At 40.3% G+C, this 288,358-nt stretch overlaps 1 protein-coding gene across 1 annotated transcript; it reads right to left on the reverse strand.

Moving 5' to 3' along the window:
* Nucleotides 1-4,245: 4,245 nt before the first annotated feature.
* Nucleotides 4,246-236,542, reverse strand: CNTNAP5 (contactin associated protein family member 5). The gene is made up of 24 exons (XM_068408092.1): nucleotides 236,353-236,542; nucleotides 235,612-235,722; nucleotides 228,792-228,985; nucleotides 171,719-171,866; nucleotides 163,452-163,655; nucleotides 160,680-160,864; nucleotides 157,234-157,377; nucleotides 145,852-146,116; nucleotides 141,819-141,968; nucleotides 140,513-140,684; nucleotides 121,389-121,495; nucleotides 106,586-106,705; nucleotides 92,601-92,801; nucleotides 62,284-62,440; nucleotides 53,094-53,221; nucleotides 52,761-52,931; nucleotides 50,445-50,663; nucleotides 37,870-38,109; nucleotides 36,089-36,313; nucleotides 20,750-20,880; nucleotides 19,348-19,432; nucleotides 11,820-12,038; nucleotides 5,501-5,572; nucleotides 4,246-4,442 (listed from the first exon to the last, which is right to left on the reverse strand). The coding sequence occupies exons 1-24, from the start codon at nucleotides 236,540-236,542 to the stop codon at nucleotides 4,246-4,248; spliced, it is 4,035 nt and encodes a 1,344-aa protein (XP_068264193.1).
* Between the last annotated feature and the right edge of the window lie 51,816 nt (nucleotides 236,543-288,358).

Consider the following 288,358-nt stretch of genomic DNA (forward strand, 5'->3'; position numbering starts at 1 on the left):
AAGAAAAAAAGTGTATGTGTTAAAAATTTACTCAAAACACACTGCCTTGTCTCTGGTAAGTGAATGAGGACAGATGAAATACTGCAAATTACATAGGTGGCTTACTTAGGACCAAAGTTTTACTTACAAAAGAGAAACGAGACTGACTTTTCAAAGGTATTTAAATATCTTGTAGTACATTAAAACATCTAACAGCAAGGCAGAAGAAGAAATCCAACTGAAATTATTTTAAGTGCTCATCTTGTTTAGTCACTTAAGCATTGATTCACATTCTCAGGAGACTAAATTCCTTTGAAAGCCCACACTTCACTCAGGTGGCAGCCTATGACTCACTGAAAGTTAGTGGGATGTAGCTTTCTGACAGACAGCTTTCATTTGTTTTCCACAGCCCAACACCAGGATTCTCAGACAGTCCTTTCTAGGCATCCACCTCAGACTTTGAATGACTAAATGTCTTTATAAGCATGGCTGTTATTGGCCAAGTTATTTCTGAAAAACAGGAATTTGCATATCTAAGTAACTTAGAAATTTCATAGCCTAAAAATCCCTGCTTAGCGATAATAATTTTCAGAGGTTACATACCACATCACCAGGAGAAAAAGAGAGACTTAGTATCCTTCAACCAGCCCCTTACTTTTGTTATGAAACTTGTCTTGGGAGAAGGAAGAAAACTCAAACAACACCTCCAATAAATTCTTCGATACTCTCAGGTTTTCTATTAAAATAAATCCCGACATTTTTTTATATATAAAAAGTATTATTCCCCACGTTTACTGAAAAATGTTATCTAGAATGATAGCTACAAGAAAAAAGGAAAGACCTACCCCTCATTTAAAGAGCAATTTTAACAAAAATAGTAGAAATGGTTCGTAACAGATGGGAAAAAGGTCTAATTGGAACTGTGGAAAATGAAAGCAATTATAATGCTGGTAGATTTTTCCAAAATGGCATTTCTTCTCTTTTTTTTAAAAAAAAAAAATAATTGCTTTTAACTGGTACTGAAGTAAATCAGACAATGCCCTCACTAAAGAAAGTATTATAACAAAAAAAAAAAAAAAAAAGTTAGCATTAGGGTACTTCATACACTATCTTTTAGCCACCTTTTAATAAGAATATTGACATCTTGATCTAGACAATAGGATTTTAAAAGGCAAGACCATACAGATGTGTTAATTTGTCCAGGCCTGTAGCATACAAATATTCACATCTCATTACATCGATAGGTATAGATGCACGTGTTTCTGTGTACTCATGCATGTATTTACGTATGTGCAGTTTTTTCTTTTTACAGATGCACATCAACATACCTAATTTTTAATACAGCCCAAGACCGGGCTATATTAAACGAGGGTAAGGAGAAATGGACAAACAAACTACTGACACCGTTTTGCCAGGTCCAGGCTTGCACACAGCATGCCACTGACACCTGCTCTCTGACCCAGGACTGAGCTGTATCTGAAATGTTTGCAGCAACACTAATATCTACATTTGGTGATGGGAACTTGATCCTCCTTGAGAAAGCTCAGCATCTTGCAGAATCAGGCCCTAAGGTGGTTGAAAGTAATTTAGTCACTTGAGAAACGAGAGGACTCTGCTTCATTGCTCAGTCTCCCTTTTCCAGCAAACTCCACTGCTGGAGCTGCTTTGCACTTTATTGTTGCACTTTGTAGTAATTTCATTCCTGGAAACTAATGTGTAGGAAAGCAGAAGGATGATTTGTATCTGCTAGTTTGGCTAGAGAAAAATACACACCTGTGGGCTTTCCCCTCCTTCCTATTCCGTTCTTCATAAAGCCGATTAAATACATTAGGACTTCAGAGAGGTCTCATACAGAGGCTATTTCATGTAAGATAACTCAAACATAGGCAGAGAAGCCCATGCGCTTGCTTATTCCTCCCCTCCTGCCGTGCCAAAGCAGCTTTATCTGGGGGAAGGGAAGGAGGGAGGAAGGGAGGGAGGAAGGGAGGGAGGAAGGGAGGGAGGAAGGGAGGGAGGAAGGGAGGGAGGAAGGGAGGGAGGAAGGGAGGGAGGAAGGGAGGAAGGAAGGAAGGAAGGAAGGAAGGAAGGAAGGAAGGAAGGAGAAAAGAGAATTGATTTGCCAGGATTTCACACAAAAGGTAAAGCAACATAAAGGGAACACTGCTAATGAGTCATTACATATCTCATCATGCAGAAACACTCTCAGGTAATCATGTATCATGCAAACAGCCAGCATGAGGTAAAAGGGCTGTTGTCAACCATGGTCGAGGAAGAATGGCACCAACACTAGTTTCAATATAAATGGCTTTATAAAATTGCTTGATTAGAGTTCTGGTTATGGGGCTGGCCTCCCATATCCCTCTTCACGTGAGAGCGATATCATTCCAAAATTGCTTTGTCTTTACTGGACACTACTTCTCATAAAGTCTTCCAAAAAAGTGGTAAAGAATCACCATATCCAAAGTCTCATTTATTTATTCTTCCTTGTCTGTCCCCTCCTCCCATCAAAAAAATAACCAGCTACATACCTTTGCAATGCAGTGCCTGGAGAAATAGCACCTGTTGCATGTGTAACCTCATTTCTAGTTTGCTGGGTTATTACCTCATGCTGTGATTCTTTGGTTTTAATCTATGCAAAAAGGATCACCATGCGGAAACCCCAGGATGACTGCATAAGGGTGTAGGGGGGAAAGAAAGAGATTCAGCTGCACGATTAATTGTCTTGAATTAATTCTTATGAAGAGTACTGCAATAAATATTTTTTTTCTTAGTTGTTGGATTGATTCAACTCCTGTCAGAAACCTTCAAGTCCGACAGCAAATTCTACATACTCTTCAGAAGCCCTGCAAAGGCAGTAAGTCACACAGACACAAGTAGGGCGTGAAAAACCTCCCTTGATGGGACTTCTCCATTTCTTACTCTTAGGATGTCTGTGGCTGAAAAGAAGATTTTTTCAGTCTCACACTGAAACTATGCAGCACAAGTAAAATGGGCAAGATTTGAATCTTAAATATTGTTCCCAATCAAGAAAGGACAGAAACAGGAGAGAAGATTAATTTGAAGTAGAGTATTTGGGATCTTTTTAAACTTGTTTCCCTAATGTGCTTCCTTGTAAACAGAGTTGATTAAATATTAACCTTTTTAGACGTGGCATTAGAACTCTCTCTATTTAGCCTTGGAGAAGATATTCCAATTTCTATAAACAGGAAATAACAATCAATCTTTTAGGCAGTTCTGGGGGGCTTTTTTTGGTAGTTGGATTTTTTTTCTTTTTTAGAAGAATTGGCAGAAGGTGTGATTCATGTTTAAGATTAAACTATTTTTGTTTTTTCTTGTTTATTTACTTTTTTTTTGCCACATTGGCAACAGTGTTTAACCTCAGCACATGATAATCCTCCATATGGTATGAACAGGTATATGCTGCATTTCTAACATTTCAGACAAATATAGAGCACCTAAGTCCTATCAGCTTCCTAAAACCCTTGGAGATTCAAGCTACTATTTTCCATGCTTCAGTTAGAGTTATGCTAGAGTATGTTGGGTCTACATAGCCAGCCTTATGAGATGGAGGTGAAAGAGGTGCACAGGAATGACATTTATTTTTGATACATACATTGTTGGAAAAGTACTGGTAAGCCTAAAAGTTACAGTAAAAGGACAGGAGGCTGGGGGAAGGAGCTTAACGAGGACAGTTTTATTTTTCCTTACCTCCTACTAGCTTCTCAACTGGTATAAATTAATGTAACACCATTTGAATCAATAGATATATATCAATTCATATCATTTGAGAATTTGGCCAGTTCTTTATGATGTAAATGAGCCTGTAAAATAAATCAGGCATTTTGGTTTCATTCTTTCCCTCTATCCTGTCCCAGTATCTGTAGAGCTACGTATTCAGCTACTTTACCTCTACTTTATATAGTCCAGCTCTAGTGTAAAAGTGATGAATTAAATGGCTCCAGAGAAAAACATAAACAAATGTAGGGACTTCGAAACATCCAGGAACCCACAGCAGAAACCAGGTGTGCACGTGGATCTTATTTTGTGTAGGGTGGGATTACAGGTCTCTTGAGCTGCAGAAGTAAATTGTGACTGCCAGGTTCTTGTGCAGAGAATGAGGCACTGTGAGGGTGGTCTTTTCCAAATGAAAAAGAAGTTAGCAAAAAATGAATGTTTAAAAAAAATACAAAAAGAAAAAAGGACAGAAGAAAGGAATAAAGGAAGGAAGGTTAAGGGAGTATGAGTAAGAAGAAATTGCATTGTCCATCAGATGAAATATTCCCGTTTGCACTCGCTCACTGTGTTCTGCAAGTCAATGTCAGCTTTAAAGGAGCTCTCGAGGTTTTCCGGATATTCCTTCTCCTTTGTCTGGCTGCTTCGATGTGTTTGTTTGTGCTGATAGAGGAATCTGCTCATGATGGCAATGATGCAAAAGATGATGAATATCACAACTGCTATTACACCTGAAGAGGAGTTAAAAAAAGGACATAAAGAGTAAAAACAAAAAAAAACCCACCAAAATCCCCAATTACCTCAAAAATCTATTACCAATGCACAACAGCTAATAGGTATGATAGATCAGTTCATCTCAGTCTGGACACAATCGTATGTCTCTATCACACCCTCCCTGGTGGTATTTATTTCTATTTTGTCACCTTGAGTAAGACTTAAAGCAGTAAGCATTGATGTAATTGACCTTCTAATTTCAGTCAAATTCTGCTTTCACTGGAAGTAAATTTGGGTCAGTGTGTTTGTTTTTTAAAAATTAGATCTGTATGCTCATACAAATTCCTGCTCTGTCATATTTTCTTCTGTGTTATCTCTGGAAACCTTGCATGAGCCTTGTACACTTTGGTTTATAGCTTCTAGATATTATCAAAGGCAGCTCCCTACAGGGCATCCTATAAAATAAACAGAGATAAATTGCCTTCCAGGTTGTTAAAGGAAAATGAAAGCCATACATGAAGCTGTGAGGACAACTTTCCCTAGTATATAAATGCTTTCATATGACCTAGCGAGTTCCGTTACACCACCAGCTTGCAAAGACAGAGCTCAAGAAATACAGGATGTGTGAACACTGACTGATTTGAGGCTCTCATCAGAGTGGTGCGTAAAACAATTAGTAGTTAGCTGGGTCTTAGATCACAGAATCACAGGGAATCAGAGAATGGTTGAGGTTGGAAGGCACCTCTAGAGGTCTTTTTGTCCAACTCGCCTGCTCAAACAGGCATATATAAAGACTTTGGCTACATTTTAAAAGATTCAGGTTCTTGACAATCCATAATGCCTTTTTTTGGGTGACATCTAACATCATGTGCCACCATTATTGGCTTCATACATAATGCATGTGCTTATCTAGGTAGCTTGATTCAGATATATGCTAATAAATACAGCAAATACTAGACCTGCATTAGATTACAAAAAACTTAAACAGGATTTTATAGGGCCCAGAATTAAAGTACCCTAGATGCTTGCCTCAACAGAATTATTTTTCAATTGTAATCTTTAAAAATGAAGTTACCTCCAATCACAGCTGAATCACTTCTGACTGCATTGGTGAGAGGCTCCCTTTCATCTATCTTCCCAAAAGGATCTGCAGTTGGTTAAACAAAACAAGATTTATCTTCTGTATCAACTATATTCATTTTCTCTGTGGCTTAGGCAGAAACGTCCTCTTACCCTCATGAATCTAATCTGTTTTCAAAAGATGTGATTTGGGGGATTGGAGAATGGAACCAGAAAGCTCTCTGAAAAATAAAGTGGGTTTGCAGGACAACTTTCTTTTACATCTTCAGGAGCAAAGTCTGTTAAGGGTATATTTAAAAGGAAACAGAAAGGCTCACATTAACATCTGAAAGTGTTGTCTCAGTGTATCAGTAGAGGAATCAGACATTTGAACTAAATAGCCCACTGGGAGCTTTTCTCAGAGTTTTTTTTTTAAAAAAAAATACCTAAGAAACCATATCAGAAATAACCAAAAGGAAAGGAAGGCTAGACAGCTTTAGACCTGACCTACGTTTGTAGATGTAGATATAAACTCAAATTCAATCCCATAAAGAGAAGCAGTTGCTGCTTGGGACAGCTTCTAGGAAAGGATGTTTTTCTCTCCATTGCAGAAATGCAGTGGTCATATTGCATTCAAAACAGAGAGGGGTCAGAAATGAATTCCTTTATTAAAGGGTCCTTGATGTTGGAGCTCCCTTGTTGAAACACTCGGCCAAACAGTCTACATACTGGCAGTTTCAAATTCAGATCCAAACCTGAGAGTTCAAGTCCTCCCTGAAGCCAGTGGAGTTATGGCAGTGTATGTACTTAAGTCCTGCATGTTTCTGAAAGTGCTGTGTTTTCTACTGCTATCTGAATCCAGCTTTTCTGCACCTTCACATTTTTTTTTTCCTTTCAGTTAACCCTCTTCTTTGATGAGATTCCTATCACTGTTTCTCTCCTTTGCAAGCCTCCAGGCTATCATACAGAGGATGTATGTGGGAGTTACAGATGACTGTCTCTGCTATATATTATATCGCTTTGCCAAACTGATTTTTCCGATGCAAGAGGTGGAAGCCTAACTGAGAAATTTGGTGTTGCAAGGTTTACTGTAATTGAACATCCTTGCCTTAGTAGCTGACTCAGCCACATTTTGGTATCTCATTGCCCAAGAAGATGTTTTTTATCGAAACAAGCAACGATTTCATATTTGTGTACCAGGAGGTGGTGAGTTTGTAATGATTGTGGCTTTGGGCTGTTCAGGTTCTTAAAGGGGGCACAGAGCAAAAGAACCTACAGATACTTTATACCCTAAGATGTCTGTCAAAGATGGACAGTATGATTTGCCTATTTCTTTCCACAAACTAGAAGAGGAGAGTAATTATAATTTTAGACTCAAGATGATTTAACTTTCAGATACTGGAAGTTAGGCGAGATATTTTCTACCCCAGCCCTCAGCTGGTGCCAGTGAAATCAGTTACAATAAAAATTTACATCTGTTGAACATCAGTCCTCCTGTACTAGAGAAAAATCTCCAGCTGGTGATATCTAGTGCACAGTATTAGTTGAATAGTCATGAAAGATTATTAACTATGTATGAAAAAAGCATGAAATAAAATTTCTACCTTAAAAATTATATAAGACCTCATTCATGCCTAAAAGATTATGTAAGATCTGACACTAAATGCCATTAAAGCACCATTTTTTTTTGGCAACTGTTACCAGAATTCTGAGAGGAAACCAGAACAAATGTTGGAGATCAGTTTCAGAATGAAGGCCAACAGACATAGGCCTTAAGAATTACGTTTTACCTGAGAAATAAAATCAGGGTACACAGAGAGGAAGGTTTGTTACAGAGCAGCAGATGGCATGTGACAGCAGAACCATCTCCAGTGGGAACACAATAAACTTTGAAGCCAAGTAAAAGCAATACTGAGTCTCGTATGAGACCTTGACAGGACATGCTCCTCCCTTTAGATAAAACTGATGACATTACAGTGTGAATCACTGAGGTTGGAAGCATCGCTAAGGTCAGAAAGCCCCTCTGGAAATCACCTAGTCCTAAACCCCTACTCAAATCAGTCTATTACAGCAAGTTTCTCAGGGCTGTATCCATTTGGATTTTGAATATATCCAAGGATGAAGACTTCAAAACCTCTCTGGGCCTCCTGCCATCTTTGCTAGATTTCCTGCTCATTGGGATGGACCATTTTTGATCTTGGAGGAGGTGATCCTTGAACCTGCTCTCCTGGACCCCTCTTCTAACCAGGGCTGTATCCTGTGGGATTCTTCCAAGCAGGTCCATGTCCAGGTCAAAGGTTGTTCTCCTGAAGTTTGGGGTTGCAGTCATGCTTTCTGCTTTTTTTCCTTCCTCCTCCTGAACTCCACCATCTCATAGTTGCTACAGCCAAGGCTGTCCCAGTACACCCCTGGTCAGTTCCTCCTGATACCAGACGATTCAGAGTTAGCAACGGTTTAGCAAGAGTAGGCCTCAGAGTAGGCTCTAAAAGGCCTGCTCTGTGTTACCTTTACACAGAACAAGCTTTCCTGTCAATAGTTTTCCTTTTAGCTAGAATAATAAAGAATAACAATAGGTTCTGAAGCAAACTACATGTTTTGTAGATAGAGTCTGTTTATGGGATTGATAACAAGGTTCTAGTAAACAATGATTCATGCTGTTTACACTTCGTCCCAGAAAAACAAAGGTCTCTGCTAATTATAAAAGGGACAAAAAGACAAAACAAAACTGTAGAGAACAACTTTGTGATGTCTAAAATTAACTTGATTCATAAACTCTTGTGTCAGAGGAGAGATAAGTTCAAAATGATATCTTCTTCTTGAGAACACATGTACTTGTAAACAAGAAGGCCTCGACCACGCTTGCGCACAAGCACGATTAAAGGGGGATTGCGACCACCAGCGACCCCCAGAGACCACCCAAGACCCCTTCCCCAATTTAGTACACATGCGTAAAGACATTACGTAATGCATTACATAATGTATTATGCATAAGTTTTTTTTTTGGATTGGGTGGGCTTTTCTTGGAATTATGTATATAAGGAGCAAGCTTTTGTTCTTAGGTGTGCATGCTAGGAGGAGAGATCCCCCATGCACCCAGCGCTGCAATAAACCAATGTCGGCTTTCTAAACTATCATTTAGTTTAGAGAGTTTTCTTGGTTACTATTTTTTGGTAACACTCCTTGCTTGGAAATATCAAGTCCAGCACAACTAGCACAGTGAGACAGGGAGTTGCATAGTTTAAGCTGCTGTTCAGAAGCAAAATTTTTCTGTGTCGTTTCTGACTTATCAGAAAGTATCTGGCATCTTTTGGCATCTTTTACTTTAAATGCATGAGGAACTGCTCTTCAGCTGGGGTAGACAGCTCAAGACTCAATCATTCACACAGCTGAATCTGCTTTGGCATTTACAGTATAAGAAAAAAAGCATAGTAAAAGTCCATTATCTCTATGCCATCAGTGTAGAGTTCAGAATACAGAAACTTCTACAGATGCCTCAGCAAGGAAGACAGTGATTTGCAGATCTTTGTTAAATATCAAAACCACAGAAAGTCACCTTTCATTTTGTGTTTCCTAATCAGAAAGAGTGTGTACGGATAACTGAGCCATGACGGGATAGATTTTATTCCATATCTGTCTGCTAGGAAACTTTCTTGAAGACAAGTATTCCTCTCTGAAGGAAAGAGCTTCAATTGTTATCAAGTTATAACTATAGAAAGCTTTTTTCACACACTTAAAGAGAGATTTCCTAGAGGGCTTTTTTGTTGTATCTGTACATTAGAAAATCAACACAGACATGTACAGTCAACTTTGAAGTTCTATTTTTCTTCTCAGACACTCAATAATGTGAAATCAGGAACTGATGAATTGAGATATGAGCAGTAAATTTGAAAGTTAATCCTTAACTCTGTCTTCCTTTTATTTCTTAAAATGTGTCCTTTCCATGTATAAATGTAATTCTCAAGTACATCTATACAAAGTATAATTTGCTACAAATTGGAATTTTTTTTTAACAAGAATCTACCGCCCAGTGCTCTTACTATAGCATATAAAGACATGAAGCCTTCAGAACTAACTTGTTCTAAAGATCTTATTCAGGCTTTAATCAAATCCACTGAGAATAGTGAGGCAATAGTGTCAGTTAATTCATCATATTGAGAGGAAATCATATTTTAAAGCACAGAGCGGCAAAGACAGAGATAAGCTTTTACAATAATTCTCCATTTCTGATGTAACCATGCTTAACCTTGACAATAGAGTGCAACTGATTTAAGCTTTACGTATATAAGTCCAAAGATGCTACACTCTGCTCTGTGTTCTGTCCTGCAGTTCTGAGCCTCAGGTTTTACTGCTTTCTAAACTCTTTAGAAAAATCAGATCATCAAGGTGAGCTGAGCCTGTGCAAACCGCATGAAGTTCAACAAGGCCAAGTGCAAGGTCCTGCACGTGGGTCAGGGCAATCCCAAGCACAAATACAGGCTGGGTGGAGAATGGATTGAGAGCAGCCCTGAGGAGAAGGACATGGGGGTGATGGTTGACGAGAAGCTCAACATGAGCCGGCAGTGCGTGCTTGCAGCGCAGAAGGCCAACGGCATCCTGGGCTGCATCAAAAGAAGTGTGGCCAGCAGGTCGAGTGAGGTTATACTGCCCCTTTACTCCGCTCTTGTGAGACCCCACCTGGAGTACTGCGTTCAGCTCTGGGGCCCCCAACATAAGAAGGACATGGAGCTGTTGGAGCAAGTCCAGAGGAGGGCCATGAAGATGTTCAGAGGGCTGCAGCACCTCTCCTATGAAGACAGGCTGAGAGAGTTGGGGCTCTTCAGCCTGGAGAAGAGAAGGCTCCGGGGAGACCTTCTAACAGCCTTCCAGTATCTGAAGGGGGCCTACAGGAAAGAGGGAGAGGGGCTTTTTACAAGAACAAGTAGTGACAGGACGAGGGGGAATGGTTTTAAACTGAAAGAAGGTAGATTTAGATTAGATATTAGGAAGAAATTCTTTACTGTGAGGGTGGTGAGACACTGGAACAGGTTGCCCAGAGAAGTTGTGGCTGCCCCCTCCCTGGCAGTGTTTAAGGCCAGGTTGGATGAGGCTTTGAGCAACCTGGTCTAGAGGAAAGGTGTCCCTGCCTGTGGCAGGAGGGTTGGAACTAGATGATCTTTAAAGTCCCTTCCAACCCAAACCAGTCTGTGATTCTGTGACAGAGCACAGTGCAAGCAGCTCATATTTTCAGTATCATTGCCCATTCGATATTTACAAGACACATTTCTTCTGTGTGTCAGAGCAGATACCTTAGACAACTCTGAGTGGTGGGAAGAAAGTTGGGGGGTAGGAAGAAGCACACACACTGGCAGCCACTCTCCACAGAGTAATCAGCAACCTTTTTCCCTATGCAGGATGCTAATAGCATTATTTGTTTTCTGCTGAGTATCTTAGGCAGAGGCTGCAGGAAAAGGGGATTTGATGCAAGTACAAATGTCAAAGAAAACATAATATGATCTAAAACAGAGTTTTATTAGTTATCAGAAAAGAGAAAGTGGCTTCAGATATCAAGGGGCAAAAAATAGCCCTTAATTTGTACCCCCTTCTGGTCATTAAGAATTCTGCCACATCCACTGGTAACTAAAGCAGCAACTTGATTGCCCCTGTTCCTGGTGACAACACTTCCAGCTGCACTGAGTTTCCTTCTCTGCATACAAATTCACATATGCAAAATAGTTAAGATTCCCAGAGGATAGTTTCAGGATTGCAAAAGACAAATGAACTATTGGGATCATCTTACTGGTACCGCTCAAGTAGTGCTCCTTCTCTTTAGCCTCAGAGAATAAAGTACAAGCATTCAACGGAAGTCACGCACATGTGTCGAGGGGTTTGTACAAGGAGTTTTCATTCGTTTCTGCTAGGGTGGGAACTAATTTGACTTGTTTGTTGTATGACTCCTATTGTTGATCACCACTGGGATACAGAATGTGTGTAACGTTTATGTTCTCCTTTGAGATCTGCAGCACTGGAGCTATCTAGGGTGGATGAGAATAGCAAATCAGGTGCATCACCACACTTCCAATGCTATTTCCATTATGGCTTTTGGACTTTTGTTTTTTTGTATTCTAGGCATGTTTTAGGCAATCCAGGAACTTAGACTGAAAACTTTTAGTACAATGAGTTTTAAAGGGGCCTTGGCTAATACTAAATGTCCATCCTCAACACTCCTAATTCCAACGCAAAATGCAACTTCTCAGTTCCAATATTTATACTATCACAATTGCATTACAGCAAAAAGGAAGGAAACCTCACTCTACAGTATCCTTTAAATTCCCCATTCCCCTGTTGGCAGGACGTACCTGATGAGGAATATACTGTGGTTACTGTGTTCACATCGGCTTCCATTATGGATGCACAGTTGGATTCAGTCAAGGAGCCTTTGACAGTCACGGGAGCAACGCTGGGATGGCGTAAGGCAGCTTTCAGGGGAGCAATGTGGTTGTACTGAACAGAGGACAGGCAGCCAGTGAAACCATAGGCATTTGCCTTTGAGACTTCGGGGTCCAGTGACAAACTATCTGCAATACAAGAGAAAAAGACTATGGGAATTATTTGTTTTAGGAAAGTATGAAAAAAAATTAATCCTTTTTTGCCTTACTCACCCCTTTTACTTCTCTTCATCCAATATCAACTGTTCAAATTCTCCTTCAGCAGCCTACAAGTTCTCCGTAGTCTGACCCAGTCCTTCCTCTTCGATGCTACTTACATTGAATCAAGTTGGCTTGGACATAAAAGCCTGCATTGTGCTTCTTTCCTCATCCATTTTCTCTACTCTCTAAACAATATCTAACACATCATAGGTGCTAACCATGGTAATAAAAATAATAATAGTAAACAGTAAAAATAGCAACACTATCACAGGATCCTGTGGATGACGCTTTTTACCTTTTTTTGCATCTGTTAACAACATGAGTTTCACACATATGGACCATACCTTCAAGGCATTCTACTTCTTCCACTCTTTTAATGAAGGAGCCTGCTCCCTATTGTCTGTTATACAATGCTTCATATAGGCTTCTACCCTTCTTCAAGAGTTTATTTTTCAGCTTACTTTTCTGATCCACCAAATCACATTACTATGTTTTTAAAATCAGAGTTCCTAGGAATCCTCCTAGTTATAAGCCAGGCTCTCACTCTGGTAGCTTTATTCCGCTAATGAAATAAAAAGCAAAACGATAACTCTTTTCATTTAAATCAAAACCAAAACCAATATCTCCATGCTCTTTTTCAGCCTGAAGATGAGATAGAGCAATTAATTTATCTGTAGGCCTGTGTTCATTTAAATTTCACAAAGAGAAAGCCAATTCTAAGTTAAGTGTTTTTTATTTAGTTCCAAATGTTTTAATATCAAAGATTGTTTGGGAAAGTCAGAGAAGGACAGTGAAGCCATCTTCCACCAAGCTCTCATTTATTTACTTTCCAGAAATTGAAATTCATACTGCTCAGAGGTCTGTAACATCATGCGCTTTATATCTAGGTCAATCAAACAAGGAAAAAAACCAAAAATACACACAGATACAGTATCAAAAGTTATTCAAAGTCTTAAAAATTACCTGCTAATGAAAAAAACTTCTACCATACTTCCAATGACATTGGAAAATAAGGATTCCAGCTTTTCAAGTCTATTTTCAAAGCTTGAAAGAGTAAGATGGTAAATTTTAAAATAAGGTCAAATTTTTCCACTATCATTCAAAACCCATGACTTTACAAGCTCTCAGCCAAAAGGTTTTAGGAAAAAAAGTAGACCTTCTCTTATAACTGACATTGCTACTTGAATTATGTAAACTTCTTTTACATATAAGAAAATACAGAGAAATATCAAAACTAGCCCAAATCACACATTATTTTGGTGCTCAAGATCTGTGACTATTATGCCGTGCAGTCAGAGGGAATTAGCTGAGAAAGATTTCTAATTATGTTTGAATGTTTTTGTGGAAGTATAAAGTGGAAGAGTTTGGCTGCTTCTCAGCAAAGCAAGGCACAGTGTGATCTTGCTCTCCAAAGGGTCTTACGGGAGACATGCTCAGTCTGCAGAGCTGTCATGGGAACAGCCTCTGGGCTGTGAGTAACTGCAAGAAAGAGAGATGGGAAGGGAAACTGAGGTTTTGCCATTGGAAAAGCTGTAGCCTTACAGCGATTGACATTTGCTCTTCTCAAGGTGTGTAGGAATTGGCTGAATTCAGGTTTTTAATGAGATTTTGGCAGGGGTGTTATAAAACAGACAAAGAATTGTTTCCAAGTTTCCACAAGAAGGCTTATATAAAACTAAAAGATTGATTTACAGTATTTGCCATCTTTGTTGAATTTATAAAACCCTTTGTAAACATTCCTACTCTCAGCCTTTCCTGTTTTCTTAGCTCTGACACAAAAGGTGGATTTGTTGTTATCTTTTAGACATCGGGCAATCTAAATTGCTCTGTTCTGCCCCAACATGCAAAAGGTAAAGCCTAAGAAATAACGAATTCCTCTTTCATGGTACAGTAGTTTGAAAAGTCTAAGATACAGTATTTTTGAAAGCTTTTTTTTTAAAAAGTCAAATTAAGGGCCAATTCCAGGAGTCTTTTGTCAAAGTAAGCTTTGCATGAATGAGAACTAGGAGATTTGTTGTTGAAAGGCTTTGAAATCTGAAAATAAGAAATCAAAGAACAAACCAAAACCAACCCCAGAGTCCTCTGGTAAAAATCCCATGTTCACAGATAAAGTTTGCTTTATTATATAGCTTTAGGTGCATGCCTTATGTCTTTCAGAAAGTGGGGCTTTCACTGCTCTCAACAAGGAACCTGCACAACTTGGATGTGAATGACTTATGCTGCCCTCTGAATTCTTGAGTTGATGACGTGAATCTATGATTACGACATGGTTACCTCTGTGAAAGGCTTATTAAAGGCCATTCTGTCACTTGGAGTCTTTAAATCCCAATAAAATGTTTTTCCAAAAGATATTTTCACCACCTGACACAGTGCTCAGTAAGAGAAGCAACTTGGTGAAGTTCCAAGGTCTGTATTGAAGCAAGGTCACATGAAACCTCAGTGGCCTTCCTCTGACCTGATAATGCTGTGAATCTTTCCATGCATTTGACTGGCCTGGAAAATCACCCTGAATTGCTGCTGGTGGCTTGGTTTGATCTTCTGACATTTTAGCGTTGTATTTCTGTTCTAGGTGCTGGAGACCAAGTTAGTTTGGATGATTTCTACATGGCAGGTGAGAAGGCAATCTTTTTCAGTTTTTGAGTAATTCATTCCCCACAAATTAAGTTTACCCATATTTTTAGGAAGTAATTTTTAAGCTTTGTCTGCTAAGTTGTGCATAAGTTGGTCTGTCTTCTTGCTCGGTCCTCTAGCTGCTCCCTGGAAGCTGTCTGCAGTGTCAAAGCTCAGTAAGTCTTGTGTGGTTTTGCTTTCCTGTTTTCCATGTATTTGCAATGGCTTTCTGAGATAACAAGGATTACGTCTAACATGTAGCTGTATTTTTTAAACTTTATTGATTTTATCAACATAATTATCTGCTGATTCATTCCTATTCACCAAAACAGACATCCTGTCCCACTGCTGTTTCTTTGTGCACCTCTGCCATATACAACACACTCGTTTTAAGATCTTAAATAAATAAAGCAATTTTAAGTCTTAATATCTCAGTAACAGGGAATTAATTTTCATCATAAATAGAATTCTGCTGGAATTCTCTAGGACCAAGTATTAAGCTCCTCAGCAATGTATCAGCAAACTGACATAGTAAATGATAACTAATATGACAGGCAACTGGAAGCAAAGAGAAATGAAGTGTGTTATTTGCGTGCAGGGAGAGTGGCTCAAAAGACCTTCTTTCTAAAGATATCACTGTAGAAAATGGAACCATAAACATTATCCAAAAACTTTTTGTTGTTTCTTTACAAACATTAAACTTAAATCTGAGCCCAAAGTTTACTTGTGTGCTCACTTACATCCAGGAAGGCCCATCATGAACTTCCTTAACCAAAATTTATTTTTAACGTCAGTGAGGGCAGACATTGCCTGTTTTAAATGTCTATGCCCTAATTAATTAACTAATCTAAGTGAATCGCAGGCAGAAGCGCAAAGGGTAATTTACTCCACATGCTGAAGCACTGGTCTTCCTTTTTTTGAGTCTGAGAAATAGATGATTTTTGTGGGAGTTAAAGTGTATCCATCACCTCATTTTGGCAAGGTGCTGAACAGCACTGGCAAGATTACTTCTTGGACATTGTCACTAGATTTGAGCCCATGATCTTGAAGTAAAAGACTGTTGTAGTCTCCACATTGCATCTGTCTCGGAAGAATTGACTAGCAGGTACTGTGTAGTTAGCTCAAAAAATATGCTGCTACATCCTTCAACAACCTCAGTAAACATTGCTGATACTAATAATTAATTTAGAAAGGGCAGAAAGCATATCTTGGATTAGACTGGAACCCACAAAAAGGCATCTTTGGAATAATCTCATTTCCTGGTGTGAACGTGCCACAAAGGCAGCGGAGTGAACAACAAAAATTTTTCCTGGTTAGAACCATTGAGCTCAACTAGTTTGACTCTTGCTTAAAAAAAAGGATGAGCTTGAACAGAAGACAGGCTCCAGACATTCAATGCACCTCCAAGACACTTCTGAAAAAGCAAGGGACAGCAAGAGCAATGGTACTTTTTCTCACAAGTTTTCCCAGGAATGAGCAGAACATGCCAGGATTTGCTTGCCAGCAATTGAACATTTCATGTCAAGTGGAACATTTGAGAATTTTTGTTTTGTTAGGCTTAGTGGAGATAATTTCAGGCATGCATTTAGTATGTTTTCTTAAAGTCAGTTTCTCCTCGAAAAGGAAGCACTGCTTGGAGCTGCAATGTGAAATTTGTTACATATCACAATTTTTGACATTTGAATCCTAATCTGTCACAACACAGCCAGCCCTGTGTGATTTTGCATGCTCAAAATATGATCTATAAAAGGAAGAAAATATGCAAGAAGATGGAGAGATGATATGCAAAACAATACATGCTTTTCTCAGGAGCAGATGGCTAAAATCACCTCAATTAGTGCAATTATACTTATAAATACATATATATGTATAAATACATATATACAAAGGGTTTTATAAATACTCAATTAGTAGCAAGAATTCAGACTAAAAATAAAATTTCTAGATTACCTCGGACACTTATTTAGTTAGTATTATCATCAAGAAAACAGGGCTTTAAGCATGGTGTTACGATCACATTGTAAATGATATTGCTGGGGAAAAAGTCTGAATAGATTTGGTCTCTTTTTGATAGAGACATGATGGCATTATTGGCTTAGAGCTCGGATAGCTTGAAGTGCCTAGGGTAGCCAAACTCTTACTGTGATCTTGTGAGCTTAAAAAAGGGAATGACTTTCCACCAAAAAAATGGGCTTAAGTCTTTTCCATAGAAACTCTCTAGAAGGAGATGCTTCTTTAGGGAAGCTTTTGTATGTCAGTTAATGTCAACTTACCCCTTCTGATTTAATTACGCTGTTATCATCTCTTACAATATAATATCCCTCTTGGATGAATTGTTCTGTGATCTCTTCAATGTATAGATTCCATTTTCTTCTTGTGAACTTTTAATTAGAAAAGCTATTGTAGAAATCATAAGAATTGTACTGCACCTACGTAATGATTTTTAAGAAATTACTTCCCAGATAAACTTTGCAACTTGAGTGAGTTTGGAGAGGATATAAACTTGGGAGGAGCAGTTAGCAGACCAGATGGTTGTGCCACCATTCAGACAGTGACAAGCTGGAGAAATAGAACAACAGGAACCTCATTAAGTTCAACAAAGGTAATGCAAAGATAACCCCATCTACCAACACTGGTTGGTGTTGACCAGCTGGCGGCTTTGCAGAGAAAGATATGGGGGTCCTGGTGGGCAACAAGCTGACCGTGAGCCAGAAATGTGCTCTTGCAGCAAAGGCAGCCAATGACATCCTGGCAGCCAGGGTTGCCTTGGGAAGAGCATTGCCAGCAGAGAAAAGGTGATGATCCTCCCCCTGTATTTTGCATGGGTGTAACACCATTGGAGTGCTGGGTCAGTTCTGGGCTGCCCAGTGGGAGACATACATGGACTTACTGGAGTGAGTCTCGTGAATGACTGCAAATATAATTAAGGGACTGGAGCATCTTTCGTAGGAAGAGAGGCTTGAGAGAGTTGGGACTGTTCATCCTGGAGAGGAGAAGACTCAAGGGCATTTGTGATTCTGTGAGGGCACAAGGACTCTACTCAGCACAGCTACAGTTGTGGGATAAAACCCAGAAAATGAAATCCTGACATGGAATAAAAAGTTTGCAGAAATTCACTTAACATATGAAGAAGAAACCAGAATTAGGATTAGACTTGAATTAAAGTGACTTTCTGGGATGTGTTGTGTGATTTCTGGTACAGCAATAACATCTCCCACCATCTGGAAGGCCAAGTTTATGGCTCTAGTGTCATTATAGAAAATGAACTATTACTATTATTATTATTACTGAAACAAAATCCCAATAAACTTTGGGGCAAGAGAGAAAGAACAGAAGGATGTATCCTTTAAAAGCTGTATAGAGACAAGTCTGTGTGTTCAGTGGAACTGAATGCCAGACATCTAGAGATACATCTGGGCTTTTTGGCTTTGCAACAACCTTGTACTTGTGAAGTTAATAATATTTTTGTGACTAAATCTAGTTTCTCTACACGATGCTGAGCTGCACCTTGTCAGCTTGCTCGCTACATATTTGAAGTTCTTTGTGCTATGTTCCATCTTGCTGGTTAGAAAAGTCTTGGTTTATTGATTTGGTATCTATAGCTGGAGCTTTACGTAGAGATCATGACGAGCAGTGCTCTTTTAGATTTTCAGCATTACAGCTGATAGTTCCCAAAATGAGATCAGGTCCCCAAATCTGTCCACGAAGACTTGGAAGATTGCTGCATTCTGAACAAACATTAGTTTGTTTTAACTAAGGGGAAAAACAGTTCTTGCCCTTAATCTACTTAGTAAAACTTGGTACAGAATGCACTGATGTCATTATATACAATTATATTGCACAAGTAGATGCTAGAGGATGTCTGTTGTTTCTGTCTAGCTACCAGTCCCACAGGCCTTGGGTGCTATTAATAAAGTGTATAAAATTACAATAATTAAACAGATGTCAGGCTTGACATGGAGGTCCAATTCTAAGGACTAAAATGTCTATAACCAAGGAAGCATTTAGAATCTTACTGGGAATGAATAAGACTCTCATATAAAGCAATATAACATACTTGACAGCAAAATATAGGAGTTCTACTTTCCAAATTTCTGGCAGTTTTCCTGGTCTTGTAATGGCTTTGTAGTGTGGAGGGGTAAAGATGAAGGTCTATGCACAGAGCATGCAGAATTGTGGCCTCAGTGCTGAATGTAATATAAATATTCCTTGCAGAATTCAAATGGAAAAGGACTGGCAGTAAAGAAAGGGTAGAGAGGACAAAGGCTCACAGTGCTGTTCTTCCTACCATTAGGAAGCAGAGATGGCTTGAGAGGAGCAAGCTGTAGTCAGCAAAATGATATCATTAAGCTAAGATGTCACCCTGTGCAGCCACACAAGCAGTATGAATCATTTTATAGGAGGGAGCAATGGGAGAAGTAAATATTGCTACCAGTGCAAACAAGTAAAGCTGCCAAATTTTTGCATTGATGAGATATACAAGTAGGAGCACTGGAATGCTCAGGCCAACCCTTACAGCTAAGTCAGACAAACAAATCCCAATCCTTTTAAAAACCCAACACACAGCACAGGTTAACTCCAGCACTATAACAACTGATGAATCAGGAATATTTTTAGTAGAACCAACCTGTGACCTTGCCCAAGGTGAGTGATTTGATGGCCTTAAAATCAATCTCAGAAAAGTTGTGCTTGAGTTTGAGAACTTGATCAACCTGGAAGAGGTCAATAAAATAGTTCGTTACAACAGCATGTAGACACTCCTATATCTCTCTGTACTGCAAACCTCTGGGAAGGCTCTCAGCTGCAAATCAGTTAATTCTGCCCCCAAGTGTGATTCAGTTTCTAAAGACAGCAAAGTGAATGAGCTTTGATTTTAGCATGAGAAGCTGAAAGGTACACCAGAATAGTCATATAAAGGGCTTTGAAGAAACTTCCCCTGCAGAAAAGCTTAAAATGTTTGACACTGAAATACGCCTGCTTTCCAAAATCCATGTCTAGTCACTTCAGCATAGACTCAAAGGAGGCCTCTCTAGAAATGTGAAGAATTAGTTCTGCATGGAAGAAAACCACAGTGCAGCAGAAAATAGAAGACTAGCACTTGAGAAAACCCCTGGCTTTTAGCATAAACCTCCTTCCTAGATAATCAGGCCTACCCACCCTAGTTGCGTGCCGTGTTATCATTTTACCACCCAGAAACGGAAACTGTAGAGAAAAAAACTGTGGCACTGCCTGTGTTTCTGTCTCCTTCTCATTCTATTCCTTTAACACACAGCTTCTCTTTAGACTCTGTTACTCTTACCTGTTAAATGACTGCTGCCCAGATCTAACCAATTTGTTTTGGAATATGAACTGCTATAATTAGCCTCAGAAGGAAAGCAGAAGGAGCAGTAAGACGGCCCTCTTCTCCCTTGCCTTGGAAAAAAAGGCAATGCAGGGAAACAAGGCAGAGGAGGGTTCTTGTCTCTCATAAGGTTGTCACTGTCAGCATGGCTTGTTTCTGGCAAAAGGATAGGGCATTGTCATGCACATGGTGGCTGCACCATGCATCCCCTCAGCTTTTCCTTTTCTATGAGAGGATAAGGCAGCTGGAGTCACATTCTCCCTCGGGGCACATACCCTAAATGAAATTACATTCCCAGGTGCTCATTCCTCAGCTGTTTTTCTCCCTTTGGCAGCTTTTTAATGATACATACTGTGTGCTTTCTCTGGGACCACAGGTCACACAGACATCCCCCTAAGCCCCAGAACCACTCCAGTGGTCCAGATGAAATTTCTGGCCAAAGGTGTTTCCTAATTCACAGATTGTCAGAGACAAGGGAAGGATCACTCTAAAGAAAACACCATGGTTGGGCACTCTTTGAAGCAGGGTCTGGATGGAGCTTTGGTCTAACCCACAGAGCTGTTCTACTGCTGGACCAGCTTTGGTTGCACGAGATCAGTGTGAAACCTTTGCCTCCTGCTGGTGATCAGCCATTGAAATCAGTGGGTCTGTTTGTGGCAGGAAGTATTATTTAACAGCCATGGCATACCTGAATGATGAGCTCTCTGCCATCTCTGTTAATCTTCACATGGTGCATCTCTCGATTGGCAAAATTTCCAGAGTCAATGGTGAAAATGAGGAGTCCATCCTTACTCAGCTTGTATCGGACCTGTAAACTTCCTTAAAAGCAGAGCAAAATTCTACGTATAAAATCTGTGTCCATAATGAGATACTGTTCAATACCTTTACACAACATATAACTCATTTCCTTTTTATTACATTGGAGTAACAAGGTTAAAAAGTCAACAAAGAGGTTGAAGAGAAATGAAAGAGTTCAAACTGTAATAAAAAGTGTGAAAAAAATAATGCACTGGAAGTGTTTTCCTTCCTACTAGCTAACAAACTCTGCTATGGAGTAACTTAATTGAGTAACTAAGTATATCAAAGGAGAGTGTGTCTGTCTGCAGGTCGGACATTTAGCACTGCCACAAGAGCTGATCTACATTAGTCTTTTAAGGATCGCTTCCACCAGAGGGCACGCAGGTCTTGCACTGCTCTATTAAACTAATATTGGTGGATTTTACTATTCCTTTTCATCAAGATATAACAGACAATGCAGAAGACAGTGACAACTGTGAGAATAACTTAATTTCAAACATTTAAAGGCCCAGGCTCATTATGATTTATATACAATAAAAGAAAAGATATATTGTAAATGATTATACAGAAAAATATTTTTACTTTGGTGTTCTAATGTATTTGAAGAAATAAATATAATTCACACAAAAATGAATGCCAAACGTCTCTTTCAGTCTTTGTGTCAAAAAAAGCATTGTGACTTTTGATAAAAAAACAGTCCCATAACAAATCAAAATGCACAAGAAAACAAGGAACCCAATATAAATTTTCATCCTTCCACAAATGACTACAGGGAATATATGTGTATATATATTTATCATTTAAAAGAAAAAGAACTTGTTCTGACAAAATCCTTTCAAGCTTACTTTTCTAGGAATGAAGCAGGGAGAAAAAACTTCTGTGAACTTTTGGAGCTCTTTTTATGCACCAGCAACAAAAATACATGGAACAACCATGGTACTATAGAGTTAAAAAGGTTTTCTGGGGCTACTTTATTACTGCTTCCAAGTAGAAAATGAATGCTGACAGCACTACAACCCTGAGTGAAGGGTCCTTCATTTATTCCCTGTTGTGAAAATCATCATAAAAAAGCTTCCTATCTCCTTCAGCGCTTATGTTAGCACAAGTTCAAACTATTCCAAGCATCACTAGATTTTTGCAGAAGGCTACAGGCAAACGTTACCTATGCTGAATGACAGGGGCCAACTGACTGATTGCCACTGAGGGATGTGTTCACACCGATTTAGCTCTCGGACTGGTTTCAGTGTTTGCAGAGGGAACGCTTGTGTGCACATTGTGATGCGGTACCATGTCAGAGAAGCCCGCGGTACACCTACATGAGCTGCTGCATATGCGTGATGCACTGCAACGTTATTCAGAGGCACCTCTGAGCCCAGAAGCAGTCTGGCTGTTTAATGAGATGAATGAGCAGCCCTGTTTGGCTCCTATATTCAGCTGTATTAATGCTGCAAGTCTGCTTGCAGGACTAGAGTTAGTGAGAAAGGACATGGGGCAGTTCTCCTTCACTACATAGTATAGATGTACCTGCTCCCTTCAGCCTTGCGAGTCCTCCCTCAATAGGGTCAGCTCTGCTGTCCTACAAGCTACTGTAAAACCACTTTATAAAGAGCTTAAAACAATGTATAAATTTCCTGCAGAGGGAGAATTTTGCCACCCCTGTACCATTCACAGTGATGTTGGTAGTCCAGTTAAGATCATCTCTCCTCTTTTTCCCTCACCAGGATGTTTGGCTGCTCAGGCTCCTAAGAGCTGCACTTTTTGTAACATTCAGTATATTCCAGATGAGCACTGCTGCTCTCTGAGCTTTGGAGGATAGAAACAGAGCTTCCAAAAACGAGAGGGAAAATAAGAATGAAGTACTAGGATGAAGGCTTTTTAGCTGATTGAGAGGTCTGCTGGATCAGGTGAGCTTTTAAAGTGAAAATAAAAAAAAAAAAAAAAAAAAGAGATAAAAGGCATTTACTTTCTCACACATAGTCATAGATGCTAGAGGGGAATTTGTGAAGAGATCAAGGTCAGTATCAACTGCTAAATTATTCAGTGTGATATTATAGGTCCTGATTCAGCTGCCCTGAATCATACCGTAAAGCTCCCATCCCCTTATTGCATAGCCAGGACAAGGAGCTACTGTCTATCACCATTAATGTCACACTTAAAGGTCCAAACTTAAATCACAATCCCATTTTCTGGTACTGAATGAAAGATGCATCAACAGGGAATAACAGTGTAAACATGTTACAATCACTTTACTCTAGAAATACACGAGAAAAGAAGCCCAAGTGCAAGGAAGTTAAGGGACCTTCTTCATACTTGCTCATTAGGGCAGTGGGAGCGTCGATAAAAAATGGAAAGGTTGCCTGATCCTGCACACCACAGCTAAGATGAGCACACAGAATAAGCTGAAACTAAGATGTGATAGTGTAACAGGCTGGTCCAAACTAAAAATCATGTCCCAGCAGAAGTACTTTATAGACCCTCTTACCTGGAGCCTTTGAAAGGGGTGTAACGTGAAAAATGGAACAGGGCCTAGCTTTGGTCTGTGACCTTGTACTAGTTGCTTAGGTTGTAAATGTTAAAAAACTTTTCTGCTCTTTTCACATGCTATGAACACACCAGTATATAAAATATAAATAGTACTACTATATCCAGGTGACCAACATAGTAACCAGCACATTTGTGTTCAAAGAGAGCCAGCAAGATATGCAATCTATCTAGGCTCTCAGCTGCTGCAAACAGGCATTTACCCGTTGACTTCATTAGAGAAGCACTGATTTTAAACCAGAAACCATCTGTTCCATTTGTTGGGAGACAATGGAGGAGGTTCTTGACATCCATTAAGAACAGATCCTACTTTCTATAGTGGTACAATCTTACCTTAAATCATTTAAAGAGATCAGTGAATAGTATCTTATTTTATCAAATTGCTTTGAATTCCAATGGCAACTTTTTTTGGATGGCTCCTCTTCAAAACCATTGAATTCAACTTGGCATTTTGCCTGGGGTCAAATTTGCATTAATATAAACCAGAAGTACCTGGGCTCACCTCTCCAGAGGTGTTTTGGAACTTACACCAGTGTAGCTGAGAGCTGATTTTGGCTTGCATTCAGTACTGTAACTTCTGTTTTCACAGTACAGAATAATTTGTCTGGCAGATTACATTGTCATTTTGCTACTTGACAGGCAAAACAAATGGATTATTAATTAGAATTATTATTAAGATTTTTTTTATCCTCTGAATTTTGATTATATGGTCCATTGATTTTCTCCATCAGCCCAGTGTCACTAACTGCAAATAAAAATCTGTGCATAAACGAGCTCTATTCTCCCTATTCTCTATTCTCTCTCTATTTTGCATCATTTTTGCCTCACAATAGGGATTCACACTAATCATGAGCAGCGTAATTTCTGGCAGTCTTGTTGCAGTCATGCCTGTCATCCTCTTTTCAGCTCCCTGTGTCTGAGCATGCACACCTGGAGTGCCATAATGCTCAAGCAATGCACCGCCTGTTGTGTTTTCTTCCTTCTCTAATGTATGTGGAATTGCTGGAGGCCATTTCTATTAAGTCCATAAAAGAGAAAGGGAAGGAAAGAGAGAGGTATCATGTTTTTGGACTTGGGCTGGAAAATTTTTCTAGGCATATTAGCCCAGCAGTTTTAAGAAAGAGTAGATTCACACTTGATTATTATAGTCATCCCTTTCAGCTTCAAATTCTGCAGACTGCAGATCAGCATGGAGATGTGCTGGGCTAGCTCCAGAACAGTCCAAGAGGGGAGCAGGCATAGTTTAGCCACAATGTTACAGAGTGCAGGGTGGCCTCTTTTCACCACTTCTGGAGGAAATGAGTCCATGTGGGCTGCCATGCTACTGTGAGGAGACCACTACCAGTATCAAAGCTGGCTTGCTACACATCACTGTGGTCTTCAGCCTGTAATCTGACTGTAGGGCTGAATAACATCTCTCTGGTGATATCAAACAGCTAGAGAGTCATTTTAATACGATTCCTGGGGGTCCCGTTGTGCAGAGGGAAGCTTCTGGGAAATAGAGACGAAGGGCAGTATTTATGCCATCCCATGCCTGTGATTAGGTTGGGGATGGCTTTTCTGAAACAAAACACTCCCAGGACACTCCTTCAGTAGTGATGGAGGCCGGGGTTAGTACTTTTTAGCAGTACACTAATGGTCAGTGTCAGTGTAACCAACCTTCAGGCAGCTACAGGAATAACATGGCACCTTCAAACTGCTTCTATCTTTTTGCTGAGGATAAGAAAGATGTAGTAGTAGCTCTTAAGTCTAGTGGTAACAAGGACATGAAACTGGTTAAACATTTCAAAGTGTTCAGCCTGAAGAAGAAAAAAATATTCCCAAACAGCACAGTGTAAAGAAATACCTTGGCCATGATGTTACATATTCTATGTCCAAAACCTTCTCTGACTATGTCAACAGGAGAGTTCTCTTTCTTTTGCCTGTGTCTACAGCAGTGCCTGAGTGGAATGTCGGAAACATCTGGCGGCTTTGTGGTGTATGTCCACTAACTTTACATTCATTCTGGACTGGCAAAGCTTTTGTTGAAAATCAAATAGTAATTTTTAAATCATCAGCTGGAAAAGGGAGCATGGGAAAACGTTAAGAGTATTGTAGCTCAGGAAAAGACTTCCTGGCTTGAAAGATCTCACCCATTGCTAGATATTTGGCAAAAAGGTTAAAGCAGCTCTGCAGAAAACAAAAAAATGGATACCAGGAATTTGGTCTATCATTCATAAGCAAGGTTCTTGTCACATATGTCACCAGGACCACAGGTCTCGTGCCATTTAGCCTTGAAGAACCAAACAGCAAGGAAGGAAATGACATGCACTTGGAGTCTGAGACTTCTCTGCGGGACCTTCACTTACAGAAACTGGTTTTAAATGAGCCCAGATTGAACCCAACATCTCTGCCAACTTCAATAGCACTTTTTAATGACTTAAACTGGCTGGAGCAGCTGGCAAGACATCTTGCATTACTCGAAGAAGCTGAGGTTAGTTTAGGGAGCACATGCAGGTGGCACACATAAAACATACAACTTTATCAGCATCACGTAACATCAGGAAAAAATCATTTAAATCAGGGCAGCTGACAACTCTGATTTGGGAGAAATGTGTATGTATAAAATAATGAAACACTGCATTACGAAAAGGGCCTTGGACTACTCCTGCATGTCCCGTTGCCTCAGAGGCACCCAGAAACAAAGGAGTTTAGGGCCAACAGACCATCTTACAGCTGTCTCAAACCAGCAGTCACCCTCATCAGACTGTAAGATGTTAACTACACCACCACATCCCACACTCAGCACTCACCTGAACTATAGCTAAGAGAAAACAATTAAGGCAGGCACTAATTAAACAAATGGTGGAATATATTAGTGAGGCTATTTATGTTGCTATTATGAAAAAAAATTAATAATATTAAAGTATTTAGCCCAGAAGGCATTTGCAGCTTGTAAGGTGGAAATGTTTGTTCATTTTGATTGCAGAACAGTGCATGACAGATTTCAGTCGTCTCTACCACAAAATATCTCTCTGGCAACTTGCACAGCTTCAGCGTGACAGTGTCCCTCTTCATAGCCTAGATATTTAAAAATGAACCACCACTTTCTCCATTAGGAGCAGCTGGCTAAGAAACCCGCTTGTTAATTAGCAGTTTCTCCCCAGAGATATTTACTCAGCAAATTTACTCTTCAATGGAAGTGCTGCTGGTGATTTGAAAGAACAGAGCCCATCTCTTCAGCGGCCAGTAGCGTTTAACTAAGAAAGTACTTGCATGTTTTTAGGAGGTGACTTCTGCTATTTGTTTTGCATGGAGAAAACAAAGAGGTGAAACTGTTGAACATGTTTACTGATGTGATTACTCAGCTACTGTATTTGCTTAGATGACATTGTTTTATAGAGTTAAAAAAAAATAATCCTCCAATTTTTTGTAATCTCTCATGGCAGTGAAAAATATTGGTGCTTATTTGAATGCCTCCCAATAAACATTTGAGACATTCAGGACTTAAGGATCATATTCAGGCCATTCTATATTAAAAAAAAACCACTTTCATGTTGTATTCTCCAACTTAGAAAAAAACACACCCTCAAAAGCCCCTAAAGGAGCCTAGCTGGAGGCCGATGACCTCAGTTCACTTTGCAATCCTGCTAGGCAGCTGGAGCCAGATTGAGAATGTCACTTAAACATCAACAAATGTAGCTAGTTCCCTTATGTGACTGACAAATGTGTTTAACCTTCGCAGACATCTCATTCCCACTAGCTGCCAGTTGGCTTAACACAGCCTGACCAGCAATTAAAAAGGCACTGGCAGATGCTTCTTGCTCCAAAGCTAGAAAATATTGCAAGTCTAACAGATGACCCAGAGGACCAGAGTCATAGAGCTCATCATGCACATATGGAATGGCTTAAACACAGAGCTTATTCCAGTGATTTTAAGGGGAACACACATCTAAACAGAACAGCCTGTGTCCATGACGATGTGGCTGGGCCTAAAATGGGAACAGGGCTAACCCATGGATGTGGGATAATAATAAACACTGTCTTTCCAGTTTAGCTTGTAGGTAAGCAGACACAGAGATGTATTTATGTATTCTGGAGGTGACGGACACAGCACTTCCACAATTCAGGATCTACCAGCTTGATGAGTGCTGACAAATCGTCTTCTTTGTGTCACTGTTTATCCATTGGTGAAACAGATGAACGTTAACATCCCTCTGAAAATAACATGGGTGAGCAACAATTTAAAAAAATACTTTAGTCATTATCATTATCTCTTCACTCCTAGATACTTCTTTTTGGTGAAGGAACTGGTTGCTGTTTCTTTTACATGGTGATGCTACATTAATTATCCTTTTTCCCTGAAGGTGACTGAATGTAAATATGAAGGAAAGAGCAGAGGGCATCAGATACAGTTAAATCTCCCTGAAATTACCTGCTTTCTGATGGTGAGATTTATTCTGGTAAATTTTAACCTATACCTTTTCTACATATTCTTTGGAATTTTAAAAGTCACTTTAAGACCTTTCATTAACAAAAGCTATTTGTACAATACTATTGGTTCTGATGCTCAGATCTCTTTCCTCCTGTCTTTAAACACACACTGGATGCCATTAGTCTTCTCATGATTGGACATTCAGTAGGGTCCATGATTTGCATGTAGAAAAATCTTGACAGGCTTTCATCTTATGCTGTACTTTTCATTTAAGACTAGCATAGCAGCCAGGCTGGCAGGAAGAGCTTTTATTCTTTACTCAGTGAATGAAATAAAAAGTATCACGCTCTGAATTTTATTCCATACGTTCAACTTGGCTTTGTAAATTATGCATCATCACTAACTCTGTGTGAACAGCTCGCAGGCAAAAAAGACTGAGATCCTCTGTTGTGATACCCTGAGGAATTCATACCAGCCTGCCCTCACTGAGACCCTGGCTCATGGTTTCCATTCTTTTCCTAATATCTTTCAACCATTCCTGTTTCAGTTTTGGCAGTACAGATACCTGTTCAAGTAAGGACTTGTTTTACACTGACCTAACAAATAACCATAATGTTCAGCAATGAGAACATGGAAAAAGATGGTCTGAAGAGAAAAAATGAAACAATCAATTTCAGTACTACATGCTGTCTGTGGAGCAGGAAAGTAAGCAATAATCTTTTAAATAAAACTAGAGAAAAATGATCTTATGCCTCTCTTATCAAACCTCCTTTTGACTCTTAACCCTTAATAAAGACAGCACAGAATTTTTTGGGTTAATGGCTTTCTGAGGATAACGAACATTGTTTTTGTTGAACTCTATCTATAGACACTGCTTGGCTGGTCATGAATCTCTGGGAAATCTTCTGCTCCTCTGATCACTAAGTCCATCTAAGCACTGCCTACTTCATAAGTTATGCCAGCCTCTGTGACTGGAGAAGCTGGATCCTTTAATCAGTGAACTTCTCCTGACTATAGCAAAGTCTCAAGATTTGGGTGTCATAACAAGTCACAACCACTGGCATACAAAGAACTGACTCATGTTCTTAACTCATCTTTGGGGAAAATTAGAGGAAGGATGAAACATTTCCTTAGTAACAATCCTAGTACAAGAACCATATAATGGTAGCATTATGATGACTTTTCTATAGCAAAATATGTGCTTATACACACACACTTTCACTGCTTTACCTTCAAATGCATACTTCTGCAGTCTTTCACAGAATCATAGAATGGTTGAGGTTGGAAGGGAGTACTAGAGGTTATGTTGTCCAAACCCCCTCGCTCAAGCAAGGACGCTTAGAGTCGGTTGCCCAGGGCCATGTCCAGACAGCTTTTTAACATCTCCAAGGATGGAGACTTCACAATTCTCTATTCAAGATGTGCCAGTGCTCAGTCACCTTCATAGTAAAAAAGAGTTTCCTGAGGTTCAGGTGAAACCTGATGTGCTTCAGTTTGTGTTCATTGCCTCTTGAGTGGCCTTGAATTGACATCTGCCAGCTCTCTCAGCACTCGTGGGTGCATCCTACCAAGGCCCATGGATTTATGTATGCTCAGTTTAAGTCCTGATCTGATCCTCTTTCACCAGGTGTACATCTTCCTTGCTCCAGACTTTCCCCTTGGTCTCAGCCTGGGATTCCTGAAGGCCAGTCTTACTTGTAAAGACTAAGGTGATAAACATCCAATTTCATCAGGCAAGAAAGACGAATTCACCTTTTCATTATCCAGTCAGCATAACTGATATGTTACAGGAAAAATTAACATGCTAATAGGGATACTACAAGCAAGACAGAGAAGGAGGTTTGCTTGGATCCAGGCTGGCTCTTTCAAGTATTATTAGCTTGGGCTCTATGTTGCGTGGAAACAGCTACACTGCTCCAAGGCAGCACTTGAGCCAGCGGTTCTGCTGGACTACAGCTCTCACTACACAGCTCTCTACATCCACAATGCAGATAATTCACAATTTAAGAATAACTGAAAAATGACTACTATCAATCCTCAGGGCTAAAGGTTTTAGTAAAATGGGTTGTGAAAAGACCCTCATTTCAGAATTACTGAAGAGCATATACATATCTACAGCATCCATTTAAACACAGGAGCTTGTGACCCTCTATCCTTCCTCCTCACCCCTTTCAGGACATCTCCATAGAAATCCAACAATAAAAATGACTTTTCAACTGCAAAATGTGAGCTAGGAACTTAAATCTTCCAGGAGATACACATCTCCTCCAAGCAAATGGGAATGTATGTTTTCTTCCTAGCTGATTATCTACAGCCAGTGGTCTGGGGTTTTATGCCATATACCGCTATGTTCAAAGTCAGTCTGTTTACATGCAGAGCACAGATCAATTATTAACTGCATGCTCAGCCTTTCCTGCTCGATGTAATCCAATTACAGTTCGCTTGTTTTTCCCTTGTGGGTCTCCAGAACATCTCTTGACCCTTCAGTACGGCAAAATGATCTTCAGGAGTACAAACATATCCATGAATTCAGCTAATGAGGCAGATCTTTCAGTTCTCTCCTCTTGGAAAGCAGATAAAGAAATCTGCCAGAGTCCTTGGCTGAACGTTGTGTCTGCTTCTCCTTTAAAATTAGTCTTGCACACATAGGGATTTAGAGTGCTATATGCTAGAACAAACAAAAAAAATGGTTTGGGGAGCCAAGTCCACCTCTTCCCTCAAAGACTTTTTAGTGCTGAATTTGAACTGAAAACTCTAATCAGCATTCCCATTCTCTACGAAGTGTGCTTACAGCAGGGAACCATCCAAGGGACCGGAGATGTTTCTAACCACAGAAGTTTCTCTATTTACATAAAGAAACTGATTGGGAGATCTCCTGCCACCCCAACCCTTTCTACTAACTATGCCACAGCCAGCCTCCCATTACAGGCAACTGGAGAAAATTTCTTTTACATTCACCATTCCTGATCTCTCACTGCCCCCTCACCCAGCAAATAACATAAGATTTCAGGGCCAACTACAACAGTTGCTTGAAATTATATTTAGAAGCTATACAGTCCTATCTGCCACACGAAATGACGTAATGCTGTGAACCAAGGCTAGACCGGGAACAATTCTCAGTCACTTACAGATTGTTGCTTGAAAACTAGTCAACTCAACAAAGGTGTCTCCCACACTTCCCAACACAACTCACTTTCCTGCTCCTGTTAAAAATAACTATACTTGAACCTTGGCACCATTTTCCACTTCAGTCACATAAATTGTGAAGGTTGTTCAATGGGTGTTGAAAGTCTGTAAGCCGGAAGGTGTTCTCAAGAGATAATTTGCACTAGCAATAGCATATCCTAGAGGGTCTTTCTGCAGCAGTTAGTTATGTCCAGTGGTACCCACATCCCAAAACTAAAACCCACAAGGTGGTAAAGTAAAAGAATCAGCAAAATCACCTCCCCAAACCCACCCTAGTATTTCAGTAAGTCCTATTTTCTCTAATAATTTTAGCTTTGCCCCATTGAACTCCAGAGTGCACAGCATGAACAGAATCAAAAGATTCTTTGCCACAAAGACTGAACTAGATTTTTTGCCTTTCTTTACCATTGAATGACAAAAGCTTTGTTTTTGCTTGAGAAAAGTTGTTGGAGGTGCAGCACGACAGACTTGCAAGGCAAAAACAATAAGGAGAGTAAACATGCCTTCAACAGAAAGGCTGCTTCTGATACACAGAGAGGAGGAGATTATAGTAGATTTCTAGTTTATTAAAAAGAAAAAAATCAGTAGCTTCTCACTGATGACATTTTCTTCTTTTTTGCAGAGTGTTAATTCAGCTCACCTCTATTACAGGTTTTGATTTCTTTTCCTATTTACTTCAAATATCAGCTGATTTCAAGACCTTATAGGACAGGGCAGTAGGGTTGATCTAGGCCCTGCTACTATATTCTGAGAATCAGAGACCTAATAGAAGAATTACTCAAGCTGTTTTCATTTGTACTTTTGTTTTTAACCGTGTTTTTTTTCCTTGTCTTTAATCTTTCCTATATAACTTTACAGTCTTTCTTTCCAAAAGAAATTGAGAACAGAGCTCACTGTGATGGCAATAGGTGCCAGATAGAAACAAAGGAAAAAAAAAGGACTCAAATGGTTTAGTTTCTTGTGAGATCAGATAATAAATACAGATAAATTTTCAGTCACTTTAGGATAGTTTGAGATTCTATCTCTTTTCTTTGATGCTGGCTATCTGCTGTCTTTCTAGATTAGGAATCATTGTTTCCGCAGAGAAAGTCAACAACACTGAGAATCAAACACCTGAGAAAACATTTTCTAGACAACATACTTCATCATATTCATATCACATTTGATTACTTGCAGGGGAAAGGAACAATGGAGAAAGGAGAAGCACTAACAGTTTCTTTCTTAACATTTTTCTCCTCCATCAATTATCGTATTTAGGGATCAAGGCAAGTGGATTATAATACTAAGGTACTGGTAACTTGGTGAGATCACGTAAATTAGCAAAAATGTACAGTGAAAATTTAGCCTGAGAAAGTAAAAAACCTATTTTTTTTATTGGCAGTAGCTTCCCATGATGTGAATAACTTCTGTGAACTGCTACACTGAAAAGACTAATTAGAGCTGTTTACCCATTTTCTTTAGCTTAGTAAGGGGCAGTATAATTTAAAATTTCTACATCACTGATATTAAAAACACACTGCCAATTACTACAGTACTGCTAATCTTTTGGATGTGGGATCAATGAGACTATGTGAACTTTACATACATACCCATCTATATACACATATACACATCCATCTATATACAATACGTACATACCTATATTTATGTGTAATTTAAAAATCAATGGGTACAATATGTAGGATTGGGAAGGAGAGGGCAATGCTAAGTTATTGCATACAATTTTCAAAGGCACATGTATGATTTAGAAGTGTAAGTATTAACTAATGGTGGAAAGAATCCCTAAGTCATCTTTAAAAACATCAACTTCTGAAAACTTATTAATAAGCTGCCAGGAAATGAGCCCATTGATCAGAGCTAAGAACAGCCTTGTGATATCAGTAAGTTATATGGGTGGGAACTGTTTCTAGAAATATTAGCTGCTAGGCACTACAGAGGATCTAATTTTAGAGGAGGTGGTCATTTTTATAGATCTAGAATTGTAGCTTCTACATTGACATATGGCGGTACCCAATATCTGTCATAACTTTCACAGAATCACAGAATCACAGAATGTTAGGGATTGGAAGGGACCTCGAAAGATCATCTAGTCCAATCCCCCTGTCGAAGCAGGATTGCCTAGACCATATCACACAGGAACGCGTCCAGGCGGGTTTTGAATGTCTCCAGAGAAGGAGACTCCACAACCTCTCTGGGCAGCTTTACCTCCTTCATGAACCACCTGCCCCCCAAGACTCCAAGCACTGGAAGGGCTTTCTGTGTGGGCAGCTTGGTCTGCGTAAGTAAAGCCATGAGAGGGGATGAGGAGATTTTATTTCCTTTCTCAGACCTGACACTGGCCTGTTGGGTAACTCGAATCATTTTTCTACCACAATTCTCGTGTCTCAATCAGTACGTACTGTATCTTCTAATGATATGACCTTCTTTACAGACTGACAGTGTGTTGGGATTAAATGTGATTACTTATTAATTTTACTGAAACTAATTCATTTTACAGGACTGAATTAGACCATAGCTGCCTATACAAGTTCGTTTTCATATAAGTCCCTTTCAGTATAGTCTAACTATTAATAAGCCTTGCAGGCATTTTCACTTCTTTTATGTTAAATATTTAACAACACGGGAAATCTGAATTATTGGAAACATTCTTCTCAGTGTCACTTTTATTAAATAATAATTTGCCTAGTTATTTTGTAGAAAATAGAAAAGAGGAATAACAGAATACTTGAGTAGTAGCTTGAAAAATACTTACAAAAGGTGAAGTATTAAAGTATACCTAGACTGTTCCAATATAGTTTCTTAACAAGTGGAAAAGGTCTTGGAATTATGGCAAAGAATATTACTGCTCACTTCTTAAGTGAGAATGCCCATTCCCATTTCACCAGGAGCCTAGCCTTTATTTAACCAATCAGTTATCCAGCAGGGACCTGCTTAGGTTCTACTATACATTGTCAGACTCAGCAAGATTCCTTGAAAATGAGCCAATAAGAGATAAGAAATCGCACTCACTTTTAATGCTACAAAGGACATAATTATTCATAGTCCAGTAACTTTATAGCAAGCATAAACCTCTTGGAGGAAGAAAGTGTAACATATCTGAACATTATTTTCATTGGAATAATTTCAATTCCAACAAGACTAAAAAAATGAGAGGATATGAGATTTAAAAAAATGCTTACATTTGGGACAAAAGGCAGAGAATATACATGACTAAAATGAATGTCTTGAAAGAACGACAGAAAAGAATGCACAGAGCAACCCTGAAAGAGACTTTCAGGAGTTAACCAAGGTCAGCTAGTTATCTTAATAATTCTTTGCATATAGTGCTACATTTTACAGTGCAGAATTTTGGAGCCTGACATCTCAGCAACCCTTTAAACTACTGTTATTTTCATTTAACGAGTGAGTAAATAGAGATACAGATCTAAGAAAAGCACCATTGTCTAAATTGCCTGAGTGTGCTGAGAGCTGCTCCATCCTAATTTCCAGAAGTAGTGAGGGTCCCTATCTCTGTCTGAACCAAAGCGGAGATCTGCAGATGGTGCAGCTGCCAAAATACAAGGCTTATCTGTGCTCCTGCTAAGCTGCTACAAGAGATCCTGGTGTTCTGATCCCAACCCCTTCCTCAACCACCATTAGAAAGTCCCCGCTTCCAGAACCTCCCAATTATAGCTTGCTAGTAGTTGTATTTCATCAATAAAAGTCAATTGCTTCATGTTTCTAAGGTCATTTTATGCTACTCTGGCAGCAGTAAAGGTGATTTAAATGGATATTACATCTTCATTCACTTTAGGGCTATTTTCAACTGCCTGAGTGGTATCAAGAGACCCAAGTGTAACTGAGCAGCAGATTCCAGTTTCACCTCAGCAGGGGCTCTGCCACCCTGGAGCTACACACTGGAATATTCATATATATGAAAATCATAAACACTTGCCTCCGAGAGCAAATCAAGATGGAAATCTGGGACTGGAATGGAGAGGAGAGAGCAGAGAGGGTTTCCTCAGTAGTCCCACAGCCCTGCTATGATTTTACTTAGAGGAGATGGGACCAGGCTGATAGTGTCCCAGCCACCCCTCCTGCAAACAGGGATTTGGGTGCTCATCCCATACCAGACCAAATGCTAGCCACATGACATAACCAGGAGATAAACTACTGCAAAGCCCATATAGAGAATAAAATCTGCTTTTTTTTCCTTATAGTTTCATTTTATGATACTTGAAAGCTTAACTATTTTGGAATTTGCAAGGCTTCAGAGTGGTCTGGGTCATTCGGTCAAATGCACATATTCCACGATATAACATTAACTTTCTATTGTTCTGCCACAGGCTAGTGACTCACCAATATGCTTACTCATCACTTCCAGTGCTCCAGTGCCAGAATAACTCTTGAATAATTCAAACATCCTTATTTGTCTAGGATGATGTTTGTCTGGAATGAGTTTTCTGAAAGCACTGAAAGGACTCAGGAGCCAGAGTCCTACTGAGAAGACGTAGGGTCTACGTCCCTAAAAGCTTTACATGTTTTCAGAAAGTCCACACAACATGTACCTTTTAATAGCAAGTGGATTTACACCTCATGTTTTGGTCAGTGCACCTAGAAAAAATTGAAATTTTCTGGGTTTAATATTCAGGCGTACTGGCTATATTCCATTGAAACAACCCAGTGAAGAGCAATATATGTGCCAAGACAGAATGCAAAAGATAAAATGATAATATATTTCTGCACCAATCGTTCTTGTACATTCTTGGTATTTCTCATTCCCTTATGCTGGAGGCTTAATGGATCTCAATGTGGAATAAATAGCAAGGAATTGCTATTGTACAGTCTTGCCAAATGAAAGTCAAAGCGCATTTTAAGCCCCAACAACATGATTATTCAAAGACTGAATAGGCAAGTGTAGCACTGAATGCCAAATAAACGGGCATAAACAAGACTGACGGCCATTTTCATTAACTGAATACCATGAAGTTGATAAAGTTGCAGACACAGAAATGAACTTAAATCAGTGCAGAATTCTATACTATTCTAACAAAAAACTTAAACACAGTTACTCTGGTCTCCCTTTGGTAGCAAATCAAGAGTACTTACCATTCTTGGAGAGAATCACAGCCAAATATTCATGAAAATAGGTGTTGATGTACAGCAGAAGGCTTGGAGTATGTGCCGTGAGAAAGCTAAATGCAATATTTTCCTTGGACATGACAGCATCTGCATAAATAGCAGAGCTTGAGATGCTTGCATTTTTTGTGACAGGATAAGGTTCTTGGAAAATATAGGTAATGGAAGTGCCGGCTTCAAATAATGCAGAAATCTCTGAAAGAATATATAAACCAAGGGAATAATTTCAGCTACTGCATTTTCAGATATCCCAGACAGGCATGGGCATGAGTTCGCTACCTTAGAACCAGAACGCTGCAAAATGCCTCTGACCCAGTTTACATCACTGTTCCCTAAACTGGACTAACAGTGTGTCCTTCCTTACAGTCTATTTGTCTGGCACAGAGAATGATGGTGTGTGGAGACAGCCTACTTTAGTGCTGGAATCAGAGCTCTACAAGATGGAACAGGCCAAAATGTTTGTCAGCCAAATAAATGCTCGATTCACCATCTTCTGACAGTTGACATGTAAGGCAATATTCTTTGTCTTGTCCCCACAGTAAAGACAATGGATTTGTCCTTTCCAGTCTCCTTTTTAAACAAATTAAAGCAACACATTGATCCAAAGACAACCAGTAAGGGAAGCTGTCTTTGGTACCTCTAAAAGAAGAGAAACATCTACCCGTACATGCTCAGATCCTGAGAACTCACACTTGTGTTTTCAATAAACACAACATAGTCTGGCCACGAAATACACAGACTTGGTAACAGCAGTTTTTTTCTAATGTGAGGCACAGTAAAGTCAGCTAGAGACGGACTGGAAGTACTTTCTTGAATAAAACTGCTCCACCTCTCTAGCAGCATCTCCTGACAGGACACTATGTGATTATTTCATATGCCTCTCGTGGCATCGGTGTCAAATCCTCAGCTTATGTAAGTGGGCATAGTTCCGTGGACTGCAGTACAACTAAGCCAATTTACACCAGCAGATGATGCAGTCCACTTAGTAAAACTGTCACGTTTGTGACATGAGGGGCAGCTGTGGAAATTAAAACACTGACATTGCACCTTGCTGTTATTGAGCAGGAGTTTTGTTAGTTCCTTCCTCTCTCAAGGAGCATGCTATCTAAACCAGATGTTCTTTATTCGCCCTGCTCCTTTTCCTGGTGTTGGCAACATCTCCTACAAGCCACCGGAAAGGTTCAGTGAGGACACTTTCACCAGAGACCGAACCATTCAAATGAGTTTTCCCTTGAATGCTACACGCTTATTTTTAGAATTTCTTAATGTTTGGATGGGTTGTAACAGGAATGGCAAAAAAACATAAAAGGACTACCTCTTTTTGTCAAACTATTGCTCCAAAACTCTATAAAGGAAAGCTGTCAAGATTTTGTTAAGGTGGGCAAAGCTGGATGAGGTTTAAAACCAAGCAAACTAAACATTCAGACATGGACAGACAACTGTTATGAAAAATTTCAGCCCTATTTGTTAATATCTGGGCCAAGTTATATGCAATCTAATACAGGAATCATACTGCGATGTAGGTGGTGACTTTAATAGTACAACTAATACCATTTCAATTTCTGAGGCTATCACTGAAGTCAACAAAAGGAGGCGTTAGAGCCTGCTTAAGATAAACACTTAGTGATTCTGAAGGGACACCTGATATTAGAACATCTTCTTGTAACATGGGGGGCATCAAGCTGACATGGGTGAAACTGTGCTGTAATTCAGAGACCACTAAGGACTTAGGATCTAAGCTCGCTGCCTACCTTCCTTGCAGAAAGGTCCTTCATAGGCTGAGTGGGTACAATCACAGGAGTAGCCATTATACTTCTCTACGCATTTTCCTCCATTATGGCACAGGTTACCATAACTGCTGCAATGTCCTGGACATCCAGGTTTAACACCAGGTGTCATTTTAGCTCTCTCTTCAAGGTCAAGTTTCTGTCCATTTAAATGCAGAGATCGAATGCATCCCAAAAAGCCCTTTTGTCTGGAAGCTGTTCCACCTGAAAGAGAAAGAAAAAAGGACATGCATTCATTGGTGAGTCTGCACACTAATCAAAGACGTGAAGTCCAATCCAGAGGTACAAATATGAATCCATGAATTTTTAAAAATATTATCTATTATATATCAACACATACAGTGGCAAAAGATGTCAGATGGACAGCCCTGGAAACTAAAGGTCTCTATTTTTCTTTATGAAAGGACTAAAAAGCTGTATGTGACACTTTCTTGTTGCCATTCTTCTCTTTCCTGCCTTATCTACTGCCCTGTCTGGCATTTAAACTGCAAATTCATTTGGGAAAAAGATTAGCTTCTTTATCGTATGTCTGCATATCACCTAATACATGAGAAATCCAAACCTAAAATGTTTTTTTTTTTTTTTTTTTTCTATTTGTTGCCATAGTACAGAGTATAAATAACACTCTAATCCCAACAGCAGGTGAGTTACACATGCTGATGAGTCCAGATAGCAGGGATGAATCATGTTCAGCACCAGGCCTGCTGGCTGAAGGGAAATGACTTGAGTCAGAATTTATGCATGACTGCCCAACCTGATGTTGCATGTGAATGGTTGTCATAGGCAAGAAACATGAGTTCAGGTCACAGTTGTGTTATTTATTGCAATTGTTAAACATAATTGCATTTCTTCCTGAAGACCAGAGCTGTATGGATCTATACAAGAGGGCAGTTCAGTCTCTACAAGATAACTAGCTTCTTATCTGCCCAATGAAATTGCTAAGTGTTACAATGAAGATGTTTTTTCTGTAAGAGGTGGTCTCTGAGAACAATATTAATGATGATTGTTAGAGTACTTTGTGAAAATATCACATTTTTGTTATTGTAGGCTTTGTTTGGCAGTTGCCAATGTTTTGCCTTTGAAGATACCGCAATTTTGATTGCTGCTAAGAAATCTAATTCTGGTTCAGGAACTATCAGCATTTGCAGGCTCTGAAATGCTAGCTTTATTGGTGATTCTCCTGCAAAAGTAGTATGAAAGAAGTTATCTTTCCAAATTATTCTTCTGTAGAAATTGGTTCTGTATCAAAGTGCATGAGATAAGAGATTACATCTTTTTATAAGTCCTTGCAGAAGAGCATCTGTGTTTTCATAAACTGTTTAATTAAAGCAAGACTTCTGCAAACAAGAGACTGAAGCAAGAGTCTAAAAAGCAGTCTCACCAAAACCCTATTGTTCTGCTATACCACTTTAGCATATTTTTCTTTCTGGTACACTAATAGCAGGAGAAACACTGGATTTGAATTAGAATAATTGAACTACAGCCAGTATATGCGAGACAGGTTATTTCATGCTAGTTTTATGATGCCTTTCTCAGAGAAACAAGTATTTTCAAATTCCTCTTTAGCCAGCTATTCTTCCCAGGTGATCAAATGTTAACTCACTTATTTTAAAGGCCTTCTGAGCACAAGAATTGGGCCTTCTGCATTGCTGCACTGTGCACACACAATCCTTTCCTTTGAAGTCTTTGCTCCAAACCCAAACATACCATACAGAATTTTCAGTAATGTCCACATAAGTAGAAATGTGATTTCTGTCTTTAATATTACCGGTTACTTTGTTTCCTTTTGCATGGGAGGTAACCACAAATATTACAAGGACAAACGACAGTTTCCTTGCCTCTTCTCTCTGCATACATACAAATCCTAGCTGTAACATTTAAAGACTAAGTACAAACTATTGCTAACTATTCCACAGATGTCATGTTTATTGCACTACCCATATTCTTACTGCTCTCTAAAGCACTTTGGAAAGCCATGTAAAGTAAGTTTCTCACTATTCTCCTCTTCTAATGTCTGGAGAGTATAGAGCTTAACAGAGACCATCTATATGATCCTAGATCCACACAGTATTGATTAAGCAAATCTGTTTATTATTTGGGCATTTGAGCAGTTTTCTTCAATTGACTAGACCTAATCTTCAAATACATTCCTGGGAGAAGAGAAAAACTGAAAACAAACAAACAAAACTTTTCCCCAAATCAGGCTGCGCAGATTCTTCCTACTGTAATAGGCCTGTTGGACTGGACAATTTCATGGATCCAACCTAAATGTTTTGTTTGGGAAAACAGATTTTAGGATAAGCCTCAGGACCATAAACACCAAGGTTAAGGGTGTTCTTCGCTGAGTGGAGGTGACAGTCAAATGAGCCATGCTGTTTTCAACAAGGTATTTATGCAGCTGAATTTTACTGAGAAGCCTTGGAGCAAGGAAGAGACTCTGAGAGAAGGGGGCAAGAAGCTCACAAATGCGCACTCATAGTGTAGCTTGGTGACACAATTGGCTAAATAATTAACATTCTCTCAATGAACTGAGGATTTGCTTTAAAAAGCAAAGGACTTTTTGTTGGTAAGAACTGGATTAGGGAGGCTGAAGCAGTGTGAATAAGTATTAGGAGCATTCTTGCTTTATGTAACTGACACAAAAAAAAGGAAAGGGCATGGGAGTATAAGAATCATCATTATTATTACTCAGGAGTAGAACTTGCTATGATATTCCTCAGAAGACATTCAAGTCACACTTGTTAGTCTCAAACTGAAAGATATACAAAGCAGTCAGGATACACAAGGCGTTAAGCATTAATTCCTCCTCCTGGCCTCCAAAATATCCCAAAGTGTCTCCAGATTCCTTTAAAAACAACAACAGTAAACAAAGTTTCTCAGATGTTGACTCTCTCTGGGGTATGTTGCATTTGGACTATCTACAACAGACAGAGGAGATTCACGCAAGGAGTCCTTGCTCCCTCGCTCCCAAGACAAAACCAGGAACCCAAGCACTTAACTTTACTAGTCTCCTTAACATCCAAATGAACAGCACAAAAACTTCTGATCAAGGCCTTATGCATCAAAGTAACTTCTTACGATTTGTATTTTGCTTCTCTGATGTTACCAGTCTGAGTGCAAATCCTGTTCTCAAAGAGGTCTGCGAGGACAGTTTTGCTCCTTTCCCCATACTGAAGTGTTACAGACACGCCTTCTCCACTAGATAAGACGAAATTTCATCTGACTACATCATGAGAGGAAATGATGATAGACCTCCTCCAAGACCACAGGGATATCAGGAGACAACTGCACTGCAACAAGTGTAGCCATAGAAAAACTCTTTCTGGTACCACATAGATAAATACATAAGTGCCCTGTTAATCAATTACACATTTAACACAACAGCTCATCATTCAAACGTTTCTTATTCTACGCTCTTGTCTCTTACTGAGTATGCAGAACTGTTTCTCCATAACAGAGAGAAACCATAACTGGATACAGTCAGATATTTATAGGAAGTGATGGAATAAAACAATAATTGCAAATTTGAATCCTGTCACAATGTGTTGCTATGGATGAGTAGATAAAAGGAGAGGGATTAGATTTTAATACCTCCATTTTGACTCTCCTATTTTTAGTTTTATCTCCAGGCAGATCCAATAAGAAGGTAGCCATTTTCTATGGTTTGTTTTGAACAGCACGTGTAAGAAATCATCACTGCAGTGGAATCCTGGGAACATCAGGCAATGACAATTTCTTACACATTCTATGTGGTGTGCTGGCCAGAGCAAATGCTTAGGTTCTGCTCCCCCAAGCAGGACAACCCCCAGAGAAGAGATGTGCAGGGCAGACATCATGTCAGCAAGATGCAAGAACAGCCAAGACCATTGAATCAGACACAAAACAGCGCAATGAAAGGTGGCAGGGCAGAACTGAATGGAGAAGGGGTGGTGCGGAAAGAAATGACACCCAAATTCCAGCCTTTCTGTGAATACAATAAATAGTATGAGCATATGGGAAGAAGGATCTGACTCTCAGCTCTATTGATCCCTTTTATAAAATACTGACGTAGAAAAGAGACTTTGGGGCAAACAGAAATCTCGGCGTGAGTGCATCTTTCCACGTAAAACTTGTGTGAACTTCTCTATCCGTGATGCTGCACCACCTCCAAAATGGAAGTATTTTTGGGTGTATTAGTGTGCAGATAGTGAATTACAGCTACTTTATGCTTATCAAGGCCAGAAGTGAGTGAAGAAACTTTCTTGCAGATAGTACCATTAATCCAAGTAATGTAATGTGAGTTCAAGCCTGGTAAGACATGCCTAACATTCAGATACTCCACAGAAATGCAGTTTAAGAACACTAAACATACCCATGGTTACACCTAAGTACGTAGAGCAAGTTGAAAATTGATTTTTACCCTAGCAATGACACAGACAGGCTTAAGTTCAAGAACATCCACAACTCAAAATTAACACAGGGACAATGCAGGTCACGGTGAGACTCCCAGGTTCTGCTATAGTCTCTGAACATCTGGATTTCTCTGCTGGAATAAGCAACCATAACATCCAAACACTGTACTCACTGTCAGTATATATCAGTTAGTATCCCTCTGAGAGAACTCAAGTTCACATTTTTCACAGTCTTCAGGACACAGTTTTGCATTAGTTCACAGTGTTTTCTCCATCTAAAAGGACTAGGCAGCTGTTGTGATTTGTTTTTTTTAGTTTGGTTTCTTATGGAAAAGAGTATTTGCTCACACATGTGGTATATTTTTATCTCTGAATCCAGTCTTTTTAAATTCCTTGCCCAAATTTAAGAGAGAGAATATTATGTTCTCCCATATTTCAAGAAACCTGGTAGCAGGGTAAATAAGAGAGAAACAGCATCAAGGTCTCCACTCAGGAAGACGAAAGCATGAATTCATCCCTTACTGGACATAAAAGAACCTACACACATGAAAGAGAAATCCTTCTCTGTGCTTAGTCATTGGAAAATCTTCACTAAAAGCCTAAATCTCCTAAAATACCTAAGTCAGTCAATCTGAAGATAAACTTCCGAGGCAAGTCAGGCCTTCTTAACTCCCATACTTATGAAGTATTTAAAGGCTGATTACATTCCTCACAACGTGTCAGTATCACCAGATCAGGAATAAATGAAGCACAGCTCCACAACTGCCTACAACTGATTGTTTTGTTAATATTGCTGGAGAAGGCTTTTGTTCAAATTTCTTTACTATAAACCATAAAAAGTAAAAAGTCTGTTTGACAGGCCAACTTTCAAAAAAACCCAACAAACTAACATAAAAGCCTAAAAGCCATATTCTTCTATTACATACAGTCCAAAATGTATCTGGTTTTGGGGTTAAGAAGGAAAAATCTGGCCAAAACAGAAGTAAACAACTCATTTATAAACCAGGCAGAAACAGCTGACAAGGAATTAATTGGTCCAAATTAGCAGAACTCCTTTAAAATTGTTACATGCCAACTGCCCCTGTAGTCAAATTTTATAAACATCCAAATTTATTTTATATCTGTGATCTACTGTATGTAACTCCCTAAAAGGAAAAGACAAAAAAACACATCACATATACTGCATATAGGCTGATGTCTCTGGAGCAACAGGAAAATAACCGTAGTTTGAAAGCTACAGTGGATCTCCATTCGATCATCATCATAATGCTACGTGATACTAATATAGCTCTTTCATCCCAAAGGATCAATAAATCTTTCCAGAAGATAAATAAACTAAATTAAATTTTCACATTGAGCCTTATTTATGAGATTTACAAAATATTTGAATTGATTCTGGGGAAGAATCAAGAAAAAAAAAGGTTATATCTTAATGACTAGTACCTCCAGTGCGGAAAAAAAGTTCCGTGTTTAAATTGAATGAAACAGGGAGATTTGATCAAAAAGTATTTGGAACATTTTAAAAATAGCAAATCAGATCAGTTATATAGATTATTAATTAAGAATGTGCATACTAATTGTGGAAACCCCTTAATCACTGTCAGTATGCAGAATGCTGCAGAAACAAATGTGTTGTGAATTATAGGGAGAGTATAGAGAAATATCGTGTGCTGCTGCTTCTTTCTTTTTTATAACGTTGTTTGTGTACTTATTTTTCAGATGGGATAAAATTCACTCCATATGCTTGAGGTATTGAGACCTTCAGTAGAGACAAGTTAGGCCACATCTGTGTATTGTTAAACTTCTGCCACTCTTCCCTGGAGCACCTGGGGACAAATAGTGTCAGAATCAGGAGGCTGCCCAGGTTTCCATCTCTTCTGACTGCTCTTAGGAAAACTCAGGAAGTCACGGACAGTTTTGGCCTTCAATATGGCAGAGCTAAGGGATGAAGAAGCACTCCTAAAAACATTAGGTTTTCTGTCCCTTTTGTTCAGGTTTTAGTAAAAGTGTGGATGGACAACTGAATGCAAGCTATTTTCTGCACAGTGAGAACTTTTCACCTCTTGGCTGAGATAAAGTAACTATGTCCTAGAGCTTACTGTAAATATTAAGTACAATCAGAGAAAAATTTAAGTTAGAAGTCACTGCTGGAGATCTGCTGGTCCAATTTTTTCCTCAAAGCACAGCTACGTTCAGATGAGGTACAGATTCACGTCTCCACCAACATCAATGGGACCTTTTTCTGCACAGCTGCTACCCATCCACTCAATCCCCAGCTTGTAGAGATGCATGATGCTATTCTTCTCCAGGTGCAGGGCTTTGCATTTGTCTTTGCTGAAAAGGGTTCCTGTTGGCACATTTCTCTGTTGAGGTGCTTAACTAACATGGATTTCCATGATGCAATTCATCGATTATGTCACTTTAAAAACACCATGAAGTTCATTCAGGTAACCTGTTTATTTTGCTGAGGCAGAAAAGCAAGCTTATAGGATGATACTGCTTTTCAGATGTCAGATGGTAAGCAGATAATATATATGACGTATCTGATAGATGACTTATGATAAATCCTTCATTTTTACTCCTTTAAAAAGACACAACCAAAAATTTGCAAAACTCTACCCAGTCATTAAATTCACAGAATCACAGAATCACAGAATGTTAGGGATTGGAAGGGACCTCGAAAGATCATCTAGTCCAATCCCCCTGCCGGGGCAGGATTGCCTAGACCATATCACACAGGAACGCGTCCAGGCGGCTTTTGAATGTCTCCAGAGAAGGAGACTCCACAACCTCTCTGGGCAGCCTGTTCCAGTGTTCGGTCACCCTCACCGTAAAGAAGTTTTTCCTCATATTTAAGTGGAACCTCCTGTGTTCCAGCTTGCACCCATTGCCCCTTGTCCTGTCAAGGGATGTCACTGAGAAGAGCCTGGCTCCATCCTCATGACACTTGCCCTTTACATATTTATAAACATTAATGAGGTCACCCCTCAGTCTCCTCTTCTCTAAGCTAAAGAGACCCAGCTCCCTCAGCCTCTCCTCATAAGGGAGATGTTCCACTCCCTTAATCATCTTTGTGGCTCTGTGCTGGACTCTCTCTAGCAGTTCCCTGTCCTTCTTGAACTGAGGGGCCCAGAACTGGACACAATATTCCAGATGCGGCCTCACCAGGGCAGAGTAGAGGGGGAGGAGAACCTCTCTTGACCTGCTAACCACACCCCTTCTAATACACCCCAGGATGCCATTGGCCTTCTTGGCCACAAGGGCACACTGCTGGCTCATGGTCATCCTGCTGTCCACTAGGACCCCCAGGTCCCTTTCCCCTACGCTGCTCTCCAACAGCTCTGCCCCCAACTTGTACTGGTACATGGGGTTGTTCTTGCCCAGATGCAGGACTCTACACTTGCCCTTGTTATATTTCATTCAATTTCTCCCCGCCCAACTCTCCAGCCTGTCTAGGTCTCTCTGAATGGCTGCACAGCCTTCCAGTGTGTCAGCCACTCCTCCCAGTTTTGTGTCATCAGCGAACTTGCTGACAGTGCACTCTATTCCCTCATCCAAGTCACTAATGAATATATTGAATAGAACTGGTCCCAGTACCGACCCTTGAGGGACGCCGCTAGACACAGGCCTCCAACTGGACTCTGTCCCATTGACCACCACTCTCTGGCTTCTTTCCTTCAGCCAGTTCACAATCCACCTCACTACCCGATCATCCAGACCACACTTCCCCAGTTTAGCTGCGAGGATGCTGTGGGAGACCGTGTCAAACGCTTTACTGAAATCGAGATAGACCACATCCACAGCTTTACCATCATCTATCCACCGGGTTACGTCCTCTTAAAAGGCTATCAAGTTGGTTAAGCATGACTTCCCCTTGGTGAAGCCATGCTGAGTGCCCTTAATGATCCCCCTATCCTTGATGTGCCTAGAGACAGCACCAAGGACAAGTTGTTCCATCACCTTTCCGGGGATGGAGGTGAGGCTGACCGGTCTATAGTTACCCGGGTCCTCCTTCCTGCCCTTTTTGAAGACTGGAGTGACATTCGCTTTCCTCCAGTCCTCAGGCACCTCTCCCTTGCCCACGACTTAGTAAAGATGATGGAGAGTGGCCTAGCAATGACTTCCGCCAGCTCCCTCAGCACCCGCGGGTGCATCCCATCAGGGCCCATGGATTTATGGACGTCCAGATTGCTTAATTGGTCCCTGTCCCAGCCCTCATCAACCAAGACAGATTCCTCCTCTATCCTGACTTCTTCTGGGGCCTCAGGGGTCCGGGGCTCCTCAGGACAGCCTCCAGCAGTATAGACAGAGGCAAAGAAGGCATTCAGTAACTCCGCCTTCTTTTTATCCTCTGTCTCCAGGGCCCCCACCTCATTCATCAGTGGGCCTACATTGCCTCTAGTGTTGGCTTTACCTGCAATGTATTTGAAGAAGCCCTTTCTGTTGTCCTTGACCTCTCTTGCAAGGTTTAATTCCAAGGAGGCCTTAGCTTTCCTAGGTGCCTCCCTACATCCTCTGACAACAGACTTATATTCCTCCCAAGTGGCCAGCCCCTCCTTCCATTATCTGTACACCCTCTTCTTCCACTTGAGTTTGCCCAGCAGTTCCCTGTTTAACCATGCAGGTCTCCTGGTACCCTTCCTTGACTTCCTACCTGCTGGGATGCTCTGATCTTGAGCTCGGAAGAAGCAGTCCTTGAATGCTAATCAACTATCTTGGGCCCCCTTACCTTCTAGTACCCTGTCCCATGGGATTTCCCCTAGCAATTGCTTGAAAAGGCCAAAGTTGGCCCTCCTGAAGTCCAGGGTTGTGATTCTGCTAGCTATTCTGTTCCTGCCTCATGAGATCCTGAACTCTACCATCTCATGGTCACTACAACCAAGGCTGCCCTCAACCTTCACCTCTTCAACCAGACCCTCCTTGTTAGTGAGGATAAGATCCAGCAGCGCTCCTCTCCTAGTTGGCTCATCCACCATTTGCATCAGAAAGTTATCATCAATGCACTGGAGGAACCTCCTGGACTGAGGATGGCTGGCTGAGTAGGCCTCCCAGCAAATATCAGGGTAGTTGAAATCCCCCACAACAACCAGGCCCTGTAATTGCGAGACTGCTCTCAGCTGCCTGTAGAAGGCCTCATCGCCCTCCTCATCCTGATCCGGTGGCCTGTTAATAGACACCCACAACAGTATCACCCATGCCAGCCTGCCCCTTAATTCGCACCCACAAACTCTCAACTCGCTCCTGATCCGCCCCTGGACAGAACTCAATACATTCTAGCTGCTCACTCACATAAAGAGCAACTCCACCACCTCTCCTTAGTGGCCTGTCTTTCCTGAACAAGACATAGCCATCCATGACCACATTCCAGTCATGCGAGGCGTCCCACCAAGTCTCTGTAATTGCCACTAAATCATAGGCCCCCGACCGAACACAGATTTTCAACTCCTCCTGTTTATTCCCCATGCTGCGCGCATTGGTGTACAGGCATTTCAGGGAGTGAGCTGATTTCACCCTAGGGGGATGGGAGGCCTCCTGGTCTATCTCAACACTAGAGCGTTGCCCCAGTGGTGCAAGCCCAGCTACTACCCCATCCCCCTTCGAATCTAGTTTAAAGCTCTCCGAATGAGCCCTGCTAATTCCTGTCCCAGAACCCTTTTGCCCCTACGACATAAACCTTTCCCATGTATTACGGTCACGCCTGGTGTCTTATAAAACCAGCCATTATCAAAGAACCCAAAGCCCTGCCTGTAGCACCAGTCTCGTAGCCAGGCATTAATAGAGAGAATCCTACTATTCCATCCCACGTCATCACCTGAAAATGGAAGGAGGGAGGAGAAAACAACTTGTGCCCCAGACTCTTTCACCAACCATCCTAGGGCCTTGTAGTCTTTCTTCATCCCCCTCAGACTACGGGATGCAGCTTCTTCCCCACCTGTCTGGAAGATCAGCAGGGGGTAGTGGTCTGTGGCCTTCACCAGGTTGCGGAGGTGCCTGGTGATATCCCTGATTCGGGCTCCAGGCAGGCTGCAGACCTCCCTGTGATGGGGGTCAGCTCTGCATATTGGGCCCTCAGATCCCTTTAGGAAGGAGTCTCCAACCACTAAAACTCTTCTCTTCTTCCTTGTGGAGGAGGTAGCTATACGCCTGTCAGGTTTTTCTGACTGTGGTGGGACCTCTGATATAGGTTGACTCTCCACCACATCCCCATTGGACCGGCTGTATTCCACTAGGGCTTCATATCTATTGCTCAGAGGCACCTGTGGAGGCAAGGTAGGCAAGGAGGGCACTCGCCTTTTGCCACGGCCATAGACTTGCCTCCACTCACTCGTCTCCTCTAGGTTATTGTTTTCCACCTGAGAGGGGCAGAGTACAGGGGTCCCTCGATCCTGGGAGCTCTCCGGCAGGTGCTCCCATTTTTGTTGCAGGGAAGGCAGAGCCTGGCTCCACCAGTCTATCTCCATTTCAGCCTCCCGAATGCTCCTAAGCCTTTCTACTTCGGCTTGAAGCCTTTCAACCTGGCTTTGCAGCTGTGCCGCTCGGTCGAGCAGATCATCTACTTGCTCACAGCGCACACAGCCCCCTGACACCACAGAGACGCTGTAGCATTCCCTGCAGCCTGCGACCTGCACCATTGCCTCCTTCCGTGGGAGCTCTGTCTGGGTTCCCACATCCATTTTGGTCTTCCGCCTGGTAGATACCATTGTTCTTTCACTAATTGTAGTTTATTCTCTTTTTGAAGTAAAAGTGCCAAATGCTGTACAAAAGTCACACAATGGTAGCAAAAGATTTTGGACAAATAATGCTAAGATGGGGGAAAAGATGAAGCAGCTCTTTCTAAGTATTTCAAAATGCGTGTATTTTTCTCTATTATAAATTCTCTAAGTTTTCTAACTGGAAACAGTACCTTGGCTAAATTTCTCTGATGTTTCTAAGGTGTCTAGCAGCCCAATCCTACTGCCTTCAGGCCTGGCCTCCCCCAGAACATGTTCTTAGGATCATCTTAGCATTTGAGAAAAAAGTGATTAGCAGCATGCTTCATACCAGAAAACAGAAACCTTGCACTGTGACAGTCTTAAGCCTCCCTTCTGTGAGTTCTTCAGTGAACTTTCCTCCAGCTGAGTCTATCAGAGATCATTTTAGGAATAAATCAACACCTATGTGGGAAGGACTCCTGGCCATTGATGCAGCTATATCTGTTTATTAACAGATTCATTCCTTACATTCAGAGCCCAGTAATTACTGCACACGTACAGTATAAAAAGCTCAAATAAATACCCCAAAATGTTCTTCAATCAAAGGGTGTGCATACATGGGTAAACTTTATTAAAATGAATTGACAGATTGAGGTTTGCTATAGCATTTCGGCTAAATATGAGAATGCATCCTAAGGAAAGAATCAGTACTTATTTGAGTGGCCCTGAATAAGAAACAGGTTACAACCCACTCCATCACTGAGAGGATGACTCAGAAAGATACTGTTTGAATACAGAAAATGGAGAAGTCCCTTTGTAATCCCTGACTATATTATCAAATACAAGCTGGTCCCAGCCTAGGTTTCATTTGCAAGGGAGACAGGGAAATGAACTATATGCAAACAGATTTGTTTTTTCTTTTTTTTTTTTCTCTCCTCCCTCCACCTCGTTTGAAAGATAACCTTCAGTTAAAATAACTGTGTTTACTTTGACTGTGCCCATAGTTCTCTCACACACGCATTCTATGGCCAAATAAGCTTTTTGGCAGGCATGCTTAAAGGAACAGTCTTTAAGACTGTACTGTCATCAGGCTTTGCCCCAGAAACTTATATGAAGAATTTGTGCCTTTTACATCTAAAGAAAGATCACATTTCCTACAGCAAATTACACAGCCAGTGGTGCACAAGAAGAAATAATATGAATTCTTTGGCAAATATGTTTCAAGCATTCTTAGACCCTAAAAATACCATTTGGTATAGTATGGTTAATATATAGTTAGTGCTTTGAGTGTAAAGGAAGTAGCTTGGGTTTACTTTATGTTGACTATGCAGGAGTGGAAGAAGAGAATGCAGAATTAGGTCACCACATGCAAGCTCAATGGTGAAACAATAGCATTAGCAAGGTATGGACATAGAAATATTGTATATATCTACAGAAACCCTTAAATGGTCCCTACCTACAAATAACTGGCTGTTGAGCTGCAAGCGGAAATGCCCCTCAGCAGGTGCCTCCAGGACCTTCTTGGGGAGTCTGTCCACCTGGAGAGAGGTTTGCTTGAGGTTCCTCTCCGCTCGGACGTAGTGCCACTGGTTGTCATTCAGGGGTGTGGGAGACTGCACAGTGGCTTCTGTGGGGCCATTCCCAACATCTATGGAGAAGGTGATCTCTTTGGGGGCTAGAATAGATAAACAGATGTGAAGAGGAAGTGAAGGTCTGAATTAAATCGTGGTTTTGACATCAAGAAATCTTACATAAATATAGGGTCCATTAACTTTTATGTCAGCAAATAGTACAGCATCATTTACTTCCCATCTCCTACACAGCAGCTTATACATAAATGTAAGCCTGCAGCCTCACTGTTTGATCTCTGCTGTGATTATGCTTGGCTGTGGGTACCCATCTTTTTTGCTATAACAATTACAATGTTCTAGAAATTGTAGTTTATTCTCTTTTTGAAGTAAAAGTGCCAAATGCTGTACAAAAGTCACACAATGGTAGCAAAAGATTTTGGACAAATAATGCTAAGATGGGGGAAAAGATGAAGCAGCTCTTTCTGACTAAATATTTCAAAATGCATGTACTTAAAAATTACAGAACTTGGTTGCAAATGGTAGGAGAGAATCCTACAAGTATTCGTTTGCCTGAATAAGCCTGACCCAGGAAGCAAGGAAAGACAAATGAGCAAAACTAGCTAATTGGTGATCCTAAAGGGGCATATGTAACACATGTCCAGAGATAGTAAGGCTCCTAGAAACAGGATGATAATTGAAAAACAACAGCCATATAAAGAAGTCCATCTTGCTCTGCTGGAAGGTTGAAAGGGGTCAGAACTTTTTAACACTCTTGTTACTGATTATTTTTCCTCTTCCTAAAATGCTAAATACACCAGAAAGACCAAGAACCAGGTCCACAGATAGCCCAACGAGAAGGCTGTAGATTGAAAATTCTGTTATTTCAAGCCTAACAAATTGGATAGGTCTGGTTTTGGAAGCTGCTTCTTAGATAGCTAAGATAGAAAACACTCCACAGGGATAGACAAAGATCTATTCTGAGCCCCTGCATCTGCTAAAAGGCCGTTTCCCTTCGAAGCAGCTGGTCTGTGGAGCTTCCTTGATATAAGGCCTTTAGGCTGTAAATTCCATCTGGCAGCAAGAAACACAGCACCAAACTACTAATGAGAAGCCGAAGTTTAAAAGACAAGACGTTCCTCAAACTTCTAAATAACTCATTTCTCTGGGAGTACAGATTTTGACACAGATACAAAAGCTTTCATTAAACAATCCTCCTAGTTGCTTGCAGTATTTGTTATATTTGATATCAAAATGACATTTTTACTTCTATATCCCTGAGAATGAAATGCAGTACACCGAAGTACAAACAAATTGGACTTTGATGTGCAATTAACAGTAAATCATACCTCATTACCTTGTAATAATGCACCATGACATTTACCATTGGTTTAATGAATCGAAGGGCCTTGGGGCCCTGTTTTATTAATTTTTATGTTAGGATTATTATAAGCATATTATAAAATGCATAACACTCAGTTTGTTTTCCCTAAGCTTGACAGAATTTGGAAGACAGAAGTCATATTTCATGTGAAAACCATGGTACCCTTTTGTCACTAATGAATACTTGAAGTCATCAGAAGAAGAGTAAGGCAAAACTTCACTGATTAAGTTCCCTGCTACTCTCCTTTATATGCTGAGTAGCAGTTATATTGCAGTCACTTACTAGATTTTGAAGTATTCAAGGCCCATTACAACTGTAACTGACTTATCTTGCATTAGCATCCTGCCCTTCATAGGCTCTCACCTCATAGTTGTACCATACACACTCAGTTTCTCTGAAACACTAGGGCTGCATCAGACTGGGTATGTTGCTGATACAGAAATAAAAGTAACCATCAGAGTTGTTGTATTAAATTTTTCATCTTTCAACTAAAATGACAGTCTACAGGAACATTTAACCAGTAGCTTTTTCTCTAAAGAGAAAAAAAAAATAAATATCAATATTGAAAAAGTAAATTCAGTCACCTGTTTAAGAAAGATAAACCTAGCCATAACAAGATGAAGTGTAATGACCAAGGCTATACAGGGAAAATCTGACAGGAGAGGTAGCTAAGTCTAGATTTATGAGTCTTTATGTCTCCCATCTTATCCTCTTCAGGCACCTCCAATTGTCTCAAGACAGAAGAAAATATGTCCTTCCCACTTCCCTGCACTTGTCAAATTGGGTAAATATACCAAGATTTCTTGATGGTGAAACTTACAGCTTATTTCTACTCGTATGAAGTCTTTAATCCCAAGGTTTTCCAAGAACACTCCGGAGACTGCGGCAGTTTTGAAGAAGAAGGAGATGTCTGTGCTGACCTCAGCGTGGACGGCAGGGAAGTGCAGGTAGGAGGCCTCCGTGTTGAAGGAAGCGGCGTTCCAGAACTGCCCTGCAAGCACAACCCCCTTCTCTATAGTTAATTGGCACAGGGCAGCAGCTGCGAGCTGCACGTGGAAAGCCACCTTTTATCAGATAAATATATTAAAAAAAAAAAAAAAAAGAAAGAGGGAACATTCTGTGACTATGGAAATTGAGAAGAGCTGGTACTCACTGTCTCCATAGCAACGCAAAGGGCCGATTTTCCAAGCAGCCTCAGAATTTGATCTGTTTGTGTCAGTGATCACTATCTGAGTTACAGGCAAATGGTCTTTGAAAGCAAGGAGGCCAGTATCATTTGTCCTGGATTATAATAAACAAACAGAAAGAGACAGGTTAACCACAGACAAAATCCCCGGCATTCCTTATACAAGGCAATATTTGAAAGATGCTTACTTAAAGATGAAAGGTCTTTTGCAGAATTACCTAGAAGACTTATGACAGGTATACGCTGCTTAAGATACATACGTACATGTGTGTGCTCTATGCTCATACATAATACTGACCCCTAAAGACACTGTACTTGGATACATGATGCTGTCTGGTATGGACTGTGACTACATTTCAGCTGCGCAGAATGATTGTTGAAGCCAATGTAGACTGCTGCTGCCGTTCTGCCCGATGGGCATTAACGTAAACTGGGCTCTCCTGGGTTTCCTCAGCAGGATGAATTTGATGTGGATCAGGTATAAGTCCAAGTTTGCATTTCTGTTAAGTTAGCTGGAGACAGATAACGGCATTTATGCTGGCTTTAGGCTTTATCTGAGTAGGAAGAGGACATGCAATACCTGATCCAGCATGCTGTTAGCACGGGGCAGCCAGACAATACCCGATCCAGCTTCAAGATGGCTGGTACACAACTGACAGCACACTGCGAAGACGGTTGAATTGGCAGAGTAAGTTTGCACTGAATCAGCCCTTTTCAGTACATGCCTGTGGAAATTTTGGTTCAGCAGCTGAAATACTGAAGGCTGATTTACTTCATCGTCAAACTACAGTCTCCTGTTTGTATCAGCTGGGCTTATTCTTCAACTGCAACTAACTTACACATGGCTGCTAGAAAGGAAGAGAAAAGAAAGAAAGATACCTAAAGGTATTTCTTTGTTTCTACTCTGAGTGTGTTGGTAGAACTCCCAGAGTTGCCCCAGCAACTCTGTTGCCCCAAAATGCAGCACAGCGCTACATGGCAGCCCTCTGGTCCCTAAGCTGATTCAGGAGCTTTGACTCTGGCAGGGTATACAGATGTGCGTTCATCCCATTGTACTTCAGGAACTGAACTGAGTCCCTCAGGCATCCAACCCTGACCTTACCAGAGCCAAACTGCCCTCTCGAGGTATTTCTCTATCAATTGATCAGAGAGGCAAGTGCTACCATATCTTATCTCCACAGTGATGAGGTTTTTCTTCTCCTAGCTCTTTTCCTCAGGGTTGAGGTCTGCTGTGCATCTGGGCACATAAGCCTGGCAGAGAATCCTTCATGGAGCCAACTCTCAATAGTTTTGGAGAAAAGGATCCCTAGCTGTGCATGGCTCAGCAATCTGCATGCAGAGTCTGGACTCAACTCATCTGTCTGCTCAGAGGTGAAAGACTACATGCTGCACATGGGGATGGCAACAATGACCAGATCCAAAATGCCACTAATCCCAAATTTACATCCACTGCTCTTTCAGGCATGTATGACACAAAACCTCAGGGACTGGGTATCACTTTTTGAGTGATACCACTGCCAAACAGTCTGACATCCCAGGCAGGATCCCAGACCGCCTATATGCTGCTTGTAATACCACCTTCCACAAACATACCTCTCATTATAGCTCCAGCTGTGGGAAGGGACACAGGACTTCAACAAAGAAATAATAATCAGGATGAACACTGCAGGTGTGCTCTGACACACCACCTCAGATGTTTGCTTGGCTAAGTGCTCTACTCTGATTCATGTTAGAAAAAATAGAAGGGGTATTTTGATCTTTTTGATAAAGGCTGCATTTATTTTTCATTGTTTCTAATTGCATGCAGCACAGTTAATTGTCTCATAATTCCAAGGAGAAAAGGAGAGGTACCCTCTCCAATCCTAACATTTTTATCTTGCTTCAGTGAGTGTCTGACATGCAGATAATTACAAAAGTGCAGCAAGATGAAATTCCCAGGCATGAGGCAGAGCGATGTCTTCAATACAGACTCAAAAGGAAAAATACCATGTATGAATCAAAAATACATGGCCTCCAAATCTCTTCACGGAGGTCTCTCAGCAGCATACTCATAAAGCTTATTGTATCAATTGTTGAAAGTTAGTGTAAATGCTCTCAACAGGTTATGAAACAGTTGTAACAAAAGCTGAACCATTTGAATATTTCTTAGGAAGGTAATGAAATAAGGCATTTCAGTGGGTGGAAGAAGAGTAAGCAGAATGAATGAAAGAAAGGCAGCAAGACGCATAGAAAGAGAACATAAAATATGCAATATACAAATGAATAAGCTGGCATTTGCTTTTTTAAAAACAAAAAAAATCACAAAATATTTAGGGAGGTTTCCTACAAATTTATTTTCATTCAAAAAATAGCGCAGTCTTTTGACTAGCTATGATCAGCGTTAAAATAAAAATCACTATCTTCCTACAGCTACCACTGAAGATATCTACAAAAAAAATGAAATGGTGACATTTTAAAGATATCCATTCCACATCTCTGAAAACTGCATTGCTTATTAGATATTCTGTTATATTGCATGAAGTTCTTTTATATCGAATTTTATGACTGAGTTTTTACTAGTTATATGCCAGTGTCACAGAGAACTTTAGTAGCATAGCTCCACTGTGAGAAAGAAAAATATTCCACATCTAATAAAAATCTTCACTTTTATGTTAATGCCTTGAAAACTCAATCAAGTTTCTCTTGAAACTCAAACAGCACATTTTATGTATTTTATTCTCTCACACATAGAAAGAGACTTGTGTAAGGATACCTGTTCTCATACAAGCAGACGCTGAAATAAAACCTATCAGAAAAACATTCTGCTCTTCAGAGACTGTGTTAATGACAGGAACAACATATCTATTGTTACAGTTTATTATTATTATTTCATGGTGGGAAATCAAGTTTTTGGTGAAAAGTCAACACCTTTGATGTTTCAGCTAAGAAAAGCAGAAAAGAGATTTGAAGACACTAATGCAAGCCCTCATGGGAGCTAAAGTTTGAGTGTCTTAAATTCCTGATATTCTTTAAGTTGAACCTATTTCAGACTCCATTTCTTACAAAGCACCATAATTCCTCTTCTCTTTATGTGGTGTACCATGGCAGCCTCTCAATTATAGTGTATTAAACCTCAGAGAGGACAAAGAGAGCTACATGTACGTGTACAATAATTTCCTGGAGGCACTGCTGTGGCACTACAAAATTCCAGAGTTTGGACAAAATACTTGGAATTTTGCCAGAAGGGGGCTTGGGGATCACTTTTAGTGTACTGTAGTTTTCAACTAAAAGGTGCTATTTTCTGATAGAAAGCATCTGCACGATGATTTTAAACAAAAATAAAACCTTATTAGGTTCATTATTTTTATATTTGTTCCCAGAGCTAGTTTTTACTTATACTTATGTCCACATACACTTAAAACCAGATTTTATTTGTTTTTCCACAGCTGCTTCTCAGGTTAGCCAAAACCACTACTTTATTTCTCTTAGAACGTTTCACATAGCACTCCATGGCCACTTTCACTGAGCATGCCTTTTGTACCATGCTATGCTCCACTCCTCTGTATTGAGAGCTAAGGGTGGGTCCTGCCTGTAGGAAGGTCCTGGAGGGATGATACTCCTTGGCCAGGAATGTAAGTTAAGTCCTGATTTCACACAGATCAAAACAGGTTTTATGCCTTTCCTGAAAAGAGTCCCGTACATGTAGAAAATGGTAAAAATAAATTAATAAACTTGGGAAGGAGACCTTTTGCTTACCTGACTTGGCACTCAATTCGGCACAAATTCAGATAAAAATCAATGTTTTTCAGAGGGTGGAAAGCACCCTCAATGAACAGATGTTTCTCTGAGCTCTTTGTGTAAAGGGTTGTATCAATTTGTACTTCCCACAAGCAAAACCAAAACAAAACAAATCCAATAATGCCCTTTAAATTAAATCACTGAAATATTTTTAGTTACGGGTATTAAATACATTTGGATGTCATCTATTTATCCGTGTCTGAAGATGAATGTCTGTATCTACTCAAAGGACTTCCTCAATAAGCTATGAGGCATGTTACACATCAAACAAATGCTCTATGTATGGGGGGAGAGGGGTAAAGGGAAAAAAAGACAAAAAAAATTTCACTGCAAGTGCAGCAATATTAAAGGTGATAGTGCAGCAACTGGATACTTTAAGGTGTAGCACAGGTAGTCTTACCTGTAAATGACAAATAACTATTTTTTGGTAACATTATGAGACTATTTTTCTTCTTCGTGGCAACTAATAAAAGCATGCTCAAAAAAACACCCCTCACTCTATGGTATCCTAACAGTGTAAACCATCATAAATTGGTAATCTCTAGGTAGCTGTTTCCATATTTTTTCTAACAGATGGTAGAGCAGTGGTGCCATTAAATATAATTTCTTCCCATATGATTCCCTATTGGTACATTTTCTTCTTGTACATTAATGAAAACTCTGGTGGGGTCTGAGCCTCAGTAACTCAGATATTCAGTACAGATTTTCATGAATACAGTACATTTGAGGAAAAGAATATGATCATCAGCAGATGTCAATGAACCACATGAGGAACAGGCCAGTGAAACAGGCTTCCATCAGAAAAAGTTTTGAGCCCTGTGCAGGTCATATCATTAATAATCCAAAGGAATACATTTTAATTGCTATCTTACCTACCAGCTGCATCCAAAAATGCTTTACTGAGTACAATAACGTAGAGTCACGATAAAGAAAAAAACAGCAGCAGAAGGGGACATACCTAATAGTTGAAGGCAAGATGCACTGGCTATATTTTGCTGAATTAGAGAAGAGGTACAGAGCAAGAGTTTGGTAATTATAGTAATGAACTGATTCCTGACACCTCAGGGGCCTGCTACAGTCAGCTCTCTGCAGGCAGCTTTTCTAGTTTGTTGACAAATGCAGTCATGAAGGCAGATATCCAAGACAGCTCTATGCAGGCCAGGTCACCTCCGGCAGTGTTTATTTATGAGCTCATAGGCTCTGAGGATTTGCCTGCACTGCTTCTGGGGGAACAGATTCAGTGCGGGACAGTGGCCGAGCAAACAAAACCTGTCAAATCTGGGCTTGTCAGTGGCTGGGTTTCTCTGCCCTGCTCTTCTCAGCCCTTCCAGTTTTAGTATCCTGGCTCTGGCATAGCTTTGCATAAATATAGCTCATCCAAAGTGGTCTTCATTCGCTTCCACGAGGCTTTGCTCCTCCTTGAACACAGATGGATATACTCATTATATCTCTGGGAGCCAAAGTGAGTCTGACAACAGTAATATCCCCCTTCCCTTCCCCACCCCTCTTCATTTCATGTAATGTGGTTTCCTTGTTGCTTACAGTACCCCAAAGGCATGGTAAGGGATGAATACATGTTACTTTGGAAATGGAAAAACTCAAAGGCTTAGTTCCCCAATGAAGAAGGCTGTTCTGGAAGATAAAAGAGGAGGATACTCCTCTAATTTGAATAATAAGACTGGAGAATAGAAATAAAAGATGGCCAATCAGCTATTGGTTAGAAACAACACCGTCCACCACACTCTGTGGAGATGCCTGAACTTCCTGTACCAAATGACTTCCAAAGATGCTGTTCTTTCTCTACAAAATAAAAAACTGTAAAGTTCTCCAAGTTCATAAGGTTTCCAGGCAAATGCAGTCAGTAAGAAATACGTTTGATGACTGGCTTCCATCAAGTTTTTGCATTTGGAGTGGAAAATGGATTCCAGACAGAGACACCAAAGTAGCAAATGGACTTCAGGACAGTCATGTGCCACTGTGGCATGAAAGAGGTTCCTCCCATTTAAATGAAAGGACTGGTGAGCAGCAAGACTTTCATTGCCAAGGCAAGAAGATTTTGCTTGAGATGAAAGACAACCTGGGAGAGGTATTTAAGGATTCAAAGGTTCTCTATAACAGACTGAAGATAACACAACCCTGTCTGCATTTCAGAAATGCTTTATTATTTAGATCAGTTTAACACCTTTCCCCAATAATGCCTGCATTAAGAATGCATCTCCTGTTTGAAACAGGCCATATTTTTTGAAAGACAATCACTTTGAAGGTAAGTGCTTGAAGCTATGGCAAATCCATCTCATGTATACATATCTTGTCCCAACAGTTAACTATTCTCAGTGTTGGGGAAGGGGAAGAGAAAGAAAGAAAACATTTTCTGGACTAGATTTAGCTTCAGCTTGCAGCCACTGGGTTTCTATGAATGTTCCCATCCACTAGCAAGAGCTTTCAAAAGTCACGAATCTGTCTTTTTTGGAGGCATGCATAAACTACAGTCAAGTCGCATTTAACACCTTTCCAGATCCCTTGCTTGGGTGACAACTTGTGCCTCTGCTCCCTCAGCAGAGGTCTTCTCCCATTCTCCAGCAAATATCATGAAGATGCTCCACTATTCTGCAGTGACAGGATTAGCTGTCATCATACTGCAGAGTTTGGAAGTATGGTGAGGAGCTGGATGGAAAAGATACTTTTCACTAGAATGCTTTAATAAAAAGAAAGGTGAAAAATATAAAAGCCTTCCCCATATAGCATGCAACCAATTATATTCCTGTTCATCTGGCCAGAATAACTCCAGGGGGACTAACCTGGTGTCATGTCAAGTAAGAGCCCAGAGGTAGTAACTGGCTCAGGTGTCCACTTGGATATTATTTAAAAGTCAGCATGCCTAGAGGTGCATACTGTGTTCTGCCAAACACCTGGTTCAGAACTTTTTTTCTGCTCTGTATTCTCTTGGTTTCTGTTTTTTTTTTTTTCTGCTCTAAGAAAGTAGTAGCTCCTTCTGCACCCAAGACTTAGCCTAGGGAAACCAAATCAAAGCAAAATCCTAAGCCTGTCTCCTCTTCAGAATGACACTCCAGCTATTCTGGTGAGTTCCTACCTCAGAGCTGCATTGAGCAGCCTGATTTATCTAAAAGGAGAGAAAATGATTTTCTTGTTTTCCACTCTGCAGCACCCATTTTATTTCACGCTAAGGCAAATAAATGCATCTACTGCTGTCTTGCTCCTTCCAATAAAATGTATAGCAGGTTAAAGTCACAGTTCAGATCTCAGCAGGTTTCAGATTCAAATGCTCATTATATATCAGGGGGTCAGTGTTCTAGCAGAGAAACACAAAAGTAATCTTCAAGAAGCGTGAAATTTCTTATGTTTAGAAACTCTTTGTAAAGGTCAGGGGTTTTTTAGCTTTTAAAAAGGCAACCTGCAATTTAGAATACCACCAAACTCCAAATTTCAAATGGATTGAAAATCAAAACAGAACACCTGAACACCCAAACCAACAAACAGCAGGCAGTTTAGCTGAGGAAACGTCTAGGCATATCCTGTTATTATAATGAAATTAGGAGAAGCAAGTAGCTCTGTGAGCTGCCAAGCTAATGAAGCATGATTTCTGACATCTCTCTTCCATGAGGGTTTTTCCAAAATCTAATAGAAGTGTAAGCTTCCTCAACTTCCTTCTTGTGGGTTCTAATTGGCTTTTTCTCCTCAGTCTGGCATAAATTTTCATAGAATGTGTAATTTCTAATACTTTTGAGATTTCTCCTTCCCTGTTAAAGATCTTTGAAATGTGTCTGCTTGTTCAAAATCATTTGGTGTAAGGGGGCAAATGGAGATAAACACCCACAGCATAACTTGCTTAGGTCCCATTTCCTTAGGAGACTCAACTGAAATGTTATAAAACTGCATTTAACTTTCAACTTGCATTGGTTTGTACAATCCAGTGATGCGTTGTCCTGCAATCTCAGACTACAACCCCAATGGTCTGCCAGCGTAACACACCCTGCTCTGATTGAGTAGCAGCTCACCGAAAAGTGAAATGTGGATTATGAACAGAGCCAAGCACCAGCAAAATCAGATGCTTTTGATGCTCATGTGCAAACCTCACCAAAGTGCTTCTGATAATCAAACATTAAAGAAAAGATAGATTAATATGCACAGCTAGGCCTTTCTATACAAATCACATTCATAAACGAACATTTACATAGAGATCTTCCCAAAGAAATCCCCTTACAGCTATGATTTTTGAAAATGAATAGTGACCCCAGGGATAAAAGGGTCCCAGCAAATAATCACAGTCTGGAAACTAAGCAACCAAAAAAGCCCAACACGTACATTGACAAATCATTTCTGAATTATTTTTTTTCCAAGACCCCTCACAGTACCTTTCTGCTCATTCTCTTTTAAGTGAAGGTTTCACAGGGATAATTCAGACACTGTTTCAAACACAGTAGCCTATTGCAGCAAGACATTTCTTGTCTGCTTTCATTATCTGTAATTTCTGAACTACTCAAGGTTAAAATATCATTTTTTAGAGAAAGGGCAGCAGCTCATATCAGTGAGTGATCCAGAAGGGAGCGAGTGTGAAGCAGTGTTTTCACATGTATTTTCACAGTGTTTCAAACCGTACTTTCAACAACACTCATCTGGCATTTCTGTCTCCTCCAACACAAGCATGGAATTAATTGGAAAGTTCACCAACTAGCTCTCAGCTGCTGGAGAGTCTCTGAAGATGCAGAGAATGGGAGAAGGTTGTGAGGTGGCCTTCGCAAATTCATGCAGCATCAAGGCACAACAAAGGTCTGAACCCGAGGAAGGCTTTGAACGTTCATGCTGTAAGTCTAAAACCTCCTATGGAAACCGGACCAAAACCTAAAGAAGTCAAAGGAATTCTTTCCATTGACTTTAAAAAGCTTGGGACCCAACCTAAAAGAAAATTAAGGCACATCAGATATACCGTTTCATAAGAAAAATACGAGTCTCTCTGATAGGACAGATTTCTTGTTCTTCAGCTGTCTATACCTGAATTTTCTGCTCTGATGTATACCCATGTGCCAACCTCCTAGAGCCTTTATTAATGCAATGCTCCAATTGAATCAATTTTTAAACAAATAAAATGACTGGATTTAGCATTCAACAACAAAGATTTTTTTTTTTTAAGACAGCTCATGCCAGCAACCAGCTTTACCCAGATATCTTGTCTTTGGTTCAAATAAGAAATTTAAGATGAAATCAGAAGTCTAAATTCTAGTTTGACTTTCATTCTCATTTGACCATACTCAAGCCATTCAAGCTTCCCAAGCTGTGAATCAGGAAAAGATTTGAGCCTTTTTGCCCTATTTCCTATCCCCAGCTCTCACACAGACACTACTATACACATTAAAATTATTACCATTCTTCTCTATCTGCGTCACAGTTGCAAAAATATCTCATATCCAGACAACTTTCTTCCAGTCCACATGCACACTGTTGAATACCCGGAAGAGATCCTCCCCAGTAAAGATGCTTTTCATTGGCACGGCCAACCCACCAAGCAAATGGCATTCCATCTGGATGAAAGGGAAAGAGAGGGCAAAAAAAGAGAAAAGAGAAAAAGAGAGAGAAAAAGAACTTGATAAGCAAATTGGATTCTCCTGAGAATGAAAAAGAGAATGGAGGTGGACATGTTAAATAATACTGAAAGAAAAGATGAGAACTACTGACAAAGTAACAAACCATAAACTTTGCTGAAGTTCTTTTTTATGGAATACACATTGAGAAAGCAACAGCTCTGTGGTAATCCTGTTCAGTCTGAGGAGCAGATGTTTTCCCCATAGGGCTCATGTGCCAATCACCCATGAGAACCTTGGCACATTTCAGCTGCAAAGACTTTTGACATGCGAACCCAACACCACTGTCTGCATCAGCGGTATCCAGTGTTTTTGTGTGACACTAGAGGGGAGAGATCTGATCACTGAAGGAGTTTGAAAATACTTCTCCTGTCATGACTCACACTGCTGCCTTGAACCACCCAGCATTGGCCAAGGACCTCTTGCAGAGTCTACTCGTTATGATGGAAACTAGCTCTTAGAGCAGGATTTACCTTAAGACTCATGTATAAAGAGCAAAAATCTTCAGAAATAACACACAAACTGACCTGTTACTGTGGGCTTAATACAGTTCCTCTCAAAACTAAGACCAAAATTTGTATCAATTTCTAAGGGAACAGGACTAGGGATTTTAATGTGCTCTCCAAGGGTGTAATTTGCAAATGCAAAGCTCCATAAGACATTAAAACATCCTAGATTAAGGATTCAGGTAGGAGATAAGTGGGAAAAAAGATTTCCCTATTTGGGAATTAATTTGTCTCTGTGAAGTTATTTTCTATATACCTGAGCTCTAAGATCTATGTATTTATATAAACGAAGCTAGTTTTTGTTTAATTTTCATAATCCGTTATACATCAAGCATTAAATATTAATAGTCAGATACAGTAAGCAGATTCAGATGTAATGAAATCCACGGATTAACATTTTGCTAAGATTGACTTTGTTTTCCAGCTCAGATAACTTTTTCATTGACTTCATAATCCTTAAATCAAGAAATGTAATCAGTTACACATACAGGTAGGTAGCAAAATTTAGCAAAATTGACATATCGAGACTTTTTGATCAAGGGAGCTTGGAAAAATAAACCGCACTGCTGATGTAGAAAAATGTATCAATTTATTCTTCTGCTTTACCAACATTATTAGGGAGTATTCCTCATTATACAAAGCAAGAAAGTCTAAAATATGAAATGCAATCAAGGTTAACTGAAGTGTGTAAGGGACTAATTAAAATGAGTTTTAGAATCACTTGGCAAAATTAATTCATATTTATTTTCCTTCTAAGCTTAGACTGCTGAACTGTAAATTAATGAAAAAAGGAAAATAAAAATAGAAGAGTAACTCCATTCTCATGATACCAACAATTAAGACATGAAGAGTTCGACCAATACCCAGTGGTACTCATTAGAAAAACACAATGCCAGAATATCTAAGGATTCATCTTACAAAAATGTGCATGCTCATTTTAGTTCTCATATTATTGTCAACAAATCTATGTTTTCTTTCTTTTCAGCTGATTTTCTTGCAGAAGTTGATTGCTGCAGCCAGTGAAACAGGTCTATACTATATTATTGGAGAATTACTTGGTAAAGCTTGGAATAGTAATGTTAATTGAATAAAAGGGTGATTTCTCTAGGAGTTGAAATAGATATACAGAAATGCTTAACCTAATTTTAAAAGTGCCCATTCTGGAAAAAATATTTAGATAAAGATAAATCCTTCAGGCCATCAGCAAATAATGATATTCATTAATCAAATTCAACCTGTGTCAGATTCTTTTGGCAGAAATCATTATATACTTAAACACAACAGTGAAATAAGCAATCATTCACAGGAATTAAGGAGTAGCTTTCTGATGTCTTTTTCAGATCTGTTGTTATTTATTTTATTGAGCAATACTAAGCAAACACATACACATTCAGAATTATGATATAGACTGGGAAACTGGTAGAAGCACCACAGTTTGAGTAATTTACAACTAAATTAAATATAGTGCTAAAAAATAGAGCATTCAACATTATAAGGAACAATCTTAGATTGTCAAGGGAACAGACTATAAAAAAACAGTGTCTTTTCAAAAATTCTATTTATTAGGCAGAGTTCTGCCACTCTTTACTCAAGATGAGTAAATTTTTCTCCCTAACTAGTCCCTTAGAAAGCAATTGTAGTATTAAAGAAAATTATGCCCCGATTCTTCAAAACTTTTCCACATGCTTAATTTTTAACACATGAGAAATCACAGAGGTATTCGGCAAAGCTCTTAAATCTAAGGTACTTCAGCAACGTCCAAAGTGTTTAGGAATTACTGAAAAATATATTGTATGTTATCTACCTGTAATGCTGAAGTAACGCAATATTTCACTAGCAATGCCAATCAATCTATCCCTCAGTTCTTTTCAGAAAGTTTACACTGTTATACCTTGGTAGAGCTGGAGGGTTCATTGCATTGAGATTGAGTTTGGCCAACAGGTGTTGATTAAGATTCTTTCTTCTAACCCTGTACATTTTTTGCAATATCTTCACTGCTGTAATCATGGTATTATCATTTTTTCAAAGCATTAGCAATTCTCCACTACCTCAAAATGAATTAATTTCCTTTCTGTGGTGAAGCCACAGACTAAGTCAATGACATTAATCAAGCAGTTAACATGGTTCCATAAACTAATGGTTACATAGGTCACAGAATTCCACTTTAAAATTTCTAAGCTAAAAAGTCCATTTAGTAAGAAGCACTACTAATTCTTCATTCTGTGCTTACATTGTACCTAGTAACATGTTATTTAGTCAAAAAGGTAGTCAAAAGCCTACTGCACAAATAAAAGTATTATTTTCCATGTATTTTTTCTATTTGGAACTGAAAAAAAAATCTACAATAATAAATTCATTAAGGTTATCTTTGAACTCCATACTATGGTTCTGAAGGAGTATATGTGTGAAAAAAATCCCAAACCAAGGAAAGCAAAAAAAGCCCCAAGTGACTGAATTCACCAGTAAAAGAACAGAGACCAGTTTCTTTCAAGTGATTTCTTCTTATACTGCTCAAGCTGCCTTTGCAAGGTTTTAATTTTGATAACAAAATCCTCAAAAAAGGCAAAAAATTTTTATTTCCTGCAGAGGACAATAACCCTTTTTGTGATGATGCTGTCTGGAAGACTCTACAAACAGCTGTGATATTTACATAACTGTTTTTACCATAATTTAATATGGTATTGAATAAAAGAACTGAGCAGGCAGACACTATTTTGTATCAAACCAAGTACTGCTCCTCATTCACACTGCCAGGCACAGGCTGCAGAAAGTAAGGTTGGCACAGGTCTTACGAAAGGAAAGAATAAGGGGTCTCATCTTCAATTGATCATCTTGATGTTTCCCTCTACCTGTCTCCAGAGGCTGGTCCTTTGTGGTCTACTGGTCTATTCAACAGCTACTGCGTGTATGTATCTGAATAGCCAAGCAAGACTTCGGAAACCCTGACATACACAATACTGAAACACATGGACAAGAACTCAGTTTTTCTCCATCCAGCAAGGCACAGAGAGTAAGCTTCTTTCAGATGTCAGTTCTTCAGCAGATCTCCAGCACCTGCTCTATCAATGCGCTTAACTAAACTGTTCATTGTTAGTTCTCTGTATGAAATCTGTTTCAGCGGAAGCAAGGCTGGCACAGACTGTACAGTTCACAAGCACAGAGGCTGAGGACTGTGAAGAGAACAGCAAAAATATGGAGGTTGTTTCCAATGATCCTTGGAAGGAGATGCAGATTGAGATCAAATTCACCTGCAATGCGTATCTGGCTCTTCTAGTGACAAGAGTGGCTGAACACATATTCAGTGTCCCTCTACCAGCTTACAAGAGAATTTCTTTCCTCTTAAATATCCCTTATACTGACAGTTGTCTCATTTTCTGTATTGGAAGGCATTGACATAGCTAGTAATACAAGTTATTTTTAAAGGTTTTAGGCTTGCTCGTGTTTTAAATGGCAGAGAATTTTTTCAAAAATTATTTGTATAGGCACTCAGAAGCTGGAGGAGGGGGAGAAACAGCATATTCCAACAGCATTTAGGACTAAATTACTATGTATATAAATTCCAAGCAACTGGACTCAGTTTACCTTTATACAGGCAGAAAGTCTTAGCATTTGCTTTTATGCTTATACATGAGTTAAAACAAAGCTATGCTTTTTTAACACTATTATATTTAAAATATTTGTCAAGATTTGTCTGTATCATTTGCCAGGTGGTTCTTGTTATTGCAACAAAAAAAAAATCTAATGATGGAAATATAACAGATAAACTGGATTCCTTGTTAAACTCTTGTGTTCCATAAATCTAAGGTCTGACCCAGTAATTACATAGCCCTAGCACAGGTAAGGCTTTTGGGGGACCCAAGTTACAGAAACAGGTCAGTTAAAGGTCTTTTCCACAAACAAAGCAACTCAATTTATTTGCATCTGTCTGTTGAAACACTGAAAACCATATTGCATTGAAACAACATTCTCTTGCCAGTCTTCATGTTCAGTTTTTTCTCCAAAATCAAACTGAGTTAAGCAGAACTGAATTTGTTAAATACTACATCTATACACCTCACTGATGAAAATGTAGATTAATTTATATCATCTGTGCTGTTTTCTCTTAAAAGGAAAGATTCACATATCAAGAGATAGTGAAAACTTGGAAAATATTGATTGCAGAATTACATAAAGCAATCAAAGCCATTCTTTGCTACCGCAATATCTGTTTGCACTAACCACTTCAGCAATATCAAATCCTGCAAATGGCCCACCTGACACATTGAACATTATGTGAAACAAGCAGTCTTTTATATATATATATATATATACACACACACATACATGTGCATGAGGCAATTTCAACCTAAGTAACCGCATCCAGAGGCCAATCCAGAGTAGAAATTATGATCTCATCTAATCCATTTTTAAAAAGGCTTTTCAAAAAAAGGAGAAACAGGGTAAGAGAGTGAGAACGAGTGAAAACCATGACTCAATATTTTTTTGTAAGAGTTTACCAAGGTCTTGTTTTCCCATGCTTGATTTTTTTCCATCGCAACATTTTTCTAGCTTTTAAAATCAGAATTCTAAACATTAAACTGAAGTAAAACCAAATTCTTCCCCTTTGGCCTTTCCAACAGGAAAAAAAATACACTTTTTAATAAATCAAAGTGTTTATAATAATTCTAGACAAAATTATGGCCAAATTGGAGAAATACTCTGTATTTACTGGATAACACAGAATTAATATATTCTTAGAGGCTGTTCAGCAAAGAGGTCTGTGGTATTAATGACTTGGAATCTGTATTGGTTTAAACAACAGCTCACACCTCTGAGAGAATACACTAGTAACACAAAGCAGGGTGAACTCAGGCTGTGCTGCATTAACCAGTATGTGCTGCCCCTTCTTTGAAGTTGATGCTGAGATTTAAGTTGCTCTTTGGTTTACAGCCCCCAGTGAGGGTCTCATGGCTTTGCTCTAGCCAGAGGGAAGCAACACCCGCACTCCGAGGTGGCAGGCTCTCTGCACTTCACAAACCAACCCCTGTTTTTAACTCAAGATCGGGTTATCTTGGAAAAAATTAATATATGCAATATGAACCAGGGAAAAAATGCGAATTCCCAATGACATTATTCCTTTGAACATTATTCACTGAGTGAGCCACCAAGTCATCCAGCTGTTTTTGTACCATACTGCTCTGCTTCCATGTGGACACACACCTGGTTTATGCCTGGCTCTTCTCCTTTCAGTACAGCCATAACGACTGTCTAACACTTCTTCCCTTCAAAACCTTCCCCACAGCAACTGAGCAATTCAGTTTTATTGTCCTTTTTCTTTCTTAAAACTGTAACCCACAAACCACTGCCCTGATTTTCAGAGATGACAAACACGACTGCGTTGGAAATCACAGCTGGTCAGACACTGCAGCAAAATAGACACCACCCTGCTACTGCAATGGTGCTGGCCAGTGGTATTAAGATTCACACTGAATTTGGTTTTGATTTCTGGTCAGATCCTGTAACCCTTATTCAGAGCAGCTATCCCAAAGTGAAGTAGTCCTGTTAATGCCAGTGAACTTACTTCTTGGGCAAATGTTATCTAGTCACAAAATCTGTCCTTCATTTCAAAATTATTTTGTTAAGAGTGGTTAGGAAAAAGGGAAAGAAATGTACTTTGCTGACATTTTCTTTCTCATTATTCAGCTTTGCTGCCAAGGTGTACTGCTTTCATACAGAGTTCCAGCCTGAAGTAATTGCTTAAAAAAAAAAAATGCAGCACCATTTGTCTGCATCTCTTTCTCTTAAGTAGAGAAACTGCATCTCCCTCTGGAGCAGCTGTTATCATAGTGTGCTTTGTTCTTCCTGGAGTTGTTAAGATACTCTCACAGATGAGAATGGGCAGAAAGGTAAATAAACATGGACCTTTGCTTCTTCTAGATTTAACAGGAGGCTAATGAGCAGAACTGCTGAGCTGCAATGACAGAGTTGTGCCATCACACACTAACAGCGCTTCTGTAAGAGCAAAATCATCATCAGCCCTTTGAGAGACAGATCTGAGGATAGGCATAAGGATTTCAGACCCAAACACTTATATGCTGAGGAAGATTAAATCTACATCCAAACTAAAACTTTATGCCTCATGAATGTCTCTGCTGAAGGCCAAAGAAGGCTGAAAATATTATGGGTACTTTCATTCTCCTCTGCCAGCTCAGGCTGGGTTGTTTTCTCAATAAATTTCTGGCCAAGTGACAAGTTTCCTGAAAGATGACAGTGGGACTCCAGCCAGCAACAGGAACTATGGGAACAGCTGAAGGCATGCAGGTTAGGAAGAAAAAGCAACAACAAACCAAAAACAAAAATGCAGATACGATTACAGCTTTTAGGGACAAATGACAAAACAGAGAAAATATCAGCTTTGAATCCGCAGGAGTTTCACTGAAGATGGACTGGATATCCTACCCTGCTCAAACAAAAAAATATCTTGTTTCCTTTATTTCCTGTATTCCAGCTCAGCTTCACTTCAAACCTGTCCCTCTTGCTTTCAACTCCTTTTCCTCTTCCTCATTCCCCTTTTCCTTTCCCATTTTCTCTGTTTAGCCTAATTCCTCCAGGTAAATTCAGATAAACAAGCCCTGCATTGCCTCAACAGATAGGCCTATGACATTGATTTATGTCCTGCCACACCCTTAGTCTGTGCTGGGATCAGAAACCCATCAGTGGCCTGGATTCAATTGCAAGAGAACAATGACCATGGATAAGCCAGTGGGCTCCAGCATGACCCTGTCTGTCCAGAGGAGCAAGTCCTGCTCAGTAGATGTCTGGATATTTTTTTCTATGTCATAGGTATAACAGCAATACGATGATGCCATCATTTGTTGACCTCACACTGCTCATTCAGCTCCTATGTGTTCATTCTCATCCTCTTTCACCAGTATCATCTCATGCATTTCCACTGGTATGCCATCTCCTGTGGTGGCTCAATACAGTGCCCAGGACAATGGTCTTTCATTCTTAAACAGTTCTTTCACATAAGTATAAAAATAGTTAGTGAGAGTAAATAGTAACAAGTGCTGAATTAATGGATTAATAAACAGAAGATAAACCAGATCATGTCATTCCAGTTCTTGTGAAAATGCCATGGAAGGATCACACATGATTAAGACTTGGGGCTCTCTGCATCTGCAGCAGACCTGTGCTCCTCAGTGGCTCTCTAGCGCCTGAGGAAGACAACAGGAGTGACATTTGCAGCCACCCTGTATGCAGCTACTAATACAGCCCAGTCTCTCAACATCCTACTGAAGTCTTACCCATGTTACCTTATGAGCTCACCGGTTGAGGTGGCCTGGTTTTAGATCACCATATACCACACAGACTGGAGGAAAGCATGAAAGAGACAAGTGAGTTTTCTTTTTGAAGTGTTTTATAACAGATGTGAAAGGGATACAGGGTAATGAGAGACTACTGAACTAATGCACCTTTATAAACTACTGTAAAGTGAGAGAAGTAGTTTATCATAGAAGTTTTTGTTACTACATGCTATTTAAGTTTTCATAGAGGAAAGGAATTTCAGACCCTAGAAATAATATCACAGAGGACAGAGGGGAACAGTTGAAGCATCAAAGACTGTGAATGGTGCATCAAACAGTAAATCAATCATTTCACCACAAGAAAACTTAATATTCAACTATCATTAATGGAAATGTTGAAGTGAGACAACAGATGTTACAGAACTGTAAAAACTACATTATGAGTAACTGTCCCACGAAAGACTGCCAGGAAGAAACACTTTGCAGCTCATTCATTCACTATTATTTTCCAGGGATAAAAAAGGCCAGATCCAGCAACTGGTATAAACGCATCTGGCTCCAGCAAAATCAGGGTAGTCTGCTGATTTGCACTCACTGAGCATCAGGCTGTTCACAGGAGGACAGAATGGTTGAGGCTGGAGGGGACCTCTGGAAACCATCTAGTCCAGCCCCCCACTTCAAGCTCTTCTAAAGCAGATTTGAGTTGTAAAGAATTCCTTAGACAAACTCTGTGGCTGTCACTGCGACAGGTAAAAGCACCATCTGCAGGTATGCAGCAACTGAAATAAAGGCCTGAAGGATCTATTTTTAAAGGGGGTGAAAAAGGAAAATTAATTATATATTTGATCCATTTACTTTTGAAAGATCCATCGTGACAGCTCAAGCTCTTGAGATAGGGCATAGATGAAGAGTAACAGATGGACCCTACCTGCAGCACTTTGCACCTTGTGCACTCAATGTGGTGCAACAGTGGAGCAAAGCCCCCAGCTCTGCACAGCTCCCAGGCTCTTGTACTCTTACCTGCCTACCAGCCTGAGCCCTTCATCAGGAAAGTCCACAAAAACCCAGGTATACAGCCTGGCCTAATGGTAGTGTGTAAGCCAGAACATAACTCAGAGCAGGTTGCTCAAATTTATGGACACAAGTCAATTCGAGTAAAGTCAAGTGGAATTAATACAAGGTTTAATCCAATTCTTCAGGAACCCATGGAAGGTTTGCTGGATCATGCCCACAGCAAAATGAAATTTGACAGACTAGAAAAAGAAAATAGATAAAATGGGGACATTTGGGACATTTAATAGGAGACTGGATAAGTTACAGAAAAACATGCTGTGGAAAGCAATCTTTGCTTGGTCCTTTGGGAGAAACTACATACACTAATAACAGTTCTTCTCTCCCAACTTTATTTTGAAAAGTGTCTGAGTAAAAATGGAATTATCTTACGCAACAGAACTGTTTCCTGTATATGCAGCTTTAACTGCTAGCATTAATAATGAGAAACGTATCCTTATTATTACTTTTTTTTCCCTCCAGCTCACTTTGTACCAATACAGTCACTAGTGACTGAAATGGACTGTCTTCTGATTTGACAGCCCTCCACAAGACAGATTAATTTTGTTCCCATTGTACTTGCAATGGCAGCTTCTAGGAATAATAAAAACTAAATTTGGGTATAGAGATTCTTTATTAACAATATTGATTCATGAAGCAACAAGAACACACCTTGTCTTTCAGCTCCCAGGTTAATACAGCATGGCTGACAGTTAGAGAATAACATCTATTTACACGGAGTGAATCTGATCAGAAAGTCATTGGGACAATGTCATTTCCACAGAGTGCCTTTCTGAAGTGTAACCACTAACTGATTCCTGTAAGTGCCTGATAATAACTATTGAATTTCATAGCTTAGATTGATCTCAAAGAAATCAGAAAATATCATCAGTAAATATGCTGAATTTCTGAATGAGAATAAAAATAGAAAAACAGTCTTAATAGAACATAAATTAGAAGAGGTAATAACATATTGTTAATCACTTTGAAGCTGAAATCCCTAATTAAATAAATGAGGGGATTTTCTTAAAACTGACAGTGGCACTCTCAGATATTATTAGGATGGTGTTTCTGTTTTGGAAAGAATCCTTTGGAAAATGAGATGTGAACATCTCAAGTTCCCTGCAAAATTAATTGGGCAAATAAGCGTCTTCATTAAGAGGGAAATTCAGTATCATTCCTCATGCAGTTTTATATGAAAAGCTAGAGTTTTTTGGTTTTTTTTTTTGTTTTTTTTTAAAAAAGGCAAAAAAGCAGTATATTTAAATTTATGCTAAACAGCTGAAAAAGTCCCTGTGCAGAGTATGCAGTATCTTTGCTGTACTCTAAAAGACAAGCATTGTAAACAACCAAAAAATTAAACCAGCACCCAGAAAAGAGTTTAGAGAATAATCCAGGCACATTTCCGAGTCTTATACTAATTTTGAGCCATCAAGGCAGCTTGGACCATCAGAGTAAAAACCATGCTCTTAGCCACTCCTGCTCTTCTGTCACATCCCTACTGAACTGAAATCTCACAGGGCAAGTTGAACTGGATTGTTTGGTTTTCGCTCCCAAAACGTGTTAGTCAGCAAAAGACAGCACTCATTTGTACTTACTATGATCATAACAGCACCCATCTGAACGTCCAGCACAGCAGTGGAGAAAGTTCAGTTTTAAGCGCTTTATCAAAAAACCTCATTGAACTGCATCCCAGCATCTCCGAGAGGCTACAAATGTTACTGCAACTCATTAAACTTCTTTATAGTCTGATGTGTTACAACACATTACAGAGCAATGGTAAATAAATAACTGCTGATTTGACACGGCTTTCAACTGCTGAGCAATTCTGCTTTCCTCAATGTTACAATTAACATCAGCAGTCAAAGCCTTAAGTGGTGGAATCGGAAACTCGACTACAATAAACAAATGCAGTCAAGTTCCAACTTAAGGATATACCCAAACTGCAGCATGGCGTTGATTCAGCTGTCCCCGTCTCAGGCTACAATTACAGTTCTGTTGGTCAGAGCAGCAGGGGCATCATTTGTCATCCTAAGGAAGGCTGGAGTGCTGTGAAATTGGGCACTCTGGAAAAATGCAGCTGTAGCAGAACATATGTATAGGCAAGACCATCAAATGAACTGGCTCCAAACCAGCACGTAAGGAGAAAAACAAGAGAATATAAATGAGAAAATTCATAGAATACTGTACTCAGAAGATGCTCCTATTGATATATCCTGACCAGCTTTAAAGGTCAGGATGACAACAATCTTTCTTCTCTGTGGAACAGCTTAATCAATTTGCAGCTCATTTTTTCTTTACCCCGTTAGCAATGAGTTTACATCTTTCAAATAGATCTTCTATTTAGTTTTTGCTATTTAATTGGTCTCAGATTCCTGTATATTTCTCTGTACAACTGTAGCACACAGAAGTATATATAGATGGGTGTGTATATACATTCGTGCACAGACTGTACCGGATAGAATATGAACTGCTCAGCTATGCTCCGTAGCTCTACTGTCACTAACAGATTATTATTCAGTTCAGGAGACAGTTTTCTGCTCCTGGAGCAGAAGGAAGAACTCAGCGTTGCTTTACCACTGTGTCAAATACTGGAATGGGCAGAGGCTGCAGAAGAACGACAGCCATGCAACCATGAGAAGCCACCAGTCCTTCCTCTTTTTCCAAACACTGAACAGAACCACGTGGAGACACAGACTCCTTCCCCCACCACACGCACACACACACACACTGCAGAGTGGGGCTGGGCACTTCAGCGGCTCTAGGAAATGCATTGGCATATGCTCAGTATCAAAGAGTCAGCCACAAAGCTTAACAGTCAGAGACAGCACTTCCTGCCCTCTGGGCAAGATCTGGGTATCTTATTCCAATCCAGCATTAGATGACTTGGCCTCAGTCATTGATTTCTTGGCAGCACTGGAGCACGGCTCTTGACTCTTGAGAGAACTCCAGCTGCCACATCACTTGTGAGGATCACATAGGCTGCAATGAGCATATCAAATACTTCTTTTAATTTTATTTCTTCCCATGGAATATACAGTCAACAAGGTTACAGTCCTCATTTTCGGAGTAATTAATCTTGTGTTCATTTCATCTAATTTTCAGCACTTAACTGAGATGGTTAGATCTATGTGCCTTCTGTATTCAGTGGTGAGAGAAAGAACCACTGTCAGAGCCATTCAATCAACCACAAGCTTCATGAAGTAAGAATCAAGATCTTTATGCACAACGTAACTTTCTACTATAGGACTTTCATCACAGCTGATAAAAGACAAACCTTTCTTTCCTCTACTCTGCCCTGGTGAGGCTGCATCTGGAATATTGTGTCCAGTTCTGGGCCCCTCAGTTCAAGAAGGACAGGGAACTGCTAGAGAGAGTCCAGCGCAGAGCCACAAAGATGATTAAGGGAGTGGAACATCTCCCTTATGAGGAGAGGCTGAGGGAGCTGGGTCTCTTTAGCTTGGAGAAGAGGAGACTGAGGGGTGACCTCATTAATGTTTATAAATATGTAAAGGGCAAGGGTCATGAGGATGGAGCCAGGCTCTTCTCAGTGACATCCATTGACAGGACAAGGGGCAATGGGTGCAAGCTGGAACACAGGAGGTTCCACAGAAATATGAGGAAAAACTTCTTTACGGTGAGGGTGACCGAACACTGGAACAGGCTGCCCAGAGAGGTTGTGGAGTCTCCTTCTCTGGAGACATTCAAAACCCGCCTGGACGCATTCCTGTGTGATATGGTCTAGGCAATCCTGCTCCGGCAGGGCGATTGGACTAGATGATCTTTCGAGGTCCCTTCCAATCCCTAACATTCTGTGATTCTGTGAAGGCTCTGAATCAAAATCCCACAAGATCATCACATACATCTCCATCTTTCCATCCAACAGTAAGGCTCCTTAATTGAATGTACCTTCCTCAAGACAAGTATAACCTATTACAAATCCTGTCTATTACTGGTTTGGAGAGATGTAGGCATCTCTCTCATGTAGTGATGCTTGGATGGGAACAATACAACTGAGGCAGGTAAGTCTCTCTAAGACCAGCGTAGGATGTTGACAAGGTATACATTAACATATGTCATTAGAGTTCACCAACAGCTACGCAAAAAGTAACTGGAATCAATCACTTCATTTAACTCTCTACATCGTTTGCCTGCTTTCTTTTCAAGACACGGAGACCCAGGAGACCAGGGGTCAGAGGAAATGAAGTAATGCACAAGATCAGATCCAAGACTCATATTTTAGAGCCAGTCCTAGATTGGACAAAATGGGAATCCCTGAGGGGCAAACTCCTTCTAAAAATACACAAGAGCCCTTCCCTCCAAGCTCTTCTCTTTATATATATGCCTGCATTCTGCTCAGATTTACATTAAGGAATTAATAAATGTAAGTTACACATTTATGGCTGTAATACACTCCTAAGGATTACGCTTTTTCTCACATCTGAAGAGCAGAACAAATGCAAAGGCAAACATTACCCTGATGTATGCTTCATTATAGAACAGACTGCAGAAAAAATCAGTAATATGCAACATCTTGCAAAAAAAAGTGACAGCCTTCCCCTCCTCCCCTCATCTCAGTATTGCTTTTTTTCCTTCCCTTGCCCTCAGACTAATGACATTTGGCAATGTTGACGCTGTGCTGTGAGTGTTCTTCCACGCATATGCAACTGGTCAAGATAAGGTGAAGATGTCCAGAGATTCAGGTAAGATGCTGCTGTATTATGCTGTAAATTCAGAGATACAGAAAACTGATGTGCGTAAAGGAAGCAAACCCCTCACACAGGATGAAACTTATTTGTCTGAATTTGGGTTTCTTTTCTCTTCCACATTGTGAGTAAAGGTTTTAACCATACAGCTTTACTTTTAAATAAAATGCATAAATGACTCACAAACAGCTGGCCTAGTTAACACTACTATGTAAACATCTGTTCACATTCATTCATGCAAATAAGTACATCAGCTAGCAAGTCTCTTAGTCTCAGATTAGTCTTTATCAAGTCCTCCCAGAAACCACTGGGGTGGAGGCCAATGACTGTGTGAAGGGGAAGGAAAGGGAATTCTTAAGCTTTTTTTTTGAGAATTGATCCTTGGAGAAAAGACGGATGATGGAGAATACTAAAAAACTCAACTCCCATGCTTTCTATTTTTCAGTATGTTTGCTTTAATGGAAGTTTTCTTTCCTGTATCTTTGTGGTGGTTTCCTACTCCATCATGTATTTTAGCAGTTTGTTATATAAATAGACATTGTGTCAAATTTTTATTCCCCTTTATTCAAACCATCTTTTGAAAGTGCCAGGGATCCCAGGCCTGCTCCTGCTGAACTAAATGGGATTCTTGACATTGACGTGAATGGAAACAGGACTAGGCTGGCTGTACGCCTCATTAGATATGCAGTTCTATAGCACCCTCTAAAATTCTGCTGAACTCTCCCTTTCAAGCAAATAAAGCAGGTAAACTCAAAGGCCATGAAATGTCACTATTACATTTCAACACTTAAATTGAGGTACCTGATGAATTAGCCATCTTCTTGCCAGGCATCTTAGAAAACTGCAGACCCCGAGGGATTTCCCCTGGCCGTTACCACTTATTGCAAAGTCAAAGAGAGAAAGCTAAGGTTATTGTTTTGCCTGTGGAATCAAAATATGCTGAGCATGTTATTCCCCAGACTTACAGGTTTATTGCATTTCTAATTCACACCTAAGGTCACCATATGTCAAGCGAGTATGCATTCTACTACCATGGCTGCTGTCATCATTTTAGCTCTAATGTTAAATAGTCCTAGATTGGAACAATACTGTCTTAGAAACAGTGCAATTTAGTGCTTATAGCAGAAGACTGGTCTTTTGATTAAAGATGGAAAATTAAATGTTCTGGTTCCACCTTTGGGTTTTTCAGATTCTCCAAAACCATACAAGTTAGTCAATCACTCTGGACCTTTGTTTTCACACCAGAAAACCAAAGAACTAAAAGCTCTGAATAAACAAAATAAACAAAGCTAGTACAGCAACAACTGTCTTCTCTATTGAGAAAGGTTAATAAATGAATCAATCTTTTGATCAAATTTCATTCAGCATTTAAAACTACAAGATGAGGTTTGAAATCAGTTTCTTGTGGTCTGATACCATTATGCCTTGAGGACAATGGTTCCCTCTGCATAATGCATTAATGGGAATTTGACCACACAATTGTCATTTCTTGTCATTTAAATAGACTTACAGTTAAGCAGCCATAATTGTCCTTTGGGTGTTGTCTTAAATACATTAAAAAAGAAATTGAATGGTTTCATGACATTATAGCTGGGACACTTTTTCAAAGCTAATTTCTATGTCTGTGAATTATTCATAATACACTTCAAACAGAGTCTTCTGGATAAGGTAATTGACCTTGTCTGCATGAAGCACCTACTACCTTGCCTTGGGATAATTAAATCTATGATGTGGTCCATTATTTAAAGGTAATGTCTTTTCATTAGGTTAGGCAATATATTATCACTCAACTAGTCACCTAATTCTGCATTTAGTGCATTCATGTTTTCACTGTTTTGTCATGGGTTACATTCATCATAGCAATATCTCATATTAAGTAACATTGTATTACAGTAAGACAACATTCTCTTGATAAATGGAAGCAGGACTTTGAGGACTAACATTTCAAGTTTTACCTCTGTATTTGCAACCTCAGTTGTTTGTGCTTGTTTTTTTTTCTGTGGGTGAAAGCAATGAAGTGTGTCTATCCAGTAAAAACTAGTGTCAAGTCAAAACTCAGGTACAACTAATGTATCAGGTGGCAGTAGCTATATAAATTCACATACTGTTCAGTGGAAACACTTATGTGCTGTTGAAAAGTATGTTAAAATACATGTATTGAACTCCATGATCTAAAATAGCTCAGGTACTTCTACACAGTTTTATTTTGCTGTGTATAGAAACCCTTGGTTGGCCTGCCATCCAAGGATGCAATTAGCAATGCTGGCTGTTGCCCAGGCTAGCTCTGAACCATTTCAGCCTTCCCTGTAACCAGTTACTAGGACTCAATTCCCCACTACATATTCCCTCAAAAGATGTTGCTCAGTGAAGACCAAAGTAACCGATTTTTTTTTTGCATATGCATGGAGTGAAAACTTCTGAGAGAAAAAGCTAAGCAGTTGAGCACCCAACTCTCTCCTGTGCTATAACTACTTCGAACCACTTTAGCAGAATAAAGCAGTTCTGAATCTATTTTAGTTAGTCACTGAAAAAGTCCTTCTGCATGGGTAAGCTCTTGAGTGGCACAGCGGTCTGAAGAAGCTCCTGCATCAATCCCTTTCCTGGCTCTGAAAAATGGGCAGAGACGGTATTCTAATTTATATTGCACTGCTCCAGTAACCAGACTTAAAGATGCTTCTCCACCCACCTCTACTTCAGTTGTGCAGGGTATACCTGTCTATTCTGTTATAGGAACACAGTATTGGCTTTTTCAGTCTATCAGTGCTGAAGTGTTTAGACTCTGATTGCAAATACTGCATTAACAAGCTATAGATGAACTTGTTAGCTTCTCTACGTATCTGAATTTTTACAGTGTGTCTGTGTTTTATGGTTTGTTTTACACTAAAGTGGAATTTAAGGAGTTAATCCACCATCTTACTTGCCTAAATCAGTATAAATACACTGAATCCAATGGAACTGATCCTGCATATCTTCAAGTTTTTTCTTTTTTTAGTTGAATCATTGGATATTGTAGTAGCTTCTCTCAAGCTGTCCATTAATATAATGTTATGATTATCTTAGCTATTCAAAGATTTTTAATCATGTTATACAAACACAGTTCAGCCTATGAATTGTTTATCTTGATTAGATATTGTTTGAGTGTTCACTTAAAATTATGAAGCGTTGTTTTAGAGCAGAAATAAAAGGCAAGGGCATCAAAAAGACTTCAAGGTGTTAGACTGAACATTTACTCTGAAGACCTTTGGCTGAATTCCTATTTGCATGAATATTCAAGAACTATCTGTTCATGCATCAGAAACATTTCTGCAAACATAAAAATCTCAGTGTTGTGGTCTAGAATAATATACAAAAGGATTATGAAAATTATGGAAGTGAAATTGAAATGAAATTCCAGTAGGATAGGAAAAAAATAGCTGCCATTTATCATTTTCCATCAGCTAAAACAAACTAGCCAAGGAAAGTGTTGTTCTAACAAAGATTACCTACAACTGGCCTGTCTGCTAAATCATATTTCATAACGGTCGAATGCTTTCCATTGTGTAACCACAGTTGTGTACTATACATTGATAGCTCCTGCCACTGTAATATGATTATGTTTACCCATTAGTTTCTGCTTTTGTGCCACAATCCAGCAACTGTGATATTACAATGGTTCTAATGGTCTGTTTCATTTTGTTCATTTACCTATTAATTTTGGCAATAGCATATTTCATGGAACATAAACTTCATCCTCTGAAAACATGACAACCTGTAGTACAATATGGTCAGACAGATTCTGGAGCTTTGTATGAAAGTAAAATGAATTTTCCAGAGTGGCATTTTGGAAAGAACATACCTCCCTCTGGAGGCATTGGTTGTGCCTAAGGTGATTACTTCAGCAGTAATAGGATGTAATTATTCACTAAATAAAATTCTGCCCCTATTAAGTAGGTACTTCTAATGTTCTGCAGATTGACTGGTGGCCCTAGCAAGTCTCACAGAGGCAGTAAACAAAATGCAACACAATCTCTTTGTCTGAATCCAGAACATAAATGTGCACTAGGAATGAAGTGACCTAGAAAGCTGGCACTGCTTTGAACCTAGAGGCTCTGGGAAACAGGAACCCAAACCAGAACCTGAAAAATGCTCATTGCCAGGAGGACCTTCCCCAGTTCAGCAATAGATATTAAAGTGGCAAAACAAATGGACCAAACTGACTTTTCATAGCCAGAGAAAAAGCCAAAGAGAGCTGAAACAGAGCCTACTTCAGGAGAAGACAACTTGTCCTAGAATCCACCCTCTGCTATTATGTTAGCAATCAGTCATGAAGATCTCTCTCTGAGGAACAGCCCCTAAAGTTGTGTCACACACCAAAACAGTTTCATCTGGATAAAACCTGAGAGCTTGAAATCATGGTGATAATGGGAGCTAAACAAATGCTAATGTACAGAAAAGCCTTTAGCTCAATGGGGAGAAGTGTAACCAACACTAACTTGTCTTGCACCCAGCCTGACAATGGTCCATCTACCCCAAGAAGTTAATTACAGTCAACCTCCACTCTTCTTTTCCTCCTAACCTATCTGCACATATCTACATATATATGCAAACACATACTTTCCCAAAAAGAGAGCACTCTATCTATATCAATGGATAATTTTATGGACTGTATTGACCATTTGAATCAGCAACTAAAAGAAGAGTTAGCATGTAAAAAAAACATATCACGTAATTGATGTTAGTTTTTCTTCAGAACAACTTTTCAGATCTCTGCTCATTTTTTAAAACATTCCATGATAGGCTTGGACTTCATCAGTAAAACAAACCTGTCAGACTTGAATTAGGTAATACAAAATTGAGAAAAAGAACAGCCAGGAATTGTTGTCATATTTTCTTTCCTGCCAAACAAGTGCCACTACCAACATCTTGATCACATTGAATGAGACAGTCTGAACAAAAAGAAAAATAGAAAATGGCTACTGATTGCAGACTAAGCTGCTGGAAGCACTTTTAATGCATTATTAATGTTAATATATTGGAATCACTACAAGTTGTAAATTAGACATGTAATTTTAAACTTTTTTGGCAAACCAAAGATATAGGAAAAGGGGGACATGGAAGTAAGAATCCTGGATAAAGTAGTAGGCAGCACATGAAGCAGACAGGCACTGAATCTAGCACAGCAGCGTGTGTCCAAAGATGTATGAAAGACCGATGGCTACTGATGAAGTTCAGCTGAGTTTAGGATGTACACCTGGGTTAAGTTTTTGTTCCTATGCTGAGGAGGAGACAGACATTTGTGTATCTGGCATGGTGAGAAAATATGTGCATTTGCATCTCATTTTAGCCCAAATTAAGATTTCCTTCTAGCACTGGGACACCTGGAGTCAGCAGAAACTGTATGGTACTCTCTGAACTCTATTGATTCTAGTGGGCTTTAGATATTAATCTCTACCTGATTTTCTAGGAAAATGAGACATATTGGAACACGCTATGTGAATGTTTGGGCACACATGTGCCCATTGTTCAAGTAACTCATGAACCCACTGGCCAATTTGAAGTACATTTGACTGAGAAATATGTTCCTCCAGGTTTCACATACTGCCTAAACAGGAAACAGAGATCCTCCTAGTACCCAACCTAAGAAAAGGTTACAATATGTTTCAATCCCCAGTAGCTATCAGACAATCCATACAGAAGCTCAACACTAAAGTACAAAACCATAGGGAAAAAAAGCATCATTTGTTACTCCACCATTCATTGAACTAGTGTTTTAGCAAAATAAACAAAGAAACAATGCTCTAAACTGCCAAAAATCAGTAGCACCGATAAAAATAACCCAAACTGTACAGTTGGAAGAGATGCTGTTCACTAGGCAGAAGCATGAGAACATACAATGTTTAATCAGTTTGATCAGTTCCTATTTAGAAAGATATCTAAAGTAAGTTGAAATATCACCGTCAGTTGCATATCTCTCTGGAAGAACTTGGGCATCTGCTTTGGGCTGAATACATAACTTTAAGACAGCCACAATAAGACTACATGGATGCCTTCCTAGAAATGTAGGCCTGCTTTCAATTGCTCTAATAGGGGTAATTTCCAAAACCAAGGGCACTGTTTCTTAATCACAGGGAGTCCCTTCTTGCCCTTTACAAAGGATATCATACAACTACACCATGTACTACAATAACAGGTATGACCAGGCAACAGGTAGAATAGTTGTAATGGTCTGTCTAATTAGTGTGAGTAAGAATAGCCACCTATCAATGGTGGGATGTATTCTAGCATTGAATCGGCATTACTGGACACAGACTCTGAACACCAGATTATGAATCCTTGCTCGCTGCATCTGGCTGTGTTCAGACCCATACCTAGATTCAAGCCATCATGGCTATTCTAACACTTTCTGAATGCATTGCACTCATTCTCAGGTGAGCTTATCTTTCCTCAAAACATCTATGAACAAGAAAGACAGGGCTGTCCATATGGAATCCGAGTGTCTGATAAAGGAAAGTAGGCTTGGGGTTCTCACACTACTCCCTTTACAATCAACCACTGCCGCAAAGCAAAATCCGAACACTGCCTGGGAGATGAAGAGGAAGATATTTAGAAGCTTGAATGATGCTTCAGACTGATGATACTATTCCTGAGCTACAGTACAGAATCACAGCTTTCTCGCTTTACCTGGCTGAATATACCAAACATCCCATTGTACCCCATCTGAAAACACCATTACCTCCCTTGTAATTTGGTAGGTGCATAAAAATACACAGAATCATGCATTGCTTGCTAAATCACCATAGCTGTGTTAATCAGTTCACTAGAAAAAACAAATGTACCTCTAAGGGATGACATGTTCATTGTTCCACTAGCAGCACAAGGGCAAGGCACAAGAGGCACCTACATAAACTTCACACTTGGAGTGCCAAACTTCAGAAATGTTAACCTGGGAGGAAACACTCTTCTTATGGTTCTTTTTTGTGGCTACACAAACTTGGCCATTCGTTTTAGGGTGGTACTTTCAAATAGATCTAATGGCCCATATCAGTTTCAGATGAAACTGTCATCATCATCAGCCTGATGCCTCAATTTTCTTTTCTGCTAAACAAGGTAAGAAAACTACGTTTAGAGGAGGAATGCACAGATTACTCGGTTAACCTTTCTAAATGCTAATTAAAAAAAAAAAGTTTTCTTCTGGGACTTTTGAATTCTGCTCTTGAGAGCAAAGGAAGATAGCTCTTGATGTTGCTTTGAGTCCTGGACAGCTCAGGCAAGAACACAGCCCTTGGCTAAACCAGTCCCCATTAAAGTCTGAGCCTTCCTCCTATCAAAGGGGCTTGGAACAAATTCAGGCTCAAAAGCTTTTTCATTTTTGTTCTCAATCTTTCTGGCCCAGCAGATATGAAAAATCTTCTCTAAAGAAAGTTTTAAAAGGGTTATTTTCTTTCAGATCACCACATCTTTCTAGCTACTTGTCAAGTCTCAGTCAGATCTGATCTTCCCCAAATCAGTCTGGGTTGGGGGGAGGTAAATAGTTCTCAATTGCTTTTAGATATTTCTTGAGAGGGGAAGACGTACACAACTTTTTTCCCCAAAGGTCTGGAGACATTTTCTCCAAGCATGCTTGCTTACCCTCTATATTTTGGTTTTTGTTTTTGTTTTTTTAAAAAAGAGAGTAACAGACACTTAGAAGAGGTACTTTTATGCTTCCCTTAACACCAGATGGTTCACATAAGCAAAACATTGAACTAAATACTCTTAGGGAAGGCTCTTGTTCTGTTTCTCTTTGAACACCAAGCACAAAGTTACCTGAAAATATAGCCTTCAGCTGATCCACATTGTTTCCTTTCCCCCATCTCTGACTTCACACTTTCAAAACTAGAAAATACTTTTCCCATAGGCTATCTTCACACTGTAATGGGGGTAAAATTCCCAGAATTAAGATTCCCAAGCAATGAATCTGAGCCTAATCCAATCTATATATAGTAAAAACTTGACTCCTTTTTCCATATGTTTACATTTTCTTTTCTCCTAATTACACTATATAATTAAATTATGCCACTGTTAATTTCATGCATAACCTCTTAATACCTCTGTCTTCCTTGATAGGTCAGACCAATTAAAGCAAAAGCAAAGCATATGGGCTCTGTCCCATTCACTTGCTCTATTCCATCTGATTTTCAGGAAGTGTCTTGCTTTGCCTGTACTTTTTTCCACAGATCAAAACCAGCAGTCAAATGAACCCAAAACACAGAAAACTCAGAGATTACAGCCCCAAATGCTTTGTTATCCTCAAAGATTATGTGAATAGAAATGTAAATTACTATTGCTTCACTCATGTGGCATCTTGGTAGAAGAGGTCAGCTGAGAACTCTTCCACCGCTATGATTTACATCTTCTGTTCTTCAGAATCAGAAAACATCGCTCTCAGCGCTGGCCCAAATTTGACAGAGAAATTAGTTTAATGTCAGTAAGACAGTTTGAGTCTAATGGAGCCCAAGATGCTCAAAGCAGGACAGCAGAATGAAGCAGACAAATAGAAGTGTGATGAGAACACGCTCCCCGCTGTGGCTCTAATGAGGGAAAAGGCACACATTTCTGCTCAGGCAGCAGTACTGCTTTCTTTCTTGAATGGTGGACAGGTTGCTGTCATAGCTAATGACCCATTAATATAACAAGCCACAGATTAGCTGTTTGTTTCTCATTGCCTTTATTTATTTATTGTTAACAATATGCTGAGTCCTGAAATTAAAAAAGACTATCACTGCTCATGATTAAGGGGATGCTGGCTGGGATAGCCTGAAAAAATTGTGTAAGTCTTCCCTTCTTCGAACTGTCTGTATGAATAGCTTATATGACTGGGGCTCTCAAGTCAGAGGTATCATTAGGACATGTTTGATTCTGGCACATGTGTGTCTCATAAAACTATCCATTTCCAAACTCTTATTTGAGAGTTTGGAATACTGCAGTATTCCCTCAACTCAAGGTTTCTTTGTTACTGAACTATAAGCACTTATACCACTACATAGGTTTCACAGGTTGAGAAAAAGATATCATCAACTTTACTCCGAACCAGAAGTTCTTCAGGAACAAAAGTCCCAACCTAACATTACAGAGGTTAAGCAAACATCTTCCAGCATCAGTTCACAGCACTGACTTCCTCACAGCACCACCAATAACAGTTCACACAATGACTTGCAAATTCCAGGCTCAAAATGTATTGTCTAGGTTTACATTTCATTTACCTGTCCTGTGTGTCTTCATTAATTCCCCTGGTACAAGCTTCCTGTGTATTGGAAGAAGTACTTTCCATGTCAGTAAAACACAGTAGAACTATTCAGTTTGGACTGATGAATTTGTTTTCTAGGTAAACTGTAAAAGGACTCTTAAAAAGAAATAAATAATAGAAGTATAATTCCAGAATTGCTCCTTAGACTTAAAAAAAAAAAATAAAAAAATAAAAAAAAAAATCATTCAAGGGAGGAAAAAAAACCCACAACAAAAAAAACCAACAGAAATATCCAGGGACAGCAGAATTATGAAAGACATATTCCACAGAAGCTAACAGGAGTCACCCATACAAGCTCCTTCCTCACTACTCTATCAGTGCCCACTTCAAGAAATGTTTTCAACTTCACCTGACATAATGTATCTAAAGCAAACACAGGTAACGGTGCTCCAGTGTTCACCGGAGTAGTCCCAGAAGACTCATGCCCTTCTGGTGTCACTCCAGAAGTATACCAGGTAGCATTAAGCCTGTCCTCTCCTATAGCTGGGTTCAAGGAGGGAGCATGCCTTCCTCCCACTGGGCTAGAAGCCACCAATGTCTTTCCCATTGCTTGGCCTCTTGGTTGCATTGTGATCTCAGAGAGAAGCACAACAGGACTAGAGGAAATTCCTTCCTTGGCAGCTATAGTACACTTTACCTCACTGCCAGTCAGAAGGGATTGTACATGGCAAGGGAAGTAAAGGGTCAGTAATTGGGATAATGATATTTCCATTAATCACAGGTGCATGCATGCTAGATGCCAAGTTACCTCCCTCACACAGAAGTTTTTTTTATTCTGCTTAGACCATCTGCATTTTAATGAGCTGCACACTGTTAACAATATAGCATCTTTAGAAATGGCCTCTAAATCTCTCCCTACAAATAAGGGGGCATGTTGTATTACTAGGGAAAGCTCTGTTCAAAAGTCTCTAAATATAGCACAATTTACCTAAAATTGTGCTTGTGAGCAGCTGTCAGCACTGCCACTTTGGAGGGGAGAGACAAGGTATGGTGGTGGAAACACAGATGGCAAGTCAATCATTCTCAAGAAAGGGACCCTAATTACCCAAGAATAACTACAACATACAATCTACACCTGCCATCTATCCACCACTCCCTTCAATATGAACCACTTTTTGAGGGCAGACTGCCCTGTTCTATGTTATTTTGTGCAGTGACAAATAGTCTCCTGGTAATGCAATAACCATTTAAAGTACCTGGAATGATAAAATGGAAATTATACTTGAAAGGCATAAAATAATAGTGAGCAAAACCCCAGTGGTAAATGACTGCTTGTTATGGGTCAATTTATATCACTTCATGGTATATCTGTAAAAAAACTTCATCAGAACCCATGTTTCACGCTCCTTTCTCCATAGAGATTTACACTGCTCTAAAAAGTGGTGTCCTCATTATATGAAACCTTGGTGCAAACCACACCTCAAATACTGTGAGTGACTTCTGGTGAAAAAAAATACTAGAGCTAGTGAAGGTCCAAGAGCAGCAACTAAAAGCATTGATGAGTGCAGAACTGTGATTCACTGCATCCTGCAATACCAGAACTCAGTGTGCCAAGTAAAACGTTAGTTTAAAACACATTAGAAAAAGGTGGTTCTGTACACAGCAAGCAGGGAACTCCTGGAACTTGCTTTCCTAGGAGGCTGCAGAAGCAGACAATATAATAAAGTTCAAAAAGTGGTTAGACAAATTTATGAACACCAGATCCACAATGGATACTAAAAGGGACTGGCAATGGCATAAACTCTAATGCCCTTAAGAGAGCAACTGTGGGTGATAGGAACATACTGAGGGATGTGCTGAAGACATCCAGACTTGTGTACTCACCCTAAGCTGCATTTCTCCATCAACCACTATTGGAGGCAGGACCCTGCAGTACATTTCTTATCATCTTATGCTCTAACACCACTGGAGAGCTCATCTGGAACTAAAGAGGGAGCCTGCACAGATGAAGAGCTCTAGCAACATACAGGGCATAGATAAAACACCACTGAACTGTCTCAGCAGCAGAATTAAGTGTAAACTAAAGTCTAAATTCAGAAATTAGGACACCTTCCCTGCTGTGAGGTAGCACTGCATCTTTCCCTCCAATAATAGAGGTACAAAATGCAAATGCAGTGGTTCACAGGTGAGGGCAAATAGCTCACTGGCATAAGGTGTCACAGACCTGGAGATGGCACATGGTGCAGCTTAGCACCAAGATACAGGTCTAGCTGTGAGGCAGAGGGGAGAAGAGGAGGTGGAAACCTGGGTGCAAGTCATATAATACTGGGACTTGACAGATCTTAAGAGGGACAGGCAGAAAGCTCAGGGAAAGAAAAAGAAAGGGAAAGAAAGGGAAAGAAAGCGTTTGACACAGTCTCCCACAGCATCCTCGCAGCTAAACTGAAGAAGTGTGGTCTGGATGATCGGATAGTGAGGTGGATTGTGAACTGGCTGAAGGAAAGAAGCCAGAGAGTGGTGGTCAATGGGACAGAGTCCACTTGGAGGCCTGTGTCTAGAGGAGTCCCTCAAGGGTCGGTACCGGGACCAGTACTATTCAATATATTCATTAATGACTTGGATGAGGGAATAGAGTGCACTGTCAGCAAGTTCACTGACGACACTAAACTGGGAGGAGTGGCTGACACACCAGAAGGCTGCGCAGCCATTCAGAGAGACTTAGACAGGCTGGAGAGTTGGGCGGGGAGAAATTGAATGAAATATAACAAGGGCAAGTGTAGAGTCCTGCATCTGGGCAAGAACAACCCCATGTACCAGTACAAGTTGGGGGCAGAGCTGTTGGAGAGCAGCGTAGGGGAAAGGGACCTGGGGGTCCTAGTGGACAGCAGGATGACCATGAGCCAGCAGTGTGCCCTTGTGGCCAAGAAGGCCAATGGCATCTTGGGGTGTATTAGAAGGGGTGTGGTCAGCAGGTCAAGAGAGGTTCTCCTCCCCCTCTACTCTGCCCTGGTGAGGCTGCATCTGGAATATTGTGTCCAGTTCTGGGCACCTCAGTTCAAGAAGGACAGGGAACTGCTAGAGAGAGTCCAGCGCAGAGCCACAAAGATGATTAAGGGAGTTGAACATCTCCCTTATGAGGAGAGGCTGAGGGAGCTGGGTCTCTCTAGCTTAGAGAAGAGGAGACTGAGGGGTGACCTCATTCATGTTTATAAATATGTAAAGGGCAAGTGTCATGAGGATGGAGCCAGGCTCTTCTCAGTGACATCCCTTGACAGGACAAGGGGCAATGGGTGCAAGCTGGAACAGAGGAGGTTCCACTTAAATATGAGGAAAAACTTCTTTACGGTGAGGGTGACTGAACACTGGAACAGGCTGCCCAGAGAGGTTGTGGAGTCTCCTTCTCTGGAGACATTCAAAACCCGCCTGGACGTGTTCCTGTGTGACACGATCTAGGTAATCCTGCTCCGGCAGGGGGATTGGACTAGATGATCTTTCGAGGTCCCTTCCAATTCCTAACATTCTGTGATTCTGTGGAAGAGGTGCGTAGTTTAGGATGGATATTTGAAATCAAAGCTTAAAGTGACTTGGTGTGAGAATTCTACCGGAAAGAGAAAAATAAGGAAGAATGCAGGAAAAAAAGGCCACCTAAAGACATTCCTATTTCTTTGATTTTGCTCTAGGACTGATCTTTTCTCAGTCCCTGCCTACACAAATACACTATAAACTTGACAGACTGTCAGCCAAGTATTGTAAGGTAAGCTATCCTGCCACTGATACAGCCATCACTGTGTTAAATTCTTGATATACTGATGTGAGGCAGCTTCCCAAACGTTAAGCCTTTGAGTACACCCACTGCTTCTAGAGAACTGAGCAAATTCAGTCAGAGCTGAGGGTTTGTTCAGTTAATAAAGTGCTTTCATACCTTCAAACATCTTGTATGCACACATGCATCTATCCTTGTACTCCACAAAGAAAGGAAATCAGAGCCCCAGGGACCTAAATTTCTTTTCAGATCCCGTGAATACAGACAGCACATTTAGAGGCAGCCCAAGCTTCCTGCCCACTCCCCTCCTCTCCTGCTAGCTTGTCTCCGTCTGTGCTTCTAAGGATGAGGTGGTGGTAAAATCCACAACCTTTTGCTAAGAGTGTGGATGGCTTTCCTAATTGATGCCAACTGTCAGATTTGCTCCAGTTATGTGCGTGTCTCTCCAACAGACATGGAGAAGTCACAAGAGACTGGCAATTATTGGTCATAAATTATGTTTCATTTGCCAGCACCATAAGAAAGTCAGCTAATTCCTTTGGTGAACAGACATCTGTTCTGATGTTCACAAACCTGAAAATCTATCTGATGTCAGAGATGTACAAAAAAGCAGTTCAGGGCAATTTAATTTTAGTTTTCAAAGACATGCTTGCAGCTAAGCCGTAGTATGACAGTAAGAACTGATAAGGCTGTTCCAGGCAGCAGGAGGTGGAGATGAGTAAACTCCTTTGCCAACTGCCAGATTGCATGTCTGTCACATTGAAGATGTAAATCGAAGTAACTCAATGGGGAGACTATGCTGAATCACACCCACTGGGGATCTGCCTATGTCTTCAGGGCAAGAGGTAGTAGGAAGGGAGGAAAGACAAATTCCTTGATATAAACTAGAACAATTTTATGCAAGGCAGGAGCCTCCCTTGGTTTCTCTCTGAGGCAGTCCAGAGTGCCATGCTTGTCCCTTTGCCCAGGCACATGATGAGATATCCTAATCATGCCTTCCATCTCTCAGGAAAAAAAAGAACAAAGCCCAAAACAAGAGGAAGCTCAGAAATGGATTAAGTTCCTTGCAGGAAGGGGAACTTTTTTAGCTCTGTCAAGATCAGATATACCTCTGGGAGATGCCCTTCCATCAAGCATTCACCGCTGGGTTCGGTCCAGAGGTATTAATGAGTGGTGATATTCAGCAGGCTGGATTAGGTCACGTAATGTTTCCTGCTGGCCTCCAAACACAGCCTTGTCATCAATACATGTGCATTTTATACTGACTTCTGAAGGAAGACCTGAAGTGTGGTTCATTAACCGTAATTATGCATTATGATACCCTGGCAACAAAGAACACAGTGCTTCAGGCATCCAAGAGCCTAGGCCAAATCAAGAAACAAAACTCAAGAGTTCTGATTTTTGTTCTGCTGCTCTGGCCCCGAATCAAATTCCCTCCAGTCACTTCTGGGCATAAACAACACAGGTGAGAGTCTTCTGCAATGAGTCCAGCAAAACACCCCAGGCTTATTCGCACTTGTAGCTCATCTTCAAGTTTAGGAATGGAAATTGTTTAAATCTTAGAACTCTTCAAGATGCCTACACTGTTCAGCACCACTGGGTCTCTAGGCTCTTCTATAATATAGCAGCAGTTCACCTCAAAATGAGTATCAATTAATAGAGCTATTTAAGGCTTTGGGGAAAAAAATGCCTTTCTATCATTTCAAAACACTTAATACTCAGCTAAGAACAAATTGTTACCCATATCTTGTCATTTCAAGAACTCAAATTATTTATTCTTGAGCATGTTCCACATCTTGTCAAACTTACAGCCTTAGGCTACTGAGAAAGTTCAGGACGAAAAACTGAAATGTAATTAAAAAGAATACAAAAGGAAGAAAAAAGAGGAAAAAATGATGGTGTCTGCCACATGCACAGCACTGGATTATAATTTTTTTTCTGATTTATCACTTGGAGCTGTACTAAAGAGTTGAGTTGTGCAATTCTTGTGTGGTCAGCTGTCAGGACCACAGTGGCACTGTGGCAGCTGCAAGAGTGCAAGCTGAGCTGCTGGACACCATCCCTGCATCCTCTTCCTTGATGAGTCAGAGTCACAACTTTGGTCCTGGACAAGTGGAGAAGGAGTTGCCTGTCAGGAATCATCTTATCCAGTCTGCCAGCTGGTAGATAGCTTTAGCCCTGAAGCATGATAGTTTATACACTGTCGATTTACACAAGATTATCACTACTACATTTATTTTTTTTAAAGGAGAAATGCGTTTGGATCCTTAAGAATTGTCCCTAGCTTTATAGAGGCACCACATACAAGAGGTATCTCAAAATGCACTCATAGTGTACCTCTCTGCAAACACATGACCAAGTACCTCACAGAACTGTGTAAAAGTAAACACATGAAGACCTGCTCTAATATTGTGGCCTTCATCCTTTAAAAAAAATTCCATAAATAATCACTGTGTGATTTTATCTTCATAACATGTCAAGTGTGGTGTGGCATACAGAAGGCAGCAACACTGAAAGTATTTGTAAGACATTAGTTCCCCCTCTTTATGAGCAGTTATGCCAGCATTTAGTTTTCCCTTTATGCTTTACCCTGGATGCTGATATTAACATTTCATTCTTTGAAAAATGATTAGCAATACAAGAAGTTCTTGGCTGGTAAATTCTGATTGTAAGAAAAGACATAATTCACAGGTTTTAAAAACAGACTGACTGTAAGGCATCTGATTACTGGATCCATAAACATTGTTATAGTAACTTTGCTGAAACCAGGCAGGTTTTTGATACATCTCATTAGGCAATATATTTTTAACACAACAGGAACTCCCACTGCAAGTTCCCCTTAAGGCTTTCTGTGGGATTTCTAACTTACTAACAAAGTTAAGAGTTGCTAACAATGAAAGAATCACCAGGACCATACAGATATTACAAGTAACCAGATGAAACTTTGAAGACATTCAGAAGCCTGCCCTTAATATCATTCATCTCTCTGGATAAACAAACATAAAATCCTGACCCCAAGAGAGAGTCAAGTGGAAGGCAACCGTCTGGAAATTTGGTACCACAGAGAGATACAAACTGAGGAGACCCTCTGTTTTCTTGTTGCTGCTACTTTAACTCATGGCAAAGACTTATTCCTTCTACCTTGAGGGGAAAATTAGTTTTGTCCCAGAAACTGTACTACCAAGCACCTTAAATATCATATTCAGGGCTGTGGGACTCAGAAGAGGGTAAACCCCTCCTCTCCAGAAACATCATAAGTCTGGAGCAAGCTCCAATCTTTAATATACAATTAAAAACTGTAAATGAATAAACACATCCATTTACCATCAGCTAAATACAGCATTTCTGGTTTCTCAGTAGTACTTTCCATCGTAGAAGCTTTCAGAGCCTTTGTACATATAAACTTAAGAGTGGAAAGTCCCCTGCAGAGCTCTGACCCTCTTGCATCAGAGGACAGGCACTGCACAGTGGTATCCAAAAAGTAAACAATCTTTCACTCTATTCTGTATTGCTACTATTAATTTTGGGGTTTTTCTTCTCCTCAGTTGCAGGGCTCAGGTAACATTTGGGATCATGGCACTTACTCGGGGTATTCAGGAGACGTGACTTTTTGCAGTGGTAGGCTGCCTCCTGTTCGCAGTACTCTGCACTGTTTATCATGGCTTCAAGCTGCTCCGCGCTGCTGTTGTAGTTAAAGGACATGGTGTACGGCTTCTCTGGATCAGCTCCTTGCACTCTGGTTAGCCCTGTGTTGTTGTGCTGCACTGCAGTCCAGATCTTATCTCCTGTTAAATGAAAAAGGATTGAACGGGAAGTTAACAGCAAAAAACTTGCAACAAGAAGGGAACAAAAATCCAATTGAAATCTAATGTTTTACTGCATTGAAGAGAGCATCAGCAGGACCCTGGGCTCTGAAATGGTCACTCTGTGATGAAGACCTATTACAGGTCAGTGTAGCCCACACAGATGTTTCTCCCTGAACCAGCTCAAGCAAAAACTATAGAGCCTGCTGAGCAGGAGAGAAAGCTTCCCAGGAACCACAGGAGATCTTCAGCATCTTATATTGTTGGGCATTTGAAGAAAATTAGATACCTTTCAGCTGGCTCTGGCCTTGAGAGAAAAGACATAATAATATGGCTCATAGAGGTAACACTCATCTTTTGCAAACATAGCTGTACCTGAGAGCACAACCCACGCTGTTATAACAATAAATGGTAGCGGAGAACTGTGGCTGATAAGCTTGCACAAACTCACCACAAACAGAAACCACAAACTCTTGCCAGAAAGCTAAAACTGAGAGTACGTTCTTACCGCCCAGTTGGAAGTCAGACCACTCAGTTTACTCAGTTCTCAGATTTTTCTACATATAAGTTGAGTGATGCTCTGCTTGGTTGATGGCACAGAACAACATATGACTTCGCATCTGTAGTTAACTGTAAATGTTGATGCTTTTCCATGCTGGGAAGCCCATTCTCATCTCCTTCATTGGATTTACTGGCAGAGCAAGGGATTTCATAGATGACAGAAAGCAGAATCTAGGCTTAAGCACAATCTGCACTGTAACAACCCAGCTCATGACCAGCATTGGAGTTGGCATGATAAAGAGAATATCGCAATTAGAAGCAATTAGCTTAGCAGGGAGGCTGCTTCCTGGCTGGTTCTGGTGAGATAGCAATGGGCAAGGTAACAAGGATAGCCTGAAAGGCCACTCTGCCGAGTTGACCCACAGTAAAAGGCAAACTCTTTAATGAGGATTCACAGGACTGAGCCCTGCACGTGTTCCATGATGCTATTAAGAGTTACATTCAGTAAATTCTCTCTTTATCAAAGACCCTGCTTGCCTACGGAGGATACAAGATACTGACAGGACAAAAATTTAAGGAAATAAATAAATAAATTTTAATCATTTGATCAGAGGAAGATTTCAGTATCACTTGCAGAAACGTATGAACAGTTACAGAAGAAGAGGCAAGATCTAGATGAGGTCTCTATTTTGTTACTCATGCTTTCAACAGGGAAATCCTGGATAACGCTGAACCGGATCCTTTCTAAACCAACCTTAAAAATTGTGCATTTAAGTACTCAGATGTCTTTACCAGATTACCTGGTCTGAGTTCATGCAGAGCATGAGCTTTCCAGTTACTCCCCAATACACTGACATGACGAGCCCAGTAGCTTCGTGGCCACTGCAAAGCATTGCAGTTGAAGTATTTTTCACTGAGCTACAATATCCCAGAGATTACTTCAACAGAAGTCTAACAGGTGTATAAAAATCTTATATGGACTCTCTGTGCAAAGACACTCCGATGATTTAATGGATTGCCATTATGGAGGCATTCAGATGACAGGCAAGTAACAACAACCATCTGGAGACTATTTAAAGAGGTCTGTTCCAAGACCTGGCTGCAAGTTATGGAGAAATTACTCTCCCAGTAATGTATGGCATTAACTGTAAGGACAGTTTACGCTCAGCAAACCATACATTCACTCACAATACTCATTATTTCTGTGATGGTAGACAGAAAGTTTTCTCATAGATCTGTATTCTGTGGTTCTTATTAAGTTCAGGATGCTGCTTGTGGATCCTTTGAGTTGGAGCTCAAAGAAACACTGCTGCAATGTGTAATACACAAAAGTTAGATTAAAATCACAAGAAACATTACGCATTTATTGCTTGTAAAACTTGCCCCAGTGATTGTAATCACAGTCAACACTGTAGCACAATACCCTGCACAGTCCTGCACATATATTGCTTCCAACACAATATAATTCAATGATCTCATAACACACATCTTGTACGTCTGAAAGTAGTGATTCTTATCAGCCACAGTCTCTGTTTTTTCTTTTGTTCTCTCAAGGATTGATATGAACAGAGTGGATTTTTCAGAAGCAGTTGAGGGTGAGCTAACTTTCACTAAAGCTGGTAGAAGTTTAACCCCTGCCTTCACTGAAAAATCGACTAAGATGACAAACATGAAGTTGCTGATACTGTAAGCGAGATGTAAAACCAAGAAATGACAGAATGAACTGGTTGCTGAAATTTCAGAAGGGCAATTATGAGCTCCTCCCCCCACTGAGAATTATTAACATAATTTCGAGAAATTGCAATAAAATCAATGCTCACAACAGTGGCAACAGTGCTGCTCAGGAAGTATAACAGCCTAATGCTAGAGTTTCGGAGTGGTTAACACTACTGTGCTTTCCAGGCTGTGTACTTGTATGTCAGGAAAGGTGTTGTGTGTGTACCTGAAAAAAAAAGCATCAAGATCTTGTAATTTAGAAGCAACAAAGGATTACTAGGAAAAACTTATTAAAAGTAGCATAGCATAAAACAGTCTTCCCAAGAAGTGTTGGAAATGTAATTAATTGACATGTTTGAAATGAGGTTGGACAAGACATCGGCAAACATACTGTTAGCAACAAGCGCTAGTTAACAAGTGTGTTGGACAGACAATGTGACAAGTCTGCCTTTTATTTTCCTCTGTGATTGTTCATTAATTTTCAATGGTCTTGTTAGCATTATAGCGGCACTCAGTCATCCCTCTGAGATCTAAACTTTGACATTCAAGAACGGTTTTTCTCCACAGGATCTTTTAGAAACAAGAAGTTAACTGCAGATTTTCCATCCTCTAGTTTGCAAAGGGAAAGGAAAAACAAATTAAGTTTCTTTCTGTACTCAAAGTAATTGTGATTTAGAAAGTAGATTGGAAAAAAGAGTTAAAAAAAGTAATAGCAGAAGGGAAGAATTCCAGAGTTACATTTCAGATATTGCCTAATCTACACATGCCTGATCTGTTACACTTATTACTTTTGGAGATCAGATCTGTGCTTTGCTGGTCACTTCAAAGATTCCTTCTATGCTCCATCTTTGAAGTAAAAAAACCATATGCGTTTGGCTCACTGATCTAGTAAAAGGAAAGTCACAAGCACCAGCAAGCTTACCTTTGGGACGGCAAAAGCTACCGCCATGCAAAAGTTTCTTTTCTCTATGCACATTTGGTGTAGAAAGAGCACAGAGAAACACATCCTCTGCTACCTTTTTTATTTTTAACCAAAAAAAACCAAACCAAAACAAAAGAGGCTTTAAAAACTTGGAGTCTGAAAGGAAGTATTCAGATTAGAAGGGCAGCCCAACACACTGCAGATGCAAGACAATAGAGTTGGTGGCAACAGCGTTAGAGAAGGAAAAGGGACAGAGATGTATTCAACCATCTCTGCCGTGCCTCTTCCCGCTTCCCAGGGAAAGAACAAGTATTTCCATTTTAGAAAGAGGCATGTGAGGTGCAGAGGGGCTAGGTAACGTTCACAAAGTCACACACAACCTGCTAGAATAATAATGTTTACATTCACATCACAGTAAAAAAAAACAGAGAAAGTTTCTTCTTTCAAAAGGATACCCCTTTGTTTACATGCAGCAATGAACCTGAAAATGATTTAAACTGTAGTGTGCTTTGGACAGAGTAGGAGAGCCGATGCTGCTCCCTCCTGCATCTCAGCTGACTGACGGAGATGTAACTAAGAGCTGGAGGGCAGTAAATTCTTGAACCTTTCCAAGACAATAGCAAGACCATGTGCACCTGCTTCCGTAGATCAGAAAACCACACAAAAATAATCACAACCTTTCTTCTGAAGACCCTCACCATTCAGGTCAACTCGGGTTTTTTTCAAGCACCATTTTCTCCACCTCAAACCCGGCAGCATTTAGAAAGAGATCACACAATTTTCTCAAATTCACACGCACAAGTTTAGCTTGGGCTGCTCCCAGAATACAGCTGCCTGCCTCAGAATTAGGTCAAGGAATCATACCCTTACAACTCTATCAGCATGTACTCTGAAGCCTACTGACAACAATCTGGGAGCGTGCACTGCAGGCATGCTTCGGGACCTATGTAAGAAATGTAGCTGCAATCTGGACATGCACACAGATCGCTACAGCTAGAAAGCAGTGCAACAGCTGTCTGCAACTTAGCTCCATGACTTGCATATGCCTTTGCAGAAGCATACCTCTGCACGGATTACGCCTACGGCTTTTGAAAATGGGCTTCAAATACTGTTCCTATTTCACAATACAAGGATTGGGGATTTTTTTAAAAACAACTTTATTCTTTTTTTGGTTTGTTTTCATTATATTTTTAGGCAGCGACACTGTAGTCATAGATGCAAACCAAGTTAAGTGCCACTAGCTCCTTCTAGCCATTTCCATATCTAGAAACTGTTAAATCGGGCAAATAAGGCTCTCTTTTCCTTTATTTCAACAAAGAAGTTATAATTATCTTTTTACATCTGTCCATACTATATGTTTTTTCCTGTTTACTCAATTTAATGAGCTCTCTCCGCACTTGTGAATTTGCAATGAGAATGAAAAAGCTGTTCTCCACGCAAAGGTCACTGTTTATTTTTACCTTCTATTATTTCCCTTTATTATTTTATTATTTTCTCAGCCTGGTAAAATTTCAAAGTACACACAAGCTGAAAGTCATTCAAAACCCAGTACGAGAGTGCAGCCACATTTTCTACTGTATAACCCAGATTGGAAGGGACCTCGAAAGATCATCTAGTCCAATCCCCCTGCCGGGGCAGGATTGCCTAGACCATATCACACAGGAACGCGTCCAGGCGGGTTTTGAATGTCTCCAGAGAAGGAGACTCCACAACCTCTCTGGGCAGCCTGTTCCAGTGTTCGGTCACCCTCACCGTAAAGAAGTTTTTCCTCATATTTAAGTGGAACCTCCTGTGTTCCAGCTTGCACCCATTGCCCCTTGTCCTGTCAAGGGATGTCACTGAGAAGAGCCTGGCTCCATCCTCATGACACTTGCCCTTTACATATTTATAAACATGAATGAGGTCACCCCTCAGTCTCCTCTTCTCCAAGCTAAAGAGACCCAGCTCCCTCAGCCTCTCCTCATAAGGGAGATGTTCCACCCCCTTAGTCATCTTCGCAGCTCTGCGCTGGACTCTCTCTAGCAGTTCCCTGTCCTTCTTGAACTGAGGTGCCCAGAACTGGACACAATACTCCAGATGCGGCCTCACCAGGGCAGAGTAGAGGGGGAGGAGAACCTCTCTCGACCTGCTGACCACACCCCTTCTAATACACCCCAGGATGCCATTGGCCTTCTTGGCCACAAGTGCACACTGCTGGCTCATGGTCATCCTGCTGTCTCCTAAATGCTTGTTAAATTGTTCCATAATTCAAAGGTGACAATGGTTTAATTTCAGGGTAATGCTACAGCTTTATGACTTCACAGTTTTATTTAATGGTCCAGTTTACTAGGATATTATGCTGCCTGTATTTGGTCCTAGGAGATGTTTTTACAGCATGGGACTGCAATGCATTCAGCACATTTTAGACCCTCTGTTTAGCCTCACCCATAGTTCTATCATCTTGCTGGAAGCCTCCAAGTTGCTTTGACAGCACACAAATTAAATTGTGGGAAATTAGAGCAGCTGGAAAACTGGCTTTCAATGAGTTCTGTATTGTCTAATTCTCATTTTTATTCTTCAACTTGAAATATCTCTGTGGAGCATATTTCACCCATACAAACTGCATCACTCCTTGGTGATTTAGGAGGTTTGTCACAAAACAAGATTATTCAGACTGATTAAATTGCCAACAAGCCAAACATACGGTAAATGCTACATGAGAGAGAGAAAAATTGCCCTGAGAGCTCGTATGATGCATTTGCTTCATGGTTCTCTACATTGAATGCCAAATATTGTCCTGAAAGCTGTACCTATAACTACAGGAGTAACGACACAAAAGACAGACTCACCTCCTTGAACACTGTACTGTTTTAAGCTGCAGTGACAGTTTAACTCAGCCACTCTAACATACACCCCTCAAAGAATATGAAAAGACAATTCTTCTCACAAACAGCTTTAATTCACTGACTCCCAGGAGGTGTTTTCTGAGTCTCCTATGAAACCCATCCATTATTTTTTTTTCTGTCTACCATTTTTTTTTCTGCTGTTTGACCCCGCAATATGTGATTTTGCAGTTTGTTTTGCGCTCTTCAGCCTCCTCCTAGTTTCTGAATCAGCCACTTCCAGCCAGTGCAGAAGCACCACGATGCATTTCTATGGATACAGTTCTGGGGGGGTTCCCATGCCCCGAGTCCCGCATGTAGCCCACTCTCCAATGGTACTGGCAGACTGCACTTGCTGGTGTACATTCCTTAGGGCTGCCCATGCCTGGAACAGTTCTCCGTCTGTAAATTCTTCCTGGCAGTCAGTAGCCTGCACCAGGAAGGTATCATACCCCTGGTTCCACAGATGTGCTGCCCCAGCCCTGGCAGAGAGGGAAGAGCTGGGTTCCCAGCTCTCTTATAACCCAGACACGAGGTTTGCTCACTTTGAGCCCATGGTTAGAGGCATCTCTGTCAGCAGAATGACCACGCCAGGTGGCTCTGATGGATGAGAAGGAGACACTTCTGTGACCCCTTGCACCTTCATCCCCCATGTTATGCTGAAGTCCAGAGATGGCAAACGGTTATTCTGCCAGCCCGCTTCTCAATGATCCTCCATTTCCATATTTCCTCTAATACAGGGTTATCTAAAACAAGCAGTGAGAAATATTCCTCTCCAAAAATTGAAGAGGAAGTCACTGAACTTCTTTCTAGTGCAAAATGGACACTTCTCCACTGTGCTCACACTCACTGCAAGTGTGACAACAGTGCAGTCCTCTCTGACTGTCTCCTTCATCTAAGCAAAGTTTTAAGAGACTAAATATAATAACTTTTCTACTGTTTCATATGCCTTGTGATGGCTCAGACAGCTGCACAAGCCTGGCAGACAAGAAGCGGAGCCCACAGGAGATTGGTGCTGCACCAGGAGGCTAGGCAGGACATCTACAGTTTTCCAACATGGCACTAGACACCCATGTCTGGGGCAAAGGGACCCACCCCTTTAACTGAGACAGCTGGAGTGACTTTTAGAGAGCCACAGTGCATCTCTAACTTCTGAGCACTGCAAATGTGGCAGAAGAGTGATTAAGTTGCCATAACCCTTGGTTAAAAGGTAAAGGGTAGAGGAAAATACGAACTGTTACTTTCTTCTGTACTAAAACTTCCTTGGGGGCCTCCTGTGAGTGTGACAGTGAAGGTGGCCTGCAGGACTTCTGCTGTGATGCTCATCAGAAACAACAATTTCACTGAAAACAGCAAGGCAGCTGTTGACAGCGCAATGCCTTTGACACAACATAAGCACTAAAGGTTTTTCATTTTATAAAGTTCTGGAATACTTAATGAAAATTCAAAACAGAAATGTATAAACTGTCAGAACTACAGTGTGCCAAAAGACCTGTAGTGTTTGAGGGGATAAACTGTAAATCTTTAAGAGTTGTCTTTAATTTAAACAGTGAGGAACGGCTGAGGGAGCTGGGGTTGTTTAGCCTGGAGAAGAGGAGGCTCAGAGGTGACCTTATTGCAGTCTACAACTACCTGAAGGGAGGTTGTAGTGAAGTGGGACTTGGCCTCTTCTCCCGGGCAACTAGCGATAGGACAAGAGGACACAGCCTCAAGCTTCGCCAGGGGAGGTTCAGGTTGGACATCAGGAAGAATTTCTTTACAGGAAGGGTTATTAGACATTGGAATGGGCTGCCCAGGGAGGTGGTGGAGTCACCATCTCTGGATGTGTTTAAGAAAAGACTGGATATGGCACTTAGTGCCATGGTCTAGTTGACAGGGTGGTGTAAGGGCAACGGTTGGACTCCATGATCCCTGAGGTCTCTTCCAACCTGGTTGATTCTGTGATTCTGTGTGATTCTGTAAAGGATTCCCATTCACTGTTTTCTCTAGTGAGAAAGTCAATCACAATTACAGAGAGTAAGCTGCAAGGTACACTCAAAAAAAAAAAAAAAGACAAACAAAAAGCAAACAAAGAAGGCGCTCCAAAAGCTTCCTTAAGAAGTTCAAACCTGTAAAATCTTATTTAGCTCATTCTGAGAATCTCAGGGAGTTTCACCATTTAAGTTCTTGTCCAACAATTATGTAGTTGCAGGTAATAAAACCAGAATTGAGGGCATGACTTCCTCCTCCTCCTTCTCCTCTCTGTTACTGCCCTAGCCTAACCGGCGGCAGCCCTCCTTCCCACATGAGAGTCTGCCAAGTCCACAGGAAATGTAACAAGGGTTGAATCATGTGGTGATTCTGTATCAGTGTAATTGCTCTACAAAGTAAAAGGAGATGATTTCTTATGAAAAATGGATTAATAAATTATATAAGAAGATGAACTGAGATTCTTGGGTGGAAACAAAGGGAAAGGTGGATGTCGTGGACAGTAACACCATCAGTTCCACAATTATTTTGAGAACATCAACGGGGATCCCTACTGCAAGGACTGAGGTCCAGCTAGCTCTGCTTTGTAGTAGTCCATCTCTGTTACGCCAGTCTGCTCCTTGTTCACAGCAAAGTAAGTAAAGCTGAACTGCTACAGTATTCTCCTCAAATAGCTGACCAAATATCGTACTGTAAGTGGGACTATTCAGACACTTCAAGTATTTAGACACTTCAGCTACAAACACAGCTTGTATCCTCCTGAATTCAATCCTCTTTACATGCCACGGAATATGTACTATATGGAAGAATAGTATCTTGACCACTGTTAGCTGAATGGAAAAAAAAAGGGCTAGAGGCAATACATAAAAAATTGCAAGTATAACTTTGGCAATCTCCTTCACATCTTCTTAGAATCTCTTACTTTGAGATTTAAACACAGTTTCTATACAGTTTTCTGAGACAGAGAAAATAAAGCTTTACTTTTCTTTCATCAGAAAATAGGCAATATCCGCATTTTGAGAGGAGACTGCAAAACATGGATGATCCACGAGACATACATTTTTGTTCATTAATGATTTTTTCAATATGGCAGTTTCAAAAACAGATCTTGGACTAGCAGCAAGACCTAGGATAAGGACTCGTCTTTCCCCAGTCTGCACCCCCAGAGGGGAAAAAAAAGGGAAGCAAAAAAAAACCAGGCAAACTATTTGAGGACTGGACAAATATCTGGCTAAGATAAAATTAACCATTGATCTAGTCATGGCAATTTCTAAGCATTATTGATTTTGTAGCCCAGGGTCTGCATGCAGTAAAACAGCATCAGTAAAGAATGACTAAGTGTATTGTAAGCAAATCTTTCAGATATCAAGGGTAAAATTTACTCTGGAGGAGATGAGGAAAGGTCATTACAAACACCTTGCATACAGGGCAGCAAAACAAGTACACGGACATAGATTGCATGTCTATAGACTTTGCACTGAAGAATATGATTATTAGCATTTAAGTATTACTCCAGACAGATCAATAGATTTCTAAGCAACAAGAGAAAAAGAATAAGCCTCACAATGATAGAAAGACTGCCAGACCAGAGGTTCAGAGTGTCCATTAGCCATTTTCTGTACTGATTGTTATCGGTCACTGCAGTGGGAAGTAAAGATTAATTCAACTGGGCTAATTATCAAACAAACTGCTTATAAGCAAAAATTTCTTTCCCAGCGCTGGTTGTTGTTCATTACCCCAAAGCATGAGAGGATACGTTCTCTTTGTACGTCATGCAAAAAATTTGGGCGTAGGGCACCATGGATGATGGGAGAACACAGGTAAAGCAAGCAGAGTTAGTTCACATTGCCATGCAGATGGCCCTGGAAACAGGCTAGCTATGTTCCCATGGTGCTGAACACAATCATCCCAAATTAATAATCCCTGCATGGACCCACACAAATCCTCGTGGTGTCTCTCAACACGATCATGGTTTGGGCACATATGCCTGGTTCACTTCCCTCACGCACAAGCATATTTGGTGTAGATTCCGCATTGTTTCTTACAATTGATGAATTTCCCTGTGAAAGTGACTTTGCTTTGCGTATAATGGATATATAAGGTGAAGAAAACATTATGTTAATAGGGTGTTGTCTTTTTTTTTAATCTGCTTTTGAGTTTGTTGTCTTTCACTGTCATTGAACTGTCGTCTTTATTCCTGTTGTAAGAAAATGCAAATGAATATTGCTTCTGTCAATGAAGCCCATTCACTTTGGGTCTTCCCAGTCTGAATAGCCCTGGATTATTTACTTTTAACCTCTCTTTGTACAGATATCTTTCTATGCCTTTAATTAGGTACATTACTGCTCCTGACAGCCTTCTATTTTAACAACATATTTTACTTTTACTAGAAATAAAAAGCCTTCAGGATAAGATCCTTCTAAAGTGCTTCACACACTCTTCCCTCTTCTTGACCAACTTAAATAATAGCATGTCATCTACAATTTTTGTCACCTTGCTTTTTCAGCCACTTCTCCAGACAATAAATACATTTACCCACTCTGGTATCAGCAGATATCCTGTGACACTCTACTGTTAAATTTCTTGCCATGCTGAAAATTGGCTTTCTATTTTTTAATACTTTTTTCCTCTTTTTTTTTCTCCCTGCAAAATTTCCCTTCTCTTATTTCTCTCTTCCTCTTAGTCTTTGTATGATTGTCCAGTTCCCTCGCAACACACACAACTGCAATTTTCTGGTTTCTTCTTCAGAATTTTTATTCAGCAGTGGGCTGTTAAAGTTGACAGGATGCAGAGAAATCACTGGGACCATAGACACAATAAATTAACTTGTAATGTTGATACTTCCCATATCCACATCACATAATGGATGCCTATGACCAGACACCAATATGTGAGAAAGCTGGTGTTAATCTGCCCTGGTTACTAACTGGCTACAAACAAGAGCCCTATCTGTTTGATTAAACAGGTAAAAATTAGAAAGAAATTTAAACAAATGTATGTGAACATTAAGGAACACTGTTCTCTAAATGCAATGATGCTGCTCATTTCTGATGATCCGAGTCCTTCTTTGAATTCATCCTTCACAGATTCAAGGCACTGTAATTCCCAGAAGTCATTAGCTCACTGCACCTCTACTTTTAAAAGCACTAAATGAATCATTCCCCCAGATTTTCCATTCCACCACCAATTTCTTCAGCCTGAACACGTTTTGGGCATAAAGAGGTTACTGCTTCTTGAACTGTATACAACAAGAACTGCCAGCTTGAGTAAAAGCAAAGCCTCATTTAGCCCAGGAGCCCACCTCTGCTTCGAGGGCGAACAGATACCCAGGGAAGTGAGGGAAGGCAAAAGGTTTTCCTGAAACTCATTCCCATTTCCCAGTGATCTTTGCCTCACAGCTGCCTGAGCTGGGAGCTACAACTAAACCTCCACATTTAATTGCACCTTCTGAATCTATCAGACAATACTGCGTCTTTTTCCAGCCTGTTTTTTCCCCCTCTGTTGATATATTGGCCTTCTTGATGTCCTATGGTAGTAAGTTTCAAGTTGAATTATTCATTGCATCAGGAAAAAGAAAATAAACAGAAAAACCCCAAATCTTACTATCTAATAATTTAACTGTCCCTTAGCTCCTATGATGAAAAAGAATCAATCCCTATTTGCTTTCTCTATGCCACATATAGAGAAAAGCATTCCATGCTTGCTTGTAGCAGTTCCCTCCACCATCTTTTTAACTTGTTTAGTCTCCCCATACATGGAAGCTATCCATGCTTCTGACCATCTACATTTTTCCATTCACAGGAGGTGTGATATGGATTTGTCACTGAACAAAACTTTTTTGTCTCTATTCCTTGTATGTTCTTAATATAACAACATAGAATTTCATTTTTTCACTTTCCCTGAATATTGATACTTTCGGAAAACTATGCAGAAATAATACCTGAAAAGAGCAACAAACTCAGAATCCATCCCTGTGAACATAAAGTTGTATTATTTTTTCCATACTTTGCACTTAATCTATTACTGTAAACAATTTTTATCAGTATAAAAATACAGTGTATTCCCAGAAAGAAGCTCTTGTGATTAAGGCAAGCAAACCACATTTAGATGATACAGAAGCATAATCCAGTTGTACCTCAAACTCTCTGGACAACTGTAAAATAGTAATGTCTTTCTGTGTCTCAGTTCTCTTCTATGCAATAGGAATAATAGAGATGCCTGTGACAAATGACCTTCCCCCACCTCAAATGAGACATCTAGGGGAAAAGAAGAAATACAAAAAAGTTTTCCAGGCTAGGAGGTTCTGTCAGTTTTCCCCACCTCCACTTTTCTCATAACCAAAATAAAATAACAATGTCAGCAAGTTCATTACAGATAGAGAGAAAATCAGGTATATGCCTTCTGGATTTCTGCCAGATAAAATTTATTTGAGGAAAGCAGATGCTTTCTGCAAGGTGTTTGTCAAAAATCCTACTCCTTCAGCAGAGATAAAAAGCACTGACAATGTTTTGATCACACATATTTATATGATAAGTAGTAAAAATGAGCATATTTCCCATACTGGAGATCAAGGAAGGATATTCAGACAGAAAGGTGAAACTCTGTTTCAATTCTTACGAGATCCAACAACAGTGAAGCAGACACATCTTGTTAAATATTTGTTATACTTGAATAAAAAACATACTTAATAATTAACTGGTGTGCATTTAATTTACATAATGATTGCTCAATTAAATCAAAATGAAAATTTAATTTGAGACACTTTAAGTACACGGAGATTAAGGATAAAATACGAATATTAGTCCTGAGTCCTTAGTTTTCACGACTGAGTGTGGAGGTGATATGTGGCAAAGTATCTCAAAACAGAATTAGCAATTTAGAATGGGTAATAAAATATGCTTTCATCTGCACCTGGATACAGGAAGAAAATAATGCCAAACAGGCAACAGTCTATGAAATCTCTCAATTTCAAAAATAAAAAGCAGAAAGGACACTCTACCATCTATCCCAATCCACAACATGGACTATGTAATCTTTTCTGATGCCCTTGTATTGCAGTCCTATATACAAAATAGGACGCACTTAACGGAAGAATTTGCCAGACAGGTATATTCGTTTGAAACACTTTTTATTTTAAAACTACAGAACTCTAAGGTTGCAAAGTTTCAACCAACAGGTCAGCTTGCCAGGCTCTTGCTCTGCTACCTGTCTCTTTGATGTCCCTCCTCCTAAAAGCATCATGCCTTCTCCTCCATACAGGTATCCAGGACAATCAAGGTTTCTACTCTCTGGGACATCAAAGGCAGCACACTTGTAAAAGGGGAGGTATTCCTGCTTAAGTCAGACTGAAAGGGTTTACAGTTAGCTCAGTGGAAGGAGTTTAATAATCATTCCCAGATCTCGTGTTCTAGTAAAGCAGAGAAACCATTCAGTTACAAAAGAAGCCTTGAATTCTAAGTTTCTACATCTTCAGTAAAAAACATAAACATCTGATTAAAAGTTATGGTATTACGGAACATATATCAGCAGTACCCTTTATAAGGTGCAAATACCATTGTAAATACCACTTAGCAACAGTACAAGGGGAGTCCTTCAAACTTCGTTTAAAACTCACTTTTACATGGATCCTATTTAAGGAAACATCTTAGAGTCAAACCTCAGTTACTACACATTCTCTGCTTTTTCCCCACTACTGAGAGACCTATGATTGTGAGGTCTTCTTAATAGTAGTACAGTGATAGACACATCAATAATATTAGAACCAACATAGAGCACCGAAGACAAGGTTAGGTCATTACCTGTTATATTGCAAAAAACACGGAGTGGTCCAAGTGGTCCACTTCCATCAGAATCGATGTAGAAGAAACCTGACGTCTTCCCTTGGTGTCGGTAAGCCTCACAAGATTGTTCATAGATAGCTTTAAAAGAGAGAAAGTGATTTTTATCACAAACAAGAAGAAAACAGATAGACATGCTTTATACATGAGTACTGCTTTAATCATTATCATAACATAAACTGTTGGTTCACTGCTGATTAGCATGTGAAAGAGTTTACTGCATTTGGACCTGAGTCCATGCTCAAAATTAGGCATGTATTTAACTTCCTTGAACTTAATACACACTACATACACACATGTATACATGATTTACTACCTAGGCATGTGCTCAAGTCTTGTCAACGCAGATGAGAGATATTTTTGCCAGTCCTCAGCTTCCCTGGAGGATATTGTTAACAGGTAGCTATAAACCACTACCACCCAAATGAAAACAAGCCATTGTTCCCTAGCAGAAAAGCCCAAGCTCAGATATGTTCTCCATCCTGGGTGACATCCTTATGCTTTAGACCTATTTTTATATAACCAACTCTTTCTCTCTGCTTATTAATATTCTTCTTTTGGAGGATTAGTGCCCATGAAAATCCAAATGATTAATAAAACAAGCACAGCAGGTCACCAAGAGCAAGAACAGCAGGAAAAAATCCCAGAGGCCAGTACAATTCCTTGTATTTGAGGCATGTTTTCAGGCAAGATATCATAACTGTCACTTCACATGGCGCAAAGAGAAAACTCCCTCAGGGAGGCAGTTAAGAGGTATGAGAAAGTCACATGTATGATCCTGGATCTTGAACAATAGTAACCTTAAATCCCATTGCAGGAGGATTGATTTTTTTCCACCCACTTAAACATTTAACCTGATTATACTGACAAGGTTATTCTCCGTAATAGCTTATGATTGTTCAACTAATTGTCAGCAAATACAACAAAAAACACAGAGTGACTTAGCAGATAGATCAAGACTTCCTTTTTTCTTCCTATGAGACAGAGTTATTTGGAAGACACAGTAATGGAAACACAAGCAAATAGAATTATCCCTAATCTTTAAGTAAGCTTTGCAGTGCTACCAGGAGCAGAACACACAGAAACATATTTGGACATCATCTTTGGCTGCTGTGAGGTCAAATCTATCTTTTTCTTACCCCTTAATTTTAAGGGCATGTTTAGCTACTATTTGCACATTCGTACATCATTATACAGCAAACACAGGAACTTACACATTTGGAAGATACTCAGAAGAACTTGTGAACAACCCATTTGTTAACCACTGCAAATCTTTTTTCCATGCCCCCTCAACTCTTCAGGCAGCAGAGCAGTACAGTTAAACTTGATATGGCACGATATCTTCTGTGTTGAGGTTGTAAATACAACCGTAAAGTTCCCAGTGCTTTTCATCTTGAAGGAACGCATGGAGATTTACAGACCTAGTGCAGGGAAAGCACTTCCTTGCCACTTCTGAAACGCAGTCCCAGCCTCTCCTGCAGAAGGCAGCAATTGCTCTGCACCAGCAGGAATAGTTCCTCATTCCCACCCTTGTGCACACATGGACTCACATTCCTCCTTTCCCCTCATTCCCTAAAGGTATATTCTCTAATGAAACAATTTCAGAAAGGCTTAAATGGCCAGCTTGAAGTAGCCTTGTCGGCCTATTATTCTGAAGGATGCTGTAAGATAGTTCATCACTCAGATTTTAATAAAAACTGGATATTTCTTCACTTCTGCCAACAAAACAGAATCACAGTTCTAGGGGTTCCAATCCCAAATTGGCTATGAATTAAGAGTCTTACCAGTCAATCATTTATACCACTCACTGAAATATGCTTTTCCCTTGTTCATTTCTCTCCCGACCTGACATCTTTAGCAGGCAGAGCATCACTAAGTGCTAAATATGCACAGCATTACCCTTCCTGGAGTTAAGAAGCTGCTTAAGGTACTCAGCATCTGGTGATACAGTGCTTGAATTAGTATCCAACCTATAATAAATAGAATTAAGAAAGCTTCTTCCTGACAGTCATTGCTGTAGAAAGCACTGTAGGAGTCCAGAAAATCTCTAAATTCCTCCTCTGATAGCTGGCCAAGAGTACATATTAAATGCAAATAAAATAAAATCTCCAAACCAGAACCTATTCTTCCACTATTCACAACCTGAGGCGCTAACAGAGTCCCTCAGTCGCCAAGGTGCTGACAAAAGCAACTAGGACATGGAGGGTCAGGAGAGAGACCGTAACAGGCAATTAAGTAAGCAATCAAGGAATCATGGTTTGATCAATTTGCAAAGTTCTCAAACTGCAGTTCACTTAGCGAATTTGCTGTCATCATCATTACAGGACACTTTATCTTGTCTCTTTAGCTTGGAGAAGAGGAGACTGAGGGGCGACCTCATTAATGTTTATAAATATATAAAGAGCAAGTGTCATAAGGATGGAGCCAGGCTCTTCTCAGTGACATCCCTTGACAGGACAAGGGGCAATGGGTGCAAGCTGGAACACAGGTGGTTCCACATAAATATGAGGAAAAACTTCTATACAGTGAGGGTAACTGAACACTGGAACAGGCTGCCCTGAGAGGTTGTGGAGTCTCCTCCTCCGGAGACATTCAAAACCCGCCTGGACGTGTTCCTGTGTGACATGATCTAGGTAACCCTGCTGTTGCAGGGGGATTGGACTAGGTGATCTTTCAAGGTCCCTTCCAATCCCTAACATTCTGTGATTCTGTGATTAGAGAATATGCCAATTGCTTACCCTGAATCGTTTACTGAGTATTTTTGAAGACAAAGGATGGTGCAAGGGGTAGAGACATAAAACTAATATGTTCTCAGTCAACTGGCACAGCTAGAAGAAACTCATTCTTCATCACAAACTTTTTCTAAGTGTTTTGCTGCTTCTTTGACTGTCATTTTGGCTGAAGCCCAGATATACTTCTTTCAAATGAATAAAGAAAGATGTGAAGATTCAGCTATTAATAATGTGAACAGATGCAAACAGAGATGCTCTACTCACCTTTAGATGGCCCCTTTGTCACTGCAACGTTGGAAAAAAAAAAAAAAAGCTGTATAGAGCTAGAAATCAGGCTAGAAGTGCTCAACTGGTATAAAACAGAAAGGATGCACAAGCTTTAGTGAAACTACAGTAATGTCTGCCAGAAGAAAATCCATCATCCTGGTATGTTTTCCTTTTGGTTATACGAGAATTCCAGCAGTAAATGCTAGGGAGTAGCAGAAGTGGGAAAAGGCTATAAAACTCGAGCTCTAGAACAGAAAACGTATTCTAACTATCATAACTTAGAGAAAAACTGTTCTGGTGGACAGCTTATTTTGTAGCTGCATGCTAAAAGTTTCACATGTGTGTATCTTAAGCATTCGGTACTGCATACTTCTAGACTGGAGGAGCCATCGCTTTTAGTTCTCTTTTTTGCTATTTTATGCTGTGTAATGCATCAAGAAGAAAATGATATTTGTTTTCCAGTCACTGGCAGATGCCCCCCAGACATTCCAAATGCACCATCCATTCCAAGCTCTGCTCAACATCTTTGCAGGCTGAGCCAAATGCTTGCTTCAGAATAAAGTTATGCAATTCCATTTGCTGAAAAAGGCCCCATTACTCCAGTGACAACAACTTGAAGCTGTCTTTATGGTTCAATGGAAGACAAGATCTCTTTGCAGTCATTCTTCTCTTTATGCAATCAGAAATATCATACAAAAGTAAAAACCAAAGAGTCAGCTGTGACTGTTAAGACCCCAGAGCCTCAACTTTGAAAATTGCCTTCACATTTATCTTCTGTTTTGTGCCAGACTTCTCTGATGTAGAGGGAGATGTGGTCGTTTTGGGAACAGCGGGAAACCGTTATTGTAGTTGTCATTAAAGAGTCACTAACCATTTACCCATGTAATAGGGCCTCACTTTCAAAAAGCAAGCATCAAGCGTCATTATGGAACTGTTGACAAATGCGTACATTTTAATGTCAACATTTGCAGTATCTACACCTTTTTAATAAGGGTGAGGTATTCATCAGTTCAGAGTAGAATCCATCAACAATTTTCAAGCATTATTTTTAAATTTTTTAAAAAACCCAAAACACAAACAAAAAATAGTGATTTTATTCCTTTATGTGAAGCATTTTAATAGTGTTTATACTTACATTTGTTCAAGTTTGTTTTCAAATTTTAAAATGTTCACCAAAATGGTACCAAAACAACAAAAAATAATGGTCCTTATAGACTGCTCATGCAAAGCTTGTTTTCTCATTAAAAAGCTTAATCCAGCACTTTTTGAAAACATAATTACAAAAATGAAACCTCTAAGTTGTCTTTTGTCTCAAAGGAGTAAGATCAGTTTTTCTTCTCTAACCCTCCCAACACTTTTTTGGGACTAATTTTGACTCATACCAGCCATTGAAGATAAAATGATAGTTTCCAGCAACGTTTGTTTCACTGAACCAGAACCACTGAAAAATCAGAGTTTATGACTTTCAGCCCCTGCTGCATTTCCTCAGGCCCTTTTGGGAACGAGCTGCACTGCCATGCAGCAATAGCACTGCAGTTCCTGCCACCAAGTTCCCGCAGGCAGTCAGGATGGAGCTGTTTGCTTCATGGAGTTGCATTACGCTACTGCTCGATGGAAAGAGATGTCAGCAGCACACATGAACCCATGCTACCCCCCTGCAAGTATGGCTTGGACCTCACAGTCAGGTATGGCAGGTAAAAGCATTAGGGCAAACTACAGCACAAGGCAAAAACCAAAGTGTAAAAGGTGTCACACGAGCGGAGTTTGGCTGATGGGCTATTGCTGGTAACAGTGGCTATTTCAGGAAGACAAAACAAGAAACAGCTTGACTCCAGGGTCCCAGATTTAGTAAGGGAAACTGGACATCAGAAATATCTGTTTTACTTGGTCACAAAGAGACTGGATGACTTTTATTGCTTATTTTTTTCTTTTTTTTTTTTTTCCCAGAATCACTTATAAGCTATAACATTGGAGCCTGTACTGTCATTTTTGAAGTGCTCTTTAAAGAATTTTTTTAAAGGCTATTGCTGTGTTTCACAAGAAATTTAAAATCCTTACAGAGCTAGTTACTGAAACTGATGCAGCCTGAGAGCCCCATTCTTCATACCAAGAGCTGCTTCCCTAAGTATTATATGTGCTCTTGCCTACCTGCTAGGATGAGCTGTGCTGATGGTGTTCAGGCATACACAATACTGACAGAGTGCAAGATATCTATCTCCCAACCCCTTATAATCCTTTGTGAAACACATATACCAAATTTCTCCCTTAGGTATCTCTTTCAGCCTTTAGTATCTCAAATTAAACTAGCTTTTCAGATCAACAACTCATCCCATCAGAGCATTCATTTTGAACACTGCTTTACTCACTGATCGTGATGGCCATGTTTTCCTTTAGTTCTCACTTCTCATCTTTCCAGGTGCTTAAGAAATGGTTTGTCAAACTTTGATCAGCATTTATAAAATAAATACTTTATCTACAATCAGATCAACATCACCCAATTCTATATGTTCTCTTACATATCCTGGGATATACAGATTCATAAGCTCAAAAATCAAAATTATGGATCTGAAACTTACACATCCCGTACTTTTTCAAGCCACACACACTACATCCCTACAGAAGCATCCCAACAAAACTATAAATATGCATTTTGATTGATCCAGGTTCTAGCTATAGATCCATGATTCAGATTTCAATGCCAGGAAGGCATTAAGAGATTTTAATGTCATTATAATAACCTATTTTGACCTTTTGTGTAAAATCAACTACAGAATTTCATTTTCTAATTCCTGCATCAAGACCCTTACAGCTGGTCAGCCAGAGCACACGCAGTAGCTCTCTACACCCTGCAGTCAGGTCCGATGAGGCTGGTGTCCCTCTTAGCTTGGCTCTGCAATTGAAACTTCAGCCTTGATTCAATATGTTGCAAGAGCCTGACAAGTTTTAAATATAAGCAACTTCATCGCTCTTCAGCTGTCTGAAGTATCTTGAACCTGTTAACCCAACTGCTTTAATTGCAGTCCTTAAACCAGAAGAGTTTGTATCCCTGCTGTAGCTGAAATCTTTAACAGCACATGGCTGAGCACAAAGGTCAAATTTCCATTGTTTCCAATAAAACACCTTTTTATTCTGTTTTTCACTGACTAGCTGTTACCATATTGACATTTGGCTTCCAGTCTTACTTTTACCCTAACCAGTTCACCTGCAGTCTCCATGACAGCCTTCACTAAGCACATACTTACTGTTGCATTGTGGAGCTCCCTGGCAGATAAGCCTTTAGCTGGTCTCAGTTTTTCTGAGTACTTAACAACTCTATTTCCTTTGCCCCCATGTTCCTAACTTATAAAACCTCTGCTCTCTGTCAGACCACTTTAATTTCATTTTTCACCTCCAGTTCTATTTCAGATAGGAAAAAAAAAAAAGAGACTATTTGTGCAAAGACTTGAACTGCTACAAATAATCCCCAGGGAGCAACATATTTAAAGCCTCCTCTCTTCAATGGATGAATGAACTTGTTATTCACCCAGTAAGATGCACCCCTTACCCATATTTAAAATAGTGCTGGCTGCTGGACTCAATGCAAAGGTTACAATGATACCCAGACTTCAGTTTTACTACTGGGAGACCAGGCCAGGTAAACCTCTCTCCCCTCCACCCAGCAGTACGTTATTGGCATAGATACAACCAAAAGCATAAATTCCAAATCAAAAGCAATTTGTTTTTGTTTTTGTTTTTTTTTTTTAATCAGAGGATTCTGTCCTTTTCAAATTTAATGGACATCACAATAACTTTCCTCAAAAAATACAATTAATTAAAAGTAAAACTTAAAATTCACAGTATTTCTTTCCTACTGTACTTCCAGTTACTTGTGAAACTGATCACACACATTTCATTGCAAATGCTCTGGAGATTCAAAATTTGAGCTGTACTAGTTATGGTTACCAAAACGAATCCTGTAGTATTGCTGTTTCTAGATTGGATTCTCATAATCTAATAAAAGTAGCTGATAATTCTCAAATTCTCAGAGGTAGATAACATTTTATGGTGATACTATAAATAAAATACATTAAAAAGACATAAAGAACTTTAATTCTTGATTTCATTGGGAGGTGCTGACACTGTCCACTCCCCAGCTAAAACGCAGCAGTGAGATGCATGTTGCTTTTACCACCTCTAACGATTGCACAGTCATGAAAAATTGTAGGCAGAATATTTACTGCCAGATCATTTGGGACTCATTTCATTGTTTTGTAATTCTTTGCACCTTAGATGCAAAGAGTAATAATAACTCCTATAATTATTGTATTCTGACACAAAATCTGATGTACTGGTTAGACTGGAAAGTCCAGTAAGTGCTGGGGATTCTGTCAGGATCTGCAACTAGCCCTGGACTGACCTGGGACAAATTGATATGCACAAATGCCAACACAGACCGAATTAAGCATTCTCACCAAAACTCTCAGAGCTCCTGGGGGCAGATTGGAGATGTCTGTTTTACCCTCTGCTTGTATACCTCATGCCTGACAGATTTGTTCTTACAGACTCGGAGAAATGAGTGTTCAATCAAGGATTTTTCTAAATAACAAATAAAGCAAGATGCAACAGGAGGTTTCTTCTCATTCCAACAGCAGAGGGATTAGTAAAGGCAATGAAGTCTGGGAATGATCGTCATTCTCACCCTTGTAATACAATTGTCTTGTTAAATGCCAGAAAATGAAATCTGTATTCTTGAAAACTGGACTTTGACAGCTTTGTTGTTGACAGACTAATACAGTATCTGCTGTGATGTGCCTGGATGAGAGATGACTTATTCTTCCTTTTTAAAATATGTATTTAACTCATCTGATAAAGGATGTGTTATTTCCATAGATAGCTTTAAAATTACTTTTACCACAATGACACCTAAATGGATGTTCGGGAGGGATCCTTCCATTACACTTGGGAATTAGACAATTTCCTACCATCCAAGCTAAGGCTTCCCCTGGCTGAGGTACGAAAGGTCATGTCAGCCTGTCCTCCCCTGTCGCTTCCCTGCTGAGGTTTGAAGGCAGCTGTGCCAGTCACGCACCCCAGTGGCCCCTGCCCGGTGCTGGTGCAGGGTGACCTGCAAGTCCTGCTACTGCATAAAAGGAGTCAGGGAGACCTACACCATTTTAAGAGCAGTGTTGGAGGGAAAGGAGAAATCAAAGACTCGAAGGACACTGTGCAAAAGCATGGTATTTCAGCTTTGTTCTCTAAAGTACTTGTTGCCCCTGTGGTGATGGTCACACCTGACAAAGGCAGGCTTCAAAAGGGATTGAGTTAGTCCCCCCACATACTCTGTTCTGCAGTGAAGTCCCAAAGTGGAATATTCTCTGTGTTATTTATAAGGAAATGTCAAGCAAAGAGAAAAACTTTTTTAAATGAACACCACTGAGAAGTGCAGATGTACAACTTACAGATACACAAACTGAAGGGAAAGCGTTAATAAGACAGTAATTTATTACAAAATAAACAATGAAAATTCATATGCCAGAAGCATAGTGTGAAGAAAAATATGCAGGAACACCAAGTACACTACTGAAGGCTTGATATGAATATTAAACATGTTTTGGTTAGTCAAGGAACACCAATGTGTTTAAATACACATGAAAAAAACCTATTCCAAGAATCTCATACAGGAAAACGGGCTACTCAGGACATGCAAATTACATGATCAGACCCACTGTTAGATATCTGGCAGACCGAAGCTCTCTGAACCTCATTTGCCCAGTCAACAAACTGTGTACACAGCTCCCTACCTTGGAACACGTGAGAATTACCAAATCCATGGCTGGTGCTTTAAGGTGCAGCTCCAGTAGGGCTAACGACCTGGCTGAAGCTATATTAAGCTTTTCAGATCAAGAATTATATATGCAGTAAGCATATTAATATTAAAAAAAAAACAAACAAAAAACAACAAAAAAAAAACATTTTCAAAGCCTGAAGTTATGTTAAGTTTATGTCACGTCAATGACTATATGACATTTCCATTATTGGATGGATCTTTCCTCCAGCAATTACGTAGGCCGATAAGACACATGCCTGCATGTGCAAGATAGATCACACACCGAAGCAAATATCCAGAATTAAATTACATTCTGTTAATTATCACCTTGCAAAGCTTTGGGACATGTTGACATCCCCAGAACATGAAGAATAAAACCATTATTTTATATTTCTCATCAATGTTCAGCACTCTTTGGAATAAAAAAAACACACTCAAGACTAAAGGCCATCTGAAAACTATCATATATAAAAATAATAGAAATACAGAAAGCCTCATCTTCCCCTTCTAAGAGACTAACATAACTCATAGAAAGAGGAGATTACTGAAAATTACCTTGCAATAAAGTTATAACATTCTGTATCTCAGGGCCATTTTACACTGGTCTACTGCTTTCACTATCACATGATATTTACAAGGAGAATTAAGAGTATGAGAGAGATGACTATGCAGGTTTTAAACTAAGATCTTTCAATTTAAAATATTTTGTATATATATACACCTGTAATTCCTCTCTCTCTATACACCTACAATTCTGATCTAGCTTCAGTTGCCTACTGTATGTCTAAGTTAAGACAGTCTCCCTCTATAGATGACAGGCACTGGCATATTTCAGAGGTAGTCCATGAACTTACCATGGACACCCTATCTCATAGTTAGATTAGTCAAGTTCTGAAAATAGCTCACACACTGTTACAGAGAGAGAGAGAGAGAGCAAACCACTATCTCAGATTAGATGTCACAGTATCAGACAGCAAAAAATAGATGAGATGAATCCCACCCAGGCCTTTTTCCCAAGCTGTGTACTAACATCAGTGTTTCTATCTAAAAGAGGAAAACAGAAAACAAACATTACATTATTATCTATTTCGCAATAGTTCACACATGTGATTACATAAAGGATCCTCTCCTGCCTATCTGGATTATATCAGAGTACTCCAATACCTGATAGATCAGTAGGGTGCCGCACTGCAGAAATGGGGAAAGTATCTATTGTTTAAAAGGCTTCAGCTGAGCTAATCTTCCAGCCCATTTAAATGCAAGCTGTGTGAAGCATATTTAAAAGATAAACCAAAACGCAAAACCATGCATTTTAGAGACTCGAAATAAGATTGTATTCTCAAAGCACTGTCTTAGCTACAGATCAGCTCAAGGAGCAGTAAGCAAACAGTAGTTTCAAAGGAAAGAATCCATACCATTTCAGTAGACTATACAGACCACACACCTTCTAATATACCTGCAAATTGGATCTTATTCCCAACAGGGGTGGAGAAACTAAGGCACAACAAAACTCATACATGAGCAAATGTAACTCACCTACTTTTGGTTTAATATACTATAGGGTTATTCCATGACTGCTAGTTGCCCCAAACTGCGGGCAGTGAAATGGGTACCCGGGTACAGTCAACACAAGTTCTACATTTCCCATCAAATTGCACGTCCACATGCATTTGTGACAGCAAGGCACTAGCACATGCTTTGGATTTTCAAGCTACAGATAGTACAGAGATGAAAACACAATTGTTAATTGGTGCTGTGACTAGTCAGCAAGAAGATGTGAATTGCACTGGAAGCTGCAATGATGAGGTGTAAATCCAAATTCTCTTTCCCCATTGGAAGAAAAGAAAAAACAAACACCAACCCCAAGAAAGACTTGGAAGGTATTGATAATATTCCCCATGTGGCAGCTTGTGAAGGAGGATTAACTGTTACTGAACAGAGAAATGGACTTATTCATCAGGCAATAAGCTTTGCAAGAAAGAAACAACCTGTTTAGAAATCATTCAGTCTCTTCCCATATGTTACTGAAACCCAGAAAACACCAATGAATTTTAGCACTATTTTACTTGTATTTACAGCTAAGTTCAGAGAAGAGGAGAACAGAAGCAGGACCACATGAGACTTCAGGGGAAACTTGCCTGCCACACAATAGTTTTTTAACAGGACATAACCCTACACCCTTTCAGTGGTGGACCCTCGTCTGCATGAGGTAGATTGCTACACCTCCTGCGACAGTTTAGGAGCTTTCAGGATCAGAAGAGATTTTAAGTGGGCAGGAGGACACCTGAGTTTTGCAGAAAGGTGACTGCCTCTAGGAAGATTATATTAGGGCCATGTCTAGACCTAACTAGTTCCTTATACATATCGAGATGAGCACTTTTGCTTCATCCACACGTCTTGAATTTCAACTATACCCATATTTTCAGTCATGACAGACACAGTCTTATGCCACATATCTGATGTGGTCATGCAAACATTGTCCCAGCTGTGTTTTCTATCAACTTACTGTTCTACCCTGCCACTATTTCCTCTCTGTTGCATCAAATGCAAACTATTTCTCTTTGCTTTTCATGGCATGTTTCCAACCTATCTACCTGTCACGACTGGTATTTACCCTGTCAAAAATGTCAAACTCATCTGGCCATAGCCTTATATTTTTCAAACAAGCACGATATTACTTTCTCCCACGTCATTCCTTCATGCCTGTGAGCATTCTATTTCTTCCTCTTTTTAATCTCTACCTTATGACTTTTTGCCTACAAGAAAGTTTAGCAATAATTATGTACCTGGTAGACAAAAACTACCACCTATGATGCCAATGAAGTCTTTCTGACACTTCATCACCTGCATCAGCGTGTTTTTTCCCTTCAGAAACTTAACTGCAAACTCTTTAGAGCAGGGATAGTCTGTATTGTTAGCTGTTCCTCTGTCTTCATTTAGCCCGCACCCAGGGTAAACAATAGGAGTTTTTCTCTCACTCAATGTCCCTTCCCCAACCAAGGAAGGAAATTGGGAAAAAGAGGGAGACTCGTGGGTTAAAATTAAACATATTTAATACAATAAAGACACCAATATAAATGCTAACACAAAACACACAAAAGTATACTTAGAGTCGCAGCAGGTTGCCCAGGAATAGCAATCGTCAGCAATGAGGAAAAAGGGAGGCCAGAAAAGAGGAAAGCAAAACCAGCCCCACCTCTCCCCAGCAAGCCCTCCCTTTTATAGTGAACTTGATTGTTAATGATACAGAATACACCTGTGGGCCAGCCTGGGTCAGCTGCCCTGGATTTAACTGCTAATCATCACAGCTGGCCACAAACTGAAACAAAATCCCAGTGAAATCAGGACAACCTCACAGCGAGATCCAGCGTAGTCCACAAATATTTGCACAAAACCAGTAAGATTGCTTATGTTTCAACCACAAAAAGTATTGCAACACTTTACAGATGATGACAGTAGGTTAGGGACAATGTATCTTTAGATCTCAGTTCTTAAAATGGTAAGGTCTCCCAGTCTGAGCTGGTAAAACATAAAACAATTAATTCTGGTTTGCAGATGCATATCATGCAGTTCTTCCTGAAAGCATAGCAAGGAATGGGTCTTTTCACATTGTTCAATCAGTGGCACCCACCTCTTACAAACATCACACCAAAAAGAGGCAGAAACCACACTGATGCAACTCAAATAGGAAAGAAATACAGCTGACAATTAAACTATTCACACTATGTTTGACTTGCAGCAGATCGACAGTTAAATCTTTCCACTGTTGCTGCACGGACTTGGGTCTGAAGAGCAGTTTGATAAAAGAAATAGCCTCTCCAAAGTGGTACAAGTTCAATTTCAGGCCTGTCAGCCTCAGTATTCTAGTAAAAAAATCAAAATCTGTTGAGATAATGTTTCAAACCTTAAGAAATTAGATGTTTTACTTTGATAGAACTACACTGAATTACATGATTGGCCTGTACATTGAGGATATTCTGGAGTTATGCTGTGATCAGATCTGCAGCTTTCATTCACCTGCTACAAGGTACTCCTGCACATCAACTACTATCAGCTGAAAGCGATAATATCTCTTGTTCTGCAGGTTTCTTATCAACAGTCTGCATTAGCTCACCAGCTTTGAAATGGTTTCATCGCACATTTCAAGCACATGAATGCATTTCTCCAGACTAATGTTGCTGTTCATCAGTGTTGCTTGGCTTACAGGGCAGCTGGCTCTATAATCTAGCTGGAATCAAATTAGCTGTTGATAATATGGTTGTAAATAAGCTGAGCATCTGAATAGCTGTACATCACATGTGCACAGCTTGATCTGCTGGGAAGTCTTAACACAACATCTTCCTGAGAAATTTTCCAGAGTAGTTTTTATATCAGTGAACCTTAAATAACTGCAGCTATATATGTGCCTTTGAGAGCACAGACACGAGTTCACAGAAGCGGGAGGCTTCACTATCTCCAGAGAAATGTCTATGGGGAAAACTAGTCATGAACCAGTCCTCTACAGTAATGAGATGGTCTCCTTGGGACACAAGCCACACTGAGCCGGCATAGACATAGTGAGCCTCAGGCCCCAAGCTAATATGACAGTGCAGATGTAGCCTAGAGGTTAGCATCCCTAATCACCTTTGATGGTCAATAGCAACAGGCCTCTTCCTTCCCCAAGGAGCCTCTCCCTCTTCACCAACTGATTTGGCCATCTAATTTTGTACCAACCATCATCATCTGCTATGGCCTCAATCACTGCACATACTCTGGGTTAGGTTTGGAGGTTTTGAAGAGGGGTGATGGTTTTTGGAACAACAAAAGCATTGGACAAAAAGTAAACCCTCTTTTCAAAACTATAAACAGCATTTTTCTCCCCATCCTTCATCTGGCTTGGCATGATTTCTGCACCAAACCCTTAGCTTCTTTTCTACTTACAATGTAGAGTTCAGGTGACAAATCTATGAATAGACCTCTCAACAGCCTCTTCCATCAGCTGCAGACCCCACACCACAGATGATTTCACCATTAATTAGCAAACCATTAAAGTCTCCAGAATTACAGTACTGTTGCCAATATTCTCATCTTCAAACCACTAAGTACCTTTTCTCCTCTTCTGCTTTTTAGCTTAACAAGCTAAAAAATGCATCTCTCACCAATCACCCTATCTGCGGTCCCAGTGCTCATCAAACACCTGGAGTGGTTATAGTTGTATTCCTAGAATTGTTATTCTTACTCATTCTTTTTTATTTATTTCCAGTGATAGAACAGGAAGTTTACCTTCATTTTCTAACTGTTTTCCCTTTCTCTCCCTATTTTTATTAGAATTCCCAGCATGCTGTGCCTCTACTGTTTGATACTTTTTTTTTTAAAAAAAAACCTTTAAAACATCTTAATATTCCTTTTTTCTGTGGATTTCAGTAGCTGAATGCTTCGTGTACTGCCACTGTTTCAGATACTGTATCCTTGCTAACAGCAGCAGCCCAAATAACAGTTCAGCAAAATTCCAAAATTATAAACTGTTGAAAACTGGGTTCTTGCAACATGAACTTTAGGATAATCTAAAAACAAAGAACCCCATGGTGCCAAAATTGATGTACCCCAAACACAGACTAAAATCACACAGCTCAGCCCAGCCAAATTCAACTCAATGTCTAATAACCAATGTGTCTACGATGTGTATGTAACATAAATGAATTTAAGATTCTCCAAATCAACGTATAATGTGAGAAAAAAATGTGGAAAATTAGTTAAAATAATCTGATTTTGTTTTCTCCAAAATATTTGTCAACAAACATACATATTTGCAAACGGATTCCTGTGAGTTCCCAGCCCAGTTCTTGACCTGTTCGAACCATGTCAGGACATGCTACATCCTATAATACAATATGACCTCTCACAAAGCTCCTCCATAGTTTAATGTGCATCTTGACATACCAGCTGTAATAGAAAACACTGTATGTGTGGATTTACTTACAGTTATGACATGTAGCTCCCTTGTAGCCTGTATCATTACAATCACAGTAAAAGGTGGTCCAGGACTGAGAGCATTTTCCTCCATGTTCACAGTAGTTGGGTAAACATCTAATTGGAGACAGTTTTAAAAAAATGCAATTATAAATATTTCTGCAAACATAATGTGCTGGAAAAAATAATTATAAAACTGTCTCTGTTTCTCATTCAGGCAAGAGTTTCCTAAGACTGAATCACTGTGTAATACCTGAAATAATTACTTATTCCTCTGATCTGTGATTCATTTCAAATACGAGCATTGAAGATAACATTTAATGTATCCAGCAAATAGATAAAGATCACTCCCAATAAAAACATTCCTCTTGTCCTCCACTTGTTAGCAATTAAAGTGTCACAAACTTTCTGAGCACAGAGAAGGAGGAGTAACAGGTGAAAACGCTATTGAAATATTGTTTCAAAGGAGAATCCCCTGTTCTCTGATTAAACAGGCATCATTGTTATCAAAATTAGGCTGTTACATTTGTGTTAACACAAACAGCATGATAATCTCAGAAGTGAGAGGAAAAATATGCTTCAATGAACAGAGAGAGTTCTGTACTCTCTCTTTCCCCCTTATTTTAGTTGATATGCCTCTAAAGTAATATTGTGAAGCAAATTATTGAAAGAAAAAAGAGGCACAACAGCATGCAGCTTGGGAAGTGAACAGAAACAAAAGCTGTGGGAGATGAATTCAATCTCCAGGACAAGAAGCTGATCTACAAGATTCTACAAGAATCTGAACTACACTGGTGTAAATGCAGGCAGTGCAATGGAGTTACACCAGCCTAAACGGAAACAGAGATTGTTCCATTGTTTGCCTTTTCTTTCCTTTTATTTTCCCCCTTACTGTATATTAGATAATCTGTATATTAGATAATCTCTTTTACACTGTATGTTTGACTTTTGAAAAATAAGTAACTTGTTTATACCACTGATTCAATTGTGATGGGTGGGCGGATAGAAAACAGACACTCAATTTATCTCATACACACCAGCACTCCATTAGAGTTTGCTTTGATGTAAATTGAGCTTCAAAACCGTTTTTATGGCCCAGATCTTTCAATGGTGTTAGTGGTGAAGTCACTGATGCTGCCTAGGATTTGTACTAGCTGAAGACATGATTTTATTGTAGTTCGTCTCATCCTTAGGAAATATATTTTTGCATTTAAGTGTGCATATTGCCCTTAACTGTGGCTTTCAGTCTGTTTCTTCTAGAATCCTTACAATCAAAACACATTTCATGCATGCAAGCAGAGAACCTGTATGTCACTAACAGCCATTGTCTTCACCAGCCTCTGGAGCCCTGCCAGCCAAGCATTCATCAACTTACTTGAGTCCAAGGCTGTTTAGAGCTGCCAAGCATTGACAACACAGATCCTTGTTTATGGACAGAGGCCGATCAGACTAACCTCTCATCCTCAATACGCTGTATGCAAGTATGTGCGTATATACGCATACTCGTCTGTGTAAGTGTGAGTCTGAGATTTGTTCTAGAACTCAGGTTTACTTGATCGCTATTTATACCATTGTACATAAAATTATAAAGATCATATAAAAATATTAATATGGAAGATTAATTCATTTTTATTACTGCTTACTCAATTATAATAATTATTTATTATTCAAATACTAGAGACATAAGGAATTCAAGAAGAAGGTATGTTATTTGTAACTATCTGTAGCATTTTAAAACAATTATAAGATATATCTGTCGTATAAAAATCGTTATGACTTCTATTAATCACTGGGCTCAAATACAAAATGAGGAAAGAGAATGGGAAATGCGTGCCTGGTTTTCCAGCTCACCAGGGAGCTTTTTTCAGTGCTGTGGAGAACATCTTTTTTCTAAAACAAGAAAGGAACAAAGGGAAGGGCCAAACCTGTTGGTTTTGCCCCATCCTTAGAAGGCAGGAAGTCTGAGAAGGGACAAGATTTTGGCTTTTAATGGTATGCTGGGAAATGATCTCACAGAGCCTAGCACGCTGCTGGTACAGTGACAGCCCAGTCAGCCCCTCTGCCTTTACATCTACTCTTGGCAATGGCAAAGAGAGATTTAGAGGCTTTGGGTCGATGCTGAAGAAAGCCTACAGGATGGCACTAACAGGACTGGCTGGTGCACGATCTCTCAAACCAGCAACTCCCCAACAGCTTCATCCCTGAGGCTGCAGGGAAGCACAGTGGTTCAACAGCACTATGCTGTTATATATGAATTTTGCCTGTAAGATCAGATTTGCTCGTATTTGTGTTTTGTTCATGCCTGCTATTGCCCTCAGTATATTGCCTTTACTTCTGCCTGCTATTTGATGACAAAAATTCACTTATATCACCTGTACAACACCAGCAGCTATATTCACATCACATGGGTACTAGCAACAAGAAACATCTGATGTTAATAAAGCTCTTTGAAGAGGTAAAAGAACAGTACAGTGTTATCATAATTTACATCATTAGAGTAATGGACAAATATGCTTTCTGCCTATTTTAAGCTACCTTTTATTAATTAACCCAATGCAGTAGAGCTAATTACTAGTCATTTGTGGTTTGCCAAGGGCCTGTATCAGAGGCTTAGACACACTTATTCCTTTAAAAGAGTTTCCTTTCACAGGCTTTACAAAGTTGAATGTCACTTCTCATTTCTACTTGTCTTACAAATGCAGACACTTTTTCTTCCCCCAACAATGCACAAAACGCAAGCCGAACTAGCCATGTGAGCTTTTAATGATATTCATAAATTCAGAATTAAACCTTATTTTTTCCTTAGTCTATTTGCTTTAATTAGCACCAACCACATTGATCTTGTTTTTGGTCAGATAACTAACTCTTCCAAGAGCTTATGAAACAAATTTCTTTGCAACTCTAATAATTACCATAATCCCATTCTAGCTGAGCAGTTGTCTTCATTAGAAGTAAAATTTATCCTAATTGTCAGAGAACTCAAAATTAAGAAATAGCTATGATTAAAATTAATCAAGGCATAAATAAATAATAGGTTGTTCCATTTGCTAACTGTCCTGGATCCTCATGTTGGAGGATTTAAATACATACAATTTAAAATATAAATTAATATTTGCATTCTAGTAGAATCAAGCAATTTTAGCAAAAAATGCAGTGGTATCACAGAAGGTTTGATAGACAAAAACTTGCAGCAGGCAGCCCCTGACCTATTTGCAATTGAAACGAACAAACAGAGCAACACAATTTTTGGAAGTATCATAAACAGGACACTTTGAAATTTAATGATTTCCCTAAGACAGTTTGTGACAGACCAAGGACTCTGATCTTCCAGATTCCAGATTAATTCATAGAATACATCATGGTGAATGAATCTTATAAAACAATAAATTAAGCAAATTATATTTTCCCTCCTTCAGCCAAGCTGGAAAACACACACCTTAGTCATCTAAGTGAGCATTATGCAGAGCCTGCACAAAAGCATTCACTGTCCTTAGATTCACCTCCAAAACTGTATGTGTGCTTCCTTTGAATTCAAAGGACAAACTGCATAGACATTACAGGGCAAAATTTGGCCTTTTGATAGGAATGATGAAGCAATAACAATGACAAAATTACTTGAGTGGGAAGGCTGAAGGAGTTTTACGTATTTGATGTTACACTTGACTGGAAATAAACCCCGTACTTTCAATAAGCACCTCTCAGGATTTGTTATAGTCAGCACAACACATCCTGCCTGCATCACTCTCTATCCTAAGAGGGAAAAAAGGAGAACTATCAGAGAAAGAAAGAAAAAGGGAGCACACATCCTCAGTATTAAGGCCATTGATAAGCATCATTTTGAGACAACTAAGTCCCTAAAACTCAACAATGCCATAAGAAGAAAACACATGAAATTTAGAAGCTTTTCTACCAAGAAAGCATTTGCCTAAATATTATCTCAAATTCATTTTATTTCAGCATGTTTTCCTATTTATGGGCTGTGGCTATTTCACGTATAATTAACAAAATATAACATTAACAGGGATGACTTCATATGGTAGGCATGCATGTATGATGAAACTCATGGTGTTACTGTAACAGCCTATACTTTGCTTTGATAAAATGGTGTCTTTCCCCTAAACTCAATAGATTGAGGCCAATTGCAACAGCATGGATTTTGCCCTATTCTGCTGAGCCGTAAACCTGTGAAATTCCTTGCCAAAGGTTATTTCAGATACAAGAAATTGGTTCAAGGGGAGACCAGACAAGAGTTTCGAAAAGAAAACCACCAATTTTACTACATAGACAATGTGCAACGACTTCAGGGATTTACCAAAGGGAAAACAAATGAAGAACAGAGAGCATTAGAAAAGAATACCACAGGAGCACATCCCACTCTTATTTTTCCCTGGATGTCCGTTTGCAGCAAAATAGTGGGCTAAGTCTCCTTAACTAAAGGGAGAAAAGAGAACTACCAGAACCAGAGGGAGGGAGGTAGAAAGAGTGAGTAAAAACAATATTAAGACAGGCTGCAAAAGAGTTAACACTCCAGATCTTTGGTTTTCCTCAGCACACATTCCCTCCTCACCACCACCCCTCCTAACTTCTCTCTCCTCTTGCAACTGTAGAAAACTGAACAACTTTTAAAAAAGTGTTGTGGCGTACTTTAGTTTTTTCTTATTTAAGCCATCTACATTTTCTTCCCTAAATTTATTACATTATGAGAAGTCAAGGAGTACAAACAAAACAAGAGTAACATGAACAAAGACAATTTTTCTTTTCCATGCTGGAAATCATTTACTCTACCACAATGAATAGGTGTAAAAAAAATCTAAGATAAAAAAGGCATTTTTTGTCATTTTAATAATTTGTCACAGAGGTAGGTTTTTCTTCTTTCTGAGATTTGCAAAGTTTAATGACTGAACTTTTAAAATATATTATTATTTCCATTGCTGGACACCTCGGTTCTCAGACTCTGCACTTGCATACCACTGTGAGAGGAACATTTAGAAGATCTGAACATTGATGTCAACTGCCCTCAGGCATGTGTCTGGGACAGAACTATGGGAGGAGGTTGTGCTGGAATTGGCTGGAACGGAGGGAAAAGAGCCTGCTATCTATGCTTTAGATAAAAGGCATTTTTTTTTAAGGTTTGATTGCTTTGTTGTTAGAACACCTACATTTTTAATAGAAGTAAATGTGCCGACAGTTTGGCTTGGCATCAGCAGAAAAGCTTTTATATAAATAAATTTGAAAATTAAAAAAGGGAAACAAACAAGCCATCCTGCAAAGCAAAAGCACAAAAGACATCTGCAAAAATCAAACAAACAAGGACAGGATATTATATCCTACATGCATCCCCATAGTTGGCCTTTAATTTACCACAGGGTTGCACATCCCATGAATTTTGACTCTAAAGGAACAGCAATGGGGGTGAACTCTATTCAGGTACCCCCAGAAACACGATTCCACACTGAAGTCGAATTCCTAAAGTCACTTAAGTAGCCCCCTACCAACCTTCAAACTGCCGCCTTTCTCCACAGGGGTCTCATTCAGGACAAACCCCCTCTCCAGCACTAGTGGGAAGTCCCACCACTCCTTAACAAAGACAAACGTGAACTATCTCTAACTCCAGCATCTTTCCGCATGTACAAGTCATTGCAGTTGCAGGAAGGAGTTCACCCTGCTCAAATCAGCTCTGTAGTTACCCTTTACAGCATTTAGTAAACACATTTTAAAGGACCAGATCAGCACAGCTCTTAGTTACTCTGCAGTGGCATCAAGTAAATGAGATTTGAATTCAGCACCATTTTCATGCTTCACAGGAAAAGAAATAAATAAGCAAATTTATCTGGAAAACAAGAAGACTAAATTAAAACACGATCTGTATCCAGATGCAGTGGTGTGAGTGCGGCAGATGAATCTGAAGAACCCATCTTTATTTTGCTCGGAAATAAATACAGTACTTCTACAGACCAGTGCACCCTTTGTAAGCTGAATTGTTGTTTTCTGCAGCTGGTCATGCATGTACGAAACAAAGTCAAGTAAAACAAAAAGCCTTAAAATCAAGGCAGGGCAGGCAAAACTGACTCATGGCATTGTCCAAACAATCTGAACACTCACTTTTATTCACATTAAACTGAGACAAAGGACAGAAAACTCCCCCCTCTTCAGATGCAGTGTCCTCCAGTGTGATCGCCTATTTTTACAGATATTGCTTTGTACAAACATATCCTTTTTTATAACTACCACAGACCAAGTTTGTTTGACAGTGCAAAGCTCATGTACCAGTCCAAGTGCAGGGAATTCTTCTACATGGTTTTATTACACTTGTCAGTCAGCCCTTAAGCTGCCAGAGAGAGAAGCTCTGTCATTACCTGCATTATCTGGCTAAGCTTAAACATTGGAATAGATATGAGAAGACGTGGGGATGGTCTTCAGAATTGCAGGGACTTTAATTTTGGGTGTTTGTGGGTTTGGATTTTTTAAATTTTGCTCAGTTTTTCTGCATCCTGCCCTTCCACCCTAAAATTTGGGTGGTCCTAAGGGGGTTTCCAAGACTCACACTCCAAAAGGAGCTACCTGCAATGGTTTAATTACATTAGTTAGCATGTCTAATTTGTGATGTATGTGCATACTTTTGCGAAGGACCCGAGAGTTTCTTTACTCTCACAGAACATCATGTATTCTTCTATTTCTAATACTATTTTTCCCACTCTATATTGATCTTTACAAGGGATTAAGTCATTGAGATACCTTTTTCACCTTTTCCTTCCCTGCCATGTAACATAGTTTGAATTTAGGATATTTTATCCCTTCCATTTCCACATGATTATTTCCAGTGTTTTGCTTTGTTTTTAGCACAGAGAAAGAGAGAAAAATAAATTCTTTAAGAACAATTTGATGAAAAAGAAAGAGGCATTTCTAAAAGTATTGTAATTTTTGCTGCATAAACACAAAGCAAATTGTCAGTGTCTTACAAAGTACCAACACAAACATGATAAAGCAAAACTTCTTGAAAACCTGTCCACAATTTCTTTCATTAAAATAGAAACTGAAAGGGCACCTGAAGATTCAGCATGCCCTGTGCTATTTGTAAACATGTCCACTGGAGCCTACATTTGAAACGTGTGAGAGAGAAAAGGTGAGGGGTAAAATAATCACTCACAGGACTGAAGTGATCTTTTTAAGGTGACACAAAAGATCAGAGGAACTATAACTTGGACTATCAGATCCTTACAACTAACCAGGACAGCCCCTCCTGTACGTGACGTTTAATGGAACAATTCTAGAAAAAGATCCAGGTATTCCAGCATCTGAAGGTGTGCAGTATAAATGCTTCTTTTTGGCTGATGATGAAGATATAGGCAGGCAATATTCAAATCTACTTTGGGATTTACCAAAAATCAGAATGTTTTAAAAGAGAACCGATGACATCCCTTCTTATGTCTTCAACAGGTCCAGTTTTGATCACCATCCAAATTCAAGAAGTGTGATCTAAGAATGTCCAACTCATTGCTAGATAATCAAGAACAGAAAATTTAACAGGACTTTTCACAAAGAGAAAAATAATCTGGAATATAAAATAATTGTCATTTCTGCAGAAAAGACATTATATACTAAAAACAGCAATACTAGAGAGAATGAAAAGAATAGACGCCAAATTGTCTTTTTTTTTTTTTTTTAATTCCTTCTGCAATGCACTGCAGGTATTTATTTGGGGGTGAATGCAATATTAAGTGTTTGGTTTTTCAATCCCAGCCTGGGACTGTAATAAATAAATTTAAAACTCACTGGGCATAATTAGCCAGGATATTTTCTCATCTGCATGGCCAACTTCAGGGGGGAAAAAAAAAAAAATCATATAAAGTTTGGCTTCTGCCACAGGGCATACATTAAATCCTAGAGATTTGGGAAATGCAAAAAGAGACTGTGCTTTCATCGGATTTATCCTAACACCCTTCACCTGCAATAGTAATTAATTTCCCTAAGGCCCATTTTGACAGTACAACACATGAAGCAATGTTAAGTTCAGTAATAAAAGGAGGAAAATGCCAAAAATTATTTCTTACAAGTAAAAACTGATAGTAAAATCTAATGGAATCTACAAAGTAAGTAGGTATAAAGCAGGATTTAAAAGGTCAGCTCTATTTAGCAAGAAAAAGAACACTTTAAGCTAATTTGCTTAGAAAATATTATGAAGCATTTTCACAGATAAAACATGGGTAAGGATAAAAGGATAGGGACTAAGGATGCTATTTGTGCTCCATAACTCAAGTAGGACAGGGAAGCAAACTCATAAATCAACTCAGTATGCTTCTCCCTAATGAGATAAACTGTTACTGCCAATCCCATCGCAGTGATTATTATGTATACCACATGCTGCTTTCTCTATTTGTATTTGCTAGGAGAATTGGAATATGCAGATGAATCTTGGTTTAATAAGGATGGCAATATCCGTGTGCGCTTGTGTCTACCCGCTGATGCTACAAAAACGAAACACTGCCAGGATTCCTAAGAAGATACCTGAGGTCAGGTTTGCATTCTTCATTGCAGATCTCTGGAATTCCCAGGATGTCCCATCAGATGCACCATCCGTCCATCTGCCAAGGTGGATTCAACATGAATCTTTTTTTTCCTCCTTCCCCCCTCCCCCCAGGTCACTTAAGGGAACTGAAGTTCCCAGCATTGTCCTTGACAAGTACTGTCAGTATTTGCTATAGCGAGGGCAGGGCGCTAGCCAAGTAAAAATAGGACAACCCAGTCAAAGCTTCATCAGCGCAAAATCAACATGAATTGCAGCAATCAGATTAAAGTACCCTAGCAGTTGTAACTCCTAGCAGGGAGAGTAACGCATGCATTTATCTATGCATTTATGAGAATCTGAGCCTAAAGGAAAGCAGGCTCTGACTACCCTCATAGTACATTTATGAATAAAGACAGGTTCAACACATAAATGGCCTTCTTAATCCCAAGACTACCTAGTCTCATATACACAAGCACAAATGGTGTATAAAACTTATGACAACGTAACAACTGCTGTACAACACCATGCTTCTGCATCTGCCTTAGCCCTACATCTATCCAGATAAACTCTGCTACCAAAAAGTCAACAGTTTCAAGCTATTTCAGCTCTGGCAGGAATAGCAGAATCATATGAAATTTCAGGCTCCTTAACACAGTTTTCTCTGTCACTGGTCAACTTAAATGCCACATCCTTCTAATGGTTGTTGAGGAGTTCAAAAGCATTAATGTAACCCATATCATCGTTAAGGATGTGTCTCAAGAGGATGTGACACATCTAAGCATATGCCTCAAAAACCTGGCGGAAGCAACCATTTGCTTAGCACCATCTTGAGGGGCAAAGGAGACTATTTCCATGAGAGGTGTCAAGTCAGAGGAAAACGAGGCCAGTTTTCCTTACAACAGCTATTTGGCACAAGCTGTCCCAACTGCAATGCCTCCTAAGAGCTTATCTTTACAGAGTTTGTAGGAGCTGGTAGGGGAAACCACACCAGATCTTACCTCTTTGTGTACACATGGAATGCAAGAACTCCTGGAAATGGAATTTTCTCCGTGACTAATGTTGGAAAACGGTTTCTCCCGCTACATACAAGAAGTGGATGAGATTAATCAACCCGTGTCTTCAGGCTGCAGGCAACACCACAGCCCTTGCTGCTGTATTCCAAGGCGTCCATCTGCTGTAAGAGCAGACAGCCTTGCTTAGCCCAAAGGGAGCATCTGTGCCGTATGACGAAGGGCTGGAAATCCACAGTGTTTCTGGACTGAGGTTTAATGATTTTCTGGCACATTTTCCTAATATCCATGGTAACTCTTGAGCTGCAATATCTCTTGAGCCCGCATTCCTGCATCTATTCTCTGAACAGGATGCCAGCTGCAGCAAACAACAAACTCAGCTTCAGGACTGAAGCTAGTATTTCTAGTTCCAAAATCTGTCATTCCAGCCAATTACTGAATGGGAAATCCCAGAGCTTCTCAACAGTGTGGCCAAGTTCTCAGCATCTGCATATTTGTTTTTCTACCCATTTAATTTATTTTTAAATGAGAGGCTGCCTGAATATCCCACAAGCTATGCCTTCCATTGTTTGCCCACACACGGACAGACCCGCACCCTCACTATTCCACTGCCATGTAGGAAGAGAAAATACAGTGCAGAAAGAATTAGTACTTGGCAAAATTCACAGTCAGATTCCAATGTATTTTGAGATTAGCACAGCTATGACAAAATATACTTTTGTTCTGAACAATGGAGGTACAAAGAACTGCCCACAATGAAAAGGATGTTTTTAAAACAGTAAGGAACTTGGACTTCCTAGTTCTAAGATTATCACCTCCATCCAGACTTCATTTCAGATCAACAGTGCCTCTCCTCCAATTTCCTTACTCTGACAGTGTCACAGCAAAGATGCTGATGAAATAAGTTTAAGAGTATCCCACTGAACACTTTGCCAGCTTCCAGCAATCTGTGGCTTATGGATTCATGTATGCCTTACTGGCTTTTTGCTTTATATTTGACCTCTCTAGGATCTAACAACATCCAATTTGATGCTGTGTAGGATTTGAATTTGTGAGAAACAGCAAATTCTTGTTTATTATTCACCTCCTTTCATGCTGCTCCTCATCGCACAACCCTGCCTAGCTCTCTCTTCTCCAGGCTGAAGAGTCCTAGCCTATTTAACCTCTCCTTGTAGAGAACAGTTTGTGGCACACAAAAGAACAGAGTGTCAGTTTTAGAAACAGCCGTGAGGCCTGAATGACAGACTCTTACAGTCAGAGCGGCACACAGCACCACCTCTGAGTGGCCCAGAGAGGATGTACTTCTTGCAAAGGGCTGTTCAGGCCAAGGCTGAGGTCAGCGAATACATCCAACTGGATTTGCGTTTCATCTTTTAGCAATTGAAATAGAGGTTGTGAAGGGATCAACACACAGTTGTTAGCTTGATGTACTAAGGGGAATATGTTCCCATAGTTAACCAGTGCCTCAGACCCCGCCTCCTTCTAAGAGCTTACAAACTTCTCACCCTCATTTTGACCACATCTGAAAGAGTGACAGACACTTCAAAATGAACACGACACAGGATCCTGTGAAAACAGAGCCAAGTAGAAGGAAATCAAGTTACTGTTCATCAAAGAAAAATACACAGTCTGAGCTGAACCATCATTCTAGACATCACGGAATCTGCAAAGAAGAAATCCCAAGAAAAAACAGGGCAATAAATTCTGCAATCACAGAGCTTCATCCTGCAGTTGTAAAAATGAGTCATGCATCGTTAGAATCAAAAAGCAAATCGGGGAAGTGATGAACGAGTAGAAAGTGTTGCTGTTTCTGCTCCATTTCCTTACATGCCAAACTAAACATATACATCTCAAGTTAAAAAAAAAAAAAAAACCACAACACCGAACCATACCTATGGGCTACATGGTCCCTACTCCCTGCCACAGCACTGCCTTAGAGTGTCTGAGAGATACATCTACCAAATGAGCTTCCTCACAGTTGCGAGAAATCCTGAGCTGAATTCCTGAAAGATATTTCCCAAAGTTTTTTTTTGAGGGTTTTTTTTCTTAAGCAACGTTATTGTTGTTGGCATTTCAGAACCCCTAAGGCAAGAACAAGACACAGCTGTTCCAGCTGGAGGAGAAACCTGAGAGTATGCAACAGAACTGCACAGAGCTGGAGGGAACTCAGAAGATCACTGAGTCCATGCTCACACCCCAAGGCAGGATCACCCGTACCTGTGTTTGCTATTTTTCACAGAACTCACCTAATCTATTCTGAAAGACTTCCAGTGACAGAGACTTGACAGTCTCCTCAGGCAGTCTATGCCATAGCTGCTCTCCTATACATCTTGGTCAGAAAAGATGATATTCCCTTCTGCGCTGCAGCAGCCTTTTAGCACCTGAAGACCATTATGCTACCTCCCCTCAGCAATCTCTTTTCTGGTTAAAGAACCAGAACTTAAACAATCTTTCTTTGCAGGGGATGTTTTCTAGACCTATTTTGTGTCTTTTCATGTAGACAGGGCCATTCAAGAAAGAGCTTGGGTTCTGAATGTGTTTATAGAGAACAAATTCAGAAGCTTGAGTGCTAGTGAACCTAGGACAGCTAAATACCAAGTGGCAACCCTGGCTAGTGTTTACTTCACAAGGTTTGCTCATCCCCCTGCTGCTCCTCACTCGGACACATTTGGTCACTAGCTCTGTTTTGTATTTCAAGATTTGTAGAGTTGTCACCCCAAATTTCAAAACAAAGGCTGTAGATGCTAAGAGCTTGGTATTTTGGTATCAGCACTACAGCTCAGGGGTCCTTCTTAGATCAGGGGATGGCAGCAAGCATGTTTTCCTTCTAAGCCATCAAGAGAAAACATTGCATGAAGAAAATAGCAACTGATCTGAGTTTATGGCCCACCACAGCACTGAATAATCCTCAGGTTAGAGAATCAGTATGAGCACTAGAGAAACCAATATTTTGTTACCACTCTCCCAAAGAAACAGACTCAGATTTGTCAGTTTGAGAAGGCATAAGAAGACTCAAGCCTCCGTTCTGCCGCACATATGTGCTAGTTAGGGAAGGGAAGCACTGGCATCCCTAGGGACAGCAGCCTTGTGCCTTTCACCAGGGTTACAAAGAGTGAAAGAAGAGCTCTGCATCAGCCACACTGGCCAGCTGGCCGTTGCACTAGATGGAGCTGTCATTTCTTACCCTGCTGAGTGAGAAGTTTCGGTAACCACATCCCTAACCCATTTCCAAGAGGCTGTTTGACAGGGTCAAGACGACTTTGCAAACACTGTAAAATACTGAGGAGGGAAATGCATAAGTGAAGACACCATTAGAAAAAAGACATCCTGTTGTGATTGTGTGGGGTTTTTTTTCTTTAAACCAGAAGTACTTAGGAAAGTCTTTCCAGCTTGTATCTGTAAAGCCCCTAACACACTATCTGAAGGTGAAGGACAGGGAGCCTGGCCATACACTTAAAGCTAGAGACTCAAGAGTGGAGCTCGAGAGAAAGGAGTGAATCCCTCTGACTTACAGCATCTATGAGAAGCAAATGATTTTTTTATGCTGCTTGCCACCTCCCCACCCCTTGACATTGTCGTCCTCTCTGCAGATTAAGGGCCAAAGACAGAAAGCATTATTCTGTTCTCGTTAGACATTCTTACCACTCGGGCTTTCCCCTAGAAGCTTTTAGGTTTAATATTGTCACCCCCAGAAGATGCCTCCCTTCCTAAAAACACTTACAGTGCAAAACACCAGGAGTGAGGTCTGTATGGTCCCTGTAGCCATGAACTTAATCTGTATCATTCTGAACTGAAAATAAATCCGAAGTCAGTCTGCATTTATTTGTTTGGGCCTATACCAGATGACTTTTGGTCAGAGATGGTCAGTGTAGTACATGTACTGCTGCAAAACACTGCATAATACTCAAAGATATCCCTTTCCCTCCCCAAAAAAGAAAAAAAAAAATCTTTGATTTCAATGACTTCATGGCACCTTCACTTCCAGACATCTCTGCCTTGTTACTTTCTGCTCTGCACCATGCCACAGAGGGGAAATGCCAGCATGCTGTAAGAAACTGTATTTTCTGACTTATTTATTCAGTGTAAAGCAAACAACCCCTGATGTGCACCTGCACTCCTAACCAAGCAGAAATCCTGAAAAGGCATCATCAAAGAGAGAAAATATAAAATCCACTTCCTTTTAAATATGGAGCAAACCTCTATGGCTTAGCAGAATATTGTCTCATTTTTTTTTTACCTCTCATTGGAATGGCAATAAATGCATTGCAGGCAGCTATGACCTCTAACACTTCATAACAGGAGCAGTGTAAGCACCACAATTTGCAACATCCTCAGAAAAGACCGAGCAATCTGTGCATTTGTACAACCACAGCAAATATACATACTACAAACAAAAGGAAAGAAAATAGTTAGCTGGATTAACAGTAGGCAGGCAGTGAGGATAATGCCAAGAGTATGCATTACTACAAGAAAAATTGCTTCCTACTACAGATTCTACTTTCCTGTTCCACAAGGAATAGGGAACAGTTTGCAGGAACAGCTTTGTCTTAATGAGGTGAAGAAGGGAATACAGCACTACTTTGCAGGGCTTGTGTACCAGACACAGCTCTGATATGAACAGATTGGAGATGCCTCTCCTTGCACAGGACGTGTCACCTAAGAACAACATGTAGGTACCATACAAGGGGATGGCAAATCAGAGACTACTTGGCATACAGCAGCAGTGATGCTGGCACTGCAGCTGAGGGCTAGAAACAAGCAGTCTCTTAATAGGAGATGGTGCTATCTAGCCTTCTTCCATCATCGTGACAGTCCACATTGCTGTGTTCAACTCCAGACTGTACAACATCTTAATGTCCTACTGAAAGCACAGAAGACATAAGTTTTCTGTGTGTTATCTGCCAATCCCAGCTCTCGCAGATACATCCTGAACTGCCTACTCAGCCAGGACCAGAGCAGCTACTGGGTGGCCTTGTTCACAGGATTGCTGAGGCTGCAAGGAGCCTCTGGAGGCCTCTAGCAAAAGCACCCTGCTCAAAGCAGCGTCAGCAACACAGTCAAGTTCACTTGTGTCTCCAAAAGCATCTTCACTTGGCACTGTCTCCCCAGCTACCAAATGGAAAGCAGGCAAAACTATATACTTCTACAGACATCCCCATTTTTTGTGTGTACTTTGATAGCTCAGCTAGTGACAGAACATTTATTTCTTCAGAAATAGTTACTGAAAAGTAGAAATAAATACAGGGAGACAAAAGGCATTCATGCCAAGTTCACTTGAGCACAGATGTAGTTCAAATACTAGAGATGAGACACAATGAGATATTAAGGCTTAGTGCTTGAGATGGCTCCATTTAAGTTAATGGAGGCTTATCACTTTATACAGGGAATCCTGGGGTGTGTGTGTGTGTATAATATGCTTACACAACTAGATTCTCTCTCAAAAACATAGTGCTGGCATCAATAGTAGTCCCAATTTATTGTCTTTCCAAACAAAGTCATTAATTCTCTTTTTAAGAGCAGGCACAAGTTGCAGTGAGCTGCCTAACCACTGCTTTCAGAGCCCAGGTCTGAAAGAGCTTGGCCCACAAGCCTGTAACAAATAAACTGCTTTCTAAATAGAGGCATATTCCTCAAAAGAGGTTTTTTGCTTAGATAACTAAGACAAATGTCCCATTTACATGTTAATTAAGCTACACAATTCCCACATGCCTTAAAATTACAAAACCAAGTGCTTTACAGTGCACACAGCAATAAATCTTATAATTAAGAAAGGGGAGATAACATTTCTTGGACAAGATGCTTTTACAGAGTTTTAACACTCCTTATATAAAGAGAATGAGCAGCTGGATACTGTATGCCTGGAGCCAGACCCCAAGTTTCCTATAGTCCAGAGCTTCTACATTACAGAGCAGTAGTTGAACTACGGTGACTAGTTGAATTGCAGTGACTGGAAGAGTCAGATATTTTGTGCAATGAACCAATTTGAACAAGATTTGAAAACATACTCAAGGGTACAGTGTGCAGACTAGACAGCAATAGAGTCTTTAGATTTGAATTCAAATCTCCTGCATTGGGTTTGCGTGGCAAGTGAGGGCAGGCTACAGGGGTGGTTTCTCTGAGAAGCTGCTAGAAGCTTCTCTTATGTCTGATAGAGCCAATGCCAGCTGGCTCCAAGATGGACCCACTGCTGGCCAAGGCCATCAGCAATGGTGGTAGCGCCTCTGTGATAACATATTTAAGAAGGGGAAAAACAACTGCTGCGCAACAAACAGCAGCCAGAGGAAAGAGGAATGAGAATATGTGAGAGCAACAACTCTGCAGACTCCAAGGTCAGGGAAGAAGGAGGTGGTCCAGGTGCCGGAGCAGAGATTCCCATGAAGCCTGTGGTGAAGACCATGGTGAGGCAAACTGTCCCCCTGCAACCCATGGAGGTCCATGGTGGAGCAGATATCCACCTACAGCCTGTGGAGCACCCCACATGAGAGCAGGTGGATATGCCCAAAGGATGCTGTGACCCTATGGGAAGTCCACGCTGAAGCAGGCTCCTGGCAAGACCTGTGGCACCATGGAGAGAGGAACCCATGCTGGAGCAGGTTTGCTGGCAGGACTTGTGACCCTGTGGGGGACCCACACTGGAGCAGTCTGTTCCTGAAGGACTGCACCCTGTGGAATGGACCCACACTGGAGCAGTTCATGAAGAACTGCAGCCCGTGGGAAGGACCCATGTTGGAGAAGTTCATGGAGGACTGTCTCCGGTGGGAGGGACCCCAAGCTGGAGCAGGGGAAGAGTGCGAGAAGTGGGAGAGACAACATGTGATAAACTGACCGCAACCCCTATTCCTCATCCCCCCATGCAGCTGGGAGGGAGAAGGTAGAGAGTTCCTGAGTGAAGTTAAGCCCAGAAAGAAGGGAGGGGTAGGGTGAAGGTGTTCTAAGATTTAGTTTTTATTTCTCACTATCCTACTCTGATTTGATTGTTAGTAAATTCAATTAATTTTCCCAAGTCGAGTCTGTTTTGCCCATGATGGTAATTACTGAGTGATCTCCTTGTCCTTATCTCGACTCATGAGCCTTTCATTATATTTTCTCTTCCCTGTCCAGCTGAGGTATGGGAGTGATAGAGCAGCTTTGGTGGGCACCTGGCATCCAGCCAGGGCCAACCCACCACATGTTCTCCCAAATTTTCCATCTATAGTTTGTTGCAACCAATTATGCCATAATACAGGCTTGCAGAACCTAAAATTTTCAAAAACAGTTACCAGGACCACACTTCATGAATACTTTCTTGTTCAGTCTTTCCCCAGCTCATCCACTGGCTTAGGATCAACTGTGTTGGTAAAATAATAACAAAAGATTTGCCTCTTGTCTGTATTTTCATTATTTACTTTCTTTGAATTTCATCCTCTTTCCAACTGTCCCTTGCTACTATGACCACTCTTGACTTCAGTACTGCACCAGCAGTACTTCACTGTGTAAATCTTTGAACAACTTAACTTTGTGAAATCAATTCCATAAATTTAACCTCTCTCAAGATTGCGTCCCAGATGTGCAAAATGCGTACTATGATTTGGACAAAAAAAAACGAATAAAACCTTCCTTCTTCCCTGGCAAAACAGCTTCAGCACAGTTATTGGATTTGCCAGACAGGGAGAGACCACTGGGTGTTTCACTGAACAAGAACACTTCAGGGCACCAGTGAGGCTCGCGCCCTTCCATGACAAGGGAAATTTCTGAACTTGAGCCCAACACTTTCCTACGCTGCAGGCTCTTCCCCTTCAGGGCATCTCGACTTATACACCAAATCCAGTCATAATAGAATCAATTTTGCCAATTGTAAATCAAACCTTTTTTTTCCTTTTTTTTAAATCTACCTTGGTTTTGTGATCATATCTACTATATGATCTAGGTGGATCGCATCTACTATATGATTATAACTATTATAGATCATATCTACTATAGATCTACCTAGATCATAAAGGACAGACATGCAAATTTAAGGCTGTCCAGAGAATTGCATTGGAAGAGAGTGCTTTAATCTTCACTGGATCACATCTAAGTTTTGTTTATGTGTGATATATTCAAGGCAATGATTATGTAAATTGCCACTATTCTTATTATATTTGGATCATTGCCCTAAATAATTGTATGGTATGATCAGACTGATGCTTGTCATCATTAGCATACTGCAGATGAGGAAGACATCTGCAGTAGTACCACAGATTTACATTGTAAGCTCGACTTGGTGACAGTTAAGGCACTGGAGACATCCCGCAGCACCTCTGCATCACAACAGAAACATTCTCTTCTGTTTCAATATACAAATACACAAGTTGCTTTTGAATGGTTCACTCGATCTTAAAGAATCTGTTTTTTCAAGAAAACAGCAAAATACTTTCTTTCTCTTAATTCTCAGGAAAGTTTAAATTTTATTTCCTTATGTTGAATCAGCTGCATCTTATCAATTCCATCTACCATTTCTGGCACACGAAGAGTGAAAGTCATATCCTCCTGAATTCAATCATTGTTAAACATGGAAACAGGTTTGATCAGCAGAGTCAGTATTTTCTCCATACAAGTTAACTAACATGAACATATGAAAATGAACACAAAGGTCTCGTATAACAGAAGTTCTGCCCACTTTTCAAAAGATTGCAGCTCCAGCAGGCTGATCCCTCCTACAGCAAGCAACAGAGATTAGCCTTCAGCTCCACCTCTTTAAGCAACATGTCTGAAAAAAATACGTTAAATGCTTAAGCTTCTAATGCATTTCCAAAATATGCTTACTGTTCCCTTAACTATCTGAAGTACATGAAATCACCAGCAGTTCCATTTCTATTTTTCAGAACTTAAGCTAGATTTAAAAAAAAAAAAACCAAACAAAATCAGAGCCTATTATTCTACATATTAATTTCAAAGTACACATTTGCAGAAATAATTAAGAAATATTTAGACACTAAAAATCCACAGGAAGCAATGGAGAAATTATGAAATACTTCCCCAAAAAATTGGTTGCTTATTTCCTCTCTACTCTTCATGAGAAAATCTGGGTTTCCTATCAGGTTTCATCTTAGGAGGGATTCAGATCAGTATTTAAACTGAAATGTGTCTCTGGTATATACAGACATTTCATCATTATACTGTCCTACTGAATGGGCAGTATGTCACATGAGGCGTACCATATATTCATTATAAACGTGCTGTGCTGTAATGGCTAACAGGAGAAATTGTAAATGATCTACTTAAGCAAAAACAGCTAGTATATTAAGGGGATGACATGTTCTGATGAATCAAATATCTTTTCCTTCTCTTTCATTCCCCCGTAGAACTTCAAAGCAATCAAATGTTGTTTATGCAGAAAATTTAATCCTTACATCAATCTGTATTTTGACTGAATTTGCATACTCTATTTCCTACAAGTAAATATGAAGAGAGCCTCATGTAATTGAAACCTTTTCCCCTTCAGTCCTCCTCTTTGCTGTAATATTTTCTATTAGTAGATCTATTACGCCTAATATCCATAATGTTGGCAGATTAGAATTTTCACTTAATGCAATCTGTATTTATAAACCACTAAGATGAAAAAAAGAACAAATATAAGAAAGAGGAAACAATAATTACCTGTCTTTGATGCCACACAGATCAATGTGTAAATCACTAAAATTCCCCAGGGAGCCTTGCTGAACTAAAATGAGGTCCTTGGGCTGGTTATCAATAAAGATGAGCCTCATACAGCCTTGAAAAGCTGTAATGGGATTTAAACATTGGGAATTGGTGAAATTGTCAGGGCACCCTGTGGGAAAAAGAAAAGAGGCAGAGAAGAATATTGGAATGTTCATGTATTTCTGCTGGGATTTCCTGATGCAAGAACTCGGAGGCTCATTATTCCGAGTGTTTTCATTCCTTGTGCTACGCAACCTTCTGTGCTATAAATCCTTCAGTAAGAAAAAAATAGTAATTTTTAAGAGAAAAAAAAAGAGATCGCAGTCACTGGAAACATCAGAGTATGTGGTTTTCACGTGTGCTAATCAAAATCAAAATGTGTTTTTTTTCCATCTTTAAACTCCACAGTTGATTGCAACTGACTACCATAAAAAAAGCTGTGCAAATTGTAAAATCATTATGGGTTAAATTCTGCTGCTGAGGCAATCCACAGAGTAAAAGGAAGAAATCCTGTGGACAGCAAGCAAGAAAACCATTTGTGTCAGAGCTTCCTCAGTATTTGGCCAGCTCTGAGATCCAAAGCCTCCTGTGCATCCTCACTTAGTGCTGTATCCAGAGGGCTCATCGAGGTCAGAGCCTCACTGCGGTAAGCACTGCACAGAAATACATTAGTTAAAAAGACAGTTGACGACACTCCCTTTGTCAAAATTTATGCTTCCACTCCAAAAAGCAGAAGGTAGTATTTTTTGAGACTGTTCTTTCCATTTTCAAAATTGAGCTAAATCTACATTCATTTCCATGAGAGCACAGTACCTAAATACCTTTGCAGATCTGAGCCATATGTCAATTAAGCTCTGAAGTCTAAAGTCACTGAGCCTGATTAGGACAGTGATATCTATAGGAATATTAATAATACAAATGGTCCTCAGGCCTTTTAACTAGACAAAACCACTTGTGGTTAATACAGCTATGTAGCTTTTGTGTGTTTTGTCAGCTAGATGTAGGTACCCATTGGCTACCACTACCAGTAGTCCACTTTTACAGCTGTGTTAGCAGTTCTGCTCGTTCTCTGTCAGGTTTGACCAAGACCCTTTGATCTTCCCACGGTGCTGTATGCACTGCAACTCAATAGGGGGTCTAAAATCAGTTATTACAACATTTGCTCTTAACTGCAAACAAGAGTGCACCTCAGAAGACATCAATGGTGACCACCTGAGGATCTGCATCATGAAAAACTGTTCTGCATCTGTCTAAAACAACCTACCTCCAAAATAGTAGCTGTTCCCAGAGTAGATCCTTGAGACAGTGGTTGCATGGCTAGCAGTGGCAGCATTGTTATCCAGAGTCAGGGTAATGCGATGTCTTCTGGCATTGATGTTAACAGAATGCCAAAGCCCATCGTGGAGATTGGTGCCTGGCAAAATACAAGTACAGAATGACAAAAGAGATGCAGGAGACAACTGTGTTCTTCAAACTTCCTCCTTCTTTCAACTTGTGACCACAAATGTGCAGCTGACCCCAGAACAGGGAGAACTGGCAGCTGAAAAGAACTCATTACCTCGGTAAACAAACTGGTATAGAAGAAAAGGACCAAGAAGTGCTAGCCAGTGCTAGGTTAATGGTTGGACTTGATGAACTTAAAGGTACTTTCCAATCAAAACAATTCTATGATTCTAAGAAAGAGAAAGCTTTTGAGAGTATTTAAGTGGGTCATCTCACATTTTAATCTAACCTGTTTCTGGTACTGCAGGCACTCAGCAAGCTAGGAGGGTCCTTTGCCTTTCTGGTAGGACATTATTATTGTTTTGTGGGTATTTATGTCTTATTTTCAGTCTGTTGGAAAATGCTTATAGCTCACAAGAATGCACAAAGATGATCTCTGTTGAGCTTCTTGCACTAAACACATGCCTGAGATTGCAGAGGATGAGATTCAGTGATATGGTCATACCCTGTTCTCAGTCTCCAATATAAAATCTGACAAACTCCAGCAGGTACCAGTAGGATTTGTGTTTCTTAAAACCCTTCAGCTGTAAGTTAGCACACAGTCTTATTGATGGATGTACCGAAGCCTTTCTATATTGGATTTCAACATGGGTCTTGTGAGAGCTGGGATTGTTGCTCTGACCAGGAACCTATCAAGTTACATGAGAGATTATGGTACTGAGTAGCCTCTTTCTATTCTAGACACTTGTGCAAAGTGGGAAATAATCTCTGTTTCCTTATTCTGAAAATCAGTTTTGCATCTCATGGCTCTCGAAATACCACCACAAAGTTACAAAGAAACTCCACATCCTCCATTCTGACAGCCATGAAAATCAGTGGGCAAGTTTCTGAGCTCACACACCATGGTGCAGATCAAAAGTAACCTAATTACAGCTCAAAATACGCTACCGTCAGGCTGGAGTCATCGAGATGAGGCACAGACAACTAGTATTTAGTCCCCTCCCTAATGGCATATTTTTTGTTAATGTAGCTTTCAGGAGAAACAAATGAGCACTTAGTGACACAAAGAGGTGTGAGAACATTTCAAAACAAAATAAAAAAATTGTGGGTGTTATGTGTATGAAAAGTCATTTCATTGTGAATCTGAAAAGGAGACAATTTCCACAGCAATGGCTGTTAACGCATGCACAATTTCCATAGAATAAGAGGTTGGCTTCCCAGGAAAAATGGATGATTTTTCAACTAGAACAAGTCCATTTTGGAGTGAAATATGTTGTTGAAGTTTGAAAAGATATCAAAACAAAATAGGTCCCATTTGGGGCAAAAATAGGTCCATTCTTGAGCAAGCATGAGTTTATTGTGAGTACCTGACATCTGCAGAACATGGTATTTGCAATTTCTGCATATTTTCCACGCATAAGTAGGCAGTTTAGCAATGTTTTGGATAGCACCAAAGGCTGGGCTCAGGTTCATGATTTCAGAACTACATAAAAACAAATACACCCAACCAAATATTGACATTGTCTCAGCTTTGTCAACAATTTAATTAGGACTGCAATAAAGGCTGGAAACTCAGTTTTCAGCACTCAGTTGCAGCAAGATACGGCTGTAGCAATCTACATTTCTATCATAAAGGGGAATGAAACACGCATAGAGAACAGATCTGCTTTGACAACTCTGTCACATTTTATCTGTGCTTCTTTTAATAGACACATCTGCCCTCTTTTAGTCTGTACTGGGAATATTTTAATATTACATATTTTTAAGCAGCTGCTCTTTTAGATAAAACTATTATTATTATTTAGTTCCATCTGAGTTCCATCATTCTGTTACTCATTCACCTTTGGAAACAGGGTAATCCAACCTACTCAGAAAATTAATTTCCCAGTCTCAGAATCACAGAATCAATCAGGTTGGAAGAGACCTCAGGGATCATCGAGTCCAACCATTGTCCTGACACCACCCTGTCAACTAGTCCATGGCATTAAGTGCCATATCCAGTCTTGTCTTAAACACATCCAGAGATGGTGACTCCACCACCTCCCTGGGCAGCCCATTCCAAGGTCTAATGACCCTTTCTGAGAAGAAATTCTTCCTAATGTCCAACCTGAACCTCCCCTGGCAAAGCTTGAGGCTATGTCCTCTTGTCCTATCACTAGTTGCCTGGGAGAAGAGGCCGACTCCCACTTCACTACAACCTCCCTTCAGGTAGGTGTAGACTGCAATAAGGTCACCTCGGAGCCTCCTCTTCTCCAGGCTAAACAACCCCAGCTCCCTCAGCCGTTCCTCGTAGGTCAGACCCTCCAGACCCTTCACCAGCTTGGTTGCCCTCCTCTGGATTCGCTCCAACACCTCAACATCTTTCTTGAAGTGCAGGGCCCAGAACTGAACACAGTACTCAAGATGCAGCCTCACCAGTGCCGAGTACAGAGGGACGATCACTTCCCTAGACCGGCTGGCTACACTATTCCTAATAGAGGCCAGGATGCCATTGGCCTTCTTGGTCACCTGGGCACATTACTGGCTCATGTTTAGCTGGCTGTTGATCAGCACCCCCAGGTCTCTTTCCGCCAGGCCGCTTTCTAACCACTCTTCCCCCAGCCTGTAAAGCTGCATGGGGTTGTTGTGGCCTAAGGGTAAGACATGGCACTTGTTCTTGTTGAACCTCATGCCGTTGGTCTAGGCCCATCTATCTAACCTGTCCAGATCCCTCTGTAGGGCCTTGCTACCCTCCAAGCAGATCGACACTCCCACCCAGCTTGGTGTCATCTGCAAATTTACTGAGGGTGCACTCAATCCCTACGTCTAGATCATCTATAAAGATATTGAACAGCACCGGCCCCAGAACTGAGCCCTGGGGAACACCGCTAGTGACCAGCCGCCGGTTGGACTTTGCCCCATTCACCACCACTCTCTGGGCTCGGCCATCCAGCCAGTTTTTAACCCATTGGAGAGTCCACTCATCCAAGCCCCAGACAGACAGTTTGTCTAGGAGGATGCTGTGGGAGACAGTGTCAAATGCCTTACTGAAGTCTAGGTAGACTACATCCACAGCCCTGCCCTCATCTACTAAGCGGGTCACTTTGTCTCCCAACCAGCATGGTTGCATAGTAGCAAGGGATGGGCAGAGGCCCTGGGCTAAGAACATTTCTGTTTGGGATGCCAGCATGGCTTATATAGATCACACTGGGATGGCAGCTGTGCCACTCTGGTCCTGCGTCTGTTGTAAAGTCTGAAATTGTTTCCCTGTTGTCTCTGAGAGCCAACGCATAGCTGTTCTGGTAAGTGTTTACAAGCAATTTCCCCTGAATTTTAGGTCAGAGAGGCAACTCCATTTCACCCTCTTGCATCCTGCCAGCTGCACAAAGCAACTGGCAAACTGTCTAAGGAGGACAATTCAGGGAGTGTGAGGAGAGGAAGTTCACAGTATCTCTTCTGAGCATAGCATAAAGGCAGAGTGTAAAGCTACATTCAGAGGAAGAAAATCAGCTCTGAGGCTGCCTTATCTTGTGCTGGGGAATGGTGCGGCGGCTGAGCTAGCTCCCAGCTGAGTTCAGCACAATCTGAGGACAGGAAACAAGAAGGTCTTCATGTGACCTGACTGAAGAAAATTTAGCAGGACTGTTTAAGAACACAGAGGCTGAGCTAATTGTCAGGTACATTCAGTCTGGAGATCTCAGGATGCCAACTTCCCATGCTTAGATGCACAGGGGGGTTCTACCACTGGAAAGCAAGAGAAAATTTGAAAAGAAAGGAAGATTGGGTGCTTCTGTATTTCACCATCCTTTCATCCTGTGGGGTTGGACCTTTGTATTTTAAAGGGGGACAGACGAGAGTAAACAAAACTGAAGTACCTTCATTGATTTCCACTGGGTTCTTCGTCTCTTTCTGAATAAGTAGTGTCAATCTCCCACTATGAAGGTAAACCAAGAGAGGTCCCGAATTTTCAGACAACTCAGTGAACAGAAGTAAGCCGTCTTTATTCCATGTTCGAAACTGGAAGCTGACTGACAAACCATCAATTTGCGGAGTGCCAGGTAGTAGTAAGTAGCTTCGACTGGCACTGACAAAGGTGATAGGAACAATTTGTGGTTCTGAGCAGGAAAAGGTCACGTTGCCCTGCAAATAATAAAATCAAACATAATCAACATGACAATTTTTTTGTCTGTCTTCTCAAAATATCCACAGTTAAATAAGCTCATTGGATTTCTAACTGCCCTTAAGGCTGAAATAGGTATTGTTATTCAGACACAAATCTTTGGAACTCATTAAGAAATATATCTGTCCATTCTGGGAAAACATCTGACTTCAAAATTTTACTTTAACCTCAAATGGAGGCAGAGGGGGGGATCAAAAATCAAAACCTCAATTCTTAAAAGGATCTAAACATGTCCAAATATCCCATATCAAGACCATGCCTGGGTGCAGAAGGGCTCATTTGGTAGCCAAGACCATTTCCAATTGGCCACATCTGCTTTGTGTTTCCCAGCACCTCCCATTTCAAGCTCAAGTTTAGCTTTATGTCATTAAAATCAAACTCATCTGGATTTATGCTGACTTCAGAAATCGACACTGAAGCACTAGCACCCACTACAACCTTCATGTGCTGCAGTATGTGATACAAATGTCCTGCATTGACTGCACTGATGGGACTACAGGGGTGTGAACAAGGCAAGCTTGCAAGGAAAAAAAGACAAAACATTCTCCAATGCACAGGGATCCAACCAAACAGACTAGGTTTATTCTAAATATAATCCAAAATGCAGCCATTAATGACATTACTTTTTTGGCCATTTACACCGATGCTACATAACCTTCAAAGTTAAAAATCCCTGTCTACTTGAATCTACTACATGGGGTGAAACATGAGGCAAGTTTCCTGGGAGTATTCAAATATTCAATATATAACTTGCAGTAGTACTACTAGTTATGTTTTCTTTTCTCACAGTGACACAGCCCTGTGCTACTGCAAATAATAAAAGTCCACTTAATAATAATAACACAAATAATTAAAAATAATTATTCTGAAATAATTTCAAAATTCGTAAGAAACCTCAAAGAAAAAGTCACTTGAATACAGTATTTATAGTGGGATGAGACAGCAGTGAGATCTCCTGGCCAGTTCTAGGTCTCATGGTTTCCACAGGGCATTTTGGGGAATTATTAAAACAGTACATACACAGCAAGCATGGTGAAATCCAACACCATTTCGATGCCAAACTTAGCTGACTACCTCAGTCATCCAGCTCTGAAATCAATGGTGCTATTTGCCCAGAAGAGTAGCACATTTACTCAAAGCAGTCAGCAGAATCTGTACCAGCATGTATCACTGTAGTTGGCAGACGAACCGACTCCACCGTTTTGTTCAGTTATTGTAGATCACCCAACCAGGTCATTCAAGCCACATAACAAAACCTTAACAATATATAAAGCCAGGCTGCATTTAAGAAGCCACGTATTTCAAAGCCACACCAGGAGATTGTTGCAGCCAGTTTGCTTTGAACTAGGCTGCTTTGTAAAATACCAAGTGGAATCTGATAAAAACATCAGAGTAAAAGGCTTTCTCTATGGCACCACTTCTCATCAGAGCTGGTACCTCTCTCTAACAGGATAATTATAATGAACAGCACTTGATGGATGTGTAGGAAGTTGCACAGTGCTTGGGGAATTCCTCTCTGAAATCTCAGGCAGCTGATGGAACTGTTCTCTATCACTTTCAAATGTCTTTCTAGTCTTTATTTTAAAATGGAAAATAAATAAAGTGCCAGAAAGAGACTGAGTTATCACTGGATGAAACAACCCTTGACAGATATATATCTATATCAAGTTATTTATGTATTCCCTGCCCTGTTAAGTGCAGAATGATACATACCAGATTTAGCAATGGCAAAAGGTATCCATGGGCATATCATGTTAGAATAAGTTTTGAGATATAATCCAAAGCTTATCCAAACTCACCTGAACATTAGTCAGGTGGGAAGTAGAATAGAAATTTGCTCTCAACCTTTTAAAGGTTTCTACTACCTGCTGGGTTTTGTCCACATTATATTTCCATCTCCATTTTCAATTGAATTCATGACAAATTACACAAAACAGTCAACTGTAGCGATATAAACAAATATGGTTAACTTTGTCTAGAGCTTTTTAAAGGTTTAGACATTTAAAACGCCTATGACAAATTTTCTTCGGCATTTTAGACATTTACAGTGATTCAAGTAAACTTCACACAACGTAATAAGACATTTATAGATTTTATACATACATAACGCCGGAGCTTGGATGAAAGTTCAAACGTTCTCTGAGTCTGCACTCAAGTATCTAATTTGCTTCACTGACAGTGGGAGGCTGTAACAAAATGCAAGACTCTAGAGGGGAGGATTTGCAACATTCAGATAGGATTTTTGTCTCAAAGCTCTTTGCAGATTTTACCCATCAGCAGAACAAGCTATGCCTAGACTGACTTAATGGTGCCGGAGAATGTGAATGCTAAAATGAAAAAACATGTTTGCAATGCACAACAAACTTTCAGATGACCATAAAATAATCCAGTAAAGCACCTCGTGCAGTCGATACGCTTTCAGCTGTTTGCAGCAGCATCATAGCAAAGTATCCCTGATACATATGCATGGGCTCAAATACAAGGTCAAGGCTTGTACTGGGACAGGAGTGGCAAAGAGTGCTGACTGAACCCATGGCCAATTCTGGGACATATGGGCAGGACTTATGCTTAACCAGGTGAGACTTCAGGCCCTGTAGCCTTTCCATTGACTGCACTGAAGCAGAGCAGATGTGATTCCACCTGCCACAAGAACGAGCAGTTGGGAACACATAAATGCAGTGCTGCAATATTCTGTGTACATGACAAAAAAGGTACATTTGGGGGACAGAAAGAGACATTTGTCTTTTGGGGGGGGGGTTCTTTTAACAAAGTACTTTTGTTACTCTTATTCAAGAATTGAGATCTCCATGATGTAAGGGACAATAACTAATTTTAGTCAGAGCTAAAAACTAGTCAGAACATTTGGGAAAAATGTTAAATAAACCAATTGATGCCATAAGAACTTAAATCAGTTCAACTCATTTAGGAGGGAAAAATCTTCTTAAAGCAGCATCACAGAGCAAAACCAGATGCCGTAGTTAATACACACAAACAATAGCTGCTGACATCCTTACACTGACCAATGCTACCTATCTTCCTAGAGACAACAGCATGAAAATTTGAAAAAGAAATACAACAGTTACTCTGAAAAATGTTCATCCACTGAAGAGGGATAAGCTCCCATTACAAAAACTGTTAAATTTGCCCTGAATGCTATTCTCAAACAAATTATTCCAGCAGGTCTAAGTCAGAAAAGTAAACAGCTCCCCCTAAACGTGCATTTGATCAGGAACATTATGCTTTAATTGGCAGCAGTTCTGGAACTCTCCAGGGTATATGCAAGACTTCTGGCAGACACTTGATTTTATAATTGAACCCAGTTTAACTGAAAAGTAAAAGCTCACTGGCTAGGAAATGGGATAAGAAGAGTCTAATCCCTAGAGAAAATAAAGAAGATGCTCAGCTCTACCCAGCTGCTGGAAACTCCAGCTATCATGTGGTGTTTGAGAATTCCATCAAGTCCATTGTCTCCAGACTGATTAATGACTCCTCTAATAAGCAGTGAAATCTTTCCAAGAGAGTTCTTTTTGTTCTTACAAGAGGAACCTTCTGAATCTAAAAATGCAATGGAGGTATTTTCAATTTGTTCACCAGCTGCCATGACACTTGTCTCAAGACAATGCAAGCACTCAGATTTCTGCAGGTGGAGTACGGTTACAAATGTGGTTGTTGTTCAAGATGTTGAATGAACAGATAACAGCATATTACAACATTTTAAGGAAGAATCAGAGACTTTCCTATTAAAAAGAGAATGAAAGAACACAGTTGTTAAGTGATAAGGATAAAAGTGAATTACACAGAAGATCCTCTGAGCCATAAGCCTCATCCAAAAGTGACTGGAGTCTTTCCAGTGACTTCTGGGGGACTTCGGTAAAACCTGTATAACTTTAGTAAATCGTTCCAGTCTTTTCTGGCCTTTCTTCATGTCATATTATGTACTGTTGAATGAAGACAGAAGACTGCTACACCACCACAGTCAGGGCTATCGGTGACAAGTTTCTTATACATCCCCCTCGCTCTCACAGACTACTAATTAAATGTAGAATGTATTTGGGAAATTATTCAAATTGACAGCTGAACTGAAACCCTCAACATTTAGCCTACCAAAGGATACAGGCCAAGATCACAGCTTGAACAGGAAGAACAATAAATGAGTATTTCTGAGCTCTCATTCTACCTGTGGGTTAGAGCATCAAATGGGCACTTACTTTTCTCATTAATCACACTCTATGGATACTATCCAATATAAAGGATATCTTGTTTTCTGCAGAGGATTAGAAAAGATTATTTAATATGACAGGTAAGGGGACTAAAATCTCAGGCCCGCCTGAGATACAAATGTGGGTAATCTGACAAGATTCTCCAGCGTGGAAATTGGAGGACTATTTCTAGCTTTGAAGAGACTGAGGTTGCAGATGAATTTGCAAAGAGAGTAACAGAGGGAAAAGGTGACCTCTGATGCCTTTTTAAAAGGATAAGATGAAAGATTGTCATTCAGCTCTGAGCAACTGGATTTTAAGAATGGGGGAGGTCCCTTCAAATCCTGTTTTAAAATTGACTATCTCAAGCAGAACAGATGTCAGGACACACACATAGATTTCAAGTGCTTCTCAAATCAAGACATTGCTAAGCACTGAATGAAAAGCAAATCAAAATGAAACACCAGCTCCAGCCTACTGACATACTGGTGCAAACTGTCTTCAAACAGGATGTGTGAGCACCAAGACGCATGGTGTTACTTGATTTGGGACTAGTTCATTGAGTGAGCAACTAGTCCACCCCAAGAGCAGGACTCATACTCTAAGAGAAGTTCCTATACTGAGGTGAGTTTCTCTTTCTCTGAGCAAAATTTCATGATGGAAATCTGAATGCTTTCCTGATCCAAGTTGCATTGAAACTAGCATATCCTTGTGATAATCAACCCTGTGATAGAGAACTGTCCTATCTTCATGCACACTAGGTATCACGTATGTCAATAAAAGGCAATTGTTCATCACATTGAATTCAGTTGTTTACATTAAGATAATGTTCCTATGTGGAAAAAGTAGCATTTAAGAAAAAACAAAGCTTCCAAAAAACTGAAACATTGTGACCATGACAGAATTAGGGATGAGATGCTTGGCTAGACATTTCTGGATGTTCCTTTATTTCAGACTCCTAAACTGACTGTGTTACTAGGCAGAAGTGGGATGAAAGATTTTACCATTTTTAAGCCCATAGTAACTGTATATTATTGTTTCATTATATGGTACAATAGCTAAGAGTTTCTGGCAAAAGATGGAAGAAAATACAGAGCTAATTCGGAAAAAAAATACATTTCCCTCGGAGAGACAGGAAAAGGGAAAAAGAGCACAGGAGGAAACACAAACAAAACAGACCATTTAGTATTTTCCCTCCTTTGAACAAAAAGCAGGAATGAAGTCAGCCTTTCAAATTCACCTTGCCAGAAGTGAGCAAGATAGACATCTTAGATCAAACTGGCAAATTAGCACAATCCAAGCCCAATTTTGTTCCAGTTCAGGGTAAACTGATCTACAGCTTACTACATTTTATTACTTGGAACAAAACACAGTAGCGTGGAGATTTTATTATGATGATGATGAAAACAGAGCCACATCTAACTTAAAATAGAAAAGTGCAAAGAAAGCAATTCTTACCAGCTTTTTTATTTATTAGTTTTCTTTATTAGATTTTCCTCTTTTAAATTCCAGTTGTCTGTGTATCATAGCACAGCATCAGCCTAAATGGTTGGTATGAACTGCACATACTCCAGGCTCTTGGCTGTGACAGGGTCAGCTCGCCCCTTTCAATTATGCCGGGCAGCCAAGTACCAAGCAGTTCCCAGGGCCTTAGAAACTGGAATAAGACCTTAGAAAAGACATTTAAGCCTTGGCTTTATAGCAAGTTACATTCTTCCCAATTTTCCTTATTCCCTGCTAACTCCAATGACAATAATTAGTCATCTCTCTTCCTCTCCTACAGGGACTAACAGCCTTATCACCTCCCACCTAGAAACATCCTCCTCTGCTCAGAAGGTACTAACTGCCCTATTCACTAAATTTGACTACCCAGATAATGTAATAAATTAAACTCTGAACAATTGTTTCTAACCTGTAATTTGCTGAAGGCTGATGGCTCTCAAAAAGGCCTTGTTTGCTCAAAAATGTGTCATTTTTTTTTTTCTGCATATGTCAACTAGTCTTATAAAAAAATACGGTCTCTCTCCCTGGAAGACTTGCTTCACTTGTGGTCATCACAACTATCAGAATTCTAACAAAAAACCTTTTATATCAAGAAAAGGAAAGTTTATTATTGCAGCTACATGCTGACTAAATTTTTACAGACTGAAAGTCTTTAGAATTGTAGAAAAAGCCAACTGAAATCAATGGAAAAACTGATTTAAATAGACTTTATTTCAAGACCTTGATTGAGGTGACACACTTAGTTTATTTCAAAATAATCCTGTTAAACCATTCAGCAACAATAAAATGGGACCTTAAAATGAATACTGTTTATATAGACTTTCATACTGTTCCACACTGCCGGTAGGATATAAAGCAGACTCATCTGAAGACCCAGAGAGCAGACAGGAAGATAGAAGAAACCGTAAAAAGCTATTTTTAAAGGAACTAAATATTTCTGGAATCTGAGTTCACCTGCCTTACCTAAAGAACAGCAAATTCAGTTCTCTTTTTAATGTGTATGTCTGACTCAGGCTTTCATTAAATAATTGGATAAAAGTTTTTTTTAAATAAATTCAACTTAGTCCTATAGGATGTTGTGAAAAATGTCACTAAATAGTTCCTACATTTTTTATTTATGATTCCTATAGTCTGACTGCAGTGCAAAAACTAATAAAAATTAAAAAAAAAAAAAAAAATCTCTCTCTCTCTCTCTTAACTCCTTGTTCTCCAAACCGTAGTAGAGGCCTTCATGAATCACCAGCCTGATATTCACAGACACAGCAACACTTGCAATAGCACTTTGGTAGAACAAGACATGCATAGACAAGTAAATTTTCCTCAAGATGAAGATATCTCAAATCAACTTAATAAACTAGCATGTTTGGATTCTCTATAAAGGGAATGAATTATTAGTTTACATTCTCCTGTCACTAGGTATTTTTCCTTGCTCTTTGATGCTGGCAATTGATTATTTCCCTGAGGCACTACAGTGATGTATTTACATGTCACCACATCCCTTGCTGTGCTGAATTGTCACTCCCAGATTCAACATGGCAGGCCAACATAGAAATTCAAGCATATCTGAGGGCTGACAACTTCTTCCTTACAAATATCCTGCACTCCTCTCAAGTCAGTGCAGGGTTTGCTCTGCTAAACAAAAATACAACTCCAATTCCTATTAGCCGAAGGTAATGGAAGGGAAAGGGGGATAAGGTTTTCCTCAATTTCAGTGAGTACATAGGGTGGAGCATTGAGAAGATCAAACACTACATCTTTTAATGACCTCTTCATTTCTTTTCTTCAGCTAGACAGCTGCTTATTTTGACATCACAAATCAGTGACACATGAAAAAACTTAAGAGCCTGGTCACATTAGGGCAGTTTCTAAAGGTGTAACCTGAATCTAGCAGTGGGTAAACATTGGTGGCCAGCATACTATAGCTATTTTCAGGATACTATAGCTATTTTTCTCTTAACTACTCCCTCAGCCAGATATATTTAGCAATTCTCAATGGATTTCTCTTCTTAGAACTTGTCCCATCTCCTCCTGCATCTACATACACTCTTAACAAGCACAATATCCTTCAACGAGGACTTCACCATCCCAGATATCAACCCTTCTGTGAAGGACAATTCCTCTTCTGCTTCTTGTAAATGTGGCTCCTACTAGTGCATTTTCCTGCCCCTAACTACTTGCCCAGGAAGTGCGAGTAGCTGCTGTACAATTTCTCATAATGGGCAATCTGCACTTCTTTTGCACTGAGAAGACAGCTAGTAAATAGGACAGATCTTTAGAGTATTATTTGCAGACATTTCCCAAGGTTCCAGTCCTATGACCATGACAGTGGTTAATTACAGAAATTTGACTTCTCATAACCTCTTGCAATTAAAGCCAGTAATCGCTTCAGAGAGCAAATAAAAGATCTCCTATCATTTCACTACACTCAATGACCTAGAGGAGAAAAAAAAAAAAAAACAACAAAAAAACACACAACATGCCATCAGGGACAGAAGAAACCCAGAGAGAAGATAGATAGCCTGTCCAAATAGATAGGGCTACCACATCGAGAGGTTAAGTATCAGGCGATATAAAAATGGAATTCTGAAGGCAAGTTCCAGTTCAAAGAGACAGGCTGCCTCGTTATCTTGAGATGTTTTCTCAAGGGGATTTATTGCAAGTCTGACAACTGCAAATGAGTTACAGAAAAGAACAGGCGGAATGATAATCATTGCCACCACCCAAGAATACGATACATAGTACAGTACTCTGTTATTGACAACCTGTAGTTTCTTCCTCTGACTTTAAATGCAGCTGATTTGGGACCATGATTTATATGGATGAGGAGCTACTTCATAAGAGGAAATCTATACCTCTAAAGTTGATGTATCGTTCTCCTGCTTGTGAGAAGGATGTCAACAGTAAAAAAAACAAAGTTGATGGGTATGAAAACCCTCAAGTTTGGCTCACTTATTGTGTCAACATTCACAAAGGCACAGAAAACGAAGCAGAGACTGAGTGTTGAAGTCTGCCTTCTGTTTTGGAGGCAAAAACACTAATGTCTCTGAGCATTAATGACTTTCTAACCCCAAACCAGCCAGTTTGTCCTCAAATATATTTTGTTAGCAGACAAAGGTATTTTGGGGACTAAATGCAAAACCATCTCTGGTGATCTCCAGTTTGAGGGGAGGGAACACAAGTACAAAACACATTGTTGGAAGAAGCGTGATTCCAAGTCCCTGCTATATTTAATTATTCTTCTGTGCTGTTCCTTTCATTGCATTTCCACTCCAAACAACCTTAGCAACTACAAAGACACCAAGCAGAGAAACTTGCAGCTCCCTGGAGATATGGATTGTTGCTTGAAAACCTCTATGAACTTCAAATAAAAGCATGTAGTGCAGAGGAAGTCTGGCAGGCAAAATACTACATTTAGCAAGAACAAGTTATTTTAATTTCAGTAAGTAAATTGCTATGGAGTGGGGAAGAGCAGGAAGATGGGAGAGGGCGATCAGCCTGTGAAAGCTGGAAGTACCTGAGAGTTGCTAGAGCAGATAATAGCTGTGATGGAAAGGATGTTGGAAAACAACAGTCTGACAGGGGCTGTTTCCTACAGAAGGAGGTTCAGCTAAGATTATGAGGTGCTGTGGGTGTGGCAAATTTTCCATGCACTTTGCATACACAAGTGTCACAGACACAGCACACAGCTGATCATAAATCTTGCAAAATGCAGTATAGCAGCCAGCCTTTGAAAAATATTGCATTAAAATCATCACTTCTGTGAGGGAGATTGAAGGATGGGGGCACATCACCTCTACCTTAAATTGATGAAAGAAGTAGGATTCCTAAACCTTCGATCTAGCATTGGCTGAATCAAATATTGTGATAACAGAGTTTCATTGCTTGGGGCCACGTTATACCCAGACAATATCCTTCAGAGAAAAAGCACTTTACAAAGTTTTTCTTTTCCCCTTTAGGAAGGCCTTCCTACTTCCCAGCTGGCAAAACAAACAATTGTTTAATGACCTAAGAAGCAGATCAGGGGTCTTCCCTCCCCTTAGAAAGTAAGCTGAGGGGAAAAGCAATTTAACACAGTTCATAAGATTTGTGCCTTAGAGTCCTGAGTCAGAGCAATCAAACTCGAGGTTATTAAAGCAAAGTCTCTCAGTCCCAGGCTAGGGGAGCATCCTGGAGGCAGTCCTGCCTGCCAGCAATGCAATGCAGGACTTCTCACCCATCACCTTTCCATTTTCCATTTCCATGTGCATACAGCCTTGCCCCGGGTAGGGAAAGTGAGGAAAGGAAGGACTTCTTGTGGTCTTCTGGCTTGTTTTGTTGTAGCTTCAGTCTGTTTATACACATTAAAACAAACTAGAAGATGCCATGAGAGCCAGAAACAGTTTCACCTCAGCATTCTCCAAAGACACAGTATTAGCCAAAAGGCAGATATCAAAGCATGGTGCAGGAGTGAAGCACAAGCTAAACAAGCGCTTAATTATTTACAAGCCTGCATGGAGTGTACTGTTCCCTGTTCTTACGAAATAAAGTGTTCCTTATTTTGCTCATGATATATTTAAATATATCTGTAATTTTGGACACTATTAGGTGTGAAGTTACATTCATGTTTTATGTTAGCAGGCGGGATAAACCATTGCTCCTTTTGCTTTACCTCTACCATCCCACATTTAGAGACACTAGTACCAGATCAATGGTTCTCAGAACTGCCAATACACTGAATTCAAGGGGCGGCACAACGGAAAATATTTCCAACAATAAAAGAAACATTTTTTCTTCTCTGTAATACCAACTCATATAGCAGAATAAAATTTTGCTACTCCACAACTGTGATGGGGAATGGTTCAGAAAATAAGATTTGATCTGAGTTAACCAGAAAAAAAAGTCTCTCTGACTTAGAATCATAGAATCATTTTGGTTGGAAAAGACCTTTAAGACCATCAAGTCCAAATGTTAACCTAGCACTGCCAAAGTCCACCACTATACCATGTCTCTGCTACCACATCTACACGTCTTTTACACACTTCCAGCAATGGTGACTCAACCACTTCCCTGGGACGCCTGTTCCACTGCTTGAAATCAGCATGACTTCTATGATGCCATCAAAAAAGACACATTTTAGTCTTGTAAAAGGAATTTAAGTTTCTCCAAACAAATTCTAATACACCCGGAAAGTTAGAGAAATGTATTCATTTCCACCTGTGTTTTTCAGTAACTCCCACCACAGCAGTCAGTGCTGGCTGATATTAGCTTCAGCAATATCATTTTAACGAGTTAATTATGCCCATAGCTATCTAAATCTGAACTCCATTCATTCAGTGCAGTCAGCAGCACCAACAGCATGGAAGTAAAGAAGGAAAGCATACATTATTGTCTCTTACCACAGTATAGATCTGAGGTTTGCGCCTTTTTGCCAGGTCAATTATATTGACTCCGTTGTAATAAAGGTTCTCAATGCACCCGTGGAAATTTTTCCTCTGAAAGGTTCCTGGTTTTCCCGGGACAGGAATTCCTCCGAAACTGAGCTTTTGGAAAGAATAAGAACAGTATTTATTTATCAACCCAAAATCAAGAGGGCAGAGCCCCACTCCATGCAGCCAGCCAGGATATTATCTAAGAACCAAGTCATATTAACATCATCATCTCAGGGCACGAAGCAGGGCCTGGCTGCCCAAAAGTGGAATTACAGGTCACATAGCATTACAGCTATTGGAGAAACACTGCTGCCTCAGACAACTCACTAATTTGGAAACAGCTTTTAAGTGCCTTGACACACCACTTCATCAGCTTAGTACCACCAGCCCCCCACTGAGGAACACCCAACACACAAAGTAACATTTAAGTGGTCTCCAGCTCACAGCTCCCACAGACCACAGCGGCCAGGAACAGCCGATCAATGGGGGAATAAACTTTTCCTGCTCATGGAGCACTGGGTTTGTCTGTGAGCTGGAGTCATCCCTTTCCACCAAGATGTATCTGAACTGTTGTGGTTTCAGCCAGTGGAGGGTAGTATCACACACAAAAACTACCCCATTTGCACCTCACAATTGTTTTTCCTAAATTTCACTGTGGTTTGGTCTTTACAATACTCACATGTGGTATTTGGGACTGAGCAGTGTAATGGAGAAGCTCTGCAGGTTACACATTTAAACAAAACTTCTGCTGTGCTGTTCTCTATACTGAAAGGCATTAGTATTGTGCAGATTACAACTCATCACTTATCTGAAGGGCTGAAAGCCCCGGGAGGACAAAGAGCCTAAGAAAATAAAGCTTCCAAAATCCTTGGAGTGCAATTATTTTAGATTCCTAAGGGGGTGGGGAGAAAAAGAAAACAAACCAAAACAAAAATCAAACCTCACAACCCAAAAAACTTCTGACAAGCCTATTTTGATTTTTCAGCTGACAAAGCTCATTTCTAGTTAGCTTCACTGGCCTTTGTGGCCAAGTCTTACTGGTGGTACTGCTGGTTTTTTATTCTTTTTTTCCCATTGCAGCTACCAGCATCGTGAGTGATATAATGCAGGCAGGAATCCTGCAGCCACCACACTTGACAGTGCTTCCAGCGCCTCAGGAGCTGTGCTGCAATCCTGCTGCATCCACTGCAGCAAGGGCACGCGCTGCTGTCTGGGCACCACTGACAAGCTGACGGCTGCTGGCACCTGGTCAGTCTTATTCCTCTGTCACAACTCCTAATGGCTCAGCTCTGCTCATTATTACAAAAAAAAAAGGGAAATATGGGAGTTATTTTTCCTCCCACTCCACCTAACTAGCTGGGATACATAAGCAAATGAAACCTCCCTGGATAACCTTGAAAGCACTTCTTTGAAAATAAGTCCTTAATGAACTTGCACCTCAGTTGTATTAACTGATCACTTCAGGGAAATAAAGAGTGAACAGACTGCTACTTTATATCACTTGCAGGTTTGTTATTGGCATGAGGGCTTATGTGGTAGCAATGTTTTTTTCCAAAAGAGTTAGTTCTTCCTTAAAACACCAGACTTTCCTTCTTTCACGTTCTACTCTTTAAGTCTCCTGCTTAGGGACTCTGTACTGCGTTTCAAAACCAGAAAAGTCAATATCAATTATACCACTGCATTATTAAGAAAACTGTTTCCTCTGTGATTGGTAATAATTTTAATTACTAAACTAATGGTTTTATTACCCTCAGCAAGGCCTTTAATCCCTAAAGTGTGCTGAGATAAACTTTCAGTAGACTGTATTGCTGTAATGTTTGACTGAAAGATTGTCTCCGTGCAAATGGAAAGAAAACACATTGTGTGAAAAACTAAGCACCAGGGACTGGGACCGAGTGCCACAGAGGTCACTGGTGGTGCTGACATACACCAGCTGAAGATCTTCTCTACCATGCTCCCTCTTTTGGAACATCTGGAAAAGTGTTCTGAAAATTACACTGGAGCCCGAGTTTTCCCTAATTGGCATCAACCTCGTAGCAGGAAGCAAGGAATTTTATTACTTTGAACTTAGGAAAGCTGATGACTCAATTGTTTGGCTTTTCTCAACTCCATCTTAAAAGTAGTCACAGCTTTGGCCCTTGCTAGTTCCATCTGAAGCTGTTCCAGAATCTCACTGCTTTAATGTGTTGTCCCTACTAAATGTGCTCCTGATTTGGTACACCAGTGCCAGGGCACAGGTACCACTCTCTCCACTCCACTTTGTGAAATGCAAAGACAGGAATTTCAGCCAGAACATGAGAGGAGCAGAGAGCAGGCACCTGCCACTGCCGAGCCATCTGCTTCTGTCCCTCAGGTGTGCTGGGAATCGATCCTTTCCAGAGAAATGAATCCAAAGTGTGGAGAGGAAACTTCTGGTCTCTTAAGCAACGAACGATGCCAGCTCAACGCATCCAGACAGGGTGATGGCTCTGACTGTGCAAGTATGACCCTGTGCTTTGCGGGCTAGCAAGACTCAGTAGACAAGTGCATGGGGATAAAAATGAACATGTGTAATTTGCACGCAGGTGTGCATTGGTGGAGGGAACAGATGAGGAACTGCCTTGCATATAGATATGATGATATAAAAGATTTTTAAGGTATTTTTTACCAACTATCGGCCATAAGCACTGAACTGCTGGAGTGATATAAACTGCACTCTGCCACACCTTGGACTCATGACAGGGGAGCACACCAGCCTCAGGTCTTATGGGCAGGCAGGATGCTTCCTCTGCTCAGTCCTTCCCTTGGCTGAGCTGCTCTGGCTCCCTAGACAAGGATACTCTGCATCACAACCCCAGATGTGAAGGTACCTGGATCAGAGCTAGTTGTCTTGACAGTTGTACTCAGAGTCTTCCATTCCTAGTGGGAAGACAACAGTCTTTACCTGCTCATCTCTGTGTGGAGAGCTGTAATCTGAGCAAGTGGCAGATGGATAGAGACACAACTCAGAGCTGGTATCCCCATGGTCATGTCAATCAGATGCAGGGATGGTGCGCAATGATCCCATTAAAATCGTATCGGATATGATGACACAGCATCTCTCCCTACAGATAAACGCAGTTGTTCCCTGAAGATTTGACTAGAACCCAGGCTATACCTTTTAGTTCAGCTCCAAGTCTGCCATACTTTGAAGAGTAAGCGCAATCCAATGCATATTTGCCCAGAGTCTGGCCATTTTCTGAGACTGTCTTTAGTTGCACTGACATAGTCTATGTTTGTTAACTATGAACGGAACTCTCTGGAAAGGAAATGTTAAATGAAGAAAAGATCTTTGCTGAAAAGAAACAGCTCATAGGGTGGTTGTTTTCTATCACATTCATTTTATACCAGTTCAGCTTCATCTCCCAGGTTATAACCTAAAGGGCTTCACACACCTCATAATCAATATCCAAGTGATCTGATTCCCCCTTCGTTCGGAAATGCTGGGTGTGCTTGTCCACTGTGAAGTTCACTTGCTTGTTGAAGCGCTCTATGAGAACTGAGTGCCAGTGCTGGTCATCCAGGAGGCTGCCCAGGGTGACGGACGTGTGGCTGTTACTGAAGTGCAGGTTGGAGTCCCCTGAAGGGGCAGAGAGAGGCAGAAGAGAACCAGAGTTACCCCCAGGCCCTTAACTGAAGCATGAAGGCTCAAGGTGAGCACAGAGCAATGCTCCTATGTACACACTGGAGCTCTGCCCATCGGAAACAGACCCTTGACAAAGCTTACCTTAGATTCTTTAGGCCTCTTATTCATATATGTATGTACACACACATGCACACACATACACTTTTTTTCCCCTGATATCCTTGCTACAAATCAGGAGATTCTCCCGATGCTGCACACACGCATCGCAGCATGCAGGGAATTGCCACTCTTCCTGTGCCCTTCGTTCTGCTGTGCATTCGAGGCCCTGGTGTTTTAAGAGCTCCCTTTGGGTTGCACCAAGATCACCTATTCACCTTAACAGACCACTCTCAACATTTCAGTTTCAACTGTGTGCTTTTTGTATTTTAACAATGTCCAATTCAGAGAAATGTCCATTCTCAGAGAAAAAAAGCCACAAGTCGACAAAGCAACATGAATGCAAGTGTGCCCTTCAGCTCAAAAAGATTCTTAAACCCGGCCTAGATCTCCAAAAGTTTAGATCAAGAGTCATAAAAATATTTAGGCCCCAACGCCAGCGATTTCAAGCACTCTTCTGTTTTCCGGCTGGCTACATGTCTGAACACTTCAGAGCCTCTCATTGAAAGGGAGTGTGTGTTCTTTTTTTATACCCCAACAGAATGCAGAGAACACATGCTTCAAAACTGTCAGGCAACATGCGAGCAGATTCAAGAGCAGACATCAAAACCCTTGCCCTTGCACACAGAGGATTTTATATGGCTAAAATCTGTATATTTGGGGCTACTGCTGAAAGAAAAAAACCTCTTATCTAAGACTATGTATTCACAACAGCATCTACTATGGAAGAAGTAACATAATATATTTAACTATACTATATTCTTATCCTAGTATGAAACATTTGGAAGAGGAGGAAATATCAACTGTGTCAAAGAATCCTACATTCAGAGGCTCAGGATGTAGCTACTTGGTCCAAGTAACATCCAAGTAACAAATCATAAAAATGCTGCATTATCATTTCTACTCTTTGATGAACTGACCAGAAAGAAAGAAAGAAAGAAAATACCAGTTGGAGACGAAACAATTGATGAGCTTATGTAAAAATTAAATCCAAGAGCTGTGGAAAACTGTTACTGACATTTAAAACAAACACAATCAAGCATGAGGGGGAAAATGCAGAAGGCATTATCTATGAATTCTGTTCTAGTACCTCCAGTTTACTCCCACTAGTTATGATTTCTTTTAATTCCCCAATTCATGAACAGGGGAATGAAATAGATATTCCATTGTTGCCTGCTTTATCTGCTCTAGACAAACTTCTTAAAGTGTTCTGGAATTTCTAGTCTGAGATCTGCCCCTCTAATACTACACATCAATAGATACTACATCTCCCATTTTTATTAAAACCAGCCTTGGCAGTCTAAGCACCGTGTACATGAACTGCTAATGTCTCAGATTACTTTATTCTTCAAAGTTATTAAGATTGAGAATGGCAGTGAAAACTTTGGACCTTAATTCTCTCCCCTCCTTACCCACACCCTCAAGGTTAACAGAGGGAGGGGTTCTGTTTCAGCTTTCCATCTGAATGGGCCATGGGGGTTTTCAGACCAAGTTCAATACCCAAACAGGGTAAGTGCAGCTCCTGTGCTGACCAAAATACAGTAATGCAGGCAAGGAAACTTCTGCCCAACTCCAACCCCTCAGTATGAGAAACATGAGTCAGCAGGGACTGCTGAGGCCAGCACCATGGGTCACCCACAGATGAAGCTAATGAAGATTTTGTAATAAGGCCAGGAGAGGGGGTATGATTGCTCATACTACAGTAGCTCCTGCCATTATCAAAGTGCTTTAGTGTATTCACCAGGAAAAAGCAAGCATCCTTCTACATAAAGAAATTAAGCCAGCCTTTCACCTGTCCCTCTGATCCAACATGCTCACACAGTGATGGCCTTCCTGATATTCACAGTTTTCAACTGAAACCATCTCCAGAAACAAAGCAATACCAGTGTGCACAATGTTTTGACCAGAACATTTTCATTTAAATTCTGTATTCTCATCTCAGTTCTGATCACAGAATGGAAAAAATAACACACAACTCAAAAATAAACTTTTTGCACTCCAAACCAAACTTCCTGGGAATACTATTCTCAAAAAAAAAATAACAATAAAAAGGAGGAAGGGGAAGAAACAGAACATTTTTTTTTAAATCACTGCTTGAAAGCATCATCAAGTAAACAGCAAAACTTCAAAAGTAGTCGTTGAGCAGCTCAGCCTTCGGCGGTACTAGTTAGCAAAGCCAAGGTCTCTTCTTGGCTCAACTATCATGTCCTGCATGACATCAGTCAAGCCTATTGTCTTTTGCTTCCCCTCCCACCTTCTCTAACCTGTATTTAAGCTGTGAGCTGTCTGAGGCACACAGCATGTTTTGTTGATCTCATCTGGAGTTTCTAGATACTGCCTAATATAAACAATAGATTTATAAAAGCAAACCAAGACAATCCTTATTACAAGTAACATGTGAACCAATAATCCTAATTACCCTTACCCAGGTTGATGTGCAAGGAGAGCTTCCCTTTCTGCAGTTCCAAGGTAATGTAGTCTCCACGCTGTCCTTCTCCATGGAATAAGACTCCATCTCCCTGCATGCTCTTGAACTTCAAGGAAACCACATCTTTGAATGTGCTCATAAGCTTCTGATTGAACCTGTAGAGGAGTGAACTTCTGCCATCGAAGTCTGCAATATCTGACTCTGGGAGAAAGAAGATTGCAAAATAAAGAAGGGCAGCATCAGGAGAGGGACTATATTTTTTCAGGAACTTCTCAAATATCACTTGGAGTCAGGTATTCTCAGAAGCATACATCCACGCCAGGATGTACATGGTGTCTGGGCAACCACATTTCACCCCTTTCCAATCCTCTCTCTCTGCCTCGGGAAAGGGAACACGAGGGTAAAACCAAAACTCCTCTTCACTTGTCCTTCTCTCTCTCATGCAAGACTGCCTTCTCACTCAACTTTTTAGAACAGAACAGGCACCTTCCATCGTATTCAGCTCTCCAGAGCACCCCTTGCCACGTTTGCTGTTTGTCTCATAACCACACCCAGGATGTTACTACTTTGAACACTTTAGTTCTCACTCCACTTTTTGTAGCTTCACAAGCATCTGTTGACCTGTTTCTGCGTGTTGGCCCTGCCTACATACACCTTTGCATCCAAATAAGCATCATCTTAGCCTCTGAGTGTTGGCTGCTTGTTTGTGATGGGCATTTATCAACCATGTTTCTGCATGCAAATTGACTAGGCAGGAGTAGTCAAATATCAATTCAAAAAGCTTTTGAAGGGATTTCATGGGAACTAGGCATCTAAACTGATTACACACCTTTGAAAATCCTATTAGAAACATATTTTACCCTTCAGCCAGCCTCTAAAACACAATCACTGTATAGGGAAACAAACTTTCAATTCTTCATCTGCAATTAATATTTCCTTTGGCAGCAGCAGCCTGCAGTACTCTCTTTGCTTAATAAAGTAGTATTTAAAGCAAAATGTATTTTTAATAAATTTTCTTTAAAAATATATATATAACCAGAACATTTCAGGTAGCTTTAAATACTAATTCTCTGTATTCATACATGTGACTGACATATACAAATACAATTCCAGTTTCTATCTAAATGCAAAAATTATGGATAAAATACCTACTTGTAAATAGTAAATCTGTCAATTGGTATTTCCTTTTGTTAAGAAAATTTTTAAAAATTAGGAAAACCAGACGATGAAGAATCTGAACAAGGGTTTACTAAGCTACATAACTATTGGGATACATGCATAAAGACAAAGGATACCTTCACAGTAATCAAGAAGAGTGAGCATAGACTATCTTTGTTTGCAAACCACATGTTTTAATGATGATCCAAAGCTATCAGTTTTCCATTTTCTTTTGAAAAATAATTGAAAGCTCCATGCAAAACAATCAAGACTTCCAGGTCAGCAACTGCATTGTGATTAAAGTTGGTTGTTTAAGTCACCCAAGCTCCCTTAAGGAGTTCTTCTGTCCTTTAGAGCATTAATGGTAGTTTCAGTTGCTCCTCTTTAAAAACAGAAATAATAGGGGTTGGATTTTTTCCCTTTTTTTTTCTTTTTTAAACTGGACCAAGATTTAAAGAGATTTGCAATTAACAACTATTACAAGCTCAGAAAATAAAAGACCTGTTAGTGATTTGTTACCATGGAAACTACCATTGGTAACTTCTGCAGGTCAGTATGACAGTTTGTACAGAAGTTTGATGGCACACTTACAAACTTGCAGGGAGGTCAAAATTCAGATTTGGTGCAAAATTCTGTCACTCCAAAACTGATTCCATTCCAAATCAAAAGGTAACTGATTATTTCTTATGAGAATAAAACTACAAAGAAATTCAACCCTAGGAAAAATTCACCCCAGAATAAACTAAGACCATCTTCTTCTCTGTGATGTCAGAATTATAATATGCTATTTAGCATCTTACATGGAACAGTTGCTAGTTTAGGAAGTATCGTCAATACAAAAGTATTCAATGCCATCTGCTTTTACTGTTTTTTACTTCTGAATTAGGTGTTCAGCAACAGTTGCTTCAGAATTGCTGATTTCTCTCTATCAACAGTTTCTATAAAGGGAATTTATAAATTCTAACTGCCAGTTTCTATAAATGGAATTACGTTTGTAGTTTAGTTCTTACGAATTTCCCCTAGCTACATTAAATACTTCAATTTGTTTAAAGTAAATTGCAAGTGTATCATAAAAATGGTTTCATTTTAACACAGGCAGGTATTAGGAAACAGCTTATAAAGAAGTTAGTCTTTGATTTCCAGTGTATTTTGCAGTTAAAGCTGATTTTCCTCCTAGCTCTCAAAAACAAAGGAACTGTAAGAGAGCACTGATTCAACATTGCCATAATAGCCGCCCTTTTTTCTTCTTCTTAAGATCCAAGCCTTCAACCAGTCTGAATTCACACTTCAGTCCTTGTTCTTAACTCTCCACTAAGCCACAGCATAACACAAAATTTCTTGAAGAGCCCTACCACTGACATTTAGAGAGTATAACACAAAGGAAAACCTGTTTCTGAAAAGTTCTGCTTCACTAATTATCAGTTGGGAGAACACTGGCCAATAAATAGCCCTGAGCGAAACGGGAATATGTCAAATAAATGCTAACACTGGCAGCCAAAAGTCATTAGTGGCAGTTTGTGTGACAACAAATCGTTGGCTTCCTGTTAAAAATTGAAAGATACGGCACAATTCTAATACAGTCACTCCAGAAAACCTGCTTGTTTGCTTAGTGTTTATTTAGTCCATGTATGTCCGTAATCCACTTGCAGCAAGAGAACAAGGATCAGAAGCATTATAAGTCTCAGAAAACCTGTAGGAATGACAAACTAAAACACAAGTGGTTTCATTCTGCACTGCCTGCTGGTTTACTTATTCTTCCTGAAGACATACTTTACTCAGTCTGGGTACTTTTCTACACTGTCCTCATCAACAATGCTACAAAACCCATCAAAGGTGAGATAAGGCAAAAGACGCTTCTTTTGTGTTATTTTCCACTAACCAACAATTCAGACAGACATCTCTGCTATAAATACATACATACTCCTGCTTACAGGTGAAGAAGTTCCCATAAAATATAAATAATTCCTCAAGCTTCTCTGAAATTCGGTAGAGGTTCTGGCCCCAGGGGTGCTGGTTATGTCATTCCATTTGAATTTCCTTTCTCAATACAGATCCAAACATTGAAGTTACTTGGGGGTGGGAGGAAACACAGGCACTTGAAGGTGGATTACCAGGTTAATTAATCTTTTTTTTTTTTTTTTAAAGGGGAACATGTGACCACAGGGCTCAGCCTTTGGGACCAGCTATGCTGAGAGGAGCCAGGCTGGGAGCAATGTGAAAGCATGGAGTTCACTTGTGCAGCAATCTGCTCCTGGCTGTAGAGGGGATACATTCGTACTTACAAAGACAGTCCTCCTAGTTATTTTGGAAAAAGTAAACACCTGGCAAAGTTATTCCAAAATACAAAAATATCCTCTAGGAACAGTTGCAATTTGAGACAGAAGCTTTTGGTCTTGCACAAATGAACAGAAGCCTTAGCTCACTGCAGGAGGGAGGAGGACTGTTCCTGATCTGAACAGATGTCTCTCCTGGCCAGTCATGCCTTACTGGCTTGAGTGAGCAATTTGACTTCCCTCTCCATACCCCTCTCAGACATGCAATCCAAGGGATGAATGTGGATGAGCACCTCAAAGGTGACTGTTCTGCTGTGCAGCTTTATTCCCATCACAAATCTGTCTGCCTCTTGGTAAGCAATCATTTGGGTATTTATCTTACACAGTTGGTTACAAACGCTACTGGTCAATAAACATCAGACATTAAGTGGTTCTCCGCAATGTGTTCTTTGCTATCTCATAGGAAGACAAGAGAGAGGATGAAGGAAAAAAAGAGAGGAAAAAAAAGATCCAGTAAAAATATCATTTAATCAAAAAGCACAATATCAGATCATATTCCCCGGAGCACAACGACTGCAAAAGATGAGAAATCGGGAGTCCTGAACTGCAAATGAAGAACTCTGCTCTCAGAAGCAGAAGATACCATCTCACACCCTTATCATTATTTCTCCTGTGGTTTCCCAGCCTGTTAACCACACGTACACCTGATTCTGCTGATGCATTTTGGGCTGTTAACCAGTTACAGAATATGACCAGCATCTTCAATGCAGCTATAAATATCCTGTCAGCAGACTTTTTTTTCCTGCACTAAGCTAACAAGACTTTTACCAACCATAAAGATATACCCATTCCCCCTCACCACCCCCAGCATCCAAAGCAACTGGTTTGCCATTTGTCTGAACATATCCTCTGTTGCAGCTCTGGTTATCTGTTACAATCACACTGCTTCTGGAGCCACTGCTGCAAAGGGACAGTGAGAGCTTACACATACCTCTGCATGGAAATTTCCATTTAACTCATCATAAAACCTTTTCCGAGCAGGAAACATCAACATACGTTTTCAGATCAAGATCACCTCATTCCTATTTCGGTACCTATTTTGAGGATGTGAGATGAAATCTTTGCAGGACTTTCAAATAAATGTAATTAATTTTCATTTAAATACATACTTTCTGTGTAGGAAAGTAAACAACAATTAGCACATCATCTGTGAATTCCAGCTGATTTGAAGGCCTTGGAGTGCTTTGTTGCACAAGGTACTTCGATCGGTATGGGATAGGTCAAGCAAATAGCTTTACTGTTAAAAACATGTTTTTGTGTTCCAAAGAACCATTGTCAACTGGCAGCCAATTAGAGGGTGAAAAGGAAAGGGGAGCGGGGGGGGGAAGAAAAAAAAAGGGGAGAAGAGGGGGAGAAAAAAAGAAAAGAGAAAAGAAAACAGGAAAAAGAAAAAAGAAAAAAGAAAGAAGAAAGCTCTCTGTTTGACAGAGTTTTTGGGATATGTTCATAACAGTAAATTACTTGTAGCAGGAGTAGTAAACAACAGTGAGTGCCATCCAGCAGCACAGTGCAATCACATGCTAATTTAGCCACTTTGGCATCCACTGCACACAGCAGTTAATCTCTAATATGATTCTCCAGTATTTTTTGTTACTGTGTCCTGGCAGTGTCTGGTGACCTACAAGACCTGATGCCTTCCACATTCGTCCTGCTAAACAGTCATCATTGAAGGCTGCATTTGCCAAAAGTTTGCACAAGATTGTGTTCCTGGGACCTCTTCAGCAGAGTAGGCTGTGCAGGACAGTCATACTCCAAAAACAGGTCAGAGCCTTGCACTGGCACAAGAGTGTCACATTCACCTCATTCTGCAATCACAAAAATGCTTAAGCAGCAGAGAAGCCGAAAACCTCTCCTACAGCTGTCATTTTCTACTCAAATATGCAAGGTTAAAAAGGAGCTGATGTGAGCAGAGACCATCCAAGGAACCACAGGCTATTTTGCATGCCCTGGTGTATCACAGCGAGGTGCTCAGCTGGATGTTTGGTAGTAGTCCCAGGGTTTTAACAGATGTGCAGCAGCTCACGAAATTCAGATGGCCTAAGCTGTCAGTGTCCCTGGACTCTTGTTTCACCCAACCAATGAATACTGCTGCACATACAAAAAGGACCTCCAGCTTTATTACAGCTTGCCTCTAAACGAAACCTTTACTTCCACAGTTTTCTGCCGCAGATATTGATATAAAGAACTCTGTTTTGAGATCAGGTGTCATGCTTCAAGGGCAGCATTTGTCTGAAAGATGCAATGGACAGCCAGCGTTTCAGCATCATCTGGTTCCAAAGCTAAAATGCCAACAGAAATCCTTTCTTCAACTTCAGTGGACTTAAGATCAAATACTCTGGGTTTATTTACCTATAGCAGCCTTTAAGTCATTCCAAGCAGCTTAAAGAGGATTGGGCATAACTGGGAATTAGGTTCCTTCAGATTAATTTGTATCACCTGAAGCCTTTGGTACAGGTAGGTGATTATAATGTTCGTACTCCCAACTTCACATTCCTTCTTTCATATACGCAGACACTTGCATGAATGGTCATCTCTTAGAGATGGTGCACATTTGGGCCATTTGTTCTTCTTCTAGCTCCATTTCCTTCCTGGCTTGTCCAACAGCTTGTCTCTAGTGGTTTGGTTTTTTTTGTCCTTTTTTAAACTCTTTTCAAATTATTAATATATTTCTTGTGTCAGAATCGAACATGGTGGATGAGTCTGTATGCTGCCAAACATTACAAAATGCAGTTACGTAGGTGTACAACAGCTCATGATCTGCCACAGATATTCTGTCAGTATAACAGTAAAGATAACATTTTATAAATGATCATACATCTTTCATACAGTGCTGGAGTGCCTGGGTTAGGAGTAGCCAAGTCTGTGGAACTATATAAGCAAAACTTGTAGACAGGTATTGCTTGGCATATGCAATTTGCCAGAGAGAAATTTGAATGGCACATTTATATAAACGGAATGAATATTTCAACACACTGTAAAACTTTTATGAATCCTTTTATTTCTTTTCTGTCTTCCTTCTATCTCATACCTTAATTCTGCACAACCATTTTTATTTCCTGTAACTGCAGGGTACAGGACAAAGAGGAAGACTTAGATGATATCAGCACAAGGAAACTCAGTCCGCATGTCACCTTGAAGTCGTATCATAGGAGATACCACCACAATCTGACATGAAAGTAGTGCCCATGTAGTATTTCACATGATGTAACACCAAAACACATTCAGCTACAAAAGTTTCAACCTTCAGTTCCAGTTCTTTTTGTTGCACATCTGTTAGGACCACAATCTTTACTACAGAGGCTTGGTCATCTTTAACAGAAGAAAGCTCTTTGAAAACAGATGAGATAGCTGCTTTGGAATGACGTCATCAAGGGCAGCTAGTTTTGATTTATAGGTTTCAATTTCCAGGTCTGCTGGTAGGGCTGGAAAAGGTCTCTTGCCCTAGTGACTATCCATCCATACCAGGCTGTTGCAGGTCTGTACTTAATCGAATGGTAGTCCGCAGTGCCTGAACATCAAAGTAGGTGGAGAAGCAGCATTGAAAAAAAGCTGAAGGGAGCTTTTAGATCTACACACAGACCATAATAGGGATCTTCCTGTGAAATCGCGTGAATCAGTCCTAAGACCTGAGTGTAGTGGTGAGGCCACTGAAGAGTCCTGGAGCTGTGTCTCTGTTCAACGGGATCATGTGAATCAAAAGGTTCAAGACACTTTGCTCTTTGATTCTGCTCATATGAATTTAAGAAGACTCACAAATAGAGGGTTTTCCACTTTTTATCTTACAACCCGCTTTCTGCACTTGGTAGGAGCAGATTAGAATGTAATCTAAACGCAGAGATGTACAAATACAGTACTGTCACATGATGGTGACTTTGTGCCACACCACATTGAATTCAATGGTAAAATGCTGCTAATCCCCTGAACTCTCCCCAGCAAAATCTCATCTCTGTCCAGCAGTGTCTCAAGTCACACTTGACCATTTCAGAAATAAACCCACAGCCACCTGAGAAATAAATACTGGACTTGTATTTCCTTATTTGTGGACTTGTTTTTGTTTTGTGCCTGGGAGCAACACTGGTCCTTTTCCTTTACATTGACACTCTTCCATGTTGGTAGGTCATACACCTGAAGCAGTGCACCAAGAGAACTACGTGGCTGAAATGCCCCAAGGCAACAATGTTTATAGGCTGCTTCAAAGCCCATGTGACAAAGTGCCGCAGACCATATCTTAAAGAATCATAACCACATGTTACATAGATGACTGCCAAAGAAAACACCCATGCAAAAACAGTTAAAGCAGCAGATGAGTTCTCTGCTTTCTGGAGCTATAAAGTCATCACCCTCAAATAGAAATACCAGCTGCACAATCCACAGCACTTTCCTTAATAACTAGTTAAGTTGCCTTAAAACAAAAATGAACTATTTTAAGGAAAAAGTCGTACCTTTCCTAAATAAGGCCCTACAAAAGATCCCAAGTCGCTCTGTGCCCTCCAGCGGGGTGGGATGTGTTGCAGCATCTGACTGCCTTGCACTCACAAGAAGAAGAAAATCTCCCTGTGGTGGGCTCAGAAAGCTTCACCAGCTGAGCTAGATGGCCAGCACATCCTCAAGCAGAAGGGTAAGAACAACTACTGAATAAATAAGTGATGGCTATGTATTTCATGTTACATTTTAACTCATAAAACTTGTGCTGGACCCCTCCCACAGCACTGACAGCAACAACAAAAAGAAAAAGCTCTTTGAGAAAATGTGAGTTAAGATATAGCCACTTACTATAGGAGCAGCCGAAGACCTCAACTCTCAGTCCTATCCGCCCACTGACATTCCACTTGAGAGGGACGAAGCGCAAGAAGCGGGCTTTCATGGAGTGCAGAAGTTTGTGGTGAACCACACTGTCAGCGTTGCTGTTGCCTGTGAAAACCTGGAAGGACAGAGAGCCTTGGTGAGACATTTGGCACTGAGAGGTGAATGCTGAACTCAGAATTAAGGATGCGAACTGCCACCCCTCTTCCTGATTCTCCATCTCACGTATTACTTAAAATTATTTATATTGATTGTCAAGGTTTTTTTCCAAGTGTCTCTTGCAGGGGGTCGGAAAGGAGGGAGACAGGAGCACACAGAGCACCTCAGCGGGGTGGGTGAACATAGATAGGGAGTTACAAAAGCAGGCTGTAGATGGGCTTGTTACAGAAGATGCTGCATAATTTCTCCAAACCCAGGATATTCCTTTGCACCACAATCCTCCATCAGCCCCTAATGTACCCACAGTCCCTTCAGTGCAGTGAAGGATGGGGCCCAGTTCAGCCTTTGGTGCATTCAGAGTAGTAGAAAAAGATGGTCACAAGGCACTGAGGTTGGCCAGAGCCTGGGAAGAAAAATGGAAAAGTGTACACCTAGATATGTTCCAGAAAACTTAAGCAAGACACAGGAAGAGATGAAAGCCTGTGTCAGTACACGGGAGAGTCAGCATTTTGACTGTTTGTGCCCAACAGAGTTAAAGCTTTCAAACAACAATAATTTAACCTTTTTTTCTTGCCTATTTGATTAATTGCCTGCAACTGCAAGCCAGAATTAATGGCCTTACTCAGAATTAGCACCCAACAAGAGGAAATTCTCTCACAAATGAAGAATTACTGCAGGATTTCAAAGACAAACCTTAAGACAAGCATTCAAGCTCTGATCCCACCTGAAGTTTTTCAATTCATCTTTACACCCTTACTCTGTAATATTGGGCTAGGAATATCACAGACTTCCTGCTATCTTCAGAACATTTGAGTAAGTCAGGTAGGGTTTAAATTTGAAGCTAAGAGTTTTGTAAAATGTGAAAACCAAAGACAGAACTCACAATAAAATAATCTCACAGGAAGGCTCTATTTGTAAGAGGTCCTTTGCTTTGCAAGTATAAAAATTTCATCACAAAAACTTGCACCAGTTTTCAGCGCTTCTAGAGTTCAAAATCTGACCCCATTCAACTGTGCAATACAACTGCAACCACAAATCAGAATAACCCCAGTAAAGTAGATCTACAATTCATTCCTGACAGACAAAGGATGAGTTAAAGAGATTGGGGGTTTCATCGCCACTTTAAAAAAAAAGGACTAATTGGCAGCTGTTTAAATTTTTACTCAAATGCAAGCATTCCAACCTTTTCACAAATGTGGTTAAAAATGGTGTAAAACTTCAAATTCAATGTGTTCTTGTTTTACTAAACCCAGTGTGCTAATGTTTTATTAGAACTATATTCAACAACAAAAAAAATCCTTGAACATTTCTAAGGCACAATCCTTTGAAACCATACCATGCTTTTTTTCATTTCACCTTAAAAACTCTAAGCTAGGAAAATTCCCTTATATGCAATAAGCCTTATTTTCCACCCTGTCATGAATGCAAAAGACAGCATATATCTCAATTCTTAAAACATGCTTCGCGAGTACATTTCATTGCTGGTATTGCTTGCCTCTGAAGAGGAACAATTTTACTGAAACGATCTCTCACAACCCTAGCTACCTCAATGAAGTGAAGAAGGACTCTTCAAAATATGTGATCTGTAAAATTCTTTTTATTAAGAGCTTATCAGGCTGAAAGGGGTATATAATTCGGCTATCCCAACTGTCCCCAAAGCTTTGCTCATCCTGCACCTTTTATTCTGAACTTTTTATGCACAAGATCTTGTTTTGTACAAGTATTAATGCGACAGTTAATCTCTCACAAATTCAGCTACATTATATAATTAAAATTTTTTGCATGGGGATTCTTGTTGATCTTAATTCAGAGTTAACCACATACAGCAGTTCAGCAGCCTTGCCCATCAGATATGTTTTGAGGAGTGCCACAAGTAGCACTTCAAGGGGCTTACTCATACTGCTTTCCAGACAGGAGCTAAATTCAAATTCCAGCAGAGTATTTCAGAGGTTTTTTCCTTATATTTCAAATGGAAAATCTTGTTCTCCTCAGTATTGAAACTGTCAGCAGAGAGTAAGTCTCACAGTGAGTACTGTGGCAGCACTCACATATCTATTAAGACACTCATGGATATATAAGATGGACAAAGGGGAGTGTTGTTTTTCTGTTTGCTTTCTTAGAAAGCTCATCCTCTTGGAATCCTGTGATTATGTAAAAATCTCACTTTTTGTAAGATAAAAAAGAAAGAAGGAGGAAGAAAGAAGAAAAAGAACGGGGCGGGGGGGGGGGGGGGGGGGGGGGGGGCGGGGGCAAAGAGTTTCCAGTCCTCCCAGTTGTGAAGAAAAGCTTAAAATGCAGTGACCAGAAGGCAAGCAAAAGGTGAAAATTAATATAGTAATACAGTGAAACAAGGGTCTGTGGGTTTGGGTTTTTTTTTTTATAATACTCTCATACGCAAGGCTGTCAGTACTGCACATTGCATCACAGGCCCACAAGGTAACCATTTTTTGCTTTATACAAAAAAGAAAACAGTCTGGGGGAAAGATCAAGTTGCAAAGCACAGCACCTCTAGAAATACCTCCTTGCAATTACAAAGACTGTGTGCTAAACAGCCCACGCATTCCTGCTTGGAAAGCAGGTAGGAACGCAGCCTGTGCCGGCACACTGCGGCTTGCTGTGATCAGCGGGCCCTTGCGGCCACTGGAAAATCGTAGAGGCAGTTCGCAACTACGTGTAACTGTTGCTAAGGGCAGTCTTGACACCTTTCTTGCAGGGCAAACATGTAAAGACGTTTTTTGCAAAGCTTGTGAAAACCGAACGCCCAAGCATAACACACGGGAACGTCACCGCTGCTTGTGCACACAGGCAGTCCTCTGCCTCCAGGCAGATGACATGTACCACACGCTCCAGGGACTGCCTGGGCAGTCAAAGGAGCTTTGTGGTCCTGCCAGATAAAACAGAGACAGCTGTACTCTGCCATCCGCAAGCAGACCCAGGTGCTCACCCACAGGCATCTGTGCTAGATACTTTCCTTCACAACACCTCAAGGAAGAGCCAGAATTACCAACATCCAGCCTCCAAATCAGCTGACTCCAAACCGAATTTGCAACTATGTAAACAACCTTCCCACATTGAAACAGTCATGTTGGTAAAAATGAACCCTTCAAAGTCCAGTATATCCCTTACAGCAGTGTTTCTCAAGCTTCTGTAATAACGAAAGAGCCAACAAAACTTCTGGGAGGGGGAAAATCCACAGGCAATGCTGTACCCATCGACCTGGGCCTACGAGATGGTTTTGCATGCAGCTGGCACAACACTGCTTGCTGCTAACTGCAGGGTGTCATTGTGTATGCCTTTAGGATTGCTTTGATTTTCGCTTCCAACTCCCACTGTTATACAGATCACCTTCCGATGTTTTATGGACTGACTGTAGGCTGTAGACCATTAATTGAATAATACCAATTGCCACAGATGGTCACTTGAAAACTTAGATCCACAGCTGACACAGAAATCATCCATCCATTAAAGAAGATGAAACAAGGAGGTGGTACCAGATTTCTTAGCCCTAGAGGTTCAAATATTGATTAACAGTAAACTTATCAGTGAGAATGGCAGAAATACTTCCTCTTGAGAAACGGCCTCTATTACAACTTGTTGTTGATAGGGATTAATTCACAGGAACAAAACGACAAACTAGCGAAGAAAACAAAGCACCCACATGCCATTTCCCATGCAATGTAACACTGAAATCTGTGGTTTCTTACAAGCCCTGTAAACACAACAGACTGATGATTTACCTGGAAAATTCTGCTTCTGGCATTCTACAGGGCTTACGAATCAAAAAGCTCCATTAGCGCCAAATATTACCACCAGCTTCATGAAGGCAAAAGCTTTTCCCTAGCACTAGGGCCTATAAGGTTAACACCTTGCCATGGGCAGGACCCAGCTTGTTTCACGATGCCTGGCTGTGTGGTGCCCCACTGTGACACAGACCATGGCACTACAGTAATATTTTATGATGCTTTTTTTTTTTATGAGCCATCAAAGGCAGGTCCCACTGGCAAGAAATAGTAAGGTAAGAACTGCTGCAGCGGTTTAGAGCAGGGTCTGACCAGTCCAGTGCTGCCTCTTCTGGAGTGGCGGTCGGCAATGTAGGGAAGAATAAGAAAGAGACAAGCATATACAATGTTTTTCCCAATGCTCAACCCACCTGGTTCATGGGTTATACTGAAGTGGAACAAGATAGAATTCCAGTTTAGATTAAAAAGAAGTTTAAATCTCAAAACCACCAGTGTTCCTGGAATTTGGATGTATGACTCCTTCAGGAAAAACAACAATTCAAATGAATGGGCTGTTTATACAAGTCTCCCATTCAGGGGGATCCCAAAAGCTGTTCAAGGGCAGTTCAGGAAAATGTCATGCAACTGTGGTGAAATATGACAGTTGTTTAAGAACCCTGCAGACACACATTTGTTACTCTATCTCATGTATTAATTCAGATCTATGCCAGATCATACCAGTGAGATCTGATGTGCTAAACTTTAGATTGTCCTTCGGCCAAACTCTTAGACTGATCTCCACCTTTAGACAGACAAGTGGAAATTGGGTGCAAGAAAAGCGTCTGCTCACGAAAGCCTAATCAATTCAACAGATATCATCAGACGCGGGACTTTATCTCAGTCTCTCCTGCATGCACGCTCTGCACAGCAAATGGCAACTTATTTAAGGCGCAGCAGAAGGCGGCTCCAATAATGACTCTGTTGAATATATTTTGCTCGCCCACTTTGTTAGGTAGGTAATGGGATGGGTTCAAAATGAGTATGCAAGCATCAACATAGGCACAATCAGCTCTGAACGGTGAGCAGGCAGACCTGAGGTTAACTGCCTTCTAGGGGAGATATTTTAAGACGCATTGAATACTCTCATTTCTGCCAAAATCACTCTGTTGAACCGAGGGGAAAAAAAAAAAAAACAGATTATGAATGTGCAGAGGGCACATAACACAGATGTTAGCAATTTACAACATTTCAACCTTCACTGAAAGAAATACAAGCACACAAAAGAGCACTCCACCTTCAAATCTCACCCATGACATCGCAATATGCTGCATAAAGAAATAAGGACAGGAGTGCACTTAGTTCAAACTATCCAGCAGCTTAGTGAAGGAACCAAAAGCAGCCAAACCTGTCATAAATCCCAAAACTGTTATACTTGGAGTAAAAAAATGGCATTCTCCCTTTTAAATTTCCTTACTTGGATGAGAAAGATCAGGAGGATAGGAGTTAGCACTGATACAGAACATGCTTCCTCATGTATGCCTCCCAGGAACTCCTCAAACATTTGACTGCACGTGTACTTTAAAGAAAATATGAATTTCCAACTAAGAAACAACATGAAAAACTGAAACAGGAGGAAGAAAGCATTGCCTAGCTTTTCACATTTTCTAAGTTGAAATAAACTCTGACTCAAGGATAGCTTTTACCTTCTCCAGAGGCAACAGAATTTTAGTTCTGCTCAAATTTGCGTTACCTGGAACGTTACTCAGTGGGACTATGACTGAAACCAAGTTACAGTAAGGGTCCTTCATATCTGCTTGTATGTGTGGAAAGAAACTGAATGTTACCGTGACAAGGACACAATACAGCTACAAATGCACCATATGGAAACTCAGCAGCCTCAGTCCCTGCTAGCAACACCTTGGGCCTGGACAGATTTGTGGTGACTTTTTATAACAATGAAAATTTAAAAGTCTGTTTAGTTTCTACTGCAAAACAAAAGCAACTGTCAGTTCATGCAATTCTAGAAACTCTCCCCTTAACCTCAGCCCAGCCCTAAAACTTAGAGAGATTACACACAGATGTTAAAAAAATAAAAGAGAGAGAGAGGAAACGTTGAAGAGAAAAAAATACAACTTCAAAGTCTAAATGTTCTTTTCCGATTTCACTTTTCCTACATGTTGCTTTGCTTATGTAATGGAAAAAGTCCTGCCCCACACATCAAGCCAGAACTGTTAATATCTTGCCATGAAGAAACACAGTGAAATACCTTTGCTGTCATCTCAACCGCCCTGTGTCCTGACTGGGAGCTGCTAAAAGCTCCACCTCATTTGGAGGGTGCATTAAGAGCAGCTCTGCAGCACAGGGGTTCACGGCAGGACCTGGCCCCTGGGAGTTGCCCTCTTTCAGCACACGGCCTCAAAAATCCTTTTGCTATTAGAGGGGGTCAGACCATGGGGAGAAGGAAAGGATGACAAGGAGGACTGCTTAGCTCCTTAAAGAGCTGCAGTTTAGATCTTTGTTTTCACCTACCATCCAGCCACATTTGGCACATGGATGGCAAACCTACGTATTGTGTTTTCTCACTTCTCTTTCTCAAGCAGCAAGTTAAATTGTCTTTCAATCAATCTCGAAAAATGAAGTACATTTTTACTTCAAGTACAAGCAACTTGCCTGCTTTGGAGAGTCAATGGGATCGTTTTCCACTGATTCAAGCATGTTTCAGTCTGAGCCCAAGAGAAAACGGCTGCCAGCCTGGTCCAGGAACCGGAGGGCAGAATGTGTCCTCTTAGCACATAACTCGCCTCCAAACATCTATTCTTACTTCACATCTGTCTTTCCTGTTAATGCACCATGTTCTTCATGACAGAAGGTAACCAGTCATTTCTGGTTAACAACATTCTGAGCTGAGTTGCCTGTTTCCAGGCTCATGTTTTCCCTTCCAGGTTGAACACTGACTCTAGCTAGTCTAAAGTCTATTGTACCTTCAGAAAGAGAAGCCTCCATTCTGCTTATGTTTCTTTCCTTCTTTCCTGACAGCAGTTACGTTTTCCTCTTTGAAACACCCATCCTTGACAAGAACCTCAAAAACAATATCCCCTGGCACAGTGTCAGAGCTGCTATTAGGGAGGAGCAGGAGGTTGGAAAAACACAAGAGGCATCTGTCAAAATTATCCTCCCATGATTATCTGAGGAAGTGACAGCTCCCCTTCCCATTCCTCCACCCCAATGGAAAAAAAAAAAAAAAAAAGTTGGTCTACAAAGAGGTGGTTTAACTTCCCTACAGAGTAAGAATTAAAACGAACGGCTGCAGTAAGGGTTATCAAGCAAGGGTCCTACTGGGAAATATGCATTAAATTTGTTACTTATTGAGGGACTGACTGCTGTGCTTCAGCAATGCAATGTCCACCTCGGTTCCTGAGCATTAGTTAGTCACCTCTGAGCTACTGGTAGTTTCTGCATGTGGTAGAGTAGTCCAGAGGAGAGAAGACACAATAATGTGGCAGGGTCCATACCACTTCATCACTTCCTTGAATAATCTGCTCAAGTGGAAAGGTTATTTGCCTCTGAACTACCCCATTACACTGAATGCATCCCCTTCTCTCTGGTTAGTTACTTTCCAAATACAGGAACAAATACTGTTAACAACATCATTAGCCTCAGATAGATGACTGCCCAATGCAAACCACGGTTATATGAAGGTTGTTTTTTATTATCCCTGTGCTTTTTACTGATTTTGCAATAAAAACAGATTTTATACTATCAAAATATTTTGCAAGAGAAAACATTTTTAATTTTTTTAAAAGACTATCCATTAAGAATCTATTAATATTGTTTTAGACAGTATTTAGACAGTTATTCTGTATCAATCCAGAAAACATCAGTTTAATGATGGTGACATTAAAAGCACAAAGCTTCTTGAGTCACTTCATATTTCTATTTAGACCAAAGAAAATGAAACAAAATATTGCAGAACTTTTGAATTCTTTGTGCTTTTTTCTTTTCTTTTTATTCTGTTCTGATTTCCCCTTAGCAAATTCTAATTTCTTTTCTTGCTTTGGTCAGCAGCACCTGTCAAAATGCTGGATTTCTATATTGGAATGGACAGTCTGATCTCCAAACAGTTTGAATTAGTTAGTGTCAATCTGTTTCCAGAGTCTGCCAGACTGTACCTTGGCAAAGCCTGAGGTATCATATCCACCAGAGACCAATCCCAACAGGCAGCTTGGGTATGATGATCTCTTTTGAATAAAAGAGAATATACCAAATGGATAATATATAAGCTACATCACCTGACCTCAGGACTAGAAAATGGTCCCCGTCCTCTTCTATATACTCATACAGATGTAGCCCAAGTGTCTTATCCAACCTGTAGCCAGGCAGGCTGCCCTTCTTCCCAGCAATGGACCAAGTGCAATTTCCCTGCCCTACTAAGACACTCTTGGCATAAAAATGTGATGTTGCACCTCACATATCGTTGCATTTCAGTGATGGAGAATTGATCCCTATCTTTAATTTTTAGAATCAGTTCTGTCTTTGAAGCACTTGGAGGTGAAGCTGTTATCTCTGTTATTATCACTGCTTCATAAATTAATAATAATGGAAGCAAGCAGCAGCAAAATTAAACCCGTAAATTACAAGTCTAAGCTAAAAGTCGGCAGCTAATTCCTGTTTCTGCTCAGCCTCCTGCACTTTATCTTAAAAGCAATCCTACATATAGATAGTATTTTAAGCTATATCCCAGCAAAGGATAAATATTTCCCCAGTACCTTGACTAGATTAACCTTAGCCAACAGACTGAAACTGCTCTTTCCACTGCCAACATTAATCATAGATTTCAGCTGTTCTTTTGCATAAATCTCATGGAGACCTTCATGCTTTACATTAAATTAGTGGGATTAACAATGCAGTGAATGTGTTTACGTCTGGCAACATTGGGGAACTCTGGGAACCTTCCCTGTATTAAGCTTCATCAAAGTGTGTTTAAATAGCTAGCGCTGTACACTTGGTACCTCTCCGGTTACAACTTGCCAGACAGATCCAGCAAGATGACACCAGAGACATGTTAGTTATTCCATGCAACAGTGACCTCAGATGAATATTGTGCTTCATTATCTTACGTTATTTCCCTGTTACGAAGTTTGATAGCATTTTCATTTGGATCAGCAAAGTAACATCCTGTGGAAGATAAATAGGTAGGCTTGATTCTCTCCAGTGTTTTACAATGCACTGAAATGCACATTCATGCACTCATATTTTTTGCTATACACTGCCTTCTGTATTTCTTCTCTCTCCTTTGAACAGGAGAAGGTGCACACCCTAGCCAAGATAACAACAGTTAACATCACAAAAGGGCACTGTAGACTGATCTCACGGTGCTGTTTACCTTACTCAAGATCTTCTCTCAGGAATGCCATCATCATAAAGTAAATAAATATAATGTTACAAATAACACTAACAATAGTGATTGATTCTAAGGTTTGTTATGCTCTGCTTACAAAAACGCCATGTAATTGCAAATTAGAAAAAAAAAATACATCTTGTTGCCCATGTATTTCTCTAGGCTTTTTCAACCATGCCTTGTTAAACTGCAAATTCTGCTGTGTCAATACACCATGAGTTACACCTGTATTTGTATAAATCATTACCAAACCCTTCAGAGCAGTGAAACCACGCTCATGTGCATCAGCCATAGTCTTGGCCTAGTGAGTTACATTGACTTCTCTCTTACCACAGGAGGGTTAAATTTAATTGACATAACTTCCTCCTACAAAACCATTACTGTAATGTTTGCAGCATTCTACATGAGTCTTGTCATTCCACTTTCACATTGGCGTCCGTCATTGAAGTACATTAATTTAATCTCCAGGACACTAAAGTAACTTAAAGAAACCACTTCCTCCTGAAACAGGAGAAAAGAGGAGCTTTTGCAACATCTTTGCAGGCATATGTGCAATGTCTACCAAACGTGTATCTGCCCATTAAGTTTCAACCACGCATTGTATTACACCAACTACACCAAAAAATCCTCAGCAGTAGGCTCTGAAGATCATCATGTTCTCTAAACTACACCACAAAAAAAGTAACTTCCTGTTAGTGATCCAAGGAGGAGGTAGCCTGGCGTTCTGACTCTGAAGTGTAAATTTTGCTTGCATACACAAAAGACCTGTAACTGTTTTTATGGTAGGCCATTAAATGAAGTCACGATACGTTCAGCAGGTCCAAGATCACAGTAGGCCTTAAATAAAAAGTGCTCCATAATTTTTATTTTGGAAATGGAAAGAGGACGGGAACTGCTCAGTGAGTTGGAAATTTGAGGACTTGTGAAAGACGTATTTCAAAATGAGCATGATCACTGTGTTGCTGAACATAAGGAAAGGAACATGGAAATTGTTTCTTGCAACAAAAGGAGTTTTTATACAACAGGGGTTTCTGTAAATATGTAAACTGGATTGCATTATAATGGACTGTCCCTAGGACCTTTGATAAGAGCTGCATTCTTGTCCTTTCACCAAGGAGGATCGTCTTAGAGAAACTATGTCTTCGCATCCTCTAACAGCAAGGTATGTGATGCTGATTTACACAAAAAGATCACCAGTTTTTAAGCAGCTGTAATGGATCACATATGGGAAGGCAAACAAAGATTGCTAGTTGTCATCCTCTGCTGTACACTTCCATTTAAGAAAGAAATAACAAAGAATGAAGTGTGGAAATATTTCTACGCCTTGCTCTCCATGACACTAGGTTCAGGAGCCTCACACGCCATTTTAGAGATGTAAGAATATTAAGAAAATTAGTTTGTTTCTGTATGGACCTGCAGCCCAAGATTTACCTTAACGGATACTTTTAAAGAAATCAAATCAGAGCTATGGCTTAAGTGAAAGGAAAACCATTAAGTGAAGGGAAAGGTAGAATTATGTTTTAAAATATCACGTCAATAATGCTAATACTAATTGGATAGTTTGCTTTCCCAGAGTGTTCTTTTACCACACTTCTTTTAAGCTGCCCTTTCTCCTTTCACTTCCATACAGTTTTCCCCTAAACCATAGCCAGGCAAAACACTTGAAAACTAGAAACCTTATCAGTCTCTCCAATGGTACCAATATTTCCCATTTAAATACGGAAAACAAGATGGGAGGGATTAAAAAAAAAAAAAAATCCAAACAAAACAAAACACAATAGCTGCTTAACAAGTCCTTCTCCTGAGTGTGAAATCTAGCACACAGGGCACTCTTATTCTTTTTAATCTCCTGATCATAGGTGAAAGAAAGGACCCAGGAGTTGGATCCACGAAAGAGTTTGCCTTTAGAACAAGAAATAGAAACACCTAACATTTTTTTTAAATATTAGGATGAAGGCATTTAGGATGAAGGGGCATTTTTGCCCCTTTTGTCGTAGGGGCAAAAGGGTTCTGGGACAGGAATTAGCAGGGCTCATTCGGAGAGCTTTAAACTAGATTCGAAGGGGGATGGGGTAGTAGCTGGGCTTGCACCACTGGGGCAACGCTCTAGTGTTGAGATAGACCAGGAGGCCTCCCATCCCCCTGGGGTGAAATCGGTGTGCTCAGCTCGCTCCCTGAAATGCCTGTACACCAATGCACGCAGCATGGGGAATAAACAGGAGGAGTTGGAAATCCGTGTTCGGTCGGGGGGCTATTATCTAGTGGCAATTACAGAGACTTGGTGGGAAGCCTCACATGACTGGAATGTGGTCATGGATGGCTATGTCTTGTTCAGGAAAGACAGGCCACTAAGGAGAGGTGGTGGAGTTGCTCTTTATGTGAGTGGGCAGCTAGAATGTATTGAGTTCTGTCCAGGGGCGGATCAGGAGCGAGTTGAGAGTTTGTGGGTGCGAATTAAGGGACAGGCTGGCAGGGGTGATACTGTTGTGGGTGTCTATTACAGGCCACCGGATCAGGATGAGGAGGGTGATGAGGCCTTCTACAGGCAGCTGAGAGCAGTCTCGCAATTACAGGGCCTGGTTGTCATGGGGGATTTCAACTACCCTGATATTTGCTGGGAGGCCTACTCAGCCAGCCATCCTCAGTCCAGGAGGTTCCTCCAGTGCATTGATGATAACTTTCTGATGCAAATGGTGGATGAGCCAACTAGGAGAGGAGCGCTGCTGGATCTTATCCTCACTAACAAGGAGGGTCTGGTTGAAGAGGTGAAGGTTGAGGGCAGCCTTGGTTGTAGTGACCACGAGATGGTAGAGTTCAGGATCTCATGAGGTAGGAACAGAATAGCTAGCAGAATCACAACCCTGGACTTCAGGAGGGCCAACTTTGGCCTTTTCAAGCAATTGCTAGGGGAAATCCCATGGGACAGGGTACTAGAAGGTAAGGGGGCCCAAGATAGTTGATTAGCATTCAAGGACTGCTTCTTCCGAGCTCAAGATCAGAGCATCCCAACAGGTAGGAAGTCAAGGAAGGGTACCAGGAGACCTGCATGGTTAAACAGGGAACTGCTGGGCAAACTCAAGTGGAAGAAGAGGGTGTACAGATAATGGAAGGAGGGGCTGGCCACTTGGGAGGAATATAAGTCTGTTGTCAGAGGATGTAGGGAGGCAACTAGGAAAGCTAAGGCCTCCTTGGAATTAAACCTTGCAAGAGAGGTCAAGGACAACAGAAACGGCTTCTTCAAATACATTGCAGGTAAAACCAACACTAGAGGCAATGTAGGCCCACTGATGAATGAGGTGGGGGTCCTGGAGACAGAGGATAAAAAGAAGGCGGAGTTACTGAATGCCTTCTTTGCCTCTGTCTATACTGCTGGAGGCTGTCCTGAGGAGCCCTGGACCCCTGAGGCCCCAGAAGAAGTCAGGATAGAGGAGGAATCTGTCTTGGCAGATGAGGGCTGGGTCAGGTACCAATTAAGCAATCTGGACGTCCATAAATCCATGGGCCCTGATGGGATGCACCCGCGGGTGCTGAGGGAGCTGGCGGAAGCCATTGCTAGGCCACTCTCCATCATCTTTGCTAAGTCGTGGGCAATGGGAGAGGTGCCTGAGGACTGGAGGAAAGCGAATGTCACTCCAGTCTTCAAAAAGGGCAAGAAGGAGGACCCGGGGAACTATAGATCGGTCAGCCTCACCTCCATCCCCGGAAAGGTGATGGAACAACTTGTCCTTGGTGCTGTCTCTAGGCACATCAAGGATAGGGGGATCATTAGGGGCACTCAGCATGGCTTCACCAACGGGAAGTCATGCTTAACCAACTTGATAGCCTTTTATGAGGATGTAACCCGGTGGATAGATGATGGTAAAGCTGTGGATGTGGTCTATGTCGATTTCAGTAAAGCGTTTGACACGGTCTCCCACAGCATCCTCGCAGCTAAACTGGGGAAGTGTGGTCTGGATGATCGGGTAGTGAGGTGGATTGTGAACTGGCTGAAGGAAAGAAGCCAGAGAGTGGTGGTCAATGGGACAGAGTCCACTTGGAGGCCTGTGTCTAGCGGAGTTCCGCAAGGCTCGGTACTGGGACCAGTTCTATTCAATATATTCATTAATGACTTGGATGAGGGAATAGAGTGCACTGTCAGCAAGTTCGCTGACGACACTAAACTGGGAGGAGTGGCTGACGCGCCGGAAGGCTGCGCAGCCATTCAGAGGGACCTGGACAGGCTGGAGAGTTGGGCAGGGAGAAATTTAATGAAATATAACAAGGGCAAGTGTAGAGTCCTGCATCTGGGCAAGAACAACCCCATGTACCAGTACAAGTTGGGGGCAGAGCTGTTGGAGACCAGCGTAGGGGAAAGGGACCTGGGGGTCCTAGTGGACAGCAGGATGACCATGAGCCAGCAGTGTGCCCTTGTGGCCAAGAAGGCCAATGGCATCCTGGGGTGTATTAGAAGGGGTGTGGTCAGCAGGTCGAGAGAGGTTCTCCTCCCCCTCTACTCTGCCCTGGTGAGGCTGCATCTGGAGTATTGTGTCCAGTTCTGGGCCCCTCAGTTCAAGAAGGACAGGGAACTGCTAGAGAGAGTCCAGCGCAGAGCCACGAAGATGATTAAGGGAGTGGAACATCTCCTTTATGAGGAGAGGCTGAGGGAGCTGGGTCTCTTCAGCTTGGAGAAGAGGAGACTGAGGGGTGACCTCATTAATGTTTATAAATATGTAAAGGGCAAGTGTCATGAGGATGGAGCCAGGCTCTTCTCAGTGACATCCATTGACAGGACAAGGGGCAATGGGTGCAAGCTGGAACACAGGAGGTTCCACTTAAATATGAGGAAAAACTTCTTTACGGTGAGGGTGACCGAACACTGGAACAGGCTGCCCAGAGAGGTTGTGGAGTCTCCTTCTCTGGAGACATTCAAAACCCGCCTGGACGCGTTCCTGTGTGATATGGTCTAGGTAATCCTGCCCCGGCAGGGGGATTGGACTAGATGACCTTTCGAGGTCCCTTCCAATCCCTAACATTCTGTGATTCTGTGAATGTCCATTAATGTTAAAAATTAACATTTTTTTTTCCTGAAAGCAGTATAAGTAGCTACACCTTGAAAAGTAACAAAGAAGGGAAGAGAGAAATAAATGGTTTAGACAATGCAACCCACAGAGAGGAAAATTAACCTATTACAGTATTTCCTTTCAAAACTTCTGCATACTGCGAGGCCTGCATAATAAGCTGTACCAGGATGTATGTTCTCTGTTCAGTCTTCAACAAAGATGAGCTCATTTTCTGACAAACAGAAAAGGACCATGCAAATATACAAATTTAACTTCTAATAAAGAAGGACACTGATATGTACTTAACTGCATCTACATCAATACTGTAGTCTCATGCACATTTGAACTCATCAGGTTTCTGCAGTATAACTTTAACGACCATGCTGAGAAAACACAGCATTAAGACATCAGTTATTTAGACCACTACTAAATCAACATATTATGACTAAAAGAATATGCAGCTATTCTGCAGGCTCCCAGATCTTTTATTTCATTATATCCTTGGAGAAGCTTAGATTAGCATTCTCAAAGAGTCCGATTTCCCTCTGTGTTGACTTATTGAGGAATGAATTGAGCCAAATTCCTTATTCTTAATTACAGAAGAGGACAGAAATGGACAAAATGCGCACATCTTAACCAATAAAGCACGGTCTCAGGAAGTCAAGTTCATCTAAGCACAGCATGTCAATACAGGTCTCTAGAGTTACGTCAAATGTACACAAGCTAATTCTGGAAGTCTAACTCACCTGGGTGAATGCATTGTGTATTTGAAAACATATCGCAGCAGACATGTTAGTGGAAAGCAGACATTTAGAGGAGGCAGTGCAGTTGCAGGGTACAAATGACATAAGGATGGAGTGGGAAGCATTGGCAAAAGAAAAGTGCTATGTTTTAAAGAAAGGTTAGAACCCAATAGGGACAATGAGTTACTACTGGTCATCCTAATATCTATATGGATTGAAATTCTTCCACATTAAAGTGTTAGATCTGTGTTATCAAGAACATGACCAGGTGATGTTATCATTTCACACAATGGTAGATAAGGCAATAAAAAAAGATCCATGAGCAGAGAAAACAGAGACCTCTGTCACCTTTGAAAAGAGAGGGTAATCATCATAGTGACTTAAACTCGGATTTTTAGAAAATAGAAATGCACAATTGCTGGAGTTGGTAGGCCATGTACCTAACACACGGACACAATGCTTGCTTTAAACTTAAGCAGCACTCAGGATGAAAACACTGCTACTGCGGAGCTACTCTGCAGCACTGGCCACATGACATTGAAATTCAACACACCCAAGTGCAGAGCTACACACACACAAATATTCCTTTAAAGCAGAGCTTAATTTCAAAAAGAGGAAATAAATACAAATCAGGACTTGTTAGATAGAAATTAAAAGTAACAACAGGATAAATTATTTTAAGCACCATAGAGGTTTTTTAAAGTCAGTATATTAGAGATTCAAAATAAATACATGTCACTTACTCTGAAAACAAATTTCTTTACAAGGAAATAAATAAAAACAATCTGGTAAAATGAGAGACTAAAAGAAGCTATTTGAAGTAGGAAGACTTCCTTCTTAAACAAGGAGTCATAATTAAATGATAAAAATGGGTATCAGGATCAGCTCTGTAAATACAGAATACCAGCATAAGATAGAACTTAAAAAAATTGTAAGTAATTGGATATAAGGCATAAAAACTAGCAATAAATACCTTTTTAAACAAGTGATAGGAAGAAAACCTGGGAAAAAGTCTGCAAGATAGCCTTGAAGACAAGGCCATAGCTGAGATGTTAAATGAATTCTTCGCATCAGAGTCGAGGAGGATACAACTTAGCATATTTCTAAGCTCTTTCTTTTGGGAGAATGGGTGAGAAAAAGCAGTTTAAATTGAAGTACTGAATTAACATATAAAATGAACAGAAGCAATCCTCTAAGCTCAGTTAATATTCTCTCATAAGGAAATTCAATAGAAAGTTGCTCAACTATTAGCTGTGGCATCTATCTATCCTATCAAGGAAATTGATTTCATTTCCACGGAAACAGAAGGTCGTAAATGCAACATCACTTTTTTAAGGGGCTTTGAGACAGGCCTGAGTACCCACAGACAAATAAATCCATAAATCAGTAGAAATTATTTTAAAAATCAGAATAAGCAAACAGGCAGATCATTATATAATGACTAAAATGTCTTGTTTTTTTCAGAGGGAAGGCAGACCTCAAATTTATTAGTAGTCTTCAAAGGAATCAATTTATGTATTGATAATGATGGTATAATTGAAAGTACCATGCTCTTGTACTTTCATCAAGTTTTTGTTGAAAATCACTGAAAGACAAAAAGCAAACAAAGCAAGCTGATATATGATGAAAGGGAATGTGCCTTTATGGGTTAGTAATTTCTTAAAGAATAGGAAAGAAAGGTTGGGAAGAAAATTTTTAGTGGACACTAGGGGGATCTAGTGTGATCTATGCTATTTCTTGACTTCATAAATGCCATACCAAAGAAAGTACGGAATATAGAAAACTGCCACAACTTTATGATAACACGAAATTTGGTGGGTTGTAAAAATAAACACTGACTGTGAAAGGCTGCACAAGGATCTGATGCTACTGAATGATCAGGCACTAAGATGGAAAACGAATAGTGTCAGCAAATATGAAGTACCAAAGCACACAGACAAAATCATCCTCACCATGCACACACCCCGAAATAGGTTGTAAATCCGCTACCATCATTCAGGAATCTTTAAGCCTTGTAAACCATTGGATGCAAGCATCAGTTTTGGACTCAAACATAGCCAAATACCCGAAGAGGATATTTGGAATTACTAGAAAAAGTAGAGAACAAGCCAACCAGAAAGCATCAATATGACATTATATATTAAACAGCTATGTGACCACAACTTGAAAACGGTGAAGCTTTTGTCTCTTCATCTGACAAAGACACAGCTAAATTGGAAAAAATACAGAAAACAGCAAGAAGGTAGGCCAATGGTATAAAATGCCTTTAGAATGTGAAAAGATTAAGTAGATCAGGATTTTTCAGCCTGAAAAAATGATGTCTGAAGTGGAATACAACACATGGCTATAAAATCATGAATGACAGACATAACAGGAGATTGGGGAAGTATTATTCCTGTTTACTAGCAGATGACAGCTAAAAATCTAACAGCATTTTCAGACAACTTGTGGACCCAGCAGCTTTCATTTTGCTGGGGATTCCTGGACATGTCTTTTCTAGTCAGATTGTTAGTTCTGTCTACGTGAAATGTCAAATCTATTGCTAAATTTTGCTGATCTCTTTACCAACACTCTAAAGAAAAAAAAAAAAGACTACAGAAACTACTAAACTAATAAAATATGTAAGCTCTTAGATAAGGATGGGTACATTGAGATTCATAATTATTTAGTATCTCAGAGCATTTACTCACAAAGAAGTTGAAAAACCTCTACTTCTTTTCCCCCAATGAACAAGATTAAGGAAATTTCTTATTTGGAGCTGGTGACATTTCATAGGAAACTGTGCATTAAAAATAACCCCACAAAACTAATTTTATTTCTGGACTATTTATTCATTGGCTTATTTTCCAACAACAATACTGAACAAAAGAAATCTGAAAAACAACAAAAATTTAATTTGATTTCAAAGTTTCTATTTGAAAAATGTCACCAAAAATATTCCTTTCCCTTGAACAAAAAAAATGTACTGACACAGGTCGTTTTTCAAAAGGAAAATTTCTCCATTAATTGACTAGTCAGAACCTGAGATTGTAACTGCAAAGTTATTTGGAAATCAAATACAGACTATTTGGAAATTAAACACAGGTTTTGCACCACAAGCCCCTTGGTTTCCTTCCACTCCTTCCTAGCTGACTGTCCTTACAAACTGTATCACACTTTTGAAGCATCAGTAGCTAATGGGCATTAATACTACTGAATAAAACAGCTTAGTTTAATGACATCCTAATTTCTCTGAATATATTCATTACTTCAAATGGGCATTTCTGCATCAAATTCATCCAGAATTATAGCATTCAAGAACTGACCAGGAAAATATTACTTGAATATTTTTGCATGGCTCTTACAAAGAAATCTTGTGTTTTCACTAGCACTGAAGGTTTTAGGATGCTCCCCCAAGGAGCGGTACATGGCAGACACAAGACCAACCATCTCCCCATGTTGGCTTCCCAGGCAGGAGCCCATGGGCAGCCACCGCTCACCACTATGGGGACAGGTGTGGTCTTGAGGGACCCTTGGTAGAACCAGGACACAGCGCAGTTGTTTCTACAACCACAACTTCACGTTAACCCAGATCCATTGCAGACTGGGTGGATCCCCATAAGCCGAGCTCACAGTGCGCATATAGAATGCACTCAGTCACGGGAGGAAGCAGCCGGCAGTGGAGGTGCCCCCAACCCCCAGGATATCCCGACCCCCGGGGTACCCTGGTCCCTCTGCCCAGCCACCACCGCTCCAGGCCACATTCCCTGCGAAACCTGCTGCTGCGTGCTTTTATAGGCAGCATGCTGCATGCTCTTACGCCACGTGAGCCATCCCGACTGGCCTGGCCGCCTGGGACCCTTTAAAGCAGAAGTCAGTACATGACCAGCCCACCCCCGGCCAATGGCTGCCTGCCAGATGGTGCACCGGGGGTGAGGACTAGGGGGCACCGCTCACAGCACCCTATATACTGCCCAGTTTACAAGTGTGTAAGTCTTGTTTGTCTGCATTTGTCCTTGACTAGATTGGTGCTACAAAAGCAGCCCCTTTCTTTAATACATCTAATATGTGTCATTGTTCTGCCACAGCTTAGGCAGGACAAAACAAGCTCAGCTGCATCCCAGCAAGGATGATCACTTATTCATCTTCCCCTCTGTCTCCAAGCCAAAGGGCTTTATCACACCCAATGGAAAGTACCACGGTCAGCAGCTTTCAGGGATTCGCTGTTCAGTGCTGACTTTCTCCAAGGTTCGCAGTCCAAACGGTACTTCCAGTTCCAAATCCAAACAGATGGAGAGGGGCATGGTGGGGAACACTCCAGCCTCCAGGCCCCACAGCTACCAGCCTTCCCTTACCCTGTGGAGAGCAGCTGGTAGAAATCAGGAGGGCCAGGATGCCCTCTTTAACATTAATGAGAGCTACCATTATCTACTAAAGAAAAACAGAAATGAACATTTTAAACAGATGAACTCTTCTTTCATTTTTTGTACCATAAAAGTAGATAGAAAAGGCATGGTTTATTTCTAAGGTCACCCTTGGCATTAGTTTTCACCACAATTGGGTCAAATATCACAAGGTATACACTTCCTTATCATAAGCACTCACAGCACTATCAGATCATGCTGAATAAAAACTTCTTCAAGTATCTTCAGATGCTGCACACGGCAAGTTCCAAGCCTGGTGCTTAGGACAACGCTTGAGCTGATACGTGCCCCAATCTAGACAATGCAAGTGAGAGCACAGAGACAGGGAGGCCTACCTGTGAGCTCTGCCATATCAAAAAGAAAATTAAATTGGGCTGGAAGGACTTTGGGTCCTATTGACTATAAAGTGTTAGAAACTCCTTTGGTTGTTGGAGATTAACCTGATCTGTGCCCTAGAGATCCCATTCATTATGTATTAATTTCTCTTGTATGAGTTCTGTGAGCTTTGTTGAACTATTCCTCTCCCAAACTACCATAAAAGTAAGAGGTTGCTGGCCTCTTAGACAAATAGAAAAACTGTGAGTTTTGCCTGCTGAGTTGGAGGTCTCTTTAAAGGCGAGACAGTACCGTCTGTCAGCTTTGCTTTAACATACGATTCTTTACAAAACCCTAGTCTCGAATCAAAGATCCACCAGGAACTTTGCAAACCATCCAAATTTACCACTTGTACAATCTACAGTTCTAAACTAGATTAGCAGGGGAATGAGCAATCAATCTTGTTAATTACCTTCAATCAATTAAACCAGATTTCTGTTATTTCAAGCAGGAACTTATTTTTTTAAACTCAGAAATAAAATGTTTTAGTTATGTGGAACACCCTAAAATACTCAATCTTCTATTGGATAAACCTTCCATTTGTAAATGCAAAAATAAAATTAATCCCCATATAATACAAAAGGATTGAGAGGTGAAAGAGTCAAAGAAAAAAGGCAAGGGAATGAGAATGTTTAAACAACTCAATTTTTTAATTCATATGATTCTGTATGTCCTCCTAGGGTTTTTTTTATGACATTATATTCATTTCCACAACTTTGTTTGACTAACACGGACTCATCCAGCACTTGTGTAAGCAAACAGTTCTCCATGTCAGCCCAAGAAACTGGAAGGGGCTGCAGCAAGACCTACTGTTTACTTGTTAGGTTGATGCTATACTGGTTTTCAAATAGCCACTTGGACTCCTGCAAAAGGCTAACAGCAATATAAACAAACCCAGATGGCATTGTTTTGACATATGTAAGATCTTGAATCTGCCGTCTGAGTGATGTGAGAAATCTTTAGCTTTTCAACATCCAATTAAATAAAAATATTCTATTTTTAATACTCAGGCAGATGCGTGCACAGCTATCACTGGGGAGATCTCCAAGGCATTTTAAACTCTCTCCAAAGATCTAGAAATCCTAAAGTTTAAGACATTTTAAACAACTGGCATGAATCTCTAGGGAAGAATACTGGGGAAGAGAAGGCTTCAGAATAAAGGGATATGCACTAAAAAACTGGCTTCTTCTCATCACTAATTTCTCAAAGTGTGATATATTGTTTCTGTTCTTGAGCAAGACACCACTAAACACTCCTAACAGCCAGCTGCAGTGCTGGTGATACCCGCCCTCTTCCTCGCGCCTGAGCCCGACAGATTGAGACTGCTTTGAATCACCTAATCCTTTCCACACCATTTTTTTCCTGCTGTGATGATTTTACAAGGCAGTTCAATGAAATCTACAGATATCTGAATCAGCAAAGCAAAATGACTGTCAAATAATTCCTGCAGTTTTCTCTGCCCTAGCACTGTCATCTTAGTAAAATCCCTATTTGCTACCGAAATGTGCTTGAATTTTTGCACCCCTCATTCACAGGAGCACCGTTGGGACTTCACACTGTCAAAACCACCCCTCTGCTTCCTGGGGCATCCCATGTCTCCTTGGTACAACGATCTGACATTTTCAGTCCTCAAATTCCAGGCTGTTTGGTGCTGACCCCCACCCAGGAACGTGGCCTGTAGCAATGTGCAAATATACACATCTTTGCATCCCCTTTCTGGGAACTCACATAAGCCCTAGTGTTGAAGGACCCATAACAATTAGGATAATTGACATTACATCCTATGGCTTCTTCCTTCCAATCTGGCAGATGTATCATCTGGCCCCAGAAGCAGTTAATAATACAACACTACAAAGTGATTTGTGTCTGTAATAATGTATTTCCTCAATGCATCATGGGAAGAATGTGTTTAATTGAATTATATAAGTGAGAAGGTTTTTTCATTTGTTTGATCTTTAGCCTTTCAAGTTTTTTCTGTGTTTGCTTTTGCTTGTTAGTTTTAAATATTGGATGAAGGAAACAAACTAAACAAGAAAAAAAATGAAATAAAGAAACACTGATGTTGGAAAAAGAACACCAAATTTTTAGCTATTCAACCATTTATCCCAGATGATGTGACAGTACACTGATAAGTATTTCACTCGAATACAGAAACCCCAAACCAGAAGTCAGCTTGCATTCGGCCAGGAATTTCAAAGGACGATCCTTTCCCACAAAATTCTCCCAGTCCACACCAACAAGACAAAAGCTTGACTGCAGACAATTCTCATCCCTATTGTTATAATGGGTCACTGAACCACAAATAAACTTGCCCAAGGTGAGAACAGGAGCCTGTAAGCAGGATGTAAAAATCAATCCTTTATCTCAAGTCACAACCTACTTATTTAAACAAAAATCAAAACCAGAGCATATTTTTAAACATCTCCTTGACAGGAGTAAAATTCAAAACTAAATATTTTGGAAGCTGAGAAAGTCAGATAATATCTCGGATCAGGTTCTTCACCTTCAAAAGCAGGAAGGGTTGGGCAGTGGAGTAAGGACCTGCAGTTTGCCTCAAATCCCAATCCTAATCTAACAAGTAGCACCTCTTTACGCCAGCATACCAGTGGAGATGCCAGTAAATTTTAATTCACTTAGAATTTGAACACAGGGTTACAGCAGGAGTAAAGTTTAGGAAAAAAAAAATTGTCTTTAGTCTCCACTTCTCCTTGAGTCCTCTATTTGCTATTTACACTTGCCTACCACTGAGTGCATCGTTAGCAGCAATTGCTTCTAGAACAATGGCACACAACCTATTTCTGCTGAAGGTACTGATGAGGGTACTTGCAAATAATTGTAGGAGTTCTGCAACTCCACTGAAACCAGAAGATGAATACTGAAATAATAGATCTTAATATACAAAGGGTAGAGACATCCTCTGTCTCTATGTAGCTTATATGATGGGGTGGTAGCTGGGCTTGCACCACTGGGGCAATGCTCTAGTGTTGAGGTAGACCAGGAGGCCTCCCATCCCCCTGGGGTGAAATCAGCGGGTGAATCTGGGATGAAATCGGTGTGCCCAGCTCGCTCCCTGAAATGCCTGTACACCAATGCACGCAGCATGGGGAATAAACAGGAGGAGTTAGAAATCCATGTTCGGTCGGGGGGCTATGATCTAGTGGCAATTACAGAGACTTGGTGGGAAGCCTCACATGACTGGAATGTGGTCATGGATGGCTATGTCCTGTTCAGGAAAGACAGGCCGCTAAGGAGAGGTGGTGGAGTTGCGCTTTATGTGAGTGAGCAGCTAGAATGTATTGAGTTCTGTCCAGAGGCAGATCAGGAGCGAGTTGAGAGTTTGTGGGTGCGAATTAAGAGGCAGGCTGGCAGGGGTGATACTGTTGTGGGTGTCTATTACAGGCCACCGGATCAGGATGAGGAGGGTGATGAGGCCTTCTACAGGCAGTTGAGAGCAGTCTCGCAATTACAGGGCCTGGTTGTCATGGGGGATTTCAACTACCCTGATATTTGCTGGGAGGCCTACTCAGCCAGCCATCCCCAGTCCAGGAGGTTCCTCCAGTGCATTGATGATAACTTTCTGAAGCAAATGGTGGATGAGCCAACTAGGAGAGGAGCGCTGCTGGATCTTATCCTCACTAACAAGGAGGGTCTGGTTGAAGAGGTGAAGGTTGAGGGCAGCCTTGGTTGTAGCGACCATGAGATGGTAGAGTTCAGGATCTCATGTGGCAGGAACAGAATAGCTAGCAGAATCACAACCCTGGACTTCAGGAGGGCCAACTTTGGCCTTTTCAAGCAATTGCTAGGGGAAATCCCATGGGACAGGGTACTAGAAGGTAAGGGGGCCCAAGATAGTTGGTTAGCGTTCAAGGACTGCTTCTTCCGAGCTCAAGATCAGAGCATCCCAACAGGTAGGAAGTCAAGGAAGGGTACCAGGAGACCTGCATGGTTGAACAGGGAAACTGCTGGGCAAACTCAAGTGGAAGAAGAAGGTGTACAGATCGTGGAAGGAGGGGCTGGCCACTTGGGAGGAATATAAGTCTGTTGTCAGAGGATGTAGGGAGGCAACTAGGAAAGCTAAGGCCTCCTTGGAATTAAACCTTGCAAGAGAGGTCAAGGACAACAGAAAGGGCTTCTTCAAATACATTTCAGGTAAAGCCAACACTAGAGGCAATGTAGGCCCACTGATGAATGAGGTGGGGGTCCTGGAGACAGAGGATAAAAAGAAGGCGGAGTTACTGAATGCCTTCTTTGCCTCTGTCTATACTGCTGGAGGCTGTCCTGAGGAGCCCCAGACCCCTGCGGCCTCAGAAGAAGTCAGGATAGAGGAGGAATCTGTCTTGGTTGATGAGGGCTGGGTCAGGGACCAATTAAGCAACCTGGACGTCCATAAATCCATGGGCCCTGATGGGATGCACCCGCGGGTGCTGAGGGAGATGGCGGAAGTCATTGCTAGGCCACTCTCCATCATCTTTGCTAAGTCATGGGCAACAGGAGAGGTGCCTGAGGACTGGAGGAAAGCGAATGTCACTCCAGTCTTCAAAAAGGGCAAGAAGGAGGACCCGGGGAACTATAGACCGGTCAGCCTCACCTCCATCCCCGGAAAGGTGATGGAGCAACTTGTTCTTGGTGCTGTCTCTAGGCACATCAAGGATAGGGGAATCATTAGGGGCACTCAGCATGGCTACACCAACGGGAAGTCTTGCTCAACCAACTTGATAGCCTTTTATGAGGATGTTACCCGGTGGATAGATGATGGTAAAGCTGTGGATGTGGTCTATGTCGATTTCAGTAAAGCGTTTGACACGGTCTCCCACAGCATCCTTGCAGCTAAACTGGGGAAGTGTGGTCTGGATGATCGGGTAGTGAGGTGGATTGTAAACTGGCTGAAGGAAAGAAGCCAGAGAGTAGTGGTCAGCGGGACAGAGTCCAGTTGGAGGTCTGTGTCTAGCGGAGTTCCGCAAGGCTCGGTACTGGGACCAGTTCTATTCAATATATTCATTAATGACTTGGATGAGGGATTAGAGTGCACTGTCAGCAAGTTCGCTGATGACACAAAACTGGGAGGAGTGGCTGACAGACCGGAAGGCTGCGCAGCCATTCAGAGAGACTTAGACAGGCTGGAGAGTTGGGCGGGGAGAAATTGAATGAAATATAACAAGGGCAAGTGTAGAGTCCTGCATCTGGGCAAGAACAACCCCATGTACCAGTACAAGTTGGGGGCAGAGCTGTTGGAGACCAGCGTAGGGGAAAGGGACCTGGGGGTCCTAGTGGACAACAGGATGACCATGAGCCAGCAGTGTGCCCTTGTGGCCAAGAAGGCCAATGGCATCCTGGGGTGTATTAGAAGGGGTGTGGTCAGCAGGTCAAGAGAGGTTCTCCTCCCCCTCTACTCTGCCCTGGTGAGGCCGCATCTGCACTATTGTGTCCAGTTCTGGGCCCCTCAGTTCAAGAAGGACAGGGAACTGCTAGAGAGAGTCCAGCGCAGAGCCACGAAGATGATTAAGGGAGTGGAACATCTCCCTTATGAGGAGAGGCTGAGGGAGCTGGGTCTCTTTAGCTTAGAGAAGAGGAGACTGAGGGGTGACCTCATTCATGTTTATAAATATGTAAAGGGCAAGTGTCAAGAGGATGGAGCCAGGCTCTTCTCAGTGACATCCCTTGACAGGACAAGGGGCAATGGGTGCAAGCTGGAACACAGGAGGTTCCACTTAAATTTGAGGAAAAACTTCTTTACGGTGAGGGTGACCGAACACTGGAACAGGCTGCCCAGAGAGGTTGTGGAGTCTCCTTCTCTGGAGACATTCAAAACCCGCCTGGACACGTTCCTGTGTGATATGGTCTAGGCAATCCTGCCCCGGCAGGGGGATTGGACTAGATGATCTTTCGAGGTCCCTTCCAATCCCTAACATTCTGTGATTCTGTGATTCTGTGATTATAATCTCACCAACACCTGGGGATTTTAAGTAACACAATACCAGGAATTGAAATTGATATTCTCATATTTTAAGAAGAAACTATACATTGCATGAACCTTAATACAAAGCCTCCATCAGTTGCTATCATAACTACTTCCAGCCAAAAATATCCCAGTGACAATACCTTGTTTCTGAAATGTGCTACTATTAGTAACTGCTCCACTATGAACTCATCAGAACATAATTAATGTCAACTTGGAACTAAGATCTTATTGTCCTTTTTAGGCTATTGTAACGACCTTTTAATTCTTTCTATGGGTTGCTGCATTGCCTAGATATGTAAGGAGAACAGGAGTCTCTTACCTCAAGAGCTCCTATAGGGACAGCCGTTTCTTGTACGACAAGCTGAACTATATTCTCCTCAACAGGAATGACAGCAAAATATTGCAAAGGATCTGCAGCTTGCCCTCGATCTTAGTCTCATAAATACCTTCTGAATGCTTGCTGGGAGGAATATGGATCTTACAGGGCCTGAAACATTACCCGGACTACACAAATCAAAGTACTGATACTGGTTCTCAAAAGAAGAGCACAAGGAAGTTCCAAAAGCTCCAGTTTGGTGGTTTTGTTTTGGTTTGGTGGGGGGTTTTTTTTGGGGGGTGTAGTTGGTATCAAAGCTCCAAAATTCCTAGCTGTGAGAATCATACTTAACCTACACGGAGGAATCAAAAACCTGTATTGAGGAGTAAAAGTCTGCCTTACTATCTGCAATGTTATTTTAGGTCACTGAAAATTCTGCCCATCAGACTCTCTCGGGATGTCCAACTCTACCATTATCAAGCACTGGAAGTATGAAAGCCATTTCATAAGTGCTTGCAACAACCACTGGCAAGGTTGTTTATGCATCTACTATACCACTAACTTTTCTTGATCATGCTGACCCAATGTTCTCCACCAGTCCTTCATGAAGGCTCTGCCAGGCCTTGGCCTTCAGCCTGTTCACTGCAGGAAGCTATTGCAACCCACTTGGATTTGCAAGGCAAGATGGCATGAGATGGAGCAAGGGACTCTATTCAGCAACAAGCAGTGGCTGATACACTGCTATGGATGCACAAAGCCAGCTCATCTCTTGACGTTTGTGCTGCTCTGGATGACAACACTCACAGACCCATGATGCAACTGCTGAATGTGTATCGATGATTACCTTCTGAAAATATGATTAAGGAATATTGTTAAAATTATTCTCAGCAATACATTGTTTCATCACTGAAATTCTGCTCATTTCACTAGAACATACTGTAATGCACACTTGAAGTTTGTTTTGGCACTGCTATAAATGGAAGACACTGCATGTTGTAATCACAATTCTCAATGGTTTTTGTGTGTGTGTATATGCAAAACAAAAACTGGTTTCACTTGCACCTAAACCTATTGTGCCTTCCAATTCATGATTCAGAACTGTATTTCCTCAGTCACAATCATTATGTTTTGGGCAGATGTGGTTGTTAAAGTAAGATGTAATTTAAGAAATGGTACTGTAGCAAAGTAGTTTCCTATTAAAACAAACAATGCACATTGCAGATAATAAAGATGCTCTTGGAGTCTATTTTTAGAAAAGCAGCAATACTGCTGAAATTGGCTTTAGTGGTGAATAGGTGTATTAAAATGCATTCAGGTAGGCAGAGGAGATGGACAGCAAACATTTAAAAAAAAATGGGACAGCTTAAACTCCATAATGCACAGAAAGGCAGACAGCTAGTATGAGTTTTTCCACAATTGCTTTATCCTCCATTGTCCCTTGAAGGAGCATACAAGAAAATGCATCTAATCTATTGCAGTAATATGACACTTTAAACTGAACTGCAACTGAAGTAGAAAGATTCACTCAGGCTACAACCTGGCACCAAAATTTCCAAGACAGCAGCATGCTCATTTCACCTATCCCACAGACTTCCTGCTTATGACCCTGGTATCTACATTTTTAAATCTGGCATCTAAATTTCTTGTGTTTCAATGCTCAGTATCTCTTAAAGTGACTCTGCTTTGTCCTTAATGACTTGCCAAGTCTGCATAATGCTCAGCAATGAATACGAAAACATTAATTAGATTTAACATGACTAAAGATTGTCGGGAAATCATATTTCCTCTCACAAATGATCTCCACTAACAGGCGAGCCCGTGCTGTACAAGTCCTGAGGTATCCACAGAAATTATAGCCCTTATATGCCATTGAACTACTTCTCATTCTGACACTATAATCACTCAACTCCAGCTCATCTCGGGTCGCACAGGAGGATGGCTAATTCAGCATTCCTGTGTAGCGTCCTTCCAAACGAATGCCACAAAGTGACATGCTTGGCTATTGCATCTGTAGCCAAGTTCAAGCTGTTGCGATCCCATCAAAGTGAGGAACAGAGCACATGACCCTCCAGTGTTTACTGAATTGAAGAAATTTGTCTGTCTCTCTCCAAAAGGCATCATGTTATTCCCATAAAGTAGCATTGTGATTTTATCTTTTCCTAAAGTTAAAATTAAAAAATACATGATTTCTACTGACAGTGAGACTAAGCATTTTATAATAGATTGACTTTTATAATATGATTGACTTTGGCATTTGCCAGTTAAGATGCTGTATCTTGCATGGCAAGGTTTTGGTAGCAGGGGGGGCTACAGAGGTGGCTTCTGTGAGAAGCTGCTAGAAGCTTCCCCCATGTCCCACAGAGCCAATGACAGCTGGCCGAGGCCGAGCCCATCAGCAATGGTGGTAGCACCTCTGTGATAACATGTTTAAGAAGGGAAAAACAACTGCTGCACAACAGCAGCTGGAGAAAGGAGTGAGAATATGTGATAGCAACAACTCTACAGACACCAAGGTCAGTGAAGAAGGAGGAGGAGGATGTGCTCCAGGTGCTGGAGCAAATTTCCCTGCAGCCCATGGTGAAGACCATGGTGAGGCAGGCTGTCCCCCTGCAGCCCTCGGAGGTTAACAGTGGAGCAGATATCCACCGTGCAGCCTCGGTAGGACACCGCACAGGAGCAGGTGTATGTGACTGAAGGAGGCTGTGACCCCATGGGAAGCTCACACTGGAGCAGGTTTGCTGGCCTGACTTGTGACCCCGCAGGGGACCCACACTGAAACAGTCTCTTCCTGAAGGACCGTACCCTATGGAAGGGACCCACACTGGAGCAGTTTGTGAAGAACTGCAGCCCGTGGGAAGGACTCACATTGGAGAAGTTCATGGAGGACTATCTCCCATGGGAGGGACCCCACGCTGGGGCCAGGGAAGAGTGTGAGGAGTCCTCCCCCTGAGGAGGAAGGAGCAGTAGAGACAACATGTGATGAACTGACCACAACCCCCATTCCCCAACCCCCTGGCACTGCTGTGGGGGAGAAGGTACAGAATTCAGGAGTCAAGTTGAGCCTGGGAAGAAGGGAGGGCTGGAGGGAAGGTGTTTTAAAATTTAGTTTTATTTTCTCATTATCCTACTCTAATTTGATTGGTAATAAATTAAATTAATTTCCCCAATTCCAGTCTGTTTTGCCTGCGACAAGGAGATTGCTCAGCAATTACTGTCCTTATCTCAACCTGCAAGCCTTTTGTTATATTTTCTCTCTCCTGTCCAGCTGAGGAGGGGGAGTGATAGAGCAGCTTTGATGGGCACCTGGCATCCAGCCAGGGTCAAGCCATTACAGATGCAATATACAACCAGACTGAAATATTTCAGAACTAGCCATTACAGGTGTTTAGCAGGTTAAATGCTAGGAGGAAAAAGTTCACCAGTCTGTTGTTTAACATACTTGGGCTCACAGGCTGGGCACAGTCTCTCTGGTGACTTCTGAAGTGCACTTACCAAGCTTCTTGGTTCATGTGAATACCTTGGCCTTGTCTCAAAACACTATACTGACTGCTTACCCACCTTGCCCCTGCTTCTGCATCCCACTTTCCATGACAAAGAAACTTAACTGCATAAACCATAAGAAATTTCTAGCATGCTCCAGATCCAGGTCACTGGATTGAACAACACAGCACACCAGGACCTGAAGAGCCACGTATTTTTTTGACGCTTAATCCAGACAGTCCTTGGGTACTGGCTCTGCATCTGTCAGACAGGGGTAATAATACCTTGTCAGCCTTTTTCACCTACTTACAACTTCTCTTAAGTAGAAATCATCTCACTTGATGAATGTTTGTGGTGCATAGCAGCACACAGATCTGATCTTAGCTGAGAACTCTTTTTATACTTCTGTGAAAATGCTATCAAGTAATAGTAATATAAAAACATATCATCTCTCTCTTGCTAGAAAACCATTATCCACAGTCCACCAAGCAATTACCACTAATTGTAGGTGTCAAGAAACTTGAGATCACTGAAAAGTGCTAAAAATTAAAGAAATATTCCATAATTAAATGCAGTAATGGTTTCCAAAATATATAGAAACTGTAATAGCTAAACAGTGGAGGAAATATTGGAACAGAAGAGTTGTGAGGATGCTAAGCTTTAAGAATAAAAACAGCTTGTAAAAGGAAACGAATGGACTGGACAGATTTTTATATTACCTCCCCCCCCCAAAAAAAAAAAAAAAAAAAGAAAATTATTAATAAAGAAAAATATTTTCATTTAGAACCTGCTTGTATGTCGCATAATTTTTTTATGAAGGATATTTGAGGGGGAGTCTCTCACCTATAAATGAAGTGAATCAGCATTGATGATCCCATGACACTGCAGTGAAGCTCTGTTATTTCCTGTCACATGAAGATTTAGAAGAATGAAACAAACAGGCTCAGAATCCCCCATATCACCAAAAAGGTACAGACTGTTTACTTGTTTTAAGCGAGACTTCGACACTTAATTAAGCAATCTGGACGTCCATAAATCCATGGGCCCTGATGGGATGCACCCGCGGGTGCTGAGGGAGCTGACGGAAGCCATTGCTAGGCCACTCTCCATCATCTTTGCTAAGTCGTGGGCAATGGGAGAGGTGCCTGAGGACTGGAGGAAAGCGAATGTCACTCCAGTCTTCAAAAAGGGCAAGAAGGAGGACCCGGGGAACTATAGATCGGTCAGCCTCACCTCCATCCCCGGAAAGGTGATGGAACAACTTGTCCTTGGTGCTGTCTCTAGGCACATCAAGGATAGGGGGATCATTAGGGGCACTCAACATGGCTTCACCAACGGGAAGTCATGCTTAACCAACTTGATAGCCTTTTATGAGGATGTAACCCGGTGGATAGATGATGGTAAAGCTGTGGATGTGGTCTATGTCGATTTCAGTAAAGCGTTTGACACGGTCTCCCACAGCATCCTTGCAGCTAAACTGGGGAAGTGTGGTCTGGATGATCGGGTAGTGAGGTGGATTGTAAACTGGCTGAAGGAAAGAAGCCAGAGAGTGGTGGTCAATGGGACTGAGTCCACTTGGAGGTCTGTGTCTAGCGGCGTCCCGCAAGGGTCGGTACTGGGACCAGTTCTATTCAATATATTCATTAATGACTTGGATGAGGGAATAGAGTGCACTGTCAGCAAGTTCGCTGATGACACAAAACTGGGAGGAGTGGCTGACGCGCCGGAAGGCTGCGCAGCCATTCAGAGGGACCTGGACAGGCTGGAGAGTTGGGCAGGGAGAAATTTAATGAAATATAACAAGGGCAAGTGTAGAGTCCTGCATCTGGGCAAGAACAACCCCATGTACCAGTACAAGTTGGGGGCAGAGCTGTTGGAGACCAGCGTAGGGGAAAGGGACCTGGGGGTCCTAGTGGACAACAGGATGACCATGAGCCAGCAGTGTGCCCTTGTGGCCAAGAAGGCCAATGGCATCCTGGGGTGTATTAGAAGGGGTGTGGTCAGCAGGTCGAGAGAGGTTCTCCTCCCCCTCTACTCTGCCCTGGTGAGGCCGCATCTGCACTATTGTGTCCAGTTCTGGGCCCCTCAGTTCAAGAAGGACAGGGAACTGCTAGAGAGAGTCCAGCGCAGAGCCACGAAGATGATTAAGGGAGTGGAACATCTCCTTTATGAGGAGAGGCTGAGGGAGCTGGGTCTCTTCAGCTTAGAGAAGAGGAGACTGAGGGGTGACCTCATTCATGTTTATAAATATGTAAAGGGCAAGTGTCATGAGGATGGAGCCAGGCTCTTCTCAGTGACATCCCTTGACAGGACAAGGGGCAATGGGTGCAAGCTGGAACACAGGAGGTTCCACTTAAATATGAGGAAAAACTTCTTTACGGTGAGGGTGACCGAACACTGGAACAGGCTGCCCAGAGAGGTTGTGGAGTCTCCTTCTCTGGAGACATTCAAAACCCGCCTGGACGCGTTCCTGTGTGATATGGTCTAGGTAATCCTGCTCCGGCAGGGGGATTGGACTAGATGATCTTTCGAGGTCCCTTCCAATCCCTAACATTCTGTGATTCTGTATTTTTCGGTTGGGCTAAATAAAATATATATGCTGGGTTCAAATGATGTATGCTTGCTTAAACCTGGAGTAACACAAGTTGGAGTGCCACATTTCAGTGGATTTAAGTGTAATCCAGAGACGACTTATTCTTCCCTGTAGCTGCTTTGTACACTTTTGATTGAAGGCAGAATTGCTAGCAATTAGCATCCTAAATTCTCCATTACAGATTAATCCTTTTCTTCCCCAAGGGACAGAATTTACTTTGTAAGGAGGCATCCTAGGAAGGATAAGTGAGAGCACCTCTCAGATTTATATTCCCCTTTGGATTTGTTCTTCTAGACCTTGCCAACAGATAAAGAGCAGATTATTTAAATAGTTTAGCCAATCCAAAGGATTGATGAATTCATAGAGCTGACCAGAAGAAATAATGTCATTTTACTGTGGCCATTCTCATTTCAAATTTATCACCTTGCTTCTGTAGTCTTTCTGAAAAACCTCTGATCTAGTTTTTCAGGACCTTTTACCAGTAGTCAGACAAGGTAAAACAAGGTGCTCCTGCTTGTTGCAGACATTTAAAAGCAGCAGACAGGAGCCTCTCACCCTAGTTTTGACCCACGTGAGACTCAATGACACTACACAACAGGGCTTATTTATTCCACTTTTTTTTTTTTAAAGCATGGGCATACACATATCTACATGCTTGTACATCAATACATGCACACCTATCCATCCACCATCCTTTGTCAAAAATATTAAGGCTACAAAGCAGATAATTAAAAAGCTAGGAAATATCGGCATTCTGTGCCATAGAGACTACTGTGGACTCCTCTCCTCCTCTCTATTACATGGTCATTTATCATTTCTGCAGGACCCTGGTTTCACTCAGCAGTAGAGAATGTTCCTAGAAAGCTCTACTGTTATATGCAGTTCCTCAGTAAAGCAGGTGTTGCCTCTAAGACCTTCATCCTTGCAGAACTTGGTGGGTCAGCAGTAAATGAGCAAGAGGAGAAGCCGCCAGAAAAAATGTTTCATTCGTAAGGCCTAGGAAAGTACACTTCAATCCCACCTGCACCTCAGAGACAGAAGGAACTACCAATTATGAGATATCAGTTTTATGGAGACAAACTATAGGCAAAAGATAACAGGGTTTTGTTCTAAAATCCCATTTACATTTAATAAAAAAATGCTGATTCGTGGTAAGAGTTCCTACAGTCTAGTATGAGAACAAGTCAGAATAACTGATATTTTAGGGCTTTCAATCACAATTGGGGAATTTTAGGCTGAAATCCTTACTGACCCTTATTTGCACCTGGAATGTGGGCTTTTAAATGGAAATGGAAGGACCACGTGGGACCTTGTTTTCAATTGTGCCTTAAGGGATAGAGAGCTGTCTCTCTTCATTTAGTGCTGGTGCCTCCATCCCCTTGCTTTAAACACTAATCCTGTTATTAAGAGATTCATCTGGAAGCAAGAGACACTGGCTCAGTGTTCCCAATGACAGGTCACTTCTCCTGCCTCTCAGGCAACTACTTATACTACTTTGCCACAATATATTTGGGTGACGCCACCTTGTGGAAAGGGTACAATTGCAGGAAAACCATGCAGATGGAAATGCTAAGAAGGAGCAAGCATAACTCTCCTCATCAGCAAAAGGTTCAGGCCCCAGCTGCCAGGAGTATGCTTGTATATCACCCAGTAATTTTTAAATGCAGAGCAAGTATCCATTCCTGGGAACAGAAAAGGTATGCTTGTTTTGATAGGTACCTCTCACTAATCACCACGGTTGGTCTTTCTCATTCACAGCAACAATTTTAAATGCAGCTCTCTACCATCTCAAAGATAGTGGTTTAGTGCCTTAATGACATGGCTAGAGAGGCAATATCTCTCTGTGGCACAAGACACATTCTTGCTCTCGCTTGTTTTTTTTCTTTAAAGAGGTCAAAGTCTTGTTTTCAGCCTATGCTATGCTGGAGGAAATAAAAACCTATTTAAAATACTGTGATCTGATTTGCTTCACCAGGTAGTATATGCACCTGAAAGTAAACTGAAAATTTTCCTCAAATGCATATAATCTGCTGAAAGACAGTTTTATTTGCCTAAAATACAGCTTCCAAATTAATGTATACTTTGTGACATAATTCACTGCCTGAAAAATCATAATAACCCATCATCCCTTTTGGATGGTGTGAAAATAAACAAATATTTGCGAAATAAATTTTCTTGTGAAGTGTACTTCAGAATTTCCCATCAAGAAATGAATAATTATGTTTTTGGAGCTAGGTTTGAAGAGTATACAGTGAATAAAACTTAAGGCCGCATATTGAGGAGAAAAATATTGAATAGTTGCTCAGCTAATTAAAGACTATCTGGTTTCTATGCTGAAAGGAGTGGAGGATGCTGTGCAAAGAATAGTTTGTGATCAGGTAATTAAAACCCTTCCTACTGCATACACATTAGGGAGTCTAATTAAGTTTGCAATGACATCTTCTATCCTTCAGGTTTCTAACTTCACAGCTTAATAATGTTCTTTTAACATTTCTTCTTCATTTGTAATAGCTCTCTGCAATGCCCCAACCAAAAATTTATACATTAAGATGTTATATATAAATGCATCTGCTTTTGAGCTTTTCTTTTAAAGACTTTCTCAGTCTTCATACCACAGACATAAGATGAAATATGCAGCCCTTTCTTGCCTACCAGGAAATTCAATACCTCATTTTTTCCCCAGACACTTTGAGCCCTTAGAATACTCTGTGGGATCTCCGTATTCAGCTTCACTACAGCTTTGGAGTTAACTGCTAAAGAGCTCTCAGTTACACAAGAAACAAAGTTGACGACATCTGTACCACAGATATACAAACACGTGGGATTACCATAGAAAACAGCCATTTCCCAGAGTTTTATAAAACACACGGTTCTCCTACAGAGCACTCTGCTTTTTCTATAACTCTGGCAAGCCGGGTAAGAACAGGCAAATATTCAACCCCACTTTGATTCTTTCCTCCCTGTTTTACAGAACCAGACAGTTTAAATCAAAGAGCATAAATTTAAATGTAAAGTGTGCAGATGTGGGAATCCTCTAGTGTGTGAAATGCTCCTGCCCCAGCTCTGCTTCTTTATCCTAATAGAGAGTGAAGATTTTCTTAATAAGACTTGAAAAGCATTCAGTCATAACCAGTTATACCCTAAGAAACATGAAGATACAGACCTCCAAACAGAGGTATCACTTAGTCTTGTGCTGATGAACACCATCTTTCACTGCCGTGCTTAAAATCTTCCCTCTTTACGTGAGCTCTGCTTTCCTCCGGACACTCTGACAGGGAACAGGTACCAGCAGCCAAGGGGCCCAGCCACCCTGCCTGTTCCTCTGCCACAGTCAGAGGTGCCAAGGACGCCTGGGGCCGAACTGCCCAGCATGTAATCAGTGCTACTGGAGAAATTCAGAGTATTATAACTAAAATCCACACCTCTTCTCCATAACCTCCATCCCTCCCCTAGGATTAATAGAACCAACTGCCACAGCATAAACTGCAGGTTACATATACATTAAAGAAAGCAGGGCTTACAAATTACCTCTTCTCTGCAGTGGACAGTTTAAGCCACCACATCTTCTTATCACTAAGATTTTTCTCCATCTAATTCTATTTGCTGTTCCTCAGTGAATATCAACAATAACTCATTTAGTTTTAATGACATTAAAAGTAGAGCCTGTCCTTGAGACAGCATCTAATTTTTCTTTATGAAAGCCAACATAAATTCTAGGTATGAGGTCTCTGACAGCCTGGTAATAGAGGTGTTGTTAAAGTGAGCTAAAAATACAAACCAAGAAAAAAAAAAAGTATCTTTCAGAGGAATCATTAGAGAAATTGATGAGGTCTGTTTGCTTTCCTTGCAATCTCTGCAGACACATTATGTATATAAAGCATGGAGCTAACACTAAGTCTGTCACAAAAAGATACTAGTTGAACAGATCTTGACCTTTCCTTCCGTCTACGCAATAAAGATAAAGGTTATAGCAGGAGTTCTGCAAGAGCCCCTTATAGTTATCTTACACTGCGTATGAGAGTTAGTAAACTTGTAGCTACTTTTTCCCCCCCTAGGCATCACCCGTGCAGGAAAAAAAAAATCTGACCCTTAAGTCCTAGATCAAAATGCATATACTTAAAGGAACCAGACTAACATTGCCTAGGCAACTAGTTCTGCTATTTCCTAACTTTCTGCTTGACTTTGTAGCCTTGCTATTTATATCTGTACATAGTTATGAGTCTGAATGTAACTATTAATAGATTTGTGAGTTTGCGCTATGCACAGCTGAGTGTTCCCTATTGTGATGAGTGAATTTATCACTCAATAATAGCAAAATTAACAGTACAGTCCTAAACTACACATAGGGTCTGAACGGAAACAACACCGAAATCTATAGGGAGCTTTTTACACATATAACACTGTTTCACTGATCTAATGATATCAAACTACTTTCATGCTCTCAGGAGATTTTCTTCTGGGGATTTGAGACCTCTCTGCAATATGGTAGAGAATGGGGTGAAGGAAGGGAATTGTCAAGATAAACTGAAATGTGTAGAACAGGAGCTGAAAACAGAGAAGGCCCATCATAACAATCGAACTGCAGAACTGCTTTATGCAGTGTGGTGCCAACGCCAGAAACTTGCCCACTGTCATTTCTATAGGGGAAATACCAGTCTACACTTTGTCTGAAGCAGATGCGCCAGTCCTGGGCAAGAACATACCTCAGGTTGATTAAATACAAACATAAAATTTCCATCCATATGTCAAGCAATGCAAACCTCCAAATGCTTCATAATGAAAAAAAATCTGCTGAGTGGAGAGTTTGTGGGAGAGAGAAAACACCAAAGCTGCACATTTCTCAGGAGTAGGTACCAGAAGAGAAAGTATAAACAAGATGCACACCCAGGCTGTGCTTAGGCAGGACACCTGATGTAATGCTTTGTTTCTTCTGATAGCACATGCATTGCTAACACACTGATTTTGCTCAGCACTTTTATGTTTTTGAATTACATATATATCTCAGCAATACAAGATTACCATTACAGTTTGTCCTGTGTATCTTTAACTTACGGTAGTAACAGGAAGAAAATTCAGCATTCATGGGACAATTTCCTTGCATCTTCTTGTTCTGTCATCTCTAACTGCTCTACTCAGGGGTGAAAAAACCCCCCCACATTTCTAGAATTTCTCTTTAATACATTTTATCAAGAACATTAACTGCATTCTTATTTTTACTCTCTGTTGGAGAAAACAAGTCATCCTATTTACATTAAATGCTGATGAGTCACAGAGTCGGTTCCTGGAGCAAATCAAAATCTTGTAATATGACAGTGGTGTATTTCACTGTCGTAAATGTTAGTTTACCACACACATGTCAGCCTGCAATAAGGAAAGGGCATTTTTGAAGTCACCAGTCACAACTGCTAATAGACTGTTTTTACAGAAATCCCTACTGGAGTCTGAAAATGCAACTACAGATGCTCTGTCTGAACCTCAGAACAAATGAGCCTCCGAGGCAAACCCACTTCCCTTGCCCTCCATTTGTGCCCACTGGGGGGACTTTTGGAAGTTACCACGTGCTCTTCCAGGCCAATGCACCCAGACTTCCAGTGGCAATCAGTAAGCCAGGAAAGATGGCAAGGAGGAGTATGATATGGCTCATGCTGATGTTCGGGCTAGACAAAGTCAGGGTGCATGGGTGGATGTGCTCTATAGTTTCTCCAAAGTCCTACATTTAGGGTGGCTGAAGAACCTTGAGAAATCTCTTAGTTCACATCTCTCTCAAAAAAGAATCAAATATATTAGTTTCTTTCATCATAAAGGTCTGATCTATTTTTAAGAACACTGATGGGAGTTTCCCTTCACTTCCTAAACAAAAAGCCAAGAGAAAACAGCATTAGGCTTTGTGCATCCATCCATCTAAACTGTGATTAGACATGGAGTGGTATCTGATAAGTAAAACACTCCATTAAGAAACATTGAGTTTGTTCCTGTATTTTACTTTAGCTTTCTGTAAGTCTTCAGGTAAGTCTTCTTTCTGTTTGTGCTCCAGTTTCTAGAAGTTTGGTTCTTGCCTATCCCTTACTGGGTAGCAGCTGTAACAAAGTACTGGGCTTTACAGTAACAACTCTCACACACCTGTTTAAAACTGCAAACAAAGTATTTGTGTTACTGCAAACAATGGCTTATAGTGTAGATGGAAAATCATTATGCCTGGAAACAGAACACAGTACTTCTGGAAAAGATAATGGTACACTGTAAAAAAAAAGAAACTAAAGTGCATATCAAAGATAGAGTAGTTAATTATCTCAAATATTCAGTGCCCCACCAAGTTATCATTGCAAAACGTGACTTTCGTGAATGTAATCTGGAGAAAGCAGGTAGAAAAGACCTTAGAAACAAATTTCTAATGATGGGTGAAAGAAGTGTTCTGCCAAGAGCAAGTAATTTTCTCTCAGGCTGCAAACACAAGCATTTTAATAGCCCAGATGAGGAGCAACCTTTGGCAGGTTTGGGGAGGTGGAGTGGAATTAATTTTCACTCCTTTCTAAAGGGATTTGTTTACCCTCTGTTTTGCCATGGGTACTAAAAGGTCAGATCCAGCCCTGATCCTGAGCATCATTACATGTTTCTTAATGCTTGCGGGCAACTCAGATCATGAAAACTAAGAAAAACATTACAGCTAATGTGCATGTTACTTCTGAGGGTATCTGATAACCTCAGGAAGAGGAAATATCCCTCTTGGACACCTGGCAAGAATGTACTATAAATCTAAACCTACATGAATCTGGGCTAAAATTCAAGCAAACTCTGTGAAGTCATGCTGCAGTAATCACTTACATAGAAGAATATTAATTTGAAAGTTGGTGATTAGCCAGCAGTGATGCAGGGAAGTTGAAGGTCATGATTTTGCCCAGAAAGCAACAAAAAAACAAACAAAAAAAAAAAACAAAAAAAAAAAGAGAGAGAAAGTTAAAAAGCCTCTCTCTCTCTTTAGGTAAATCCAGGACGTGTCAAAACTTAAACAAAAAATACAAAGGATCACAAATAGAATATAAGAAAAGACAGAGGTATTTTTGTACTCCTGGTAAAGCTTGCAATGTTTATTTTCTAAAGTGAGTAATAGGGAATTATTTAGAATTCTAGATTCATAATGTACTAACAGCACTACAGGGCTACATGTTGAAAATTGATGATAATGTGTATATTTATCAATACAGTAATGAATTTAAGAGGCAGCCCTAACATTCTCTCAGCTCAAAAAACCTTTTTATTCTCTTCTTTCAATTTTTATAATTTGAAATTAAAAAAAAAAGAGGAAAAAAAACCCCTTATCTGCAATGTTTGCAGCCCAAAACCGTAAACCTTACTAAACTGCCTTATTATCTAGTTAAAAAAAAAAGTAAAGCCTTTCTCTTTGATTAAAAGATGAAAGAGAGTAAAAGGTAATACCAATACACAACAGACTTTTAAAGAACTTATAAGCATCCATGCACACAATAGGCCTTGCATTCTCATCAGCCAGCATTTCATTGTCCAGGGTACAACGCCCTTCTTCCTCCAAGCTCTACCTCTTCGGTTCTGCTTTTGACATTTTGGCCAGGACACTTGTCAAGACCTTCCTGAAGGAAATTCAAGGTATGTCTCACTCCTGTACAAATGTTTTCAATGATGAGAGCAACTTGAAAATTGGACATTTGCTCTAGTTCATAGTAGTGACGAAGTCACCAGCGGTCAGAACTGATACCGGAGCAACCAAAAACCAAGCTATTACCAAAGCCTGAAGAAATTAAATTCAGACTAAATTACAGCATGTTAGCACATGAATAGCATTATTCTGTAGGTACTTCCCAAGAGCTCGCTAGTTTTTCTCACTGTGTAGCAGGTCCACAAGAGCCTCAAACATTACTAGAAAATTGCAGCACGCAAGGGTTAATGAACCCTGGGGTCACAGAATGAATCACAAGGTCCAGTACAACAGACACAAGTAAAAGCTCTTCTTACAGCTTTGTTTTTGAGAGCAGTAGTGGACTAGAATTTTCAGTTGCATCCTAAAGTCAAAGGAAAATGAAAAAACTCCTCTCTAGATCTGTGACTATATGTCCTCTAACTAAATTAGGATACAGTGACTTTCAGAGAACTAGGCTTGATGAAATTGAGATTTTTTTTTTCTTGTCTTGGTTTTTATTCCTGAAAACATGAGTTCAATGCCGTTTCTTACAGGACTGGCACCGAAGTCTTCCCTTTGCTACTTACCAGAGTAAGTAGCAAAGTATATATTTTTGTCTGCACTACATTAATGTTTAGTAGCTAAGTGGCAATAAAACCTGTGCTATAAAAGCTAATAAACACACTACAACAAATAGTATGTATGGAAATTATATCCAGCAAAACTTTGCAAGAAAGACTAATAAAAGCAGCAAAGCTACACTGACGGGCATTAAAAAAAAAAAAAAAGGAAAAAAAATAGAAATGAAAGGTGAAAGAAAAGAGGAAGGGGTTCTACACAAGGAGCTCTGCCAAACAGTCTCTATAAGCAGGGAAGATGACTCACTGGTCTAAATAAACACTGAAATGTGCTGATCTCCATGTGAAGCAAACACCTTCATTGGCATAACCTCCATTGTGCACCCGCAGTAGCACCTATTTTAACACTTGCAATTTTTCTAGCTTTCATTTTCATATATAGTTTAACTTTTTATCGAATGCGCAGCCCCAGGAGTACGGTGCCTTGCCTCACAATACTCTGCTCAACCTTCTTAAAAAAAAACAAAACAAAAAACCCCAATATATTAGAAATACAGTTTCAACAGATTCGTTACTTTCACGTTCCACCTGCTATCTCACCCATATGCAAGTTGAGGGGATTTTATTCTAAGCTCAAGTGTTTTGCTTAGTGCCACTGATCATCTCACACCTCAGTATGCCACAGAGGCCCAAGAAATCAGCGTCTGCAGCAGATTTTTAAAGAAAAGGTCATATGAACAACACTGAGTTAGCCCCGAAATGCACACTGATTAAGCTGCCTTTACTCCTCTCTTGCTCCTGAATGTCAGCCCTGCTAATTAGTAAACTCAAGTAACTAAGCTCCCACCCCTAACATGCTCTTCTCTGCCTCTTCCTGGGAAGTGCAAGGGAATGAGTAGTCACTCGAGTGGCAGCTCATATTTGAGATGAAAACAAAGAGGCAAACAGAAAGAGATGGTTTTTTGTTCATTTATACATACTTTTAAAATGCTCTGATCTACCCCCCAGAAAGGAGTTGCCTCTGGAGTCCAGCTGAGGAAGAGGCCAAATGACAGTTCAGGATGGTCTGAGTGCAAAAGCAACTTGAACAAATTAAGTCTGAAGTTTTACAATGAGCTCTGGAAACCAAGATGCTGAAGGACACAGCTGCAGCTCCCACAGTGAGAAGACTGACAGAGGAAACCATTTATGCCGCTTTGTAAGACGTTGATGTGTTTGCCCAGACAACAAGTGACTGAGTGGGTTTAACAAGCAGGATAATAGCTCAGGATGTCATTTTGATCTGAATACATAATTAAAGGGGATCAAGAAAAGGCTCAGGTTTAGAAGTGGCCTTGAATATCTGCAGCCTAATTAAGATTGATTTTGCCAATCATTGCTCAGAGCATGAGTCTTCTGTTTGCAGTTGGTTTCCAGTAAAACATGTCAGCTGCTTAGACATCAGCATAGCTTCTACAGGCATTACCCACACAGAAGATATGGTGGGTTCAAACCTGGCCTATGATGGTTATATACAAATTCCATGGGTTGCTGTCTTTTAGCTTTAGATTACTCACAACAAGTGCAATCAATAAAGCAGCTTGTTAGCCTGAGGCTCAGAAGGGCTGTAGCTATTTTTTTTGTCTTAGCCTGTATGCATAATATGATAGGGTGGTGAGGAGGCACACAAGAAGCAGTTTGTTATTTATGACAATATCAATCAACACACTCTATTACTAATTGAATTAAGTAGCACTGCAATAACTGGCTTTTCTGCTGCAACTTTAGATTTTAAAAATTGCACAAAAGAGTGGTATTGATCTGCCTAAGTCTACTGCCATTTCATTACAATTCTTTCGCGATGGAACAGATTCTCTTCTACAACTGCCCCAAAATTTATGTAACCATAAAACTAGATTCATCTAAAGACTTGCAAAAGGACTTGAGCAGATTTAAGCCTTTGAAGTTCAAAACTGTGATTTTAAACTTCTCAGCAAAGTATCTGGTTGACCCAGGAGATTCCTAAACTCTTTGACTATTTGGCATGAAGGTTCCCTAGTTTCCTACAGTTCTGTTTCTCTGGATGCCCAGACCTGCAAGTCTAAGCAGTCAGATATTTTTCTGCTGCCTAATGTTAGACCTACTGAAGCTGGACCTACTAAACAGTCAGTGTTCTCCAATGCTAGCAAGTGCTCTTGGTGTCATTACAGACAGAAGTGACCAGAAGAATGCGACATATCAAAAAAGAGGTACCTTGGGAATGAAACACCTGTGCTCATTTGGAAGCGAAGGACCTGGGATCAGCTCTGCATCTCATCTGAAGAAAGCCTCACTACGGAGCCATAATTTCTCCCATTGTTCACGAGTACTAAAAGAGCCATTTTATTCTGGCTCACTGGGCCAGAAGATCAGAAAACAACAGGGAAATGCAGCTCTGTGCCAAAGCCACTCACCTTATCATGGGAAAACCTCAGGAGATAAGGCATTTGTTGTTGATCAGGTGTGCTTTCATCCCTGAAGGAGGTCCAAGATATATCAAGACCTATAAAAATGGCCCAAGGTAGTGGGAAGCATATGGATGCAAACAGATAAAAAAATCTGTGTAATTTGAGCAATACAAATTCTGGGATTTCGGCCTTTACCTAGCTACAAAGAACATGGAAAAACTTCAGCCTATTTGCCAAATCTGAATTACAGTGAACCCATTTATATAACCAAGTGTTTGAAAGCTAGGAGGTATGATTGAGTCAGGAAGGTAGTGATTAACATATGATAAAGAAACATGTCTGATCAAAGGATTTAAGGTAAATTGATAAAAGACAGGCCACAGCCCACTGTTTAGGGCTGCTAGACATCTAGGACTGACTGTACTGCTACTTCATCTGTGGCATTGTGATGTCTTGTTTATCACTGTTCCTGCAGCTGTCCAGACAAAGAAATCCTCTGGGATCATTTGATGCTGCATTAAGTTTTGTGCCTGAATGCATAAGGGTCCCTAGAAGGCAGCAAGAAGGTTCCAGTTGCTTTGTAATGCTACAGAAAACAGCAGCAACATTGGTGTAGCAACTATAATGTGGCAATTGTGTGGTAATATCCAAGAATTTGGCTATATACATGGATATCCACCAGTTACCTTTAGGCATGCCTCTTTCTTTTCACACCTCAAAGTCAATGACGTTTTCAAAGTTTGGTAGGATCTTTTTGGGGGAAGGTGGAGGGGCTGGGACAAAATATTTTCTGACAGCTACAAAGCTATCAAAAATGTGGTCTAAGATAAAATGGCTTTCTAATTAACAAGGGCTTCGGAGGCCACGAAATCAGCAAAAGTTTGCCTTGAATGACAATATTGGGACAGGGACCACCAGGGGGAAAGGCTTTGGTGGGCATGGAAACCAAACATGGAACCTGAAGCCCCCAAATCCAGTCTAATTTGATCACTGAACACCTGGCTTTCACGTAGATAAAATGCAGAAAACGGGTACTCTAAAGTGTGAATACGCTTATTTTTAAATACCCACTGAAAGCATCTCCAAAGAGCAAATGTAGGTGTCTTCTGTGTGAGGGTTTGTTTGTTGTTGTTTGTTGCCTTTTTTAAAACCTGGAAGAGTAAACAACCATTCACTTGAGAATAAGGATTCTGTTAGTGTAGAACCAACTTGATTTGGTATATGCAGCTAGAGGAATTTGCTTCCTTCCACTTCCCTTTTACAACCAACTGTATGAAATAAGGGTCTGGACTAAGTCCAAGGGACTAAACCAATTATGGTTAGTAGCTAAATTTGTGAATATGTAGAATCAACTGATCATCGCATAATTACTTATACTCCTGAGGCTATGGTAAAAATGTGGCAGCAGAATCATTGTTATTTTCATCAAAGTAATTATAAATCATTATCGTTGCATTCTTGCAGATATGGCTGGATGAATGCCACCTGAAACTCTGCCTTCCCTTTGCTTTTCCACTGTCCTATGAATTTAATTTATTTTTACACACATACACAACTGCTCTGCATGTTTGCCAATAATTCTTCAAACCTGCCTTAAATATCTGTGAATCTGTAATTTCATAAGATTATTCCTCGCAGATCACCATTTCTGTTAACCTTTAGAATGATGTATGTGTTACCACATGCACATATTTCTCAGGCTGAAATAGTGCACATATTTTACAATGCTATAACCAAATAATGCCCATGGATTATAAACACAGACACCATTACAAGACTTCAAATACTAGGGCTAAGGACTAAAAGCTGACCTCCAGCTTAGTAGAGGGAAAAGAAGAAACAAAGCTAGCCAAAGGATAGTGAGGAAGTCAAGGCTTGTATCATGGCAATGTGCTGCTGCAGCTTGTTTTAAAAATCAGACTGCAAATACACATTTCCTTCTAAGGCTCTGGCCAGCCACAAAATATAGGCAAGAAGAAAGCCCTCAAGATGAACAATAGGCAGAGAGACACATTTCCAGGTAAAAAAAAAAAAAAAAAGAAACAAACTTCATAGCAATGCAAAAAATTAAGTAAGTAGCTTTCAAGTTCAGCAAGTATATAATTTTATAGCCCCTACTCTATAATATATTATGTTCAATACCTAATTACGGTGTGGGATGAATCCTGGCACCCCCAAAATTTTATTATGGAGTTATTTGGAATCAACATTTCAGATTTCCTCATTTCTAAATTGTTATACTTCTTGGTTCATTCTGCAAATGTAAATGCATGAGTTAAGTGGCCATATGTTTGCCAAGATCACAGCTAAAATCTCATTCAGATGAAGTGGTTACTTGTACCTGAATAACCTCACAGATTTTAGAAGCATTGTTCACATCAGTTACTACTTGCTTTAAGCAGAGGTAACAGCAAGTGGCCCTGCTAAAAATGAGATACTGAGAACTTCCAAAACCTCAATAACTGTCTTTAGATCATTTTCCACTTGATTATTTCCACAGAGAAATTAAACATCCCTCTGCATTCTATAGGAAAGTAAAGGCTATCTAGGTTTTAATCTTTGCTATCCTCTTCACTATAATATATACTAAAAGTTGGAGAAGCAAACAAAACAAAAGCAGTCTAATATGTCTAATGTGGCCCAGTCTAATGGGACAGATGAGTAGTTAAGGGAAAAAGTAAATGGGAGAAAGAATTAAAAAAAAAACCTGGAAACAGCATAAGTAGGAGAAGTTGTGAAGATGCCTTTTGCATTCCTACAGTACACAAAATTTCCTCCTCCTATGAGGAAATTCAGCAGCACACCCAGAAGCTACTAGACATGACTTCTATGGCCATCAGATTTGGGTGACTATCTTTCCCTTTTTTGTGCATATTTATGAGCCCCACAGGTTCTGCATATAGCAGGATGGGAGAGCACATCTGAATGCTTTCTCCTTACTATAATACCTAATTTTGAGGTTTACTGCCAACAAGAAGTTGCTACCTGTGTGTCAATCATGAACTACGTGACTGCCATACAAATCACAACTACCTGAAATTGTCAAAATCATTCTACAGGGATAGCTTTTGCTTTGGCTGACTGAAATTTGTCATGGTTTGTTGACTGTAATTTGTTAACACAATGTGCTCTCTACAGAAGTCAGCTGCACACTTCAGCTGTCTGCACTGACGTAAAGGACTAAAAAACTTGGGAAAGGATCTAACTCTGCTCAGACATTACAGAACTGTTCTCAACACCAAAGCCAATAAAGTTTTGATTTGCCTTCCAGAGAAAACAAAATCAAGAAAGGACAAATATATCAGTGTACTAACTCCAAATCTTCTTCAGCATAAATCATTTATGTTTTTATTTGTGTGCTTGTGATCCTGTAACAAGAAACAAGCTGAAATTACAAAGTTTAAACAGATCAGAGAGTGCTTATAAAGGACCACATATTGGATGCATGTAAAAGCCTGAATATATGTATCTGGGACCCAAATTAAAAGCAAGGAAAACTACCTATTGTAAAGACATGTAATGAACACAGAGACATATGCTTGAACAATGGTTCCAATGCAAAACAACTTAGAAGCAATGAGGTGGAAATTTTTCCTAAATTTCTAAAGAATAGGGTTTTTTTTCCCCAGAGACTGCTTTTTGAGAAAAATACTGAAGTGTGTTCTCTTCCATCGAGAGAAAACCTTTTCCCTGAAGCACCAGCTGATGCAAGAAGGCAATATCTGAAAGATAACCTTCAAAGAGGATGGGTCTTGCTATCTGCTCTCCTGAATGAATTATATCTGTATTTATTTACTGAGCAACAGTCTACAGAAGGCTTTTCAAGAGGCATTTTTTCAGTATTTTTTCTTTGCTTCTCCTATTTATTTTTTTAAATGAAGTCCAAAAGACAAAGCACCAGGATTCATCTGCCAAACATATGCAACTTGCAAGTATTACCATTAGTGGATACTGCTAGTGGGAAGATTTTGTTCACCCAGCACACATATACTATGACTGGCATACAAATGCTCTCAGTCTGAAGGAGTTGACAAGGGGAGCTAAGTAACTGTGGACCAGCTCTGTAGTGCAGTGCAAGCATCTCTGCCCAGAGACTAACAGGAAAACAAAAGTTTGGATCTGACACAGAGGACGTAGGACAGACTTTAGATGTTTAGAAAGTCTCCCAATGACAACAAAGTATAAAATAGAATTAGAAAACCTGGATCCAGAAGTTAGACTGCAGTTTCCTTTGATACTACTATAAAAATCCTGCCCCGCAATCTCAAGAATCTCAATTCTCCCCCAATTCTCCCCCAACAGCACCCAAGAAAAAGATTTGAAAGCATCAGCCAAAATCAGCTATCATCCCAGTGCCAAAAGGACATGCACCTCTTAGATTTGTGGGGATTTATTGAACGAGATTATATAGAATTGCTAGGCATTGCCAGAATTCCTTTAGTCTTCAAAATAGTTCCGAAGTGGAAGGTGTAAAGTTCCTTTGGATCAGCTTTTGTAAATTAACTGGCACAAGTTTGGATGCTTTCTTGACTTTCTATCAAGACATAGACCCTCCTGAGGTAACCATGACATGTATATTAAACTGATTAGATCTAATTTCCTAACTAGATTAAACCTATTAAACTGATAGGTCTAATTTCCAAATGGAAGCTATTGTAAATGAAATCATCATTTTTGAGAGCTGAACCTAAACATGAAATACTCCAAGGTAGTCAGTCTTTCCATATAAATTCTCCAAAGTCTACCAAACCTCATCTCAGGAAAGTAAGAATCTTCTCCAGAGAAGATTTGTTCATTCTTATCAGTGATGTGGGAGACCACATATTTAAAATAAAAGTGACTCACATTAAGTGTCCCCTGAGTACAACAGCTTGACTAGTTTTTATTTGAGCCAAATCTCATCTCTCCTCCAAGCTGTAAAGGTATATACGTGGAACCTTTTATCATGTTTCCAGGACTGCATTTCTACCCCCAGTTCATGCATACTTATTCCCTGAAGGATTAAAGTTCTTCAAGTAACACTGCTTCAGGATTTACTCTCTATCTTGGTTTGCTCACACTTTTTTATCTTTGATTACTAACTCCACAAACATGCTGAATCCTGCAGAACAGGCAGCTCCCCAAAAGTGTCAGACACATATTAACAAGTTTCACAGTTATGTTAAATTTCAAAGGAACATGGACAGGCTTATTTATTCTGCAGATACCAATTTTTGTTCTTACATTTTTTCATACCTCAAGAGATCTTCTAAGGATTTCTATCCCTCCCCATTCCCCTGAGAAACAGCTTTGAGAAACAGAAGTACAATTGGTATAATGACCTTCAAGATTAATGATTATATAATTGTTTTTAAAATTCTCATTCACTAAAACTTGGAAGCCACTGAAAGAATATAAAATATACACCACACATTTGGAAATGAAATGTAGTAAAAGAGGTCCTCCATACTAAGAACAATACTTGTATTCCTTTTTAAAAATATCAGTAATCTCACTAATTATTCTTTCTTTCTTAATTAGGCAACATATCTAATAAAATATGTTAAATATTTCTATTTTGTCTATATTAGGCATTAGAGAGAAACACTATTTCCAGATTTGGAATATTCCAGGACAGGTACTGGCAGGTTTAAAAAAAAAAAAAAAAAAAAGTAGGAAACATCAAGTATATTAACTTAAAGTGGTATATAAATCTGCTAACCAAGAAGAGGATGAGCAGAAATAAGAGATCCTTTGTTTCTGCTGATACTGACTGAAGATGAAAAAGGTCTTTATTTCCATCTTAGGTATTAAAAACTCTGGGCATTAACTATCACTTTCAACCTCTTTGCCTGTCTCCCTCCTTCTCTATCGCCTCATCTCCATTTCAGGTATCACAGTAATTCTCTCCTTTCTCCTCTTCTCCTTCCAAGATGCTCAGCAGTTTACTAGCATGTCTTATCACTAAACCTGGTGTCTGTATAACATCACATTCCTTTGCCTAGCCAATACTCTATCAGTGTTTAATATCTCAATAAAAGCCCAGTCCTGGAGTGGTTTGCAGTGGTTTATAGCTTGCGTCTTCTTCTTATGTGTCATTTCCACTAGCCACAATCAATGGGTTTCTACTCCTCTGTCAATGAGCTTCTTGCTACAGGAATAATTCAAAGTTTAGACAGGGCTCAGAGCAAAATACGTACAATCTTATAGCAGTTACTGAAAACCTGAACACTCCAAGAGAAACAAGCAGAGCTGATAACCTAGTTATTTATTTAGCTTAATCTAATCTAAGAGTGAATAAGTAGAAGTGACACACTTTTCAGCAGCAGGGCAACCTGTCTTATTTTATAGTACATGATAGTACAGTCACAGTACTCTTGTTAGCCAGTTCCCCAAAAGAACTGGATGTTAAGACAACTCAAGCCATTCTCAGTTGTTCCAAAATATACCAAGCAACTACAAAGAAACTCACTGAAGACCTGAGCTCTGGAAGCATATCCAGTGATGACTAGCAATGCTCTTTTTTTTTTTTTTTTTTTTTTTGGGGGGGGGGGGGGGGGTGGGTGGGTGGGTGGGTGTGTGTGTCTGTCTGTCTGTCTTCCTGTCTCCAGGTACTCCATGAGCAAATGCCCCAAAAGGTCCCATCACCTTCCCAGTAAGTACTCCACACAAACAACTCCTTGTCAAGTGGTTCTCCTTGTGCATGTAGCCATTGGTCTGGCTGCTTACCAAGATGCTCAAGCAGTACACAATACATATGAGCTGTTTGCATTAGAATCATTCAATTTGAACAGACTTTTTAAGATTATAAAACTCCAGATCTCGATAGCAACCCCAGAAACCACTCAATCCTGATTAATATGACCCAGAAGGACTATGGAAATTAGCACAGGCTTCACTGGGAAATTGTAGAAGAAAAACATTTGCATGTTGTATTCTGTAAAGGCTCTTTCTTGGTTGAATATGTATAGCTCTGGAAGCAATTTGAGGAGTCAGGTAACTTCTTTCTGCAGCACTGCAGTCAATCCAACTATTACTGTTTCAAAATGGTTTTCAGCTGTGGGTGGATCAGCTTTAGTGCTTATCCCTGGGATGTTTTTATTCAGCTAATCTTTGTAAATTGTTTGCTACGAACAAATTAATGATGCATTTTCCTTTAGCAAAACAGCTTTACCGTTTGTTCTTTGCTCTATGCTGCTTTCTCATTTTAGTCCATTTGCAAATGGTCATTTGCTCACCAGAGGTGAAACTACAAATGGATTAAAGCACTATTTGTTCCATATTTATTTATAATTTGTAAACGCACCTATTTATAGCTTCACATACCATAGAACACAATTTGCAAACAAGAAAAATGAAACTTGGTCTACTGATATGAAAGAGTTGCTGGCTAAAATCCCCCATCTGAGAGGAAATGTCCACTATTTTCCGCGTTAGTCATCTTCGCATGCTGCCACTAACATTCACTTTCTTAGCAGATGCCTGGAAGGGAAAACAATAGCTTTCTGGCTGTGGCAGACAAATCTGCTGGAGGCAGTTGGAAGACATGTTTGTTTTAGGGTCAGACTTCACCAACCAGAACCATACCAACCACTCTTCCCACTACAGTCCGTTAGGGCCAACACTACAGAGTCATAGCCTATACTCCCTATAGGTGACATGAAGCAGTGGAGAGACAAGATTGTACAGAAGATCTGGGATGTAGGAATGAGAAATCAAGGAACATTTCACAGTCTTCCTATGTTAAATGGTTACAGAAAAAGTAAATTTCAGGCAACTTGCAAAGGGGTAAGACTGGGAGGTCAGTGACAATAGCACAGACTGCAAATAACCATGTTTCTTGCAGTTTCCCAGGTCAGGGTGAACTACTGCCAAATACCAAGCATGGAGAATTACTGAAGACATTATTGATGGATATCATGTTAATATCAGCATTAAATTCTCTAGACTCCACCTTAATATCACTTTACAGTTAATCAACTATAAAGCACATTGTAAGGTCACAGAATTCATACCAAATTCAATTAGCTTAAGGCTAACTCAAGTATCTCAACACTAAAGGATAATTTGCAATCTAAGTATATCCATTTTATTCAGGCATAAATCCATACAGAGTGCACGTAACAAAAATGGATATACTGACACTTTGAATTATCCTCCTAATGGGAGGACTGCCTTAGCAGTATCAGGACAGACAGATTTCCTGAGAACATGCTCAAAGGCCACATTTGAAGCCAGCTCAGTAAGATAAACCAGAATTAGATGCAAATTAGTAACATCCAAACAGCATCTAAGAATCAGGTAGTCTTAAATAAGAACAGTCCCAAATACAACAAATGGGTAATGGTTGCCTCTTCAAAACCTCTAATAACACAGCTCTTATAGGAAAAGCAGTGAAAACCTCTGAAAACCTTGCTTCCCTGCAGCAAGAGTGAATTGGTTCCTTCGTTCCTACTTGAAAGTAGCAATTGGCATTTTTTTCTTCTTTCCTTCTTAGAGCAAAGGTGATGGAAAAGAAAACAATCCATAGATACTTACTGTTTAACACCTATTTGCCTGGTAATAATCACTGTGCAGAGGAGATTAAATATATCTGAATACTAGTACAGTGGGAAGTGTTGTAACAGGACAAGCAGAAACTCATTCTCTAATCCAAGCAAACAATGTAGGACTTCTCATCACTACAGGTAGGATTTTGCTCTGGCCTTGCTTGGAGGGCATTAGGACTTGGAGATAAAAGATGTTTTAGAATAAATTAGCACAACTATAAATCTGACAAGAAGATTAATATTCTAACTCTGTTCACGATAATTAACTTACCAAAACAGTTCCACAATCATTATCCAGCTAGAGTGGAATTGGGAAAGTTTACGGCACTCCTGTAGATTTATAAGCCAATTAAGAATGACCCTCCTCTAGGTTTCATTAGAAAAGCCTCTTGTTCAGCAAAAGCTCACACGTGCAAGCAAGAGATTTCCCGAGGAAAAGAGATGCAAGGAGTCTTTATCACCTCTGTTAAACACTTTTCCTGCTCTCCTGACAATTACATATTCCTAACGCATCCTCAGCCTCCTGTCAACTCTCCAGCCCCACCCCGCACAGCACCCTCACACCTACAAGAAGTGGGACTGACACCGTGGCACTTCTCCATGGGGGAAGCTCTGCTCTGTATCCTGCATGACCCAGGTGTCATGGTCCAACACCAGAGATGCACTTCCTAACTTGTAATCCAGCTTTGGGGTTAGGGCTCACAGTCCCCCTTCCACCCAAAGCCATCTTCTCCCTTCCATGTTCAGATGTGTGAGAAGTTTCACCAACTAACAGTCAACTCCAAACTTCTGCTTAATATGTGGAAGTATGTGCATATGTTTGCAGAGTATGAAGTATTTCCTTGCTATCTATGCCTTTTTTTCCCCTTTATTGCCTTTCTGCACAAATTCATTGTTCTAAGAGCCTTCTCTGCCACCATCAGAGCAGTCTGCCTTTATCTCCAATTTCACAACTTCCCCTCTCCTTTCAAAACTTTGTCTAAACATCTCTTTTTCTTGCATACATCTATGCCTACTCCATCACCTTTCCTTTGTGTCTTCCTGCATAATTGCATTTTTGAGCTTTGTAAAGCATTTTTCAACACAGCAAAAATTGCTATCTAAAATGAAATAGCATCATATCACAGCCCACAATTTTGTCCTAGTAATATACATAATTTGGACTGACTCAAGCTGTGGTGCGTATGCAGGTAAAGTAAATTCTGAATTATTCAACACTTAAAAACACTGAAAAATCATCTACTTGTTACAAGCAATAAGATTTATGTTTTATGTCTCCCAAACAATAGCTAGTGTGTCCACACACAGCTGATTTATCCATATTGAAAATATAATTATAAGTCTAGTTTGCTCTGAACCACAGAGTCCTTTTGTAACAAGATTATTTAAATACAAATGGGGTTGGAAAATTGGTTTTAAATGGCTAATCTGTCTTGTCTTCAACTCCAGCTGCAGAATTTAGTAACATCATAAACACAGGCTGAGTGAAAATGCAAGAGGTTTTCTGATTCTCCTCGTGATCTGTCTATGCATTGCTCATTAACGGTGAAGTTGATGGGAGCTGTATGCATGCCGTGCGAGGAGGATAACAAGCCTTGTAATCTCTGTAAAAAGGGATTTTTACTAGTGATATGTCATATATACTGGTGTGCAAACATCTGTCTTATCGGCAGCCCAATATAGAATTTATGTACCCAGGTCTCAGGGGCACTGAAGGACACATATTCCATATGGGTGGACAAAACCTATACCCAGATGGCTGGAAAAAACTCCTCAGGAGCACCACTTGCAATATGGACCATCAGACATTTGTGAAGACATGATTAGGAAAAATTTCATCTGGGCAGACTTACGCAGGGATTATGAAAGGAGCTACTGCCCTCCTGCTGTCTCCACCAAACATGGCCGACAGCCCATGACATGCAGCGAGGAAAGGCTGGGCCAGGACATTCTCCTCTAAGAGAGCACTGCCATACAGCCAGCTGGGAATACTCCGTAACTTTGTCTCTGGGTCATGCAGATGGGTGGGGAGGAATTGCAGTTCAAATCTGACTTGGGCTGAATAGAAATTAAGGATTTCTGCCTGTTTTAGTTTAACAGACATATTGGACAAGAAATTTCAAGACCTTGTTTTCCTTTGCATTCCAGCAAACAAATTAAACCAAAGTGAAACTTCAAATTTCTACTTGAAATCAAAAGCTTGCCTTGAAGCCCAGGTACTTCTTACACCCTTCTTTTCAGCAATTCAGTATATCATTATTCTGTGAAATGGTTCTCCACACAGTTATATTGCCTTCAGAAAACAAACAAATTCACCAGACTATCTAGGTCCCTTATACTGATACTCAATCTCCCTTTACAACAGCTGTAAATGAATGATAAGTTGTCACCCACGAGCAATTGGTGTGAGACATTCAGTAATATGCATACAGCAAAGCACAAACTTCCAGATAGTTTTGCTAAAGTAGAAGCTGTATCAGCAAACCTGACAGGTCCAGTGCATATCAATATTTTATATTGATACAGCAGACATCAATTAATGATCTCCATGCAATGATTCAGATTTTACAGCCCCATCTGAGCTATGAGTCAGTATTGACCACCTCTTAAGTTAGGAACGGCACAGCTTTCTGAAACAAAAAACCAATGAAGTACGTAAACTTCTAGTCCTTTTAGCTACACACAAAAATTTAAAAAGAAAATCTTAAAAAGCTCCAAGTCCTGAGGGACATAGAGAGTCCTAAAACCCTGTCCAAAGGACAGCGGAAAAAAGTTTCAAAGTTAAAGCCTGTGGAGGGGCAGGGATGTGTTTCCCACCCAACCATCTGAGATATCTGAAGTGGTGTATTTTCTTCAACAACCTAGATTTTAACTCCTCCACACCTGTGCCTGAGAGGTAACCTGGTAACTTGCCACATTGCCCTGACATCTATCTTGAATTGCTTTGACAGACCACCCTGCCAAAAAAAAAAAAAAAAAGAACGGAATGCAGATTCCTAAGGCTGAAACTACCAATCTTGTGACAGATTGGCACAGCGCACACTGACACAGATTGTGACAGTGGAGGCTACCCTGGGGTGCTGCATTCCTATCCCCGTGAAACGGTCCACTCCACTGCCCCCCCTTAAGTCAAGGGCGATGGTTCTTTCCGAGAGGGGTGCAATGCAGAACTACCCTTACAGTATTTAACAGCCCAGATGTTTAAGACAAGCACCATGGTGTGCTGGTCCTCGTTTCATCCAACAGTCTGACTTTTATAGAAAAACCTTCAACATACGGCTGGACAGCACACTTCTATTTTTCTTCTTAGTTAGAAAAAAAGCCTAAGGAAAGGATTACTGCTAAAAAAAACAAACACTGAAAAATCTGATATTACAATTCTATACACGCTTCTGAAAGCCTCTTTGGCTTTCCTCTTTGTGCTCCAAATGGCTCTCAAGATCTAATTTAATTCAGTGAAACAAATCCAAAAGTGCCAGGAAAAAAGAATCAACTTTCTCTTTAGTTAGAATAAAAATTGTACAGAAGGAATTCTTGATCTTCATTAATTCCATGCACAGGCATACAGGCTCCTAAGTGTCAATGAGACTTGCCAGTTTAGGTGGACTGTAGAGTCTAATGGAATGTCAAACAAGCTCACTTTGGGTTTTCACTATCGGATACTTCCAACAGCAAAGTTTGGTGCTGCATCCTAACAATCCCTCAAGCCCTCTGCCTGGGGACGTGGAGCAAATCGTTCTTCTGGACTCGAATTATGTTACTGACTTGCATGGTCAGTGTGACTTGTAGAAACCCATGTGAGGGGAAAAATATCCAGATCCTTCCCCCAGTGCTACCTTTTCCACATCCAAATTCTATTTCATTTTTCCTCAATTATATACAAAATATATATACAAAACTACCCTTTGTAGCCTATGGCATACACAAATTACCCTTTCAGAAAGCAAGCTTCCAGATCTACTGATGCTTTAGAACTTGTGTCAGGGTCTACGCTCTGAATCACCTTCATGCTTGATCACTTAGTAAAACATGAGAGTTCAGGTTCTTCATAAATCCTAATTCACTGATAAATGCCTGCTAGGCTTGTTCTTATTCTTGTGCTCAATATTAGGTGCCAGTTCAGAAACTCACAAAATTGGATTCTTAGGGCATGAAGATTTGCTATGGTAAATTCTACATGTTGACTTTTCAAGTTTCCCTTTAAGAAGAAAAATTTACAAAAGAAAATAAAAGGTCAAGGCTTTCCAAAAAGGAAAGGACTGAAAAGTTAGACATGTAATAAAAAATTAATTTATCTTAATATAAGGCACATAATATTTTCAGGGAGGAAGCACTTAATGACACCAAGTCTGTAAAAATACTTCAGTTCTGTATTTCTGAGTCCCAAGGATAGAAGTCAAGAGCTTAAATAATCACTATATTCAGTCCAGAATGAAATTCCACTGTTTAAATTTAAACACAAAAACATCCACCACACCAAAAACAAAAGGTATAAGTATCTGAAGCAAAGCCTAATATAACTTTTTAAGTGACAGGTGAAGCAGAGACACATTTGACAACTTTATGACCATCTTTGGGACAAAGTTGCCTTTCTAAAGGAAGGAGGATTTCACTAGCTTTCCCTAAATCAAACCATGATAAAACAAAGACAGTGGCAACTCAATGCATTTTAAAACTGCAGAAATTAACCTCCTTGTAAATGCACCCCTCACTGCCTGCAACATGCTCAGGAAAAAATTAAGCAGCCTTTCTCCCCTCTTCCTGCTGCACTACAACTCTCCTCATTTGCAGTCATCATGTTCTGGAAGCAAAATCTACTTTTACGACACAGCATTTAGCCAAGGTGTTAACCAAAGTAGAATTTAAGACAAAACCAGAAGTCTACTTGGTCACCCTTAAAACGTTCCCTTTTATTTTCATGAAGAGTATGTTTCATTTACCATCACATACTATCATGCTACCAGGGCTATTGATCCTCAGAACAAGAGGATACAGCACAGAGAGGATGTTACCATTCGTTAACAATTCATATTTTCCATACAAAAGGAAGACTTTTAAACTTCTCCATCCACACTTGAGGTGGCACTGCTACTGCACACAGTCCTACTGACAGCACCTGGCACGGCCACACATTGAACTTGTGACACAGCAAGTGTCAAGTCTGCGTTAAAATTTTAGGAAAAGCCTTGAGCACTTTTAGTGCATGAGCTAAATCACCCCACAACTCATGCTGCAGCTCCAGCCTTCTCCAGCCAAGGAGCAATTTACCACCCACCTCCCCCAGCACGAGATCTGTTGTTCTGGCTAGCAATCGTGCATAAGACACAGAGTTAATTTCTGTATCTCCTAGAGAAAGTGTGTAGGTGATTAGCCCTATTTACCCTGGTGTGCCTCAATCAAAGCCAACCAGGCACAGAAGCATGCAGGTCACTTTGTGCGCCCCGAGCATCCTCATAGTCTGACAAACAATGACGTCCTGAGGGCCTAAACTTGTATTACACAGACAGTCGGTGACATAACCCATTTAGATCAAAACATCCTGTAGAGTCACTCAGGTCTGCTCTCTCACCACTGCAGCACTCCTCTGATCTGAAACCAAAGCTTTTTCTTCCAAATGCCAAAATGAGCCTGAACCAGAAAGATCCAGGGCCAAAGGCACCCGCAGTTCAGACCTACCCAGATGGTGTCGTCCTGTCTGTACTGTTTCCAGTTGCGGCCGGTGTCGCTGAACATCAGCGTATAGCTGGTTACCCAGTCTGAGCTCCCGTACCTGCCCTGGGTAGCGACAGCGACAATCTCCACTCTGTCTCCCAGATCAACCTGGAGCCACTGCTGCTCATTTGAGTCCAGCGGGGACCAGCCACCAGCTCCTGAAAGAGATTGGATAAGGATAATTTAGATGACAATGACAGCACAAGAAATTATACTTCAGAAAGAACCATGCTATTATTTCAGGTCATCGCAGAGGAGTCTACTTCCTGAACACACAGCTCTTTGTTCATATTTTAATATTAGGAAATTCACTACATGGGGTGTGCTTCCTTAAGGTTTCTTAATTAACCAAAAGTTAAAAAGGATTTTTGAATTTCTAAGAAATTTTAAGGAAATCTGTTCTTTATCAGGAGGACAAATGTCAGTAAGGTTGGCACATCCTCAGTCACACACAAAAAAAATCCTATCTATTCCCTCCTCGCATGCTTCTGCAAATCTGGGAATGATGATTTTCTAGCTTCTAATTTGCTTTGACATTTTCTCTTTTTTGCTATATTTTGAAAGATATGCCAAAATGTTACTTATCTTGATTTGTGCCCTATTAAGTATTTGAAAGAATGGTTTAATTACAGGTTGTAAATACAATTCACATAATACACTGTAAAGCTAGAGACTGTTTGATTGAACCACTAAAAGGACTGCTTTCACACTGGAAAGTAACCTCTTCCTTACGCAAGGTGCACGTTAAGTGAGCATATATTTTATCTTAAACAAAAGAACAAACAAGATCTTCATAAGGACAAACACGAGTTGCAAATTATCCACTTCCACAATCCACTTCTCCATTCAGGAATGGAGACTTCAGAAGTCACGATCACATGGGAGCTGATAGCTTGTAATGTGTGTTGTCCTTTAAAAAGTAAGGATATGTACTATCCCTTGAATTCTTAGAGAGGGTTAAACAGGCTCATGGTAATGCCAAGCCAGTGAAACAGAACTGCAACCACTGCTTGATTTCACCACTTCACTCCCTACAATAAATGTGAGCTTGCAGTTAAAAAGGCAATCTTTCCAGACTGGCATATATTATTTTATGTTCTCTTGCTTTCTTTTACACCCTTAAATTACAGGCTATGTTTATTTTCTTTTGACTTGTTTCTACTTGCACACTTTTATTCTCTGTATACACTTAGCATTCACTTCAGCCTTACAAATAAGTGAACAATGCAGCTACGAAGAGCGCGGAGGCCATTAATGAAGTATCTAAAGCAGCAAATTGTCAGGCTGTCGCTGCTTCTGCAACCCACCATCTTATATGTTTTGCCGTTATTAGTCAAGCTTACAAAAAGCACTTCTGTGAGATTACAGTGAACACAATCACACTGGGAAGGAAAGGGGGAAATTCAGAGTTGAGAGTAAAGCATTAACAATTCTTCATGTAAACTACAACAATAATTCCAAATACGTGTTTCCAAAGAAACAGCATCACCAAACTTGGTTATAAGTAGCTGGGTTTACCTTAATATTTTAATCTTATTAACTGATCTGTCTCAAAGCTGCTCCATGAATAGTTTATTGAAGTGAACTGAGCTGAAAGATCAGTAGATGTGGCTTATATCAAAGAAGTCAATTTCAATAACTTTGCCCTTTAAAAATGTTCTTTATTTTCCTGGACCACAAATAGATTTGCCTACTCACATCTGAAATTCCTTTGTCTAAGAATAGGCATTACAATTTTTGTTATTTACAGTTCATTAAGCTAGGGTTTAGTCCCAATTCCTGAAACAGAAGCATGTTTATTCCATAACCAGAATTGAGTATCGTCCCTGCTCCCCTGGAAGACTGAGTAGTCTTCCTTCCTCTACCAGAACTCTCCAGGGAAAATAGTTTGTAACCAAACCAATGCATACTGCTTGCTAATGCCATGCTTTATTTTGTCTTTTTCCATCACAACAGAAGTCTTCATTGTCACTGTGATTATTTTACCTACCTTAGATAGAATACTCTCCCCTATGAGCATGCCATGAAAGTTCTAATGCGAACATTAGGAATTTCATCACCCAATTCTCTGACTACGTCACATCTCTCTTTTAATGCTATGCAGATATATAGCTTAGATAAGACTATAATACTTCCTGTTAAAAATCCTATCAATGTTTCTTCTTCCCTGCCCCTCTCTTTTTATCTTTTTTTTTATTTTAAATGCCATATAAGGAATATTTCTGTGTTCAAAGACAACAAGCTGCATATTTCTCCTACATGGAATTGGGACTAGTGTACACAGCAGCCAAGGGAAACCTTCCTTTGGATTGTAATAGCCAATATCTGAAATGTCTATTTCGGAACATGACAGTTGCTGCTTAGTTACAGTTTGTTCCAGGAACTGTCAGGACATAGAAATTAAGTTCAGGAGTTCTGGCATATCTGTGGCAACAAAGTTGTTCCCTTCAATGCTCCAAAGAGCTTATTCTAGGTGTTTCAGTAAATATTAAAAGAGATGGTGGGCACTTTCATCTTTACTTCATTGTCTCGTCAATCAGTCTTTCTACAACATGAACAGCAACAACCAGATGGAGGAAAATGACTTATAACAAGTAATTTGTTTGATGAGTTTCTCATTAAAAAGAAAAAAAAAAAAGAAAAAAAATCTTTTTTCTCTCTGTTCTAGTTTACATATAAGTTGTTAAGCCAAGCTTACTAACACAGGTACTTTCCAGTAGTTTGTTAAACATCATAACTAGCATCTATGTAGTTTATGGTCTCTCCCCTTCTGTTGCTAGGAGTGGCAGAATGTTGACATACATTCCACAAAAGTATTCTGCTTTACAACGCACCACTATTTTCCAGTTTGAGTACGGCACACAGGTTTATATTTTTGAAGTCAGTCAAACAAACAATACACACTGAATGGAAATTTGGAGATCTGTGGTGAGCTTGAGCCAGATTACATGGCACCTCTGAACTGCATATATCTCCACACGAGCACATTTGCCTGTTGGGAATGTCCGTCTAGACGTAACAGCAGTGTCACCTGCTCATAGCATCACCTCTCCAGAAGCTGGTCTTGCAGGAGAGATGTTGTCGGTTACAGACCATGTCTTTACATAACAGCAACTGCTTCACACACCTTCCCATGGCAAAAATTTCCCTCTCCCAAACCTTCCACCATTACTGTTTTCACAGATGGACAGTAATTCTACTGCCTTATAAGGAAGGCAGTTAAAATCCCTGCAACAACAAACCTGCATCGTCTGCGTCACTTAGGGCAGAACTAAAGCTTTTCCTGTTGGGCCTCTCTCACTTCTGCTAGTCAAGGATTAAGCAAGCACATAACTTCTGCTTACTTTGAGAGTATCTCAATCCTCACCAAACACTACTGTGAGTGCCAAAAATCAATAAATGTTCTTTTTCCTTCAAATTTGCTGTTATACAGAGCAGGTGGCACAAGAGATATTGGCATCTTTTTCCAGCACAAACTGTGTCTGCCCATTTCTTTCATGCACATCATTCCTTATACTGTGTCACATCCCACCCCATATGTTTATTTAGTAATTAGCAAAAAAAAAAAAGCACATCCAAAGTATAGCAACTCTTTTACAGCCATTTGCTTCTCTGCCTGCCCATGATGCTCACTCTGGGAAATGTTGGTCAGGGCAGGCACAGGACAAGAGACAAGAACGTAGGATGCGAAGGCAACAAAGCTACTGAAGACACAATGTTTACAGGACATCAACTCTTTTAAACAGACACGAGCACAGTCCTGACACCATTTTCCTGCAGCTGGGCAAAAGGAAATGGAAGAGGACCATACACCTTTTATTAATAGTGTGGCATAAACAAAACAGACAATATGTGGCTCTTATTACACCAACCAGCTCTGTACATTTGCTTTCAGGTAATCTGGAAAGTACTAATGTATTAAGATGCCACACTGCCTTTCTCTGAAGAAAATGGGAGACAGTCAATGGGAGACAGCTCAAAGTCAATATGTGCTTGGCACTTTGTATGACCCTTAGAAACAATGACGTAATTTTCCCATTCTGCCCACCATGTTCACACTGGCCTTGATAGGATTCTGCGCATTGAGAAAAGGCTACACCATCATTCCTCACAGTTCACACATTTCACGTTTTATGTGGAACATTTCAGGGTAGAGGTTCAGTATAGTATGGAGAAAATGTCCTAGTGGAGAAACAGTACCACAGGAACCTGATACATTGCTCATATTCTCCATGGCAACAAATCATAATGCTAGAAATATGAGGAGAACAAAGATCAGATGGTTTCTCAGTTGGAGACCTGTATGACTCAAAGAAATATGATCAAATACTTTTTTTCTTTTTCAGACCATTTGTACATTTTGCCATAATTATTTCAAAAATTGCACTTAAGCCCAGTGTTGTGCAGTCAATGCTCCTTGATGTTCCACAGGGCTGCTCAGGATGCCTATACTTATTTATAGTTTACTAATATGAAGCAAACGAAACGCTTGTTTCTACCCTACTGTGCCTTACAAGCAGCTGAACTGGCTTTATATTGTGCTACAAACTCCTGGACTTCCTGCTGCAACTAAGTGCTTTGCTGCTGCAGAGTTTTACTTTAATGCCCAGATCAAACACTTCCTGGCCATAAAACAAATTTCTTTTGACATTATATATGTTTTATATTCCCATACGTAATAATTGCCCATACTGACTACTCAGACTGCAAGCTAATAGAGAATTGAAAAAGCTCAACCGATACAGTCATATTGTAGCAGTTTTCTTATTCTTTTTCATTATTTACTTACTATAAACAAAAAAGCTGATTAATCCCTCTCATGGGTAACGAATATGTTTTGTACCTCAGAATCATGTTTATCAGAATTACACTAACTGCTTTACTATTACCAGTACAGATATATCAGCATTTTAATTGAACGCTTTCAGCGGTTCATACAAAGCTTTACTCATGGGTAGTTTGTGTGTTTGTTTTTTTTTAATGGCACATTTCACTGCTGCAGGCATTTTTTTCAGCAACAGCCTTTCAGTTATTGTTATTTGTTACTGAATCAATTTGATGAATTAGAACTTTCTGTTGATGTAGGTCTGGACTGTGTTTTATAAATTCATCTTCACCTGTTGCATTCATATTTACATGAACAAATATATTTATGTGGCTTTCTACCTCGCGGCACTGTTACTTGCAGCATTGTTATCAATTACAAACAAAGCTAAGCCAACTCATCAAAACACTCCAACATTACTAGAAAGCCAAGGCACAGTCCTTGTTAGTGCGTATTATTTCTTGCGAAGATATCTACTGTTTGCATTCAAGTATCAGCCAAAGAAAGTTCCTTCAGCCACCATTTACCACTGCTTGCTCCTCCAACCCAAGATGAAGTACCCATATGAATTCTGCTGGCACTACATTAGTGCATTTCTATTAGTCTGTGCAACAAAAGAACTAAGCAAGGTAGAATTTAGCTTCTAAATGGCTGTGTTGGGCTTAGCTCATCAGTTATCACATAAGCCTTCAAAACATGAAATAACTTCCTTGCTAGGGCTCAGTTTCAATACTCCGTCTTCCTGTTCTTACAATTTGTGCCAGAAGATGGCATGGACCTTGCTGATGCGATACTGTATGTCTAAAGAACTAGAATACATTACACCCTGCTACGTGGCAAAACTACTCTAGCACTCCTAAATAAGACCTATTTCATTTTTTTGCCCTTAAATTGCAATCATTATCAATTTATTTTAGATATTGTTAATATAACTTTAAAATACAGTACAGCCAGAGCTCAACTTGCAATAATATTGACTTTGAATCTCTACCTCTTTTCTGCAGGTAAAATTAGTCACTAGAGCTATTTGCAAAATCACATAAGCATGTCTACTCACTGTTCCAGCCAGCAGTTGGAGGGAAAGCCAGGGCAAACTCAAATATCATGCTCAATGTTTACAACTTTCTGTATGTTGAGCAACTAGCATATCACCTTTTACTTGCTGAGGAACTCTGGTTCAGGAGTTTAAGTATGATACAGTAATTCCCATCTAACACTTCTCTAATGACCTAGCAACTCCTTAACATTAGTGCCAAGCATCCAAGAGAAACCCCTTTACTTTCTTTCTGTTTTATCAAACAGTGTTTGATCAAAGCAGACTCTCAGAGATTATGTTTAATTAGGAAAATTCTCATTTATTTTCTAGTAGCATACTTTCCAGTGTTTCTTATAATTAAAATCATATGTAATGTGATAACACAGGGCTTTACTCTTTTTGGGCTCTAACTTGGGAATGAGATGGGAGCAAACAACCCAAATTTGCAATGCAGTGTCCTAGATACTGCTAGCTTCTCTTTTCTGATACCAAGTTTGATCCTAATAGTTTCACCTTGTGTGTGCACTCATTATCTGGGCCTCAAACATTCCTCATTGCAAATGTCTGCAAAGTTTTTCATTCATTTTCACTATTTCTGCAGAGTTGTGTAACACCTACATTTTAGAATAGGGTCTCAAGCCTAAGGACCTTCAAGCTCTAAAGATTGAGACCTCTCTTCAAAAGCAAAAGGCTATCTGAACTTCCTTCAGGATGTTTCTACAAGAGAAGTGGAGAGCTTCAAATTTAATATAAATTTTCTATAACAAAGGAAGGAATTGCTCCTAAATAGAGCTCTCAGAAGCATAAATTAACACCTCTATTCAACTTGGCTCTGAATGCACTGCATACAAACAGCATAAAAAGTTATTCTTTGTAAATGTGATTAAAAAGAATGGTTTAGACATTTCATGTTGCAACCTTACCATCTCGCCTGTTGAGCTTTGCAAAGCTGGGACTGTGAGTACTGAAGAGCTCAGAGGAACTGGTAAGGGCTGTTGAAGGTAAGGGAGATACCAATGCATCATCACAATTATCTAAAAAAAAAAGAAAAGCAGAAAACAAAACATACAGTGGTCATCACACGAGCAACAAATATGCCAAGTTGTGCTATTTCAAGGTAGTGTTTGTTTCTACTTAGTAGACAGAGACACTTGTGCCTGAATTCATGCGCGAGACTGAAATTTACCCTCCAGAATGACAGTCTGGTGGGATGGCAGCTGGATGGGAGCTGTTGTTAAGACATCGCATACTCGAAAATCTTAAAAATGTTTTCCTTTCAGAGAATGTAATTTGATGATCTACTGTTGACTCTTGTTGCAAAAGCCACTGGAAGAATGTAGTAATGCCCGGCAGACTTTAGAGAACACCCTAGGTACTGTGTTCGGGAAAGGCTGTCCACAGAACAGAAACGTAATGTAGGAGTTACAACTTCATACTTCTGTATGGAAGTGACACACAGGGATATGCCACCTGGCCTTTTGCAACATGTAAGAGCGTGTCCAGTGCTTCACAAAAGTCTTATGTTACACTGCGATTACAAAGCCTGACTGAACACTTCCTTGATTTCTTCCCCAAGCTCTCACACATATACACAGCCAAATTAGTTTTGTTCACCCAAATGAGTAGTCTACTACATCTTTCCCCTCTTACTTTCACATCCTCACCTGAAGACAGATGGGCTAGGCTAATAATGCTCAAGTTGAATTTTTGAGCCCATGTTTGAATAAGAGTAGAGTTAGGTAAAGTAAGTTTGCTCATTACAATGCTGCCACACACACGCTCAAGAACATAGTGTGCGGTTTCAGTAGGGAATAATAATAATAAAACCCTCTCATTTTTAATTGAATCTCCCATGGAGCGAACATGGATCTAATTACTGGATAAGTCCTGCAGGTTAGCAGGTTCTCAGGCACCACAGTCATCTTGCACTCACAGAGAAAACATACAATTTGCAAGGATGGGGGGGTGGCAAGGAGGCAGTGAGTAATGCATTAATGATATTTCAGGGCTACAAAAGACAAGGAATTAAAGCAAAAATTACTTTATAGTAATTATAGCAAATTTAGGACTGATCCAAAATTGGGTGATACCTTTCCCATAGTGAGCAGGATTACATTAAAATATTTCTCATCTCTTTCTGCAATGACTCTCTAGAACAGCCCACATACTGTTGTAATCAAAATCCAGCTCTATATGAAAAATCAGTGCAATCGATATAATTTATATCAGTGCATTGACTAATGGACCTCAAAAAGCAAACTTAATTATGAAATCCTTTCCGTCTCTTGGGTTACCATCAGCAAAAAGGCCTAACAAGATCTGCAAGTCAGACAAATTAAGGACAAGTATGCCATTGATGTTTTGGCCATTAGGATAATTAGCCAACAAAACAAGTTACCAAGGTCCTGAACATATTCTTTATCACTTTCAGCCTTTGAGTCTCAAATAGAACTTTTGACCGCAATGCAGAAAGTTCTGTGGAGTGCTGTGCCCCCTAGTATGGTGTGAGGTCAGGCCATAATTGTTCTTCTGGACTTTAAAAAAAAAAAAAATCTGTAAATTAAAATGAGGCTCTTAAATTCACTGTCACTTGTGACTTGAACAGTAATTTAAACAGAGATCTTGAATGGTAAGTGCATCGGGGCACCAAACTCACTCAAAATTCTGTGTTCTATGAAACCCAGCAGGGGGATTGGGAACCTCTCAAAAGGAGGTTCGAGGTCTTCGCAACAGTTTTATATGACTATTCAGCATCACTTAAAGCCTGAAGTTGAAAACAACTGAATGCAGACTTCTCAATTTAAATAGTGTCTAGACTGCTGGTTCTCTTCAGTTCCCTGTGGTTGCTCCTGGACCATGAGAATACTCAACACATCAGCCTGTGATCCACAAGTTGGCCATGACAAGAGTCACAGTGATAATCTCTGGATTCTCACTTTTCCCGATGGTATGACTGGATACCTGCAGGACACCAGGTGTCTCAGCACAGCAGCCAGAGTAAACTATTTCAGAGCAGTGCATTTAAAGTTTTCCCTGGGATCTCTGGAGGCCCCAGCCTAGGAAGTGACAATTAGCTCTTCTACCTACCAGATGCTTTGTCTATGTTTCCACATCCTTTGCATCCATCCCCAGACACACTCACCTGGATCTCTGCTGCTACAGCATTATAAGATCATTTTCACACCAAATTCTGGGATCTTTTTTTTTGTTGAGGAAAACTACAAGAACACACTACTGCCGGGGATCTTCCCTGAATTCATATCTAACTATAAAAACATGTCATTTCAAGGCTTCAGGATTTAGGACAGCATTAACAATTTGGAGACATTTCTGAGAATACCAGGATCAATACGGTCCAACTTTTGAAATATAAGAGAGTAATGACTGACTGACTTTAGAGTGCAAGCAGGAATTTCCTCCAAGTGCAGTTTGAATGGATACGCTAACAAGATGCAAGGTCATTCTTCTGCCTTTCCCTCAGTCAAAACTCACCTTGCAACATTGGAGGTTGCATCTGACAGCTCTGCATGCAGACCTACAATGCAGGACATGGCACAGCTTTTACATGCCAAATGAAATTTCAAAGTACAGTAAAGTGCTTAGGACATATCAGCCAACTTGTACATGCACAACAATCTAGGTCATATGCAGAGTAGCTCTGACGCATCCCTTGTCAGAGACACTACACATATGAACTGTACAGATTTGAGACTGATATCTTTATAAAACTTAGCTGAAATAGGCCAGTGGGTTCAAAAAGGTAGGACGTGCATGTACAGGGAGGATCATCCCCTAGGCCCTGCTTCCATAAGGAGGAAGAATTGAAGAAAACCACCAAAATAACAACAAAATAATCACCCAACATACACTTCTCAAGATTACAAAACTCTCTAAGAAAGGATGTTATTATTGTATTTCCTTTTGTGATGAGTGCAGACAAGAAAGAGGGAAAACGTTTTGTGCTTATGTAAGGTTGGAGAAGACCCATGGTAAAACTATAAGCAAAGCCAAAATATCCCGATTCCCACCATGCAATCCCAGCACCCACATTTCAAGAGGCTTCAACTCCCTCACTTGATGTGACAGAAATGGACCTTTATTCCAGGTGTTCCCAGGTTTGTAGTTTCTGACCCTGCTCCTTTTGACTTGGCAGTTTGCCCGTCAGAATAAAAACTTTGCTTCTTTGAGTCAACTACATTATATGTCTATTAAAAACATTGTTTTTAACAAAGACAGTTCCACACTACAGAATCATTTAAAATATCTGGACATTCACAAAGAAAAGCATTTACTAGCCAGTTGTTTTCTATGTTTCCTTGCCAACCAGATAATTAGAAAAAAAGAAACACATTAAAAAGCGTCTAATTGTACCTATAAGCCATCATCTTCATGCAAATCACATAACAATACAGATGTTGACTGGCATTTGAAAAATGAGTGCTGACCTTGACTATGCTTATATCTGACAAACAGGCAATTATGGATAGCATTTACAGTGTCATGTGTATTATTAGAACCATCACCAGCAACCTTGCTTCTGAAGTGAAAAATATTTACTCATATCAACTTGATTTTTCTAATTTTATTCACTTTTTATTTTTAGTAAATCATGATAAATTAACAAAAAAAACAAATGAGAAACTTGCCAATCTAATTTGAAGTTGTCTGATTTATTGGTTTTGATCCCTTTCTTGTAACTTTAGTCACTCTCCAAGTGAAAACAAGGAAATCTTCTCTCCCCTTCCCCCAATTTTGCCCAAAACCATATCTTTTTTAAAAAAAATGTTATCAGTTCAAAACCATCCAAGTGAGATTTAGACGCTAAAACTCTTGCACTTCTTTGAAACATGCCAGATAACACCAGCTTTAGCTAACAGTCCATAAAATAGTGACCTTCAGAAAAGGCCTTTTGTCCAAATATCTGATTAAGCTCTATATTTTGTGAAGGCCTTCAACATCTGTGACAAGTATGAAAAAATATCTGAGAAAAAAAACTGACTGGCACATCAGCACAGAGCTCCTGGATTAGACCTCACTCATACGTCTCTGGTGAACCAGATACAAGCTGTGCAATGACAGCAGGAGTGCTTGTGACCAGCTGTGCAAAACCTCACCTGTTCAACAATCCCTGAGCTTCAGAGGTAGTTTAACAAGGGCTTCATGGAATCCCGCAGACATTTTGTCCACAGCTTGCTATTTAAATGTAGATAAATATCTATTTTATAGTAAATATGAAGGAGATTTCAGGGTAAAACAGAGGCCTTGTAGCTTCCTCTTGGAGGCCTTGCTTGGAACTTAAAGGTAGGTTATGATGTGGTTGCCATCACAGAAACGTGGTGGGATGACTCTCATGACTGGAGTGCAACTATGGATGGCTATAAGCTCTTTAAGAGGGACAGGCGAAGCATGAGAGGCGGTGGGGTAGCGCTGTATGTTAGGGAGTGCTTGGACTGTGTTGAAATTGAGGAAGATGGTGAGGATGACAAGATTGAATGTTTATGAGTGAAGATCAGGGGAAAGGTCGGCAGGGCGGACATTACAGTGGGAGTCTCTTATAGACCACCCAACCAGGATGAGCAGGCGGACAAGGTGTTTTACAAGCGGCTGTCAGAAGCCGCCTGGTCGCCGGCCCTTGTACTCGTGGGCGACTTCAACTTGCCGGATGTCTGCTGGAAATACAACATGGCAGAGAGGAAGCAATCTAGGAGGTTCCTAGAATGTGTGGAGGACAACTTCCTCATGCAAGTGGTAAATGAGCCCACTAGAGGAGGGGCCCTGCTTGACCTGTTGTTTGTGAACAGAGAAGGACTAGTGGGAGATGTGAGGGTCGGTGGCTGTCTTGGGAGTAGTGACCACGAAATGTTAGAGTTTTTGATAGTGGGGGAAGTAAGGAGGGGCAAGAGTAGAACTTCTGCCTTAGATTTCCGGCGGGCTGACTTTAGCCTGTTTAAGAGGCTGGTGGACCGAGTCCCTTGGGAATAGGTCCTGGAGGGCAAAGGAGTCCAGGAAGGCTGGACATGCTTCAAAAGGGAATTGCTAAATATTCAGGAGCAGGCTGTCCCAGTCTGTAGGAAGACAAGCCATCGGGGAAAAAGACCAGCCTGGTTAAACAGAGAACTTAGGCTAGAACTTAAGGAAAAAAAGAGAGCCTACTTGCTCTGGAAGAAGGGTCGGGTAACTCGGGAGGTCTATAGGGACGTGGCCAGGTTGTGTAGGGAGAAGATTAGAAGGGCCAAAGCTCAATTACAGCTTGATTTGGCTGCTACAGTCAAAGATAACAAAAAAAGCTTTTACAAATACATCAACAGCAAAAGGAGGGTCAAGGAGAGCCTCCACCACTTGCTGAATGAGGAGGATAGTGTAGTGTCAGGGGATGAGGAAAAGGCAGAGGTGCTCAATGCCTTCTTTGCCTCAGTCTTTAATGTCAAGATTGGTTGTCCTCAGGAGACTCAGCCCCAGAGCCTGAAGTTCGGGACGGGGGGCTGTGTGAACCTCCCGTAATCCAGGAGGAGACGGTTAGTGACCTGCTGTGCCAGTTGGACACCCACAAGGCTATGGGCCCAGATGGGATTCACCCCAGAGTAATGAAGGAACTGGCAAATGAACTTGCCAAACCACTCTCGATTATCTACCGGCAGTCCTGGTTAACTGGAGAAGTTCCAGCTGACTGGAAATTAGCAAACGTGACGCCCATCTACAAGAAGGGTCGGAAGGACGATCCAGGGAACTATAGGCCTGTCAGCCTGACCTCGGTGACAGGCAAGGTGATGGAACAGATCATCCTGAGTGCCATTACACAGCACATGCAGGACAATCGGGACATCGGGGCCAGCCAACATGGATTCATGAAAGGCAGGTCCTGCTCGACCAACCTGGTCTCCTTCTATGACCAAGTGACCCGCTTAGTAGATGAGGGCAGGGCTGTGGATGTAGTCTATCTAGACTTCAGTAAGGCATTCGACACTGTCTCCCACAGCATCCTCCTAGACAAACTGGCTGCCCGGGGCTTGGATGGGTGGACTCTTAAATGGGTTAAAAACTGGCTGGATGGCCGAGCCCAGAGAGTGGTGGTGAATGGGGCAAAGTCCAACTGTCAGCCGGTCACTAGCGGTGTTCCCCAGGGCTCAGTTCTGGGGCCGGTGCTGTTCAATATCTTTATAGATGATCTAGACGTAGGGATTGAGTGCACCCTCAGCAAATTTGCAGATGACACCAAGCTGGGTGGCAGTGTCGATCTGCTGAAGGGTAGGAAGGCCCTACAGAGGGATCCGGACAGGTTAGATAGATGGGCCAAGACCAACGGCATGAGGTTCAACAAGAACAAGTGCTGGGTCTTACGCTTCGGCCACAACAACCCCATGCAGCGCTACAGGCTGGGGGAAGAGAGGTTAGAAAGCGGCCTGGCGGAAAGAGACCTGGGGGTGCTGATCAACAGCTGGCTAAACATGAGCCAGCAGTGTGCCCAGGTGGCCAAGAAGGCCAATGGCATCCTGGCCTCTATTAGGAATAGTGTAGCCAGCCAGTCTAGGGAAGTGATCGTCCCTCTGTACTTGGCACTGGTGAGGCTGCATCTTGAGTACTGTGTCCAGTTCTGGGCCCCGCAGTTCAAGAAAGATGTTGAGGTGTTGGAGCGAGTCCAGAGGAGGGCGACCAAGCTGGTGAAGGGTCTGGAGGGTCTGACCTACGAGGAACAGCTGAGGGAGCTGGGGTTGTTTAGCCTGGAGAAGAGGAGGCTCAGAGGTGACCTTATTGCAGCCTACAACTACCTGAAGGGAGGTTGTAGAGAAGTGGGAGTTGGCCTCTTCTCCCGGGCAGCTAGCGATAGGACAAGAGGACACAGCCTCAAGCTTCACCAGGGGAGGTTCAGGTTGGACATCAGGAAGAATTTCTTTACAGGAAGGGTTATTAGACATTGGAATAGGCTGCCCAGGGAGGTGGTGGAGTCACCATCTCTAGATGTGTTTAAGAAAAGACTGGACATGGCACTTAGTGCCATGGTCTAGTTGACACAGTGGTGTAAGGGCAACGGTTGGACTCGATGATCCCTGAGGTCTCTTCCAACCTGGTTGATTCTGTGATTCTGTATTTTATTTAAGTGGGACTTTTGTTGCCAAGATATAATTTTATTCATTATTAAAATACCAGCAGAGTTACAGATGGTGTTGAAGTTAAATTGTGTGCATCATTTTGATTGCAACAGTAAATTGTCTCTGTACTGGAATTTGAAGTTGAAAAGATTCACTGGTATTTATAGGCTAGATAAAATTCCTCTTAGCATTACTCACTTAATGGCATACTTTGTTTTAAAGACATAAACCGTGCATTTTTTACCATGCCTCTAACAGCGCTCAGGAGTGACAACTGATGCCTTCCACTTCATCTGTGTTTCTCCTACGTTCTGTAGCTACAATTCTCCTTTGTAAAGAAATAAATATTTGGATTTACTGTGGAAATTAACCTTCCACTTTTACAGTCCAATGATGTATATGTGTATGGGAGAAGGAGGAACTTCTGTGAGGGAAAAAAAATACAGTAACACAGAGTACAGCTACAGATTTAGAAGAGATTGGGAGATTGTTTCCATATCAAGATTCCCTGCACAAAGCATCTCATTGGGACTACCACATACTACTAGGTTCTACTACCATGATTGTCTTAGTAAGCCATTCTAGGAAAGATGAAGAAGAAAAAAAGACTGTTTCTGTAAAGACAAATTTCTCTTTTTTTTTTTTCCCACTATAGACTGGCTATACTTACATGCACAGCTGTGAACTCCATCTGTTAGCTGAAAAGCATGGCAGATTTTTCGAGATAAGACACTAGAGAAAGTACTTAACAATGCAACAATGTTGCTTTTTCTTTCCTCACTATACTGCAAGTAAACATCAATAGCTGAGCTAAAAATGATCTCTTCCTAAACAACGGTAAATTACATAAGTGTTCTTTCATGTGCCTCTAAACCTTGACATATAAAAGCATTACTCAATCAACATATAAAAGCATTACTCAATCAGTGCGTTTATGGAGCATTCTTTTATGATACAGTCTGCACATGTAACCTTGTCTCACAAAAAGTGGTCAAGTCCAATTTTGAACAATGCAAAGGGCTCTCAAAAAACTCTAATTCAATGATGTTTTTTGTTTGTTTTTTACTGAAACAAGCATGTCTGCTGTGCAACTCCTACTCGCGATAATGAAGTAGGAGTCAAATTTGAGGAACAGAGCAATCACATTACACTTGGGCTTGTGAAGCCAAAATGGGAATTTCAAATAACCATCCATGCAGCTCCAGTAAACTAATATGCAAAAGCAACACTTTTTTCAAGAGGGTTGAAGAACATTAGACAAAGCCAATTACAAACAAAAATTACTTAAAGAAAAATGGTCTTATGTTTAAGGAATGAGTGTTCTCAGATGTCATAGTCCATGCCATTTAGGTGAGTCATAATGTCTGCCTCTAAAAAATGAGGGTACCCTTCACTTTATCTTACTATACACTCTTCATTAGATCACAGGCTGTTTTTTAGGACTGGAATGAGCTGTTGCAAATGAATGGCAAATCCATCACAGAAATCCATTGAATAAGATGATAGTCTGAGATCTCAGCAATTACTAAAGTAGTTGTTATTTCTATATGTAAAAGAAAAAAAGACCATATCAAAACATTGTGGTGACTCAGCTTGTCAACATTTATCTTTTAATGAACAAACCTGCAAAAGCATAACATTGTCCAAAGCTGTGATTTATTCCCAGCAGGTGTAACAGCAGTTGTCAGGGGTTCTTACTACTTTCTACTTAGAATATAATACTTCTTGTGCTTATTCGCCTTTTCTTTCCACATTTGTGAGGTTCTGCTAATTTAAGAGTGTTCTGATCTTTGACCTGAGATCAGAAAGCTACAAAGCTGCCCCAGTGGGTGGAACAGTTTTATATCTGAAGTTTGCCCTTTTGACATGTAACACACTTTAGTGGACAGACAGTATAAATCCCTTCAATGCATGGCAGGGCAATATATCCAGAGATTGCCTTTCTGTACAGGAAAATACAGGCGAGTGATTTTGTTGGCACAGGGCAGTTTTTGCTATGTTATGGAAAATACAATCCAAGGACACAGAGGCCCTTCACTATGGCCAAACAGCATCACGAGCATCCTTTTTATCCTGTCCTACATAAGACTTGTTACTTGTGCATTTCAAAAAAAGTAGCTGATCTATTCCAAAGATCAAGACTGTCTTTTAAAGTTTCAGAAGTTTTAGAGAACTCACAAAAACATAAACTTGATGTCGTTCAAAAGCACCAGACTTTCCTACAAGCATGCCCTGTTCACCAGAGGTCATCACTGAAGGAGGAGTTCAGGACTCCATCAATTAAACCATCGATTCCAAAAAACAGAACAGCATTTGCTTTAAAATATCACAATACATACAATCAAAATGTTAACGCATATGCACACATCAGCAAGGCTGCTAGGCTCATTATCAGGAAAAAAACCCACAAGAATTATCAGGGGCAACTGGACTGAGTTCAGTATAGGCATTCAGTAACATAAAATGCAGAGGGGGTGATGCAATTTTTCTGCTGATGCAACTCAGTGTTAAGATTGTTCAGGAATTCATTGGTGAAGCAGTTTTTCCAAGTTGTCTAAATACAATTTTTTAAATGGGAGTGTATACTGTTTCAATGAGAATAAGGCTTATTGAAGAAAAAAAAAAACCACACAAAACAGGCGAGAAGTAAAGAAAAACTTTCTGCAAAACAACAGCAGCAAATAAGTTACTATGCTGACTGGAACATGGAATCCAATTCAGGATTGCAGGGGTGGGGGGAGTTGACCATCTCAGGTAACTAACACCATTGGGGAAAAAGAAATCTGTTTTCTAGTCCTATTTGGAAACAGAATAGCTTTGGCAATGTAAGTAGAGCCATGCCACCTTCTACCACCTGATATTCAGCCCAAAGAGACAGAAATATACTTCTGACTACTTTCCAAGCTGGATGAGTCTTTCATACAGATTGACATCTATGCTATTCCCCACACCTTTAGTGACCTTCAAATTTATCATGCTTGCAGCAGCACTGCTGCAAACTTCAGTGGAGCATCTCAACACCAACTGCTTATCCCCATCACACCTGTGACCACAGACACATAAGCTCAGACTCTTTAAGTGAGGACTCCTATTACCTTACTCAGCCTTTGTGGAGGTGCAGTGTCTTAGTAGGGGTACATTAGAGATTAAAAACAAGAATCTGATTCCCATAGTGAGTTTCCTTTTGAGGATTCACACTTGACCTTGATTTCCATGAGTTCAGGGATGAATGTAAAAAGGGAAGTTAAGGGAGAATTAGACCTTTATAAGCTCTCATCTCCTTCTGCTTGCCCAGCACAGTACTATGGTTCACATACTCTCAGTTTCTTTGCAGTGCTACAGTTTCCCCCTGTCTTGGAGCAAGGCTCACGAGTATCTGCCTCACTGTGATGCCCCATTCCCTTTCTCTCTCTCTTTAACCCAACAACCACTTCAGAAGGGCAGTGAAGTTGGGCAACTTCTGTCACATGAGAAACTTGATCAGGCTTCAGCTTTCTCATTCTCAAACAAGACTTTTCTTCTCTGTTTTCCTACAGACCTCTAAAGAAAAGGGCTCATTTATACAGGCAGTCGTTGCTAAGACTTTCAGACAATGCCATATCTTTGTCTGGTAAGGTTATTTTATGCACATCTAAATTTACAGCCACTATCTCTAAGCAAACAATAGAAGCTGCTTTGGCAGGGGGTTGGACTAGATGATCTCCAGAGGTCCCTTCCAACCCTTAACCATTCTGTGATTCTGTGAATGTTGATGAATTTCACAGGCATACACAGGTAACAATACACAGCAATTTAAGTCATCAATAACCAAGAGGCTGTCACTTGAATTTTCAAATCAATCACGGTCAAGTGAATTCAACTTTTATATTTCCTTTGAATCTTCGGTGAACTCATGGATAAAACTGATTAAAGGGAAAAAAATACACAGCATAGGGTTCACTAAATATTTTCTGTTTGGAAGAGAACCTCTTCAAATCACGTAACATGCAAGATGGCACACTGAAAAGCAATTATAATGCTGAGAATTTCAGTGTATCCCATAAGGCTGACAGAACATTCAATTTGCAGGCTGTGAGCAAGGATTAACAGAGATGAAGGCAGTAGTAAATGCCCATGTACCGCTGCAGTTAAATGTAATGTCATTTCAAGGGATGATAAGTAATCATTCATGTCTCAATAACCTCCAACAAAAACACCTCATTTAGCCCCAAAACACCAATTTTTAAGACTCTTCTATGCAAGTTAACGGTTTAGATAAGGGACTGGATTGAAAAAAGGTAAAAATTGCCATTCTTAAGCAAGGTAAATGCAGCTTTGATGTCAGTTTAAAGATGAAAATTTCTGCCAGGCATTTCTTAGGGCAGTGTGTTCTCTCTTCATCAGTCACAATGGCATTTTTAGTGCCACAGGAGAAAAGAAACCTATAGATCTGTTAGATCAAACATGTTGTTAAATAAGCAAGAGAGTTTATACACAAATTGTGATTTTTCTTTCTAACTAACCACAATTATTTTGGGAATCAGAATTGAGACCTGCATGCTGTAGTTTTTGCTACAGTGTTATGCTACATTCGGCTCCGATCCCATGCTCTGAACAAGATCCATGACACTGATCACGGTCCTCAGCATTCACATCACTACAGTTCTGGTCCATGACTTTAGACTCACTTCGGCATCTCTGTCATTGAATTTTCTTATGAGTGGAAGGTATTTCCTGACACTATGAGAAACTTTCACCACTCACTGACATTAAGCAAATATACTGGAAGATGTTAGCAAAGACAAGGACAGAGGACTCCCTAGCAAGCAGTCAGAAGACTGGGGCACACCACGAGGGTGATGGTAGCATCATCTTTCCCAGTGATACCCTATCCATCACCCTCAAATACAGTCCCAGAGCTGTTACGAAGGACGAGCTTGTGGTCCAGATACTGAACTGATATTTTTAATTACCAGTTTAGTCACAGACCTGTACAGGATTTGAGCCTTGCTGAACTCAGCTTTCCAGATGTATTTTTTCCTGCCCTCATTACTTAGGACAGCAACAGTTTGAGGAAGAGGTGTTTCTCACTCACGTAGAAAGCAAGCCGCTCAAGGGTATAGAGGACAAGCTGAAGACTGTGGGTGAATACACAGAGCTACTCAGGACCCACAGGGACGACCAAAAACTGGACTTTATTTTCATGCACAGTGTCCTCCTCAGTCAATACTGAAGATGTTTTAGAGAACAGATATGCCCAAAAAGATCCACTATAAATGGATAATATTTATATTATCTATTAATAATGGATTCAGCATACATGTTCCCTTCTTCCACACTGATGATGCTGTTTAATCCAGTAGCCAGGAAAATCTGTATGAACCCAGGAATGCCTTTGATTATCCCAAAGAATGATAATATTTCCTTAGTGGAAATCTTAGAAGCCAGCTAGAGTGGTGGTGTCAAGGCCACACTTGTCACGCCTGGTTAGTGGCTCACTTCCCAGTCCTGTTCAAAATGAACTAGAAGTTTAACATGCAAAGGTACAGACTTGATATAAACACATCTGCTAATTATCATTATAATTTGAATCCATCTAGTGTTTCCTGCATCAAAGATTTTCAAATAGACAGATCACCAGTAGCTCTCCTGGATTTAACACAGAACAAAGGAGGACTGGAAAGAAAACTCTCATAACCTATGCAGGTACAGTATAATAGAAAAAGAAGGGAAAAGGACGTAACCAGAACATGGCAGGACTATTCATGCTAGGGGTCTGCAAAATTAGTTCTGCAACAAGCTCACAAACATTAATAACAGAATGAAGAGGTAAAATACGCTAAGGAATGCAGTGCAGTATTTCTTTCACATTGGATTAAATAAAAACAGGCATTCTTCATTTTAAAAAAAACGTTGAAAATTCAAGCAACAAAAAAAAAAGCAAAAAGTGAAAATTCAACAAGATGGCAATTTCAATTTAAAGTATCGATTAATATATCAGTTTAAAAGCCAGCAGAACTCTAGCAGTTCAGCTACCTTTTATTTTGTGTAAAGAAGCCATTTTCACCCAACACGGAAAAAGGTTCACCTTCTATCATTAGTCCTCCTTATGATGAACTTGGCATATGGAAAATAAAAAAGTCTCTATAAGAAAAAAAAAACAAACCTATGTCCCACTGCCCCCCTGTCAAAAACAGTATACAAAACAGAGCCATCTTTGCAAAGTTACTATAAGGAGCCTTTGCAGATACAACTGTCAGATCTGGAACAATTTGGGTAATAATTTGATAACTTTATTTTCAGATATGACAAACAGACAACTCCTCCAGGCTCCCTAATTGCTTGTCACTTTGTTTAGACAGATCCTATTCCTTCAATACTGAATGACTACTTCAAATGCTTTCACATATAATTATGGCTCAATCCAGGCACGCTTCCTTAAAAACAAAAGAAACTGTATATATTAGGGTAATAATCTTTTAAACACAGAGGAAAGCTCAGCTGTGTATTTTCTTACTCTCTTTAAATCAAATTCAGATCCTGCTTAGATTTCTGCTGGTTCACATCCCATTTTAATACACAAACTCCCACAGGTTTTCTCTCTTCAACAAAGCAATTAATAAAGCATGGCTCGATCCATTAAAGGTTTATTTTATGCCCCTCTAAATCCCTCGAGATAAATAGGAACTGATGTTTCTTTTGAGCCTTTTGAAATCTGAATCATTTCTGCAAAGTCCTGCAGCCCTGAAACTAAAATCTAATTACCTGCAAGTGTTCGTACACATAAGCATACATTCAAACTCACTCCTCTGTGTGACAAGCTTTTTAAAGATCAAAGAGTTACCTCTAGCCTTGAGGCTCCTCGTTTGAAAATGCACGTTAACACTTAATGGTGACACCCACCAAAGCCCTGCACATTGCTTTAAAAACATACCCTTCAATGGTGGAAGTAGCTTTCCTCACTACTAGCGCTAATCAAAGGGACCAGGAACATATCTTCAGAAGTTCCATGGCCAAGGCCTCCACCCCAAGAAATGCAAAGCTCAGTTGACCCACAAGCATCCGAACTCAGTACATCAGCCCAATGAAAAGGTGCGAGAGATCTGTTCTCTTCAGTTTTGCCCTGGAGGAGTCAACAACCAGCTCTTACTCCTCTTTTTTTGCCACTGAAGAGAATCATGCATGGAACTCAATCACAGAATTGCTGAGGTTGGGAGGGACCCCTGGAAGTCATCTTGTCCAGTCCCCCTGCTCAAGCAGGGTCCCCTATGGCAGATCGCCTAGGACTATTTCCAGACTCATGTAGCGTTGGTAAGGCTTTTCTGTAACCCTTAGGGGCAGAAAAGCAATGTCCACTTCATAGGTTCACTAAATCTATCCTATTTTACAATAGAACATGGCATTCAGGAATAAAGAAGTTCTTCTGGTGTCCTGATGGGCTGTAGCCTGGCAAAACTTTATGAAAAGCCACCTTCTGTGTCTTACTAATCTGAATGGAAGTGGAAGAGCCTCACCTAAATTAATTCTACAGGACAAAAAATTTAATATGACAATACCATCTCAAAATTTTTGTTTATGTGATGAAGCAGAGCATTAGACTGAAGACAAGATGACAGGAAATTTGTTACATGTCTTTGGGGAAGTGTTAAGGAGGACAGATCATTTTCTTCTCCATCTGTATTCTCTGTATTTGTTTTCCTATTTTCTTGGAAATAAAAAAATCAGTTCCAAATCAGCACACTATGTAATTGCTTATATTTAGGTGTTTATTTGGGTAGGTTTGTTTATCGGAAATATGTCTAAAATATGGAAAGATCCACAAATATGCCTGAATAACAGTAGGGGAAAGGGCGTAATTTGTTTTTCAAATTCAGGGACTTTCAAAATTGTGAAAAAATAAAAGAAACGTCAGGAAGTTAATTCTAAGGCATATTTCTCTGTTACACTCATTTTTAAACTGTATGAATCCTGCATTACCCAAAAGATGCTGAGATTGGACCACATATTGTTAGGGACCGTGCAAGATATCACACTGGCTTTTGCTACTTTTCAAATTGCTCCTTTCACCTAGAAATGGAGAGAATAATTAAGAGAATAATGAGGAAAAGTGGTCAAGCCCTTCCCAGCAAACCCATGAAGCTCCAGAATGACCTGAGCAGTCCCTGTCACACACTCATCGCTGGAAGGTTAAGTGGATTTTGATGAAGCCATCAGCTTCAGACACAAACAGCTTGAGCCAATGCCAAATGAGGTCAAAGGGATTTTTTCCCCCTACATTAGCTTCAATGGGCTCTGAATAAAACCTGGTGGGCTCAAACATGCGTACTAATTGTAAAGAGAATTAGAATCTCAGTAAATCATTCCAACAATGGACACTTGAAACCAGAAGGACAAAGGGAAATTATATGATCCCTTGCATATCACTGTGTGAACCACTGAATTCATGCCAAAATTGTGATAATGTTGTCCCAGAACTTAGGAATACCACCTCAGGCAATGTGAACCAGCACCTTGTACACCAGATTAATTGCTGTCCCTTTGAATTCCAGAGCAATAATACCTCATAAATCCAAGTGGCTTTTTACATACTCACATCAAACCCCCCTAAATAGCCTCTCTCACTCTCAAAGGTAATCTACTTTCCACAAAAAGGTTTTGAAAGTTCCTATCTATTGGTATAAAGCAGAGACCAATTCAAAGGCCATGATGCTGTATTTTTATGAATAAGAAGTATCAAGTAAGAAAGGTTTATACAGCCATATATAAACTATTTTTTAAATAAAGCTAGGCTTTATTAGGTTTGCTAACCAAATTCACAACACAGTGACAGACAAGCTATTGCCATACAGAATTTCACATTGAAACATTCTTTAAACATTGGTCGCCAACTTGATGCTACTTAGCATTTATTTAGCTCTCAACTGGAGGATGCCCATAGCATTTTGTCATTGCCCTGGCTAACGCTTAAATACGATCAGAGTCACATTATTTCACTTTTTGTTTCTTGTCTGCACAAGTGTTTTCAAAACAAGTCCATGTCCCTGTGACATTCACAGATACCCTCTGCAGACAGTTGTCCTAGCAGGACTACACACAGTAATGTCTGTGGGCAGCACATATGAAACCATGCCAAGCCTAGTTAAACGAACTGAAGCAAGTCTAAGCTTGTTTGTTATTCATGCAACATACAGCAGTCCTAACTGAAGTAGGGACCATGCAGGGCAGGAAATGCATACAGCAAGACATCACTTTGGAACGGTGCTTTATATAACATAAAGCATGCCTTCCCTTTCTCTGGCAAAGCATGTTACTTTATCTCCGCATTGCAAACATGGAAATGAGACAGGAGACAAGGTCACACAGAAATTCTTTGGGATAAGTGGAAACTGAACTGCCCTCCATTGCATCCCAACACTGAGCAGCTCTGCTCGCGTTACTCCTTTTTCTTGTTCTCGTAGAACCACAAGAACAAGCCATTTGAAACTCATCAAATGCATGAAAAGTGCCAGAATTGAGCCTGGGAAGAGGACAGGGAAACTAAAGAGGAAAATGAAGAATACAGGCATTGGGAGAGTTGAATAGGACAAATACAATGAGAAGACGACAAGCCAGAAGAGTTATAAACTTCCACTTTTAAAAGAGCTCAAATGTGTTAGTATAGTATTTGAATGAAGCAAAATGGAGTGCTATGAGGATGGTATAGAAGCTAATTTAGGTACATGTCTGGAGCTTTGGCTGATTAGGTCATTCACAGCCTGAAGCTTTCTGGCCATAATAAAGCCTATTCCAAACCATCCCTGCTGTCTCTCACTTCTGTTTATTTGACTAGCTCTGTGCAAGGTCCAGATTTGGCAGAGTCTCTGTTCCCCCCAAAGTGCATTTCATTTCCAACCATCTGCTGAAGACTCGGAGCCTCCTCTCTGAAATTTGAAAGATTTAATGACAATTAGCTTGAAAATACTCTTTTTAATTTTATTAACAGATTGTAGAATCAAGAAAATTCACAGGGGAAAAAATGTACTAAATAGCACTGCCTTTCCCCATCACTAGACCTGCCTACCAAGCAGTACATACAAGGCACGTATGGGTAGCTGCAAAGCACTTTGAATTCAGAGCTACAACATTAGTCCTGTAAGAATAATCATGATGCTCAACTTGTGCTATCATATAGCTTTACTGACTCGAATAAGAACTTGTGGAGATGCACTAAGCCATATACAAGTTATTCTTGTTATTTGGCGTCAAGTACCCTACTGCTGGCCCAATCAGCCAGCTCCCTGCCCCCTCCCCAAATATCAAATTCAATAAATATTAGAGGAAAGCATGTTCTCACATCCCTGGTCTGAGAAGTTTGAGTTGAATAAGACTATGGAAAGTTTCATCACTACACAACAGATGTACAATATGGGACAACTTCCATACTTTGAATCATTCTTACTTTTTAAAAAACAAAGCCACTCATTAAGATTCCTTGTTTCAAGATATATGGAAATGTCGTGAATTTATGGATAAGTCAAAGGCGCTTTGCTTTCGTTTCTTGGAAACTGCATTTTTTTTTTTTTTTAAATACACGTTGCCATTGCACACACTCTCAGCTTCATAGTAATTCATGTCACTGGTAACCTTTAGAAACTTGACTCATACTGTTAATGTAGTAAAATAAGGCAGACATGTAATCATGCCCTGAAAATAAAATCTTTTGTAAGCTTTAACAGCATTTCAGACATCAATTGGATTAGTTACACCTGTCAAAACTACAGGTGTCTCAAGAACACCTATCTACCTGAGAGTTCACGTCCAACTACTTACATTTCTTCCAAAGAAATTACCTCTTTTGGTACATATGAAACCAAAATATTTTTTTTCCAGTTGGAAGAGGCATCACATCTTTCCCTCTGCAAGCTTGTACACAGCTCTGCCTTATGGACACAATGGAGAGGTATAGCCCTAGTCTATGGCCAGATTTATTTATTACTCACATTCTGCTGTGTACTCCATATGTCCAAGCCACTGGTTCTGTACAGGACCATCCAGATCAGTGCAACTCAAGTTTGCTCTCAAAAATAGTTTCTCCCTAAAAATCATACAGGCCAGAACTCCTGAGCTACAGTTGGAGGAGAGGCAGCACTTCAGAAAACTTGTTATACAAAATAATCTAGAGTACTTCGGGAATGTCTGTTTACTTTCCAGCCCTCTGAATTATGTCATCTGGAAACATTTAGTTTCAGTTGCCCAAGGATAGAAGTCAAAAGGCAAGTTACCTGTGTTCAAACAGGGTATGCTTTTCAGAAGCAAGGCACAAAGTCCTGCACGAACCCCCACTTCCCATGAGGAAGCATTTCTTCAGTGTCTCTTACCGAAAGCACAACTTCATTATTTTTGGAAGCGTAGAGGGAGGAGGTTGGATTTTGGAGCTAGTGGAAAAGTAATAGCTAATAAGCCAAGCAACTGCAGCGTGAAAATGTGACAGGTGCAAAATTAGCTTCTGTATTTCCATGCCAACCAGAGTGTGCTTACTCATTCATAATTAAGCTTTTCACACCTTATGTAGTCCAAATGGATTTCTGGCAACATTTACTATCATAACACTTCTCTTAACAGCAGAGACCTCAGTAAGGAAAAGTGCCTTTTGATCACACAACTAGGGATTAGATCTCCGAGTCCTGCTTTCATATTTTATATTATTTTTTAACCACTAGTAAACAGATTTGGTTTTAACTTCTTCCTTTAACTAAGTAGCATTCTATAGCTCAACAAATACCCTATAAAAATATAGGTAATTTGGCCAAGTGGAAAAGTTTTATGATTTTAGAACTGTTTTTATTTTGAAAATTCATTCATTTCCAATCTTGCAAATCAGTCATTCTTTCCCAATACATTCCATAATTTTTTTTACATTCAACCTCAGTAATATTTAGTTTAAAAACCCTGAAATACAGTTACACCTTCCTATCAGCCTAGCATGTGAAATAAACTGTGCTTATCTCTCTATAATTCAACAGACTGGGTATTGAGAAAACTCCAATCAACAACTAAAATAGGAAAGTATTGCAGTAAACTAGAAGTATCCAACATTTGTTCTAACAAACTTCAAGATATCTATCTGCATTCCCCTCCTGTGGGAAGAGACCGGAATATGTATGTATTTAAATCCCAGGTATATTCTAGAAGGAATTTCCACCTGAGGAACATATTTTAAACAAAGGCTTCCATAGGAAAATATTTTTTTAATTTCTCATTTTAAGAGCTTACACTGGAAATCTGAATTATTTTCACACAGTTCTGTAATGGACCTGCCATTTGTATGTTTGATGCAAGTAAAGGTTACTTTCTTGTTTCATCACCTGACTCGAACAAACTACAGGCTGGAACCTGTTTTCAGCTCAGACCTGGAACAACCTGGCACTGCACAAAACGAAGTTTGATTTTCAAGCATGATATGTTTTTCTTTTTGTTCAACCAAGCAACTTTATTGCATTGTTCTTACAACTTCTCCAGGACTGGGCCATGTTTAACTCTTACTAATTTCTTATTACTTCCTGTCCTTTATACTTCAAGATGCTTGTTTCTGTTCTTGATAGCTATCAACATTTACAGTCAACAGCCTTCATCCCTTTTTTTCATTAAGCCACAGCTCCCACCAACCTCCGAGACCTAAAGATTATTTACATCATGTCGCGAAGCTTTTTATGGTTCAGCCACACCTCAGCATGCTCTCTGGTGAAAGATGACAGCCTGCAGAACAGGTCCTACCCAAGACCTCCTTCCTCCCTTCTTCCAAAAGGATCAGGGAACAGTTGGCTTCACAGTGAAAGCTTCTCAGACATGCCAAAGCCTCCCCAAGCCTGAAGAAAGCCCTGTCACTACTGCTTCTGGCTCTTCCCTTCCTCCCTATTGGAAAGCAGCTGTGGAAGCACCTTGTGTGCTGCTGTACAGCAAGGCACCTTTGCTGCCACTGGGAATCAGCTAGCTATCAGTGATGGAGAAGCCCACAACATAACCACTTTCAGGACCTCCAGATGTGCCTCTATAACGTGAGATTGCAGTGCAGCAAGAGACTCTCCCTCTGTGACAAAATGCTCCAAGCCACGGCTCATTTGCCTTATCTTCCAGTCCTCTACTGTTTCACTCCTTGGTTTTTGCTAGACTTGCTAGAAAATGGACCATCACATCCCAAGTAAGTTTGCCTTTAGGCTATTTCTTCATGATTTTGCAGATGATTTCATCAACATGCAAAGGAAGAGAATCACAGGTCTCTGATTTGCTGAACTAGATGCACCAAATACTGTCACTACCTTTTCCACCAAGGCATTTCACTGCAGGCTTCGTTACATTACCAATTCAAAAGACACAAATACATGAATACAAATCCCAGAGAATTCACTTATACTTGCAATTAGTACCAGTAGGCTATTAGTTTTGGGTGGTATGGAAAGAAACTCCTAGTAATACATCTCACACAGCCTCGCTCCGAATCTAGGTCCGTACATTTCTGAAGCTTGAAGGGACTGTTACATTACCTTGTTTAACCTCCAGCATAACTCAGGCTCTACAACTTTGTATAGCCACTCTTACACCAAACAATAGACTCCTGTCAGATCAAGTGCTGGAAAACTTGTTTGAGGTGGTTTTTGTTTGGGTTTTTGGGGGGGGGGGGATAGGGGGGGTTTGGTTTCTTGGGGTCTTTTTTTTTTTTTTTGAATAAGTATAGGTGCTTTGTTTAAAGAGAAGAGCAAACTACAAAAAAGATAAAAGAAAGAACTTAAAAGTATTTTTTAAATGCACAAGGAACTTTTTTTGATGTGCAATCTTGTGCTTCCTTCCTGCACTGTGAATTACTGCAATCCAACCATTATTTTCATCTCTGAACATTTGCAGGGTCAGCACTGCCTATATCCAGCTCCCCAAATGCAATTCTGAAAATGTTCCTTCCTGCACTTTTCCTGCATAAGAACCATAACAAAGGTGTTATTTAAAGATCCCTCCAGGCCACCGAGTGGCATTGCTATGTAAACGAGCAAAAGTAAAGCTGTGCCGATAAGATTGGGGGGGAACAAACAAACAAACAAAAAAACCAACACAGGCTCCTGTGCATGATTCAGCCCTTTACGTTTTTCATAGGATGAGCAAATGCACATCCCTATGAACCTCATTAGACTTCTTTGATACAATACATATCGATCAAGATCTCCAAACACTGACACTCCTATGTTGCATTGTGAACTCTGGACTACGGCTGGTACACAACAAGGAAAAGCAGACATGAAGAAATGGATTGTTAAAGATTTTTAATATTAAAATTAAGCTGATATTATATGTGGTTACTATTTTAGGGAGGAAAAACATCCCAAAACAAACAAAAAACCTTGGTGCTGATGCCACACAAAGCTGAAGCCATCAGTAAGCTCCCTCAGTTCTCCCCTACCAAAGCCAGCAAGGTTTGTTCCTAAACATCATGCAACTCTGGAATGAGGAGGTCTAGAACCAAGTGTGGGGAGTGGTGCTGTCCACCAGCATCAAAAGAAAGGCAAGTAAAGAAGGAAACACAATGGAAAACGGGCTCCACTTAAAGGTTGGGTTTTTTGAAAAGATGAATGACCTGAGACTCTAACTGAAACACACCAGGACAATACTTTTTCAGAGTTTTATCACATCATTAACCCACAGAGCAGTGGTTCTCTCCAAGTATCACAGACCAGAGAACAAGCAGTAAAGGGTTAGTCAGACAGAGGAACAGCTGTCTATGAAGAAACCTGCTTGCTTCAGAAACATTTCCACGGGGCATACAACAGATCAGAGAACTGCAGATGTGGAGTCCAGTGACTAGGCGAAGTTCAGCAATAGTATCTCAGCACTCCATGGATAGGACTGCAATATACAGAATTTTATGGCCAACAAAATGGTCAGATAACTGCAGCAGAAGTGCAACAACATCTAGATTATTTTCCCACTTCCAAAAAAGGCATAAAGGAAAAAAAAACCCCCACACACACCAAACAATAAAAGGAAAAAATCAACAACTTTCACTTTAAAAAAAGAACAATCATTCTCTCCCAGAGTGAAGTGCATAATATCTGCTTTTCTTGAGTAGTATTTTTTCCTCCAACTCCTCACCTCACTTTTCTGTGAGGAATATGACTGAGAAAGGAAATTAAGGAAGTAAATTAGGAAAAGACTAAAACCTGCCTCTTTCAAGAGCTAAAAGATTTCAATCAATTAAAAAGAAAAAATTAACACACCAGACACAAGAAAGAAATCCACTTTTTAGAATATTTCAAACAACTGAAAAGTCTGTTTTGCCCTTTGATTCAGTGTCCTCAAGTTGCAAACACCTATTCACCTGAAAAAAACAGAGACTACAAACGTAACCAACAAATACTCTAGGTCGTTAATCTTTCCTATTTCTTTCTTCTTGACTATTTCAAATAGAGATGCAATGCTTCTTCACATTGAAATAGCAAGATGTAGGAGAAGGTAACATTTTTCTTTAGTACCTTTCACAAAGAACTGAAATTACTTTTTTTTAAAAAAAAAAGGGGGGCAAAAAAGTACAGCCCGGGAACAAATTACTAATTAGACACATCCTCCACTTTACTTTGTATTCTCCAAAAAGCAACTCTTCATCATAATGTTTTCTTTCCACGTACCTAACTCCTGGATTTGAACTCAAACACATACAAATGCAACCAACCACTTTCTCTTAGCACAAAATCAATCATCCACCACTCCCACAAAATTGCACATAGCCCCAAGCATTATGCAAGCCCTGTAAAACTACCTATAGAAGCCACAGAAGTTTCTACCTCTGATTTTAAATTAAAACAGTTTAAATAAGTTTAGCAACATCACAGCACCTATTTCCACCACCATACTCCCCTGCAAAGAATCCTTCCGATATTTTTAATTGCTCTGCTGTTTCAGCTACAAGGTCTTAAAGGCAAGTGCCACACAGAGGCTTAAACAAGAAACATTGCAAAAATTGTTCCTGGAGAAAACAAACAAATAAGAACCAATACAGTGGTCAAGATCTTCTGTGGGGTAAATTAAGATAGAAGATATGCCCCTGTCCTAGAAGACTCTCGCCTGTACAGCTACAGCCACAACTCTATACATTACTGTACTACTAGCAATAAACCCTCAAGGGTAATTTTGTAGCAATGTCTTCCCTTTCAATTAACACGGTTTAACACAGCTCAGCAAACGGAAGAAAGTAACTGGTTTTGCTTTATCACTTTATATTTTAATGTTGCACACTGAATTTAAGGATTTTTATGCTACCAATAGGAAGCTATAACAATCCAAAAAATTTTCAGAGGCAACAACTTACACATGCTCAAAGTGCATATGGGTTTATTTTTGTTTGGTTGGGTTTCTTCTAAGTTTTCAGATATTAATAAGCATTCTGGGTGCTTGAGGGAAAAGAAAATATTTTCAAAAGGTAGTTTGTAGTAGGAGGTTACCTATACACAACTTAAGCAAACGGTACACCTGTACCAAGTGTTTTACCCAATGACTATATAGTTTTGTAACACAAATATTATCTAGAGGTTGGTGTGAAAGAAGTATGAATGGAAGCATGTGTGAAGCATTAGAAAGCAGCACAATGGGAAAGAAAAAAAAGCCTACATTGATAACGAAGGACCCCATTCCCAGGGCATTGGTTCTAGCAGGAACACAGAGGAACATCTTGCTTATGGCACAACCACAAAGCCTGCACTCTGATGAGACCACAACACAATGGCTCACCAGCCAAAGACCCTGTATCCTCCCAGCAGGAGGATGGCAAGAAGGTTGCAGCATATCATGTATACCCATCCTTTTCTTGTTAACTAAAAGGAGGCCAGACCTCCTCCATAATCAAAATGAGGAGGAAAAAAAAGAAAACAAACCAGACAATAGGCAGCAACCCAGATGAAGATTTATGGAAGCTGTAGTCAGCGAGATCCTGAGGCACAGGACCACCTTGCAAGAGCTGATGGCTCCCAAATACCATAAAGGACCTCTCCAGAAACTAGTTTGTCACCATTATGAAAAGGTACCTTTCAGACATGATAAGGAGTTGTCAGCTGGTGTCCCTTACTCTCTGCAACCAGTCCACTTCGATGTGCTCATCTTGGTGCTAGCAAGTACACAGATGTGACAGAATTAAATCTATGAGTGCAGCGTATGAACACTTAAAATCAACTCGCTTAAATATTTTGTAAATAAATATCACTTTTCCCTTTCATAAGATCTCACTTTGATTTTTATTACACTACTTCCTCTACATGTTTAGGGCTGAAAAAGACCTATTGAAAACGCTCTAAGTACTCCCTAAAATGTGAGGTGGAAGGGGAAGAGGAAAAACACCCTCCTAAGAGCATACAATAAAATGTTTTTCTTTAGCTTTGCTACTTCATTCCATTGCTATTTTTTATCCACTTTTAGAAACAGATGTTTTGAATGGCAGCTACCCTGGTTAACATTTTTCTGAGTCTTTATTCTTCAAATCACGTGACTGGGTGATAAGCTCAGCAGAGGAAGCACTTTTACTGTGGTCATATATTGAAGAGACTATATTTACATCAGAAAATTCTTCTACAGGGCTGTGCACAATGTCTTTTTTTTGGAATATCTCTTCTTTCAGTAAAGAGTAAGACCTATTGGTCCCAATACATCTCTGGAATGAACTCCAGTGTGGCTTTTGTTTGTGCACTGCTTTAATTTATTCAGGTATTAAGCAGGAGAACAGAAAACGCAGTTTCCTCACTGAAAGCAGCTTATTCATCTGCATACCTTGGCAATCAGCTTGTCATAATAAAGGCTGCTTTTGACTGCTAATTCACCTCTCCCACAAGATATTACCTATAAAAAAAACCAAAAACTATCTCTTGGTAGTACTGAAAGTTAACACACATGCAGGAAACGGCGTCCTCTCTGTGACTCCAGCTAGTTTTAAATGTATCAAGGATAGGAGGATCATTAGGGGCACTCAACATGGCTTCACCAAGGGGAAGTCATGCTTAACCAACTTGATAGCCTTTTATGAGGACATAACCTGGTGGACAGATGATGGTAAAGCAGTGGATGTGATCTATCTCAATTTCAGTAAAGCATTTGACACTGTCTCCCACAGCATCCTCGCAGCTAAACTGAGGAAGTGTGGTCTGGATGATTGGGTACTGAGGTGGATTATGAACTGGCTGAAGGAAAGAAGCCAGAGAGTGGTGGTCAATGGGACAGAGTCCAGCTGGAGGCCTGTGTCTAGCGGAGTCCCTCAAGGGTCGGTACTGGGACCAGTACTATTCAATATATTCATTAATGACTTGGATGAGGGAATAGAGTGCACTGTCAGCAAGTTCACTGATGACACCAAACTGGGAGGAGTGGCTGACACACCGGGAGGCTGCGCAGCCATTCAGAGAGACCTGGACAGGCTGGAGAGTTGGGCGGGGAGTAATTTAATGAAATATAACAAGGGCAAGTGTAGAGTCCTGCATCTGGGCAAGAACAACCCCATGTACCAGTACAAGTTGGGGGCAGACCTGTTGGAGACCAGCGTAGGGGAAAGGGACCTGGGGGTCCTAGTGGACAGCAGGATGACCATGAGCCAGCAATGTGCCCTTGTGACCAAGAAGGCCAATGGCATCCTGGGGTGTATTAGAAGGTGTGTGGTTAGTAGGTCAAGAGAGGTTCTCCTCCCCCTCTACTCTGCCCTGGTGAGGCCGCATCTGCACTATTGTGTCCAGTTCTGGGCCCCTCAGTTCAAGAAGGACAGGGAACTGCTAGAGAGAGTCCAGCGCAGAGCCACGAAGATGATTAAGGGAGTGGAACATCTCCCTTATGAGGAAAGGCTGAGGGAGCTGGGTCTCTTTAGCTTGGAGAAGAGGAGACTGAGGGGTGACCTCATTCATGTTTATAAATATGTAAAGGGCAAGTGTCATGAGGATGGAGCCAGGCTCTTCTCAGTGACATCCATTGACAGGACAAGGGGCAATGGGTACAAGCTGGAACACAGGAGGTTCCACAGAAATATGAGGAAAAACTTCTTTACAGTGAGGGTAACTGAACACTGGAACAGGCTGCCCAGAGAGGTTGTGGAGTCTCCTTCTCTGGAGTCATTCAAAACCCGCCTGGACGCATTCCTGTGTGATATGGTCTAGGTAATCCTGCTCCGGCGGGGGGACTGGACTAGATGATCTTTCGAGGTCCCTTCCAATCCCTAACACTCTGCAATTCTGTGATTCTGTATTTGCCATCACAGTTACTTCTGCTAAAAAATATCAGGGATCTCAATTATTTTAAAGCTTGTTTTAGCTTAAGAAAAAACTGAACAAAGAATTAAGAAAAACAAGAAAAAAAAGAATGCAGCAACATAGCAGCCAATTTACATTTGCACACTGAGGCAGCTACCTTATTTCATATCTTTTAAAGAGCGTTTCATTGCACAAAACAAAAACCCTCTTAGGTCGAGCTGGAATTAAATGTACTTAATCACTGTCAACACAGCAGTGAATATTTCCATAGTGAACACTGAGTGGCGAAGTGGAGCTTCACACAGATAATGACAGCCATCAAAGCACACATGGACTACAAGCAGTGAGCTATTTCACTGGAGAGCACTTTCACGCGGTTCATTGCTATAGAGAAGTAAATAAATTCGGAAACACATTTAGAGTTATTTAAAGGTGCTATAATCAACAGCTAGTGGATTTTTTTTAAATAAACAAAAAGTTCCAAAGTCCCAGAAGTGCCAGAATGAATGATGTTTGTGAAATGCTGGTTGGACCCTCTTGAATCTGAAGTCTTCCATGAGATAGCCCTAGGATTACCGTCTAGAGTGGGGCTCCTAGGTCACTCAGCGCCCAAGACAAAAATCAAAGCCTGTGTAATAAAGTCCGTAGAGTGAAACACGCAAAGGGTCGTCATCCTCAGGAGTTTTTCCTACAGGATCATTCGTCTTTGTTCCCATTGGAAAATATGCAGTGGGTATGGTAGAAAATAGAAGAGAAAGGCAGTTTCAACTCTCACCTGTGCCCAGGAGATCTTGTAGTTGGCTGAAAAAGTAGGAGGACAGTTTCTAACAGGTACTGCTACGTGGAAGGGTTAAAGCTTATACAAATTTGCCTGCTATCTGCAGAGAGAGGCTTAGCACCAAGATGAGCAAGCACGCGGGTTTGAGAAGACTGATCTTCATGTATCTGCTGCTCAGCAAGGGGTTTCCTCAATTTAGAGCACATAAAGGTAGTTTCTGATCTTGCCTCCACTGACCAGCCTCCGATGCTGACACCAGTTCACTGAACAATTCTGAAGTAACATCATATTATATTAACTTTTGCTTGCAAGTATCAACACTAGTTACAGCAAAATCCAGGCTTTAAGGGCTCAGTCCTGAAAACACTTTAAAGTGCCTTCACCACCCTGGAGCTCTTCTCATGAAGAAGCTGTTGGGCAAAGAACTACTGAGATGGCTTAATTAACTACTTAGAGACTTCCCAGTGTAAAGGTGGGATATAGAGCAGTGTCAGCTCTGATTTACTCCTATTTTCAGTCTCCTGTGTACAAGGGACTAGGTTATTAATTGGTTTAAAGGCATAGACTGGATGAGAGAAAGAATACGGATACTATTAATTACTATTATTGATTAGTTTTAAAGATAGCTTTGGATACAATAAATTTAATTTTTTTTTACATCACCTTCCTTTCCAACTTAATTGCTGCAGAAAGCTTTTTCATCAAAACAGCTCAAAGCATGTGTTCTCTAAAAATCACAGTAAGAAGAACAACAACAACCACCAACAACATTATGTTTTCATTTCTCTACCAAGATTTACCTAACCTGGATGAAGATCTTAAAATGAATATTCTATAATATGCATGTCTGCAGGGAGGAAAGACAAGCACAGTCAGTCTGAGGTAAAGTACCAGCTGCTGAGACCTAAAAATCAAATCAAACATGTACTAAAGTTCTGTTAATCCTCCAAAAGCCATGAAAGTTTTAGGACGGTTTTAGTAAAAGGAAATTAGAGAATTAGAGCACTCCTGCCTTCAGACAAATTAGGACATAAAATCTTCTCTGCTTAGTTGGTCTTAGATTATCAGATTCAAAACTATCTTAACTTCTGTTGTCACTCACTCTCAAGGTCTGCAGAAAGTGGTGTTTCAAAACACTTTTTATCATTTAAGCAAGTATTATAAGCACAGGCACACGTGAAAGTCAACTGATTTTATGTTTTCATATTAGTAGAAATCTGTGCTAACTTTACAAGACTGATACTGGTTTAAAGTAATCTTTTAAGTGAAGACTAATAAATATGTATGGAACTCATCATCAGAAACAGGGTTACACTTTCTTCCAGATTGCAATTCAACTGCGCAGTGAGAAACATGACTTGAGGCTTTTAATTTCTTCTGTTAAACAATAAATAATGCAAAAGTAAACAAAGTAGATGTCTGCAGCTTCTGGTCTCAGCTCACACTATAGAAGGAATATGTTCTGTCATACTATTTTGCAAGAATCTTATTGTATTTCCAGTTTTAACCAGGACCTTGAATTGTCCAAGCTGGATGGAGCTAGAAATGGGCAAGACTATATAGTGAAGGGTATAGTTATTTTTTCTATGTCTTTAACTTATTTTAAATAATGATGCTGCTGTTCCTAATAATAGTGTGGATCACATACAAAGTATCAATATATTTCCACACCTCCTTCAAAGACGAGTTGTGTTGCTGGCAACTCAGCTTGACACATTTCCATTTCAGTCAAAAGACTAATTTAACATATTTAGGGAGGATTTATTTTTACCTAATGCTCAGCAAGCAAACAAGGACAAGTCCTGGACTATGGATAAGACAGTAGAAGATACTGCAAACAAGTTACTAAGTTCAGCACAAGACTTCAAATTGGTCATACCAAAGTTATCAAATTTTTTCTTCTTTGTATCTAATTCCCTTAAGGTATACTACTAGTAAGTGGAAGTTAAGATAACCTTTTTACTTTTCTAGAGCTTGCTGGAAATTTTCTGTGATTATTTCCTGCTTATCAAAAGCAGTATCTACAAAATCCTAGTCTCCCATGGAGTATGTTTTCTCTGATCGAAAAACAAAGTGAAGTTTCACTGTATCATTTAAACTCAAGCCAATTCTTTTGTCCAGGTTTTCCCATTCAGCAGACAAAATTCAGGACTTGGAGAACCAAACCGGCCCTTACTTTCTACCCAGTTTGTACTTAGCTATTTCAGTATAAATTGAATAAGTAAGGACTAAAGTAGCTGACCTCTAGTTTGTAATTACAGGGTTTGAGATTATATGAAGAGCCACCTTCTTTCCAGATGAGCTTTTTAATTTTTCCCTATAAATACACTTATTAAACACAGCAGAAGCACCTGGTCATAGTCTTCAGCTGGTGTTTTTCAAAATTGCCCCTGAGCTTTTGTGTAACTGAGCACAAGTACGCCCTTCTATATTGAGATAGTGACATTGTCCGTTAGAGTGTTAAGGCACCATGAGAGTTATAGATCATCCCAAAAGAACATAATATTCTCAATACATTAGAAATAGAAAACATTCCGTGAAATAATTAGGGTCTGCCTTGATCCAGGAAGCGTCTAGTTGTGAAAAAGAGAGAAGACATAAAGGTAACTGAATTTTCCTGAATCTACAATAGCCAACACCAAGCAAATATGGAGGCCTTGACTCCACCTCAAATATTTCTTGGGTATAAATATATTCATTATGTATGCACAGCTGGACAAAGTATATGGGGTAAAGTACATAGCTACACTTTTTCATTCTTGTATTTATCACTGAATCCTACTTGTTACACAAGAGATTTATGAATACAACTTCAATTCACTTACAGTATTGAACACCTGTCTCACAGGTCTGTAATCTGAATGCTAGCAGGACTGCCAACCTATCTGTAGCAAAAATACATATTTACAACCAGCTACCGCTCACTTGCACCTCAACTGTAATGCAAGTACAAACACACGTTGCTCCACTCCCCATAACTAGAATTAAATTCAGCTTTTATTATGCTATTCTGTAGAACAAAGACATTTCCATAATAGCAGAAAAAAAAACCACTTGAACCCATTAGCATGTATCTGCATTCTATTTTATGCAGTTGTTACTGTTCACGTATAACATGCTGATGTATAAATTCCACAGACAATTACATATGGGATTTTGTGGCAGATCTGCATTGAATGCACAACAGTGCTAGGCGAGGATGAATGCTGAAAACAGTGGCAATACCAGAACTGAACCTGTCTGATGTTTTACGTCAGCAACACTTGATGACAGCAGCACTGAGGAAAATTGTTCTTAATCAAATCCCAGGTGATACTCAGTATTGGGGGATGACAACAACTACATTATCAAGCCACTTTCTCAGCAAAAAGAAGCCCAAGGTTCCTCTAAGATAAGAATATGACCCACTAAATTTAAATTTCTAGAGCTATGGTAAATTTAAAGTTGGTAGAAGGAAAGAGATTGGCTGCAGTGAAAATAAATTTCTCTGTATACTTAGAGAAAGAGATAAAAGGTAGTCAGAGCAGGACTGACTAATTTTCCCCTCACAGAGCTTGTCCTGCTGACATTACTTCCACCTTCACCCAGACATTCAGCCTCAAAGCTGAAAGACTACGAATGAGCTGGCAAAGATGTGCGAAAAAGAATAAAAACCTCAGCTAATCCACAACTATTAAAAAGAAACAAACAAAAAAGCCACACAAGCCTTCTCCCTATAAAATTTTACTTTAACTTCTTATAGACTGAAACAAATTGCTAAGTTGTCCTACAGGCATAATCTTATTTCTAATTGAAGTATATACAACTGTTACAGCGCACTGCATTATTAAATGTAACTCACTAACACAATTTGCCTTAATGGGAACTGTATAATAACCACAATGAAATATCATATATGATGTTTTAGTGAGGATTATGGCATGTTAATTTTAAACTGAACAATAGGGCCAGTAATGTAGTCCATGCCCTGTGTACAGTTCAACAGCTGCTAACATGTTGGACTGGTTCGTACTTGTGCCTGATATAAATAAATAATGAGCCAATTACAGAGCTGCTTGGTACACCTATTTATGGTGTCAACTACTTTTTTGAACACTGAAATGAAGTCATGAGAGCCCCATTGCCCCATTCAACTCTTTTCTTAATCTTTTGTGCTTCTACAATGAGGACAACATTTACAGTCCTAGTGTTCTTTCCTGCATCTATTTTAACTTGGGAGCACATAAATCAATCACCCAATATGGACTATACTAACTGGTCTCTATGAAGAGCTTCAGCTGTTTCTAAATAAAAGTTTACTTTTCATCCCACATATAAAGTTCCAGGAAAGCTGTTATTCTTCTACGCTACTGCACAAATACAAAACCAGTTCCTCACAGTTATTTAATATGTGATGGTTCAAAATGACAAAGGCAGGCAATCATTTCACAAGGTCCAGGTGCAGTTTTGGTTCCCACTGCTGACATCACCCCCCAGCAAACAGTTCCCGCAAAGTACAGAGCTCTACAGTGTAAAGTCTAAGCATGAAACACAATTAAATGCTACTCATAAGGGAGCAGCTGTTGAAGGTATTGTTCCCACTAAAACATGGCATCATTGAACAGACCAAGTTGGCACAATCAGGTCAGTGATTTCTACACATTCAGGGAACTTCAAACGAGTAAAAACCAAGACAGGCTCTCCTCAGGTGCAGGCCAAAGCTGCCATGCTTTCTAGAAAAACCTGGATGCTGGAGGTGCAGAATAGGAGTTGTATTCAAAGATGACCTTCAGTTTCAGAAAAAAACCCCACACAAATAAACAAAAAACCAAACCCCCCAAAAAACAAACAAAACAAAAAAGCCCCACCAAACTTTGCCAGGAGCTCCCAGCAGAGCCATGCAGAATGCAGTCCTTCCCTCGCAGCAGGGTCACTCCAAAGTGTCTTCAGCTGGAGTAAACCTTGCTCTGGAGTGCCCCGGCCATTGTGAAAAAAACAAACGGGTCTGCAAACCTTGACAGTGTTGATGCTTCTCTTCTCCATAACCCATATATTCAAGCTTGAACCTGGTGTCCCCTTCAGCAAGCCCCTCCCTTGAAAATGGCATCACAGGACATCTTTTATTTTTAAAAAAAACAAAAACAACCACACAGTGTGGTTATTACACTTTTATAAGTAAATTAAGGTCTGTTTCATCACAGGAAGGCTAAATAGTTGAGTTCTCAAAATCCTGTCATCTCCTCTGCTTTTTCAGATGATTACATGACAAGCAGCAGGCTAATGTAAACCAAAACCTCTTTTCATGCTAGGAGCCTGTTTTAGTAGGGCTTATGACATAACCCATTTCATCTGAAAAAAAACCCAAAAATAATCTTAAGAAAGACAAAAAAAATGCCTACCCCCACGAATACATAGGAGGAATGACAAATATTTCCCTCCCCCCTTAACTATCAGATGAAATATGGAAATTTTAAAGGTGTTTTTTTTTTTAAGATTAAAAGATTTTTTTAAAAAATATGAAATATTTTTTACATGGATAAATGCTTCCTTATATCCTTTTAATTCTAGACCTCTAACATGTAAAAAACTAGAAGTAGTAAGAGGAAAAACCAACTCCTCACATTCCAACATGGGTGAAATTCAAGAGAGGTTTTACAATGGTTCTGCCCTTCCTTCCCCAGGAATATAGCGCTTTCCAAGGCGGTATCCACAGATATGCCACCTAAAGCCAGTAGGTTCATTATTTTTTCCCATGACAGTCTACAGGCTTTTCTTTGGAAAGGAAATCTGAAACTGTAGAGGACTTTTCTTTAGCTTAAACTTTCAAGCAAATAAAGTTCAATTTGCAAGAGGGGAAGAATTTAAAATGAGAAATACATTTACATGAGCAATTTTGGAAAAGCAATAATGAGGCCGGTGGAAAAACTACTATTATGTTTCAAAGATTTGATTTTGGTGTATCATTTTTTGGTGGTTCTTGTTTGCTTGGGTTTTTTATTAAAAAAAAAATTTATTGAAAGCTCTGACTCAGAAATAGAAAAAGCCTTAACTGATAGTTTCCATATCTAAGCAGCAGCTTCCAAACTGTTACCAGTAAAACATATGCTACTTACTCTCCTTCTTTCACCTCCCTCCCCAAAATTGTTTCATTTCTCTGTTATTCTAAGTGGTCATACATTGACATGGGATGTGCAACTTCTTACCCCGTTTTTTCTCCCACACATTGTTTTCTCTGAAAACAACGAGCCAGACTGAAGAAAGGTTTCTACAGGGAATTGCACTGGAGATAGAAAGCCACCAGCTTACCCACCTCAGAGCCACAAAGCTGCTGAGCTACTAGCCTCAAGCCAGCTAAGCAACCTCCCATTAAAAACTCCCCAAACGCATCTGGTTGTGGACAGTGGACATGGTGCACTGTAGACACCTCCTCAGCTTCCCCAGGCACACTCTATTGCACTCAAGCACAGCTCTGAATGAACTTAATGGCTGGTTTGAATTATTTAGGATTAAATGAACAGGCCATAACGTAGTTAAACATGCCAGGAATGAACAATGCAGAATGTGGGTGCCTACGGCTGTCAGGAATTAAAAAGGGAGACTGCATGAATGTTTATTATTTGCATCAGTAGCTGGTTACTATAGAAGGGAAGAGACAAACTCCTTGGAAATACGCTTGGCTTCTTGAGCAAATATCGAGCAACTGTATTACAGAAGCACAACCACCACTGATACAGTCAATGTGAGTAAGAACACAAGCATCCAACACAGCAGATTTTCTACTGCATAATTCAGAAAGCATGTGTTTTCTGTTACAAATATATGAACATAAAATAGAATTCAAGGGAACCAGTCCTTCTCGTTGCCCCTCAAACACACTTTTCAACCTTGATACTTGCATGCACTGAACTCTACCACAACTAAGCGTCAACACTAATAATCAAAGCTTTCCTTCATCACTTGACTTCTAGCTTCTGGAGCACCTGAACCTCCTTTGACAAGGGCAGGGCAATAAGAAGCAAGTAAAATAGGAACTATCGTAGCTTTATCCTTCCAGCCCTAAAGCTCCAGCCTGACCAAACATCATATCCTCTCCACGAGCACCCAGCTTTTGGGGAAAAAACTGCAAAGAGACATCATCCAGACGGAACTGGAAGGTAGAGAAGATGCACAGGCAGTTCACTAACAAAACACCTTTTTTAAGAGAAGCTTAGTTCTAGTTGAAGTGCATGCACAACAACATAGAAGACTTAATCACAAACAGGATACCAGAATCTTTCAGGTTTGGCAGAAGTTGTTTTCTCAATGCTGCTATATGACGAAGAAGTGTTTTCAAAAAGGTTTCACTTCATTTTGTAAGATATACAGCCCACTTGTGTAACATTGGCCGAAGCTGTTACTGACATATTAGGAAACCAAACTTTATCCCCTCACTCAGTTCCCTAATAATTATAATGCAGTTCATTTATGACAATAAACATAAAAAGAACCTCTCCTTTACCAAGATTTTGGGAAAAATGAAAAAAAACACCACCAACGCAAACTACAAACCAAAACCTTAAGTCAACTGTCGAGCCTGTCACCAATTCGACCAAAAATTCAAACTGGATCAAAAAAACAGTTTAAAAATAAGAAGTTTAAAACACACACAATAAGATAACACTTGTAACAGCTTCTCAGATAGCCCAGAGATAGTTCAACACACTAAAGAGGAGTGATTTCTCCTCCATAGTGGAGGGAGATAGTAGCTATCTTAAGTATATTAAAATTTTGCATTTGCTCCTGAGGCTTTGTCCTGCTAAAATACAACAGCGTAACACAAAGGTACAATGATAACATAAGCACACTTCATCAAGGAAGAGAAGCATTACAGAAGTGATACATATTCAAATGCTTTGGAATAAAGATCCAGTAAGTATAATTTAAGGAACATAAAAATCTATTGAGAGTCAGCTACTATGATTTAAAATGCTTAAAAATGAACAACAATAAAATTCACTTAATATTTTTTGCAAGTCCTGTGTTACACCCTCATTATCTCCAGAGTGTCTTACACTACAGCATCAAGATACTAACTACAACAGTTCAGAATTATAGAGTATTGTGCTTTGAGGATTTCACAAGTGATTTTCATCTTTGCACCTCCTTTCATTTTGCAACTTGATAATTCCATATCAGCAAGATGGGTTTTGATCCCATCTTACCCCTTCTCAGACAAAGAAGCACCTGATTATTTTCTCTGTAAGTCTTTTGATGATCGTCCTCGAGCTTGCTTGGAATAGGATATTCTCAGTAAGTCACAAACGGAGCAAGGCTTTACTGTAGAGTACATCTTGTCCCATCAATAGGCTTTGAGATTGAAGGAAATTAACTATGTGAAACACCAATAGGATATACTCAACAATTCACTGTGCTAAGGACCTGGCTTGCTGTAATAACCCAATCTGGAAGTAATAAATGCAAGTTATACTGCGACCAGATCTAAAGAAAAAAAAGCACACACCCTCCACTGCAGCACGGAGGTGTTACATCACATACTATCTATTATTTTGGAAGATTAGCTGATGATTTTCTTGCCCCATGTAGCCTGGATGAATTTGGGAGAAGAAACAGACTTTTTGACTAGAACAAGCACTCTAACAAGGAACAACAGATAAACCAATAACCAGTGGTCTCTCTTGACAAGTAGGCATTAAAAGGGCTGCAAATTTAAAGAAAAAGGTTCAAGAAGCAATACCTACTTAAGTGAGCAGTTGTGTTGAACACAGGAAACACCATAGATCTATCAGTTTCAAAACATTTCCTGATATTTCCCTGCCCACCTGCTACAGATGTAATGAGTTCTTTAAACTTCCCCACTAAAGGTGGAAGTTCTTGTTCTGACTTTATGGTCTGGATTCCTTTCATCCACTGCTTTAATAAATCGTGGTTCAGTACCATCACATACAACTTTCCATCAATTAGCTTGCCGGTATGCTTTGGGACCAAACTGCAGCTGCAAAAGGTCAAAGACACACACAAAACACTACGAGATCTGGTGATGGCGCATCTATGACCCAGGCATAAATATGTATTACTGGAATCTCTACACATACCTCCTCCTCCAAATAGCACACATGGTCCTTCAGAAACATCTTACCTTACGGCACCAATAAAAACCACCAAGCAATAAGAAATCCTAGCAAAGCTAGAGGCATTACAGCTAGCATAAGAATGATTTAGGTGAAAAATAGAGGGAGGGAGGGATTATTAGTAGCTATCTGATTTTTCTTTTACCTAATTAAACAGCTTCAGAAGTCAGGAAGGTATTTTTCTACATTTCCACCACAACACGACTATCTTCAACTGGCGAATTAGCTATCAAGGACTGTTCTAACAAGTACTCAGTTTAGGTTTCAAGTGCAGCAACAACTAGATAAATCACTCATTACCCTAACTTCTCAAAAAAAACTGACCTAATTACACTCTGACTTTTCAGCTGAAAGAATAAGAGGAAAAAGAAAAAAAAACCACAAAACACCCAAACAACTTATTTCATCGACATCACTTCTTGTTTTTGTTGTTCAGTGAGTTTCTACTGTGTCTCCATTTAGCCTGCACCCAGGGCTAAACAACAAGCAGTTGTTCTACCACCCAATATCCCCTCCCCAACCAAAAAAGGGAACAGAGAAAAGGAGGGAGACTTGTGGGCTGAAATTTAAACAGGATTAATAAAATAAGAAAACCAGTATCAATAATAATACAAAAGACACAAAATTATACTTAGCTCATAGAGTGGTGGCAAGTGCCTCCAGGGATGGTAACCACTGAGAATAGAAAGAGGGAGAGGAGAACAAAACAAAGAGCTCCCCACCCCCAGCAGCTTTCCCATTTATAGTGAACCTGACATTAATGTTATAGAATACACCTGTGTGCCAACCTGGGGCAGCTGCCCTGGCTTTCACTGCTAATGGCCTTGATCACCATCCCACAGCTGGCCACAAACTGAAACACAATATAACAGAAAAGTGATTCTATAAATTTTATCCAGGCAAAACCAGGACACACTGCAACAAACAAGATACTCCTTCCTCCCCAAACTAGTCATTTATCTTTTAATCTTTGTGACTTTCCTTTTATTAATAAATACTGCAAAAAATGTGTGCTACTTCTCTCTCTGCTGATGCAGCTTACTTATTGACTACTAACTTTTATTACAGCTGAGGCTTCCATAATTCACTTCATTTCTACTCCCAGTTCCTTTCGCTAATAATAGGCATAATTTCCCCTTTTCCTTGGGGCAGCAAACAGAATACCTTCTTAGTTCGCCTCATTATTTTTGACACCCGTCTCATTCAGTGGCATAAACTCTGTAAGTCCATGCTCCTGCTGTTTTTGTTTGCAGCACTATACATTTGAAGCCTCTTTGGGCTATGGTACTTGCACTGCAATCTCTGAAAAATACATTAAAAAAAAATCAAAAGAAAAAGTAGACACGTGGGCAAATACCTGCTGTTTGTCCAACTTGTTGCAAACATTCAAAACGCTCCTAGCCCCCAAGTAATTAAGGAAGACAGCTTGAACAATTTAAATATTAAAAATGCATTTTATTATTTAAACATTTCATAAGAGGAACACAGAATCTCTGCAGCAGACAAAATTGAGGTACAGTCAGAATGCCAAGTGCATACTATGCTGTTAAAAAGAAATAGGATTTTCCTGTACTTTGTACAATATAAATTTACAAACCCTGCAGCACAAAGAGGGAAATTGCCACGTGTTAACCTTAAGCACAAGGTTCTGGAACAAAGGTTTGGTCACAGCTTGTGACCTCCCTGCTTTGTAGCCATCACAAATTCACTGCCAGCGTCTACAGAGGTACCATTCAGTTCAAACCCAGAGATCAGGTAATAATCTTGCATTATTCTACAAAATATGCAAATACATCCTCTCCACCTCAACATCCTCAGCTAAACAGTGGTATGTATTGCCTTGAGTGACCATATTACTAATGTAGCAGCTGTGGAGGAAAGGCAGGGAGTTTCTTTGGGTTTGAGGGGTTTTTTGTTTGGTTTTGGGTTTGTTTGGGGTTTTTTGGAGATAAGAGATGAGAAGACAAAATGGAGGGCAGGACAGACCCAGATGAGCATCTAGCCTCCTTCATTCCCCCAGAGATTCATTTGCACACAAACTCCAATTGCCAATTTATGATTAAAGAACATCATTTTTTAGTGAGTGGACAAAGCTACAGCACCAGGACCGATTCATTTGTGTCTTGAAACACTTACATTACTGAGGTTGCCCCTTACTCCTTGGTGGCACTGTTCTCAAAATGCTACCACCTTTATTCAGAACAGCAAAGGCAAAAAGCGGACAGGGGTAAAGATGATTCTCTCATGCTTTGACTTACATTTACAGTGAAAAAAGAGCAAACACAGAACATCAACACATTTTGACTGTCTCAGCTTCCCCCTGTACTGTGTTCAGGCTCCCCCACCTGCAGCTCTCAGCTGTGCCTGCAGAGCACATTTTGGTCAGTCACCACACTGACTTTAGCCCTACTTTGGCTTCCCACACCTAAGTGCAATTGTCTCTGTTAGCAGGCCTCTTGGCAGATTCAGCTTAGTCTCATACCTTTCCTATTGTTTAATAAGGGCCACAGTTTCCAAATTACTTTATTTCAAATATACTTTCCCTTACACCCCATAGAAGAAGTGTCAGCTTTTCTTTCCTTCTCCTGAAAAGGCTTTTCAAAATCTAGAGTTCTTTGGACCTTTTATTCTTTTGCAAATTAAAGCTGGTAATCTATTTGAGGCTGAAGACAAGAACATGGAAGTTAACAACTTTCCCCATTGCTTTCTGAGCACCAGAATGTCTTTATCTCTAGGTATTGTATGCCTATCTTGACTAGTTTTCACACAGATCCCATTAAAAGTTTCAGTATTAAGCATTCGTGCAGGATGTGCTTAACGAGATATCCACAGTTAGATGAGCTTTATTTCCCCTGACAGATCACTTCCAGACCCACACTGTTACTGTAGGTTATTATTCAGAGACCAACACTTCACACTACCTGCCCAAGCTCCATGCACTTCATACCGTGCCTCCATACTCAAGTCAGATTTAAGCAGCTCAAAGCTAGTTTTCCAGGAACATCAGAGACTAAATAACCAGCTATTAAAGGACACCCCAAACACTACCCCACAACAGCTTTTGACCAAAATGTCTGCCACTTGTGTCATCATAGAGCTATCAGACTTCACGACTGAATCATCCCAGGATAACAGGGCATTTCTAGGATGCTGCAGGGTATCACAGGACTGCACTAAAAGACATAAAACACTTCCCAGTCAGAGTTGCTCTCACCTGGGGCTTTTTACTTCTGAAAACCACCACCTTTCCCACCAGGCAGCCCCACTCAGAAGGAAAGCAGCACAGCACTTACTTTGTACAAGTTCAAGCCTCCTCTGAAACTTGACATTGTCAGACTACTCCACTTTCGCAGTGGTTTCTCAGTCTATGCTTCACTACTGCATCTCAAGAGCTTCCTCTCCAAGGCTGCTTTCTCCAAAACTCCCCCTGAAATCTATCCCATCCCAGCAGGTGAAACCTCTTTGCAGGCCTGGGTTTCTGTTGGCCTTGCCCAGGTGTAAATGGCCACTTGGTCACAGCTGAGTAGGGTTAACTGGGTTTCAATTGTTATAAAGCAAGATCTCTAAGTTTTGCCCTGCTGTTTTGCAAGTACTTCAATTTCTCTGTTCCTTCAAAAAACTTGTACAGGCTTTCTGAGCAGTATGGAGCAGCAACAAATAATTTAACTCCACTCCAATTTATTGTTTGGGGGATACTTGGATGCATTTTCTCATGCAAAGTTTTATCTAGCCTTCAAGTTGTGAGCCAAGCATTACATTACAAACTACACCACTATCACGGGAATGGGCAGAATGGAAATATGAGCTCTTGGCTGCAGCCTGGGGAGTTCATGGAAGTTTGATACCTGGGGAATTGAGTGAGACAGTACGGGACTGTGAAGAAAACTTGTTAGTAGTGTATCTTCGTAAAGCTTTGGGAAATGACAGTATTAACAAGGCTCACTTCTCCTATGTCCCGTAGGATTCCAGCATGCATTATCTGCAAATAAACTCCTGTGCTTTGAACTGCAATGCAGCACTAGAAAGCAGCAGTCTGTATCTACTTTGCAGCATCCTAACATCTCAACAGCAAACTTAAACCTTGAACATTGAATACCAAACACTTCAAGAAGCTACCGTGGCACAGGAAGTGAACATAGAAATTTGGGTCATGCAATAACATGAAACCTTCCAGGTGAATATTTCTCCTTGGTCTCCGTGTCTCTGCATACTCAGTAAGATTTTACAACAGTTGTCTTGCCTTCATTTTTCCCCATCCAGCCATAATCCATTTTACTAGACTTTCCTTATTTCTGCATTACCACTTATAGGATTTGAAAGGACATTTACCCCTGGATTCAGTCCAAAAACATACTTAAGCATACTTGAAACGTGAAGGACACAAGTGGTCCAATTGTAGTCAGTGAAATAGAGCATACATCTAATTTTTCAGAATGCCAGCTGTTCAGCAGTCCTGTCTTTTTGCTACTTGTTTTATGAAATTTTAAAGCAAAAGGAAAACTTCATTCCTTCTTGGAATTCTAGAATTTTGTTATTCCATTCCAAATAAATATGACACGGAAAAACAAAGCTTGTTGACACAATAGGAAACATCAAACTTAGAGAAATGCAGAAATGCTGGCTTATTTTCTCTCTTCTACATCAAACTATACCACTTTGAGTTGTTCTGAGATTCTTTCTTTGTCCCTGTTGTTGTCAGAGCCAAAGTCCCTGTTCAGAATTCACCTTTCGTGATGCTCTGTGGTGGGATCAGAAAGGAGGGATACAGTAGTATATCATGAGTAACATAACTGAACCAGAAATCCTGATCCAAGTAAGAGAACAAGCACACTAAGAACCTTAAAAATCCAATTTTGTGATGCACCAAAGCATGTCCCATCTAAGCATTTAACAGACGTAAAGCATTTTGAACAAAATGCTTCACTTAGTGTTCCTGCAGACAGAAAATTATAAAGATGAGCTTTACTTTCCATTGAAGAAAACTCTCAGACAAGGATATTCCAGAGTGAAAATATTTTGAATGTACAGAATATAAAAAACAGCACAGAATATAAAAAAGTCCATTCAGTCAATTAAAATAATGAGAATGAGGTGAAAAAAATGAATCCATTTAAAAGAATCACAATAGCTGAGATGCTGAGTGGTATTGTCAACAAGCTACAGCAAGTATATCCTGAATGCATTTCATTTGCAGTATGTTTGGTTGTTCCCAGCTTGCTTTATATATGTGCTCTAAGAATTTTTTCCAGGTTATTTTTACCTTATTTATATAGAAATTATGGTAATTAACCCTATGTACACTATACATGATCACACATGTACTTCTTAGCTTGCTTGGCTCACAAATATTGTATCTGATATTTATGAGATAGAGGAGGTAAAGGGAAAAGACATTTGCAGCTTCAGATGGCAAAACCCATCATTTTTCAGAAGGAAAATTTCCAACTGTAATTACTCACTCCATGTATTATCATTCTGTAGGTTCCTATCCCCTCTACTTTCTAAGGCACTGAATACTTGCTTTTCCCTACAACTGAGAGCTTGTTGAGACTGCTGTTGGCTGGAGAAGTTCGGAAATTTTTAAGAGTTAGAACTTTATTCTTCTTTCACTTGCACTTATACGTTCTAAAGTTCAGGATTTTCCATTCTTTCCGTCTTACTTTCCTTGCCTTCCTTTCCTAATACAAGCAACCATGTTGTTTGAGGTCTGCATGTAAATTAAGTCATCTCAGTGAGCATATACTTCTGTAAAAACACATTTCTCAGACGTGCTTTGTTAGGTTGAGCTACTGATTCTTGTAGTTCCATAACCTGTCCTAACTGTCTGAGTAATGCTCCTGAAACACATGTGCATTAATATATACGGGTGAAGAAATTTTAACACTCTTGCAGTGGTCCATTTTGGCTGTGAAACATGGTATTTGATTATTTATAGAGAAAAATGATCCTATGCCAAACATGAGTTTGTTCCTTCAGCTTAACTGAAGTCAGTGCAAGACTAGCTATATATTTCACTGTAAAAATATGTTATGTTTTTCTTGGTGACACTGATAGATACTTTCATAATATGTTAGAATGTGTACCTAATCATCTAGAGATAATGGATATTATCATATGGCCTTTAACTCTTGTAAATTACTTTATTGATAGCACAGAAAATAATCTTCTTGGTCATTTCTCCCTCACTATGTAATTTTGAATTTTGTGGATCTCCTTATTCCAGATCTGTTTCCCTTCCTCTGTACTTATCATAGCGTCTCAAACTGATTTTATGTATGACAGCTAGGTAGGTCAAAGAAAGCTTTACTCACAGATTTGTCCATAAGTTCTAACAGCTACACAGCTGTGTCTACTTTCTGATAAACAGCTCTTTCAGAAGCTCCATCTTTGATCTGACATAATACTCTACATATTCATATTTAATAAGACTATAAGAAGAATATAAATATCACTGAAATTTATAAATGACCATGCCTTTTTGGATCTTAACTGACAAATCTGATTGCAAGTGGAATAAAACTATTTTACACTCACTTCAGTATCACTGTAAAGAGACGTAACACAGCATAGGGAAGATAGATTTTTTTTTTTTTATAGTTAGTTACTTCACTCAAAAAGATACCTTTTCTTAACACACAGAGGGTCTTTTCCATCAAAAATACAGAAGAAATGTAGCCATGCTGGATTAATTCTTAGTTGTGATATCCACCAAGAGAAAAACAAATAACTTCAGGGGGAGAAAAAGTGAATACCCTATCAATGCACTGCAAGAGCACAGCTGAAATCACAAATGTGGCTCTGCTGTGGATCATCTGCAGTTCTGTTTGTTTCATGGATCAGCATAGTCGCAACTTCAAAAGGGGACTCCTGTATTTACAACTCAGGAAGTTCACTAGTAGTTAGGCAGTGGCAAAACTTCCATAAGAACATGTGGCAATTTCAGATGGTTGTGCTGTTGTGCTTGATCCAGAAATTGCACCTTCTTGATTTTTGGCACTATTTCTTACTGATAAGCCCTGGATGACTGTTTCACACTAGTAATTTTCATAGTGTACAGTCATTCACATGGACTCTGTGCAATTATTTTCCTTGTGCATTTTGTACTTTTTCCTCCTCCTGACGTTTTAAAGAAGGAATGATCCTGGTTAATAAACCCCTATTAAACTTCAAAACTTCCTGTTTTTTCCCAATGAGCTCTGCATATTGCTAATTAATCTGACTTTATTAATAAATCTTAATTACAAAATGTATTTTCATTTGAATGCTAGTCCTTATCCGTAACTATAACATAGAGACTCTTCCCTGCTAAAAGTGCAATAGAAATTAAAGCTAAGAAACCAACAGCTTGGTTTCTTTCCAAGACAGCAGGAAATATATATATAACAACTTGATAGGCAGTAATTGCTCTAAAGAAACATGAAAATAAGAGTCAGTTGAAATGAGTGGTATTTACATGGACAAGATGTTTATTTTTACATTGAATTATTTGCCATATGCAGTTATGTGAAATGGATCCAATTTAAATTCCCTGAATGAAGTCAGCCCACACATACCATACTGTTCAAGATCATGGTGGATTTTCCACTGAACAAACCATGAATATAGCAATACCATCTTAATTATGTTGCTGTAGGACATGAAAATATCAAAAGGATAAATTTAATCCCTACCATGCAGCTTGAATAACTGCATTCAGAAAGAGGAAATGAGATTAGGGAAGAAAGGAAACTCCGACACTAGAGGCACTTGTTGCCAATCTTTTGTCTGTCTCAAAGTTACACATACAATTGCCTGAAATGTGCATGACCCAAAAAAACCTGAAACGATGCATAGGACGTATTAATTATGAGATTCCAATATAGGAGGAAATACAGGGCAAAACTGAGAATGGCTCTGGAAGAGAATCTCCCCTGGATTGCTCAAGCCATCAGTGTCTTTGGACATCCCAATAGCACAGCTTCTCTCATGATCTGAACCATCCCTAAACTACGCAGCAGGAAGCAAGAGTTTTGGGGTCTTAAAACCACAAAAATCTAATAGATAATTATCTGAGTGAAGAGGAGATACGTGTTTCTTAATATACTTCCTCCCACTTTCTGACTGGTCTGTTTCCTTATTGACAGTATTGGTAGGATCAACTTGTTGCCTTTTGCTATATTTAAGTCAGAAAATTATATGAGCTGCAAAGGAATACCAAGAGGCAACTAAGAAAATAAAAAGGGAAGAAAGGTAGCAGAAAGCAAATTGCTCTGTTGAAGTGGGTTTGCAGTTCCACATCTACAGCCAAAATCCAAAAGCAAATACATAAGCCCTAGAATGCACTTGTCTATTTACAGTTAGAGCAGTACAAGAGAAGGAATTTGGGACATCCTGTATGGATGTTCTTCAATGAACAATTTGTTGTCAGTTCCTAACATAATGAACAATTTGTTGTCAATTCCAGACATAACTGTAGCTGCTTCAGACACCTACTCCATAACATCAAAATGACTGGAGAGAGGTAATTACAAATATAAAAGACCTGAAATAAGAGAGAAGAGATGTTTGGCATTGTTTGATCTCTCTCCTTGCCTTTGATGATACTACAAAAGCAAAACCATGAGATTACTAATAACAGGTGGTAAGACCCCTCAAAGGCCCTCCATATCAGTAAATATATAACCAATCTAAGGACGGACTTCTCTAGAGGCAGAATAGATCCTATCCCACTGTTGTCTGAGCATGTAGTTAATTTACTGTGTATTCCTACAGTGTTTTTCTCAATCAAATTGCTATATACATCATCTATCCTGAAAGCCACTCAGAAGTCTAATGGTGTCAGGTGTGGCTACCTTTTACTATCTTCACACTGAATGTGTCATTTGCAAAATTTACAAACTAAACTCAGTAAATATCATCACGACTTTCCAACTAAGTGAGCTGGCTCTGAACTTAAAGATGGACATAACTGGAGCAGAAGTTAATCTCTGTCTTCTCAAAACTCACCCCTACTGAATGGTCATGAGCCTGTCTTAAAAATATACCATCTGTTCTTCCTAGGAACAGCAACTCGCAATAATACAGTTAAGATCAAACAAGCTCCTACTGAAGCAAATAGGGGAGGGTGTGTCACTACAAACCTAGGAAGAGAAATCAAAACAGATGCTCAGTGCATTGCTACTTTTCATACTTAATAGACTGTGTTGGAACAGCAGTATCTGTTAATAACTTTGATAATTACAGGTGCTATGAAGGTTTTAAGAACTCATTAGAAAAGTATTACACTTATCACACAATAATTTGAACGTGCAAGTTCCTCAAAAATAAGCTGAATCAAACATTCACCAAAGCAGGGTCATACTTATTGCTTGGCTACAGCAAACCACATATAAAGCACTTATCCGTTGGATGGGAATCCCCTGTGCAGGGGTACCAGGGCTATGCTTCAGAGCAAGTCCGTCAGGATAATCTGAGGACACCCATTACTTGTCAGAGTCCCATGACATTTGGCCAGTGTGGTAATTGTGGTCATTTTTTTTCTTGTATATGATCTTTATGTATTTTTAATGCATATGACTAGGAGACATTCATATATCAAAAAACTCTACCAGTTTAATTGAAAACACCAAGTTCTGCAGAATTAGGCATTTTACTTACTGGGTTCATTTCTTACATTGTAAATAAATGACCTCTCCTAAGCCTCACTGGCTGAAGATGTCATTCATCTCCACAACCTGTCACCACTTGCCGTCTGGATATTACCTCTCCCATACTAGGCAAAAAGGATCTTGCACCTCCCTTGTCTGCTCTGGGCCAAGTCAACTGGACTTGCTGAGTGAGTTCACTGCAGCTTAGTAAGCTCAGACAGGTTGTCCCAATGTTGTGAAGGAAAAGTTCTCACAAATCCCTCCAGAGGCACAACTGTGAAAATGGTAGTGCCTGGCACTGGGGCTCATAAAAAAAAAAAAAAGAAAGGCGTGATGTCTCCAGCTAGCACAGCTGTTTACCTTATGAATGTCAGTTCAGTGCATTAGATGGTAATGGTGAACTGAAAAAACTGATAGGAGGTTATGTGTGAGTAATAACTGAGATGCTGTTCCTGGCTCTGCCCCTCCGTTTTTGCAAGGGTCAAGGCAATTCATCCATTTCCTCCTGTATAAAAACGGGATTAAAAACATTTATTAATTTACCTTAGAGTTACGGAAATGATTAGTTAATATCTGTGTGGTAATGTGAATATGTCAAATGGGCAATAAAGACTAAATATGCTTCCCACCTCCATCAATAGGCAGCTCACACCCACCTGTAATGCATGAAATATGTATTTAACATTTTAAAGCTTCCTTCATAAATCACTCCCATTTGTCCAGAGGAACCCAGATGGATTCTCGAAAAGCCCTTACTGGCAGATATATAAAGCCCCCAAATGCAGACACTGAAGCAAAACTTGATACATTTAAGCAAGAATTTTAGATTTTCATGAAATTTGTTGCTGTCATAATACAGTTTGAGAGGAAGGAAGAAAATAACTGATCATTTTTTGGGCTATTGCCACAAACTTCATCATACTAAAGATAGCTATTTCCTCCTATATGTCATGTTATTTCACTTGAGAACATTTTTTTTTCCTCACACGCACAAAAAAAAAAAGGGGAGAAATTAAATTCAAATTCTCTATTATGTAAAATATCAGTGAACTTGCGTAAAGTCAACCTTTGTCTATGTGCTATCATTATAGGATTCATTTTATGGCTAGCAGCTAATATAAATAAATAAATATAATGCGGTAGCCTTCCATCTAATGGAAGCTTCCTATATATTGTTCCAAAACTACTTTTGCATTAATGAAACCATTATCACTAGCCACAGCCTAAGTGCAATTAATGTAAATGCCATGAAGATTCTACCCATATTTTTTCCACAACTTAATTAGGATGGTGAGAGTTTTAATAGCTCTGCACCTCTTTCCCCTAAATGAAGAAAATCTCATTGTCCTTGTAATTCTTACTTTCATTACAACATCAGCATGCAAGATGGATTAGGTCCCTAATGAGCCTTTCGAATGAACAGCCCCGTGAACTTGCTGAGGCATTGTAGTGAGAAATGTACATTAGTTAGGCTTTGGCCTTTACAAATTAGCAAAAATTCAACATGGAAATTTACCTCCTTCATTTTCCCATTAGGTTTTCAAATTCAGGATGTTGAGAAAGTGGGAGAAAACAATTCCAAGAACAACTGCATCAAAGCACGGTATCCGTTATCACAGAATCACAGAATGTTAGCGATTGGAAGGGACCTCGAAAGATCATCTAGTCCAATCCCCCTGCCGGGGCAGGATTGCCTAGACCATATCACACAGGAACGCGCCCAGGCGGGTTTTGAATGTCTCCAGAGAAGGAGACTCCACAACCTCTCTGGGCAGCCTGTTCCAGTGTTCAGTCATCCTCACCGTAAAGAAGTTTTTCCTCATATTTATGTGGAACCTCCTCTGTTCCAGCTTGCACCCATTGCCCCTTGTCCTGTCAAGGGATGTCACTGAGAAGAGCCTGGCTCCATCCTCATGACACTTGCCCTTTACATATTTATAAACATTAATGAGGTCACCCCTCAGTCTCCTCTTCTCTAAGCTAAAGAGACCCAGCTCCCTCAGCCTCTCCTCATAAAGGAGATGTTCCACTCCCTTAATCATCTTCGTGGCTCTGCGCTGGACTCTCTCTAGCAGTTCCCTGTCCTTCTTGAACTGAGGGGCCCAGAACTGGACACAATATTCCAGATGCGGCCTCACCAGGGCAGAGTAGAGGGGGAGGAGAACCTCTCTCGACCTGCTAACCACACCCCTTCTAATACACCCCAGGATGCCATTGGCCTTCTTGGCCACAAGGGCACACTGCTGGCTCATGGTCATCCTGTTGTCCACTAGGACCCCCAGGTCCCTTTCCCCTACGCTGGTCTCCAACAGCTCTGCCCCCAACTTGTACTGGTACATGGGGTTGTTCTTGCCCAGATGCAGGACTCTACACTTGCCCTTGTTATAGTTCATTAAATTTCTCCCTGCCCAACTCTCCAGCCTGTCCAGGTCTCTCTGAATGGCTGCGCAGCCTTCCGGTCTGTCAGCCACTCCTCCCAGTTTAGTGTCGTCAGCGAACTTGCTGACAGTGCACTCTAATCCCTCATCCAAGTCATTAATGAATATATTGAATAGAACTGGTCCCAGTACCGACCCTTGAGGGACTCCGCTAGACACAGACCTCCAAGTGGACTCAGTCCCATTGACCACCACTCTCTGGCTTCTTTCCTTCAGCCAGTTCACAATCCACCTCACTACCCGATCATCCAGACCACACTTCCTCAGTTTAGCTGCGAGGATGCTGTGGGAGACCGTGTCAAACGCTTTACTGAAATCGACATAGACCACATCCACAGCTTTACCATCATCTATCCACCGGGTTACGTCCTCATAAAAGGCTATCAAGTTGGTTGAGCATGACTTCCCCTTGGTGAAGCCACGCTGAGTGCCCCTAATGATCCCCCTATCCTTGATGTGCCTAGAGACAGCACCAAGGACAAGTTGTTCCATCACCTTTCCGGGGATGGAGTTGAGGCTGACTGGTCTATAGTTACCCGGGTCCTCCTTCTTGCCCTTTATCATCAGTGTCCTCTAGTGTCCTTTTTTCCCTTTGTGTTTTAAGACTACTGGATCAAAGATTTTAAATCTTATTAAGCTAAAACTATGCATTAAGTATCTTTTGCCATTGTATTTTATTTATTTATTCTTAAAGATAAATTGCCTCATATAGTCACAAAAGCAAAGGCCAAGAGCAGGGCTAGGAACATGCTGGGTTTTATATTAATGAGAACTTTTGCCCATGTTAGTAGTTCATGTTGGGGCAGAACCTTTAATTCACATTGGAAATCTGCAGGATTTTACTTGTGTGATTCAATGTCTGTCAAACTAACTACAATGCAGTGGGGAACATCAGGTGTAGAATGAAGAAATTCTGCTTTCTTGACCCTAAAAGCAAGCCAGTAAAAAGATCAGCCATTGAAGTGACCTTGAAGTAAGAGTTTGTCTTACAGTGTGACCTGTGGAATCTTAACAACCCCATGTTTTCCCCCATACACTTTGTTGGGTGAATTTCACTGAATCACAACACATGCAATGCTTTGATCTCCTACCTAAAGCTCAAACGCTGATCTAAAACTTCTTTTAAATTCTAATAGTGCTTCAACTTTTCTTTAATACTGAGGAAAACTATGTACAGTACCTCTGACGACACCTGTTCATATAATTATGAATATTCATATTGTATTGTTTATAATCATACTAAAGGAGACATGTGAATGAAAAAAAGGTATGAAGAGAGGTAAAGACATGGGGAATGTACCTGAAAATAAAATGTAGAATATATCCCAACAGGAGAAACCCCTTTGTACTTCTCCGATCATTCCTTGGTGTATGCATGTTCAACACCCATTAGCGGCAAAGCTGCTTGAAATGAAGTTTTTTATCTTGAAATAATTTCTGCAGCTAGAAAGAACAAGCTTCACCTTAGCAGAGAAGACAAACTGACAAGGGTGTCCCTGGGGCACGGCTGATGCTGATTTTCGTGATGCGTGATATTTTCCACAAGGAAATTACCAGAGAGCAGCATGACAGCTGCCAGCCGGGCCAGACCCCTGTGCCCCTAGGCCTTCATTTGCCTTTCCATCCCCTCTGTGCCAGTCTCTGCAGACAAGGGCAGGGTCCACCTTCAGAAGTTCAATCCTGACTACTGAAAAGATGTAGCAGCAGGATGAAACATGCAGGAATTCAAAGGAGGATTACGACAAATATGTGCAAAGACACAGGCCTGTGAGGCTTTTAAATCCACGCAAGGTCAAAGTCTCCATGCACAGCCTTGGTAAAGCTACTCCAACAGGATTCCATCATGGCAAGACCAGAGGTGGACCTGGCAGTGTGCCTGCCTCTTCTCCCTGAGGTACCTCCACAAACCCAAATGGGCTTCCAACCTGAAAAACTTTTTGTTTGCAGGTAAATTAGAACAAAGAACTTTTTAAAGGAAAGAAAACTTAGAGATAGTGCCTAACAAATCTCCCCATATTTCCACAGTGTCCTAAATAGGCTGTTTTCTTCGGTCTGTTGTTAGTCCAGTCCCTGGCAGGTTCTCTATGTGCTCATCCCTCTCCTTCCCTTTGCTCCAGCTGACTCAGCTGCGCTGCAGGTAAGAGCCACCGCCTCTCTTTCCTCCTCCAAAGTGCAGAGTCAGGACAACAAGTAGCCTTCAACACTGCTGTCAAGCCACACTTTACAGATCATGGGAATATTGCTCCTTCAAGATTTGAAAGTTCATTGTTTTTAGGCAACATCGTAGAATTTGAAAAAGTCCTAACAATGAACATGATTTAAAATGGCCTGAAAATGAACGATGAAATGATACAACTGCTGGCAGCTGTTTCAAAATTATTTCCAAGCACCAAGCCTGTATCAGGAGAACCAGGTTTTAATCAGGAAAAAATAATTTTCTATTGGGGAAAGGTTTCAGAAATGTAATTACCACGCTATCCATTTACCCTGATAAAGGCTTCCCAAGCGATAAGATAAAACCTGGCAAGAAGACCTCATTTCTCCCCAAGCTTAGATTATGTCCTAATGTGGAATTTAATGTCTAAAGGAGGTGCTTTATTGAGCTTTCTGAATAGGAGATTGGTGTCCTGTTGCCCTCTGAAAAGGAGACGGTGTATTTTAGAACAACAGCACTTACTCTGTTATCAGGGGATGAAGAGTAATGTGAGGGGGGAAACACTGTGCTGAAGGCAGGCAGTATTTAAAAAGTGCTTCTTATCTCAATGAAATGACGGGTTTTATCTCCCATACATTGTAATGAAGTCTGCGGGAACCTTGCCTTTAATTTAAAAACAGTTACAATCATTAAAAGTAAAAAAAAAAAAAAAAAAAAAAAGCTGGATTCATATGATCTCAGCCATCTAAAAAGGTTCCTTAAGCAAAGCATGTGTCTAAGTTTTGGTAATTAGATAAATGCCAGTTCTCAATCACATTTCTTCAGTATTATAACTTGTCAGAGTGAATACTGCTAGCCAGACATCTAACAAGAAGATGCAAACGCAAGGTCTTTTCTTGAAGACCCTCTTCAAACAAAGCAGAAAAGGAAGCAATTCATATTCTTCACCTCTGTTGGGACATTGATTCTAAAATTCAGACCCAAATACTTGTTTTCATAATAACACGTATTTGTGTATGCACACAAGAGACCATCATGAGGCTCCTCTGTTCGTATGTGCAGAGAGACACGCACGGTTCAGTCCCCTAAGGAGAAGGGCAAGGCAGGGCAGGGCACCTGACAACAGCCTCACGAGACTGCTAGACCCCTCCTCGATATACCTGCTGCCCCCACTGTGGTGAACAACTGCCAAATAACACAGCACAGGGAAAAACCAAACACCAAATCCCTCCCAAGTCTCCCTTCCAGGCAAACACCCATGGACAGACCCCGTCCCTCTTCCATGTAAAAGCAAAGCCAACGGAGGTACAGGAATCTCAGCTCCAATCAGTCACTACTGGACGTTTTGACTGGGATACTTAATGACATAATATGAAACTGATTTGCAGTACTTTTAATGCATCACAGTTTAATTAGTAATATCATCACTCTGGGCAAGCTTTTATCAATCACATTTCAATTAATTCAGTTTACAGCTGTCTAAATATGGGTGCTTCATGAGTTCATGTATTACTCATGAATGAAATGTACGCTCGTACAGGGGGAGGAAATATCACCAGGAAATACTAAACTGTGTTAGAAGGCTGGATCAGTACTTGTGATGCATTCAGAGAGGTGGTGGTTAAGGGCTGCTCTTTTTTCTGCATTTATTTTTCCTCAGTGAATTGCATGATAACTTGCAAGTTAAGATAAGATTTTTCTAACTGGCTGCTCACATAGTGATTTTGAATCTGGAAAGGGCTAGACCTCTCTTGCTTCATATAGCTCATTGCCAGCGATTTTATAGTGCATATATATTCTGAAATGCATGGAAGCTGAGAAAAATCCAGTGTGCCTTTCTGCATCCACACAGACTCCACAGTGCTGACAACAGTAAAGCCAAATATTTTCCTTTGGCAGCAAACCTAAACAGATATAACCTGGAAGATATCCAGGAAAGTGATATTAGTAGCACAAAAATACAGCTCTGATGGAATCATTCTTCTGATCCTAGAAATGCTTCTGAACCCGCTATTCATCGCATTTCTCATCTGCTCTGTCAACATGGGAGCAATTAACAAAAAATTCTACCTTTTTTGTCAAAGGTGAGCGCATTCTTCCTAAGTATCAAGATAAATGAAGATCTGCTTTCTAAATCTTCTGCCAGGGTTTAGGGTTGGTTTTTGTGGGGTTTTTTTGAAAATAAAAGTTATATGAAAGAGAGTTGAATACATAGAAAACATACCTGTAGCCTGAAGGAAAAAAATAATTCCCTCCACCTGAAAT

The sequence above is a fragment of the Nyctibius grandis genome, chromosome 9 (genome assembly GCF_013368605.1).
Source record: "Nyctibius grandis isolate bNycGra1 chromosome 9, bNycGra1.pri, whole genome shotgun sequence".
Lineage (NCBI taxonomy): Eukaryota > Metazoa > Chordata > Aves > Nyctibiiformes > Nyctibiidae > Nyctibius > Nyctibius grandis.

Bases quoted from the DNA above. Each gene is read 5' to 3' on its own strand.
- CNTNAP5 (XM_068408092.1), bottom strand. From the start codon at position 236,542: ATGGGAGATTCAATTAAAAATGAGAGGGTTTTATTATTATTATTCCCT. The intron at 52,932-53,093 runs GTGAGTACCAGC...TTGTGCTTGCAG, and splicing joins TTTGCGTTGCTATGGAGACA to GGCAGTTCTGGAACGCCGCT. The intron at 36,314-37,869 runs GTAGGCAGCGAG...ATATTCTTTCAG, and splicing joins AGGACCTTTCTGCAAGGAAG to AGATTTCTGCATTATTTGAA.